The sequence below is a fragment of the Haliotis asinina genome, chromosome 13 (assembly GCF_037392515.1).
Source record: "Haliotis asinina isolate JCU_RB_2024 chromosome 13, JCU_Hal_asi_v2, whole genome shotgun sequence".
NCBI classification, from domain to species: domain Eukaryota; kingdom Metazoa; phylum Mollusca; class Gastropoda; order Lepetellida; family Haliotidae; genus Haliotis; species Haliotis asinina.
Window position 1 is genome coordinate 43,463,793 of NC_090292.1, and position 234,899 is coordinate 43,698,691.

Consider the following 234,899-nt stretch of genomic DNA (forward strand, 5'->3'; position numbering starts at 1 on the left):
TGCTTGTGGAATTATTTTGGTAATAACTCGCGGATTGGGCAACTAAGTCTTTTGAACGGGCAGCAGGGTTTATTGGAAATGTGGCAAGAGAGACAGTGTTACTGAGAACTATTCATGAGTTTTCTTTAGAGAAAAGGTATAGTCGTGTCGGTGCGTGCTAAGTGTACACTGTTATATCGCAACCGAATAGCGTACATGTGTAATAAAATAATAACGGTTCATAAAGTCTACCTCCTTACGATTTCCTTGCTCAGATTGTGTAAATAAACCCTTTTAAGCTTTAGTATATATTTTATGCTTTCATAATAAATCATAGGTTTGTTGGAAATAAAATATGGATATAAAATGTAAAAAAAATATTTTGTGAGCAGTAAATGTTGGGAGATAAACAAATGAAAATATATCAAGTGTTTTATGTTGGTAATGATAATTCAAGAACAAATCAGATCATTTTCTTAAAGGAGGTTTAGAATCTGGTAGTTATGAAACAAAATCTCTATATACAGTTAAGCAAACCGATTTCAATGTAACAACGATCACGTCTCTTGAGAGAATGATGAGATAGGAGGCTTTGGATATGCTTGTTTTGTTCAATATGTGTCCTGATACTTGAAAGAACGAGTGTTTATTCTGCTGCTTAGCAACTTGGCCGTTGAGGCTACTCACGTCAAAATGCTGTTTCCAGCTGTCGGATACAGATCAGGTAGTCTAGTGGTCGACAGTATGAGCGTTCATATGCAAGTTGGGATACTTTGACTTACAATAACTGATTGAGCGAGCCTGGTCACCTATAGCCTTGAACCACAATATTTCCCCTCCCATCGAGTTCCTTCTGTAATGTAGACAAAAGTTTCAATTTTCCTCGAGTTCTGAATCACTGAGTTCAGTGAGTCTCACTTTCGATTTCAGTGGGTTATTTGTTCTTTTTGAAATTATATAATAATTGTTATTTTTAGTTTGAAAATAAAAACAAACTTCCGATGTGCTCAAAAGCACAACTGTATATTTGTAGATGCAACTTGACAACTGCAGTTTACATCGACACTGCCTCAACACCCTTCCATAAAAAAACTCCAGTCGCCAAGAGCTATAAGGCACGTGATGCTCGTGATGGACGTGCCGTGAAAACGCCACGGCACGCACACGATATCCACTCGCGGGTCGCTTATTGAACACTTGCTGCATGCTTACAGATGGTTGCACGTCACAGAAGGAACAAATAAACACACGTGAAACACGCGCTGCACGACTACTTACTCCAGCTTCGCGTACGGGCCAACTAGACACGCATGAAACATGTGCTGCACGCGTACACAAGCTCTTGAACGCCACGAAAGGGACAAATAGACACGCGTGAAACAACTCAGTTCATCACAAACAACTGATCTTCACTTCGATCGAAATTAAACACTTACGTTTGAAAGACGTGCTGCACGCTTACCAACGCCAGGCAAACACAAGCACATGTTGCTCGCGTGTTAAGTGTTTAGAGCATCAAAACTTGGTTGTCAAAACAACTATTCATTGGCACTCTTCCAACAGAGTGAGTGAGTACAGTTTTACGCCATATGAAACAATGTTCCAGCGGGTGGCACCAGGAATGGGCTTCATAAATTGTAACCTTATGAGGAATTCCGGAATCGAACCCAGGTCTAAAGCGTGTACCCACTAGACTAGTAGCTCAACAGAACAGTGAAATGTAGTGCTTGTAAATAAGGGCAGCGCATTGTGAAGAAATATCCCCCCTTTTTCACACATATCGTATTCCAGAACGGTATTTTGGCAATTCGTTTTAAAATTGCTTGGTTAATATAACAACACATTATGAATTTCCCTTGTTAGTTATAGAAAAGCAATGAAACTTGCACTCACCATCAAGTACCACCTTCTCAATGTCCTTGTCATTTGTATAATTGCAAATTTAGCACATGTATATTCATGACTTTTATTCTTAAATTTTTCATAAATCAAACACACAGTCAGAAATGGCATAAATGTCTCCTAATAATGTTGCCTATGGACAACTAACTGAAGATGATTTTCAATACGCAAAGCTCGGAATTTTGAGTTCAACATTCACCACGGTGTCAGTTTCAAATAATATGGCAAACATCTGACTTGGAAATGAGCAGGAAAATGAAGAAATAACATCAAAGAGTAGGTCTGGTGGTCGCTTCAAGGCAGAAATGCACCATCTGATGTGGTCAGTCGAACGCAGATCGATAAAGGTATTGTTAACTCATGGAAAGACAACCGAGGGGAGGGGAAATTATCGGATCCTGAGCAAAGAGAAAGGGGGGAGAGAGGAGGTGAAGACGATAAGAATGTGACCGACTGTGTCCATTGTGCTTCACGGTCCAAAGTAATTATTAACACCTACAAAACCCCAGTTATCATTTTCTATAACCCCATGGGTCGCTTTAGGGATGAATAGTAATCATCAGTAGGTATCTCGGAGCCAACGGCGTCCCTCGAGAATAGTCGTTACATTTCCTTCCGTGTGTGTACTTTCTGTTCTCATGAAACGTGCTTATATTGTTTATCCATGAATTTCTACTAAATAGTGATCCGAATCTATCAACAGCGAACAAGCTTATTGAAAGTGGAAATTTTAGAACGTCAAACAATGTTATGTAGCCCTTGTTCCACTAGTAAACAAGCTCAATGACAATACAATTTCCAAAGAGTGAAGCACGGCTTTTATAGCCCTCGTTGATTCCGGATATATCGATGATTATATCTATCAGCTTGAAAAAATAGTGGATAGATAGTTCGCTCGTCACGCTGAAGATCCGGGTTCAATTCCCCACATGGGTACAATGTGTGAAGCCTGTTTCTGGTCTCCCCCGCCGTGATATTGCTGGAATATTGCGCAGCCGGCGCAAAACCATACTCACTCAAATTTACTTTAGTAATTTAAAATCAGTGTGTTTCTTACTTGCACAACACGAATTATATCGTTTTAATTGTATCATTTCAGCTTTAATTTGAAGCCCTTTATCTACATACACGGTCAAATAAACCTCACAACGGGAACAGATCAATTGGGAATGATAGTAACACAAAAAAACTTGCATGATGCAGCCGAGTATTGAACAACTCATCCTATTAAGAGGTTTCTCATGATATTAGAAAATGCTACTTTGTACGTAATTGCGAAATTGTATAAAAGCTTGTTGAGCCAATTATGATGTTTGTATACTTTTCTCTAATGTTTATAGATTATGTTATTTGCATTGTTAAGTTTGTGTCTGGAAATTAATACGTCCATAATACTTGCTCTGCGTATTTACGTGTGTGTATACTGGGTTAATCATTGTCGTTAAAGTGCATGGTAAACGTTTTAAAATGATAACACCTTAGTGCGCTGCTGAGGAATCAATAATGTCTACTTTAAGTGCAGGTGCCGTTACACACGTCAGTACTCTCTGTTAATGCGTTCTACATGTCCATACATCTTCAACCTCGATATAGGTCGATGGGGTAGCCTGGTGGTCAAAGCGTTCGCTCGTCAGGCCTTAAGACCGGGTTCCATTGTGTACATTGTGTGAAGTGAATTTCTGGTGTCCCCCGCCGTGGTATTGCTGGGTTATTGCTATAAACGGTGTGGAACTAAATTCACCCACGCACTTACTTAGTTTCAAATGTTTTTTGTGTAATATACTACAAACTAAAAGTATGGGAACACCGTAAAATGTTACGGTCATTATATATACACTGATACGTGGTGAGGTCTTATATACTCTAACATTTATGTAATTTCTGTAATTTTATGTAATTAATTAATGTAAATTAAATGGGTCCTTTCAACTGATTCAATATTCGTTGAGTTTAGTGAAATGAAGCATTGTCAGAAACAGCGAAAAACAAGGGTGTTGAAACACACCAGCACCATGTTTGATCCAAACTCACAAACAGAACAGCTTAGTGCACACACCGACATCTACATCATGTTTCTTTATTTGATATGTTGTTGAAACATATAAACACATGAAACATCAATAAGCACACACTTGAAACACGTTTACATTTCAAAGGCGGCATATGAGGCTGAAAGTTTGCAGTTTACGATTTCCCGGGAGGTATCGGGTCGCAGTCAGACACGGCTTTGGTGTGTTGATCGTACATGTTAAACGTTTTCGGATTTCAAGGATTGCAACTATACCATTCCAAGGTAGACACGCGTTCAAACATGTATAACGCGTCCACAAATAGACTTTAGTGCATGAAATTGTACATTAGTTTAGAAGAAGGTAGTGTCTGTACAACCAAGTAAATTCTTTAGATAACGGTGACGTTGAGCGCGATGGTGACGACGTAGCACGACCCCTACGTCGGGTTTCCTGGCTCTTCCAATCTCTTTCAGACCCGTGAAGGTCCCGGTGTAGAATAGGCCTTCAGCAACCCATGCTTGCCATAAAAGGCGACTCAGCTTGTCGTAAGAGGCGACTAACGGGATCGGGTGGTCAGGCTGGCTGACTTGGTTGACGCATGTCATCGGTTCCCAATTGCGCAGATCGATGCTCATGTTGTTGATCACTGGATGGTCTGGTCCAGACTCGATTATTTAGAGACCGCCGCCATATAGCTGTAATATTGCTGAGTGCGGCGTAAAACTAAACTCACTCACTGAGTCACTCCAATCTCTTTCAACCTGTTCCGTACAGTTTGGCCGGATGTCCTCTTAAGTCCAGGCACTCTGGCTGCTGTACTTTCACCTGCGGCGGTTCATATAATCCTGAAACGAATATTCAGACAACTGTAGTCGAATCAATCACAAGAAATTCATGTGAGTGATCAACTCCTACAGTAACTGTTTGTTTGTTGAACTCTTGCGCTCCGCGATCTCTAAACAAACGAGGCTGCACCAGACAATAGTGACTGACATCACGAGTATGACCGGGATATGATGACATAAATTAACCTAATTAGCATGCCCGACCACCCCATTCCATTCGTGTTGACCTCGGGCCAGCGCAGTGAACGCGTTTGTGACAAGCAGGCGGGGCAAGTAATCTGGACGAATACACTTGGTTGCTACGTGTAGATTGGCGATTAAGCACGTGCAATACATGATGACCGGTACTGTTTAACTCATGTAGTGTACAGGGGTTGAGTTCAGCAAGATACCACGATTGGCACGAGGAAATTGTGTTGTGTAAAGACAGTTCATCCAAGATGATTCTGATGAAGTGAGTGAGTAAATTTTATGCCTCATTTTACACTGTTCCAGCAGTACTGGGGCGGTTTTCACACATTGTGCCAACGTGGGGAATCGTACCTGAGTAACGGACGAAGGTTTAAATTACTAGGATTCCTTACTGCCCCTGGAAGCCATGGAACAGCGATCACTTCCTCTGGAGATCAGGACGGTGGGGTAGCCCAGTGGATAGCAAGTTCACTCGTTACACCGAAGACCCTGGTTCGATTCTCCACATAGGTACAATATGAGAGGCCTTCTTATTTTTGTATAAAATTGCTGAAAGCGGTGTGAAACCATACTCCCTCCGTCTGAAAGTCGAAAAATCTAATGTGCGCGACAATTTCAAACGTGTACGTTCATTTATATAGTGTTGCCCCGGTGGATCCATCGTCCTTGTGTCTCTCTTGGGACTTGAGTGACCACATTAAACAAAGCCCTTATTATACAGAGTTATGTCCGTTTCCTTATCAGAATTTGTCCGATCATTTACCTTGGTTAAGATACACTTGTGGGTTCTACTAAGTTGTAATAAGTAATAAGTTGTTAGCAGACCGTGAGCAGATCCAAACCATTCGCCCCTTCTCTTCACTGACGACGCTCCGCCCATCCCGCCTTGGACGACATTGGCTGACCTTCACCTCATGACCTTGAATTCCCTTTCTTCAGGTCACTGTCATTCGCTTCATTTCGAGAAACGTGCGGGCTTCTAACGCTTTTCGACGGCATGGCAGTGGCTCATTCGGTCACTTTTGCTGTGTGTAAAATATTGTGTGTTTTATGGGAGACCATGAAGGTGATGTCTTTGATTATTTGCCTGAATTAATCGTCCCTCATCAGCAAACGTAATGGGGTAGTCGACTCTTTGAAACTTTACGTCGAGGACTGGTTCGAGTTCCAATATGAGTGCAATGTGTGAAGTACGTCATCTTTTGACAGCGACTTTAATTCAGGAAGAAGTCCGAAAAACAAAATCCTACAGAAACACTGTTGTATCGACCATGAAGGGACACACTCAGATACTGCGAGTTACCAGAGGTTCGACATGACTAAGAAACGATGACTTAACCAAGAATACGCAAATGCTTCGAGACACCCGTGTCTTCTCCATATCAAAGTTCCACACAAGGGTATTTCAGTGAAATCTGTCCAGAACGTGAGTGAGTGAGTGAGTTTAGTTTTAAGTCGCACTCAGCAATATTCCAGCTATATGGCGACGGTATGTAAATAATCGAGTGTGGACCAGACAATCCCGTGATCAACAACATGAGCACCGATCTGCGCAATTGGGAACCGATGACATGTGTCAACCAAGTCAGCGAGTCTCACCACCCGATCCCGTTAGTCGACCTCTTACGGCACGCATAGTCGCCTTTTATGACAAGCATGGGTTGCTGAAGGCCTATTCTACCCCAGGACCTTCACGTGTCCTGTCCAGAACAAAATCGATCAGTAAAGCAAGTCTAATCTACAAATTCCCACAAACGTTATGTTCCAATCAATCCCAATCCCGAAGAAAATACCAGTTTAATGGTTAATGGTAATAAATCATTATTTGTGAACTCACGGAGAAACGTCATGGTGTACAATTAGCAATGCTCTGTTGTGACAGTATCAGAAATCAGTAAAAGTTCAGTGATAATATCATAGTAGAGACTCCTTTGTTGGCGCATCAAGGACCCATCCGATCGCAACGACTGTCGTTTAAGAGCAACGGGAGGGGTGGCCTAGTGTGTAAAGCATTCTCTCGTTATGCTGAAAATCTGGGTTCGATTCCCAAATTATACAATGTGCGAAGCCTATTTCTGATGTCACCCGCCGTTAAATTTGCAGAATATTGCTTAATGCAGCATTACTCACCCGCTCACTCACGCACTCGTAAGGACAGGTACGATCTCTTTACGAAGCGAGGTCGAGATCTTGTCTTGAGGAAGATACATACATCTTTAGCCTAGCCCGTAACACTCCGTCAGAAGTGCAGAAAGCTGGAGTACAAAGTTCATCTGACAAAGCGGCAACTGAGTCCGCGTCCTATTAACGAGACACGACATGAAGCATCGAAAACTCTTCTGATAATTTAAATATCAGCACAACATACAACATATCAAAGAATAAGGCTCTTGTCCTTCAGATGAACGTTTCATACACAGACATTGATGTTTGACGGGCGGAAATAACCGTATGTCTGATCAAATCGGATCAAATAATTTGAGGCAGATGACAGAATTCTTCAATTCAGATTTTGTGAGGCATTGTCGTTTGAATCAGTTCCTAATTGATAACATATGTAAATGTATTGGCTACACGACACAAGCTGCTGAGGTCATGGGTTCTGTTTCAACGATTTGTTTGTTCTTGAGTACTGTATTCAGCATTAGTCCAAATGTGTGAAGACTGTCTCCAGACTCCAGACCAGACGCTCAAGTGATTTTGGGACTGGGAAGCGATGTCATGTATTAATGGAATAATTTCACTTGACAAATCGGGCCTAGATTTTCGAACCTCTCTCAGCGCATGATAGTCGTGAGTGCCATACGTCAACATTCACTTACGACTATCATAGCGCTAAGAGAGCTTCGAAAATCTATGTCCGGGGTGTCTTAGCAGGCAGACATTTGCTCGTGATTTGCGTTTGTTTGTTGTCTAAAGCTACAGTCATCAATATACCAACCATATGCCGGTGGCAAATCATTGCGTCTAGAAAAGGCAATCCTGTGGTCAACAGCATGAGCATCGATCTGCGCAACTTACGACAAGCAGGGAGACTAATTCTAATCCGGGTCTTCGCGGGTCGATGGGCTGATGAAGACCAACAAATATTATCGAGATGGGACCAAACGTCTTACGACGTACAACCTTTCCATCGATCTATGTGTTTTAGATGCGACGTCCATCCACCATTTCACCGATCCTGAGCACCTGATCAAGTTTGTCGCCTTTTGCGAAATGCACGAGCTGCTGAAGACGGTCCTTGCCCATGTTCATCACAGGAACTGAACTGAATGGAAAATATGATACAATGCATTTGGTTGGCCTAACGTAACAATGCAGTGGAAACATGGGAGTGAGTGAGCGAGTGAGTTTTGTTTTACGCCGCACTCAGCAATATTCCAGCTATATGGATGCGGTCTGTAAATAATCGAGTCTGGACCAGACACTCCAGTGATCAAAAGCATGAGCATCGATCTGCACAACTGGAAACCGATGACATATGTCAACCAAATCAGCGAGCCTGACCACCCGATCCCGCTAGTCGCCTCTTACGACAAGCATAGTCGCCCCTTATGGCAAGCCCGGGTTGCTATTCCACTCCGGTCCTTTACGGGTCAATGGGCAAATGGAGCAGTACTGACTGAACTGTAATGAATGGCATGTAACCAAACATAAATTATTATTTCGTTGATTCGGTTAATGTCGTTCTCGATGGAACCATCTCCGAATATAACTATTTAAGGTGTAAGGAACTTTACCCTTATCTCAATTCCTTCACGTCATAAAATATGAATTATTATTAACAGAGAAATTAATACTGTCGAAGGTGTTTGAGAGCTGAGCGGTTTTAGGAAACTGGCCAGATAGCGTAAAGGCGTTAAATGTAGAAAAGAGCAAAGAAAGAAACTGCAAAGAGTACGAAATAATGCATCATTTGGAGAATCGAGATCCAACTGTGGGCACTAAGTTATGTAATGCAAATCTTGACTCAATCACGATTCCCAACTTGGAGACAATCTGTGAAGCTCAATACAGGTGTTACCTCGCTAAGAATGACGTAAAATAATACTCATTCATAAACTCACTCCAGAACTCACAAACTCACTCACGAACTCAGGAGTGACGACGAGGAGCAGCGGTGTATTTTCGGCGTAAGAACTTCAAACACTATTATGACTTCTCATGCGACATTTCCGGAGCCTCATTTAGCATTTGCGGTCCACTAAATATCGCCCAAAGGTTTATGAAAAGGCATTGACCTGTATATATCGATCTACACGCATTAGCGTTCGCAATAGCGCCCACTCCTAAAACACCTACGGACCTAAAGCACCTGCGGACTGTATGCATAACAAATACAGATTCAGACGAAGTCATTTCTCATCCCTCAGCTGGTTGATTGCCTCCAATCAAACACTCAAACTCGTTGTTATATTATTTGAATGTATTACATGAATCACTGATTTGAGATATCGAGGTTATAAGGGTTTATTCACGTGGCAATAAAATGTATGGCGTTCACTCGACCTATTTAGCGGGTGTTCGGGAAATGAAATTACTTGGTTATCTCCCTTAGGCGATTTCAGAATCAGCACAGCGTCCAGATTCAAACGGAACGTCACTGTTTCAGAATGTAGCGTTATTTCAGGGTGAGATTTCAGTGTATGGAGTTTCAGAAAGACGGACAATGTGTTATTTAATGATTAAATCGACGACTTTTGGCGGTTACATGGCTTATCCTGCCTTGAGATAATCCTATTTATAGTCAATGGTTATACAAAGAGCTATCGGCGACTTGTGCGGGGATTTGAACAGTATTTGGAAAACCGTCATTTATCAGTGAAACGAGCAGGGAAGACTCTCGGGGTTCACAAATTTACATTTTGTGGACAATGTATGAACTTTGACAAGTCAAAACAATGACTACAGAACAAACTCGTTTCCTGTTAACGGGGTTCAGTCATATTCCGCAGCTGAATGCGATAACCAGTCCAGAATTTTGCACTTATTCATTTAACTGGATACACAATTATCAATCAGTATGACTTGTATATTGCAACACGACGCTCCAACTAATCCTTGTACAGCGAACTCTGACAAGCGAAAGCTTGGAAATCGTGGAAATCTCAAGACGAGGCTCTGCCGCTAGAAAACGGAAGTACGGAATGGATATTATATGAGAAAAAGCGCACAACGCACTAAACAGGTGTAACCAGTGAGCCAGACGCACTGTGAATCATTTTACAACCTCACCAAACAGGGGCAATCTGTGGTTTCTTAGTTACGTTATGTTACCTAAACCTCGACATAACACACAGAAATACGGTGTTATTAAAGTTTAAAATTAAACTTCATTTGTAAATACCATTTTCTTATGAAACACGGACTAGTAATTCAATGTAACCAGTGTTGTTTTGGTGCCTTTTTTCACTTTCAGACTAGAAAATTCGGATGAAAAGTAGCTCATTGTCTGAATATGTTAATGGGACTCATGTCTCTGGTCCATTTCAGGTGATTGGAACTGGGATCGAGTGCATGGTATATGACTCTGTCTTTGATGTTTTTACGAACCTCAACTACAGTTATTTGGTGATAATTGATCTTGAGTAATTCAAGACAGATCGAGATGGTGAGGTAGCCTAGTGGTTAAAGCTTTCGCTGGTCTCACCTAAGACTTGAGTTCGATTCCCTGCACGGGTTAAAAGTAGCGAGAAAGCACACTCCACATCCAAAACAGATGGGATGACAAGGCGAGCTTACTTAACTGGCACATGTCATCGTTTCTCATTTGTTTTGTTCAGTGCTCATGGTTAATCTTCAACCCGGAATGTTGCTGAGTGATGAGTTTAACAAGCGATCAAACGTTTTGCCGAAAAATGCGTCAGTATAACTTGCACATTGTAAACCACATGTATGTGTAGTATATCTATAAGGTATTGTATCAAAAATATATGAACAATTCTTCGACGAGCCCGTGTCCAATCATCTGTGTGATCTCCTTTGAACCTAATCTAATAACAGAAGGATTATTTTCGTCTGCCAGACATCAATATCTGGACGAGAGTCGAACTTCTGCATAACAGAATCTATATTCTTTGATATATTGTATGCTGTCCTGGTATTTAATTGTCAGGGGAATCGTGGATACTTCATCGATATCTGGTTAATAGCACATTAAAAAAGTACCGCTTTTATCTCAGAGGCGTTTGGTGCACGGAAATAAGATTCGGCTGTTCTAGAAAAATGCCGGGGCGGATATGTATGGCAATGTACCGCGCCTTTGGTAACTCTTTGGCTCTTTCCAAGAATCTGGAGCAGTTCAGAGACGATCTTAACTGTCACATTATGACATATACTAGAACAACAACCGAAGCGATTTTGCCGAACTGAGGTACGAATCCCAGAAGAATAATTGATTTGATAGTATCACTGTGTTTTTATTGATTTCGAATAGTGTAACAGCGGGGTTTTGTCGGTAGGACAGCAACTGGCATTAATCTGTGAGTTCAGAACTAATGATTAATTACAGTTAACCTTTACGGTGTTTTTATCATTAATTGGAAACTTTGTTTCTGAAAGTAGGTGTTTTTTTGTATTTTTTTAAAATTGTTGCGATAAACAACAAACAGACGTATCCCAACGCCTTGAATAGTAGCTGTTTGTTTCCTTGTTACAATTTCGAACACTTATGTTACGATGATGTTTTGGAATATCTTTCATCGCCAAAACCAAGTTTGCACTTTAAACTTTGATAGACAGTAGGTAGTGTGTTTGCCAACTGATGATATTGGCCAGGCTCTGTACATGCACATTACCATGTGACCATGCCTCGAACCGGCCAATAGTCATTTCATACTATCTACCACATGCAGCCGACCCGAGAAGGTCCGGGGTAGAATAGGCCTCCAGCAGCCTATGCTTGCCATAAAGGGGGACCATGCATGTCGTAAGAAGCGACTAACGGGATCTGGAGGTCAGGCTCGCTAACTCGGTTGACACGTGTGCGCAAATCGATGCTCACGCTACAAATCACTAGATTGTCTGGCCCACACTCCATTATTTACGGGCCTGCCACCATATAGAGTGAATATTGCTCACTGCGGCGTAAAACTAAACCCACTCACTCACCCTTATGCAACCACAAATACCTCATCACAACAGGTCAAACAATGGTGAACGGCTTCTGTAAATTGGGTCGCTTCAAGTGTGCTGGAAAGTGTGATTACAAATTGATTCAATTAATTTTGTCACAACACCCCAGGGATCGCTATTATCCTTTAATAAATACAACACTACGGAGCGTACTTTAATGAATAGAGAACATTTTCTGAAAAAGTGCATAATTGTAGTTTGAAAATTCAACGAGAGATTGGAGTCATTTTCACGGATAATTGGTAACTGCAGGCGACGGTGCGCTGTCACAGTGGTGTTTGTATTGAAGAAGTCGCGTCAGAGGTTCCATTCAGATGAGAACATTGGTGCCCGGTCGCAGAGTGTTGATCGTACAGCTCGGTGTCAAGGGGTGACTTTCTCCATCTCAGGATTCAGTCAGGAACAATTGCTGTCAATCAAGCGAAAGCTTTAATCGTGCTTTCAGTTAAAATATTTCGTAAAATTGTGTTTCTGTCTCCTTTTATTTTTCGTTAAGCGGTTCTCACAACATAATTTGTAATAAAGATGTAAAATGGAATTTACCATCCAAACCTGTGATCCACAGGAGATTCTTCCTGTGTGAGAACAAACGATCTCCAAGGAGATATCATTTTGACAGTAGACTTTGTACAGTGTCATGACAATACTATGACCGGAGATGGCATTTCAATCTGATGAATTTTGTGAGTCATCTGACCCCCCAAAAAATCGATGACACAATATTGTGTTTTCAGCTGAAAACCTATTTTCCTGTTCCCATCCCTGTATGACGTCATGCACTTGATGTGTCACCTTGTGTTGAAGGATACTGCTTTTTGTTACCCTGTCGCCGGGTCACTACTGGTCTGCAGCAACTCGTGTTGGTCACACGTAGCGACTAACGGGATGGTGTAGCCTAAGCTCACTGACATATCATCGTATCAAAATTGCATAGATCGATGCTTGTGATGCTGATCACTGGATTGTCTGGTCCTGACTCGATTATTTACAGACCACCGCCATATAGCTGGAATAGTGTTGCTTGCTGTGTAAATCAAAACCTAAACCCAAAACCAAACCATGGCTGACAATAGCTTGAAATATTCTGTGTTACATGTATTTAATACACGCAGGATCTAACCAAAACAGTTTACAAGCAGGTGGATTTGGTGAGAAAAAGTGGATTTATGTGTTCGGGTTGTCAGGGATTGAAGTTGTCTTTCCATGTCAAAATGTGAAATCATATTTGTTGATTCTAGGCTCAGTAGTGCATACATGCACAAAGACTGCCTGTTGGGGACTTTCTTTTAAATTAGAGTAAAAGTATGAAAATTTCGAAAGTTCTTTGTTTAGTTTGTTATTTAAGGTCGCACTTAACAACGCATGTTTATGGTATTCAGGTTGAGCAGACCTTGATCACGTCAGAAGAAAATGCAGTAAATTGAAGAAAAAATCCGAATTCAATGATCACAGATTGGGTATTAAGTTCCCACATGTTTCTCAAGCAATTTATGGCGAACATGTTCAGTAAGACCTCATGGTTCAGCAGAAAGGGAAATGAAATCTGCAATTTGCAGAACAATGGGCCATTATTTGCAGAACAATAATTTCCAGCGCTCGTGCCCCTGCTGAGCTTTGTCAGCTATACGCCAAATGTGTTGACAGTTTCGATAGATTCAAGTGAAAACACGCCATTAAATCTCAATAATTCACAGTCACGGATCTGTAATTCCTGATACTTTCATACAATTGCATTTCTGAATACAATGGGATGATGTTTGGTTCAAACAATATTGTACTCGACGTTGTCAGCAACGCATTCACTGATTTTCCGCTCAGTAAGAACTTCATGAGTTACGGGCGCCTTATCATAGACAATCTTAAATACTGAAATTGAATGGTACGTCACGCTTGGGCGATAGAAACCATTTGAATTACTTAAGCGTAACCAAATCAAATTGATGCTGAAAGACCCATTTCCAGTAGTCCAATTTAGTTAGTGTTTAGAGCCAAAACCTTGGTTAAATTACAAATTTTATTGAATTTGTCGGTGAAAGCATGGATTGTTGAGGATCTGGCAAAGAAAACAAAAACTGTAGTTTGAATTGGTTTCAGCCAAACTTGTTTTTAATGCTATCGAAACGTAATTAGACACCTAAAAAATCCATACTATAAACAGGTGTACAATACACTCGGATCAAATATACTGAAAAGCAAAATAATCGCAACTGGTTTTGCCAGTTTTTAAATAGAAGACCAAAATGAGATTTCACTTTTTCAAGAACTTGCGTTTATTTTGCTGATCAGTACACATCACCGATTAACCAATTCTTGGTAGTTTCATGTCATCCTCAATCAAACTGAATGTAGCGTCCTTTTGACGGACTCTTTATTAGTGACTGCTGCCGTCAGGCCATTAGATTTTGGATTCACAAACTGTGCCCCCAGCTTTCGAACACTGATTTGGACGTGGAACCCAAAGCGCCCCATCATCGCTACCAGCTTAGGGCAAAGACAGAATCAGAGGTTAAGCTGTAGTCTTGGCCAAGAGGAGAGGACGCTCAAATAATTGTCTCAAACAAATTCACCGATAAACGCCGTAAATTATTCTGATGGATGGACTCGAACCATACAGTTGTCAAGGCAGTCTAACACCTAGTCTACCCCGTTACTTCGAGATCGCAAAATCAACGTTTTTAAAGAAAGTTTGACATATTCAATTTAAATATAATCTTCAATCGTGTTACATCAACAAAGTTATTCAAAAACATCTCAGTTGTTCATCTGTGAGTCAATTCAATCATATGTGTAATGGCATTCTTCCAAAGATTTCGGGCAGCGAGTCTGAATCCTATTATGAAGCACCAATTCCATCATTTAGCTACCGTAGATCGCCCGACCATTCCGTTTCTATTTGATTACATATTTGTGACGACCTGTCTGTTCACGTATTATTAGCCGCAACGGGAACGGCAGGCGTTACGACGTCTTGTCCGGCCAGACGGGGATTCGGGACACTCTAGAGGTAATTAGGCCGTGGAAGTAAATGACGCCGATGAGGTAAATGACGTCGATGTCAGTGTAGACGGCAGTAAGTATAGAAGCGAGTTCGGAACATGTTTTGATAGTTCAGTAAGTCAAATTCTGGAATGGAGATGTTTCCGAGCATGGAATTATATTTTTGATATGCCACAAGCCATGCTTATTAATGATGGTTTTGTCTGCAAATGTTCGGATGTGATCAGTGATATGTCACACAGCGTAAACGCATTCCTTGTCAACGGGCCGATGTCTAATTAAGAGATTAGTGCCCGCGCTTCACGACGAAGTTCCTGGGTCGATTCCAAACCTGTGTGAAGCCTATTTCTGGTGTCACCCGTCGAGATATTGCTGGGATATTGATGAAAGCGGCGTAAAAATATAGTTTACTCAATCACGTTCTCATTCACTCACCGAATGAACATTTTCAGTTGCACACGCTTTGATATGACAATCCCATAATGTAGATGAGGTGTCGGGGTCGAGCCCACCTGTGACCGAATTTAAAAAGTCGTGGAGTCAGCTTTGTGTGCAGACTCTTTCAGTGTTGTCACAACCCGTAGTGTGCAGTACACAACCCTGTACACCTAAAAGAACCCACGAATCCGTTGGTATATGACCAGATGGTGGTCATGTGCATACGTGCAAGCACCTAGTTGCGGGTACAGCAACGTGCAGTAGGCTTGGACAAAGTACTTTGACCTTGTGTCCCAGTCCACCCAGTTGTGAATGGTACCTCAAAAGGATGAGACAGGTACAAATAACTCAGTGCGCCTACAGGCAGCATTGTTGTATACTCCCCAGGGAGTTGAGACTAATAGTATGATGGGCCGTTGATATTGACATCCAATGATCGATAAATATTTCCTATTATACTAGACATGGTCCGAAGTGGTTACAGGTGGTTACAGGTGGTTACAGGTGGTGAGGTAAACCTGCGTTTAAAGAGTTCACGTCAAACATCCGGGTTCGTTTTCCAATACATACAATGCATGAAGCTAATTTCAGGTGTTTCCCCCTGTCGTGAAAATTCTGGAATATTGCTAAAAGCGGTGAGAAACCTCACGCACGCACGCACGCGTGCGCTCACTCACTCACTCACTCACTCACTCACTCACTCATATGACCCATATCATCACAAAGAATACTTTACATCGCCACTGTAATTCATACATGGGTATTTTGACATGGACAGGGAAATTCAGCCCGTTATCCTCAGTCTGCGAGTGTTCTATGTGATCGTATCGCTTTTGTAGTCAATATTCCGACGGTCAGCATTCAGCCTTGACGCAAAGCCTGCTGCCGGAGATGTTGCTATATATATCCAGTGCGGCTTCTACGTCGAGTGTCGTAGCTGTCGAACACGTCCTCCTTTGTCCTCCACTTCTGGTTTTCTGTCTGTCTACCTGCCTGTCTGTCTGTCTCTCTCTCTCTCTCTCTCTCTCTCTGCTGTAGTGCGCCCTCTTGTTGTTCATCCTCTCTCGCTCGTTCTTCCCATGCTTTCTTCTGTCACTCAGTCTCTCTCGTCGCAGCTGCCTGCTTTTTACTACGTCCCTCTCTCTATCTCTACCTCCCTTTTTCTCTCCGTCCCTCACTGCAAACCACTCTCTACATCACTCCCTGTCTTCGTCTCGCTATCCTCCCATCTCTCTCTCTCTGTGCACTCTCTCTCCCTTCCACTTCTCTCTCTCCCTTCCCCTTCTCTCTCTTTGCCTTCCCCTTCTCTCTATATTCCCCTTCTCTCTCTCCCTTCCCTCTCTCTACCTTCCCCTTCTCTCTCTACCTTCCCCTTCTCTCTCTCTCTCCCTTCTCTCTCTTATTCCCAGCTCCCTTTCTCTGTACCACCCCCCTTACCTCCTCTCTCATAAGTCTTTAAAAAATATCTCAAGGACCTGAACACAATTTAATCGATTTAATCTACAAACTTAAACTCGTAATGTCAGAAATCAAACACGATTTAATTAATTTCATCATATCGTATTTTTTCAAATGTCTGTGAATAAACATAACTTCGGCCCCCACTTGCCTTTCAAACGCAACACTATGTCTTTCCACCTCCAATTCATCGTGTTTGAAAGCTGCAGTAACGAGACGCCAGGTCACTGTTTACTTCCGTATGTATCATTACATGATTTCCCAATAGTAAAACTAGACCCTAAAACCTCACAATGGCTTCTGATAATTAATTGGTCTTCGTTTGTCATCGTTTATTTACAAACGCAACGGACCATGTTTGTCCAACATGATTACAAGTGTTGGGAAAGTTTTAAAATATGAGCTCAACTTAAAATCGGTGTTATGCAGATAGTGTTTTGTTTCTGAATATTTGCCAAGAGAGCTGAGTGCCTTGCACATGTCCACCGTGTTTAGAACCTGATTCAGGGCTGCTGTCTTCACCATTTAGGCCCTGAACGAGAATTAAAATTATTCTTATGATAAATGAGTCCCGTGTTTATTCTGGGTGGGATTTGTGTGATCCTTTTCGCTTTGAATCACTGAATTGATTCAATCCCTTAATTAGAGAAACGGTAATTCACAAGCATAGAGATGAGAGAACGGCGTGTGTGGCGCTCGTCCTGGCTTGTACATAATTGGGGGTTTCAGACAGTGTCGTGATTACTTAACAATGATATCCATCAACCAGACCTCCTCAGCCGGGTAGAGACAGCATCTAAGTTAAACGTGTAAAGTTTACCAATTTGTAGAACTGCATAAAATGCCGCTACGCTATTTAAGCGAGCGTATTTGAGATGTAATGCTGCTGTTTGAACAGACGTTGTTTAACTCCACTCTCAGCAATATTCTGGCTTTGTGGTGGCGGTATGTAGACAAATGAGTCTGGACCAGACAATTCAAAGATCAACAGCATGAACACCAATGTAATAATTTTGGATATGGTGACATGTCAAACAATTGCAAGTGAGCGATCTTTACCACACGATCCCGTTAGTCGCCTCATACGACAAGCGTTACTGAAGATCTCTTCTAAACGAGAGCACACTCAAGAGAAGACACGAGAGGTTAACATCAAATATTACGTGAACGAAGATCGGACCTCTGCTCCCCAGGCACACCCCCATTCAACCTGACCAAACAGTAGTCTCTTCACATTTTAGGTTTTATCTTTTCTAAATTTTAATAACATCTAAATCTGAAACATCAGTCTCTCGCCTCTGTTTAGCACGTTGAAGTTTTTATGGCAAAGTTTTGAAGACCCAGCTTCTGTGTCAGAGTGCTGGTCTACCAGTCTTGCAAATTTGCATCCTCAAGGCGTGTAGAAACCAACGATCGAGGGTTCGAATCCTGGTTCGGTATTATTCCAGGTTTGACAGCATCACTCACGCGTTTGGTCGTCACGCTGAGGATCTGGCTTTCATACCCCTCATGGGTACGGTGGTGTAATCTTTAGGTTAATGCCTTCATGCGTCACGCTGAAAACTCCGGTACGATTCCACACATGGGTACAATGTGTGGCGCTCGTTTCTGGTGTGCCCTACCGACATATTGCTGAATGTTGTTGAAAGTGCCGGAAAACTATACTCACTGACTAGGCACCCGGTTTCCATTCCCCAAATAATAATAATAATAATAAACATAATAATACCCCGAATATTCCACTAACACGGACAGAGGGGTAGTTGAGTGGTTAACGCGATGGATAGTCACCTGGAGACTCCGTTTAGAATCTATTCACGGGTGAAGTGTGAGCCCATTTGTAGAGTCCCCATCCGTGATTCTGCTGGAATATTAACGAATAATACTCACCACCTGTTCATGTACGGGGGCTATGGGGTAGCCTAGTGGTTAAAGTGTTCGCTCGTCTCGCCAAAGACCCGAGTTCAATTCCCCACATGTACACCATCGTAAGTCCATTTCTGGTGTCCAGGGTGATATCACTGGAATATTGCTAACAGCGAATACAATCCTGAGCGTTTCAGGTAACTGCAACGTTCGCAGATACATGTGGTAGAAAATTACGTCTAAAAAGGTATTACATTTTGTGTGTGTGTGTGTTTTTTTATTACTTTATCATCTGAAATATTGCATTCGCAGTTGAATCGGCGTATCAACCAGACTGTGCGAAATGTTGGTTTTGTCTTGTGCCAGATCGTCACTGTTGCGTTTTTTCGAATATTCAGGAAATATGAGCAATGATACGAGTTCGGGCAACTGTGATTCCGAATATTTGTATTTCCTATTACACTGTCCGCTCCTAGTTCTATGCAGATATTTCATGATGCTTATATTTCTGGTTTCACATACCTTGAATATGTCCTGTCGTTCAAAAACACAGAATATCAAACTATTTGTATTTTCGAGACGTAAGTATGTATAGATCAAATGATATCTTAAAGTGTGGATCTTTTCCGAGGGTAGTGATTGTAAACGTAATCGATTTATTTTTCTGCTCGCTAAAGAAGCTCCGGAAACCATGTGGAATGCTACCTGTGAATATCTTCAATAACACATTCTTGTCGTGATGATGATGATAATGATGATGATGATGATGATAACGACGACGATGATGGCGATGATGATGGTGATGATGATGATGATAACGACGACGATGATGGACATGACGGGCAATATTCTAAGTAACATCCTTGCATCAGCCATTTCAATTGTCTACTTCGCGAAAGATGAATTAGTGATGACCTTTCAGAACACAGCAACACTACCAAGATCGTCAACATGTTTACGTGTGTTTAATGTTGCGGGTTCTGTAATAAAACCAGATAGCAGAAGCAACAAAACTCAGGAGTCTTTGTTGATGATGGAGTTCGGTGGCAGATTAAGAAACGAACATGAAGAACATCCAGAGCGATGCTTTTATTACCAATAAGATTGTTGACATATTTTCTTAAATTCATATTCAATGACGCGAATTGTCACCTTTAAAATCTGATTGTAGTTTGAGAACTAACCGTTTTCATAGATATATTACAATATAAATATTGATCGTTACGAAGATTAATAACACACTAACTTGAGTTATCGGTTTTACTGCGTAAATATTATGTTATCGTTATGATATTTCAGGTTATTAAAAGTTTAAAACTTATAAAGTTGAAATATATTCCGCTAAGCATTATATTTTAATGAGGCTTGTTTTTGTTTTCATATTTTCATTGTGTTTTGTTTTTCATTTGATGTATGTACCTGAGATCTTTTGCTTGATAGAGTTAAAATCATACGTGAGGTAATATTTAGCTGAACAGCAAAAGAAACGCAAGTTTCGAAAAAAGTATCATGACTATTTGTTCAATTTATGAACTTGGCAAAAAGCAAGCGTTGCTATTCTTTTGCTATTCTCTATATGTTATACGGATACAAGTGTCATAAGTCGAAAATCAAGCGTTGCGTTTCTTTTGCTATTATATATATTTATACGGATACAAATGTCATAATTCTTTGACGGGGTGGGGGACAAAACTGATACCCTTTGAACCAGTTTAGCATTAATACGGTGATCCCCGTATCTGTTCTGGTGCAACGTACAGGGATGAGAAGGACAAGAAACACTTCGCAAAAGTTTGAAGTGCAATTGGTACTTCATTGCCGGCGTCAAAGATATTAATCAGTTCTAAAAAACAATCTAATGATATATATCGCGACGAAGAAGATGCCAGGATTAATAGTTGAGAAAAGTTTGAAATCGTGTTAAAAGAATGACACTAAGACATAATATCGGAAAGTGAAGTTTGAGAGAGGACTCGAAATAAGGTATGCGGTATGCGTCATGGTAAAACACGCTACCAGATGCTGCATGTCGTTGCCGTTCCTGGAGTGGACATCACGGGCACGCACGCCCGCCCGCACGCAGAGATAAGACTGTCGTCAACGACTTCCTCAAATATAGTGATAGGAAGTCTGGGTGCAATGTTGGTAGGAGCTTTGGTTGGACTGAGTGAATTACGATTTATGCCGCTTTTAACAATATTCCAGCAATATGACCACGGGGGGCACCAGAAATGGGCTTCACACATTGTACCCATGTGAGGAATTGAAACCGGTTCTTCGGCGTGACGAGCAAACGCCTGACTCACTAGGCTACCCCACCGCCTAAATGTATGTTGGATGGAAGTTCTCGGGGATGTTAGTACATAATTCAGGTAGTTGGGGTCAGATATAGATCCGTGAAGATCTGTGTTACAATTGATCTTCAAATGCGTGTCGTAAGAAGCGTCTAACGGTAATATGTGCTCGGACTCTCTGACTTGTTGACACACGTCATCATATCGTATCCAAATACCGTAGTATGTGCTCATCATATTGATCACTGGATTGTCTGGTTGTTAGACTGTAGTGTTTACAGACGGCTGCCAAAAAGCAGGAATATTTCTGAGTGCGACAAAAGCTTTAGAAATATAATTTATTATTTTTGTGATGGTATAAAAGCAAGGTACTCACAAGCCATTTCCACTGCATGTACATGTTTTACAAGGAATTTGTTCGAATTATGGGATGACACCACCAACTCCATGGCTCTGGATTGGTGTCCATTTAAGGTATTAACACTGATATCGTATCAAGGAATGTGCTTAGTGGAACACCATGACAAAATTAATTTCATGAAATCCAATAAAATGTTACGGAACTCATGAAATCCCAGGGGGTCTCAGCAATTTCACGACCTTTTCAAGGATTACGTGAAATCCTTGGTTTCTCACATTCCCTGTAACACAAACATGCATTACGGAACTTAAAGCAAGGAAAGTCAACTTCATTTCCTAATAACCTGAACCCACAAATCTACTTTACCTCACCAAAGGAAAGGAACTTTTGGGGTTACATTTTGTGAATGTTAAGTAAGATTAGGTTGTTTTAGGCAGTTGGTTTACGCCGCAATCAGCAATTTTTTGCAGAGGTCTTAACATAATTGAGCTAGGACAAGACAATCCAGTGATCAACATCACAAGCATCGATCTGCTTAATTTGGATGCGATAACGTGTCAAACAAGTCAACAAACAAGACTAAACGAACGATCCTGTTTGAGGCTTCTTACTACTAGAACGTGCTGCTGAAGACCAATTGTAACCCGGATTTTAGTGTGAGGCAGGGTAACAAAAAGCATCATCATTTAACACACTGTCTCACATCTAGGAATCAAATGTGTAAACCTAGGCAATATGTTCGTTTATGCTTCAGTGAATACAACATATGACCCGCAAAAATAAACACTCTATAAACAACTACTTTCTCCTTAACGCCAGAGCTACAGGTAACTATCAAAACATCAAACAAGAAAACGAACATCTATTGTCTTGCGAATTCCAGCATGTTCATACGTCAGCAAAGAGTCTCACGTGCGTATGGATCTAAAACAACTGATATCCCAAAACAGCAGATAATCAGGTTCAAGCGTGAAGTTGGGTGTTTTGATTCCAAACACCATACCTTTATTCCAAAAGGTTCATCTCTCTCACGAAATTGTACAAGAGTCTAAAATTACACAACTATCCACGAAGAATCTTAACATATGTCAGAAACAAAACTATACGATATCTATCTCGATTTAACCTCTCAGCACACGGAAAGGGAACACGCCTTTGATAAAGACTCGCAGAAAGGTAGCAAGATATTATTAGACTGTGTTCGTTTCCTAATCACCAGAACGCACAAATCCACTTTTCCTCAACAAATGCCACCAGCGTGAACAGATTCTGCACATGTGTTACCATGATGAAAGAAATAATGGAAAATATTTGAAAGTATAGTCATCCTTACCTCAGGTTATGTTGTTGTTGCACTCAGCAATATTCCAGCTATATGGAGGCAGTCTGGACCGGATAATTCAGTGATAAACATCGCGAGCATCGATCATGTCAGCCTCTGTGATAGCGGCTGGATTGAGGGCAGCCTGTAGCATTCATGAAGAACTGAACGGAACTGGCCTTAAGCAAGGCTTGCATTTTTCTTTTCTTTTTTTTTATTTGACGAATGTGTTATTGAAATAACGGACACGAGAGATCCATGTTGGGACTGGTCACCTGCTGCCCGTGGCGTAAGTAGGCATGTCATCACATCCCAATTGCGTAGACTTATGCTCATGCTGTTGATCACTGGACTGACCGGTCGAGACTCGTTTCTTTAAATACTGTCTTTATATAGCTGTGACATTGCTGATTGTCGCAAGTATATCATATTCAGTCAAACAATCAAACGTGCAAACACAAACAGGCAGACCAACAAACAAAATAAACACACAGACCAAAAAACAGACCATCAAACAAAACAACCTCCCTACACAGAGGTCAGGTACAAACCGGTGAAACCTTACAATGCACCCTCTACAATTATGTCCCCGGTCTCTCCACAATACCGTGATCCATCCCCAGTCCAAAGTTAGTTTTCAAGCAGTGACCGTTAAATGACCAAACGGAAAAGAGCTGCGTCAGAATTTCGCATCTGTCTCTTTGCATAATAGGCGCAAACCACTCGATATTGGCGTTAAATTGGCGACAGAAGCTCATTTTCTTTCGGTCTGGTGGTAGGAGATTGTTTATCAATCACCGGGGATTAAGGCCTTGTTGAGATAATACCTTTCCCCGCCATTCCTTACACATCCATCATCCTGTGTCAGAGATGAGCAGCACTTGATCTGGTTAAAGAAGAAACGTTAATTTAGTTCCAGCACACCAACATTCTGCGGCTAACGACTTTTATCCAGCTCATCTATGCGCGGAGAAATATGTTCAGCACCGCCACGTGAATATTCTTTATACTCCGAGACTCTTATTTCCCGACTGAAAATCAGGAACCTCAATTCCTAAATTCGACTCAACCTGACCTAAATATGGCAACATTCGTCACTTTTATACCTATACCCGATGGTTCTTCTGAATTAAACTAAAAGATTAAAAAATAAGGAAGAAAATGACAATTTAATTATGTAAACTGTTGAGAAATTCTCCTCACCGGGGCCATTTTCTGACATACGTTTTGATTCTAAAGAAAAGCAGATGAAAAAGACATCCCGGAAGTTCAAAATTTAAACGATCACGTCAAAGTTTTATTTTCATGTTGTCAGGGTTGTAAATGAATGAAACATGACAATGACGCAACTTGTCACAAACTTTAACTCATTTCAAGTTTTGCAATAAATCGGTGTCGTATATTACAATAATCAAAGGTAATAACGAGATATGAGATTACTTGCAAACATGACATCTCTTGTTTTCAGACTAATACTTGTGATAACGTTTGTAATCAGTATGACGTTACTAGAACGTTAGAACCGACAATTTCCTTAACACGTAGGAGTCCCGTTTTCTGGAAGGATTGACATTGTGGGGTTTTTTATCCGATATTTCCGAGTTGGCCTTTGGACATATTCCTACGGCTTTTCGGCATTAACCGGAAAAGGTTCCTGTTCAATTTTTCATGCCACCGATAATTATTGCCATAGATTCCAACTGTGAGCCCGAGGCCATGAGACTCTGAACCGAATGAAAACATCTTGCTGACATGACGTCAAACGTTGGGTGTACTGTCTAAACCTACATATGCATAAAATACCATTGATATCCGTGACTTTTTTATACTGGCATCACTACACCTTTGATCATACTGTTAGCTTCAATATCCCTTTGTTAGTAATGCAGGCTTCAATATCCCTTTGTTAATAATGCAGGCTTCAATATCCCTTTGATAATAATGAAGGATTTACTGTCGCTTTGTTTATGCTGCAGGCTTCACTATCCGTTTGTTTATATGGCGGGTTTCACTATAACTTTGCTTGTATTGTAGACCTCACTATCCACTTGTTTATGTTGTAGGCTCCACTATCCCTTTGTTTATGCTGCAGGCTTCACTATACCTTTGTTTATACTGCAGGCTTCAATAACCCTTTGGTTAGTAATGCAGGCTTTACTGTCGACTTGTTCATGCTGCAGGCTTTATTATCCCATTGTTAATAATGCAGGATTCAATATCGCCCTGTTTATGCTGCAGACTTCACTATGCCTATGTATATACTGCAGGCTTCACTGCCCCTTTGTTTATACTGCAGGCTTCACTATCCCTTTGTTTATACTGCAGGCTTTACTATGCTTATGTTTATACTGCAGGCTTCACTATACCTTTGTTTATACTGCAGGCTTCATTAACCCTTTGGTTAGTAATGCAGACTTCACTGTCAACTTCTTTATGTTGCAGAAGCGCCTATGTTTATACTGCAGGCTTCACTGTCCCTTTGGTTATACTGCAGGCTTCACTATGCCTTTGTTTGTACTGCAGGCTTCACTGTCCCTTTGTTTTTACTGCAGGCTTCAATAACCCTTTGGTTAGTAATGCAGACGTCACTGTCGACTTGTTTATGTTGCATGCTGCATTATCCCTTTGTTTATACTGCAGGCTTCAATAACCCTTTGGTTAGTAATGCAGACGTCACTGTCGACTTGTTTATGTTGCAGGCTTCATTATCCCTTTGTTTATACTGCAGGCTTCAATAACCCTTTGGTTAGTAAGGCAGACGTCACTGTCGACTTGTTTATGCTGCAGGCTGCATTATCCCATTGTTTATACTGCAGGCTTCAATAACCCTTTGGTTAGTAATGCAGACGTCACTGTCGACCTGTTTATGTTGCATGCTGCATTATCCCTTTGTTTATACTGCAGGCTTCAATAACCCTTTGGTTAGTAATGCAGACGTCACTGTCGACTTGTTTATGCTGCAGGCTGCATTATCCCTTTGTTTATACTGCAGGCTTCAATAACCCTTTGGTTAGTAATGCAGACGTCACTGTCGACTTGTTTATACTGCAGGCTTCACCATCCCTTCGTTTATGCTGCAGGCTTCACTATCCGAGTACAGTGTACAGTGGGTTTCACTATAAGTGCAGGGTTTCTCTATCTCTTATATCTGTTGATTTGCATATACACGTGTATATGTTGATATTGCAAGCACATATCACATGCTAGCGTGGCAGAGATCCAATATATAACAGGCGTGACTAGGTTTTATTTTTTTTCATTTTATCATTATTATTTTTTACGAACTGATATCCCTCCATTTTCACATTGTCATCCATCAGAACCGACTACCTTTAGTGTCTATTGACGGACGGGTTATATATATATATATATATATATATATATATATATATATATATAGAGAGAGAGAGAGAGAGAGAGAGAGAGAGAGAGACCAGCAAAAGAAACGAGACTCTGTCTTTTTTGTAGTGTTTTTAAATAGAATACATAAAAACGATTTATGTGTTTTCATTATTTCGAAAGTTGCAATTATTTTGCTGTTCAGAATATAACATCTCCGAATAATGTTCCATTATTATTTTATCACAATTTAATAGTTTCACTTCAGCTGTATGAAATAGGATTGCCACTCTTGGTAATGCAATAAATCCTGTTATATATGCATATTCAGTGCATCTGATCTACGAGACGTTTTGCGATGTTTAGCGATGACACCGTATGCATCCGAAATTTGAAACTGGCTTTTCATTCGAAATAAAAACATCTTCAGTTTACTTCGTCCACATTACGTTTCGAAATATTGACAGCACTGAACTTTTCAATCTTATCTGATCTATTGAATGTCTGTTTTTCCCTTAATTTCAATCAATGTAAATCGTTTTTACAGACGAGTTATAGACTCTATCGTCTTGGGGCAAATGATACCGGTTCTGGAATTTCTTGCTGACATATTTTTGCTCTGATGTTCTATCATTTTGCACTGATGTTCTGTCATAAATATGTCAGAGACTTATGCCTTTTGAAGGACTCAAAGATTGTTAGATATTGCTCCAGATGTTCGATATTTGAAGATATGTTTATCAGTGCAGTGGACTCAGAATCGCTGCGGGTTGTGTGTCTTGTTTTAAACGTGGTTCGTGGAATTGGATTTGAGACCATAAGTTTCACCTGGTTATGTGTTGTTCAAAGCCACAATTTGCAATATTCCATCTATATGACGTCAGTTTGTTTGTTTGTTTGTTTCTTGCTTAACGCCACAATCTTCCATATTTCAACAGTGTGACGTCAGTTTGTTTGTTTGCTGAGTGTATAACGCCACACTTAGCATATTGAATTTGTTATTGTGTTTCTTTTATAACGCAAGAATAAATAAAACATTCTGGCTATATGACGTCAGATGTCTGTGTGTTTTTTAACCCTACACCCAGCAATGTTACAGCTGTCAGACAACTTGTGGCGGCAAATCACACTCACTCACACCATATCCGTCGAAGTATGCATTGACGTTTCTTACACGAAGACGTTCTGATCAAAATGGAAATCAAATAGTTGACGTAAACGTATTCGTATGAGTGAATGAGTTCTGTTTTACGCCACACTCAGCAATATTCTAGCCATATGTATGCAGTATTTAAATAATTGTGTCTTGACAAGACAATCCAGTGGTCAACGGCATGAACGCCGCTGTAACCATTTTGGATACGGTGACATGTTAACCGTACCGGACAACCCAATTCCATTAGTCGCCTCTCATGGCAAGCATGGGTTACCGAAGATCAATTCTTACCCAGATCTTCACGGGTCAGTATTCATATGAAATAGCGTAGAATACATTGAAAGGTTTTAGGGGCATTTTCATACTGTCAATAGCTACGACTTTTAACTGCAAGATCGAATTAGAATGCTTTTCTTGTTTTACTTACCAATCCCGACCAGTGGGTGAATAAATCATTGTGATTTCACCTTGAACAGGTTTTCATTCATTCCTGATTGGCCTGTTTGTGGTGAATAATAATGAGTGTATTTATATAGCGCCAAATAATCCAGGCAGTAAGTGTCTGCTCTAAGTGCTTGCTCTGGCATATTATAGCCCAAGCTGCCTGTGAAGCGATGGAAGATTACAGTCACAATACTCATCCCACCGGGTACCCATTTTCTGCTGGGTCACCAGTGGACAAACTTGCTTGCCTAAGCTGAGACCACATGTATCACATATGATTCGTTGTGTGCAAGACCGGAAGTCCTAGAAACTCTCAAGAGTCATGATGTCACATTTGACCACCCATCCAAAGACTCATCACTCCCAACGTTGCTTAACTTCAACTTAAGTGTGACCTGTGCACTACGCAAAGGGCCACGCGCCACCATTGGCAATTGATCCGATTGGTGAGTGGGTAAGTTCTACCCGCACTCAGCAATATTCCAGTTATGTGGCGGTGGTCTGTAAATAACTTGTGTCTGGACCAGACAATCCAGTGAGTATCGATCTGCGCAATTGGTTATCGATAACATGTGTCAACCATGTCAATGAGCCTGACCACCCGATCTCGTTAGTCGCCTGTTACGCCAAGCATAGTCGCCTATTGTGGCAAGCATGAGTTGCTGAGTACATTCAAAGGCTTTAGGAAGATCTTCATTCTATCGTGGAAAAAAGTCAACAGCTACGACTGCAAGATCGAGTGAGAATTCTTGTCTTGTTTTATTTACTAATCCTGACTGGAGGGTGAATAAATTAGTCTTATTCCACCTGTTTTACCCGTGAAGCATACGGGTCACCATTTAGGTGAAACCTCCGGGAAAGAATATGGAGTTCCTAAACATGTAAAATAATCAAAGCGAAAGAGGATTCGAACACGATCTCCTCAGGCCGCACTCTTGTGCACTGCGATCTCTACGCCATTGATATCAGCGTTTCCTCAATAGATATTTGGTTGTTCTTTGAAAGAGGTTCATGGTTAGACTTTTAAAACCTTGAACATCTTCAAGCGTTTTTCGAACAAAAGTTATTATCACTAAAACAGCTTCATCAAAGTGTATAGTTCTGCTGATCGTTAAGATATTTCTAGCGCTTCTTCTACGCGCCCCCACGAGAGAAGTTTATAAGTTGGTGTTTCGTTGATAATTCATCAGAATAGCCGAAACAACAAACCAATTAGCCTTTAGGTCGGCTGTAAAAGGCTTGTTGCTGTTTTATCAAAGGTATTAATGCCTTAAATCTATCTCTGTCCGCTTTAGAAATATCAGGCTCCTAATGGCGTAACTTCAGTTCAATCGAGCGAGGCTTTGAAGTCACGTGATCTCCAGGCATCAGTGAGCATGCGCATGTTTTTGCTCCAGCGCTTTAAAACTTAGCTTCCTTAGTGATTTGTGTTTGCTAATTACCTCCTTCTTTTGTTCGCCATGGACGATGAATCATAGTTGTTGCATTTTTGGTTAGTCCCCGTGAGTGCATTCTGCAAAATGAAATATTTTGACAGTGAATTTTGATACTTTCCTTGTATTTTCTACATGTGTGATGAATGATAGCCACTCTCCTCCCGTTTCGTAGAAAGGTGAAATCCCCAAGGGATTATCGCCTCCATTATGGACAATTTATCAATGTTGAATTTATCCTTGCGTTCTTGCATTCTTGCGGTAGAATGTCAAGATGGCGACTTCTCGTCATTGAGTAGTATGGGAGTAGTGCGTTCGTTTTCTCTTCAAATCTGTAGGGCCGATGGGATAACCTCATGGTTATCGTCACGCTCGTCACGCTGGTGGCTTGGGTTCGATTCCCCGCATGGGTTAAATGTGTGAAGCCCATTTCCGGTTTCCCCGGCCGGGAAATATTGCTGAAATCGTTGTAAAGCTAAATTCACCCAACGTTTCTTGATAAAGTCTTCCTTGCAATAACCCCTGAAATTCGAGTTAGAATAGATCAGTAATTCATGCTTGTCGTAAGACTGAGAGGATCGGGTGGTCAAGACTGTGTAAACCGACGCTCATTATGTTGATCACTGGCCCGGGCTTGATTATTCAAACACACCAGCCATATATTTGTAGTATTGCCGAGAGCGACGTTAGACTTAACTCACTTCCTTGCAACATTTAAAAATGCATTATTCGTAACAAGCGGATACTTTTGATCATTGTAATGCATTCTCATGGAGTCGGCAGTCGGCTACTTTAGGCGACTTTACATGCCTAACAAAAATTGTCTTACTTCGATTACAACATTATTGGTGAGAATATTCATGAAGCCAGCAGCATCTCTGAACAAACACCAATACCCGTTCTTGCCCCAGGGCATGTCGGAGAATCTTCTTCAGACGAATATTACACTTTAGATGAAAAATTGGAAAATTGACTCATTAGTAATATTCTACACACGTCATGCCAAATTACTTCCTTCCAAAAGTTACAAAATAACTTGTAATTGGTGATGTACGAGATGAGCATGGATGCAATTAGCAATCGTTGAGGCTCTTGCAGTCCTGGATCTCGTCTGGAACCCAGGAAAAATAGGAGTTAGAAATAAATAGGTTTTTTTTATTGAAACTACAAAAATGGTAATTCTAATTGCTTAGAATCAGGTGCCCTTTCCAAAGAGCGTTGTCAGATCAATAGAATGAATTGGATTTGTGTGTATAATGTTAAGTACTGAATAGCGACTGATTGAGTTTAGTTTAACGCCGCACACTCAGCAATATTCAGCTATGTGTACATAATCGACCAGACATTTCCTTGATAAACTGTATGAAATTGGATCTGTGCCATTCGAATACGAATGAATGAGTGATTTAGTTTTACTCAGCAATATTCTACTAGCAGCCTGAGAATAATCGAGTCCAGTGATCAACAGCGAAAACAGAAATGACTTTCTAGTAATAAAAAATGTTTATTTTTTGGGACAATACTCCTATGGCAACAAATGTGCAGTTTATTTTGTATGTCAGTATATATTGTTACGGTCAATGATTTGCCGTGACAAAAGGTATAGGAAATCACAATGAACCAGCAAAATATAACATAGACAAGTAAAAAATATTCAATATTATGTATTGACCAACGAGCAAGATACAATGATTCACAAAAGAAGTTTCTAATACAGTGTAACTGACAAAAATCTAAAGCAATGGGTCACAAGTATAATATTAACTCACCAAAGTCTTGGTTTTCAGTGAGAAACAGTTATATTAAATCTTGAGCGAGCGATCTTGAATGTAGGTCAGAATTGACGAAGAGGCATGCAGATGTTGATAGGCCGAATGACAAAACATTGTGTCGTCCACACAACAACCAGCGTTTGTATACACAGCCACTGATTCTTGAGGATTCCAGCGAAGCATGGAACCTTCGCAATCCGCCACTTCTTTACCAACAGTCAAAACAAAGCAAAGGGGGTTAACTCTAAAGCGCTATCTTAAAGGCGCGCCGCTAAAATACTATTACCGTGATACGAAAGGCGACCCAAAATATCCATCATTCAAAACCCTAAACATTGTGTTTATAACTATCTGTAATAACTATAATAACAATAACTATCACTTAATGAGTAATACAAATTACAGAAAGAATATTATGTAGAACATTCAACAACTAAAGTGCCATGTTAGTTACATATTTTCGTTCATTCGAGTACATAGTTATAAGAGACACAAAGAGAGATACTTCCCATATTTGATGGAGTACATACAGTTATCGAATATCATAAACTGCGTAACAGCATATCAACAGGTACAGTGCCCAGTCGTTATTTTTCGTTGCATCCATTTCACTAATTAAGTTTCACTGATGACAAAGTAATGACTTGGTAGTACTTAGATGTCTACATGGGTCGACCATCGATTAAATGTATAAAATTTATGAAATGAAATTAACTTGATGATAAAGATGACCATCAAGGTGCTCTGAAGATAAGTAACACGTGACCCATATTGTTCAAACCGTAATTCCCTTTATGCACTAGAAAGCTTAGTTCAAGGCGAAACAAAAACGTAATTGAGTTTGTAATGAATCGTGCTGTGTTTTATCATCGCAAAACACTTTGTAGGATGGTTGTTTTATATGGAGATAGATCGGCTATATAGTTATATAGTTCAGTAAGATCAGTAATATAGTTCAATACAGCAATCTATCGTCCAGCAGATCACTGGAGGATAATGTGGACCTTGTTACGGAAATCGCATTGGGAGCGGTCACTGGGTGCCACGAGTGTGGACACAACGAAGCTCTGTCCAAGCCGCACCCCTTCCTCCAAACAATGGGAGTCATTAGCCCTTGAAATGTTGAGTGCTGATGTCGATCTGTGCGGTCTGGGGATTTGGTAATGAGTTATGAACATCGTTTAATTACATTTGGGATTTGGGATTTCACGTTCTTTGTGAAGAGCTTAATGTAGTACTTTTTGTCGTCCCATTTGGGATTCGAACCACACTCACAAAGTGACACATTAACTCATCATCATTCATGTCATAAACCGTGTAAGCTGAATGGGTTTGGTGTGGGTGTCTGAGTGGGGATTAGGCGCCTCCTGTCATGGGTGGGACTCCTTTGTAAGAAATTGTAATAACAAATGTGACATTTTGATATTTCATATTCATACTTCATATCTTTCAATCATAACCCCCACAAGTACGCCCCCATGGAAATACAATTCCTCCTCAAGAGGGGCGTTGGGGTAGCCTAGTGGTTATAGCTTTCGCTCGTCACTCCGAAGACAAAGGTTCGACTCCCCATATGATCGCAGTGTGTGAAGCATATTTCAGGTGTCTCCCGTTGTGATGTTACTGGAATATTGGTAAAAGCGGCGTAAAATCATATTCACTCACTCACTCCTCCCCTTCTAGAGGAAAAATCTTCATAATATACTTACTCAAAATGGTATCGCGAAATATTCTGTTTAGACAGAAGAACGTGCGTATCAGAAATCAAATAAGATAGAAGCCGTGAAGATCGGGTTTAGAATTAATCGTAGTTCGTCCTCAGTAACGCATTTTCGCAAGAGGCCACTAACGGCTGGCCAGGCACGCTGACCTGGTTGACACATGACATCGTTTCCTGACTGCGTAGATCGATGTTCATGCTGTTGATCACTGGGTTGCCTGATCCAGACTCTGTTATATACTGACCGTCGCAATGTAGTTGGGGTATTGTTGATTGCGGCTTTAAAAAACAGACAAACTCAAAACAACGAACACGTGAAGGCATATGGAAGTGATTCACAATAACAACATACTGTTAGGTGCATATGTATTTGTGTGTCGTCTTGATTGCCAGCAGTTCCATCTATACCAAATTTTAGCGTTATAACATAAATAAAAATGTCGTCATTAATTAAGTATCGCGCCTTTCTTATTAGTCATCGACTTCTAACATGCCGATCAAACAGACCCTGGGAGCCAGTTGGCATGTTGAAAGTCATATGTAGTTAGTCGGTGTGCTTGTGTTTGTGAATAAATTGCATGGGTCGCGTTTAAAGCTGATTAACTCGTTACAGGCTTTGCTCGCAAGTCAAACAAATTCAATTAAGCTGTCCCCATTTGCAATGACAGTGCATGGTGTATGTACCGCTATGTCGCAGTGCAAGACCAAAAGCAGACATGTGTAACTGAAAAGCCAGTGTTCGCAATGTCTGTTTGGCGCGTGCGGGGTAATCGATGATCACTGAAGGGTGGGTAAAGTTACACATTGTAGGGAAATGGACCCAGATTATAATTGCCAGATACAGATTCTGTGATACCGAGTGAATTAGTATCCTGTCCATATCGCCCGCTAGCTGTTTAATTAAAACTTAATACACAGAGCGACCCATAAACGTTCGTAACACTGTGCTATTCGTACTCAAATGCGAATGTATAGAGTTACGACATCTCGTAACGTTAAGAACCCTTTGTTCCTCCGGACCCGGGGCCCTTATTCTCGAAACGTTCGTAGCCCAAAGAATTCTTAACTTTGACCGTAGCCAATGTATTAAGAATGGGTTTTACACGTTCGTAGTGCTACGAACGGTTTGAGAATAGCTAGCCTGGGCAGTAAGCAGTTCTCATCGTACTTCAAAGTCATCGCAGCGTGGAGGAGATCCTAGCTCCATCTTTAGATTAGACTTACGACACGTTAATGACGTTTACAGTTGAGGTACATGTAACAGGTGCCAGTTGTTTTAGCTCTACTATAATCGTAACATCTGTAGTTACGAATTACTTCGCTCGTATAGCAATTACTTTGACCGTTGTACGGTCGTTTGATGTAACCGTGTCAACGTGATGGAACGAGTTAAGGACCAGTTCCTTCATCTCCTCACTGTGGTATTCCAAGTTAGCGTTCCCGATGAGATGGCACAATAGCGGACCTTGTGTGCAATAAACAAACGTCCACATGGCTTGGGCTACTACTGCTACTACTACTGCTACTACTGCCGCCGCTGCTACTAGTACTGTCACTACTACTGCTACTACTACTACTACCACTACTACTGCTTTTGCTACTTCTACTACAACTACTAATGCTACTACTACTACTACTGTTCTTGCTGCTAATTTTGCTTTTGCTACTACTACGGTTACTACTGCTGATACTATTACTACTGCTTTTTTACTACAACAACAACAACTATTACTACTACCACTAGTACTGCTTTTGCTACTTCTACTACAACTACTAATGCTACTACTACTACTACTGTTCTTGCTGCTAATTTTGCTTTTGCTACTACTACGGTTACTACTGCTGATACTATTACTACTGCTTTTGTACTACTACTACTACTACTACCACTATTACTGTTACTGCTATTACTACTAGACCCGTGAATGTCCGGGGTAGAATAGGCCTTCAGCAACCAATGTTTGTCGTAAGATGCGACTAACGGGATCGGGTGGTCAGGCTCGCTGACTTGGTTAACACACGTCATCGGTTCCCAATTGCGCAGATCGATGTTCATTTTGTTGGTCACTAGATTGTCTGGTCTAGACTCGATTATTTACAGACTGCCGCCATATAGCTGGAATATTGCAGCGTAAAACTAAACTCGATCACTCACTATTCCTACTACTGCGACTACAGCTGTCCCATGAAGATCTGGGTTAGAATTGATCTTCGGTAATCCATGCTTGTCATAAGAGGCGACGGACGGGATCGGATGCTCATGCTTGCTGACTTTGTTGACACACGTCATGGGTTCACAATTATGTGAATCGAAGCTCATGATATCAATCACTGGATTGTCTGGACCTACCGAACTAGACTGTTTACAGACCGCAGCCGTGTAGCTAAAACACCGCCGAGCGCTGCATTAAACAACAAAGAAGTACTTCTACGACGATGTCGACGACGACCACAAAGATAAGCCACCATTACCCTTGTACCTTCACTGCACTGACAAGCAGCACTAAGTACAACAAGACAACAATGCATGTGATGTGATCCAGTTTCAGTTTCCACGACGACACCGCGCCGAGGCACTTTCATATTCCCCACCCCTAACCACAACATACTCAACTATGTCGTTCGCCTGTCCATTTACCAACATATGTTCCTCCATATTTATCAGCGTGACAACTGAATCCCACGACTGGCAGGTGCATTGAGTAAAGCTGTCGGGAAAAGCAGTCACGAAGCACAGTGAATCGTGATGCCCAAATGCCCCAACTGCATTTCTTGCATTCTCAATACAATTCCACAATGGCTTTAGGGCGTAAGTAGGTACTTTATGCTTTTTCCGCACCCATGCCGACAACTACTTAAATAATGAACAAATCAATTAATCGTACTTCACATGAAATTGCTTTGTGTCGCGTCTAGCACGCAGCACATCTGAATGTGTTGTCAACGGAGTGTTTAAAAGTAAATATAATTCACAACAGAAATCGGATTGTTCTGCCCCACAAACTCTTCCACTCTCCTGAGATTCCTCCCCCTCCTAGCTGCTCTTCGCAATGTCATCCCCTTGGGTGATGAGGGTGATGACAATTGAGGTGATGTGCTGATTCAGTCTGTGAACTTTATTCTATGAATGTGTGTGCTGCATTTGTGCCGAGAACTGATCAGTATGTTTTTAGTAACGCAATTTGTAATGAGTCTTTGACCGAGTAGGGCAGTGTGGTAGCCTAGTAGTTGAAACGTACGTTCGTCACGTGGAACTATCGGGTTTGATTCCCCGCTTGGGTATAATGTGTCAAGTCAATTTCAGTGTCCCCCGCCGTGATATTGCTGGAATATTGCTAAAAGAGGTGTATGAAAAACCTCACTTGCTGCGCACTCTATCACGCATTCTGCCATACGAGAACATGCAGTTCAGCAGCGTAGGTATCTCAAACTAAATGTCCTACGCTGATACCGATCCCATTTACAATTTATGGCTAACATATGTTTAAAGTAAACTCGCTAGCCTGAACTTAAACCTACCTAATATAAACACAAAACATTTATTTAATTTTCTAATGTTCATCTTCCTCCCGTGAAGATCCGGGTTCGAATTGATCTTGAGTAACCCATGCTTGTCGCAAGAGGCGACTAAAGGGTAGCTGGTTGGTCGACACACGGTTTGTCGACACATGGTAATGCGATTTACTGTCCCGACTGGATTTTTACTAGCCGCAGACTAGCGGACCAGTGGCTATTTTGCACAAAGGAAAAAATTGACTTGTTAGCAACAAAATGGATGTGTGTCACACTGAACACGAAAATATCACGCTCCGACCAGGGATGAGTTAAATTTTAAGCCGCATTGACCAATACTCATGGGTTATTGACATGGAACTTCAACCCTCATCCAGTATGTGGATTCGAATTAGGAACCTGGAAACTGAATACAATCGCGAGCCCGTTGAGCTACCCACGCCATAGTATACATATATGTGACACAATCTATAGAATGATACAATAAGACGTAAGAAAGGAATACGGACCAGAAAATTAGTCTATTAAAAACATAACACATACATATATACCTCACAAGCAGAGTATGTTTTGCCAAACAAAACACCTCGATTTTTTATCTACCACACAAGCACAGTATATTTTGCCGAACAAAGCACCTCGATTTTTTATCTACCTCACAAGCAGTGTCAGCTGTTCCAAATACAACACGTCGATTTTTTATTTGCAGTAACAGAAAGATATGTTGTATATTCTGTTCAGACATATGTAATTCATATCCGCTTTCAGTAACATGACTGTTGTCACAAGAGGAACATCAAATGCAGACTGGTGTAAACTGAAATTGCATATTTTTTTTCTTGATGTATTTTGTGTTGGACATCGATAATGTTATCTTCGAGTGTTAGATTAACATATTCCAGTTCGATCATGTTTTTCTTTTCATCTTGATAACGCCACCATGTCGTGATATGCTGTAACACAATATGTAAAATATATACAATAAGTATGTCACAGATGAAAGTCAACCGCTTCATACGAAAGCCTTTCATGAACAATATCACTTCAAGATAATGATCTTGAAGTTCTAAATTATAACTTTAAATTTCAACTTAGTAAAGGACTGACATATTTATTGTTTTCAAAATAATCATAATTAAAGATACTTTATTAATAAAGCAAGTTTGAAGCATTTGTTTTCAAATAATATTAGATGAATTTGACACTGCAATTAGATTCTCAAAATCCATCATTTTGAAAATTGAAATTACTTCAGATTTCTTTTAGGTATAAAATTGTTTGCATGAAACCGGAAGTTGTTCGTCTGCATCAAAGTTGATGGAGAGACATAACTTTCAGCCAGTGTTTGATTCTTAAACATAGAAAAAGGTATGGGTGCTTTGTCACTGAAGATGTGATGTGTACTGTCGACTTAACTTTATATCTGTGTTTGAGAATTAAGCTATGATAGTTTATATAGTATTTTTGTTGTTTTTCTCTAAATGTTTTAGCCGCAGAATGTTTTGCAGAATATTGAAAATAAGGGTGCAGAATTTGCTTAAATTTGCCGCGGAATTCTGAAAACATTGCCGCAGAATCCAGGAGGGGCTGGATGATGATGAGGAGGAGGAGGAGAAGAAGGAGGAGAAGAAGGATTATAATGATGATGATGATGATGAAGAGGGGGAGTGGGAGGAGGAGAAGGATGATGATGAGGAGAGGAGAAGAAGAAGGGTGATGATGATGAGGAGGAGAAGAAGAAGAGGAAGGAGGAGGAGGAGGAGGATGAAGAGGGGAGGAGGAGGAGAAGGATGATGAGGAGAGGAGGAGGAGAGGAAGGATGATGATGAGGAGGAGGAGAAGGATGATGATGATGATGAAGAGGGGAGGAGGAGGAGAAGGATGATGATGAGGAGGAGGAGGAGAGGAAGGATGATGATGATGAGGAGGAGAAGGATGATGATGATGATGATGATGATGATGATGATGATGATTCACCAACTGTTTCATGACCTACCTTAATCTTTCATCTGTTACATGTATGTTCTGTTTTATACCTTGATTTTGTGCCGCTAGCGTTCATTTGTTGCTCTCCCCATTGAATAAACCAGGCACTGTCGTCTCTTAAACACGATATCCCTTTCCCCTTTCATACCATTTCTGTTTGTTGAGAAAGTAAACACTTGTTTCACGGTAAACCAGTATTTACTTTAGCTGAGATAATCTTGAATGCAGTATACAAACGAAGATCCGGTGCGCGCGTGCACTGTCGTCCCCAGGGCCATTGATAGCACAATTGGTAAAGCTTTGGCACGTAACTTGTTGAATGGCTGAGTTAGTTAGTTTAGTTTTAAGCCGCTTTTAGCGATGTTCCAGCCATATCACAGAAGGGGAAACCAAAAATGGACTTTGCACATTCTATCTATATTGTGGAATCGAACACTGGTCTTCAGCTTGGTGGGGGAACCTTTCAGCCACACGTCTAACCCCCCACCCCCCCACCCCCAGCCCCTCGGGACAGTAGCATCTACTTCCTGTAATGAATGGATGAATGGTTACTGAAAACTGTTTTTAAAAAAGAATTATCATTATAACATAGCTATAAGACTTTCTTCTTTCCCTGCGATAATCTGCACACATACATCACAATACTATTTATTATTTGAAAGAATTATCTACACCCATATTATAACATCTGCCAAAAGAGTGAATGGGTTTAGATTTACGCTACATTAAGCAATATCACAACTATATGACGGCGGTCTGGACCAGATGATCCAGTGATCGCCAGCATGAGCATCGATCTGCGCAACTGGAACTCAGTGACAAGTTTCAACCAAGGCATCGAGCCTGACCATTCGATCCCGTTAGTCCCTTCTTTTGATTAGCATGGGATAGTGAAGATCAGTTCTAACCTTAGACTACGTGGACCGTGCCACAAGAAAAAAAATGTTAAGTACAAACATCTTGTAATCGTATCTCGACTGACAACCTAAGTAAGTATAACCAATCTATGTTCTCAGTACATGAAGTCTATTTCTCCCTACCAGGACGTCGCACCTTTGTAGTATAGGATCTATAGTATATAAGCATAACTTATGAAAGAAGGTTTCAGATCACTTCATGGGGTTAGCAAGGGTGAGAACCGCTTGTGAAGAACTTCAACATCTACTTTTGTGCCACCTGTTGTAGCGACACTGGCTCGGTAGCCAACAAAAGACGACCTCGCTTTGATCAGTAGAAAGATCGAGAACAAAAAGATGACTCGAACTGACATTTTGAAGGCAAGACAATTATACTGAAATGATGATGAATATTTCGAATGGCATTGCTGTTTAATAGAGGTCAAAGCGATAAAGGTAGCGGTGGCCTCAGTATTAAACACGTAGGTATTGTCTGGGATTCTTAGGGAGAATGTCTTGTATCCAATGACAGTGGTACTGGCAACCGTGACACCATTGGAACCGTCTGTGAAATTGAATCTATGAGTGGTATATTTAGAAGGCAACTGGTTGTATTCCTGTTGGAACACCAAACAGTTTGTTTCTCTGTCAAATGAGGGTAGGAATGACTTGTCTGCCAGGGTGGCGTAGATAGACGTGGGTAAGGTGCCACAGATACGTGTGACTGAATAATGATTCCAAGTGATGGAACCACGTTTGACAGATGAAGAAACATGTTTTCATAGAGAGGGCTGAAAACAAATTGTAGACTTCACTGGGTTAAGTTGAACGTCATTTGTTTCGTGTTTTACTTTTGGTGAGGGTAAGGTCCACACCTGGCTTCACCATCTGCCAAAATGGGGGGAGACAGAAGTGGGTAGGCACTGTGATATCGACATTAGCTGTAGGTATGTGTGGTTAGATTCTGATATCAAATAGGAGAGCCAGGTCTCCAAGATTAGAAACAGGTTTTCATAGACAGTGCTGAAGACACAGTTGTATGCTGGATTGGACTGATTAGAAGGCAGTTAAGTGATATTCTGTAGTGACAGTTTAAAGCGGCGTCATTCAAGAGGAAGTTTATCAGCCTTCACATACATACTGTCAACTAGCGGTCAGAAAAAATGCATTTAGCGGAAGAGAGCTCTAATTTCAGATCTTAAATGGACTGGTACGAAATCAGCATCGAAGTTTAAACGAACGTTTTGAAAATTGCATGGAGTAAGATGGAACCAGATTACAAAAAAAGAAAAAACAACGAAAAACAAAAGCAAAAAACATAAAATAAACAGACAACGTTAACTGTGGAGTTCATAGCTCGTGTTTAGCGCTGATTACTAACAGTGATAACACCGGCGTTAAAACAAGTTCCAACACCTCACCTCAAGGTGCTCAAACGGCTGGCGAGCAGGGTCTCCGCTGAGTTGCACATAAAGTGCGTGACGGCGCTTTCCACCACCGGTTTGTCGCCCCTTTTCTGTGATTGATCATACTGCGTCAGATTTCAGTACATGTTTGGTACAGAGGTTTCTGGCCCATGTGTCTAATTTATGTTTTGTGCAGGTATCCCTATTTCGAGATCATTCATCATTCTCATTTGAACCCAACCGGACTGTAAGTTCAGTGTCATGTATCAAGCCCTTGGTGTTTCACATATATAAAATGTTGATTGTTCTTGGTCCTGATTGGATTGTATTGATGTTTTGTAGATAAGTATAATTTTCTTAGATAGCTTCGCCTATGGGAGTCGTGTCAGTCCTATCAGAGTGGTACACAAAGTGTTCGATATTGACTACCGTGGCCATTCCTGAGACTAAACCTTAACTTTCCGGACATCGACGACAAAGGTCACTGGTCGTAAAACTATCAGACAGATTTATATCCTTAATGTTTTACAGAATTAACAGTAAAGAAGTGTTAACTACCTCTGAGAGAATAAAGACCGCACTGTATCAACCCAGACGCATAAATTCACGCCCAAATGACTGCCGAACTACCCGTAAACGCAACGAAATTTCAGTGAAGCAATTCTACGCAGCGTTTCCGGACAAATCGTCTCATAATAACCGACTGCTATCATAGCCAAGATGTGGCACTATAAACACCAAACGTTCATTTCTGACAACGCCAAGGGTGAAAGGTACTGCTCCTAAATGCAACTTGTCGTCTGGCTTTAATCACGTGACGATTCGACCTTGACATTGCTCTTTGCCACTTGAGGTGCTGTAGTTCATTAGCCCTCTTGCCGGATGTCTGCACGTCAGTGGTTCTACGTCTGTCTGATGACTGCGAACGCCGGCGTAATTACTCGCTACGACTTCGCCAAAATAGTCAAATTAGTAACGATTGAAGTAAGGATCGCATAGTTCAGAACCATTGTCTGTTCAAGGATTTATGTCAGTGCAGCTGCACAAGGGGTCGATACAATAGGACGTTTTGTTTGTTTGTTGTTTAACGCAGAAATATTCCAACTGCATGACGTCGGTCTGTAAATAATCGAATCTGGATCAGAAATCCAGTGATCAACATCATGAGCTTCGACCTCCGCGATTGGTATACGATGACAGGGGTGGGCACAACATTTGTTTTCTCACCCTCAGTCGACGGTCTTATTCCATTAAGACGTATCCATGCTAAGAAAATTGTTACTATATATTTTTACCATAATACTTCGTAACCCAGTCATAAATTCGTAATTTGGGACAGTCACAGTCCCTGAACCATATTCCATTTATCCACGCCATACGGCCCTAAATGAAGTAAGTCCAGATTCAGGCGCCCGATAGGTTTCAAAGCGTTACATTAGATAATATTGGGAGTTTGCTCAACCTTTTAAGCTAAAATAATGTGTCAGTCCGCGCTTTTGTTTATAATGGTACCCACTCTCCTGAGATTTCCAAAGTTCCATTTAACTGCGATTCCTATATAATCCAAACGTGAGGGCTTGTTAGATGTCACAATTATATATTTGAGAGCCTAACCGCTTGTGCAATCAAACATGTTCAGTTATAACCAACATCTCACACGCGTCAGAGAAGCCAGATTGGTGATGTTTGTTTAATGGCAAACAAAGTACGTGATAAAAGTCAATCTTCCGTGTGATACACACGGCAACTCTCATGATATTTCCATAATATGTATTCCGCGAAGTTATCTTCCATAATTTTACGGAATCCTTGCGGGGCCATTTTTTTGTGTAGACATTTTAAAAATAATCAAGAATGAAAAATGTCAAGATAATAATAATGTTTATTACCTACAAGGACAAACATATCGGCTTTCATATTTTTCATACGATGCCTTAGGGTAAAATAGCATTTCTCATGTGATGTGACGACATGGACGCTGCTATGGTGTCACGTGTCCTCTGCGGCGTTGCGTTCTATACGGTGGGTAGCCAGCCTTTATTTGAAAGATTTGAGTTTATTTTCGTTAATTTGACGACTTCGATACTAAATAGAATATTATATTCGTGCCATACTATGCCATGTTTAGGACACCTGTTGTCTTAATATCCGTATGTACCTCACCCTCCCTCGGGAAATACCAACATTTAGGCACTCGCGTTGTAAACATAGTGTGACATGGGCACTGATAAAATATCCTTTATATAATAATAATATCATATTTGTACGCAGCATATTCAAATTTAAGCATTCTAAAAGCACACTAAGTAGAATGCAATAAAGACAAAGAGCTACAGTTAAAAGATTGTTCGTGAAAATGTGAATTGAATTGAATCTAAAGGCAGGAAAGACCATCAATCTCTGAGGCTCTGCGGGAGAATGCCCAAGGCTATAGATCCCACAGGGACAAAGGAACCGCTTCCCTACATAACTGTCTTTACTTTCGGAAGGGCAAGCAAGTTCTTATCCTGTGGGTGGAGATCTGAATGCGCGTACACTGTTAGACAAGTGGACAGATAAGAAGGTGCATTTGCAGTGAGATTGCGGGAAAACGAGGCATATTATCAGTTGTTCACTGGTCGCAAGGGGACCATGGGCTCATGTACCATCGAGGTTTGTTTATGTTCTCCGAGCCCGCAGGGACCAGTGAACAACGTATTTATCTTACCGAACACTTGAATTATAATTTTGAACTCTTTGAAGCACTTCTGTTGAAAGCGAGGCGAATCGCCATTTTGCAGACGACACAAGGTAAACAGATTTAGAGCTATCTCCCTTCCATCGATTTTCAAACGCAAAACATCGGTAAACTCCGTGCTTGATGCGTGATTCAATGTTACTCGAGGTAAAAAAGTACTGCCATGAAGCACCAGAAGAGTTCGTAATTCCCAGCGGTGTACACTGAAAATAATACATCGCCTGTAAGCGGGGTACATTGAAAATAATAGAATAGCGCTTAGCCAGTCAGAAAACGACATTCCTGTGGCACTCTCCGCAGCTTGGCACTCTTTAATAATGACTGAATGTAGTTTTACGTCGCTTTTTGCAATATTCCAACAGTTTCGCGGCGGGGAAAAAAGATATTATATCAAATATTGTATCAAGTAAGATACAATGCAGAATCTTCAAAAAACCAACTTGATATCTCAAATTAACAATCGATGACATTTATTGTCATCAAAGTTTACAACACTGACCAGACATTTCTCGATGTCCACCTACACCAAATATATTTTTACAGTGTACGTGCTTATCAGTTCATTAGAGTATGATGTAACTTGCATATGTTAAGACCTAAGCTTAGCTTCTTCAAATGTCAAGTTATTGTCTTGAATTTTTTTCAAAAAAAAAAATACATACGGCCCTGAGAGGCTTCCGTAAGTGAACACCAGAGACCTGAAACGGAGTGATGAACGGAAAAAGTTCCTAATCAGCGTTACAGACAGGACAAATTGTAACACCGGAGAACAGAAGCACGCATTGTGCCCGAGGATTGCTTGACATCGACAGATTGTTTTATTCATGAGCCTCGCCATCAGAGCACTCTTGGTCATTACGGTTAGATCCGTTTCCAGTTGCTTTTGATTGAGAGCATTAGTGAGTGTAGTGCAGGCCTGCTAAAGGCGATTTGTTTCGCCGCGACGCTTGTTGCAGATACTGAGAAGTGATCGGTTGACCTCTAGGAAAATAAAAGTTGTATAAACATTTATCATGCTAAACATTGCCACGAGTTGCGGATCACCATCTGGCTGATGTTGTATCAGGTATAAAAATACAAACTAGAAATCATGTGGTGATAGAGCACCAACTGTAGCGCGGCCCATAGTCTCCTGAAAAATCTATGTGACACAATTACCAGAAGCCGTTTGCAATGGCTGACTAGAACAGCTATTAGTCCAACCGGCTGTAGATTTTGATATCGGAATTCCTTATTCTAAGAAATATTTCCAGTCGTGGTCTAGACGCCATAACAATCCTTTATGAGAAAGGAAGAAACCATATACTACCCACGAGTGTCCTTGGGTGGTTAGTTAAGTGCACAAAAAGAAATTAATTTGAGCTGATAATGAATATATTCCAGATATATGGTCCTTGCATTCAAGAATACAACTTATGACTTGTCAAGACCCGGGTTCGATTCCTCACATGGGTACAATGAGTGAAGCCCATTTATTGAGTGACCAGCCTAGATATTTCTGGAATATTGATAGAAGCGGCGTGAAACATCACTCACCTAAACGTCTTCCAATCACAACCCTCAAATGCTTAAAGAATTAATTGAACTACATCCCAAAGACAGGATGGCATACTGTACCACGTGGCCAGAAAGTGTGACAGATCCCGTTTTACATTCCGTACCGAAAAACGTTCACAAAAGCAAAGTGACGTTCTAAATTGGACCATTATATACGCTAGTGATTGGGAGTTAAGCCGCGCTTTGAAATGAAAGCATGATGGTGACATTTATGAGTGCCTCGGGGGTAACAGCTGAAAATAATTTCGTTTTTAATTTCCAAACGATTTGTCAAAGTAAGCACTTTAAAAAAAAGAGATGGACTCATGTCAGACTATTGGGAGGTTAGAGCTGCGTTTTTGCGACCCTTTCTATCAATCTAAGGCAGAATGGCTTTTTCTGATTTCCAGTGAGTACGCCGCTAGTAACAGAATCTCAACACAATCACGGCGGGAGACGAGATACTTTATCATCCAAAACTGTGTTCTCCACGAGATATCGCTCATGTATCATTAGATGATATCTCCTAGGAAAATAGTGACAGGAGATCTGTAAATGACCTGACATTGCTATGACGTCATGAAGTTGATGACGTCACAATGCTATGACATTGCTTCACTGCAAATCTATTGAAATCACTGTGTTCAGTCAGTGATACAAAATTTTCATTGAAAACGAATGAAGAGTGATTTTGGATGATAAATAGAATCTTACCCTCGTGTCTTCTGACATCAGTTATACCAACAATCATTGATAAAGGTCAACATATCCTCTCGAGGCCTCGGATATTTGTTACTTTATCAACCCGTGTAGACATATTTGATATCAGTGGACACATGGGTGAGATTCTATATCCATCAAATACTGTATCTAATAAGATATAATGGTTATACTTCACGTTACCAACTTGACATTACAATTTAACAATCGATGACATTTTCAACCATTAGAAATTGATGGGGGCGGTTTAACAGCCCAGTGGTTAAAGTCGCTAGTAACGCCGAAGACCCGGCTTCGAATCCCTACACGGGTACAATGATACTCTCATTTCTGGTGTTTTATGCCGTTTTATTACTGGACATATTGCTTTACTGGACATAAAGCGGTGTAAAACTAACCTCACTCAGTAGAGATTGAGGACGTTGCGCAAACGCAGCCATAATAGAACAGATTAGCAGCTTTAGCAGCACATTTTGTTCACCCAAACCTCTTGTGCTAACTGATAGTAATTCATCTCTTAAAATGAATTGTCGTTGGTCTGTTCGTGTGACGCTACGCATGTCTGATCTTTAAACCCAGCCTCTTTAACTTCCAGTGAAGTCCAGGGAGTGTTACTGGAACAATGCAATATGTATCAATGATATATGAGCTTATCGTTCGTTTTCTGTCAGAATGATTTATCCGAATCTTTGTAAAATAATTGTTCTCGTAAATCAGACGTACTATAATGTACTCAGCGTGGGTAAAGCTTCATTTTTTTACAGAAAAAATTGAATTTATTTCATTTTGTATACATGGCATCTGGTAAGTGTAAAAATTGATACAATGATAAGTTCGTTTCGTCCTAAGATGAAGGTCAATCTGTATAAAGCGCCGCAAATGTAATGTGTAAGCTGCCAGACATTGCTAACGGGGAGCTACGGACCATTCTGTCAGCTGGTATATTTCGTGGTATTTGTCAAGTACTTTCAAATCCGAAGCATTTTTAGCCTATAGTTATTGTATGAATCTACTGTTGTGTGGAACACATTGAAGCCATTGTTTTAATTCAGTATAATCGTACGGCGTTACGTACAATGGAAGCTGTGAAAATTGGCATCTGTCCAATCCGGCAAGTTGTCATCACCGGCACGTAATGTCAGTCCCATCCATGACTTGTACATTTATCATCAGCTCTACAATCCGACACATTGTCGACTAGTTTGCAGCAAGTGGTAGAGAGTTAACAACAGTACGCGTTTTACGCTGCACTCAACAAAATTCAATTCATGGCGACGGTCTGTCAGTAATCAAGTCTGAACCAGGCAATCCAATGATCGACTTTATGAGCATGAACTACGCAATTTTGGTATGAATGCACCTAACTGTATTAGGAAACAGCATGCTCATTTATTTTCTAAAAAGCTACTGCTGCCTAAGCTGAATCGGATGGGTTCTCTAATTTTCGGTTTTGACAGATACACTGATAGCTAAAGCCAGATGTGTATATGTGTACAGACAGATATGTAAATACGTCTACATACGTAAAGACAGATACACATATAGGTAAAGACAGATACGTAGCTACGTAAAGACAGTTACGTACATATACATTACGTACATATATACATACTCAGATTCCTAAAGACAGATACGTAACTATGTAAAGATAGATACGCAGGTACGTCAAGACAGTTACGTGCACACGCAAGACAGTTACACGGGTACGTACAGACGGAAATGCTGATACATGCGTGAAGACAGATACGTACATACATAAAGACAGTTGCATACAGTCAGAAACGTATATGCATATATACAAACACTCAGGTACGTGGAGTTAGATACGTGCATACGTATGCACAGATACGCATATACGTAAAGACAAACACGTAGGTACCTCAATACTGATGTGCAGATACATATAGGGAGATAAGTACATGCGTGAAAACAGATACGCAGGTACGGGAAGACAGATACGTAAATGTGTAAACACAGATATGCAGAAACGTACAGGTACGTATACATGGAAATGCAAATACACGTACGTGCAAACACAGATACGTAGATACTTTAAGACAGATACGTCAACATGCGACGGCAGATAAAGAATGGCCCGTAGACATGTACACACACATACGCAGACACGTACATACATGTACTAAATAGAAACACGTAAAGACATACACCAGTAATGAGGATATAATATATACGCATGTACGTAAATACAGATTCGCGACAGACACACCGATAATTACAGACATATGGGCCAACTCGTAAAGACAATCATTCTGACAGAGCTGGCATCATGACGATGTATATAATGCAATTAAAGTGGCATTAGTCCCAATGGTCGACACATAATCGTCTGATGACGTCATAACGATTGTCTGGGGAAATTCGTCATCGTAACTGTCGCTAGGACTTACGCAAATACTCTACGCAGTCATCTCAATGTGTTTATTAAGAGGCTAGGCTGACACCCGAGCTTCATCGAGAACAAATATGACAACTTCTGTCGTTCAACCGACAACTTCTTGCCTCATACGTCTCTCAAGCATAACATAGTATACGACAAAGGTCGAAAATTCACAACTGAATATACACATGTCCTGGGAATCTACTCAAAATCGATGATCAGGCACAAAACATGCTTATCGCGTTAGGGTATTGCCGAGAGAGACCCTTGCGATGTGGAAACGTGTCGGTAAAGATGAAGCTAAGGCGTCGCTGAGGTGGTAATCTGAAAACCTAGATTTATATATGCCCGAGCACTGATGTCGGATTCAATGTAGCTCAGATTAGGTTTGGATTGATAATTCGATAAATTTCATCTCTAGGGATGTACTTTTAGAGAATATGTACTTGGAGGGGGCACGACTCAGTTAAGTGTGCAGACTTAAAGCATGAAGGATTTGGGGTTCGAATCACAGAATTTCTTTGATATGTAATATGTCAGTAATATTATCATGCTTATGGCTTCAATAGCCACATACACGCTTTAGATTTGTTTATCGCCACGTTTCCGATCTGACAGTGTAATAGAATTTGTTATCCATGTTGTTTTTTATATGCGCAAGGGACGCAACCTCGCACAGCTAAGTGCGGCGCCTCAGACAAACTGACCTTTGCTTGCTCTGAGTCAAGACGCCGTCTTTGCAATTAGTAATGGATTCCAGTGCTTGCCAGTGTTGATACTTTAAATGTACGTGTCACAAATAGAGAAGATGTTAATTGTATATACTCAATGAAAACCGTTGCTTATAACAAATTGTTCTCACACAGCTATGAATGAGGGAGTGAGCTAATATATCGCATCACATAAGTAATTTGTACATTAAAAATGGTTATGTTCAGAACATGAAAGAAAACATGTCGATGGAGAGCAAAAATACCCGACTGTGTGGCCACTTTTGTAAGTCAGTGTGAAACGTACTAGAGCGTACGCATATTGGGAGTCAAACTCGGACTGTCCTCTTGTTCTAACTGCAACGGTACCCCTCCATCCGAAAAGTTATATACCCCTATCCACTTACAAATGACCAGCTTTCAGATGAACGATCGGAAACTGTAATCACTCGAAGGCATTACACAGACCTCGCAATACCATCATATAATAACTACGTACGAACCGTCTCCATATCCAAGACCAGACTTTAATTCCAGCCTTCACACCGGCAACAGCGACGAGTCTGCATCAGTGTACGTCAGCGATATGGTTTCCCCCTTTCACTGGACACAACGACGCCGACGGCCACACAACGTTGTGATTGGTTGACATGTGGAACATTAACCTCCCGCCTTGGGGCGAGACTACGTTCTGGTCTAATTGCTTCCATTATTAGTTGGAGAGTGCGTTATTGAATGCAACAAACGATCGAAAATTGCCACTCGTGGATGTATGTCATACTGAAGTGAGGAATTATTTTGAAATGTACATTTAATGTAACTGATGACGGTGTAAGATTACGGTTTAGATTCCAGTCTGTAGGCGATGAGACAGTTCCGAGACCTTTCGGTGCTCGAAAACTGTTTCGTTTTTGAGGAAGGGGTCGTTTTGTACTCAGACCTGGGCTGAAGTCAATGAAGAAAACTTTAAATTCACGCACTGTAATGTAGCTGATATATTGAGGAGTTTGACGTTAAACAACTAATATAATCAGATCCGTCTGGACATAGAACTCTGTACGTGAGCGCCAATGGAATCACGAAAACTGTAATAGGTGGAATATGCGCTTTATTGAAGAACATTGTTACTATAATTCAGCGGTAAATACCTCGCCTAGTACAATATGAGCAACATGGTGTGCGATGTTTCGATTGGGATGCTTTTACCGTTTAGTCACACATGAAATAAAGCAGTTGTTGTCCAAACGAGTGAATGCATAGATACTGTAGGAGAGCTTTAATGTCTTTGTAAGCCGTGAACTGTGTCACAGTGAGTGAGTGAGTGTGTGAGTGAGTGAGTGAGATTAGGTATACGCCGCTTTTAGCATTATTCCGGCAACATCACGGCTGGGGACAACAGAAATGGGCTTCACACATTGTACCCATTTGTGGAACCGAACCCAGGTGTTCGGCGTGACTAACAAGCGCCTTAACCACTGGGCTACCCCACCAGTCCCTGTGTTTAACGTAGGTCAACACTATTTCAGATCTGGGTGAAATGTTTTGGAAGGTACACTACCGTGTCATACTAAATAATTTGACGGTGCATTCATTGATCAAAGCTTCACGACAATCGTATTCTCAGACTTATTGTTTATTCAGAATTGTATGCCCCAAAATAAGATTGCTACAGGAAATCTTACAAAAATGACCCATGATAGTTCTATCAGTACACAAGAATACAAAATATTGACGGAAGTGTTGTATTATTTTATGAAATTTGTTATCTTTGTTGAGCTAAAATCATCTTTCATAATAAAGATATTTCATAACAAAACATAAAAGATTTACAAGAACTGTGTAATCTGCAACAATACTTTTGCGGCAGAAGGAACCGTTATCAAGTAGCTACGGTGTTAAGATTAAAATTGTTTCTTTAAATGATGTCTTCGTGAACCTTTATACTGTCAAAATTTAAAATTTATTTCGATAATTAGAAATAAATCTAAATTTAGCTGCTGTGTTTTCAATTGCTTGACAACTATTTATTGTTCATTACCGCAGCTTTAGACGGTACTTCAATTAAGATTGGGACCATAGACATTAAATCAAATTTAATGTCAACTGTATCGATTGAGTCACATCTAACTCGTTATATGGTTCTACGCTGGAAATTGATGTTGAAAATATCACTAAAATTTAAGGCTAAGGTGTTAGTGTCATTTGGACTAATCGCATTCAACGTCATAAAAGTTGCGTTTGAGGGTCTGTTAAAATCCATCCGTCTTTTTGACGGAGAGTAATTTAATAGGGCCTTGAAATCTCGTACGATTCGCAAAAGGAATAAATCCTCATCGCTTGTCAAGAATATAGAACAAGCTTTAAAACCAACTGACAGCCAAGTTAAGATGAATGATGTCTTTTTTCTCCATTCTATGGTCCGAACATATACTGACGTGAAGGAAATAACGAAACAGTTAAATGGTGGTCATGTGACGTTCATGTGGATCGGAAAAGCGCCAAAGCATGTTCGTCGGTGAAACGAACAACATCGACTTTCTTTCAACTCCCACCGCATGCATTTTCATGCACAATATGTAACTAATGTTGCCTGTGCAATACTCCTGTGTGAAACCCTTGTCTGTTCCACTTATGTTTTAAAACTGACGTACAGAAGAAACTTCACGGTGTTTTCGGACTATATGACAACGTCCTCAATCTTTTTGGCGTAAAAATCACAATGCGTTGAAAATGCGTTTTGAAATATTTTTGTTGTCTGTTTTTCTTTTTTAATTATGAAAAACCACCCCAATTTGGAGGTGTATACTTTCTTTTGTACTTCAGTATACTTAACCATGACATGAATTGTTGGCTTGTATTGAGCGCAAAACGTGTGGGATGATACACTCTTTGTACTTGGACATAGTTTTGGCGACACATTGAAACACCCATATACAATTACGGTGGTGAAGCCAGGTGGTTGAAATATTCGTTCGTGAAGCTGAAGGCGTTTCAAACTTAGATCCAACTTGTGAAGCAAATTTCTGGTTTCCTTTTGGGAAAATGCTGGGATACTGTGAAGACACAGACCCACATGACCCACTCACTCATGTGCTCGTTTTACATAATGTGAAAGTGAGGATATGAACATTGTTTTCTGACGTCAACTAAAGTCTAGTAACAACACTGAAGTCTGTAGATGTGCTACTGCTGCGGACGTTGTTGGCCACACTTGAAACGTTCCTTGCAGCCACATGACACACCCGTTGCCCTTTGCGACGAACATGCACGGGTAGATTCGTTAGAATTCATTGTGACGAGTAAAAGGCGACTAACGGGACCGGGTAGTCAGGCTCGCTGACTTGGTTGGCACATATCATCAGTTCCCTTTTGCGCAGATCGATGCTTATGCTGTTGATCACTGGATTGTCTGGTCCAGACTATTTACAGACCGCTGCGATATAGCTGGAATGTTGCTGAGTTAATCTAAACTCACTCATGCACTCGTTCTGACGATGATTAGTCCAAAGGTAAAAGCTATAACTCTTCGCGTCAAATGACCGGGTTTGTTTCAACACAACGGGACAATCTTTTACGCTCATGTCAGAGGATCCTCGCTGTGAAACTTATGGAATACAGCGAACCAAAACGTAAAATAATTCTAACATATTACTTCCGAGTTCGGCACTGTAAGAACGTTTTTTCAGAAAAGAGATGATTTGCCGCAAGTGCGCACGTACGCACAATAATTGTTTACTGTACGTGCCCAGTTATATAGTTCTATTGAAAAAAAAACACGTTCGTGTATACCTTGAGGCAGTGACTTTTTAGGGAACATTTTTATTAATTCAGTTCTTTTCATATCAGTTGTTTCCTTCGTGGAACAATTCCAGAAAGCCCCAACGGGATCAATATTGGTAGATTGACCTTAATTTTTAGTCAAAACACCACGAGTTTTACATCCTCTGCGCAAAAAGAAAAGCCATTACGTTTCTGGAGGCAAAACATGGCTATCACGTGACGTCGCTTTTATGGAAGTTTAGGACCGGTGCAAATAGATACTTTGTTTCGATTGGAGGTAATTATGACTGGAGGCGTATAAGCCCCATACTTGCTGTCCCTTACACAAGACACAAGACACCCTGAGACTTTGAGGATAAGGACGTCGCGATCACAGCAAGACAACCACTATCACAACGATATTAAAGGGCAAGAGGGTTTGATAAGTTAATTCTGCGGGACTGCGTGGGATTTCTACAAATGGAAAGAAAGGCTTGAGGCTAAGGCTTGTGTAGCTGTGTTCTCAAGGTGTAATTCCGCAGTCTGGACAAAGCAACAAGCATGTTAATGTCTTACGATAACTGTTGATTCGAGTTAAGTCAGGCTAGTGGTTGGGATAACATCGAGATAACGTCTACGACATTCGGGTCATGGGAAATGGAACGAAGGGTGATAGGTAGGTTTGTTTGGCAGCTTGACTGCTGAGAGTTTCTAGGACGTCTTTCTTGCCTTTCAACGACTCCCACGTGACCTATGCAGTCGAAGCCTTTGTCAGGCGATGCCCCTGGTCATCAATCAGATATTGGGTACCCGGTGGAATAATATGTTTTGAAAATTTACCTTCGAGCACTTGAAAGGCAGCTTAAGTTATTCTGGGGAATACTGTCCATTGTGTAACTAGCTTTCAAAGCATTCCTGCGAGAACTCACAGGTATATATACTCGTTCGATGTTCGGAGTTCGATGCATGATGTCGATCACTGGATTGTCTAGTCACAGACCGCTGCCATATAACTGGAACACTGCTGAGTGCGCCGTTTGACAACAAACAAACAAACAGTGCAGTGCATTTTACGTTCAGTGGAACCGTGACTGTTCATTTGGCGTTTCAGTTCATAAATTATTGTTCAAAATGCGTTTTACGCAAATTTCACAATCTTGTATTTTATGTATGAATTCAGCAACATTGTACAGACGAACAATTATCCGGAATAACGTATTTTACATACTTGCGTCCACCGCAAACAACATAAATATGCCTTTCACTCAGTAGCCAGTTATAACATGTTTCATAAAACCAGGAATTCAATTATAACATCACTATGTTGATGGCGTGTGATCGGAATGTAACTATCCAACGGACATCCCATAAACTGGCAGATAATTGACGTCACAGTCGTAACTGCGCAACGTTCAAACCACATGCTGATTTATCTCTGTTCACGTGACTGGATACTGACGCTGGATATTGACGTGACGTGACGTGAATTACGTCAGTGAACTAGTATCTTATCAGACTGAAATATTCAGACAGGCGGTAGGTTAGGGGTTCATGGATTGAGTATATTAGAAAGGAACGTTTGTTACATTTTGACGTTGACGCCTGTGAAGATTCGGTTTAGAATTGACCTTCAGTAACCCCCATTTGTCGTAAGAGACGGGATCGCGTGGTCAGGCTTGCTGAGTTGCTTGATGCATGTCATCGTGTCTCAGATGTGCAGATCGATGCTGATGCTGTTCATCACTGGCTTATCTGGTCCAGACTCGATTATGTCGTTGGGATATATAATAATTAAGCAACGTTAAAGGGATACAAAAACAAACCAAACAATTACAACGCCAGGATCAGCTGATATCTCAGTCAAATCGCCCGAAGACTGAAGCTTGTTAACTGTACTTTTAACAGCAAAATGGAGAACATAACAGTTTATAAATTGTGCCAAAAGTGTTTTAGAATTAACTGTATCGACCGACTGTACATTGTGGCATATCCATGGAAAATAGACGCATACGGGAAAATCTTTTCATTTCCATTTCTTCCTCGATTTGAAATATTGTCGCTCGTGCAAGAGCTTCCAAATAAAATTTCCGAAGATATTGAAACGTGTATCATAAGTGATCATCGTCATCGTCATCGTCATCGTCGTCATCGTCGTCATCGTCGTCGTCGTCATCATCATCATCATCATCATCATCATCATCATCATCATCATCACCATCGTCGTCGTCGTCGTTATCGTCATCAGCATCGTCGTCGTTACAGTCATCGTCATCATCATCATTATCATCATCTAATCGTCGTCGTCATCGTCGTCGTCGTTATCGTCACAGCATCGTCGTCGTTACAGTCATCGTCATAATCATCATTATCATCATTATCATCATCATCATCATTATCATCGTCGTCATCAACCACATCATTTTCATTATCATCTCCATTCGTATCGAAATAACCATTGGTCTGTTACACACACAGGCCCTACGGTTATCGTCGGAGATGTCGCGCGTGATGTGTGGCGAGATAGTCGACTAATGCATGGACTCCAGGTTTCCATTACGGCAACCAGAGTCTCCTTTAACATTTGCGTCCTGCATCTGAGATAGACTGCAATGCTCCTTCCAGATTCCATTAGATCGCGTCTCGCGTAGTTAGTAAGGTCCATTCGGGAATGTGAGAATGATGTCCCTCTCTGAGAAGCTGAGACCTGTGTCGTTTCCGAAGCTCTAGCTCAGTGACGTTAGCTCGGTGACGTTAGTTCGGTGAGGTTAGCTCGGGTTAGCTCGGTGACGTTAGAATGACGTTTAACTTATAACAATGACTGATTCCGATCGTAAAACCAATATTATAGTAGTTCCAATTGCCATAACCGAACAATTTGAATTATGAAGAAGCGGAACATTGAGAAAGTTGTACAGAGGATGAGTCTTGTACTTGACTTGAGACCTGGATCATTTACAATTATAGGGTTTGTGTGAAGCTCTAACATGACAAGCATGTGAGTGAGTTTAGTTTTACACCGCTCTCAGCAGCATTCCAGCCATATTGCGCTGGTCTGTAAATAATCGTGTCTGGTCCAGACAATCCAGTGATCGACAGCAGAATCATCGATCTGCCAGTTGGGAACTGATGGCATGTGTCAACAAGCATGACCACCTGACCCCCTTAGTCGCCCCTTAGGACAAGCAGATTCACCTTTTTTGGGAAGCATGGGTTGTTGAAGGCTTATTCTACCCCGTATCTTCACGGGTCTGATGTGCGTGTGTCGAAGTCTGAACTGCCAGTTGTAATCTTCCATTTCTTATATCTTGTCTTATAATGAACTTCGGATAACTCGAAGTATGTACGTAGCTTCAACACAAAGGTGTTTGAATATCTTGGCCAGGTAAAGAAACGTACTTGAACGGTAATCTTAATAAGAACAAACCTTGTCAGGTGTGTCGATCTACAGAAAATACCTGCTCGTTTGATGCCAGAAAAAGAGGCAATTTACGGTTGATCAGTTTACTTCAAAGAAATATCAGTGAACAAGAATATTAATCTCCTGCGTGAAGGACGTAATGTGAAGGACGTAATGTGAAGGATGTATTTACATACATATTGTTGCAAAAGATTACAGAATCCTTGGATCTGCAATCAGCTATCTCCGCCGGCGGGCACGTTGCAAAGGACGTCAATATTTTGTGATGTCGGGAAACAACCAGCTCCATCATACAGTGAGATTATTGATGACGTACTAATAGCATCATTGTTCATATTGCTGTCTACGGAAATCTTTCAAAAGCTGCGTCTGTTTGCCTGCGCATCATAGCTCGAGAACCAGTAAATGCGAGGCACCGATGACATCGCTGAGAGCCTCTTGACCGAACTTCCTAAATAGCGTACAAATTAGGCGTCCTTGTGAGTGACCATTACAGGCTTTGGTTGGTCTTAAACGCCAATGGTCACTCCCCAGGACTTCACTAATGACCACCTCACGGCCACTTTTGGTGAAGACTGTTATTTGACATTTAATTGCTATGGTTGAGGTTTAATTCCAAAGGACTTTCATTTGACCTGTTTTATAGAATGTAAAAGAAATGAAACAAGTGACGGGTTGGATATGTTTTGCAACTGAAGAGCACCTGCAATGGATGTGTCTGAGCAATGCGAATGAAAGAAACACACCATATTCTGAAAGACGATTTAAGGAAGTTCTATACCAACTGGCATTAATGGTGCGCTTTTAGCACAAAATTCTGACGGAAGTGCCAATCTAAATGTTCATGGGCATGCATTATGGGTGCAAATAGTAACTCACGCATGCTTCTTCGACTCAGCAGAACGATTTCAAATCGGAAATGAGACGTTGGAGAGAAACAGGTATTAAATGACCTCACCTTCGGAAATGGTCTTAGTTTTTTGTGTGGAATCCTCAAACTTCATTTTTTGTTCTTTACGAGTGGACTTAAATCGTGGATTCGACAACGTGGGATCTAAAAGGATGCCATTCTGATAGTTGTACTTTTTAGTGTTTTGTGTGTTTCCACACCATTTCACTGTGTAGAACGCATTTTGTTTTATTTGTGGACCTACGAAAATTCTCCTAGAGAAACAGGAAATTAAACATAGCAATCGTTTCAAATCACTGAACAGTTTGAAATTTCAGAAAACGGAATTATTACAGTCACTGTCCACGATGTGTAGGGCACCTGTATAGAACGTCCCTGTTGGAGACCTGTGTGGAACACCTGTTTAGGACACCTGTGTAGGAAATCCCAGTTGGACATAACTGTGGAACACTTGTTTAGGACACCCTTGTAAGACATCCTTGTTCGACACCAGTGTCGAACACCTTTTCAGGACACCCGTGAAGGACACCTTATTGGACACCTTGTATAAGAAACGACATAACGAGACCCAAACTGAACCTCTCGCTACCTCCCTCTTATCCTAGTAATTTGTGTATGCCGATACCGCTTCTTTCACTGGCAGTAACTTGACCACAATGTTTTAACACAACAACTGACCAGGTGATAGATGCAGGAATCCTTGTAGTTACACATGTGTTATTGAAAGACGATGCCAGAAACATTCAATGTGAGAAACGCACATCAAGAGAACCGAATATTTCATAGAACACATGTTGAAATATCCTTAACGAATTGTTATTGTTATCGACATCGACTTGAAACAGTAGTGTTAAAACAATTACTGACAAATTTGGCAGGTTAGCTTTAATCTTTGCTATTATGTCCACTCACGATCACTTGACCAGAGCACATTGTGCTATGTCGAAACGGGTTTTGCTCATTATATTAATGCAACAAACGACCTTGAAAACAAACATGGCAGCTCGGCTGAAATAAATTGCAACAGATCACAACGTACATACTCTCTGTGTATCCTAGTTACGTGTACTCGTGCCTAAATTGATAACGTTGGTAACCTATGTCGCTCCTGGTGATATGATCATGAAGACAATAGATATCGATCTCTTGATGGAAGCCAATGATCGAGTAATCGGAAGGTATAATTCTAAACCCGACACGTTTACTTTTTGCGAAAATTGCTAACAGCTGCTCCAGTCTCTGTGATCTGGTTGGTGACGGAATGAACTCACAATGGCTCGTTAAGCACCGGTAGCAAATAGATTCTTAATGACTCAATCGTTGACCTCTTTTGTGACTACCTCCTGTAGGTGATCTCATTCCACACAGAATGACCTGAGACTCATCACGTTCTTTACACCCAAATAACGGAACATTTACTGACATAAGCACCGGGGAACATATTGCATTATGTAACCATGGACAGCATCTCTTCGGGATGGTTGGAATGGCCTTGAAGCATATGTTTAGTCCGTGCGAGGCGTTGATTGCTGGAGAAGAGTTTGTGATTGTTCGTAAACAAGAAGTGAATATACCGTTGATCCTTCAAACCAGGGTGTGCCAACATTTGATATTACCAGTTGATGGGAATTTCAAAATCATCCTTACACAGGTATATGTGAGTGGGCAACTACAGCACTTCAGATGATGTATCACACGGAGGAGATGGTGATGTTGAAGTAGAGCTGCAGTGAAGAACTCAATACGGCAACGCTCTAACACCTATTCATTTATTCTTGAATGAATGTTTGTTGAACTGCGGAAATGAATTGGTGTCGTTAGAAACAGGACGTTGTTTAATTTCAACGCACATATACGGAACGCCATCGTGTAAGCAAATGTCCTCTTTTATGTGGTATGCCAAGTGATAAAAAAACCATCTTCCGGTTGTTTTCTTTTACTCGGAAGAAAACCTTAATTGGTGCCGGTTTAAACAGAACAGTGTTAAACTACAACCTGCATATACGGAACTTCACCGTACAACAGACTGTAATTACAAGCATATGTACAACACATGATATGCCATCTTAACAAACAGCTGTCGAATGTTTCTTTCTCTCGGACTATTTGTCTGTAGATCTTATACCACGCGTAAGTCAAGAAAACATCTTTTTTCTACATCACTCATCAGTGAGGAACATCATTCTCAGAGGGTCCTCTTCCACGTGCAACATTTTGGTTTGTGGGGGGTTGTGGAAACGTGTAAATACGTTGAAACGTGGAAATACACCAGCTTGGAAATACATCAGCTTGGAAACCTAATGCGGTCTCTAAACCCGGACATCTCGCCAACGTCTGAATGGTCATGGCAGCGTTGTGACGGTCATCAATACCTCTGATAGTAACCTTTCATCACATTCAAATCCCCTCTTACGTGCTTGAGGAGAAGGGGTCATACTATCTGGATCCTATCACTCAACGTATCAAAAACGTGTTATGTGATACATCGCCTGGTTAAACATTTCCTCCGTGTTCTGGGCGTGGAATGCCTAGTGTCACGTTCAAGGTATCGAGAAGGCTTGGATGTAACCACCGTGGAGCTCACAGGATCCAAAGTGTGGCATTTTGTCACATATTTGAAAGGATACCTTCAAAGTGTGGCGTACACAGTTTCCACGGAGTCTCAGGAAATGGAATGAAAATGCAGATTTCGAGGAACCTTTGATATTTCCTCCGCTTTGGTAATGGTATTTATGAATTATTTCCATTTTGTAATTGAATTTAGTGCATTAATATTTAAAATCTCCATTGCTGAAAGTTATATGAATATTTGCTATATAATTAAGACAAAAAACGAAGAAATTGTAGCAATATATTAACGTTTATATTTTAATTATTATCAAATAAGTCCTTGTAGCATTTACGTGAATTTCAAAATGAAATAGTTTTTTTTCAATGAATTAGTATTGAGCTCATTGTAATATAACGCTGCATTTGAGGAAGTGTTTTCAAATAGAATGACAAGAAAATATCTGTGATTCAAAATGGCTTTGGATATGTTGATTAAAAAAGCACAAACGTAATGCGAAAATGCAAAACCTATAATTATTAAAAGTTTGTTCCTATTTACGTATTGATTAAGTTACAAATTGAAACCCTCATCTGACGTGTAAGAATCAACGCGCCCACAAAGGACAGCCATTTAAACATTTTTGAAGAACATATCACAGTATTTCATATGTTTAAAACGTGACATTTCCAGCAAGATATGTCTTTACCCTATGTTCTCCCTTTGAACATTTTTGTTAATCAAAATTCTCTCAACGCCTCCCTACCCTCGTGAAAACTGCTCAAATCAGATAAGATCAATACCACCCAATATTCGCACGTCCCCTACATATTCTTTCTTTTCAATAAAAATGAATTGATATGATAAACAGAAGACTAGTTATCTTTTCCCTCATCGTCGAAGATTAGCTGTCAAAATTTGAAACTTATTTCCGCTATAAGTGATTTATATTCCCATTACGTCAATATTTTATCTAAAAGCATTAAATAGTTCTTTTCGAAAGTTCATGTTGCTTCCTTCAATATTTAAAGTGTAAGATGAATATATACTGTCGTCTGAATCGGCATGTTCTTTGTTCCGCAGTGAATGTCGGTTTGAAGTGATTATAGAATAAGAACTATCTTGGAATGGTTTTGCTTTCGGTAATACCATGCCGCAGTCTATTGCATAGAGTTACGTCCCTTGTGCTCGAAGGATGCGCGTATTCGTTGGTTCACCGGTTCACCAGGTCTAGGGTCTGATAGCAGTAAAAACGTATGCGTACATTTGAGCTCTGCCGTTTCGGTAAAAGTCAGGCATCTGCAGTATTTGGGGTATTCCCCTCATGTTTAGCTGACCCGCTGGAATTACTGGAAAACGTTTTCTAAACTCATTTTACTTACCTCTCGCTAATGCTGAACTTGCTAACTCACCTCTCACCCAAGATTCTATCACTCATAGAAGTCTCACTCACTCACCGATCAATTTTCATTTTGGTTATCGTGAGTGAGTGAGTTTAGTTTTACGCCGCACTCAGCTATATGGCGGCGGTCTCTAAATAATCGAGTCTGGACAATCCAGTGATCAACAACACAAGCATCGATCTGCGCAATTGGGAACCGATGACATGTGTCAACCAAGCCAGCGAGCCTGACCACCCGATCCCGTTAGTCGATCTTACGACAAGCATAGTTGCCTTTTATGGCCTATTCTCCCCCGGGACCTTCACGGGTCTTTGATTATCGTATTACAGTTGGATGCCGTTCACTGATGAATTTCAGAGAGTGAGTAAGTTGGTTCTCACCAATATTCCCAGATGCATGGGCGACCTGTAAATAATCGAGTCTGGACCGAACAGTCCAATGATCAACAGCATGAGCATCGATCTGCTTAACTGGGTACCGATGACTTGAGTCAACCAAGTCAGTGAGCTTGACCGCCCGATCCCGCTAGTCGCCACTTACAACAAGCATGGGTCACTGAAGGCCTATTCTAACCCGGATCTTGAAATTAAGTATAACACGGGGAAATTCGGTTTCATTAATGCTGAGTGTATCACACACGAAGTAGTGCTACTAATGGGCAGTTCCAGTTGGTTGTTGGTCAGTATCACGGTTTGGCCACAAATATGAACCACTGGCCAAAGAATACAATGTCCACTCTCATGGCAGACGTTTTGGACAGACTTCCCATTTAGGGTTTCAGACTCCATCTGACGCCACGTGGCCCAGAGCAAAGAGCATTTGCCCAGAATGTGTAATGTAGGCGTTTCGACCCCGTGCCACGTCATACCAGGAACTGGTATAAGTTTCTTGTTTTTGACGTGCCTGGTGTTTGGCATTGAGGTTTTAAAGCAAGATCCGGTATGGTGGAACTAGTACAACATGTTTGAGTGGGGTGTCTGTATAAATATCAGTTTATATCAACGGGTTAGTAGTACAGTTTAAAAAATGCTTGTTGTGACCGGAGTGACATGCCGGAATACAGAATAGACAAGTACCGGATTAGACAATTTTGGCGATCATGAAATCGTTGAAAATGGCGGGACCAAATGTCTTATGCCGGTTATGCCCGTATGTCGGAGTGGACAGCTGCCAGTGTTGGTGGGTTTCACTATATATTACTTATATATTTCACCCTGGCCGAAACGGCATCCGCCACAAGCATCCTCGTCGCCACGACGCATCATAATCCTGGAGGCAACGTTCCTACATCTGTATTCTTGTGCACAGAGGCCAGGTCATAGGTCAATGGAAGGAAACGACGTTGGACACAGAGAGTCCAGGACACAGGATGTATTGTGGTCTCCAGAGAATTTCACAGGAATTCTGTCCTACCCCACAACGAAGCATACTTGACGTATGTGGCCTCATGTTGGACGAGTGAGTTTGTTCTAAATGTTGGACAAGTGAGTTTGTTCTAAAGGGATCGGGTAGTCAGGCTTGCTGTCTTGGTTTGCACATGTCATCGGTTCCCTTTTGCGCAGATCGATGCTTATTCTATTGGTCACTGGATTGTCTGGTCCAGACTGGATTATTTACAGACCGCCGCCATATAGCTGGAATATTGCTGAGTGCGGCGTAAAACGTAACTCAGTCACTCTGTTCATCAAGCAGATTTCCCTGTGGGATAAGTGGGACTTCTAACCCTCAAGCTCCTCAGACAGCGTGGGTTATACGGGGTAATAAGATCCATAGATATCGGTGACCTTTTCATAATATGGTCACACAATCCATGTATCTTTTAATATCTGCTTCTGGATAAGGACATTTAATTTGAAACTTAAAATTAAGGACGTATGTGGAGATAATTAGTCTTTTAGCAGATACAAGAACTGTTATCTATTACGTCGTTATCTGGATGTAGCAAATCATTCAAGAAAATAAAACCCCAAAATTGAATGTCAAAGAATATCAAAATGTTGTTTTTTTTATTCATTGAGATATTTTCGTTTTCATCATTTATTTAATATCTTGTGAACTGAATGTACAAATGATGAGCAATAACGATAAAAATATACAGTCATAAAAAAAACATAGTCAATTCAGTTCTTATCAGTGCCAGTTTCACTTCCTTTAAAGGTCAAACTTTTACAATGAGGCCTTCCAGATTCTATATTATTTACATGATATTGCTGTTGAATGTACCTGAAAGACTAACGGAGGATAAGAAACAGACATGTGCAATGGAAAATGTTGCAATTATCCTCAACTTAATATAACATTAACTTTTATGACATTATGTACTATTCTAACTTTCTCCCCATAACCGTATAAAGTCAGTGGAGAGGAAATATTAAACTATTGTTTTAAAAATGGTTTGCACAATGTCTAACGTTGATATTTAAAGAGGATGTGTCTATTATTCATCAAGTCTCCTCTCCTCTCGGAAGCATCAGCTCACAATCATGTGAAGGAAATTCACAAATGCATCTGAGCAAGTGAGTGAGTTTAGTCTTACGCCGCTTTTAACAATATTACAGCAATATCACGGCGGGGGAAGCCAGGGATGGGCTTCACACATTGTACCCATGAAGGGAAACGAACCCGTCTCTTCGACGGGACGAGCGAACGCTTTAACCAGTCGGCTACCAGGCCCCATCTGAAAAAAAACCCGCTTCGAACAAACACAATGTTATGAAACTTTCAAATGCAGAACCTTTATCGAATTTCACTGCATAATTAAAATAGGTTGCATTGTGAAAGAGAATGGCAATATCAAACTAATCTGAGAAAACTAGAAGAACCTTATTACGAACTAGCACAATGTGTTGAAATGTCCAAATGCAAAAACCTTTAGCGAAGATCACTGGGTGATTAAAATGCGGGGTATTATGCAATGATCACTCACTGGAAGAATGGCCCGTCTGAGAAAGCTACAGGAATGTCACCACTCACGAACTAACACAATGTGTTGGAATATCCACATGTTTTCCCGTCGTCGTGGCGTTAACACTACAGGATCCTGAGAAGACGCAGTGAAGACTTTTCTGCCTTATTAACCCTGCTTCAGAAACCAGAGGCAAGGGCGTCGTAAAGTTAATGACATATTTTTTTCTTATCATGATTTATAACATGAAGATGAAACTGTTAACGTTGCCTGACGTCAACGTTGCCTGACGTTGCCAGTTTGCATTCTACTCGTACATGTAGAATGTGTGTTAGATGAAAGTCCCAGGTGTTTGAATCGTTCTGACCCGTGGCATTATTTGATATTACGGTCTCGATCTTGATGAGGTCGTTGAACTGCTGTCGAGGATTCTAATCAGCGTTTTGGAGGACTTTGGAAAATATGTGTGTCTGTATGAAGAGACATGTCTCTGATGCTTGGATCTTCTAGGTGTTGAGGGAGTTGTCATGGAATTTCCGGATACATTTGTGTACTGTATTCTGCTTTCAAGTGTGTGATGTATACAGCATAAAGAAAATGCTCATAGATGCCAAGACGATTGGATGAGAGCACTGTACATCTGTACACCAGTACAGTGTGGTAGTAGTGAGGCGTTAATGATAGCAGATGGAAATGTGAAGTCATCGGCATTCAACACACAGGTGACGGGACGATAAAACCTGTAACAGGGATATGAAGATCGTTTCTTCAACCGGAGAGATACCTTCAGCACTTAAACACTTTCAAGTGAGGATCGCATATGTTTTCAGCACTTCTAACGGAGAAACTCGGGTGTGTTCAACACATGGGAGAAGGTATAATTTATATTGTCAACACCTGTAACAGAAGGCATTCGTTACTGTTGTCAACACCTGTCACAGGAAAACGTGGATGTTTCCGACCGGTGTAAAAGAGGTTCGTTGGTATTTTCAACACAAGGAAATTTGGAGCACCTGTAACAAAATGACAGAGAGCCAAATGCCATTTCAACGTATGTAAGAGAGAACGTAACAGATATCTGTAACATGTGTAACAACAGATCGTCGAGAAGAATTGATGATTTTACTTTTAACTCAAAGATCCAACAAAAGGTATGTGTTTATGCATCCACGTGAGATGAGTTGACCCTTGTGACTATTTATGACCACGATGGGTCGCAATCGAATCCGGGAGGACATGCACATTGCTTCATAAAACCATCGCCACGGGCTGTACATATTGAAGTGCTCTGTCAAAGTGGTACTTGAAAACGGACAACGACCTGACCTCTCCTGAAAAAGCATCTATTTCGGACATAAATGTCACATGACTAAAATTGTGGTCTGAATACATGACACTCCGCCGGTCTTTCTTAAAGTTTCATAAATAGTCTATTCATAAATAGACTTTAAACGGCGCAGAGGGGACGTGAAAGATCTGTCTGCGATGTGCGTGATCAAGATTAGTATTAGGTAAGCTCTTAATGACGTCTTACCACGTGATAAATAAATAAACGAAGATCACGAAATGTCGATACTAGTACTTTTGTAACGGATTATAGAAAATGGAATTAGACTGTCCTCGATATCGACCTGCGGCAATTGATCATAGGTACGTTACTCTGAGATGATCCGAGTGCCGAGATGTCTTGTCAATGAAGGCCCTATATGCTCTTATTGGAGATCTTTTAAGCTGAAGTAAGTGACAGTGGAGTAGACGTTTTCTGCCATTGGATTAAGCCATAGAGGAAAATTATTTATTTCGCTGAGGCTAAATTAAACGGGACTCATGGTTGTTTTCATTGTAATGTCTTTTTCTATTCTAAAATAAAAAACCCAAACCCTCTTTAAATTAATGTAGACGTTATGCTATTTTGAAGTTTTGATATTATTCAAATAGATATGCAATGAAATATTGATGCAGATTTGTATCCACATTCTAGGAGTCCTTACTTTTGGCTACATAATGTCAGAAAGTTTACATACATGTACTGTTTTATTAGTATAGAACACAAATGACGCGTTGTTATTTAAATTTTAGGTTTATTATCTGTTATTTAGAATAAATTAATCGGAAGATATCGTTAATGTTTTTTCCCCAAAGTTTGAAGAGCACACACGATGTTTTTGTTTCAAATGATAGATAAAAATAAATGTTTCATTAACGAACATTTACTTTGCTATGTTCTTAAGAACTGGGAAAAGCAGTAAAAAAGCATAAAAATACTCTTTTTGAATAAATAGAGCCGAATACAAGAAAACTCTTTTTTGAGAGTATGGTTCAGGTTCCGTGAGTGTGATGTTATGCTAAGAATCCCTGTTCCTTGTTGCTGTCTGTATTCAAGGATGTCTGCAGCGTCTCGTCCTTCATCATGTATACAGCATCACGTGATGGATGTGTATACTTATCATCTGATGATGTGTATACAAGTAACAGTTGTGTTAAACAAGGCGATGCTCTTTCTGGGCTCTTCTTTTTAAACAAAAGTACCTGTGGAATTTCGTGTTTGTACGTGAGACCACGAATGTCAAGAAAAAGAACGATATATTTTTTTATCATTTATAAACGAGCTGGACAGGAGCCATAATTATGCTTTGAAGTGGTTACCAAGAAATCAAAAAGATGGATAACATAAACATGGATAATACCAGGATAATCTATAGTTATGTTTCTGAAGTGAATAGCGTGGAATTAATTCGAAAGGAAACATAAAACAGATAATATATTGGTAAAATATAATTGTATTTCTGAAGTTGATGCCAAGACATTAAAAATGAAGATGAGCATAAAAACGGATGCTATTAGGATAAACGACAATTATGTTTCTCAAGGGGATACCATGGAATTAAGGAGAAGGAAACATAGAAAATTAAATATTAAGATAAACGACAATTATGTTTCTGAAGAGGATACCAAGAGTTAAGAAGAAGAAATATGATAAGGAACTTGCTTAGGACGGACTTTAATTAAGTGAAGGATCTGGTTACCAAAACAGCTAAAAAGCGAAAAGGAGAAGAAGAGGAACTCCAGAGGACATAAATGAATAATCAAGATGAGCTATAATTAAGTTTTATAATTGTTTACACTAAAATCAAGAAGAAGATATAAACATGTCTGAAATGAGATAGTCACAATCACCCGAGCTGTGTTGATGCGGTGAATCACGGAGGTACAAAATGGAAGAGAAAAAGATGAGATAATTCTGAAAAAGAATCAGAATGACTTCAGTTATTTGGATGCGAGGGATTAAGAAGAAGCATCAGAAGAGCGCAACGATCAAAAGGAACGTGTCCTTCACTGTCCATTTAGCAAATCCCAGGTCTGTTCTGACCAACAGTAATAACACAAGATCACATTACGAGAGTAGCAGAATAACTCCAAAATCCTGGAAACGTTGATGCCAAAAATAGCTCTGTTCAAACCAAAACAATGGACCAGTGACTATAACAAGGAACACCATCGCTCAACACAGACATGTTGTTGCTAATTAAAGAGCTGCGACATGCTAGACAACCCGTCTCTCCTTTCCGTCTCTAATTACCCGTGCGCGTTGATGGCAACGACGGCTCTGTAAGACGTTACAGTCAAGGGCGTTCAAGAGTGATGCATGTCCTGGAGGAAAGTACCAGGAACAGTTGTTTGTTGGCTGTTCTGTGTCGGTGGATGTGATGTGTTTGGTCGCACTGTGGTCATTATCCCGGCGATGGACGAGGCGCGTGTTCTTCAGGTCATTAGGCCAATGGGAAGATTTTTTCAGTATTAATAAGCCATTGTAGGTATCAGTCTTAAGTCTCTGATCCATTATTTATCGTACGTTTGACCTTGGCCTAATGAAGCAAGCTGGGTTCATGCATGTTCAGAGACAACTTTTCGATTAATTAGAACAACAGTAGAGCAGTCTAGTGGCTAAACCGTTCGATTTTATGCCGAAAACCTGGGTTTGTTTCCCCTATAATGTTTGAAGACCATCTCTGATATCCCACGCCTTGATATTGCTGATATATTGTTAAAGGCGGAGTAACGAAATACTCACTCACTCACTCACTCACTCATTAAGGTTAAAAGGAAATGGTCGCTATAAACATTTCTTGGTTTCTGTGAAAGGCTAGGGCTGAATTAATAATTATACTTTTTGTATATGAAATAATATCATGGTTACTCTCTGCATATAATCAGTTTTATTACATTTTTTCTTTAGGTGGAAGTCAGTAAAACCAATAATGAATTATAACCATCAGGTCTACTCTCCTTTAGGTCCTTAGATAATTGAAAATTGGGTAAACATACAGTTAGTGAACTCGATTACTTTACGTCACTCTTCTTTTTTATTGAGATAACGTTATTGTTGAAGTAAAGGTAAAATACGAAGAGCAAAGTTGACAGAAGGCAATTACCCTGCTTGTGTTGATATTATATGGAGATAATTCAAAGGTTAACGAGCACAGATAGATCAACGTGTTACTTACTTAGACCAATGAAGACACCTGAATGCCCAAGCTTCACAAACACTTTGACATTTTATGGGTCTCAAAATTACCCGCTACATTTAAATAGTAGCTGTAAAATATACTGAAAGAAAGTTAAGCATCACCTGATTCATATTACTGGGGCTAGAGTCATTCATTAACTTCCCTTGATAAGAATATAAAAAAGATATGACCATCCTCTGATGTGGAAATCGCAAGGCAGCACCATAAACCGTCAGTTCAAAATATGGCTTATATCAACGCAACTGCAAGGGATTCACATTGTGAAGGGGGGAAATCTTATAGATCTATTTTCTCACTTGAGCGGCCATCTTCATTGTTAATTACCTGAGGGAAGCTCACCTGTATCATATATTGTAACTACTTACGTGATGTCAATAGCAAATTGCTTGACTCTGAATTTGGTTCTGTGACATTGTTTTGAAGTAATAATATAATGAAGACAGATGTTTTTAACATTTTGCACTTAAGATGCTATGAATGAGGACTTGATCTCGTCACTATGTGGCTGAAACAATGCCAAGTATGGCTTATATCAACACAAGGTCAATGGAGGAATACAGAATTACCATCATGGATATACGGTACGTCACCTCTTAGAGACTTCTAACTGACTTACCGAGGATTCCAGGGCAATCAGCGAATGGACTGCTAATAATAGCCTCCAAATAAATACCATACATCATTGTAAATTGAACTTGGAGGGCTCTGACTCAATGCCAATATTCTTATCCAATACTTGACGTGTGTGGAGCTTAATCCTCTTCCGAAGGATCGTCCTATTGGGAACTCTGGAGATCTTACCGACACAAAGATGATGGCCTCTAATTGTCGTCGTTGTTCTGTCGTTGTTCTGACGGAGTTCACGTGTCTTCTGCTTAAGGATGACCTGGATTTTTTCTGATGGTGTTATGACAGTTTGCTATGTTGTATTTAGGAGATAATTACACTAGTTAGCGGAACTCCGATTGCTAAGGAAGAACGTCGCCATATGAGGCATAACCTGTTTGTTTTGTCGTTTCCAGTTGGTACTCTTATCCTAAAGTAGGTACATTTCAGTATTTGTTTATACGGTTTAATCTTCAAACATTTATTTTCTTTTAAAAAATCTCAAACTAATTAATGTAGGTACAATGTAGTTATCTTTGCGTATTTGGTTGTAAGGTTTAGTCTTCAAACATTTCATTGATGTTTAGGTTTTTAACAAATTTCTCAAATTAATTAATATGGAAAATGGATCAAATAACTAGTTACAAATAAATAACTTAAAATATCCCAAAGCTAATATTAAAAGCCAGTATATGAAAAAGGCGTTTCGTTATATCGAAATAAATACATGTATTTACTTAATGATTCGAAATAAGTACATGTATGTGCTTAATGGTCCTGATCATATAACATATTTTTTCCCAAGCACTCTTATATTTTGAGATTCTATTACAGCTACATCATTTCTAGGGTGATTTTTATCAATAAATATCCAACCATCGACGTCCATGTAACGAAAAATCCAATATGGCCCCCTACTCTATTTCAGGAGTATATGCCGTAAGATGCACAGAGGAAGAGAAAATTGTATTTTGAAACCATCGAGAGATGAGGAGTGTTTACCCCAGCTTATTGTTCCCCCTTGCTGCAGTAACTGAGTTTGTGAACAGGAAGATTGACGTTACATATGAAATTCATCTGTTGCGGGCTGACCAGCGTAGACCTGTCGATGGCCACTGTCCATTATATGACCCCGCAGTTGCTGTTATTTCACTTGGGATATTTTGTGCGTCGGATAGTGGAGCAATTTTGGAGTCTACGTCTTGCAGATGATTGCAGATGATTTGGGAGAAAAAATATCTGATTAATTCTTATATTTTTGAGAAGATGCTAATCTCTGCGGGAGGGTTGTGAAGTTGTGATGTGAGAAGGTTGTGTTTTTGCTATATATTCTTTTGTGATTCACCAGATAATATTTGCTACATCATGACGTCAGTTATGGAATTCGTTGTGATATTATTGATGTGCCTTAACGTCAGTGCTTTAGGATTAGATCAACTCCAGACTGTTCAAATCGGCGTTATTTTACCGTTCGGAAAACGTCGGATGTTCTCGGTCGGCCATGTTGCTCCCGTACTTGACTTCGTCACAACGTACGTACGGCGTCGATCCTTATTACGGCAAGTACGGTATCAGCTCCACTTCAGGGATTCAAGATGCAACTCTAAGGATGCACCAATCCAAGCCTTCGATCTGCAACGGGACGGTCACTCTGACGTTATATTCGGACCCGTGTGTGACTACAGCCTCGCTCCCGTCGCACGATACGCGCCATACTGGAACGTTCCCATAGTAACGCCAGGGGGCTTTGCGCATGATTTCGGCGCAAATAAACGGCGGGTGGACTCTGAATACCCTACCTTGACCAGAGTTGGAATGACTTTTAACTCTCTGTCAGTGTATTTGATAAAAACATTATTCCGTTTTAATTGGCGAAAGGTCAAGGTGATTTACGACGTTGACGCATATAACGACATCACACCGGGGTACTGCTTTCTGGCAGCCTCTGCACTCATATACTACAGTAAAAAGGTCGGACTCGATTACGACTTCCACATCTTTATACCTAAGAATCAGGATATAGGTCACGTGTTGAGGACAGAGGTCACTTCCGACTATTCTAGTGAGTATTTGCTTTGCTTCATACATGTGTGTATTTATTGCAACACGGTTTTATTGTACAGACATGTATTGTTGACATCAATCGGTGATTTAGTTGTGTATCCTGAGAACTCTACTTTCACTTTCAACCGAATAATGTGAGACTTACAAGGGTAGGGGTCGAAATCAAGCTTTTGTATTGAGAAAAACAAGAAAAAAAAACGCAATTATGTGGGAAAATCACTTTTTAATGGTTTGCCTGAATCTATTACATACTGTGATTAAGACAGACTTGAGATATTTTCGGACGAACATGATGTGTTACGTGAGTGAAATGGCGATATATAATTTCTCATTAAAATGACATTTAACCGCTCAATCGATCAAGAAATGTATTATGTACAGAAAATAACGTGCAACTTTTGTTTGTCAGCGGTATGTATAGGTGATCTTCAGTGACCCATGCTTGTCTTAAGAGCCGAGTAGCGGGATTGGGTGGGGGACGCTGACTTGGTAGGCATACGTCATCGTATTCTAGTTGAGTAAATCGATGCTCATGCTGTCGATCACTGAATTGTCTGCTGCATACTCGGTTATTTGCCGCCGTGTCCGGTATATTGTTCAGAGTGTCGTAAAATTAAGCTCGCACACTCACTCACTCATTCACTAACTTAACGAAATAAAGTGAGACGAAATCAACTCGCAGTTTTACGTAAAACATCTTCAAACTTCTACGAGTTCTGATAAAGGCTTGTTAAGCGCTTCCGAAATACCACCCCGAAGAGCCCTACCACATGTGCAAACTAATTGGTCATTAGGAAAGAAATTTACCAGCTTTGAGGTCAGTTATTTTGTAATTTTCTGGTCAATTACCCTAACGGCCGCTGTATCAATCTGGACAGCCGTGAATAGCCAGGCGAACATGTACTGGTCAGAGCTGACCGCTTGTGTATATGTTCAGCTGTGGTGTGTGGTATATGTTATGGATACTTTTTTTCTCGTCATAGAATACATAGATATTGTTGTAGTGGAGAGAATATTGACCTCACACATATCTGTGTGTGTGTGTGTGTTTGTGAGTTTTCACTTTTGTTGGTTGTGCGTGTTTCTGTGCCTGTGTGTGTGTGAGAGAGAGAGAGACAGACAGAGAGAGAGTGAGAGAGAGAGAGAGAGAGATTGAGAGACTGCGTGCGTGCTTATGTGGGCATTTATATGTGGAAAGGTTTATAGTTAAGATAGAACAAGAAGAGAGAGAGAGAGAGAACAATAAGGGAACGTCCGCTATGAAAGTTCATTAATATATCTTATTCTTTCAAAATATTTCCACAATTATTATGTCTTTGTGCATAATAAATTCATTTTGTATTTAAAAATGGATACTCTTCACATACTGCTGTCGCAATACAAAAGTGTGACGTTAAACAAGTTATGCAATGACCCAACTCTTCGATACAAACTGCATGGTCGCCCGTTGACGAAACAGGTCGATCATCGCGGCCTTCATCACTTCAGGAATACCCGGTGTTAACACTTATTTACAGATACACGTCTATTATCTCTTTCAAACCCGCTGGAATCTACTTCGGCCGAAAATAGAATCTTGTTTTTCTTTTGCACCCACCAGCAATGCTCCAATATATGAACGGCCGTTGCATTACAAATGACAACCAGAGATCTTCTAGTGATAATATGAACACTTTTTGAATATCAGTGAAAATCACCGTGTATTTACCCAACGTAATATATTGGTTTTGTGCATCAACACATTAAAGAACTGATAATTTAGTCTTATGATGATAATTTAGTCTTATGATGATAATTTAGCCTTATGATGATAATTTAGTCTTATGATGATAATTTAGCCTTAAAGAATACACCTGAAACATTAGACCAGGCTCTATGGCCATAGTGACAGATCTAAGAAAAAGGAAGAAAAAAAACCAAAAAACAAAAAAAAACAAAACAGTAACCACTTGGTTGCCGTGTTTTTGTCAGTGACAAATAGCAGTCAACGTTTTGGCAATTTGTATCCATTAGACACGCCAAAACGCTGAAAAAGCCTTCACTCAGGTTCTTTTTTAGGCAGATTTACTAAACATGTCACAGTTGTGTTCAAGTACATCATCAGAAGCGTGACGGATAACACTCGTGCATTCCGGAGTGAGGAATGACGTTCGTTGTTGTCGAAACTGCGATGTGTCTTGTGAATGACGTTAAGGGAAATGACATTAACATTGGATCGCGACTGCTGGCAATCCCTGTTGGATTTTTTTGTCTCTTTTTATTCTTGATGCTTGCTGATTTACATCCGTTCTTTGTTGGTGAGGCATCGACGCCTTCAATGCTCTTTGTCACACGGCAAATTATAAACATTATGTTAGTTGTTGCTTTATCTATTCTTCTCCTCCTTCTCCACCACCTCCTCCTCATCGTCATTATCACCATCATCGTCATAAACATCATCATCAACCAGTGATGACCCCGGTTTAGAACTGGTCTTCAGCAAACTATGCTTTCCATAGGATACGACTGTAGGGATTGTTTGGTTAAGCTCGCTGAATTGGTTGATTCGTTTTTTTGTTGACTCGTTTATTATTATGGCTCAAAATAATCCACCATCGATGGTATATGACAAGTGTAATAAAGAACTACATACAAAACGGACATCAAGATGACTAAATGATACGTCACTTAAAGTGTTTACAAACAATCTTAATGCACTTTGATACATTTTAGGGGTAGATATTTTACTTAAAATGGTTGACGGAATTTTGACAAAACTGATCCGGAACAATGTGGTTGTTTTATCACTGACTTAAGTATGTCTGCAAAGTAATTGCATTTAAGTAGAGAGTATCATCATATATCATCATATATCATCATATATCATCATATATCATCATATATCATCATATACCATCATATATCATCATATATCATCATATATCATCATATCTCATCATATATCATCATATCTCATCATATATCATCATATATCATCATATACCATCATATATCATCATATATCATCATATATCATCATATACCATCATATATCATCATATATCATCATATATCATCATATATCATCATATCTCATCATATATCATCATATCTCATCATATATCATCATATATCATCATATCTCATCATATATCATCATATATCATCATATATCATCATATATCATCATATCATATATCATCATATATCATCATATATCATCATATATCATCATATCTCATCATATATCATCATATATCATCATATACCATCATATATCATCATATATCATCATATCTCATCATATATCATCATATCTCATCATATATCATCATATATCATCATATCTCATCATATATCATCATATATCATCATATATCATCATATATCATCATATCATATATCATCATATATCATCATATATCATCATATATCATCATATCTCATCATATATCATCATATATCATCATATATCATCATATATCATCATATCTCATCATATATCATCATATCTCATCATATATCATCATATATCATCATATCTCATCATATATCATCATATATCATCATATATCATCATATATCATCATATATCATCATATCATATATCATCATATATCATCATATATCATCATATACCATCATATATCATCATATATCATCATATATCATCATATATCATCATATCTCATCATATATCATCATATCTCATCATATATCATCATATCTCATCATATATCATCATATATCATCATATATCATCATATATCATCATATATCATCATATCATATATCATCATATATCATCATATCTCATCATATATCATCATATCTCATCATATATCATCATATCTCATCATATATCATCATATATCATCATATACCATCATATATCATCATATATCATCATATATCATCATATACCATCATATATCATCATATATCATCATATATCATCATATATCATCATATCTCATCATATATCATCATATCTCATCATATATCATCATATATCATCATATACCATCATATATCATCATATATCATCATATATCATCATATATCATCATATCTCATCATATATCATCATATCTCATCATATATCATCATATATCATCATATACCATCATATATCATCATATATCATCATATACCATCATATATCATCATATATCATCATATATCATCATATATCATCATATATCATCATATATCATCATATCTCATCATATATCATCATATATCATCATATATCATCATATATCATCATATCATATATCATCATATATCATCATATATCATCATATCATATATCATCATATCTCATCATATATCATCATATCATATATCATCATATCATATATCATCATATCATATATCATCATATCATATATCATCATATATCATCATATATCATCATATATCATCATATCATATATCATCATATATCATCATATATCATCATATATCATCATATCATATATCATCATATATCATCATATATCATCATATATCATCATATATCATCATATCTCATCATATATCATCATATCTCATCATATCTCATCATATATCATCATATATCATCATATCTCATCATATATCATCATATATCATCATATATCATCATATATCATCATATCCCAGTTGCGTAGGTCGATGCTACTGCAGCTAATCACTGGATTGTCTGGTCTGGACTATATACATCTCGCTGGATTATAGCTGGAATATTGCTGAGTGCGGCGTACAAGAAATATCCGTTTATAATTATTATTTTTTGCCTGGTCTATACTAACATATCTATACTCTGTCGAGATATTGCTAGAATATTCTGAATGGGGCGTTAAGAAACAAACAACACACAGCATATGTTCAAAGAAAACTCTTCACTCTAAAAACGCTAATGCACTCACAGATGATATGTTTGACCAGTGCAATACGATATGTGATAATGCTGATGTTTGTTCAAAGTACACTGTACATGTACACTGTACATGCAAACTGCACATCGCTACACATATCTACCATACCCAAGCCCAACTCTGACCCCTACATAACCCCAGCCGAGTCTCGTTCCGTTAGAATTGGTTAAGCTAACGCCAAACATCCATTATTATGACATGAGGGCTATGTTCAGTGTCTGGTTTCATTAACGCGCAGATCGGAAGTCGGGGGTGTTTTCAAAGTATTTAGTTATTTACTTTTGATAGATATACTTTCAGAAAAAACACCCACAGCCATCATCGCAGCATGAACTACTCCTGTTAAGAGTGTTTGTTATTGACATGACTGGGTTATGTTTTGTTAACACGCCAGTGTTTGTTTTTTGGCACTGGAACCTTGCAGTACGTACAAAAACCAAGGCCGATGCTGCTGTAAACAATAAAAGAATAACAGAAGCTTCTGGGTCTGTATCTGATGAAATGTGCTTTTAACACCTCCATTGTTATCATTAAAGTGATAATAGGTGGAATATGATTATGATAATAGGATGTTCAGGGCGCGTATATACGGTTCAAGGCGCCCAGTCGTTATTATAAATCACCGTTTAATACTTGACCTTGTAAAATATGGAAAATATAGAGGGTGTCGTTTCGATACAGATTCATTTTCAGTTTTGTGTCACAGGCTACAAGAATCTGTATCGAAACGTCACACACACGAAACAAAGAACCTGTTATCCATGAGTGAGTGAGTGAATGAGTGAGTGAGTGAGTTTATTTTTACCCCGCTTTTTGCAGTATTCCAGGACGCCAGAAATAGGCTTCACACTTTGTACCCATGTTCATACTATTGCTCAATGGATTGTCTTGTCCATACACGATTACTGAAAGACCGCCGCCATATAGCTGAAATATTGCTGGGTGCGGCGTAAAACTGAACTCGCTCAGTCTAATCCAATTTTACAAATTGCCATTAAACATATATAATCCTGTCGTCAAAACATATAAACCATGTTGGATTTTGACAAGGGGAACATATACCTCGTCAGTCCAAACAATGCGTTAATATGGCGCCTTTTCCGACACTGCCGTTTCACGTGTTTACTGATGTGAAGTATATGTACATGTACTTTTGTCGTAATCTCATATCACACCGCGGATAGAAATCTGGGTTTCTTAGATATCTTAAAAAAAGAAAAAAACTTATTCCGCTAATTAATATTTATTCGAACATTTTATTCGGAATGTAATGACATTGCGGGCACGTATATCATTCGACGTCCTTCAGGCAATTCTACCCCGTCTTCTGATGTGTGTTTGCCTTCCACAAACTGTCTTTGTTTCTAAACCTTCGGAGACTGCAATGTCGTGTCCATTTAACTGATAGGATCGACTCTCATGTCTAACAATCTCCTTATTAAACAGGGGTAATCGTAAGGTCAGACGATCCAATCTTGTGATTGGTGTGATCACCGTGACGTCTGTGCAAACAGACCCCGGATGTAAGGTCATCCACGTGACCACGTGCTGCTGTTGATATACTTGTTGACCAGACTGGGTGTAGAAATAGAAGGGGCATTACGTCATTGACCATGTAGAGTTCCCCTTGCTGACCCTCAGATACTGTTGTGGATGGTCCACTTCAGTTTCATCCTCTCATTCGCCAATGATGGCTGCTAAAACATGTTAGTTGGACACCTGGGGGTCTAAGATGGTGGCCGTTGCAAAAGATCAATTATGCACCTGAATGAAAGAAGCACATGCTTCAGTAACGAGTTTTGCAGAGTCGTGAAACACTTTGAATCGTTTGAAAAACAATCCAAAATATCCTTTAAAACACATAAACTGCCTGGCTACTCAAAGTACACTTCACGTTTGAAGGTTAAAAATGAGTGAGTTGGTTAGCAGTGCTGTCCATATATCTTAGATGTCTGCTAAACGTGGGAGGGATTCCGAAGTAACGTAAGCCAAGACGCTTTCTACTTTCATGAAACTCTATGGAATGGGTTGTGGTAGAGACAGATCTAGACTAACACCTTTTCTCTGAAAAGAACATACTGTACATAATACAGTGTATAAAAAGTAATCACATAATATTATGAAAAGGAGATTTTCTTCATTTTCATTTGAAACTGTGGTAATCTAGACTTGCAACATATTCTAGTCTATTATGGGCTTTCATGGATACATTTGTTTCAGGGTCTTTATGACCGACTCTGACAGACCCATCAACTTATTATAATATAATAAATCTGGCATTTTGGCTCTGTCGGGACGAACCCCGTCATAGGTTACTGGCGCGTGTAGATGTTGTGTTGTAGCAGTTCACAGTTATGTGCGACACCAAAACACCTAAGTCTACTATGTAAATAAGCTGTAAATAAGGGAAAATGACAAAAAGTTATTTTGATTTCGATGTATTTGATACATGCTTGCATTTTTGTTTTGTTGTTGTTGTTGCTTTTTGTTGTTGTTTTTTTGTTTTTGTTTTTGGCAAGTAACGTTTTGATGCCGTTGAAAACTTTGGTCAAGCTCATTTTTCAAGTGAATGCATTCATTTGTTCAGTTCTGTAGGTCGGGACAGACTTGTGCAATATGAATCTGTGGAGACACGCGATATGTCATGTCTCATGTCACTGTTTCCTGAACTGCTTCCTCCGATCCTTCATATGATGGACGTGCGAAGACAGGGCTCTCTTTCTGTCTAAAGATCAATTGATTCTAGGTCTGTTTATACTTGTTCTACATTCGTTCTTCCAACACTAATCGAATTGGTTAGAGCCACAGTCATGCATCGTGTTTTAGTTTTTTTCTGACTTTTGATAACGTTAGATCTCTGTCCAGTGATAGGGTGCGGAACTGTTTGAGACACAGCGATCGATCGCACGTTCTCAAAGGAATCTCTCGAAGATAAAAAACCTGCAAGCCTGCAAAATCACACTATACACATCAGCAGCCGTTGTGACCAACCTACCCACTATTTAGCCGATCCAAATTACTAATTAAAAATAACTTATGTTACATGAAGACAACGACGATAATTAAGCCATGATAACTGTTTGATTCATAATAAAGTATATTTCTATATATTCTTTCTTTAATTATTTCGTGCGTATTTGCTTTTTTTCGATTATTTATATGTTTAGGTTGCGACTTTGAGCCACACATGACTGGGGGATTTGAGTTGTACAACTGATCTATTCTTAAACCCAGTTTTACTTAAAACTGATAAGAAAGAAAGTATTCCCCTCGTGTTTGGTGACTAAGTATGGGATGTGTTAATTCCGGTATCATAGTTTGCTTTTGGCCCTTACTTCTTCAGCGTCTCGGCGATTGTGTTTTTACCGTTATCATATTTCTTTTGCTCTTTTGCAGTTGTCCAGAATGCAATTACTCTCAGACAGACAGCCAGACAGACAGTATTCAGTATTTTAGCCCAAATCACCCATAGTATAGTTACATGTTGGTTGTTTTCAAAATTTGCATACTTATCACGTTTTAACTCTAAAAATAAACACATTTTTCAGAAAACGTGCAACGGAGATAATAACATCTTCATTCTTAAAATTTAAAAGATTTATCATAGAATGTTGATCCTTATACCCTGTACATGAGTTTGCAAAATATTTATTCCGCAGGTCTCGGTAGGGCTTGCACACAAATAACACATGCTATTCATCCTCGACCTTACTGCTATTACATTTTACAAATAAAATCTCACCTGGATTTAAAATTTCACATTTACATTCAGACTGATCACTGAAATAATGCAAAGAGATTCTGAATTTACAGAGAGCTCTTCTCAAGGATTTGTCATGTAGTGCAATTAAATATTACTCTCGCTCGTTAGTAACATAAAAGAGTCAAGGGGTTGGAAGTTTTTAATGCACAATGCTTTACTTAATCGCTACTTTGTAGGATATGTTGTTATCCAGTTATCGATGCTCATAATGTTGATCACTGGATTGGTTGGTCCAGTCTCGAATATTCTCCATATACCTCTGATACTGCCGAGTGCAGGGTTACACAACAAATCAAATACAATAAATACACATTTTAACGTTGAAAACACGTTACATTCCTGGGTTTTAAAACGTGGCTGTACTGGCAGTGCGTTTCAATGTTATATGTGATGAAACTGCGTTGGTCTATGCTCATAACATCACTCACTGGATTGACTGATCAAAACTCTATTGATTACCGATCGCCTCCATATAAGAGAAAAACTGAGAGCGGCGTTAAACAAGAAAACAAAACCCAATGAAAGAAAAATATTATTTTGATTGGCACTGCATCGCAGACACGAACTCAATTACCCTAATAGGATTCGTGTTATATTTTATACAGGACATGGAATGGGTGTCTAAGAACAAAATAGCACTTTGTTAAATTGGATTTCGTTAAGGAAGTATGTCATACCGGGTATGACTTGTGAACGAAACACGATGTCTTATGGCAGTCTTTTTACAGAGGGTCATTGGGGTAGCCACGTGGTTAAAGCGTTCGCTCGCCACGCTTAAGACCCGGGTTCTATTCCCTACATGGGTACAATGTGTGAAGCCCATTTCTGGTGTCCCAAGTGGGATACTACTGGGATATTGTTAATAGTTGTGTAAAACCACTCACTCTATCCTTTATTCTTCCACAACATGCCTTTCTAATCAACGGACATCAACCAGTATCCGAATTCTCTTTCAACATCTACATTTTATGTGAAAAAAAATCGCTAGAAATTTACTGCAAGAGTTAAGAATTCACTCCGGTTTTTTATCCTACCGTTGAATAAATACAATAGATACTTCAATAATCACGAGTTTTGATTGATTATTGACAACTATAACGGAATAATCTGAGATATCCTGGCTCTCTTCTGTCCCGAACGACTTCAGTGTATGACGATAATCTCGTAGATTCACGTAACATCACGCTTGCAAAGCACGTGGTCGACCGAGGTCGCTGCGGTTTGTAAACTTCAGATGAATGTTTGACACTTGCCTTGGGGCATCTCGTACTGTGCGTCCGGAATTTCATTTTGAAATTTCGTCGATATAAATTTTATATTCTGAAGCTCATTTGAAGACAGCCTTTGTGAGCAAATGATATGTTGATGGGTTTGACTTTGACAGGCAGCGCTCAAAAGTCCCGTGCCTCCGTGTCGTTTTCTTCCAAACATGCACTTTACCTGGTTAAGCGTGTCTGCACGAGGCGGTTGAGTGTTGGGATTACAGTTGATTATGTGCTGGGAATGTGTACATAAATGAAGCAGCGTTGTTTAACGCCGCTCAAAATAAAGTTATTTTTTTCAAGGCTGATAATAATCCATCGATCAATGGAGAGAGAGAGAGAGAGCAGTTGCTACAAAGACTGAAGTACGTTCACAAACATAAATTTCTAACTGTCCAAAAATATCAGTCATATACAGTCGCCCTTCTCTATTTTGTCCATATGATCCCAAGCATGGTCAATAGCAGTGAAGGATTGTCAAGGTGAAGCACGATTGCCAATTAATACAAGAGATTTCCTAACGTCTCAGGCATTATAAAGTCAATCATTAACTTTCACACTTCACTTGATGAAGGATGAAGCAAGTCATCTATCCCCCGCCGCGCTTTTGGAGCGAAGCGGGGGATATAATATTAATATCTTAAGAACTATTGACTAGATTCTGTTCATATTTAGTATCTAGGTTTATCTCAGTAAAAGAAATGCCTGTCAGGTTTGGTGACCTTGACCTTCATCTCAAGGTCACATAGGGACTTTAGCGTTTTACCTTGTTTATCTAGGGAAGGTGCCTGGGCATCTTAACCTATTACCTTCACTTTCATTTCTTTTAAAAGGTAGATTTGATCATATGCGGCGGGGGATTATGTCACCTTAGTGACAATACTGGTTGTAATACATCTTCCGTTTCACTGTAGCTTACCTTAAGAACACCCTTATTCCTGCAGAGGGGTGGTGGGTAGCCTATTGGTCAAAACGTTCGCTTGTCACATTTAAGGCCCCTGGTTCGATTCCCTACATGGGCACAATATGTGAACCCAACTCACTCACTCACTCACTCACTCAAACCCCACCTTAACTCTCCCCACTTCAAACCACCTTACCCATATTTCTAGAACAGTCACCCCCACCGCGGAACTTATCCCCACCCCTAGCCCATTATCCATCTTACAAACCCCGAGCCCATTCACTCCCACCATCCAAATCCTTACCCCTACCCCTAACCTATGCTCAATGCCTCTTTTCCCTAGCCCGCTCACATACCCCCACCCCCACAAACCAACAGATACATGTGTGTGAACCCTGCAGCCCATCACTGCATGACGATGACACTTCCCTAACAACATGTTAATATTATTTCTATATTTCTAACTTATCCTCGCCCTTCGTCATCTTACGCCACCCCTAGTCCATTTATACCCATCACCCCCTTCCCTCCACCCCACACCCCACCCTCCCACCGCCACCCTTTATTTATATGAACCCATCAACCCATCACTGCCTGGCGATGACAGTTCCCTGACAGCATGTTATGATGTTTCTCCGCTCCATCCCTAACCTCATTACAGGGAGGCTATAACACCGATCACTCAATCATCTCATCATTATCGATCTGTTAGTGCCGAGCAGTTCATGGTACTGACGCCATGCCCTCTCAAACAGAACCATCATCCCCCATCAACATCCAAGGATGTCACAAAATCGGTAAAGACGAGTTAAAGAGGCTTTACAGGGAGGGTTGTATTCCGTGAAGGATGTCGCTGTTGTTCCGGGCTAAAGTATCAATACTGAAAACAATGGCTGATAACAAACATCGGAAAAATAGGTCGCATATGGTAATGTTATGAAATCTGCTTGTTATTGAAGAATGGAGACAAGTATTTGGCCTAGTCGTTGAAAAGTTAAAATGACGGCGATGTTGTGAAATGATGTTTGTGAAAGTTTAAACATTCAAAATGGCGTCCTGAGTAGGTGTGGGGGAAGGGGGGATGGCCCGGTGGTGGGGGCTGTGGGAGTTTTGGGTGTATGTAGGAGCAGGTGTATTGAATGGTTGATTGTCTTACAGGATCTGAGGAATATGATGTATTTTAGTTAGTTGTATTGTTTTGGGTTTATTTTACCTTTTCTTTGTTTCATTATTAGTTTAGTGTTTGTTTGTTTGTTTTTTTGGTATGTTTATTTGATGTCTTTTTAAGGAGGTGTGTGTTTATGTGTATACAGCCCAGGCCAACATAATAAGTTGAAGTTTAGATACGTGCAAATGTTCGACAGCCCTACAACGAGGCACATGTGATACATGTGGTCTCACCGTATGCCATTGAGTTTGCTGAAAAGTGCCCCTGTTCGCCCTGCCAAAAATGGGTACCCGGTGGGAAGTGTATAAACCATATGGCGCCTTGACAAGAAGCTTAGAGCATCCGGGTAACTAATGTACACTACAGAGTTATGTCCAGGAGGCGTGGTATGGCGAACACGTTATGTATCCAATAATCAATGTTTTAAGAATCAGAGTGTCTCCCTTCGATCGCCACCCTCCACTTGCCTCCTCTTCACCCCACCTCACCCACATCCTCACAACCACCCACACCTCATGTCACCCCATCCGCTACCCCACGTCACCCTAACCCGTCTACATACAGACTTATCTTACCTCACACATGAATGTCGCTTTCCGACTGGCTAAGCGCTTTCCTACTATTTTCGATGTACCCCGCTTACAGGCGATGTATTATTTTCAATGTACACTGCTGGGAATTCCGAACTCTTCTGGTGCTTCATGGTAGTACGTCTTCGTCTCAAATAACATTGAATCACGCATCAAGCACGGAAATTACCGATGTTTTGCTATTGAAAATCGATAGAAGGGAGATAACTCTAAATCCGTTGACCTTGTCTCGTCTGCAAAACGGCTATTCGCCTCGCATTCAACAGAAGTGCTTCAAGCAGTTCAAAATTAAAATTCAGGTGTTCGGTAAGATAAATACGTTGTTCATTGGTCCCTCGGGGTCCATGGACTCATGTACCCTCGAGGTTTGTTTATGTTCATAAACACACCTCGAGGGTACATGAGCCCATGGCCCCCTAGCGACCAGTGAACAACTTATAATGGCATATCATTACATTAAAAAAAATCCTTTTCAATTATGCAGTGGAATTTAAGTAACCTGTAAGTCCCCTTCTAATCTGACTGCGTTACCATCTTCACGAAATATCTTTGATGTCTGCCTTACTCGCGCGTACATGTATTAAAGGATAAACATTTATAATTCCCTAAAAGCAAACTCGCAGTAATTCTAATATGCTTAATACCTTGGGTGGATCTGCATCACGTTTTCACGATATTAGCCATCAATGAACGACAATTTGATTGACATATTCGTCACTAAGTCATCCTCGTTCTCCTAATTACCTGTCTCTGGTATTCATCACCAGACTCTGGGTCTCGTCAGTGGAATTTGTAGCTCTTCTTACCAAGTCTTCATGGCATCTTCACACCGACAGCTGGCAGTTTCATACATGACATGTCTGTCATTCACATATGTAACATCTTAAAATGTGCTGGGTTTGAAACCGTTAGTGTTTTTTTTCAAGTTTTGAATATTCGAGCTTTTAAGCAATTGCTGTTTTGTTGAATTTGGGTTGGTTTTTGTTTGATATGGGACTGTTATGAGTTAATTTGCACAAGCCTTTAATTCAGGGATTGAGTTCCACAGTTTACATTAAGTCCAATGTGAACATGGCGACAAGACAGCAGATCAACTATGTGTGTTTGTGTTTATATGCGTGGGTGTGTGCGTGCGACTGTGTTTTTGTGTTGTGTCTGACCATAAGAAGGTGAAAATTTGAAAATATTCTTCAAATTTTGCACTTTTGTTAACTACTGTTTGGAATGAAAATTGGATAAAACACACAAAAAAAACCAACATTGTTCTCATAATTTCATGAACTTTGTCATCTCTATGGTGCTTCCGTAAATTCAGTCATTTAATTAACTCATTCTGATGGGTGAAACTTTTTTTGTAACTTCTCCAAAACGCGGTACGGTCATTCTATACAGGATTTATGTTCTCACTGAGCACTGACCATTTAGTTGTGGTCCTGACAGTTTACACTGTAGACGTTTATTACTGGTTATTAGTTGTTAGGAAATTCGTTTGATGAGGAGAGAAATAAGCCATCTGTGATTATTTGAGGCGCGTGTTTGTCATCAATGCCGTGTAACGGGAGATAGTGTGTGCTACTTTCCTAACGGCTATTAACAAAATACTAATGGTCCTACGTCGGGCATTGACAAATCGGCTGACATGTTAAAGTACTGGAGACAATATATTCCTAACCACTACCATCAATAGCGCTATTAAGCGAGTTTCGGTCATTCGCGTTTGTATCTACAACAGTTACTCTAATGACGGCGTTTTAATGTTGGAAAGTGGATAAACTCACAAAAACGAGTGTATCTGTTATACAGATGTTAACCCTGTTTCAGTAATATACATTTTAGGACAGATTTTATTGATTGATCGTTTTACACACGGATTGACAACAAGTGCAAATATTAACATTGACCATTAGCTTGTTTCCGATAATTACAGCAACAATAATCAGAGCCATTTTCTATTTTACGGGACAAGATGTTTGGCTATATTGTATATCGCCAAGCGCTATGCCCTGTCACTCGACCACGAAGAAAATAAACTGACCTGCTTTGCTCCTCGTCTTTTAAACCAAGCATAGTATCTGACTGGTCAAGAAGACCAGTTCGCCCCCGAATATCACAAGTTCCCACAATGTATAGGTCGTCAGTCACCTTTGTGTAAAGGATAGCATCGCTCACTCATGCATCCAATTCGGAATGAGTGAGTTGTGTTTTACGCCGCTGTTTTAGCAGAATTATTGCAATATCACGGCGGGGGACACCAGAAATGGGTTTCATACAATGTCCCAGTCGTGGGGAATCGAACCGGGTTCGACTGTGTGACAAGCAAACGCTTTAACCACTAGGTTACACCACAATCCCTCGAGGTTTGGGGTGAGGGTCATAATAAAAAACTGACAAAATAATTGTTATCAATTAAATAATCAGTTATTAATTTACTATAAGTGCATTGTGAAAGGTTCACCAATATTTTTAGTAATAGTTATGAGTATTGATACACGAGTCATTGGTGAGTATAGATTATTTCCTGTCAGGATCGAGAATGTCAGCAAAATAGATTTTCATCCACATCTGAAAATGAATAACTGAAATGTTATTATCCCACTACAGAGAAATCAGTCTAAATCAGCCATAGCTTATTGTAATCTTGACATTTCTGCTCTCTATTTGTTATGACAACATAAACGAGCACAACGATGTGTCTATTCCGTACAAAGGCGCCATGACGTACGTCAGAATCAGCTGGAATAAAGATTAGGTTTATAGAAGACTGGCTGTATCACTCACATTGATTGTTTGTTTACCTTGTCAAATTGAGGTCAGTTCCGTTGCATTCAAAGTAATATGCAGTACTTGCGCTGTTTTGCCCTTCATCCACTTGGAAAGATTGGATCCACTTGGATCCTTCAACTAAGATCCTGTCAGCAAAAGCTACCCTTTGTTAAAGACGGGTCCATTGTTAAAATGTCCAAAAAGTCACCGTCTGCGGACAAGTCTTATCCCCAAGTCATCTAATCGCTTAGAGACATCTTTTACATCCACTCGCTGTCCAAGTTTTATGCGAGTCTGTTGTCGTAATGTCTGCAAACCAGCTGCCATTTTTGTTTCGATGATGATTTACGACAGTTGTGGAGACACATGTCTGTCGCATGATCGGCGTTGAGATCCTCCTCGTGTCGAAGTCAAAACTACTCCACGGTGTTGTAACAATCAGCCATTCTGATTGTAAAGAACCTTGCCAGACATTGAATCACTTGACATTCGTTCTTCACAACGCTTAGCTCCAACGACGTCCATGACTTCTGACCATGCTCGGAGTTGGAGGCAGAACGTTGCAGTGTGAATAATGACATTTTATTTTCCCTTTTGTTGAGGATAATAATAGTAATAGTTATGTTGAATAAGTTTCATCTCTGTTATGTTTGTAATTATTGTTTCAATCATTCGGCAATGATCGTAAAAGTCCGTGAGTGTCCGTATCTTTCAGCAGTGCACCATGATACCCCATCCTTTTTCAACTATCCATTAATTACATTCATAAAACTGGTTCTCACGGTCAACTGCGACCACGACTGTTTCACTTGTATGAATTTCCGAGACTGATAATCTTTGAATGAAGCTTCCTTCAGATCTTTCTGAAAGCAGGAAAGCATTGTCTCTAAGATCTAGAGCAAGCCCTCAAGGTTGGCTGGGTTCCTTTCTATTGTAGCTTGTTAATTACAGAAATTCCTTCAGCGACCGGCTGAGGGTGTACTTGACCCTGTAGACACTAAGGGCGATAATTCTTTTCAAGCTGACTGTACCTCAAAAGTACCTGAAGACAAAAGCTTCGACCATGAATCCATAATCCTGTTAGATATAAAACTGGTTTTCTTTCAGTCTAGACACCATTTGGTAAGTGGCCCTATATTATATGCCTTTTTACCGCTTCCGGTTACAAAGTAATGATGGAGTGTGATAAATCAGATAACGGGAATATTTCAAGACGACCACAAAAGATTCAGAGGTTGGTAAGTCTGACATTGCTCACTTGTACTTTAAGCCATCACGTATGTTAAACGTGGCGTCAACATGCCTTGAAATTAACGTGATTATCTCCCCTGCGCTATAAAGCCTGACTGCATTAAACCAGAGTTTTGTTCGGTAACTCTCAATTTCCTCTCCCTCGTGCTCTGCTCCAGATGCCGGAGGAGGAATCTCGCATCAAGGCTGTAATGACACTTCAAATATCGAGATCGGGTTTATTTCTTGTCGCGGATCGATATTCTGATTGGTGATCACGTATGTATTGATGCGCGGTTTGGAGTAATAGGCTTAACCTATCCTTTCAACTGTGAACAGCAGGACCGAGGATTCGAGTCAAAATCGATTATCTCCCTTTCTGTGTATTTTTTCGCATTTTCTTTAACGGTTCCAAAGGTTTTAAGCTTAAGTAGCGACCAATGTTTGTGTCAAGAGACAAAATCTGAATCTTTGTTTTAACGAACCTCTCGGGCGCTTGTTTCAACGCTACTTGAAATCCGACAAATTTGGAATTTTAGAAATAATGAGTTAAAAAATATATTTAAGTGTAACCACACGTCCATTAACCTTAGGTCACGTGGGTGTCACGTGAGGTGTACGATAGGAGCACCTGCAGGTTCTATGCGCTGAAGCTGTCCTGAACAGTTTAGGTCTCGATGCTTGTGATTGCTTGAGTGTTCAACTTCTTCCTTCACAATACCAGCATGTCTTGTCTAGTCCAGCAGAGAAACTATTGTGGAATTCTATGTACTGTCTGGCCATTATCAGTCAGAACTTCCGTGTTAACGACTTTATACTAACACTGTTTTTTGTATGTTTTTTTCATTTACCATTTTTTGTCGTCTCATTGTCATATTTTGCTGAAAATTGTCATCTCCTTTATAAAGTATCAGCATACTGTGAATTAGTCTAGTCTCGCACCGCTTTTAGCAATGATCCAGAAATATCACAGAAGGCTTAGGGGACGCCAGACATGGTTCAGATGTGAGATTCTTTCGGGGTTGCTGTCAAAGTGATAATTTTACACGATGATGTCTGAATAACTCAAATATTGGCACATTCTCTCAAGTGAATGAAATTGATTCGATCGATCAGATGCCGGCGATTAAATCTACCGATTGTTTGTCGATTGTCATTTTTACACCGATCCCGTTCATTAATTAAAAGATATTTGTGGCAGATATTTGTTACATTTGGTTACACTGGCTTGCATGGTCCAAAGCGAACCGATTGAATGTTGGCATGTAGATATAGCTACCACGTAAATGGAAACCGGAGCCTAAGGTTTATGAAGCAAGCTTTAAAACAGAAGGTTGTCAGTAGGAAAGGGGTTTCTACGCTCGTTCATCTGGTTACTCCTATCACACCAGCGTTGCTGCAATTGGACTATTTGCAGTATAAAACACGACTCTTTCGAAAACAGGATCCTCGCGCTCTTAAAATTGGCAGCATTGCCCGTGCTGTCCTGTCTACGTGACACAACCAGTTGGGCGAACGCATGTTTACAATTAAATATTAAGATACCACTGAATTGAAGAGGAACCCTGTTTTAAACAAACTGATTACATTTCCCATTTCACCCCACACGTATCTAGTATACAATACTTGATAACCCCCTAACTTGTCTCCCTTTGTCGCCCTGCTGTACCTTTAAGCGCAGGTCAGCTGACTGAAGTTAATGTCTCCACTGCGCCGTAAAACATGCGCCGTAATCGTTGCAGTGAATGAATCAGGGAAATCTAATCAATGAATTTATTAAATCAGACTCCAGTTGAGGAGGTAACATTGGTACAAATTTGTCGTGAGTCTGTCCGGTGTATAGGACTTCAAAGATAAACCACAAATTACAAAATGAACCGCCATGGAATCAAGACCGAGCCCAGTCGTTCGTCCGTAAACGGAAGTGGGCAGCTTGAAGAGAAACATAACGCTTTGGGGTCAAGGTTAAAGGGTCATGTGAAATTTTTCGTCTCCGACCTGCCTTAAAACCAAAGTTTTCGTATATACGGGTGGGTCAGTATGGTTTAAATCTGCTGTTCGGAATGTTCCGCATGGCATATAATTTGGTCACAGGGAAGCACTATTGTACAAGGACCTCTAATTAAATTGGGGCATATATAGAAAGTAAGAGTTTAAAGTTGTAAAGTCTGCTGGGATGGAACTGGGACACAGATATATGCACACACAACAAAACGCGCGCGGGCAAACACTCATTGGAATACACACTATCCAAGCGACATACACACAACACACGCACAACACAAACACACACACACACACACACACACACACAGACACAGACACACACACCCTGTGTGATAATCCGCCGCTGAAACCGTCAAGGCGTATTTATATTCTACTCACGAAACCGTGCGAATAAATTACACGACGTCAAAAACGAAAGTCTCAAAATTGCCGCATAACTGGTATCATAAATGACAAGTTGTAGGTAAAATTCCACATTGTAAGGTGTCCTGTACACTGAATGTTATGCAATAGACTGATAAATGTTGATAATTTCAGACTGGAAGCTGTTGAGAGTCGTTCCAAATGTAACTTATAGGTTCAACTTCTGCATCCAATAGCTACTTCCATAAACGAGCACCAACTAATTCCATTTTGGACAATTTTCAAAAGTGCCAAAAGTCTCTGATTTCCGTACAAAACATCAAATGTTAACTTCACCTGACTTTCGAATTCGTTTTTCATCTCAACTCGTCGAATCCTGAGGCGTCTTTCACAAACAATCAAGAAATAATTGAGATCCTCCAATTTCTCCACAAAATAAGCTTGTCTTTTCGACTTTAATTTAGGACACACTTTCCCTGAAATTCTCGAATTGAAAGCCCTTAAAGATTCATTTGTACAAATCTGATGAGACGTAATTCAAGGCACATGTTTTCTTAACAATCCTGGTTGAACAATCGATTCAAATACCTGACTTGTTCGCCTGCCTGCCATGGTCCCCGTAATTAAATTTATTCTATTTCATCGTATTGTGAAGTGCTTGCTCTCCCGCCTTTCATAACAAACGTTACACACTTACAAAAAAAAGAGTCAAAACGAATGAAATGACTTAAGTGTATTGAACATTACCCCCTGGCATCACGTCGGTAAAACCTACGCCCCGTGAAAATAAGTTCTGACTTAATATAACAGTTTAAATTTAATTTGCCTTTAAACGATTGCAATAACAGTAAAACGACCGGCGTTTTATTGTAAGGAAGAGCTCCCTCGGGCAAATTGGATTTGCTAACATCAGCAGAAAGATTTCTCTCGTCCACGTGCAACACGAGAATAACGGTATTTTTTATGTCGGGAGAAATGTATTTCTTTTGACGCAATCCAGATTGAGGAAAGCTGTCACTTCAAAGTAGCGCTAATCCTCCTTAATCTGGTTTTAATCCTCGGGGAAAAGGTAATTTTCGGTAATTGGTACAGTCACGTGGTGTTCCAATTCCTCTTCATCAACAGACCTCTTTAATTTCATAGCTTTGTCACTTAGCTTCGTGTAGCTTAAGATCGCTGCCGTTTCACAACAACCCATCACTGCTGGTCGAAAGGAAGTAATCTTATTCTGAAAAAAATGTAGGTTAAGATATAGGTTGAACCATGACATTTCGATTTTAGGAGATTATCTGACAACTTCACCGATCAAATATTGGAATTTATTACACAAAGAAATATAATACTCGTTTTTACCCTATCGCCAACAGGAGCAATCAACAACGATTGGCAGGAAAGTGTGTTTAACTGCAAAAGCAAGCGACGCGCTATCTCGTCTCTGCGTGCTGCACGGGGTGTACGTGATTCCCGTGACACTGGGCACGTGTAGATCGTGTTTTTCCCTACTATGGTTATAATCCATATCTCGGGCACATATTCAGTTCAGCGTGGACCAACTCCAGTATATTTATTTGTTAAAAGCTATCGTAGCGCCACCACTCGTAAGTCTGTGTTAGGTCCAGGGCCTAGATTTTCGAAGCTCTCTTAGCGCAAAGATAGTCGTAAGTGCCATACATTAACATTAACTTACAACTATCATAGCGCCAAGAGAGCTTCGAAAATCTAGGCCCTGGGTTTTGAAGGACTCTTATCGCTACTACAGACTAATTGCCATAAATTAACATTAAGTTACGACTATCTTAGTGTTACGAGAGTTTCGAAAGCCTAGGTATATTTTCGGAGGTACGACAGTGGAAGCGCTACGATAGCATTGTGCCATGAGAATTGTTAGGCTTTTCATACCTGACTTCCTGGATTAGATAGAACCAAAGGGCGATAAATGTTTCACGTGAAATCGTACCACCGTGAAGGTACATTTCAAGTCAAAAAGAGAAGTACCGTTATTTTCACGCTGATGCTGTACTGTCATTCTCATCGAAAACTGAGCCATATTGAAATGGTGTTAACAGTTGCGATACGGGGAACACGCGATGCGCTATGAACGCATTCTGTACCCATTTTGTTTAATTCATTTCGTGAAGTAAGTTGCTGAGGTTGTTTGAGTTGTTTCTTGAACTTTGTTTCGTCAGAAAAAAAGCACTGGGTCCGTTTCGCCTGGTGGGCAGAGCGTTAATATATGGTGCCATCCCCAACCATGATATTGCTAACTGAGGCAAAAACCCTCACTCACTCAGCCCCATAAATATCATTCACTCACTCACTCATTCACCACTCAGCAGTTTTAAGCCACTCACTAAAAGCTCACTCCAAAAGTCACTCACTCACTCAGTTCTCACTCACTTCTCACTCACTCGAAATTTCACTCTAAAACTCACTCAAAACGTATTCAGCCACGTAAATAAAACACACAAAAAAACCCAACCCATTCACTCACTCACCCAACTCTCCCACTCACTCTCAATCTCTCTCACTTCTCACTCTCTATGATTTTAAGGTTTCATTGTTTGCAGTATTGACGTATGTCTGTTTGTTTCTCAATTTGTTTTTTAACGTCACACAGAGCAAGTTTCCACCTACGTGACTTTGATCTGTAAAGTGCCATATTAGAGTCAAAAAAGAGCATTTGGAACAATAAATATCGATTTGCGTAGAAGGGATGAGTTAACACGCAACAGCTGAGTCAGTGGGCATGACCACCTGGCCATGTCAGTCGCGTGTTACAAACAAAGCTTTATGTAGATCGATTCAAAAAGTGCACTTCTGCAGTACAAACCATTGTTCCAATTCTCGTCGGTCTTCTGGTGTGATGAATTTACAAATTATTGTCCATAACAAGGAGGAATTTACACTACCCCGAAACAGAATAAATCGCGTTCATGATTGCAATGTAATCGGGTGTTCATCAGGGTGCCGGGTTAGAATGAGCTCGCTCGTTCACTTTGTTGATGCATGACATCCCATCTCGTAGAAAACAGTTAGAGTAGGTCTTCGACAGTCAAGGCCGCGTATAAGAGGCGACTAACTGGAGCGTGGTCAGACTCGCTGGTGTGGATGAGACACGACAGCGTATAGTTTTGATCGATGCTCATGATGTTGATCACCGGGTTGTTGCTCAAACAAACAAACAAACAAACAAACAAACAAACAAACAATCCTTCTGTTACTCACTGGATTGTCTGGTTCAGATTATTTACTGACAACCACCACATAGCTGGAATATTCCTGAGTGCGGCGTTAAACAACAAATGAACAGATCTCATCACTAATGTTCTGAATAAGCTCGCACTGATGTTCTAAATGCTCTGGCACTAATATTCTGAATGCTCTGACACTAATGTTCTAAATGCTCATGCATTAAAGTTGTGAATGCACAATGTCCAGGAAGCCATCAATTCAAAGCCATCACGACAAATTCAATCCGTCGCCAGTTGGTCCTCTGATATGGCTAAACTACCACTGTTGCACTTTGACAATCCCACCGCATGTTCTTGAAAATTAAAACCTGATTCTCTTCCATTTTATTAGTAATACACAGATGTGTTTTCTTCATTTACGACAGCTGAGAGTTTTTATATATTGCTCTGAGGGTAACTCAACCATCAACGAGTTGCCGTTTATCTCCGAGCTGCAGCTGAAGTAGAAACTCTCTTGCCACGTAGTGCCCATTTAGCACCTACTCGTTGTTGAGCCAGAAAGCGCAAGGTTTAGCAAGAACTGACACAACCCTGCTCTTGACACAGACATGAAAGTTTTGGAGAAATTAGCCATACAAATTAGAAATTGACTCAATACCGTCTTCACTCCTCCATAACAAAGGTCGTATTGAACTTAAGCATTTCTTGTAACGAGGTAGTTCGATTTTTATTCATGGCAGACGTCTTCTTTTACAAATATGCCACGAAAACACACACCCGTGGAAGATTTTTAAATCTGATATATTTGAACAGTCTGATAGGGTAGGCTGTACACACTCGCCTCTTGACGATCAAAGTCAGGCCTTTAAACATCACATGCATTGGTAGCAAACTTTGAAGAGGACAGTTTTGACATTTGAAATTTATTCCATCATATTTGAGTTAGGTTTATGGACACGTAAAGCTAAAGGGGTTTTGTCATTAAAGTCAGCAGTGCATATTCCTGGACGAAATGACTTGATCTCAAAGGCAAAGTAAAGTCTTCAGATGTTCTGGGATGGAGTAACGTTAGCTGTTAGAGGTGGTGGAGGGGATCGCATACTCTCGTGGGCATTCTTGGCTCATCTGAAAAAGGTCCTAATGGTTGTGACTTGGGCGATTGTAATCAACAACAGATACATCAAGCATAGTCAATGAGCAGGAAACCACGTGATCACGCAGATGGGAGTGCAAACTAGTGTAATGTGATGTATTCTTAGTTACAGTTCGCCCTGACCTGATGAGACATTTTACCGTTACAATTTGAATATCAGACGTGTCTTAGGAGCGTTTTATGTGTAAAACGAAAGAATAAAATTCAAACAGAATTTCAAAAACCCAGATCACTTTGGAACTTTAAGCTTCAAGCTAGGTTTATGCCTTGATTGTAAATAATGTCAGCAAACTGTATGCGCTTTAACAGAAAGGCTGCGGGCGCTGAGATGTGCTCGTGAGATTTCGTTTGATATGTGACAAATGTTTAGGCAAGTCCGACATCAATGGGTTATTAATGCCAGCAGGCAAATTCTGTACATTTCTGCGGAATTGAATGGGCTATCCGTTATAGCTGCTATCCGTGTATGGCTTGGGTAATCGCTAAGGAATCGGTTGGCCATGGGTCCGATTCCCCAAGTGAAAATATGCGAATCTCATTAATGTTGTCCCCGATGTTGGAATAATACCAAAAGCTGCGCAAAACTATTGTGAATCCTCACGCCATCCCGAGGCAGTGCAGTGCGTGGCTGTCCTTCTAAAGCCCTTTCCAATTTCCGGGTTTACGCGAAGTGGAAATTGTGAAAAGTTTCCCTGTATCCATGAAACGCTACACCTTTAACTCCATCCCCCACTCGTGGTTAATCACACGACTGCATCCCAGGAATCAAGGTAGGCGGAGGCTGGCATACCCCACACACCAGCAAATAACAATCTAATGTCTCCAGGCCACCTAACGAGTGAGCTCAACACAGGAACGATCTACGATAGCCGTGTGAGAAGTTGTAATGCCTAGAAATCCACTCTGTGTGCGGCAGGCGCCGTCTGTCGCCCGCCTGAGATGTCGGGGATAAAGTCGGGATGATTCTTGAATACTCCTGATCGGAAACCTCTTAAAAATGACTCTCAGTTCTGTAACTTTGTGTTACGTTGTGATCGGCGTAAAAGGCTGGGCGTTAGCTTGATCACATGTTAATTCCTTTCAAGAGACCACGAGACTGAGTCGTCACCGGTGTCGCCTTTAGGAATCCGCGCACCTGCTGGAAATTAAATTTTGAGCCGGGAAAGTAATTGTAGCTGATTTAATTTATTTCGTTTTGTCTGAAGCCGGGATTTGTCTGATGGTATTAGATTTGGCTATGCCATCGCGGTTTATTTTTACACAGTTACTCTTCATCACGTTCACCATCATCATCGTCAACATCATCACCATCATCATCATCATCATGCTTGTGGTAAGAGTTGACTAACGGGATCGGGTGGTCAGACTCGCAGACCTGGGTGTCATGTCATCGGTTCCAAATTGCTCAGATCAATGCCATCTCGGTTTATTTTCATAGTTTTTCTTCATCACGTTCATCATCATCATCATCATCATCATCATCACACCCGTTAAGGTCCGGGGTAGAACAGGACGTCACCAACCGATGCTTACCATGAAAGGCGACTATGCTTGTCGCAACAGGCGACTAACGGGATCGGGTGGTCAGGTTCGCTGACATGATTGAAACGTCATCGATCCCCAATTGCGTAGATCGATGCTCATGTTGTTGGTCACTGGATTGTCTGAAACAGACTCGATTATTCATAGACCGCCGCCATATTGCTGGGTGCGTCGTAAAATTAACTCACTCATCGTCATTATCATCATCATCGTTGCAGTCGTCGTGTTCGTCGTCAACAGTGGCTGTAAGTTTCTCATTCATGTAAAGATGTAGTCAACCAGCCAGTCATATCAAGAAATGTCTTAAAAGTTAAATTCGTTAACATTTTCAGTGTTTAGCGTTTCAAACACGAAAAATAAAAACAGTAAGAGAGAATAATCCACTCTAATAACCGACTGAACTTGGGAATCTCAGTGACGTCATCCTAATGCACCTTACGCTCATCTCTCAGATATCCTATCGGCAATCAGTGTGTATGGTCACCTGCGCCTTAAGACCGTTACTCCTTCCGTGTAAGCTCTCTTGAAGCCCTGTACGTGTAATTGTATGCTCCCCTGAATTAAAGTTAATTATACACGCAGTCACCACCACTTCACCTGATAATACATCCTGGCCAACCAATCTGTGTCACTGCTTAAAGCAAACATTGTCACAAGAGCTGTAGGTATACACAGCTGTGTTCAATAGATACGTTGTATCATTACGATATTGCTCTGCTTAGAATCAGATAACACGTGATTTCCACTCTATATTCTGAGCTTAGTGTAGTTTGGATTTATTCATCCACTGATTCGGTTCGTATTCTTGAAAAGCTTAATCACCGCACGTGCTTCTTCGAAGATCCCCGGAGACCATATACCGGTATATGGTCCCTGATTCTATGTACGTTTCCCTGTATATGTCAATAGTATTGCCATGGTGGTGGAACTTCGAGTAACTGGAAGAAGCGGTAGTAGAATGCACTCATAATGTTCGGCAAAGACCGGTGTACATTGGCGAGTCAAATGAATTACTTAATCTAACTAGTAGAGTGTTCTCTTAACCTAAATGTATGTAAAGACCATGTAAGGCGTTTATAATTGAATTAATGCACGAGTGAAAACAATATATTGGCTCCTTTGTATTGTATTTTGTTAAGATAAATTAATAATTGTGATCATATGTAAATTATGAATAATTTTGACGGGAGATTTGAGTCTGGTGTTGATTTCTTTGTTTCGGGCTAAACAGAACCATCATATATTGTTGTTTTTTTCTGTAAGCTGGCAGACAGTCTGCTCATGAAATGACGTTCTAAATACCAAACGCTAAACGCTTTCTGAGTATATCAACACGATCCAATATTTCGAATTACCCGAGATGTTATATTTACACATTTTCCCCTAGCCGGAGACCGAATTCGCTCTCGAAGACACGGAGCACATATATTTTATCAAACAACCTCTCCTGTCCCGTTTTCGTAGTGTTTCCTGTTCAGGAAGATTAAAAAGAGCTTGCTCACCACGCCACCTCCGATCACAGTCATCGCTATGACTACCACAATTTTGCATCATAATGGGGGAACTATAATTTCTTGAAAATGACTACTAGCCATTACTACTACTACTACTACTACTACTACTACTACTACTACTACTACTACTACTACTACGACGACGACGACGACGACGACGACGACGACGACTAATGCTACTACTACTAGTACTATTACAACATCCTATTACGGGCTGCAGGGTAGCCTACTGGTGCAAGTGTTGGCTTGTCACGCCGAAGACACGGGTTTGATTCCCCACATGGGTGTAATGTGTGAAGCCAGTTCCTGGTATCCACCGCCGTGCTGGAATGTTGTTACAAGCGGCGTAAAACCACTCTCATTCTCGCACTAGCGAGTTCTATCACCTATAGTGAATGAGTGAGTTGAGTTTTACACCGCACTCTGCAATATCCCAGCTATTTGACGGCGTCTGTAAGTAACTGAGTTTGGACCGAACAATCCAGGGTTCAAGAGCGTGAGCATCGATCTGCGGAATTTGCAACAGATGACACGTCAGCGAGCCTGACCACCCGATTTTCCCACAAGCATAGCCGCCTTTTGTAGCGATGATGATGATGATGATGATGATGGTGGTGGTGATGAAGACAACGACGGTGGCTGTCTAAAAAACATAACTAGAATGATTGTCATGTGGCATTGATGAATATATACGGATACCATAAGAAAAACGACTGTAATGTGATTTACATGATAAAAGCTTTCCATATACGTATTTGGTGGTATTGGGGTTAAAACGTTAGACCGTCACACCGAATACCCGGGATCGATTCCCCATATGGTACAATGTGTGAAGCCCATTTCTGGTGTCCTCCTGCGGTGATACTTGCTGGAATAATGCTGAAAGTGGCGTAGAACTAAACTCACTCACGCACTCACTGTTAATTTAAGCGTTGATAAAAAGTCAACGTTCACGTCATAAAGTGATGGAAGCTCTCCTAAAATATCTGTACATGGGCGTTCCCCAGCATGAAACTGAATGTACACAAACATGAGTTGGTGGTCAAAGACGAGTGACCTTCGCGTGACTGACAAGCACCATGATAACATTATATGTTCATTCATACAGTCGGTTTAGCGCTCTCTGCTGTATTTAAGAGTGCAGCTGAATTTTGTCTGAGTTTTTTTTTTCTGATTCGGAAATATAGGTTACTTCTCTGAATCAGTATTTGTCGAAATATTATGAAACATTACGATCGGATGCATGTCTTATACAATGCTTTGAATGTTTTGTTGTTTTATGCCGCAATGATCTAGGCATGCACTGGCGGTCTGGATGTAATCTTGTATGATCTCGGTGTGACAGGCTTCATGGACTCCGGTGATGATGATGACGATGTCGATGTGATCGTCGTCGTCATCATCATCATCATCATCATCATCATCAATACAAACATCATCATCAATACAAACATCATCATCATCATCACCATCATCAACAACTTCAGCAGCAGCAGCAACAACGACAACAACTATTTTAATGTTTAAACATATTGTAGAAATCATAAATTTACTTTCGTTTTTACATCCATTCAAATCGTTCCACCAGGAAAGTCATGCACATGGCTCTCAAACTTAAGGGAGTGAGTTTAGTTTTACGCCGCACTCAGCAATGTTTCAACAATATGACGGCGGTTTGTAAATAATCGAGTCTGGACCAGACAATCCAGTGACCAACAACATGAGCATCGATCTGCGTAATTGGGACCCGATGACATGTGTCAACCAAGTCAGCGAGCCTGACCACCCGATCCCGTTAGTCGCCTCTTACGACAAACATAGTCGCCTTTTATGGCAAGCATTCTCAAAATTAAGATACGATAACATTCATCAACCCCATCACGACCCTGGGTCCTCGATTCTTTCAGTCGCATCCGCTACCAAGATGAGGTCGCTGAAGCCGGTTTGCCACTGTTGAAAAACCTGAAATGAAGACGTATTAAATTCTCCCTATCTACAAGATCACATCCGTTTGTATTTCGATATATTGCTCTAAAATGAAAACATTACGAGAGAAATATCATAAAGGCCTCGGGAACTAAAGCCAATAAAAGACTATGCGTGCCTATTTCAGAAAAAATGGAATTACTATTCAGATTTCATTTAATCAGCGTAGTCTGCGATACTGTTGCAAACATATTAATAACTGTTAGCTTTTAATATGCGATGCCATACAAGCAAGCACGACAATTTTATACTGAAATCGACACTCGGAAACACTCTGGTTTACTGTTATACAAATTGTAAGCCCAGAGTTTATACTGATTGATTCTCGTATCACAAATGTGACATTCACATATACAAGGGTTGTATTTTGTACTGGTGTGGTCGTATGTTAAATGATAACTTTGATGTTCCCATTGAAGCTATGTCCCTGTGTGTGTTTTTGTGTGTGTGTGTGTGTGAGAGAGAGAGAGAGAGAGAGAGAGAGAGAGAGAGATAGCGAGAGAGAGAGATAGCGAGAGAGAGATAGGGAGAGGGAAGAGACAGGAGAAGACAGGGAGAGGAGACAGAGGGAGGGAGAAAGAAGAGCGAGAGTGGGAGAGAGAGAGTGGGAGCTAGAGAGGGAGAGAGAGACAGAGAGAGGGGAAAGAGAAGGGGAGAGAAATAGAGATGGGAGGGAGAGAGAGGGAGAGATAGAAAAGAGAGGAGGAGAGGGAAAGGGAGAGGCAGAGAGAGGGAGAGGGCAAGCGAGAGAAGGAGGTTTTGCTATGTCACTGCTTGTAAATATGCAGAGAGAGCGGGAGGGAGGAAGATAAAGAAGAGAGAGGGGGGATGAGAAAGAGAGAGAGAGAGGAGGAGAGAAGGAAGAGAGAGAGGGAGAGAGAAAGCGAGAGACATAAAATTCCTTTATTCAGCACATCATATCAAAATATATATACGTTAGATGCCATAGATAGTGAAAACAATAATTATGGAAATGTGAACACATTTCAATGCTATCATAATGAAATAGAAAATACGTGCACCTCTTTTTCAGATTATGATAAATTTGTATCTCATGTCTACTACCCCGTGAAGGTGTTTACGTATCATTTATTCTTTTGTTTATTAGCAGCGTTCGTATCTAATATATAACACGAGCCAAAGATACCACATTTGAACGCTCTATATTCAGCCTTGACCTTCATTGTTTCACCAATGTGAGAGGTGAGACGCAATGGGCCGGTTATAGGGCGGACTTTACACCTTAATTTCCTGAAACACAACTGTCTATTGCCTACTAGTCTCGGGAATTGCTTCTATCTGTTTAAGGGCATCAATTTGAACGTTATCGCACTTCAAAGTGTGATAGCCGCTTGTAATCAAGCGGGAGATTCATGATACACATACGGTACATTGGCGGGTCAGTTGTTACAGCCCGCGTCGGACGAGTGGTGGGGAAGGCGATTGGGTTGTTTCTGTGTGTTTGCAGGCTATATGGCTGGGGTGAGTAAACAATCGTGGACGAAAATAAGCGTGCCTGGATCTGACAAGCCAGTGATCAACGGCATGAACTTCGATCTACGCAAATGGGATTTAATTACGTTTGTCAACCAAGTCAGCGAGCCTCACCACCCTATACCGTTAGTCGCCTCTTACGGCAAGCATAGTCGCCTGTAGTGGCAAGCATGGGTACTGAAGATGCATTCTTAAAAGGATCCTCAATCATATGTCAAGACGCATTGCCATAAATCACGACACCGCTGGAAATTTGTAAATAAAACAGTTTTCTATGGTTCCTTACTAGATACCCGAAACTTCATTTATAACAAACACGTTCTTTCGAATTCACGGACCCAACGATATTGCTTGTGGTACCTAACACTGATGACCTATGTGATATTACGGTTAAAACGAATAACAAATGTGGTTCATTAGAGTTCGTTACAACCGAAGTTCGTTACAGTCGAAGTTTCGTTACAATCGAAGTTCGTTACAACCGAAGTTCGTTACAACCGAAGTTCGTTACAATCGAGGTTTAACACATAAAAGGGTCCAGATCCTTACTTATTTTGGTCTCATGAAAAGCTGAGGCGTGTTCAGAACTGCGAGAGCGCGCGCCGTCCTCGCAGGTGCCTCGCCAAGCGAACATACGTAATGCCATTTGAAATATATATATATATATATATATATATATATATATATATATATATATATATATATATATATATATATATATATATATATATATATATATATATATATATATGTATATATATATATATAAACAATAAAAGAAAAGCAAGATATGTGGATGTCATCCTCTTTATTGTGAATAACACGGCGTTTCTGAGTGTGTGCTTGGTCGTTCACCATGTGATATAATGTCATTCTTCACCCCTCACCCGTTTCCGTAATCGGGGGCGGTTGGTGGCCCAGTGGTTAAAGCCTTCGCTCGTCACACCGAATTCCCGTCGTTCGATTCCCCATATTGGTACAATGTGTGAAGCCCATTTATTGGTGTCGTGATATTGCTGGATCATTGCTACAAGTGGCGTAAAGGTAAACTCACTCTTTCGGTAACCTCCGTAACAAGAAGACAAGAAGTTTTTCGGCTTGTCACGAGTCGGTTACGAATGGTTCAAAAGGGCCGATGCAGTTCTGAACATGCGGTTCTGAACACGCCTTCGGTGATAAATATGTCATAACTCAATATGTGACAGTGTGAGATTGTGCTCATTCGATCCGCATGACTTTGAACAATCGATGCATGTGTTCAATAACTGATTAGCAGTATCGTCAAACTTGTTGTATCACACTACCTTCAGTATTACATTCAGCTGCATGACGTCAGTCTTGACATTCCAGTGATTGATTTCCGAATGAGTCATTCAGTCTGTGGGTGAGTTTACTTCTACACCGTTTTTTAACAATATTCCAGCAATATCACGTCAGGGGACACCTGAAATGGGCTTCACACATTGTACCCGCGTGGGGAATCAAACCTGGATGTTCGGCGTCACGACCGAACACTTTCACTACTAGGCGACCCCACTGCCTCGATTGACATCTTCATTTTTAGATCTTCGCAATCAGGTTATCAGCCTTATTGAGTATTTCACTATCGAAAATATTCATTGAACAACAACAGAGGTCCTTCGTTCAAAATAACCTACATTTAAAAAAAAATATCGGTCGAAAGAATGGATTCATTTGTTTGGCTAAAGAAAAATGTATTTCTACTTCATTGTTTTGTTTGTTGTTTTGTCTGTTGGGACTGGAAATGTGACAATTGAGGTCAGAGTTGCTGGCATTGGATTGTGTTCTGTATCTTCAGAAACAGTCTCTTGTATTTGAGATTGGACTTGCTTTATAACGAGGTTCAACTAATGTCGGTATACATTAGATGAACTATATGCAATATATATTGATTGATCATCATTTGTTCCAACCACAGCATGGGATTATGTGGGAAATTCGTCAATGCCATTATTGTTCACTCCTTTATTGATGTGATGTCCATTTGTAATGGAATCGATCAGCAAATGCCATTAGACTGATTAAGGGGACGCATGCAAGTACCTCGTCAAAGGGCTAGGGATAATTTAATAATTCCTTTTAGTGGGTAGCATTTATTTGCACTTATGTATTTTTGTTATGGTATTAAAAAGAGTAAACATGTCTTGATCTAACTACTTTAAAAGTAACACGCATATTTCACTGCGGAAGTCTGCGGAAGACTATGCCCCTGACGAAGTGAGTTTTGAGTGAGTGAGTGAATTTAGTTTTACGCCACAGTCAGCAATAGTCCAGCTATATGGCGGTGGTCTGTAAATAATAAGTCTTGACCAGACATCCCAGTGATCAACAGCATGAGCATGGATCCCCGCAAATGACGTGTCAACCAAGTCACCCGATCCCGTTAGTCGCCTCTTACGACCAGCTGAAAATGAGTTTTGAAGTACATAGCGTCCGTAATGGCTTCCTTGTGAAACGATGCTGTGTGTGCAGTGAGTGTAATAGTGCGTACAATTTCTGAATGGCTATACAACTGCTTCTGTAGCTCATCTCTTTATCTCAACACCTCCGTTATTTAGTAACTCCACATCTCAAAGGCTCTGTGTCTAAAAACCTCCACACCAGCAGCTCACCTCACCTCATATCACCGCAATTCATACCACATCACCACACCTCACCGTACACCAGAGCATCTCGCCTCACCTTTTACCACAGCACCGCCTACCACCTCACTTCACCTCACTTCACTTCACCTCACCTCACACAGCGCCAGGCCTTATGTATAACAATTCGCTGCACATAGTTACTTCCCTTTGCTCCACCACGCACCTTTGCTCGTTGTAGGTTAGCTCTTGTTTCTTACCATCGCTCGTCAACACAATACCATTCACTACGTGCTTCCCCCAAAGTAAAAATGACAGGCCATGGTACAGATATAATATTCGCAAAAGTAACATCAAACCTGCTCAGTTCGACGCTGTTTTTTTGGTGTTTCTATCAGTCAAGCGGTACGGTCTGTATTCCCCTGTCCAGTCATGGCGCCATGCAATCGATGTTGATAACGTGTATTACATCCCCTCATTGTCACTCTGGCTTTCATTATCACCACAAATTGGTTCCCCGCCTTCTGCCTTCGCTCCCCATTAACGTGCTATTGGGGACATGATGCGTCACGTGACTCGGGTGATCAATGGGATTTGAGGTCTCTTGAACATTATACAGAGTTAAAGAGTAGTGCACTCGCATGTGCTTATGCGCGCGCGCGCGCGCGTTTGTGTGTGTGTGTGTGTGTGTGTGTGTGTTTTCCACTAGTGCAAACTGAGACTAGTTTAATAGCGGAGCTATCCTATGCTTTAAGATCCGGAATAGATAACCTTCAGCAACCATGCTAGTCTTAATAGGCGACTAACGGGATGGGGTGGTCGGGCTTGCTGACTTGGTGGACATATGTCATCCTATGTCAACTGCATCGAAGCTTATGGTGTTGATCACTGGACAGTCGAGTCCAGGCTCGACTTTGACAACACAGGAAACATGCTTTAAAAAGTGTTGGCTTATCTTTTGCTCAAACCGTTTCAAACACAAAATAACAAGTCAGTTCAGCTAAAAGTATGCTCGTTTCAGCTTAATGAAAGTATAAATTGGCCAATTTACAATCACAGCGTATTTTGCGATCCGCGCTCTTCCCCAATCACCCGCGATCGTTTCAAAACAAAACAATTAATCATTGCAAATCATATTTCGTTTTATGGTCGTCCTTTCATCTTTTATCACGTGACGTGAACTTAATGTGATATATAACAAGCGGTAATTGAAGTGCAGTTTATTAGGATCTAGTCAGAGAAACTATTACCCACAAGAATAACAATTAGGTTACATGTAACACCGTTTGGTTTGATCTCGAATTTGGAGAGCATGTAGAATTCGAATTTATGCCTTTTTAAAAAACAATAATAGTTATTTCATTCGGTGCATTCCTTTTAAGCCGATCGATGAATCTTGCAGAGGGTCTAGAAATTCTGAATCCGTTCACGGTGTTGATAGTGATGTATCGACAGGGATATGTTCATTAAATTATGTCGATGTTTGATCACTTTGATCATACACAAGAGAATGCACATATATGCTTGTGAAGTGTGTGTTTCTAACTTTGGCTTTTGTGTTTGGCTTTAAAATGTTTTCTTGTTGAGCGGAGAGCATGTACGGGAATACCGTGTATTTGTGAAAATTACAACGCGAGGGTGGAAATCGGACGGAAAATCGAACGAACCCCGTCATGATGAAGATGGTACTTGATGTTTCCCAGCCTGGCCACCGGCTATCTGGGCATAGCACAAAGATTGAACCATTCGGTATACGTATGTTGTGTTCCAGTGGGTTGCAGGCTGTTTGGTAGCCCTGTAGTGGAAGTGTTTGATTTCCTTGATGAGTTCAATGTTTGATGCCCATTTCTGCATGATGTCCCTCGCTGTGACATAGCTGGATCATTGCTAAAAGCAGCGTAGATCTAAACTCACTGACTACTGACTGCGTCATGGTATATAAGTTTGGACGTTCTGTGAAACTATTTTTTTTTGTCCGAACAGGAACAAGAAAACGCATGTTCTCATACATGTACAGTCGAACCCCGTTTACCCGGACCCCACATATCCGGACAACACGCTTTCCGGTCGAATTTTAGGTGAAACGAAGCTTACCTTCAGTAATTGTACTTGCTTAGCCGGACCCCGCGCTTCCGGACCCGAACGACAAATTTTGTGAAACTGTTTTTTGTCCGAACAGGAACAAGCAAACGCATGTTCTCATAGATATATATGTACAGGCATGCACACGCGCGCGCACGCACTCACGCGTATCTGTTTTTCAACATAAGAGCTATAACGTCGAAGACGATGTCAAACCCAATTTTTGCTCGGCTGTCTTCAGACACCTCAGATCAGAATAACCGAGTTAGTTTGTCTTTTTTCAAGGAAATGAGATTCCGTTGAATGTTAAGGGCGAAATGAAACGTGTCATATCGGGTAATGAAGTATCTCATCACGGTTCTGGCTTTTTTCATTTCAAGTAAATGTTCTGTTGTGTTAAAGATGGGAAATGCGCCAAAGGCGACGCCTACGAGCGTTTTCGTATCGTCGTTTGAAAAGACACAAAATGCTCTTGACACTGATGTTCAGATGAAACTGAAACAAGTGTTTTACGTCAAGTTTTTAATTCGCGAGAAGGTTTAAACTTGTAAGGCGACGCATATGCAACACTACACTATTAATATAGATCGGGTGCTCTTGGTTACATACAGCCAAAACGGGCGGCTTTGTCGAAGTTGTAAGGTAGTAAATACACTTTAGTTCGGTAACACGAAATTCGACTCAACCGATGATTGATGAAGAAAGAAAGACTTCGGCGATACTAAGTATTGAGGGCGGTGGGGTAGGCAAGTTGTTAAAGTGGTTGCTCGTCACGCCGAGATCCAAGTTCGATTCGTCACACGGGTACAGTGTGTGGAGTCGATATCTGGTTTCCCCCGGCATAAAACTATGCTCACTCACCTAATCAAATATTTACTTCGAGACAGAGTAAATCCCATGCATCAAAGCTCGACATAACGGCGTTTGACTTTACCTGTTACAATCATCATTACTACGACTCTTTTTCGGAATCCAGGGTGTGAATGCATATTAATGCATGTTGCATGTGATTCGTTTGAGATTCTTCATACAGGGTTATCTTTTTTAGTACACTCAGAATTCATGGTCTGTGTGGATGGAATTTTGAATATATTATAATGCTATGGAGCTTGTAGCGACCGCTATATCTGGACATGTGTCTGAGACATTTTATGCAATTCAGACACGAAACTTTGAGACAAGGACTGTTACAACGTCTGCTTTAATGACCCTTTGATTAATTACAGGACGACGTTATCTGACTTCTCATGGTTAAATGTTACTTTAAGGCTTTATGGCCCCACAACAAGGGGCCCGTGGGACAGTGTGATGGAGTAGCGCAGTATGTGTGAGTGCGTGCGCGTGCGCGTGCGCGTGTGCGTGCAGAGTATGCGAGTGCATGATATGTGTTTGTGTGTGTAAGTGTTATTTGTTGTTGCTGGCTTATGTTTATTAGTTCGGTGTTGTTTAGTGTGTTAAGGGCAGGTGTGTGCTTGCGTGCGTGTGAATGTGAGGTGTGTGTATATGTGCATGCGAGTGGATGTTTTGTGTGTACATGTGCGTGCATGTGGATGTATTGTGTGTGCGTGTGTGCGCGTGTGGATGAATTGTATACATGCACACACACACACGTGTGTGCATGTATTATGTGTGTATGTGTCCGCATCTGTGAATATGTAACGTGTATATGTGTGCGCTTGTGTTGATGTATGGTGTGTGTATGTGTGTGCGCGTCGATTTATTTTGTGTCTGCGTGTGTTCGCGCACGTGTGGATGTGAGGTGTGTGTATGTAAACGCACGTGTCGATGTATTGTGTGTATGTGTGCGCGCTTGTGGTTGGAAGGTGTATGCCTGTGTGTGCGCTTGTGGATATAAGGTATTCGTGCGTGCGCGCGTGTGCGCGCGTCCGCCGCTCGTATATGGTGGAGACTGGCACTATGACCTGTTTCCTTATTCACCAGGCCATTTTGATTGACAATTACTAATCCCCATCAAAGAATAGAGTGAAAGTAAGCAGATTACGATACCTGAGACAGTTCAATTTGCAGCAATACCGCAGCGAAAATACCCTCAACAACCTACTTGATTGAGCATTCGAATTCCCCTTGAAAACAATACTTTTATGCCTCAGAGTACAAGCTGGTTTCGCCTATCCCTTGAATCCTAATTACCCTGATCTTTTCACCCATCGCATAAGCCAGAGTGGGTGCTCTCAATAGAGTTTTGCTACAGTGCTCCACAAGATTACATTTCAACTGGCCAATCTTAAGTACAATACACAGGCAATTATTTGTCATTATTTCTAACAACCCAATTACTTGAAATGAGGGATCTACTCTCCACGCCTTTTCCTAATTACAGATTCTTCTGAAGGTTGGTCATGTCAAGACTCTGACGCCGAATGCTATATTTCTTTCATCTCGCTGCGTGTGTGTTATTTACTTAATAGAACTGTGACCTTACTCTTGTCCTGTTAATCTACAGCATCGTAAAGATCCGAGTAAATCCTGAAGAGAAGGCTCGCATTTTTAAATAAGATATCGTTGTTAAGTCAGGGTTTTGACCGATTTAAGACTGGTCTGTCACTCATCGATTTTTGGATCCTTTAAACGGACAGTTGAGCACTCTTTTGGAATCATTTTGTGTTTGATTATATATTGTAAGACCATACTCTTAAGCAGTAATGACCGTGGTCAAAATGTGTATTGCAAAAACAAGCATGGCAGCATATTGGCTTTAGAAATTTTAGAAAAGAAAGGTTGTTCAGCTTGACCTGGTCAGTCAAGTGAATACGAATACACCCTGTGTCACAACTGGTTGGGTCTGTTGTTGTAAAGGGGTGCACCTTTATCAGTTGATTGTCCACGTGTCCGGATAACCGCGACAAGGTTGCCGTTTAATATCTCAGGTGTCGAGAAATCGTCAGTAGTGTCCTAACTTTCTTTAGAAATAGAAGTGTGTGTGAGTGTGAGTTGAGTTTTTCGCCGCACTCAGCAATATTCCGGCCATATGGCGGCGGTTTGTAAATAATCGAGTCTGGACCAGAGAATCCAGTGACCATCAACATGAGCATCGATATGCGTAATTGGGATCCGATGACGTGTCAACCAAATAAGCGAGCATGACTACCGGATCCGGTATAGTCGCTTACGACAAGCATAGTCGCCTTTTATGGCAAGCATGGGTTGCTGAAGGCCTATGCTACCCAGGGACCTTCACGGGTCTTTACAAATAGAAGCTACAGACGGTTTAATGTTTCCAATGTGTTCATGCATATTTCGCGCGAACGCAACAGTAATATCATTCTCTGCACTCCTACTAATGAAGTTAGCTCGACCTGCCGCGTGTGCTATTTGACCTCCGGAGTCATGCATATGTAGAGTGGCTCAGGTCAAGCTAGTCAAGCTGAAGATCCCTTCTCTTGTCGGTTCGTAGTGCTGATATGTGCTCCTATTTTGTTTTCTAATCTAGCTCAATATTGGTATTTGATATTCTTATCGAAATAATATCGACGGCATTAACTTCCATACATGTTTGCAATGATGTATCGTTTGAAAGAATTGACACCGTGTTGTTCCGGGGAGGGAAAAAGAACGGTTGCGCCCTCTCGTATGCTGCGTCAAATAATATTAGGTTGAATTCACAATAAATAGTGGGAATATCTGGGCATCCCAGATATACGCGAGAAGAACAGTGATCTAGCTCTGATATACCGAGATCCGAGATCCATCGCCCTAGAGTTTGCAAACGGCACATCGAGTTCGTATCATTTTCCCCAATTTTAAATACCCGTGCACATGGTAACTCGAATGTGTCACAATGGCTCAATACAAACGCAATACATATTGCCTATCCTGTTCTGTTCCACAGACCCAGATGATAGCTAAATCTGCTAATGTACCAGCGCTTATTTGACTCAAACAAATTTGTTGATTTGTACACAACCACAACCAAATTAACTCTATTTTTTAATTTTTTTTTGTTTTTTTGGCTTTTTAGGGGGTTTGTTTTTCCCTGTAAACGATACCCTGGAGATATCGAGCATGAGGCTGACTTAAGAAAGTACTTTCTTTTTTACCTTTTTTTAATTCACTTTCACTTGGAAGTACTTTATTCTTAGTATTTAATTACTTTTACAGTTCCTTCAGGCGTTAAGCAGAGATTATTTTGAGTAACCTGATCTCACTGGAGTTCTATTCAAAGGGGGTGGCGGTGGGAGGGAGTTGGGGTTAGGGAGATAGGCTGGGTAGGGTGGCCTAATGGTTAAAGCGTCCGCTCCTTACGCTGAAGATCCGGGTTCAATTCCCCACATGGAAACCATGTATGAAATCCATTTCTGGTGTCACCGCCGTGATATTGCTGAAATATTGTTAAGGTGGCATAAAACCATATTCACTCACCCCCTCAATCAGAATGGCGTACCCGTAAAGATCCGGGTTAGAATACTGGTCTTCAGTAACCCAATTTTGACGAAGGGGCGACTAACGCGATCGGGTGGTCAGGCTCGCTTACTTGGTTGACACCAGTTCCCAACTGCGCAGATCGATGCTTGTATTGTTGATCACTGGATTATCTGGTCCAGACGCGATTAGTTACAAACCGCCACCATATAGCTGGAATATTACTGCGTTCGGCTTAAGTCTCTCTCACACTCGAAACGGCGTAAAATCAAACTCACTCATTTACTCAGTGCAGACCTGTGTTTATTCATATTTGTTTTGTTTTCTAATTTTATTTTGATTTAATCATAGCTTCAAGAAATAGGCGTAGACTCATTTGATAAACATTCCAATCTGAGAGCGGCGTTAAACAAACAAACAAACAAACATTTCTGTTTATTCAGGGTGTAGACTGATGATGGTACGTTGTCGATTGCAAGAGTCATCCCAGTGTCCATCACTAGCGTTTAACGATCTGCTGACCACTATGAAATATTTATGTATCGTCATTTACATCACGCCTGTCTTGACAGCAGAGTAACGAAGCCATTACTTTTACCTCCCTCTGAAATCCAAGTACAGTCCATATCAGTTTGTCACCCAGCACTGTCGCCACCCATCGACTTCATTGGTCTCAGGCTACAGCACGCTATCGATACAGTAAAGAAGCACATCTTCTCGGGCTTTACTAAATACCGGACGTATTTTTATCACGAACTGTGATTGGCATCCCGACAGGTTTACAACATCCCGGATTTCAATGACACTCGAGTGAAACTTCCTTACCGGGGAGGGGCACTTTTTAAAAGATAAAAGCTCGTGTCTTAATGGTCTTTGCCCTACAACCCCGGCATGTATCGAAATATTTCAAATGATTGACAGCCGGAGAAGCTGTGCATATTCTGTCACTTAAATATCTCTATCAGTGGACAGTTTCTGAGACATTGAGGTGATGTGTGTCTTGGCGAGTGGACGGTGAAGATACAGCCTTGATTATCATTCACGAGTAACGATCAATGGTTGTCTTAAGGAGGGACGGAACATGCGTTCTGTGTTCTATATCAGGATGTTCTACAAAGCACTTGTCACTTTTCGTTAATTCAGGCACAACGTGATTCAGTGATCTAACAACGGCTTGTCATTCCGATTGCGATTCACATCGCAGGAATATATATTTTTGAAATATTTGACGTAGATGGAGCAAAAATATGCAACTAAAGAGATCCCGCAGAGGACACGTTTGTGAAAGAGATTATAGAAGAGTGGGACATCTTCGAGGTAAGACATAAAAGACGACTTACAAGATACAACGGACAGACATAATTGTGCGGAAACATATTCTTTGACATCAAAAGAATTATAAGAACGGCGGTATTGAGTCCTTTCATGCACTGAGACCATTCATGGAATTATCTCTCCTGATAATGACCATATAAGGATTAAGTTCCACAGTCAATACTACCCTCAAGGATCTATCTAGAATATATAGAGATATCTTCTTGCCAGGAGAATGCATTGATTCATTTCAACTTAAGGATACCGTGGGTATTAAATTCATTTTGGTCTTAATAATTTTTAACTCGTGAAAATCGGTGGTTATTACGAAGTTAAACGGATGTGTTTTTTTCTTTTTCATTTTTTTTGGACGATTTAAATGTGCATTTGGTGCATTCTGTCAACGCAATTGTGGAATTGAGAAAATATATTCCAGCAGCCCTCGCATTGTGTCTTCTGTCCGCCAGAATCTCATTTAGAAGGATTTACCAGCGAATGGATCTGCATATCTGCATGACTGATCATTAACAAATTCCCTTCTCATTTGTAAATAAGATTTGCAATACTGAAAGTATCACTGGAAATTCGATTTCTCCCGAAATCCAATATGAACTAGCCTCGACGCTAACTAAAACTTGCTGTGATCAAATTCGAAGAACCATGGACAGGTCTGAACAGAAATTCCATTAGCAATATCAGACCGACATTTGCCTGAAGAAAATTGAAAACAGAAATATTGAACGCGAGTACTGAGACACGATGCAAAGAAACATGGATATAGTAAGTGGGATGTAAATATATGACAGATGCATGTTATCAGGGGATTTGGAATCAATGGACATCCATTGACGGGTACACGTGTCACCGACCTATACATACTGCATTACCCTAAAGGCGAAGAAATTCGCCCACAGCGTGATCTGTGTTTGTGTAACGATTCAAAGAGCTGGGTATTTAGAAAGTCATTGTATACATTCGCCGTCTTTGCATTCAGGCTGGTTCCATGGATTGAATCTGGCAACATTGTTTTCTCGTAACATGGCTGTGGTGTTTCAAAACGACTTTAAAATGCCTCGTTGACGCAGTCCTAGCGATTATCATTGACGTTGATCTTAAATAGCATGTTATAATTGGTGAGCTGATGATTCATTTCAAAGAGACGAATTCATTCCTCGCAGAACGTTATTTGGTGTTTTCACTGGGTGTGTTTGAACATGTTATTTGAATACTGACAGCAAGATTGGTTCTCTTTGCGATGTGTTTGGTTTGATTAAAAGATGGTGTCACTCTTCCAAACCCACGGTGTCAAAGTTCAAAGAGTGTGCTATCAATTGACCGTTCCTGGATACCATGAGAGGATAGAGACGTGGTTGCTATCGGCACCAACTTGGTTTACGATCGTCCTCATCCATCATCGCTCGTTTAGTTTGGAAATGATGCACACTGTTTAAACGGGATCATTGACGTTTAATCGGTAACTGTGCATCAGTTGGCCATCACCATGAACTGTTACATCACAAAGACTTTTTATACCATTGGCATCTTTTTTTCGTTAGCTACAATAGTTCCATCCCTCGACATCAAAATTGGAGTTATCCTTCCCTTCCGTGGACGGTACCCGTGGGTCCTGAACAAAACGCGACCAGCGTTGGAATATGCCATAGAGGCCGTCCTCAACGACACGACGTTGTTGCAAGGCTACAACATCACCACGGCCTATCGCGACTCTCAGTGTTCGGAGACGGAAGGGCCCCTTGCGGCCATTGATATGTACACAGAGAAACTAGCCCACGTGTTTATTGGGCCTGCGTGTGACTACAGCGTTGCGCCAATTGCACGATTCAGTTTTAAATGGGGAATACCCTTAATTTCCGCCGGTGCTCTTGTTTCAGCGTTTCACGATAAGGCTGAGTACAAACTGCTCACTCGGATACAGGGATCATACGCTAAGGCCGGGGAATCTTTTATGGCTTTGTGTGTTGCAAATAGTTGGAACAAAATTGGGTTGTTATACCATGACCGAAAAAATGACCCGAACAGAGTGAAATCCGACTGTTTCTTTACTTTGGAGGCTATTTATCTGGCATTGGTCAAAACTCTCGGGGTACAGCCGTGGCATAAATCGTTTGACCAGACCCAAAGTGATGGCGATTTCGAAGACCTTCTCATCGAGGCGGCTGAGCATACGAGAAGTAAGACCGCATGTCATGTTATCATGTTGTCCAGTGTCGCTTGTGTAGACCGATGCTCATAATGTTGACCACATGATTTCTGTAGACATTAGACATGTTACAGACCTCTACCACTTCGATGGCATTTTGCTGGGAGGGTCACTAAACAACAAACTATTGATAAAACTGACAATAAGTGCTTGCAACTCAAAATTTACCAAATGTGTATCATAGAAGATTTTGTAATTCTGCATGTGACCGGGAAGAATTTACTCAAAAATAGGCTTCAGAACGGTTAGTTCCCACGAAGCAGAATTTTAAAAAAACAGTGGAGTGAGCTTGGGGGACATTACCTGTAAGTCGAACAAAGGCCATCCTATGTTTTTACAGGCACTAGGTGGATATGAAAAGTTGAAATAGACAAGAAATGATCTTTGACATTTCATGACATAATTTACTACTATTTGCTTTTACCACCATCTATCACAAGATAAACACATATAATGATGAAATATCAACATATCAAAAATTGCACAAAATATTACCAATTACAAATATATTATTCTATAATATGTATAATTCAAAATATTAGTAAGTAATTATTTTATCATTATCATTGTTGAGACATAATTCATATTACCCATTTTGCATTATTTTAAGCGTGTTTCATTCCATGAGATACCCTGTCTACGTAATACAACATATCAAAAATGCCAACCGTAAATCTATGTTCAAGGGTGGACTGTTTTCTCTGGAGGTGGGGATATTTGTCTCTGGGGGCAGTCACTGGCCGTCACTGTATTGCAGACCCGTGAAGGTCCCGGGGTAGAATAGGCCTTCAGCAACCCATAAAAGGCGACTCAGCTTGTCGTAAGAGGCGACGAACGGGATCGGGTGGTCAGGCTCGCTGACTTGGTTGACACATGTCATCGGTTCCCAATTACGCAGATCGATGCTCATGTTGTTGATCACTGGATTGTCTGGTCCAGACTCGATTATTTACAGACCGCCGCCATATAGCTGGAATATTGCTGAGTGCGGCGTAAGACTAATACTCACTCACTCACTCACTCACTCACTCACTGTATTGCAGCATTTTCAGATCATTGAGCTTTTGCTCTTCCAACCAGAATTTTAGCGTTTTGAAACGTTGGGATGGTCCTTTCCAAAAGGTTTCCGCCAGTGTCATACATGTAGTGGTTCCGTTCTCGAAGATTATTGTTGAGTTAAGTTAATTATTTTTCTGTGAAAATTTAAAGCGTTGATAAAATCGTGAATGTTCTGTTTTCACTGTCATATATCTCTTTGTGTCCGTTCCTAATGGTTATCCTTGTGATAACCCTTAGTATAACATACATATTTGCTGGTATCTGAATATAGTTATCTCAAGTGAAAAGAAATAGTGGAGGGCGTTTTCACTCTGATATCCACAAAAGCAACATGGACTGTATACTTATCGGCGCTTAGGTTTAGGAACTTGTAATCGAACTCCAATAAGTCTGATCGAGTCATTGTGGAAATGAAACTAGTTTTTGTAACTTGGTTGCATTTATACAATATGTAAGAAATGCAAAACTGTACACACTGACACATTAATCAGTGTCGTAATAATCTCAGTGAGCTAAGCTCAAATATAAATCATATTCCACAACGTAGTACAGAATTTCATTTAATCCTTGATGACAACACCGACACAGCATCAAAGAGATTATACTGTAACAACAAAATTCTATTTCCTGCGAATACCCCAGAACGAATATGGTTCTTGAAAATTGTTCAAACATATTCGTATTTGCAACATGGCAGCATGTTATTGTTAAATCTGCTCCAACGTTTCCATCGATCCTTTCAGTAAATAGCAATTAGCGACCGTTTTGTTTCCAGGGCATGAGAATTTAATAGATACCTGATGAACATCTGGGTTTTTTTTCAGATGGAAACTCGAGTCTACATTTGTTTTAACTACAAAACTAAAATGAACACATTCATATTTTTTGTTATAATTTTAAACTGATTAGGATGAAACATGATGTTATTTTCTCTTTTCAATTTCTGTTTTCAGATGGTTGTATAACTGTGGTTTATTTTATAATATAATGGCAAGAAAATGTCATTTAGATTCCAACCAAAACGAAGTCTACAATAACGACAAGTTTTCACTGAACATATGCAATTATTACGGGGAGGTTCTATATTCTGCCACCACCAAACATAGTGTACACTTTCTTTTGTTCGGAAGTGTACTGAAAGATCTGAAACAGATCTTCGGTAGTCTGGACAAGAATCGATCTTCATCGAACCATGCATACCGTAAGCGACAAGAATCGATCTTTATCGAACCATGCATACCGTAAGCGACAAGAATCGATCTTCATCGAACCATGCATACCGTAAGCGACAAGAATCGATCTTTATCGAACCATGCATACAGTAAGCGACAAGAATCGATCTTCATCGAACTTCGTTGATGCTTGTCATCCCATACGGATGACGTAGATTGATGCTCATGAAGTCGATCATCGGATTGCGTAATGCTGCTCGTTTATTAACAGACATCTTTCTCAGATCAACAGATCAGATTTATTTTGTCAGCATAGTTGACTTCTGGCGTCTAGAAACGATTTAAATAATGTTTGTAAAGAATATGATATTAATTACAATACATTATTGTCTGTAAAATGTAAGACCATGTAGCTGAAATAAATATCTTATGGCGTTAAAATACAAACACGTTTATTACTCGCCCGTGGAAGATACTGCAGTGTAATATTAATTTGTACGGCAATATTACAAATAGTGTAATACCGCTAGATGCAGGACGTCATAACGTTTCACAGTTATGACGCCAGAATGCTTATGTCGGTGTAGCAGTGGAAAGCGTCATCACACTGTAGGCAATTTCTCCGAGGTTTCTATCAATTTATGATGGAGAGTAATAAACAGAATACTAAACTCGCATCCGTGAAATACCATTTTTTATTAAACTCGCGACAGATTTAGTATCAAACTAGCTTTCGCTCGTGTCATGCCAAATCATTAACTCGTTTGATATAAATGGTGTTACATGGAATGTCGTTTAGTGACCTCTATATATCGTATGTACTTCCCATCGAAAGGTAAGACTTAAAACACCTACTGTGTGTTATGTATATACACAACTATCAGTATCTCGGGTGAACCGACTGCAAACGTTATACAGATATTGTGTATGTAAGCGTTTTTGTGTGAGGTTTTGTTAAGAATTGGCCAACTTTGACTGTGTTTCATCATTTATTGAACTCATAAAATAAACGTTTCAACATTACACATTTGTTTTACAATACATCATTTCACGTGGAAACAGAACCCTTAAACAGTATGGGATATTTTGCAGGATCTAGTTTAGAAGAGTTGATTAATGTAGCTACATCTAACATGCCGATGGATTGTATATATCAATCACCCTGAACGATTTGAAACTAGTTATTGTAATCTGCCTTTAAAAGAGCAGGGGAACTACATTTTATTTATTTACGATTACAAATATTTAGGAAATTTCAATCAATGTTTATATGATAATATTGAATGTTTTGAGAGTTCATCACCTTTTGTACTTCCTTACAACCATAGTGTCCATAGCTATTTGGAATGTAGTCGCTTTTGAAATATGATTGGTGTATGGCATATAATTTGCATGTGTGCCAATTGCATTTTAAAACAAACCCCTAGAAACAAACACGAACAAATGTGTGATTCAAGATGATAGTCAAAATGAATTTTCTATGTGATTTCTCGACCTACTTGAAAACCGTCAAAATCAAGAATGGGACCCCACGCACGTGTATGGGGCTATACTATGTTGGGGATGTGCATATCATGCGTTGTGGTTAGGGGTGGTATCAGAGGGAAATAGTTGTGCGTTCAAAAGATGTCTGTACTTGAACCGTTTGTCAAAGTGTACACTTCCTATCCAAACTGAAATTCATGTTCCGTTACTTATTTTGAAGAGTATAACATACGGCGCCATTGTCATAATCACATCACATCCTAGAATCGTGAGATTTTAAAATCAGAAGATTTCAGATTTTTAATATCCACGATGTACGAGACAGAATGTGTCATGAGACGTAAACTTTGAACAGTCTCCGCATATCATTGTTCATCACTCTTCGACATAGCTGTCAGTGTGATATAAAGTGTCACGTCCCTTGGGAGTTAGAATTACAGGACCAACCAGCATCCTTGCTCCAAGGTCGGGCACCATCCAAAGGTCAGGCATCATTTGAAATGTGTCTTTATGTGTCTGGCTGTGTCTGGAAGTCGGATTTTTGTCTCGATTCCAGCCATTATGAACAAGACGTTGATTAAACCCGATCTTTGATGTAATGTCGCTAAGATCGCTGGTAGTGAGCGACTGTCAGTAGATTAATTACACCGGAAACTAAATTACTTAAAAAGGGGGGAGGTGAGTTGGGGGATTGGTAATTTGAGAGCAAGCGCTTGAACGCCACTTTCGACAGTATTTCAGTCAATGAGAGCAGAGAGCACACAGCGATGCTGGTGAAACATGATTAGGAGCAGATGACGTTTGACAAAGAAAGATGGTTAACTGGTCAGTAATTGTCCACTCCACAGATGAGTGAAGTGAATTTAGTTTAACGTCGCATTCAGCAATATTCCAAACAATCAACAGAAAGAACATCGATCTACACATTCGGGATACAAACCGCAGATAAAGTTGGACCCACGTGGTTTAATCTTTTGGGTAAGATCTCTCCAAAATGAAAATTCGGTGGTTTTGTTGTCTAAACTTCGTTTAAATTGCCGAAATATGGCTCATAAAGTGCTGAATTTGGCGTAACACAAGAAGCAAACAAAAACAAAACAAACAAAAACAAACAAACAAAAATATTAAAAAATAAACAAGAAGTTGAAAGTACGATACGGAAGATTGTGGTTAAATGGTCCGCTCCTTATGCGATAGATCCCTACATGAATATTTGTGACGCCCAATTCCTTGATAAAACATGAATTTTGCTTAAAGAAGAGTTGAAATACACTGAACTGAATTTCACTCACCCACTCACTCACTCACTCAGTCACTGTATCATCGCTTACACACGTATATATGTTGCGATCGTCTAGAAATAAACAAATTTGTTAAAAACTCGATATCTAAGAATCTATTACTTATAATACAGTTTTAATTTCAATTCAAACAAAAAACATACCAACCATTCATATATGTAATCGTGTATGTGATCGCAGAAATGATTTTAGAAAGTGTTCCTCTTGCAGCATAAATACCTGAAATGGCAAAGGTAGATTTTCTCCGTCAATTACACGTAGACGCTAGAAGCGTCTGGGAGAAACTCAACGTGTGATCAGGAATTGTATTTCAAATTACTACTTTATTATTTCAAGGTATATTTGTAGAAACCTCGTGGATGAGTGGGTTAGATCGCTGACTTTGTGATCGAAGTATCGGTTTTCATACAGACACAGACAGACCCAATACATCGTGAAGGCCGCGGTGCCTGAGTGGGTTAGACGGCTGACTTGGTGAACAAACAGTTAGGTGTTTCGTTCTTAGAGCGTAGGTTACAGTCCCGCGTGGAATTAAGCTAAACAAGTACTGTACTACCGTACTAGAATCTGTACTTTACAGTGAAAGTGTCATCCCATATTTAATGTCTGACAGTAGTAGTGCTCTAAGGCCCCTCAACGACAATGATTGGTTGGTTGTTGTTTCCGTCGCACCCAGCTATATTCCTGCTTCATGACGCCGATCTGTAAATACGTCTGGACCAGTCTAATGATTAACAGCATGAGCACCGATCAACGCAATTTTGGTACAGTGACAGTCGTCACATGAGGAAGTTAATGTGATTGGGTCCGTGCTGGTTGGAATAACATGCCGCATTTTCCATTTGTCAATAGGCGGAAAGTCGACAGTAATGCACACACGAACCGTGGGTTGTATCTAAACATCTTTGACGTCCTTCACTTAGGGCTTTCCTCCCACTGGAACCCAATAAACCGATATTTAACTGCCATAATTATTGTTGAGGCGGCGTTGATCCTAAACGGCGCATTAATAGAATCGTATCGTGTATTTTTAGGCACGTATTTGTTCCTATGACCTGTTCCCATTATGCTGTCCTATGTCTGCCCGCTTTCTATTTTTACCAGTTTCTTTTTCACACTTTGTTACTTACCTACAATTTATTATTTAAATTGTTCTCCAGTGGAGTAAAATGGAAAACTTGACAATTTGGACATTTAACCGTTCATCATCCAAATAAATCCATTATTGATGTACTACTTTTTGTGATGGATATGGCCGATATCATTATCATGTGACCTAAGGTTACATTACATTACATTACATTTTACTATATTATATTAAAATGCAGCGAACGTGATGGACTGATTTGGTTGACACATTGTCCCATTTGCGTAGATCGATGTTCATGATGTCAATCACTGGATTGTCTGGTTCAATCGCGATTATTTGCAGTTCGACATAATATATAGCTGGAATATCATTGAGTGGTAGACAAACAATTTCTCTTTAATGTCATAGGTGTTTTGTCCTCCGATCAGCGCCTGACGTTTATGAGAGGCATAAAAGATGGATATCGACACGAACACACAAAACTTGCAATTTAATCGCACAAAGTAGTCACAGTGATTTATAAATCAGAAAGGATTAAACCGGAAGATTAAACGCGAGGATTATTGAGTCTTGTTCTGGATTCCGACGTGACATCTTCAGATCCAAAAGAGGAAGTCATTCCAAAAATGGGTCTTCACAGCTCCGAGGTCAATATTTCCGATTCATCTTGACACAAACACCTCATGAACTTCAGAATTAATGACTGATGTTTATGCCGTTAATGCGGACCTTAACGGTTTTGTAATTGTGATGTATTTTCATATCACGTATTGTAATGAGTCTGAGAATATTGGCGTCGATGGCTCTCGAGGCCGTCTTTGAAGGTGAAAAACCTCAAAGACAAGAATTTCATGTCCAATCGACAGATATGTGACAATAGGAAAAGAAAAGAAATTTGTCTGTTATTTCAATAATGAAATGCAATTTCGAGGCATTTTCGAAAACAAAATAGAAACGACATTTGAATCGGCGATTTTTTTCAGCAAATATGACAAAACACGTCAATTCCGACAAAGGAAAGTAATTTTCCAGTCATTTCAATGATAAAATATAAGGTCCTGATATTTTCGGAAGCAAAGGAGAAGTGACTCTTGAATTGGCATAACAAATATGAATTACAGAAATCCTGCTATCAAAGATAAAAAACAATGCGTCGGTAATTTAATAATATGGAACAAAATAAGCCAGGTATGCATTAAGTCTGCCACCCACACATAGATCGAATGGGCTCTGACAGTGCATGTAATCGGGATACAATCGGGTGCATGGATCGGACTGGCCCGGGCAGAAAACTTGTTTAACATAACAAGCATCTTATCAGAACAGCATACTGAATTGAGACGAGACATTTCCACAACGTGATTATGGCTTATCTCCAGTTGTAGCTTGACTACAGTTATGCCAAAAGCCGGTCTAAGCACTAATTTCGCTTCTAATCTATTTAGCTTTCATAATATGAATATTATCAAGCCGTTAAACGGACGTCAGCACCACAGACCACCGTGTCACCGCGAGGATTAAATTTCGTTTTTAAAAAAAATCCATACTTTTTTAGATGACCTCCGACTTGAAACGCTTCCCAGTACAATATAGTACTACATATCTAGATACACTGTCCAGTGAAACGTTTCAAGTCGGGGATCATCTCAATATATCTAGATATATTGTACCACGAAGCGTTTCAAGTCGGGGAACATCTCAATATATCAGGATATATTGTACCATGAAGCGTTTCAAGTCGGGGATCATCTCAATATATCTAGATATATTGTGCCATGAAGCGTTTCAAGTCGGGGATCATCTCAGTATATCTAGATATATTGTACTATGAAGGGTTTCAAGTCGGGGGTCATCTCAAAATTTATATAGACTTTTAAAAAAAAATATTTAATCCTCACAATGACAATGGGCCTGTGGTTAACAGGTCTTCAGAATTACAACGCAGTATCCCCCGAGGATGTTATGTTTGGTGTGACATGAAAGTGTTACCAAGCAACCAAATGCTTCATTTCCGAAAGTGACGGGTTCAGATCAGTTTAGAATTGATCTTCAGCAACCCATACTTGTCACAAAAGTAACGGGATCGGGTGGTCAGGCTTTGAGACTTGGTCAATGTATGGCATTGTCTTTCAGTTACTTAGATCGATGTTCATGATATCAGTCCCTGGGTTGTGTAGGACAAACAATGCGGAAACAATGCGTGTTAAACAAACAAACAAACAAATCAGTGTGAATATGAATATAGCAACCAATGTGCCTCCAGGCTTAATGATACGGAACAAATTCATGATACAATCAGGACGAAATTGTAAGATCTGCTTAAATGCCACAAGTAAATGAATGCCAAACGAACGCTGATAAAACTTTTCCAACACCTCCAGGTACAAAACAAAACCCCATGATCCTAACTTTGGGTATTATTGTGCTTCAGATACACCCCTTATTCTGTTAAAGGGGTTTTCAATACGGCGTCTTACAGGGCACCTCGCACACAATATAAATGGGGTTTCTTTCCAGTATCCTTTTCAGCGATTATTTTCTAAAAACCCCACTCATTGCGATATAACAACTGAACGATCCCTATTCTAAATGTAGTTGTATTACAAAATGCATGTAAACATATAGAATAGTAAGTTAGGAAACTACACATTTTAGTAATATGGGATTCTTTGGAATTGTTTTTGTTTTGAAACTATGAAGATAGACAACTAATACACGTCATCAGGTCTACTAAATCTGGGAAAACGGAGCTTATTGAGCAATACCACTGAAGATAGTTCTCGTTTTGATACATATAAGACTGGCCTCGTACATATGGCTATCCTATTAGGGAAAAGTGACCCGTCCATTAGTGGTCAGACCGTCTCTGGCGCCTTGTGGTCATATCGTGATCCCCTGGCTCTCAACACGGACACAGTAATGATAAATAATGGTCGGGAAATACCCCCAGGAATAAAAGGCCGGTTGGGGGATTTTAGATATGTGAAAAACAAATTGAGTTAGTTTATCACTGACGCTTTTCGGTATCCAAGGAATTCTTCAAGATGGTTAGGTGCGTTGACTGACGTTGACTGACGGTTAAGTGGTCACGTTGGCATACGACGTTGTTGGATGGAGCGACGTTGGTGTAGACAAACGAGGACCGTGATGTATTTAAAGTCTGATGCTTGGTAAATGCTGAGACGCTCTTTTGGGGTCGGGATCGCGCTGGGCCAGTGTGCTGATGGCCTTGGGTCCCCACGGGATGAGGGGTCAGATTTTGTGGATTGATTGTTTGCGTGTCGTCGTGGCACGATGTCGTAAGTAAATCAATCACTGGATTGTCTGGTCAAGATTCTATTAGCTAGATAGATCCTAGTCGTTAGGATGGTGGGGGGTTGAACGACAAACAAACAACAAACATGCCAACAAAGGTGACACTGTGAATATACCGGGTAGACAATTGGATATACATTATGTATCATCCCCGATGTGATGCTGCTGTAATATTGCTGAAGGCGGCGTAAAACAAAACTCACTGAGTCATCCATAATATATCCAACATTATTGTCAAATTTGGTGATGACAGATCATGATTTTGTATCTGATATAACTAACAATCTATCCATAGCAATATCCTCCAGGCATGATTTTTTCGGATATAAAGACCTGAATTGAGCAGTGACATGATCTGCTGCTGTGATTTTAAATCTATGCTTGACACCTCTGAAAGGAATCACTTGTGATTTTCATGAACGGACAGGTATCGATATTTGACGTACCTTAGTTTTCAATATTGATGTTTCAAACGTACATTTGAAACCTCCAAATTGAAATCAGACGTTCACCAATTATCGACACCTATGTGTAGATTTGAACCCCCTAATTTAGAATCATCTGTACCGAATATTGAATATCGTTTTGTATTTCAATAAAGAATAATGTCTTTGAAAAAATCATGGTGTGAAATATATGAAGGGACACCGATAGTTCTTCAAGAAGAGGGAGCGGTGGGGTAGCATGGTGGACAAAGCGTTCGCTCGTCACATCGAAGACCGGGGTTCGATTCCCCTTATGGGTGAAGTGCAAAGCCCATTTCTGGCCACGAAGCAAACTTACGTCTGAGTTTTCACTTAAGTTCTAGTTTATACTCAAATGTGTGAAAGCGCAGGAAATTACATATCCCAGAATGAACAGAAATCCGTATGAAACTCCAGCTTAGTAAACAAAATGAGTTTGGTGGATAGATCACTAAAGGTGGTTGGGCCTTTATATTTTAAATCTTGCAGTTAAGTTAAAAATTCAGCTGTTTGAAATTGTCAAACTCAGTTTGAGATTCAAGTAAAAAATTAAAGTTTGTTTCGAGAAACTGGGGCTATACCCCTCCGTGACTTGTTACTGCTCACTCACTCGTCCAGTAGCCTCACGAAGCTGTGTTTAATAATTTTACTTCCACCAAGCGCAAACATTTAACTACCCTATAAACATAATAAAGGTCAACGGCAGCCCATAGCATCTAGATAAATATTGTTCTTCATTCAATCCTGACAACCCTTAGCGCCTGCCGAGTGTCTGGCATACCATCCTCTTTTGACGGATGCGCTCTTTCAGACGTAACCAAATTACTTGGCCAAGGATTAGAAGATTTGTTCGGAACGCTCGATAAGGGCACTTAGTCTAAAATGTTGAGCCCTTGTCGAGAGTCATGTGCGACGTGCCCTTAGTTTGTTTCTTGAGACTGTGTGAAAATTCATGGTAACCTTGTTAGCGATTAAGTGGAAAGATGAGTCGAACGTTGCCAAAACAACATCAACTTACTATCTCCCAGGAGGAAAGCGTTTGGGAGTAACGGCAATACCTGGATATGGGTGGAGCGGGAGTGGGGGTGGTGGGATTGGGTGGTGGGGAGTGGTGGGATGGAGGGGGTTGTGGGGTTTAGAAGGGGTGGGAATGGTAGCTGTGCGGTACCTAAGTTTGGGGAATGTTTGACCTGCTGGTGTTTGAAATGTGAAGGACACATTTATTTTGTGTCGTCACTGGACACCTGTGAAAATTTGCATTCCTTGGGATAATTTGATATAGTTGATATAGAGGGCAGATGCGTGTTTGTATGCTTGATAATCCATGGATGTCGTAACAGGGTTTACGTTGAAGCCAAGTGGTTACAGCTCGTCCCGCCGACGACACGGGTTCGATTCCCATAACGGGTTTAATGTGCAAATCCTATTTCTGGTGTCCCCCACTGGGTTATTACCGGAGTATTGTTAAAAGCGGCGCAAAAACCAATCACTTGTCAAAAAAGATGATTACCGTGATCAATTGTGTAGATCAATTTTCCTTATGTTAATCACAGGATTGTGTGATCTAGATTATGAACAGATATGAGCCTGCAAAACTGCGGTGTTAAAAAACAAACAAATATGTGCTTACCCACCTCCCCAAACTGGTGAACACTCTCATTTTCCCGATGTGTTATACTCATGAGCGAAGCTAACGCTATAACGTGCTATAGGTAACTGCTTCGTGTCGCATGTAACTCACGTGTTGTTTTCTGTTTTCAGTTATCGTGCTCTGTGCATCACCTGATTCAGTCAGAAACATCATGATAAAGGCCCATGAGCTTAACTTCGACAACGGCGAATACGTCTTCTTCAACATCGATCTCTTCTCGAGGTCAGTATCTTTAGTCACCACTCGTCCCTTTCCGTCTCCACTCCCATCTTTCCATCAACACCATCCAACAAAAACAACCGCTACTATTATTACAGCTACTAAGTGTACTACGACAACTGTCATCAATACTACTATTGCTGCTGCTACTACTACTACTACTACTACTACTACTACTACTACTACTACTGCTACAACTACTGCTACTACAGCTACTACAACAACTACTACTACTACTACTGCCACCACACCAACACATTCGTTTAATTGCTATCACTAACACTACTGTTACAAGCACATCTACAACTACGACCACCATCACTGCTACCGTTAACAAACTCTAGCACTACTACTCACCATCACTGCTACCGTTAACAAACTCTAGCACTACTACTCACCATCACTGCTACCGCTAACAAACTCTAGCACTACTACTCACCATCACTGCTACCGTTAACAAACTCTAGCACTACTACTCACCATCACTGCTACCGCTAACAAACTCTAGCACTACTACTCACCATCACTGCTACCGCTAACAAACTCTAGCACTACTACTCACCATCACTGCTACCGATTACAAACTCTAGCACTACTACGCACCATCACTGCTACCGCTAACAAACTCTAGCACTACTACTCACCATCACTGCTACCGCTAACAAACTCTAACACTACTACTCACCGTCACTGCTACCGCTAACAAACTCTAGCACTACTACTACTCCCGGAAATGCATAACACGCTTCAACGAGTTTTGATAAAAAGGCTTCCAAATTTTGAAGACACATACAGATGCACGCGGGACCGTGCATTCGTCATTTTTACCAAAAGCCAAAACATCCACTTCATCACTTTTTGGCAGATATTCTGTAATGGTCTGGTTAGGAATCACAAGATGTTCACTCCACAGCATTGATATATTTCCCCAATCCGGATCCGTGTAATGGCTACACTAACCAAACTGCCGTGGCTGACAAGAAATCATCTTACGGTGGCATTAAACCAACAGACCCAATTATTCACCAGCCTCGATCATCACTTAAACATCACTTTATCATCACACTTCCTCTCTTAGCTACGTCACGTTCTGTGCCAGTGTAAGTGCATCTTAACGCTAACGTTTTACTCTCTCTCTCTCTCTCTCTCTCTCTCCAGCAGTGCTGCGTGTTTACTATGTTGAAAGTGCTTTTCGCCGGACAAAGCTTGAGTCTGATGTTATGTAGAAACAATTACCCGTCTTGCATTTGCATTGTGTAATTTGATCGCATATCAAAGCAATCCGTAAGCATCGAAAAATTAAACCTCATTCCAAAACGTATTATTTTGCATAAATAGTTTTCCAGAAATATCTTTCACTTATGTATACGTTTACACAAAAATTAAGTGATGTCTCTTATCAAGTTCATAAACCCTTTTAAGTCAGAGGAAAGAAAACTGTCCTTGACGATACGACTGGCTACGGGAGCTATCAGTGACAGAAGCCATATACATGTATTCGTTAATCTCAAGTCGATACGTTCTAGAGATCCCCTTTAATCTCATCTAACCGCCTTCGTGGTGTAGTGGTTAGTGTGTCCGCCGGGAGAGCTGAAGTTCGCGGTCGGCGGAGTCATAGCCATATCAAAAGACGTTTAAACATGGTACTTGTTGGTCCCTGTCTGGCGCTCGGCCTCAGTAGGTGCAACATGGGCTGATCGGGGCCGAGTATAGTGTGTCTGAGTGGGTTATTCGCGCTTAGAATGAGGTGTGGTATCTCTGTGAGCTACCACTATAAATCCTTTTTTAAGCATGGACTAGCACAAGCAGCCACCCATACACACGCATACATGTCGTCATATGAGCGAAATAGTCTTTCGACAACAGGGCCTAAATTTTCGAAGCTCTCTTATCTCTAGGATAGTCGTAAGTACCATAAATTAATATCAACTTAAGACTGCCTTAGCGCTAATACTACTTCGAAAATCTTGACCCAGAAGTACAGGCTTGACATTCGGATACCAGAATTCAAAACCATCTGCCGAAATACCGTAGATCTGAGATCCAGATTATACCAACGATACCCTCACCGAAAGTATCACCACTGGGTAGCCATAGGCTGGTTGTTTCATTCAAGTTGTATACTTCCTAGGAAGCTGAGAATACTATTTCATTGTACTGATTACGATCCGAGTGATTTAGTTTAGTTCTCCGCTGCACTCGACTGGATAAATATGGTTAATACGACCTGAAAGAACGTGACTGTATATGTCCATGACTACATTACTTAATATAATAAGTAATAATATAATAATAATATATTAAAAATACTACACGATGCCCCCTATAATGTCATATTTATGAAATAAGTAAACGTTTTGATACCAGTACCATTCTTGAGTTATCTCGTAATAATCTTACTTATTAAGGTGCGTTTATTTTATTTATTAAAATGTATTCATTTCTCACACAACATAAGCAAACTTCATAAGCTATTACACGCATCTAAGTAAAAAAAGTTGAATATCGCGACTTTGAGATGTGTTGTTAATGACAGTCAACATTTTGTTGTGATCACGATAAAGTGGTCTGGTGACCCACTGTAAAATAATTCCGGAAGCACGCGATGCTATTACGCTATATTAACATTGTACATTCACTAAACAGTAATATCTTCAACGGCTGAGTAATTAAACATTTCTTTAAAATGAAGCCGCTTGGGCGTTACTCCTTCAACCCCAGTACTGAGCGAATTGTGCGTGATCGTATGCTTGTATTGATCGATGTATCAATCAGATCTTTACTTGGATTTGTAAAGATCCCCAGCTAGTAATTGAGAATTTTTCATAAATCTGTTAGCTAAACCTCACCGTCCGTTCCTGGCTTATTTATTCCATGCTGGTTAATGCATTGTTCGCGCTAGCGATCTCTTTGCGATAACAAATAATCCCGAGGTTGTTTCTCCTTAAAGAGGAAGAATTGTTCTGTAGATTTAAATAACTGGGGCATACCAGAAGCCTATGATTGTTCGTAGCAATCCACGATCGACGTTACTCCGGGATTTCCTCCCACATAACACCAACACAACGTGATGAAACTGAAGTACTGCTCACAGCGACGTTAACCTGAGATCATGTACCCACAAGAGATGAGATGTGATGCCCACCTCCAAACTCAGGACAGGGGACAGTGGTTAAAGCGTTCGACCGTCAGAAGACTCGCGATCGGGTTCAATGCACCACATGGCGCGACGTGTGAAGCCCATTTTTGGCGTTGCAGCGGAGTAGAAGCGCACTCACTCACTTTAAACCCAATCCAGACATTGTACCCAACCGAGGCCAATAACGTGATTCTTTTTGTTAATACCGATTGTATCTTCATTGTATACTAATTGCTGCTTTAACCAGAGAGATAATCTTTGGTGTTTGCGAGTTTCTCTACTTGAACCAATTCGTACTGCGATAGATGATATTTTGTAATATGAATGGAGTGCAGTGGAAGGGAGCGGAGCGGAATGATTAGTGTGGGCGGAGAGGAGTGGAGTGGTACGGAGTAAGTGGTGTGAGCGAAGTGGAGAGGAGTGGAGCCGTTTTACTTTGCTCCACAAACTGTGCACCCGTGAAGGTCCGGGGTAGAAGAGGTCTTCAGCAAACCATGCTTGCCAAAAAATTCGTCGATGCTTGTCGTAAGAGGCGACTAAGGGGATCGAGTGGTCACGCTCGCTGACATGATTGACATATGCCATCGGTTCCGAATAGCGCACATCGATGCTCATGCTGTTGATCACTACATTGTCTGGTCCAGATCGATTATTCACAGACCGCCGCCATGTAGCTGTAATTTTGCTGAATGCGGCCTAAACTCACTCACTCACCCAGACGCTGGGCTTCGTGGCTTAATTGTTTGATGTATGTCGTCGTTTGAAATTCGATGTTCATTCTGTCAGCCACTGGGTTATATACTCACCGTAATTATGCTTGACCATTGTTGAGACAGGGTTCAAGCAAGAAACATATAAGAAGACAAATACAGTCCACAAAAACATTCCAATCTTCTATTTTGAACATTGCGCTCATTCTTAAATTCAAGAAAGTTTCATAGTTCCTGAAGGGATCTTTATTATGTGGAAAAATGACAGTAGTTACAAACTAGATTACATCTGACAACGTTACTCTTGTGTATTCCACAGACTGAAGATCCGGGTTGGAATTGATCTTCAGTAACCTTTGCGTGTCGTAAGAGAGTACGAACGCAATCGGGTCGTCAGGCTCGCTATCGTGGCCATCTTATCCTAACTGCACATTTGGATACTCGTGCTGATTACTACTGGACTTTCTGATCCAGACTTCATTATTCACAGACCGCCGCCATACAGCTTGATTTTAGCTGAGAGTTTTGTTGAACTAAAGTCATTCACTTCTGTATTCAACTGAGATTGTGCCTTCTGCAAGTGAACGTATTATCTGTCGAATTAATAGAGTTAGTAGTAGCAGCAGCAGCAGCAGCAGCAGCAGCAGTAGTAGTAGTAGTAGTAGTAGTAGTAGTAGTAGTAGCAGCAGCAGCAGCAGCAGTAGTAGTAGTTTATTTCACTAAATCAGGCCACTGGTCCGTTTTACAATGTATAATTAACTAAAATGTTGAAGATGATACGTCACCAGTACAATATGTAAAAGCAAGTTATATTTGGTACAATATACATGCGAAAATATAATGGGCAGTTTATGTGATGGCGAGTTGCTTGCTCCTCATTTTAAAAACAAAAATAAAAAACTTAACAAGAATAAAATTATAGAAGTTTTTGATCAATAAAAGTTTACATTTACACTCTGATGGAGCGCTGGAGAAATAAATTGACAGGAAATCTCTTCTTAGATTATTGTTATAGAATGAGCACACTAGACATACATGATATTCTGTTTCTACACTTTGAATGATACTTTTACGTATGCCTAATTTTCTACCCTGTGATATCATAAGATAACTACTGGATGTAACGTAATCGTTATGCATCAATATTCACCGCATTTTATTAGTTTTCATGTTCATTTGATGACTTAATTGTTTTATGAAAATACGGTGAAGATAGTTTGTCAAGCGACTCAAAGAGAAACTAATTATCAATATCAGTACACAGTGTTCTGAAAACTCATAGAAATGATTGAATGGGGGAAAAGGATTGCAGATTCCAAATTTCACCAAATTCATACGAACATGACAGATTTTTTATTTTTAGTGCCCAGCAGTCCAGGGTCCACTTGCACAAAACGATCTTAGTGCTACAGTGTTCTCCAACATAAGCTTAAGACAGTCGTAGCGCTAAGATTGCTTTGTGCATGTGGGCCCAGTCCCTTTACGCTCAGTTTTACTGATATACATTAGTATAGTGTAAGATACTGTTTTTATTCCGAGATAATAAACATACCCAGTACTTAATTATTTTCAAATATTGGTTGGAAAATGGCACTCATTTGACTGAAGCAAAAGTTTTACTTTCCAAGCCTGCTGAGACAGTATCTTTTGAGAATTATGTCATGAACCAAAGCTAGATAGATGTATTCCAAGGTATATATCACTGGAAACAGTATGAGGAAGACTGCCATTAAGATATTTTTTCGTATGTTTTAAGCCTACCCGTCTTGAGAAAAACAAAAATTTTACTCGTATGAATTTACCGTTAGTTGCCACTTGACTGTAATCCGCCAGTTTATCTAATCCTTTTTAGTAGACCGATAACAATACTATCAAGTAAAGTTCATGATATCGTCAGCAGATAAGAGTATGAACAGATCCGCCAAGTCTAACTTAACACAATATTGATTATATACTCGAATAAAATCAGCTAAATCATTTACAAAAAATGACAAAGGAGACAAATGGAATCACTGGCGTACACCGAAGAGGCAGTCGATATTAATAACAGAACCACTTTGGTTTGGAATCTCACAGCAACCTCAACGCGCAAATGTGCATATCGTTTCCACGTAAGCTGTGTCTTACTCGCTCGTAGTAACAAACCCTTTGGTAGTTTCCGCAGATGAGCATCCTTCTTGGAAATCGTCGAGTACTCCATCCCTTACACCTGTCATGCCTTCTGTCTCTTCAGCAAAAACCAGAGTTCCCGTCCTTGGTATCGCGAAGACGACACGGAGGAGAGGAACGCCAAGGCAAAGAAGGCGTTTGAAGCCGTCATGACGGTGACGCTCCGGAAACCAGACAGTCCTGAGTATCACAACTTTTCCGAGGAGGTGAAAAGAAGAGCTAGCCTGATGTACAAGAATTTCACTTATGGGGAGGAAGAGGTAATTTTATTTTATATTGTGTTTTTTGAAAAATAGCAATTGTTTGGGTGTGAGTGAGAGGACGGTTACAGTTGGTAGCATTGTTTAAAAATGTCCATTATCGATCCAAGACACACACACACACACACACACACACACACACACACACACACACACACACACACACACACACACACACACACACACACATATATATATATATATGAAAGAACAAGTTTCCTTTTCCTTTATTTGGTTACAGAATTTCACTTTGAATTGAATAGACAGGCAACTGTACTGTTTTGTTTTGTTGACAACTGTTGTCGTACACACACCAGCTATGCAGTGTGGGCGATAATGCTCGTGGTATCATATTTTCTGAATTTGATGATTTCTCTACATTTGGCCCAGGAGTACTCATGCTGTTAATCACTGGATTGCCTATCGAAGGATAACAGTCTCAGATTGTATAAAATCGTCGGATTCGTGTACAATAAGATTGCACACAATTTGTATTTATTTAACAGTAAGACACAGTGACAGTAACCATCTGCAGTAGCAAGTATTTGCTGCATACAGTAACAGCAGCAACTAGTGTGTCGTGTATAGGAATAACGTTAGGCAAGTGAGTTTGTACGGGAATCGCCTCTATTTCATCAAGCAGTGAATGGGTACCCGGTGGGGTATGTCACATGACAATTTACTTTCTATCGCCTCTCATGCAGCGTGGGTTATCTGGGCCAATACTGCAGAGGCATGCAGAGGAACAGGTGTTTCATTGATAGCCAATATTGTTGTTGTCCAAACACTCACATAAAGTAATGACGTGCATTTAATAGCAACAGATATGCAAGAAACTATGAGCTCGTGCTGCCGTTTTCAACAACGACTCGAAGCGCCGATTCAACCAATATCTCGAAAACAAATTAGATGCGATATATTTTAGTTAGGCACGATTCAGTCATATATCATATGCAATCTCGCATCTCAGTCATCGGCTCGCGTAATTAATATATTCTGTCCGAACATGATTTATGAGATCTTTCAGAATCTCCGAACTGAAGAGGAAACTGACATTACGGAGTGTAACAGAAGGTGTTTGAATCTAAATATCACCCACCTTGCTGACGAGTTCACGTGTATAAGATTAATCAAAACAAAACCCAGATATGGATTATTAGACATTCGATGAGACATTGCCAAGTAATCCTGCTTGTGGACTGGACACAGTTAAATGGCAAAAGCAACATCACGAAACATGTCTGATAACTTTGTGTCATACATCCTTATGGCTATAAGATCTGTTTCCCTGGAAGCATATGGTCACCTGCGGAAAGCGTAGTTCAAGAATCAGATGAAGTTAAGCATCTTTGGTCGCGGTGAGGTTTTGATGCGTGGTCGTGTCTGGGAGCTTCATTCGAATTTCTGGAACTTCTGTCCTGCAACAAAACGAAACATATATGACATGTGTGACCTCACCTTACACAAGTCACTTTGATTAAAATTGCATCCGTTACTCAGCAGTACATGCTTGCTATAAAAGGCGACCATGCTTGTCGTAAGAGGCGACTAACGGGATCGGGTGGTCAGGCTCGCTGACTTGGTTGACATATGTCATCGGTTCCCTATTGCGCAGATCGATGCTCATGTTGTTGATCACTAGATTGTCTGGTCCAGACTCGATTATTTATATCTAAACTCACTCACTCACTCACATAACAGCTCACAGGCATCTTGGTTTGTAAAGTAACCCGATGCTTTAACGGGAATAATAAACCATTGTTTATAAGTACACACATTATTTTACTACACACAATATTTTAATCACTGGATCTTGAAAGAAACGTTCTCAATGAAGCAACTTGGAAATTCTAGGTGAGCAGGAACTAAAATTTCAACACACTGACTGTGAAATCATGTATGCTTTCGGGGAAATGGGACTGAAATAAAACATTAATGTAATCTTTCAAAGGTGACTTGAAAATGGGGATACATTCTGCCGGCAACTCGTTACAGCGCTCACCAGAAGTTCAACAGGATATGGACTGAAAGCTCTTTTCATGTTCCGTTGGATCTTCTGATTTGGTGGCGCCACAGGTTATTCTGTTAATGTAGGATTATAAGCATCCTGTTGGGCCCGTAATCTTCAAATATGTCTATCCTTGACAAAAAATTATTAATGACTGTTCTTGTTTGATTCTCCATACATAGAATAAATTTATTGTACTTGTAAATGTACTTGACACGCGTTTTGTTTAGGCTGGAATGTCATGTCGACCTCTTCACGATAAACTTAAGAACAAAGCGATCTTAGAATGACAAAATATAGATTTCCCAGAAATTATTGAGAAAGCTGTTTTGGTGATGTCTAATACATGGATAGAAAGTATAGAAGTTTCACATAAGTGAATATGTTGAGATACTTAAATCATTTGCTCCGAACCGGTGACCACGTGTTGGGGCTGTGGTCATTTTTATTTGTTTATGTGTTTATTTTGTTTGCTTGTTGTGCTGTTATGCACAAAACGTTGTTTTGTTTCCACAGGTCTTTAGATATGTGAAGCCAATTCATGTGTCCATTACGCCGTAATATTGATAATCAAACACTGTCGAAATGGAGTAGAACTAAGCTCACTCAACGGCAAATGTACAAACACTTCAGTGGTGTAGACTTCATCTCTTTATACATTTTTGTTGATCACTGGATTGTCTGGTCAATCAATCGATTATCTAGAGGCTGCATTTAGCTGGAATTATGCTGAGAGCGACATTAAACTGCAAACACGCAGACACAGCCTTCACCAGTGTGAGGAAGATAAATCACAAATGAATGTCATCATATCTAATATTCACCATAAGATCCGTGGCCATATCTGTAAGTATTCTGTCCAGTTGTCCTGAGCCGCTTCTCAGGCAATTAAACACATTCTGTGAAATCGTGAGCCAATGTATCAAATCCTTTTTTCCCAATCAGTCAGTGAAATGAGCAAGAGTCATTACGAATTGTAACGAATGGCTGTGTCTGCGAACAGCCACACGATCATGTCAACGAGGTTAAAACAAGACTTAGACACACAAAAAGTGTTGTACTATACAAGTCCAAAGTAATCTTATTAGAAAAAAAATAGGAAAATTCCATCAGATTAATTACAAAATGTTCGAAGGTTTTCGAGGTCTGCTAAAAAATAAAAGCCTAATGTCATCCTTCAAATGTGGATTGAAGGTGAGATTAGATTCTGCTGGCAACCACTTTCAGCGCTTGCAAGAGACTCAACGGGATCTGGACAAACACCTCTTTCAATGTCCAATTAGATCCACTGATTCAGAGGTGCCACGGGTTATTCTGTTAATGTAGGATTATGGGCTGCTTGTCGGGCCTGAAATCTTCAAATATGTCTACCTTTGGCAAAAAAAAAGAGTATGGAGGAATGTTTTAGGTCTGCTTGCAAGACATAGGCTTCTTAATGCAAATGGATGCACGTAGTTTTCCGTGTGGCCTCGTTTGACTTCTTGACTGGAAACGCCTTTGCAAAGTGGTGGCTTATTTGGTTCTTTCTATAATGATTTATGACAATAGCATTGCAATACATGTACAAGTCTGGTCCAGGCCAAAATGCTCTGTTGCAGCTTTGTGCTAATTACAAATAAAGAGAGTTACTCGTCTTTTTTAGATCGTCACTCGTTAAATCTCAGCGCCGAGTGTAAAAAAAAAAGTTCTTCTTTCCTCTGAGTTCGCCATCTTGGCAAGCAAGATAACAGTGACATCATGTGTCAGTTCGTTTAATGACATTTAGAGTTAGTGAGAGAGTTAGGTTTTTGCGACGCTTTTAGTTATGTTCAAACAATTTTCTCAGGACAAGAGAAAAGAGCCTCACACATTGTAGCCATGTGGGGATCCCACCCCGGTCTTTGGTCTGAAGACCGAACGCTTTAACCACTAGGCTACCGACAGCGCCAGGTTACATTAAGAAACCGGAATGATAATATATATAATAATAATAGTAATATAATAATATATTTATAAGTAATATATATTTTTTTCATTGAATGCACAACGCCATTCTTGTAACAGACGTTTCGGCGAAGATGCTTACTTGCTTTTTTAAAAAGTCTCTCTTATTTAAAACTGTACGGAACGCTAAAGTTGTTAGGCGACATTGAAGCGTTACTGGAATCATGTCGAACACAAACCGACAAAACAAAAACCCTGTTGGCGTCACTAACGGGGTGGTGGGGTGGCACAGTTAAACCGTTCGCTCATCACACACAAGGCAGGTTAGCCCATTTCTGGTGTCAACCGCCGTGATATTGATGGAATGTTGCTAAAGAGGTGTTAAACTATGCTCACTCTCTTCTGAAACCTTGACAAAGATAGACATATAAAAGAAACAATAGTACATAGTGTTCTGTTTGTTAAAAAATGAATTCGCTTAAAAGGCCCCTCACTCAAATTACTAGCCTGAAGTGTAGGCTTTTGAATATAACTTGGCTGGGAGCCCCCGATGGGGCACAATATGCTCATTTCGCAAACACCTGTTGGATTGAAACGGACGCAGGAACTAATAACATAGTGCAGATTGTACAGTGGTAAGAACAACCCCTATTGTCTCAGATTTCTAATGGATGTTGAAATGATTTTGTACCTTTAACATATGTGTAATCTGAACTCAAAAGTTCGTTTTTGAAAGGATAACCGCGCATGACACAAACATATCGTCAACAGCATACACGGTCAGACACCACGGCGCTCCAAAATATATTTACAGCGTTCTCCTGAGGTGACCGGTATCGGTGGTTTTATCAGAATAATCGGATTAAAATTCCTATTCTATATTTATAGTTATTTTGCCCATCTCATCCTCAGTCTATGCATGGCATACATGTTGTGGAAAGGTTGCAGACCTGCTGGCGATTGGAAGATATGCATGACAAAATGCCATGTACTGAAAATTTAGGGGTGGTGAGGTAGCACAGTACCTGAAGCGTTCGCTCGTCACGCCGAACACCCGAGTTCGAGTCGACCCATAGGTACCGTTGGAGACGCCCATTTCTGGTGCCCCCTGCTGTGATGTTCCTGGGGTTTTGCTACAAAACGTCGTAAAACTATACGCGCTCATCCTCTACTGACAATTTGACAAATATGGAAATAAAAAAAAGAAATAACAGTACTTCAAAGTGGTCCGTTGGCTGGAAATACGGTTCGCTTAAAAGGTCCCTTATACATTGGTCTTGCCTTAGTGTTAACAAATTTGTCTTAAAACCCATGGCTCAAATATAGTGTTGATAATTTGTAAACGATACATTGACCCTGGCGCACCACCGGACGTCGGAACTAAATGGGTTACATGAATATATGCTGGTTTAAGGAGGTTGTTGGATGTGCCAGATAGTCTACGTACAACTGTGGAGTTGCTCATGATATCGACCACATGTTTATTTTGTGTCATATCTATTTACGTTGATCCTACCTACCATTTGAGAGTAACAAGTGTATTGTGTTTTCTACGTTATTTTGATGCTATAATTAAAAAAATAAGGTTCATAGTTTTAGTTCGGAGCTCTGCGAGGAATTATTTATGCACTGAATCGCAGAAGAAACCTTCCCTTTATTTCAAACACGTGAAAATAACATAATAATTGTCGGAGACATTTTACAATGGACATGTTTGATCATCAATATTTAAAGGCGATTTGAGTTAATTACAAACAAAATGACCACAGATAGCGTGATATCGAGATTCGAAAGTGAATAACGTGTATGACATCTGTGAACGTTGAAAACAGCAAAGAATTCTATCTACGTGGAGTGCATGAAACGGTTGCAGATGTCGGCATTGGGCGCACATCATTGAGTCTCTTTTGAATCTCCCACAACTGTTCTATCGGGTTTAAGTCTGGACTGAGGACAGGCAATTGAAGAGCTTGAATACTGTGTTGACGAAGAAAGTCTCTAGTTGCTCTGGCATTGTGGGTTGTTCTGCTGTAAGACGTAGTTTCCATGACGACCAAAATGTGGCACGATGATGGGTTTTAGCAGATGTAGTGAGCAGATATTACACCATTTCCCCTACTAGGGCCAATATCCTGTAACACCATAGGGCCTAGTTTGTGAATGAGTGGAATAGCACCCAACACCATTATGCACTCACCTCCCCACGTGTCTCTTTCCAAGACAGAATCATTTTCAAAACGCTCCCCGCGTCGTCGCCATACTTCCACTCTGCCATCAGTCGTCGAGACGAAATACTGGCTTTCCCCGGAGGAGACTATAGTTCGCCACTGTCGGTGACGCCAGGTCCGATGTTGTGTAACCCAGTGGAGATGAGCAGGACGATGTCCGGTAAGGTCTGCGACATCTGACGTTTCCCTGTCTCAAACACCTCTGCATTGTGTTGGCGCTGATTCGTCCCTGGTGAAGTTTGTGCATGTTCCTTAGTCCTAGAGAAACGATTCTGCAGGTCATGACGGACAGTCTGCCGATTTTGCCTAAACTTTGTCACAGGTGGTCTTCCAGTACAAGGACGGTCAACTGTACTTCCTGTGGCTTGGACTCGTTGGTGCAGGCGGTATATTGTTGGAACATAAACAGAATAATGATTTGCAACGTGTCTTGCAGTCTGTCCAGCAGCCTGGTCTTCTTGAAGCTTGGCCCCTCTGTTTCCTTGGTAATCGTAGCAAGTCGCTACGGTCGAACAGTGAATGGATCGGTGCATGTTCAGTGGCTTTTCTTATAGGGATGACACGTCATGTTGCACGTGCATTGCCATTTTCATGAAATACGCACAAAAAACTCCTCTCTCGTTACTTTAGTAACAGCATTTAGACGCCATGCTTGTTTTTTGTTTGTTTCTGTGTGTGTGTGTGTGTGGGGGGGGGGGGGGGTTGTTTTTTTCTGATGAACAGGTATGCAGGTGCTGCTGATGCTATAATTCTGTATTTGATATGGACAGCTTTGTTTCGAAAAGCCTGCTGATGCTATTATTCTATGTTTCAGGTGAACAGTTTTGTGGGAGCGTTTCATGATGCGGTGATATTGTATGCCCTCGCCCTAAACGAGACACTGGAAGCGAATGGCTCTATATCTGACGGGGTGGCCATCACTCGACGGATGTGGAACAGGACATTTGAAGGTCAGTGTCCACTTGGAACACAGCTGAGTTTACAAATGTACATCGTCCACGGTTAGACACGCCTATATTCATTTGCGTTCTCTCCTGCTTTAACAAAAGTACATCACGAACAGGCACTACCGCATTCAATTGTATTCTCCCTAAATACTAGGCGTTAACGTGAGGTTTGAAATGAACTGTTGTCTGTTGGTCTGCAACTAATGGTGTGAATCCTACAGAGTTCTGAAAAGCCGGAGCACCGATGCGCATATGTATGTCTTCATCATAATGTAGAATTTGCTTACATTGAGATACATGACACGTCTCACATAGTGATATGACCACCACTGACAATACAACATCTACACCCAGCCTCGAGACAGATACATTTCAAAAGAAGCATCATCATCGACTACAGCCACAAGTACCATCACCGTCGCCATTGTCATTACCGCGACCGACACCACAGCGGCCATCGGTGTTACCGGTACTAAAATAGCGTCGATGTCTCTAGAAGAGAAAAACAGTCGCTTCATCATCCCGTCCCCCTACCACACCCACCCACCTCCAACACCCCCACACCCACCGCCCACCTTACACCCACACCCCACACCTTATTCCCTTTTCCACGTTATCGAAAACACCAACAACCCACTCACTTTCTACTTTAATGGTTATAAATGCCATCATGTTCCATCTTAACATTATATATGATACACTACACCGTTTTAGCCTAGCAGATGTTGTCCCAGAACAGCAGGAAATGCAATCTGAAAGCTATCATCTTAGCGTAACATAAGGAAGCTGTACTTTGAGCCTAACGGTACACACAGTAGATCGCCTTAGCACAAAGGTAAATATATTCTGCGCGCACACACACACACACACACAGAGAGAGAGAGAGAGAGAGAGAGATTTCTGAAATGTTGCTAAAACTGAACTTTAGTTTGACAGTCAGTATACTCTCCGTGTTGTGGTGTCAGCACAACAGTATATACAATATGTAAGATATATCCGGATATAAAAAGAGACTCACATAACGGTAGATGTCTACGTTTTAGTGGAGAAGAAGCAAAAGTGAAAAACGAGCAGGTAATCAACAAGTGTTCCGGTAAACCTGACGATCAAGATATAAGCCAGGTGTAACTCGACTCCCGATTACGTGGAAGTTGATTCCAGATCTCGGAGCTCTTGACATTTTACCTTGATGCTTGTTGCATCTAGATGTTAAGAGGAGAAGATCAGTAACTTATTTTATGTCTTGTTTGATGTTTGATGTGTTTTTTCCCATGGGGTAGGATAAGATGACGGAAGGATTCGATTTAAAACATACCACTGATCAAGTGAACCGCCATGGTTTCATGACACTTACTTGACTTCAGAGGAGAGATCTTTCTGGATTCTGATGAAAACAGAATGTTTGATGTAGGATGGTTTTAGATATATGAGTAACATGTTTCTCTGAATGCACTTTTCGTTTTCTTTTTCTAACTTTTATCAGACAATTTGCAAATTTTGTACTCATGCATACATATTTATCACAAACAAAAAAGTAAACTTGTATCTGTCATGGTGGACGAGTGGATAAAGTGTTCTCTCATCTCGTCGAAGACCCGGGTTCGATTCTCCACACTGGTCCACCATGACAGCATCCTGGTGTTCTTCGGGTCTTTTGTGCAGGAATTTTCCTAAAAGCGTACCACAAAAAGCTCTAATATAAAAACTGAAAAAAGCTATCGCGACGACAGCAAGGACCCCGGTTTCATCTCAGTGGGTTCATGCATAGTGCGATTTCCTGTGTCATAAACCAAAGTAATGTCGACCTCTAATGCGAAAAGAATGGCAATCTAGCCGTACCACGTGACCGGCACTGATCACTCACTTCCAAAAAGCTTCCTTTTAGATCGCAACAAATCCGCTCTCCGTGATTGCCATCAGCTGATAGGGAAAACTGTGTTCTTGGAGGGCTTACAGAAGCGCCTGCAGTGGTTTCTGTGACCCGCGCGTATTGAACATTTGTGAGTCGGGGTCGGGGGTCAGTGAGACCGGGGGTGTCCTCTTTTGTTCTGTCTGTTTTATTTCCTATTGGCTTATCCCTCTCATGAGTGGAATAAGTTGTTGTAATGGCGGTTGTGGAATGTTTGTTGTCCTTGGCATTTTTGCTTTGACCTTGAACTGCGGTTCTCAAATGTGGTCGTGGCTTTGGTGCAGATGCACTCCAGGGTCGAAACATTTGTAGTCTTAACAACTCGTAACTTTGTTAAAAGCCAAGAATGTGTCACGAATGTGTGGACAATATCGAGTCTGGGCCTTACTTCTCGAAGCTTTCTTAACACTAAAACAGTCGTAAGTTGATGTTAATGTATGACACTTAAGACTCTTGTCGCTGAGAGAGCTTCGAAAATCTAGGCCGAGGTACCAGGGTCAATCTTTTCACGCACTCACTCATTCAAACGCCTACTCAATCACCCGCTCTCTGCATGTTCGGTCCTCTTTATTACATTCCAAAGTTTGCTTGCAGTATATTAGTGCTCGCAAGTTTCTCCAATACGGTAAACGTCAAACTCCTGATTACCTTGAGGGATTTTCATCCAAAAGGACATGATGCGTTTCTGAACTGAAGTGCTCTCTCTCACCCACACACTCACTCAAACACTCAGTCACACACCCACTCGCTCGTTCACTCACTCAACCACCCACCCATTCCTTCACTCCACCCTAGAATTCATTTTGCGGAATGAGGTTGTTGAAATATTGTTTGCTAAAAGTAGCGTAAATCCATACTCACTCACTCACTCACTCACTCAGTTCAAAATCAGGGTTGGCAGGGTAGCCATGATAATAAAGCACTTGTTCATCAGGCCGAAGACCCTGGTTCGACCGTGGGTACAATTTGTGCGGCCCATTTCTGGTGATAATGCAGGAGTATTACTAAACCCTCACTCACTTATTTCAAATGCTCTCTCACTCACTCAATGTCCACTCAGTCACTTACTCACTCGCTCACTTTTTTGTGTTTTTTAGAAACGAGTTATGACGGTACACATATAAAACATTATAACGTCTCTAACGTTTCAGGTATCACCGGCACTGTCAGCATCGACGACAACGGTGACAGGAACGCCGACTACTCCCTGTTAGACTTGAACCCCAAAACCGACCGCTTTGAGGTAAGCATCAGTAGACACAGACGTCAGGAGTTGAGGTCGAGACGGATGATTGAGATGAGTGTATTTGCACTTTAACCATGAAAATCACAATTGCAGATCACAGTCACGTTGCATCTCTTTGGTTCCCGCAACGTTATAACGTCATTTGTCTCAACGACGGCATAATACAGTGACGTCACTAATATACCAGCCTTTGAATCTAAACCATTTTCATTCTTGGAAGTCTCTACCTAAAGAGGTTTCTGCCCACACCTTATTGGAAGGGATGTGACAGAATGAGCGCGTATTTTGTTATGCAGTTATTTCCCTTTATCATGGTTTTAATCATGCTTTCTGACATTTTACCCACAGTATTTATCCTGGGATAAACCTGTGCAAGAGTTATCGTAAACCTGTATTTTGTTACGCAGTTATTTCCCTTTATCTTGCTTTTTAATCATACTTGGTGATATTTTGACCCACAGAAGAATGTATCGTGGGATAAACCCTAGTAAGAGTTATCTCCCCTTGTCAAATTTAATTCGTTTTAAATAGAGATTATGTTGATACATATTATTATATGTTCTAACTATCAATCTAATGTGAATTTATTATATACACATTTATTTTCGAAACAAATCTTCTCATTATAAACATCTATTTTTTCACATTGATAAATCATTTTTTCTCATTCCTGATTTTTAGAAGTTAATTACTGTGTCAAATACTACACACTGCCATGAAAAAATATTTTCCTGCTTTATTTTATGACAATACTTAAATATCTTTATGGCAAAAAACAAGCGTATTGAATAGTAGTTTTAAGAGAACTTTCATTGATACACTTACAGACGGTGCCAAAAGCGGACGCCACTTGTCAAACAAATGCCGTGGTGACTTGCTATTATTATTGCAAAAAAATAAATTCTGGACCCAGATATCTACAAAACTGTATCTAATTCAGGAATTCCTTGACATTCTGATATTTGGTATGCAACCTTCTTAGTACACGTCGAAACAGAAAAAAATGGAATGGCTTGATCGATAAATCTCGCTCGTCTAGATATCTGTTATATCAACACTCGTAATGCATGCTGTGTTTCAAACATTACTTGAGTGCAATTGTGGACAAAATCTCTGAATTTAGACACCCATTATCTGTTGATCAACAGGCTCCTGACGGTGCGACTTTTGTCGTTTCGTTAACAAACCCGTGTTGCAGCTTAACATAGGGATGTTTATAAAAAGGGAAGTAACCCTGTATACTGCTGTATATGGTCTCGGCATTTTCCGTACTGAAATCCTACAAATTGAGTATTCTGTATCCGTTGCTCTTTGAATAAAGGCATATACCTCACGGGTGATCAGACCGAGACTATTCAGCACTTGTATTCCTCTTTGTACGTTTTCCCAAACTACCACTCTGTTTGAAGTCAAGTACGAAACTATATAATTGTTTATATCTCCCGATTTAAATATACCCCACAAACGAGCACGTTCTTTGAAGTCAAATCCTGTCAAAAACGTTGTGTCTAAATTGAAGAAGTAATTCATATGGGCCAGCGGACATAACAAATATGAACAAAAAAAACCTCATGGACCTCAATAATGGCATGGCCGAAAAATAAGTCATATATAAAAAACACGAAGTGACCAGGCTTGTACTTCCAGACAACCGACGTTCGACACAATCAAAGTTCGAAACAACAGTGTTTGACTATGCAAGACTAGTGTTATGTTTGTGTTCGATATAGCCCTAGTTTACAACACCTGTGTATGCTTGTACTTCCAGACAACCGACGTTCGACACAATCAAAGTTCGAAACAACAATGTTTGACTATGCAAGACTAGTGTTATGTTAGTGTTCGATATAGCCCTAGTTTACAACACCTGTGTATGCTTGTACTTCCAGACAACCGACGTTCGACACAATCAAAGTTCGAAACAACAATGTTTGACTATGCAAGACTAGTGTTATGTTAGTGTTCGATATAGCCCTAGTTTACAACACCTGTGTATGCTTGTACTTCCAGACAACCGACGTTCGACACAATCAAAGTTCGAAACAACAATGTTTGACTATGCAAGACTAGTGTTATGTTAGTGTTCGATATAGCCCTAGTTTACAACACCTGTGTATGCTTGTACTTCCAGACAACCGACGTTCGACACAATCAAAGTTCGAAACAACAATGTTTGACTATGCAAGACTAGTGTTATGTTTGTGTTCGATATAGCCCTAGTTTACAACACCTGTGTATGCTTGTACTTCCAGACAACCGACGTTCGACACAATCAAAGTTCGAAACAACAATGTTTGACTATGCAAGACTAGTGTTATGTTAGTGTTCGATATAGCCCTAGTTTACAACACCTGTGTATGTTTGTACTTCCAGACAACCGACGTTCGACACAATCAAAGTTCGAAACAACAATGTTTGACTATGCAAGACTAGTGTTATGTTTGTGTTCGATATAGCCCTAGTTTACAACACCTGTGTATGCTTGTACTTCCAGACAACCGACGTTCGACACAATCAAAGTTCGAAACAACAATGTTTGTACATTTCAGGTTGTGGCTAACTACTATGGAAGCAAAAAGCGGTACGAACCAGTTCCGGGTCGGTCCATTCACTGGGCAGGAGGCAGACTCACTCCCCCACCTGACACCCCTGAATGTGGCTTCGACGGGTCGAAATGTCCCCCTGAAGGTACAATGTTTCCAATTCAAGGTGTTTTTTTAATATAAGTAAACCACTGCCTGCTTCAAACAATGTACGAAGAACGGTTGAAAAGCAAGTTACATATCGTTACCGTGGCTGAAGTTCATTGAGGGGATGAAGCGTTATACAAAGCGCAGCATACTGTGTCTGAGAGTGGCATCCGCGCTACATGTTGTTACCGTGACTGACGTTCATTGAGGGGATAAAGCATATTATCTTGCCTCGCACATATGTCGTTTTCTGATTGGATGAGCACTCTTCTGTTATTTGCAATGTACACCGCTTACAAGCGAGGTACATTGCATGTACCCCGATGCCAATAGCAACAGCTAACTCATTCGCTCACTCATTTTGTTTATCTCGAATAACATTACATGACGCAAGATGCAAGGAAATTACCGATGATTTGCGAATGGAAATCGATTGAAGGGAGAAATCTGGTTTTCTTGTGTCGTCCGCAAAATCCGCAAAATCTAGCGATGGCTACGAAAACTTCTGACTCTCTTTCCAATGCATAACTTTCGACAAAACGTTCAAATGTAGTCCCTGTGAATATTAAGAAGCGGAATTACATCGCGGCGACTTTTCTAAAACAATACTTTCGGGAAAAACCAGCAAGATGCAAGATTTCAATCGCTTGATCCACACAGATTGGCTGAAGTGTTCGATCAGATACCTATGCTTCAAACAGTTCAAAATTAACAATGAGATGTTTTGTAAGACAAATACGTTGTTCCCTGGTCCCTCGGGAACCATGGGCTGAAGTACCTCAACCTATGCTGCCCTCGTGACCAGTGAACACTTTAAGATATACAGCAAAGAATACTGAGTTTGTCTGGTATCCATGCCACGTGTTGTTACCGTGACGTTCATTGAGGGGATAAAACATTATATGCAGACAGTATACTGTGTCTGAACGTGGTATCCATGCTACGTATTGGTACCGTGGCAGACGTTCATTGAGGGGATAAAACATTATATGCAGACAGTATACTGTGTCTGAACGTGGTATCCATGCTACGTATTGGTACCGTGGCAGACGTTCATTGAGGGGATAAAACATTATATACAGACAGTATACTGTGTCTGAACGTGGTATCCATGCTACGTATTCGTACTGCGGCTGACGTTCTTTGAGGGGATAAAGCGTTATACATAGCACAGCATACTGTGTCTGAACGTGGTAACCATGCTACGTATTGGTACCGTGGCTGACTTTCATTGAGGGTTAAAGTATTAAAATTAATATATAATGCTGTGTCAGTATACTCTGTCTGAACATGGTATCCATGCTACACGTTCTTACCGTATCTGTTCTTCCTTGAAGGGATAAAGCATTATATATACATGTAATACAACGTACTGTGTCTGGGAGTGGTATCCACGCTACATTTTGTTACCGTGGCTGATGACCAATGAGGGGATAAAGCACTATATAAAATACAGAACACTGTGTCTGAACGTGTTATCCACGCTAAACTGTGGTGTCGCAGCCAGGTAGGATTATATAACCGACGTTAGTCTTGTCGAGTGCAAGGTACGGTGAAATTGACAAATAGTAATTGGAGCGTTCGTGTTCGGCGAAGACCCGTGTTCGATTCCCCACGTGGGTTCGATGGGTGAAGCCCATTTCTTGTCACTTGATGTTGTTTGGATTTCGAAAGTGGCATAAACTCGCTTGGGGAATAAAATCAGTTGTATATAAACGTCCATACGATTTCTTGTGAGCTTAAGAAATGAATTCAGCTTCACCTGAGATCTTCTATTGTTCGATAAGGGTGGCTGGGTAGCCGGGTGGTACGAACGTTCACTCGTCACACAAAAAACCGGGTTTAATTCTACACATGGGTACAATGTGTATGAATATTACTTTCCATGTATCATGTCGAGATACGTGTTAGTGTATTTCCAAAGGCGTAGAGCCCCACCTCCTTTATTCCATGAAGAATACATATTCCCTGATGTTTGTTCTCTATAGAACCCTTCCCTGAGTATGGTATTGTCATCATTGTGCTTGGCTCCATTCTCCTCATCGTCCTGGTCGCAGTGTTCTTCATCTACAGGTAAGATGGGTCAGACAATCCTCACTGAGGTATCAGTCATTTCCAGCGTTAACGCGCTATTGTGTAGTCTAGTGGTTGAAGTGTTCTCTCTTCACGCCAAAGGTTCTAGGTTCGTTTGGGCACAATGTGTGAAGCCCATTTCAGATGTTCCCGTCCGTGATGTTGCTGGAATATTGCAAACGGCGACGTAAAACTAGACTCACTCAGTCCAGGATTAAGACGTTGTGGTATTAATATATACGGTAATGTTTGCTTCGGGATTTAACGCCACACTGAGCAATATTCCAGCTGCATGGTGGCAGTCTGTAAATAAGCGAGTCTGTTTCACACAATCCAGTGATCAGTAACTGGGAATCGATGACATGTCAACCAAGTCAGCGAGTCTGGCCACCCAATCACCTTAGACGCCTCTGTAGACAAGCAGTCGCATTTTGTGGCAATCATGGGTTGCTGACGACCTATTCTACCCTGGATCTTCACGGGCCTATGCCCACAAAGGATATCCGAGGTAATGGTGTAAAGAAAAGACTTACCAAACAAACTTAATAAAATAACATACAAAATAAAACTAAAATCTGACGTGATGACAGACAATCCAGTGATCAATAACATGAGCATCGATCTGCGTAATTGGGAACCGATGACATGTGTCAACCAAGTCAGCGAGCCTGACCACGCAATCCCCTTAGGTACCGAAGACCGCTTCTAACCCGGATCTTCACGGGTATCATTTTAAACAAAATATATGTTTGCAGAAAACATCCAAAAAAGAAACGACTTCTAATCAAATATTTTCCACTTGGGCAAACAGTCTCCTTCTCTTTGTTAACTTCTGCTCACAACGATAATGGTCCACACAATATTCCCCGTAAAATTGATCTTGACCTTGACCTTAATTCCAAGTCCACAAATAGAACAATCACATGGGTCAGTTCATCCTATACACATCGATGACTAGACTTAGACATATTTTGTCCACTTAGACCAGATAAGATTAGATAAGACTGCCAGGCGGGTATTTCGGCGTAGCTTTCATCGCAGCTATTTCCGGTTCTGTTGCAGGCACATCCGGTTGGAAGCGGAACTTGCTGAAATGAACTGGAGAGTGAGGTGGGAGGATATCTTGTTTGGCTCTCCCGAGAAGAACAGGAAACTTGAACGCCAAGGAAGTCGTCTCAGCATAAACAGAGTACGTGGATATGTTGATAAAACCAAATTGTGTTTTATTTGACCGATACTGTGTAGTTGCCTTTCTCAAATATGTACCGAAACCATTGCGTCTAACTTTGTTCCTCCGAACTTAAATGAATCGAATTTACAGTAAATTTGTCACGTAAATCCGACATAGGAGTCCTTTTGCTTTTGTGTCGATCCTCAGATAACTCGAAGTATTTTCGAAGTCTGTTCAGCTTCGGCACAAATATTGGTTGACGGTATATAAAAAAAATAACATACAAATCATTATATAGTGAGAGTGATTTTAGTTTCACGCCGCACTCAGCAATATTCCAGCTATACGCCTGGAATATCTGTAAATAATCGAGTCTGGACCAGACAATCTAGTGATCAACCACATGAGCATCGATCTCCGCAATTAGGAACTGATAACATGTGTCAACCAAGTCAGCTGACCTGATCACCCGGTCCCGTTAGTCACCTTTTGCGACAAGCATGGATTAGTGAAGATCACTACTTTAACCCGAACCTTCACGGGACTCCAGTTGTAGACGAAAGCAATCCGTATTGAGCTGAGGCGATATATATAGTTTTCAGATTATTCCAGATTTGAGATGAACTCGATTCCAAAACTAAGTCTACTGAGATGTAAGAGGCAAAGAAGTAATTTTGCAGTTAGAACACTTGTAAATAGAATTATGAACGTGTTTTCATATGTATATATATGGTTAAAGTGTTAGCTCAAATGTTAAAGTGATTCATCAAATGAATACAATGTGTGAAGCCTATTTATTGTGTTCCCTGCCTTGATATTGCTGTAATTTTCCAAATGCGGCGTAAAACTCAACTCATTTTCAGGAGAAAAGTAGTTTCACAATATAGAATCTCTGCGTCTTCGTCCAGTTGTCGCATGAAATCATTTTGTGAATCAGTCCAAGGTCAAACTCGCGTCTCCCTCTCAGAATCAAACAACGAATTATACTGATAGTGCTTTTTCTAACAGACCTTTCCTTGGTAGCTCAGGAAATATATGTTTACTCGTACAAAACTTATCAAACTCCGTGTTCGTCTATGATTCACGGTTCAACACTGTTGGAACTGCCCGACACTTAAGCCATTGTTATATCGTTCTACTTCTAACAGCTTCCCCTCAAAATGGCTTCTTCAAGGAATCCTTTGGATCCAGCCAAAACTAAAGCCCTTAAGTAACTCTGTCTTCATTTGGTATGTGATCATAGACTCGACTTCTATTACTGTAGCGATAATGCGGACCTATTTACGACTCGGAGAAGCTGTGCAGCGAAAAGCTTTCAAGTGTTTCAACATCAAAGCCTCCGTTTCGTATATTTGTAATGGCAAGCGCTCCAACACTGTCCTTTGATAGCAATTGTCTGGTCCGAATATTGGTTTAAGCAGAGAACTCGGCAAAGAAATCAGAGTCAGTTTCTGAAGTCGAAGAAAAATTAATCTGACAACAACTGACTTGTAAGATGGTGTTGTTTTCTCCCTTAGAAGTGCTAGGATCCTCGCTGTGTTGCTGTAGTTCTATAGGAATGTAGGCATCACGAGTCTTAGCTTCGGAACCTCTTTACCAGATGGCCAAGAATCGTTGAAATTCTTAAAGGTGAAGATTCTAATTATCCAATGACACCGGGGACGGGATATGTTAGCGAACTCTTTTCATCTCTTAAGATGACACTAACGGTGATGTTTAACGCCGTATGGTCATTAACTAGGATTAGTGAGTGAGTACCGTTGTGCGCATGTTTTAAAAATATTCAGTCAATATCACTGCGAGGGACACGGAAATGGGCTTCACACATTCCACACATTGCACCCATGAGGAGATCGAACCAAGGCCCTCGACAGGAAGAAGCTTTATTACGTGCAACCCCCCCCCCCCCCCCCCCTCCAAACAAAAACAAAACAAAAAACAAAAACAACAACAAAAACGATACATACATACTCAAATAGAACACATCAAAAGTGAAACCAAGCTAGCGTATGAACCAGCGATAAGATATCAAATAGTCATTCAGATTTCAAATAGAATATAAAAACGTGCCCTCGAACTAAATACTTATTAAACAGTGGGGTTTTTTTTTCATTTTTCAGAAATATTCCTACGCTAGTTCATGCTCTGTTGATACGATCGCCGTCCACTTGAGTGATGTAGGCTGTCGCCAGCTCTTCACCAAAACAGGATATTACAAGGTAAGACACACGGGTTTCACTTTATACAGTTCATTATTGTCTCAGGGAGCGAGGACTAGTGTCCCAGACAAGTTCAACCGACGGCAAATCAATTTTTCACGAAACTGCAGGTATACGGCATGACAGCCGGAATTCTGACAACCTCTGCATAAAAAGATATTTTAAAGCTGTGACGGCCTAGAAAGCGAGTCTTGAAGGTATGGTACGGTTCTTAGTCGAATGTCAGATCAGAATTGTTGGTTTATCAATAGATGTCTGATTTAGATAGAATGCACTACTCTGAGGATGGCCTGATCAGAGGTCCTGGTCTTTGGAGTGAACATTTCATTTACACATATACTGAACAGCGAAAGAATCGCAAGTTTCGAAAAAATGAAATCTCATAAATGTAAGCGTTTATGTTGATGTCTTCTATACAAATATTTGACAAAAAAGCCAGATTTGTCTTTATTTTGCTGTTCAGTACGGCTTTTCGTATTGGTGTTCGGTATATGTTTAAATGAAATGTTCAGTCCAAAGATCAGGACGTGCACAGATATGACCGCATTGATGTGCTGTTGATGAATAATCCCATCTTCTTGCTTCTTTCCATAGTAATTCATGGACACACACTCAGTCGTCATATTGCATGGTGATAATCAAGGCATTGTGTGGGTCATATCCGAATCGTTTACAAACATCATACACCTCTAATACTGTTCAAAATGATGCTCTTGATATAGTCATATTTGTACAAGCAACATTATCTTATAATGAATGTGGAAAGGGTTTTGTCGCTTCTATATCTGGTCGATGAATCGACATGAAAACTAGCAAGTATTGAAACAAATGACATCTCCTATGAATGAGCTGTAGCATTTTAATATCTATGAATGAGCTGTAGCATTTCAATATCTATGAATGAGCTGTAGCATTTTAATATATATGAATGAGCTGTAGCATTTTAATATCTATGAATGAGCTGTAGCATTTCAATATCAATAACGACTTCCACTTCCGAAGTGAAGCCTCCCTCTTGTAATAGGAGGTGAAACAACATCTCGAGGCAACGCATTGGCTTGACATTTATTTATTTATTTAATGTTGGCATGTTTCTTTGTCTTCGTTTGTCATTTGCAATATTCCCACTGTACAGCAGTCTGTAAAAACAGGTAATGCAGATAATGGGTCAGATAATGCAGTGGTTGATATCGTGAGCATCTATGTATCCAACCGGGGCACGATGACATGTGTCCATCGAGTCAATGAGTCTGATCACACTTGTCATCTACGGATGGAATCAGGACATCACTGCAAGCTTCAAGAAGTCAATGAGTCTGATCACCCGATACCGACCTTGTCGTCTGTCCACGGAATTAGGATATGACTCCATGCTTCAACCAAGTCAACGAGTTTTACTACCCACTTCTGCTTTTGGCAACATTTCCCAAATACGTTGATTAGCTGAGTCACCAATAAACACCACATAATCAGCTGTGTCGTCTCTTCTGACCACCACTGCTTGTTGGCGACCTGTTCCGAAAATGAAGTCCCAAGAGGTTCTGGATGAATGTGGTAAGGCAACAGGCGCCCGTTCCTGCAGACATCACTGACAGTAGACATGGCTCGTCTAAAGTAGTTCGACAATGCATCGATGCAGTATCCGATAGCACAAAAGTCACAGAGTGGAAAATCAGGTAGTTGTTAAGAAGACACGTTTCCTGATATCTGGTGGATTAATCTTCCTCAGACACACATCAAGCAGCCATGCCATTAAGGGATGGTTGAAGATGATTATGCCTTGAGATTATTCTCGACGTTTTGCGTACGGATGTAAAGGTCTGGCATCGTTTGGTGTATCAGTCTGTCTCTGGTTCCACACTTGTTCTCCCAAGTTCTGAGAACTTTGTGTAGGTCAAACCCGATAAGCAAGTCAGAGTCACAATTGATGACTTGGATCGTCTAGGGGTCAGCGATCCGTGACGATACGGGCTAGCATTTGTGGTAAAAGACAACGCTTGTCTTAAGGTGGAACTGAATTGATCCGGTGGTCAGACTCGCTGACTCTGCTCAAACCCTTCGTCGTATCATAATTGCCTTGATCGATGCTCATGATGTTGACCACTAGATTGCCTGTTAAAGATTAGTGTCTTTAGAAACCGCCGTGAATATTGCTGAGTGTGGCGCTGACTTTTCTGATACCCTTCATCGTATCACAATTGATTTGATCGATGCTCATGATGTTGACCACTAGATTGCCTGTTAAAGATTAGTTTTTTAGAAACCGCCGTGAATATTGCTGAGTGTGACGTAAACGTTACACCAGTCAAGCAAAGAAACTAATTGTCAGCAGGTTTCGGTTATACAGCTTGATATTCGAACATATACACAAACGCACACACGCACACACGCACAAACGCACAAACGGTGCTTTCGTAAATGGGCTAGTTCCCACAGGCGTCCTGCTTCAGTCAATATATTGTCACTTCATGTCCCACACATTGTCAGCCGTCTATTCAGCTGACACGGGATGACACAAGAGAACGACAGATTCACGTCTTTTCCGACATTGGGATTATACTGAGCTAATCCAGGGTTTATTAATTCCCTCAGGAAATTACCCCCTGCTAATCGACGGCGCGTGCAGTGATATGACAATATGCAGACTAATCGCAGACGAACTGCTAGGTAGTTTTTATGTGTGTTGGTTGTGGTAACAGTGTTGGAGGGCATATCTAATTGGGTCTTCAACAGATGTAGCGTGATTTGTTAAAACAAAACGTGTTAAATGCACCGCAAACGCCTGTCCTATAAACAAGGAAAGCATTTATTTTGGTCTATCCATTTGCCCGAGGAACACCAAAATGAAAAATTCGATGAACACATGGACGGAACACAATGTCTGCTGATGTTTTATGATTGTCCGGTGTTTTCGAGTGTGGGCGTGAAATCTTTCCGTTTCTTTTTTATTCATTTTTGAGAAATGGACCAAATTCAGTCTCCATAAGAAACCACTGACTGAAAACCAATGAGTGTGTAAGTTGATATTTTTATGGCGCATCAGCATTGCTTGAGAGTTTTACACATGTACACAAAAATGTAATTTAAAAAGTCTCTCTCAAAAGCAGATTATCGTCTACACATTTTAATGTCGCAATACTATGTAATTACACTGTATATAAGTTACCATGGCAACATTATTTACAGCGTAAGAGACCCATGAAGGTCCGGTTAGAATGTTGGCCGTCAATAACATGTCGTATGAGGCGACTAACGGGATCGGGTGGTCAGGCTCGCTGACTTGGTTGACGCATGTCCTCGGTTCCCTGTTGCGCAGATCGATTCTCATGCAGTTGATCACTGGATTGTCTGGTCGATGACTCTTTACAGATCGTCGCCATATAGCTGAAATATTGCTGAGTGCGGTATAAAAGTAAATCCACACACTCACTATGAAACAAGGACCAAGGTGCTGCAAGTCCATTTTTATTCCAACGTTTACAGGAGTTTCTTAAAATACATATAACCAATGATTACACGATGCCATTTAGAAAGTGGTCAAATGCAACATATCTAATATTAGTAAAGTACAAATTCTAGTACTTTTTTGTGGAGTCCCATCCGGGATTCGAACCCGCACCCTCAGAGTCAGGCACCTAATCGCCAGCACACAAAGTCAGCCGCCTAGCAGTCTAGACTGCGTACTTTGAATAGTTTGTCATTGAGATGCAGATATCGGTATCTCAAGTGATGTTGTAGCTGCAGCGTTTACTTTTGTGATACCTGCTATGCCCCCGTGACCTGGGAACCAGTAAAGGATGATGTCACATTGGCTAGTAGAGAGATCGCTGTAAATATCTAAAATGTCGATGATGATAGGGAAACCTTTCAAAGTACCGGAAGGCAGGACAGTCTTGTCGTTGAACTAGTGTCAGTGTTAAACAGTTACACCATTTTGGCCAACAGAATCCCCTTCATAGCTTCCTAATCACCGGAATGGCATGTTTTCGTAAGTGTACGAGACAAAGGCACCTGATTGCAGATATGTTCATGGGTGATGTCCGGTTACTGTGAATATAGTTTCAAATTGGCACTTCGTGTATAAGATGCCAAAACGTTATTTTGCCAACGAAAACATCAACATATAGAAACAATTTGTTTTTAACATAAAAGAGACATGATCCTAACCTAATCCAAAAACTTTCTCAACCAAGCCGGAAATTAATGGGCTTATCTCCCTTGGCTAACCCAGACTCCCCCGGTACTGCTCCTTCCGGCAACAGGGGGCGCTTTTGTAATACGCATCATTATCTCCCATTGACGACCAATCAGCAGGCTGTATCCCATCCCCCTGTTAACGAGGCTATTATGACTGGGATAAGGGGCTTTGAGCAGACAAGACGTGGCACTAATTTCAACAGATAGGTCGAGAATTTGAATAGATATGACAGTAAAGCTTCAGAAGGGGATTACGGAAAATTGCAAATTTCTTGCCACTCAAGGTGGAAGTTTTCAGCCGATACAGTAGAACATGTCAATGTATTTGGTCTGATGAGAATAACGACCAAGAACCGCTGGGTAACTGCCGTTGTGCTTCCATTAGATACATATTACTGGGAAATATGGCAATCTGGATGGTGGCAAGATAGCAATTATTGACATGCACCATGCGGATCAGATGTAATTTGTGAGACACCGTGGGTTTCAAAGCAGGGGGACCCATGGTCTAATTTAAATAACACCGGATGTTTCCTTACATATGATTGTCCGCATGCGTTGAATGGCTTTTTCCTGGAGTTCACTGTTAAATTAGTATCGTTATTTGGCGGTGAATATTTGTTTAAAAATTCTTTCAACTTTGGGTGTGCCTTTAGTGTACGGAGAGACCTGCTTATACTTGCCTATCGTATATTTAAACATGTGTTTTAGAAAAAGGAGCTGAAACGTTGTTTACAATTGCTCTCAGTCAGTCAGACATTTCTTTTTTTTGTCAAATTGTGTGAATGGCCGATCAGGTATCAGCACATACTGAGCAATTTCCTGAGTGAATTACACATTTCCCGAACACCTGGTGTCATCATTGATTTTGACCGGTCTACTCATATCATCGTCACAGCTATTTCCCCACTTAACGTCAACATTTCAAAACTTACAGGAAATGACGCTCTGAATTTGCTCTGATTTTGTATAGTGTGAAAAATGGCGACATTTACTATCAATCTTATTTTGAAAGGCAATTTTAGGCTCTTTAGCTTGGTCTGAGATAATAGTGGATGGTATCACGAAACAGGGAATTTTCCGCAAAATTCAAAACTGTGAAGTATATATATGTGGTATATTTAGAATGTTATTGGACTTCAAAACGAGGGGTGAAGAGGAAGGACATATATGTCCCTGTGCTATCCGGGGGTTAACGTCAAATGGGGTCAGAAGGCGGAGACTGCGAGTACGTCTGCCCTGACATTAAACACCCAGATGGGATTTACGAATGGGCAGTCCGTGGATTATTCAGCCGAATGCTTTAATTCGGAAACGTACAGAATCGTTTGTTTTCTAGTACATACTTTTCGGCCATGTCAACAGTCATATGACCATTTATCTTACCTCACACATGAATGTCGCTTTCTGATTGGCTAAGCGCTATTCTGTTATTTTCAGTGTACCCCGCTTACAGGCGATGTATTATTTTCAATGTACACCGCTGGGAATTCCGAACTCTTCTGGTGCTTCATGGTAGTATTTTTTTCATCTCGAATGACATTGAATCACGCATCAATGACGGACATTACCGATGTTTTGCGATTGAAAATCGATATAAGGGAGATAATTCTAAATCAGATTACCTTGTGTCGTCTGCAAATGGCAATTCGCCTCGCATGCAACAGAAGTGCTTCAAACAGTTCAAAATTAAAATTCAGATGTTCGGTAGGATAAAGACGTTGTTCACTGGTCGCGAGGGGGCCATGGGCACAAGTACCCTCTAGGTTTGTTTATGTTCCCCGAGCCCGCAGGTCACCATGTTGTGATTAAATGAAGGTTACCTGTTTCCAAAGTATCTTTTATGCTGAAGATTATTCAGATAACAAGGAAAAAGTCTTCCAATACCAGGACAAATAAAAACAACATCATCTCTAAATATCCGTCATTGCTACGAGAGTGTAATTTCTGTGTTATTGATGTATTACTTCCGGGAGACTTCTAGAGCATTCCACCTTAGTGGCGATGCATGGCCGTGTGTTCTCGAACTTTCAGTAAATGACTAAATTCATATGTAAGGGCTAGTTACCGTCTTGACGGAAACGGAAACATACGGAAATATACACAGACAACTGGAGTATATATCTTCCTGCCTCCGCCAACGCTTGATTTTCATAATCGCTGCCTGACCGCTTGCAGTGTTACATTCAGCATAACCGTTTCTCACTCTCAAACCAAGACTTTTGTGGGTTGATATTATATTTGTGACCCATTACTTTAGACTTGACTCAGTGGCATTGTACATGAACCCGCTTTGTATCTTGCTGTTGTTTGCTGAATACATATTATTGAAAATTTCACATTTCTCGATGTTATCTTTTGCTGGTTCTGAGGGGATTTCTTATACCTTTTGTCACGACAAATTTTTAACCGCAACATAGTATTCACCGTTTTGGGGGAAACACCCGTAATGGAAATATGGCATCGCTTTGTACATGATTTAGTACCATAAACGTGCGCATCTCATTAACGAATTTATGTCTGCTAAACCTGAAAACTGAATGCAAACAGAATCCACAAGTCTGTTAATGTGATGTAAATTACTGTTCTTCAGATTTCGATTCCTGTGACAGTTTTCTCTGTCTTCGAGACTGGCGCCTCAAACTGCGACAAGAATGAAACACTTTGAGCGCTGTTGAGTGTCATATTAAGACTAGTTTAGGGGAACATACCATCTCGAAAATTTGAAGTATCAGACACATTTCTTTCAGTTAAGTATTCTCAAGCAAAGGTTTTACAGGATATTTCGTGAAAGGTCACAACTGGAAACCAATTCACAAAATCTTTAAAAGTACCGGTCCCTTTAGCTCAACTGAGTTAGAAACTGAAATTATCAAGATGATGTACGGTCGCGTAGTGTTTCCAGTAGATTTCTGGGAGCAAGTGCTGTTGTTTTCTCTTGTGAATAATGTCATCTTTGGCAAATGAAAAGATGTGCCGTGTTATTTTTTATTCTGGAAATTGAGGTCCTTGGACACGCAGAATTATATTTCGTTTTTCTTCAGATTTATATTTTGCTACCTTTTCTTCAAGATTTTGACATTACAAATTCGGTGTGGGAAGACACACGGAAAACGGAAGTCCGATCTTTCACGCAGTGTTTGCCTCCAAGTAGCGAACCAAATCAAAAATAAATAATACCGCAAAAATCCCCCAAGGCTCTATCTCAACCAACGGACGGCGTTGTTGAGTGTTGGAATCGTCTCAGAGCTTGTAAATTATCAACCACCAGTGGCAGGTATCGCACAGAGTTTCCGTCAGTCGGAAATTCTATGCATGCCCTATATACATGTCTATACAAAGGACTTTGCTAGCTACCCCTGACACATCTCTCGATTGAATGAACACCGTTCTTAAACCTTTGTAGCATATCTGGAACCTTATTGTTTTTAGTGTGCAACAAAGGGATATTCCTGCACGGAATTAGCCCGGCTGGAAGTTTCTTTATACTAATAATACCGTAGAGTGCCATCCAGGGAATGAGGCGGGTGACAGAGTGTATGAGGAGAAGAGTGCTGGTTGTCCTGCAGTCAATTAAATGTTACATTCCGCATTTAACCTGAATCGTGTAATACATGCAAAACGATATTTTGAATGTTCACATTATCCAATATATTCAATATTAAACATTCCAGGGCCATACGTGCACAGACATCGTTTACAATAATGAAAATCAGTGTGTGTGCGTGCGTGCGTGCGCGCGCGCCCATGTGTGTGTATGTGCGTGCTTTAAATGGGCAGATATCATATAGCATAGATTCAAGGCAGTTTGTCCTTAATGATGAGTCAAAGGATCATACGGGTGAAAAAAAACATATTTTGTGCATCGAGATTACCACGAGATGTTTATGTACATGTTTAAAACGTATCGTGGCAAAAATACAAGGAGTGTTAAATTAGTTCTCTGTGTATATATGTACATCTAAGACCGATGAAACAGCGACTGGGTAAGCTGGCCTTGAATGTTATGGAGTACTCCAGTATTTGAGCTTCAAGTATAGTACTTACAAACTTATATGCTACGTTTTACCTGAAAGGACGACCAGAATTTCTAATTTAACAAAAACTGAGTTATTACAATGATGAAATAGACCAATGTTTCCATGGGATCCAAAACGCCTGACACCTGCTTGGAACGTCTCCTGTTTACGGTGCCGTTAAAATGTAGATGGTCTCCAAGCAGACAAAGGTAATTCTGTTGAGCAATTAACCATGGACCGGTAGTCAGTTCATGGTTACCCGCCAGCTGAGACTATACAACAGCCACAGCGATGGTAGCTTCTTACGTCTCGTCCACAAGAATTCGGAATATGTGTCCCTAGCTGGCACAATTATAGCTTCATGTTTTTGACTTTCCGAGTTCTTGATGTCAGGTCACTGATGGTTGATACTACACTGTCCATGACATACCATTCCAACATCTCATCTCAGTTTATCCCTGCGCTGTAGAAATGTATCTAATAAAAACATTTGTCCTTGCACACTCCTATAGAAACCAGGTCAGCTCAGTCTTCTTCTGTTTAATTTCTTCGAAAAATGTTTCGAAAGTAAAGAGACTTTACCCGATCTCAAACGCGAATATATCTAAAGACTATTGGAAAGTAAGTTATGCGTTTATTCATTCCTATTTGTTCATATATTCATTCACATATTCATTCATTAGTAATCATTGATTATTATCTTACCTCACACATAAATGTGGCTGTCTGATTGAACTCTGAACATTATCTGAAGCGGCCCATCTGAAGATTTAATTAACACTTCCTATACGACGTGAACCTTTGACAGGTTTGACGTGATATCCGTCCAAGCGTTTACAACCCTTGCTTACGATTAATTTTTTTTTTTTTTTTGCTAAATGTAACCTCTGAGTTCATCGGACGAGATATTTCACCAGATTCGACATTCAAATCGATAAAAGACATTTTCTCACGTCACACGTAAATGTCATTTTCTGATTGGCTGAGCGCTCTTCTATAATTTTCAGTATAAACCATATACAAGCGAGATGCATTGCAATGCACCCCGCTGCCAATAGCAACTCATTCGGTAATTCGTGGTAGCTATTTTTCTTATCTCGAATAACATTAAATGACGCATGATGCACGGAAATTACCGATGTTTTGCGAATGGAAATCGATGGAAGGAATATAAATGTAATCCTGTTGTGCTTGTGTCGTCCGCAAAACCTAGCGATGTCTATGAAAAAAGAAATGAAATAAATACATTTTGACAAAACGAACAAATGTTGTCCCTGTGAATATTAAGATGGGGAATTACACCGTGGCGACTTTACCTCGATGTTTGGTTATGTTTCCCTCACCCTCCGGGCGCAGGAAATATCAACAAACTTCGAGAGTACATCAACCCATGCCCTGTCCCCCAAGTCTCCCCCCCCACACACACACACACAACCCCCCAACCCCTCTCCCCCCGAGTCCAGTGACCAGCTTAGAATATCCATTCATTCGTTTGTTCGTAAGCTCTGAGCATTCTGTTTTCATCTGGATGGACTTTTACAAATATGCCTTGGAATTCGCATGAAACAAGAATAGTAAACGCCATGGAAACGCAGCTGACAGTCTCTTGTTGTTTTGTTGTCATGGTTGCCATGAATAACCGTTTCTCATTAGACAGTATTCAACAGATTTTCACCACGTCCAGAACGTGAAGCAACATGAATAAATTGACATCACGTCTTTCCCGATAGACTCGAATATCATTGAAAAGAGCGCATTGTTGGAGGTGAATGTGTTTTAGTTATCATTTTTACGTCAATTGAGCTCCATCACTACAAAGTTATTCAGATGCTCAAAACGTATTCGTTGGTGTGAGCTACAGTATGTCCAATATACGTTGTACGATGTAAATCTATACTCTTAAAAAAAAGTAGGGGAACTGTACTTCCAATCTACGGTTGTCGAAATTGGGAGATATATGGGATTGAATCAATGTTGATACCATAATAATGGATGTTTTGAGAATGCATCACCACATGGATTTCATTCAAAGCAAACTGTTCATTCAGTTATCCCCCTTGTCAGGTGACTGGAGTATAGCATGAAAACTTCAGGTTTACAGTTTTCAGTTAGTAGTGTGTGATTTGACCCTCAAAACCCTGACCATGCACAGATGCTAGAAAATTATCGGAAAAAATGGTCGACAGTGATTTATCGATCTGCCTGAAAAACGGCAAGATTCATAATGGCACCCCATGCACATGAAGGAGGCACCCACGTAGAACACGTGCTTTCAATGCATTGTGTTTTGCTCGTGGTGATAACGTGAAATGATGCTGCATACACAAGATGAATGTCATTTTAACGTTCCTCAATCGGTTTTATTTTTTCTTTCAAGTTCCCTTATTTTTTTCTTAAGAGTATATTTACATAAGATCGGGTGAGCTGCAGTGTGTCTTACATAAGATGCGTAAGCAAATCTATTTACGTTTGGCAAGATCAGGCGCAGACAAAACACAACGCGGGGAATTTTTTTCGCAGAGTTCTGAATTAAATTTAATCAGAAACTTTATTTGAAAGGCTGATATAGTTGTAACTGAAAGCACTGCCTTTCATAGTGTGTAGCACGAACCAGCCAAAGATCAAACAACAAATGGCGTTGATATTTATATCGTCTCGAATGAAGAGGCAGACATGAAAAGAGTGTTTATAGATGTCAAATAAATTACTGTTGTAAATTAGTAGAGATACACGTGATCTTGTACATAGAACCCAGGTCGCAAATCGGTTGGATTTCATCAACTTTGGTCACGGACAGTCCTTGGATGGGTGGCCGTGTTGGCAGCGTGACTCCTATGATATTTAGGTCGATCTGCCCTTCAACGAAGCACACTTGTTTGTTTAGAACAAAATATGGGTACCCGGTGGCATATGTCACACGGCAGTTAAGCGCTTCACCGGCAGCGTTAGTTATCTGGGATAACACTGGCATCAGTAATGTCCATTGTGTGTCCATAGAGTATGTCCATGTAGCATGAAATTTGAACAGCACTATGCATGTAACTTCATGATTTAGTATTCTTATTGGCTACGTATTTGGATTTTCAGGGAGCGATCATCGCCGTGAAGATGGTCGAACGGACTAGTATTGGTATCAGCAAGCCACTGCTCCTGGAAATTAAGAGGGTGAGTGATCTTGTGAGTGATGTTGTGGGTGATGTTGTAGTGATGTTGTGAGTGATTTTGGCGTGTGATGTTGGAGTGATATTGTGAGAGAGGCTGTCAGTGACGTTGTAGTGATGCTGTAAGTGATGTTGGAGTGTGATGTTGTAGTGGTGTCGTGAGCGATGCTGTCAGTGACTTTGTAGTGATGTTGTGAGTGATACTGTCATTGATGTTGCAGTGATGTTGTGAGCGTTTAAAGATGTTGTAAGTGCTGTTGAGAGTGATGCTGCGAGTGATGTTGTGAGTGGTGTTATAGTGATGTTGTGAGTGCTGTTGTGATGTTGTGTGGGCTGTTGTAGTGATGTTGTGAGTGATGTAGTGTTGTAGTGATGTGAGTGGTGTCGTAATGATGTTGTGAGTGATGTTGGAGCGACATTACATTGTTGTTGTGATGATGTTGTGTTTGTGATAAAACTCTATGTGTATATGATGTGGTTAACTGGAGAAGCAAAGAAAGTAATATACTATCTCTCCAGAGTCTGAGTAACACAGTAATCTCAGAGGCTTTGAAACTTCTTTACAGCTAAAATGGATAGAATTATCATTGAAACGCCCGCGCGTTATCAGAAATGAGCGGGCCACTTTAACTTCATAATGCCCGCAAAATGCTTGACGACCGTCCATTATCAAGCCCGTTGTTAGGTGACGTCATACGTAGCTCAGTTGTTGAAGTTCAATCACCTACGGCTCGTTTGAACTTGGGTTTATTATTGACGATATGTCTGGCTCACAATCGCCACATGTACATGTCTCTACCAAGCGTAACAATTGTACCATATATTACCACATAGAGCAATGAAAATATCGACTTGAAGTCCAACGTTGTTGAGCACTGAAGAAATGGCGGCTGGTAGTATGGGCAAAGGTCAAGGTCGAATGCCGTCACTCTCAATAATGACGTCATCTGTGTTGTTCTACTACGTGTCTATATTTGTAAAAAAGTGTGTTAGTGACCTCCGTCGTTTGTTGTTAGCAGTAAATGCTTCAAAACCTATGTCGTAGTTTTTATTCTTATTTTATTAAAAAAATATATTCATTTTAGCTATAATAACGGTAACGCTGTTTTTCAGGGCATTATCATTTGCAGAAGCCCTCGGTCTCTTCAACTGCCCTCCTTCGTTGGGCAGTAAATGAATGACCTCGGGTTTCTGCAAATGATAGTGCCCTGAAAAATAGAGCTACCCTTATAATATAACGAGACCCAATAATATCACTCAAACTCAAGAAATATTGACTCACGTGGGGGCGGTGGGGTAGCGTAGTGGTTAAGGCGTTCGCTCGTCACGCGGAAGACGCGGGTTCGATTCCCCACATGGGTACAATGTGTGAAGCCCATTTTCTGGTGTCCCCCGCCGTGATATTGCTGGAATATTGCTAAAAGCGGCGTAAAACTTAACTCACCCACTCACTCAATTCACTCAGTTGCTTCAATACATGTTCTAACATGTCGTTCCTATTACGTTATTAAGTGCCTAATAAACACACAAAATCTACATTTACCTTAGAGTATAAATAACTTATATTTATGTATAACTATTAAACTTTAGGGTGTCCCCATTTTGGGTTTGTAGTATGGTACCCGGCTTTGTTTTATGTTGGTAATAACACATTGTATGTCTTGTCTTGCTCAGGTACTCGTTACTACAGAAACATTCTTTGAAACCTTGCCAGCTGAACATTTAAATCTCAGAATTTCATTCAACTTATAAAAATTGTTTAACAAACGATCATAATTTCAAATCACTTTAATTGTTTATATTACAAGTGGGTATGCATATTAAGTGAAAAAAACGAGAACACGTAGCTAACGCTCATCAAGTGCTGCACGTGCTTTTGTTTCACTCTTCAAACTGCTGCGCTTACCCCCTTGTAATACAAACCAATAATATCGATTTGAATTTATGATCGTTAGTTAAACAACTTTTATCCTAAATTGAATACAATTCTGAGACTTAAATTTTCAACAGGCAAGGTGAAATTATGAGGATTCGCAATATTAATTTCATTATATTTGGTTTACTTTTTTGTTTAAAGTGAAATTCATCGGTACGTTTACACGGCAAACAGACTATATTTCTTCAAACAATAGCGTTATAGACTTCTGTTTTATATTTATGTGTGTTCACCTATTACTTGATGCCATCCACATAAATTACCCTCCACACAAACACGTATGCGGGATAGTAACACATTCCTGACAACTAATTATAAGAATATGACAAACGTCTGTCGTATCTTCAGGAGCAAGAACATACAATATCAAAATTGTTTAACAATAAAATACCCTTCCGACAAACAGACTAATATATAAAGTTGCAGGCCATGTATTCAGATTATGTACTAGTCAGATTAATACAAGTGAGATGTATTCTAGAACCTTCTAGCAGGGATAAGTTATGTATTGCACAGAACATTCTGGAAACCGTTAATTCTTTATCAGGCTAGTGAGCAAGCGCACGCTGTTACCTAGACTTTAAGCCAACACGTCGTTTGCTATTGTTTTAACAATAAGCAGTTGTCTGGAACGTATCACTCTCTAAAGAAACCATCGAGATGAAGGTTACTATGACCACCGAATCAATGATTTCCTCGAATGGTGATTTATACCATACATTCGCTATAGCATTTATGAAGCTGTTCTCTGACAATTGTGAAAAGCCAGTGATACTGCAGACTATTTCAGTGAGCGATGAGTCATTTGGAGTCGGTGGACCCTTGTGTTTCATACGTAGACTGACTTAATTCAGGCGTCAAGGAGTAACTGTTTTGACTGAGTATTTCCGCTTCCAAAGCCAGAAAAACGGACACCGTATATTAGCAAGGCGGAGATATATATGACCAACTATATAATTATAATTATATATATATATATACACACACACACACACACACACACACGCACACACACATACATATACACACACACACACACACACGCACACACACACACACACACACACATATATATATATATATATATATATATATATATATATATATATATATATATATATATAATACCACTCTGCGTCCTTATATACTATATATATATGTTTGTGTATGTGTTTGTATATGGGAATGGATCCCTGAGTTATATCTTAGCAGTTTTTGCGAAATACGTAAATATGTTCGATGACTGTTGTCTAAATGTATCCAACGTTGATTACCTGAAGTGACTTGTTCAACGCCATGTTTGAGGGTAGACGCCATAGTGATGACGTCATACTTCACCCTCATAATCACAAATTGACCTTGCGGCAAGGACGCTTGTAGAACAACTCACCGTCGTGTTTTCAGAGAGATATTGATTGCATCAGTACCCATTTTAGTCACATCTTCTAAACTTGACAATATACAATATTGTATGCAAAATAATTGTAATGATTTCAAAATTCACTTGGTGAACTGAGACCAGTGAACATCGGGATTAGAACTGGTCTTTAGCAACCTATGCTTGTCGTAAGAGGCGACTAACGGGTTCGCATGGTCAGGCTCGCTGATTTGGCTGACACGTGTCATCGCACGAAATTGCGTAGATCACTGCTCCTGCAGTTGACAGAATTGACAGATCGCCGCCTTATATTTGGAATATTCTTGAATGCGGTATTAACAAACAAACCAACGCTGTCACTCGCAGCTAATGTCGGTTGGATGTTTCTATTTTGTAACACCGAAAATGAAATCCAAAAAGCCAGAATGTAATTTTCTTTCGTAATATATAAAAGTATAAACTCGGTAGACTATAAACATGGTGCAGATTATCCAATGGCTGTCCTAGAATAGTGATGGCATAATCTACAAAGTTAATAGGACAAGAGAATATTGCACCAAGCGCATTACTTAAAAATTAATAGTGTGCATACATATATTACAGCACACTGTTTATCTAATTGACACATCAAAGGATTACTTTCTGATGTCCCAATCGTAAATACCCGACTCAAACAAAAGACCAATAATGTGTCATGTCATGCGCCCAAAGAGCAGGTCAATTACATCACATGACGGTGTTATTGCTGTTTTCTTGAGTTATTGACTTTATACTCATATTTATACGAATTCCTGGTTCCCTTTCAGATCAAGGACTTACAGAATGATCACATCGTCAGATTCGTTGGTATCTGCATCGACGTCCCCAACCAGTGCATATTGTCCGAGTACTGTCCAAAAGGGAGTTTGCAGGTGAGTTACTTTAATTTTACGCCGCACTCAGCAACATTCTAACTGTATTGCGGCTGTATGTCAATCACAAGCCTGTGATCAATAGCATGAACATCAATCTGCGCAATTGGGAATCGATGACATGTGTCAACCAAGTCAGCGAGCTTGACCAGCTGATCCCGTTAGTCGCTTCCTACTACAAGCATGAGTTACGGAGGATCGATATTCTAGACCGGACCTGCACGGGTGAGTTTGTAGGTATGGCATGCGATGAGGACAGAGATGAAGTGAGACCCGTGCGTCTGTAAAATCAGGAAATATGTTTTTCAAAGTAAAACTGTTGATGTAGTATTGAGCATTTTGTATTTATCCAGGGAGAACAAGCTTTGTTCATGCATTTAACTGTAATCGTGATAGAGTTTACCCTTAACAGTATTATTACGTGTAACGGAGATTCCTTGTATTAATCTGTTGAAATATATGCTGAACTGAAAAAGGGAAACACGAAAAAATCAGAGTTGCGTTTCTGATGCTGTTTAGTATTGCTGAGCAGTGATACATCTTCAATGTGGAAAATCTGCTTGATAGCAGTTACGAATGATCTGACCGTTAACAACAGTGTCCAGATTGGCAAGGTGATATTGTTAGCGCGAGTCGTATTAAAACATGAATGCAGCCCTTTAAGACTGTAATATTGGAAACAAAATGAACCAGACTTAACATTTACAGTGTACATATGGACCGCTTTCTTTAGAATGCAAGAGGAGATTATCATGCATCTCTGCACTGATTATTTCCAGGATATGATTAAATGTTAGAGTAACATCTTAACTCCTTTAATGTATACAACATTTGGAATAGGATATTCATCTTGCACAGATGTTTATTTACTGTCTGGATTCCTGTAGTCAAGAGCATTAGGATAGCAATATGTCATCAGCGAAGAGAACGTCTGTCTCTACATGGAGTGGCATGGGAGTGCACTATGCAGAGCCCGAAATAGTTTCTAAATTTTGCTAGTCGGGCGAAAAAAGCCTAAAAGTTACTAGCCTATACAATGATTCACCAGTCCGGAATGTAGTGACAAAGCCAAAATATGATATTGTTCTCATAACAGATGTAATATGATGAACATTATCAAGCCTTAATTATGCATGATTTAAAAGTGTATTGTAAATTAATTAGTCGGGGAGACTGATCTATTTACAAAATGACCCCATGAAAATTCACTAAACATTCGGGCCATTGACTGTTGAGATTTACTGGCCAGACAGGATTTTTACTAGCCACGGGCTTGCGGGCTGGTGGCTATTTTGCACACTGGTTCTGTAGAGGAGAAGAGGCAGGGGATAGAGCACAAACCGCGGGAAACTTTGTTGCTGTCGTTTGCCCGTAAAAGTAGTTGCGTAGGGGTTCCTGTGCTTGTTGCTAACCGACCTGTTGTCGGCGATGTTGTGATGTTGTTGTCTTGTGTCTGCCAGGACGTCCTCGAGAATGACGAGATCAAGCTGGACTGGATGTTCCGTTATTCCATTATGCAGGATATCGTTAGGGTAAGTGAGTGTAGTCACACATAAATTAGAAGTAGGAAAGAAAAGTTATCTCAGACATAAATGTCCTGCTCTGATTGAATGAGCACTTTTCTATTCTTTTCAATATGTCATAACATTGAACTCTCTTCATTCCGTCACATATGTAACGACACAAAGACACATATAGGTAGTCACGGGCACGTGGACTGACATAAATTCGCGTGTGTGTCGTCACACAAAGTCACAAGTGCTGGCACAGAAACAGTCAGACTGTCTCATGCATGTAATCACAGATGGTCCCACATGCAGTCACACAGACACAGTCATACGAGCAGTCACATAAAGTCATATACAGGCACATACGCACAGAGTCACATTTCCTGACATATAGTCACACGTAGTCATGTACAGTAACGCAAAGTCATAATCTAGTCAAAAGATGCCTCATGCTCTCGCCGACATATGTACTCACGCATATACACGTGGTTCGATGTATCTACTATGAAGAATCAGTGAGAAACGCACACACACAGAAAAAAGAACAATCCAAAAACAAACAAACAAACAAACAACAGAAAACAACAAAAACCCACAGACAGACACAGACAGACACAGACACAGGCACAGACACAGACACAGACAAAGACAGACACACAAACACAAACACAAACACACACAATAACACACACACACAAAAAGCACACACACAAACACTCACACAGAGTCATATGACACTGACTCTCTCACTAATTCTCTTTTCAAGGGTCTGGCTTACCTCCATAGCAGCGAGGTCAAGAGTCACGGCAACCTAAAGAGCACCAACTGCGTAGTGGACAGCAGATTCGTGGTCAAGGTCACCGACTTCGGGCTTCACTACTTCCGTCATGTAGAGGTGACCGAGGAGGACAATAAGTACCAGTTTTATAACAGTGAGTAAACCAAGAGACTGTCTTCTCCTTTCGGCCTTCACTACTTCCGTCATGTAGAGGTGACCGAGGAGGACAATAAGTACCAGTTTTATAACAGTGAGTAAACCAAGAGACTGTCTTCTCCTTTCGGCCTTCACTACTTCCGTCATGTAGAGATGACCGAGGAGGCGAATGAATGCTAGGTTTATAACAGTAAATAAACCGAGAGACTGTCTTCCTCTTTCAGAGTTTAACATGCAGTGACACATGTTACTGCCTAAAAGTTCACCCAATCCAATAAATATTGCTTTGTTAAAATCTTTTTTTTTCTTTTGACTGCAGATGTTGGTTAGTTGGTTTGCTGTTTGAGTGAGTGAGTTTAGGTTTACGCCGCACTCGGCAATATTCCAGCTATATGGAGGCGATCTGAAAATAATCGAGTCTGGACCAGACATTCCAGTGAGAAACATCTTGAGTATCGATCTACTCAGTTGGAATGCAATCATATGTGTCAACGAAGTCTCGAGCCTTACCACCTGATGCTTTTAGTCTTCCGACAAGCAGTGGTTACATAAGGCCAATTCTAAGTTTTCAGATGTTCAAAATTCATAGAGTTAGGTTGCTTTTTCTTTTAATGCAATTTAAAAACACACTTGTTTTTTTTCATGGTATTGTTTTTTTCATTTATATTTTTCTTTGATTGCCTTAGATGTTTGGAAAGGGTTTTATGGTTACAGATACGGGTCAGTGTGGTAATAGAAACTTTAACATCTACCAACTAGTCCACATCGTTGTCGATAGAGCGTCTGCCCATTTCACCACAAATCATCTCACCTCATTTCTCAAATTCTTTTCCAGGTAAGCTGTGGACGGCGCCCGAGCTGCTGCGCATGATGTGTCGACCACCGGAAGGAAGTCAGAAGGCGGACATTTACAGCTTCGCCGTCATTTGTCAGGAGATCGTTTACAGAAGGGGGGTCTTTCATCTGCGGGGCTTAGACCTCTCACCACAAGGTAGTGTGCATGACACGTGACATCATCATGCATGACACTTGGCATCATTCTGTATGACATATAACATGATACGTGATGTCATCGTGCATGACACATGACATAATCATACATGACACCATTATGCATGACACGTGATATCATTCATGACACTTGCTACCACCATTCATGACATCTTCATGCACGACACTTCGCATCATTCTGCATGCAATGTAACGTCATCATGCATGGCCCGTGACATCATCACAACCTCACCCACTAAACCCAACAGAATTAATGTGAGATCCATCACACTTAAGTCCAGACTCAGAACTATTTTCAGGATAATGGAACGGTCAAGTGGTTGAAGCTTTCGCTCGTCACGCCAAAGATACTGGGTTCGATTCCCTCAATGTGTGAATTCCCTTTCTTGTGTCTGAAACCGTTCATATTTCTTAGATATTGTTGAAAGTGATGTAAATCTAACTCACTCATCTAATAACTTTGAGAGGCATTTAGCAGTTTAGCGAAAACTATATATACTTGACAAAAATTGTTAGGGATGTGTGTAAATTCTGACATGATAAATATTGATGTATTTATTCCTTGACATACTGATAAAATATCAGTCAAAAACTACCAGTATCCCTAACTTTTCTTGTTCAGTATACATTCGCTCAATAATTTACTCAGAACCCTTTTGTAGTTGGGGTATCTCATATCCTAGAATAAATGGATAGCTTAGAAGTGTATTTAAAGCGTTAGCTTTTTGTGCTGAAAGTCTGGGTTCGATTTCCGACCTTTAACCAATGTTGAAACCCGCCTATATTGACTGTCTATGGTATTTTTTTTAAAAATGGCATCAAAACAGACACGTGCTACGGAGAACACGGAGAATGGTCGTACTGCATTTTTTGCAAAATCATATTTGAGGTTATTTAGCCTCTATACATTAGACAATCATTTGCGTTGTTGTACTTGTCTGGGACCGTTACATCCGGGATGTAATTGATTTTCAATAACCCATGTTATCGTACGAGGCCACTCACAGGATCGGGTCGTCAGGCTCTCTGACTGCCACCACACATGTTATCGTATCCCATTTCTGTAGATCGATGCTCATGCTGTTGATCCCTGAACTGTCCGGTCCAGATGCGATTATGTACGGGCCGCCTCCATATAGCTGGAATATTGCTCAATGTGGCGTAAGGCTAAAGTCAGTCACTCTCTGTATTTGTTCTTTTTTTCCAATCCAGAGATTCATGATAAGGTTAAGAAGGGTAGTCGCCCCTTGTTCCGACCGACCCTGGAAGACTACGACTGTCCCAGTGACGAGCTTGCTGACGTCATCAGACGTTGTTGGTCAGATGACCCTGCAGAGAGGCCTGACGTCACAGCGCTGAAGTCGATCATCAGGAAGCTGAACAGGTAGGCAGCAGTTGCGATCGGGTCCATTCGGGTCAAGTCGGATCGACTTGGATTTTCTGTTACCGAGGATAGCAATCGTTCCCATACCATCACTACCCAACACCACCAACACACACGCACACACGCACACACGCACACATGCACACACACTCACACAAAGCACGGATGCAAATGCTATCATCTTGAACGAGACGTTGACTCACTTTCTTTCGGTTCCACTATGCAACAAGTCAGGGCAAAAAGTTAGTCAAAAAAAAATAATTTGCTGTTGCTGAGTATTGTGACGTCATATCAATGACGTCATTTCCTTGTCTGCTATGATGTCACTTGACGCTGTTATTTCACCCATTTCGAAACGAAAAGACACGTCTCTGTAATGCTAAAGAAACATAATGCCCTCACATGAGGCTTGGTCGATTGGTTGGGTAGCCTAATGGTTGAGCGTTCGGATGTCACGCAAAAGGCACAGGTTCGATTCCCCACATGGGTACATGTGTTAAGCCCATTTCTGATAGCCTCCGCAGTGATATTGTTAAAATATTACTACAAGCGGCGTAAAACTAAATTCTCTCACTCTGGTGCCCATCCCAGTGAAATTGCTGGATACTAGCTAAAACAGCACAAAACCCAACTCACTCATCCCAGAAATAACAAGATCTGTGTTTTGTAGGGATGGCGACAAGGGCAACATCCTTGACAACCTGCTGTCCCGGATGGAGCAGTACGCCAACAACCTGGAGGCCCTGGTGGAGGAGAGAACAGCCGACTACCTGGAACAGAAGAAAAAGGCAGAGGACCTTCTGTACATGATGCTGCCGAAGTAGGTGGAGCAGGACACCGGGTGGTCGTAGTGCCAGTCCCTCAAATAGTGATGACGTCATTACTTTTAGTACCAGCTTAACCAAGTGGTCTGGCGCGCCTTAACATTGAAATATGTAAACTCACATATACTAGTCAAAACGGTGCACCTATTAATGAAGATCTTGCAAACCGTTAAGGGTTAAAGAGGATGGTGGGGTTCGGGGCAGTCGGGGTTCAGGTTTAAAAAGGATATTACAATACCCGCCTCATCGCGGAAATGTTACAAGAATAAAACAAACAAACAACGAGAAACAGAAAGTACAAAAACAAAATCCCAAAACACCCAAAGCCAAATCAAAAACAAAACAAAGAAAACCCCTACGAAAACAAAAGAGCAACAACATCAGAAAGATGACTGAAACAAATAATGTATGAACACAAAACTATTAAAAGCAGAAAACAGTTGTGTTGGAGGAATGCTTGGCTCGCTCCTGTCGAGAATTAAAAGACAGTTGACACTTTACCTAAACGTTTTTCATACACTCAGAGAGCTATCATATCGGGAAGAAGTATCCGGTTTAAATTACGTTGTAATCTGACGAAACCCAACTATTTATGGATGACGTTTAAACTCAGGTGTAGGTATTACTATTGTTTCGTCGTTGCAATAATTCATAAATTCTGTTAAAGATCACTCGACTCGTGTTTTAATCGATGTTTTTATGTCTGTACTGTAATATGACGTTACATGACGTTGCATCAAGAAATCCAAAGCACCGGTGTAATACTCCCGTTCTGCTGCTGAAACCGATCTAACAGAGTTGGATTGTTCAATGTAGCTAATGGAGTACAGTCTCGGGGTTTTGATATGTTCCAATGTGGCACGGAGTTCCTCAACGACGTCAGAACACGGGTGAACAGCTGACGTTACGACGTTGAATTACAGGCCTATCCTTTCAGGGCTCTCTTAAACGTTATGATTGTCGTAAGTGCCATTAAAATTAATATACGACTACTTTAGGGCAAAGAGAGACTGGAAAATCTAGGCCGTGTTTCAAACGTGCGAACCCATCCATATACTACGTTGTATACTGGTCAGTATTGGATAAGGACGTGATCCCATCCTTAGTAGTAGCATACTGGTTAGTGTTGGATACACTACATTGTATACTGGTTAGTGTTGGACACACTACATTGTATACTGGTTAGTGTTGGTTACACTACATTGTATACTGGTTAGTGTTGGATACACTACATTGTATACTGGTTAGTGTTGGACACACTACATTGTATACTGGTTAGTGTTGGATACACTACATTGTATACTGGTTAGTGTTGGTTACACTACATTGTATACTGGTTAGTGTTGGTTACACTACATTGTATACTGGTTAGTGTTGGATACACTACATTGTATACTGGTTAGTGTTGGATACACTACGTTGTATACTGGTTAGTGTTGGATACAGTAGGTAGTGCTGATCCCATCCGTATACTACCTACTATGCTACTTACTATACTGGTCAGTGTTTGGTAAGGATGTGTACTGCCCTCGTTAAGGTTTTGACTATTCAACGTGACATTTCGTATAAATTAATCACTGAAGCAAACAAATTCATATTTTCTACAGTGGTAACAGTGTGCTTGTTTATCGCTCTCTTGTACGTGACTTTTTTCTTCTCAGTTTCCTAAACTTCATTGTTCTGCACGATGCGCTGCGTAAATAATCGAGTTTTGACGAGAGAATCCAGTGATCAACAGCATTAGCACTTGGGATGCAATGACCTGTGTCATTCAACTCAACCCGATCAGTCGATTCTTATAACAAGCATGGGTGTCTGAAAACCAATTCTAACCAGGCATCAACATCCTACACATTTGGTAATGTAAATGTCGGGTTAGAATTGGTCATTATAGACTGGACATACGCTCTGGAAATAGATAAATATTCACAAGTAAGTTCTATGTATGCAGAAGCACTCATGTTAGATTCTAAGACAATAAACTAGTAGTCCCAGATCATTTAGACTCGAATGGTTTGAGGCTGGATAAAAAAATAAAAATAATTAAAAAACACTAATTAAAAAACCCACAAAAAAAACAAACTTACATGTCTCAGTTTTGCAACCAGCCTTCCCATCAACTGAAACCATGTTGTACAAATCCATCTCCTGTTTATAATGTACCCCGCTACAAAACAACATACAGGGGTTTAGTATAACGACATTTTTTATTAATTTGTTCTACATAGTAAATGAGAGAATACACTTGTTCCTGAACGCCAGGCCTCATAGTTTGGACCATTCTGAAAATAATATTGATTTTGACGCTTACCAGTAGTTGGGGGAATATGGGCATTTCACGGACGCTTCAAACACTGATTGTTTCATCTCGGTGCAGGTCAGTGGCGGGTCAGCTGATTAGGGGCGAGGTGGTCAAGGCGGAAAACTACGATGAAGTTACCATCTATTTCAGCGACATCTGCGGCTTTACGGCGTTGTCGTCGGAGAGCACGCCGATGCAGGTAACAACTACTACTACCACTGCAACTATTCATTGTTGTAACCGCCTGGGCTGCTTACTGAGAGTTGCCTGAAACAAATATGGTTTTTCCTCAACATGTCGTTAATCATTAGTTAGTTGCCCTGTTTGTTGTTCAGCGCCACACTCATCAATATTACAGCTTTGAGGCTGCGAGTAAATGATCGAGTTTGGACCTGAGAATCCAGTGATCAACATCAGCATTGATGTACGATTTTGGAATACGATGATATGTGTAAACCAATTCAGATACCGTGGCAACCTGATCCCGTTAGTCGGGTAGTTCAGACTCACGACGAGGACACTGTTTCGATTCCTGGTTGGTTATAATCACTGAAGCCTTTTAAGGTTAATGTTAAAAGCTGGGTAAAACGTTTCTCAATATCTTACAGTTTTGTAGATGTTATCGATCTGTGATTCGTTTCAGGTGATTGATTTGCTGAATGATCTCTATACAACGTTTGACTCGATCATCGAACACTTCGATGTCTATAAGGTATGTATCGCTTCATTCTGACGTCTCGGCGGGATAATTATAGAGACGTTGTACCACTGTCACGTGTTTCATGCTTATAGAGGGGCGGTGGGGTAGCCTAGTGGTTAGAGTGTTCGCTGGTCGCGCCGAAGACCCGGCTCTGATTCCCTACGTGGGTGCAATGTGTGAAGCCCATTTCTGGTGTTCCTGGAATATTTCGAAAAGCGGCGTAAAACCATACTCTTAGACATTTCAACATCATATCGATCTCCTGTACTGGTGAATTGTTAAATGAGTGAGTGAGCTTAGTTTTACGCCGCACTCAACAATATTCCAACTATATGCAGTCGGTAAATAATCACGACTGGACAGGACATTACAGTGATCAAGAGCATGAACAACTGGTTACCGATGGCATGTGTCAAACCAAGTGAGCGAGGCTGATAACCCGATCCCCTTTTTCGTCTCTTACGACCAGCATGCATGGGCAGTTGACGATGAGTATTCTTACCCGAACCTTCACGAGGGATGAATTTTTAAAATGATTGTTGAATCAACTGTCATGTGCCTTGCATCGCCAACGAGTTCGCTGATTTGTCGTCAGACTGTGAAGATCCATACTCCTAAGATCCCTGTAAAATAAAAGCGTTCCTTAACGCGTAATGTACGTTAACTGTGCCAAATATATATCAGAAATCAAATGAGTTTGACCCTTACTCAGCAATATTATTAAGTAATAATGACTGTTTGTCATACGCTATAGTCCACACACTGGTGCATGCTCAAAGCTCAGAGGGAAGAGGGAGTCAGTAGTAGCAGAGGGGAAAAGAAAAATCTTCAACTTGATTTGAAAGTTGTCCGAGAATCTTTGATGTGAACTGGCAGAGAATTCCATTGTCTCGGGGCTGCGTGGAAGAACGATCGTTTACCAAATGAGAAAAGTCGAAAGTTTGGTACCAGTAACTTGGAGCTGGTTCTAAGATCGAAAGCAGTCTGAAGTAAAATCGAGCCTGAACCAGACCAACCAGTGATTGACAAAATGGAAATAGATCTGTTCAGTTACGACAAGCATAAGTTGCTGAAGCCCCGTAAAATTCTAACTCATATTGTGACCTGTACCATATCCCTGTATGACCTGACATAATCCTGTAAGCTCTCCAGGCGTATATTAAGGACGATATTCTGGTTTTCTCGTTTAAATTGTTTTATTTTACTCTTGGGCAGGTTGAGACAATAGGCGATGCCTACATGGTGGTGTCGGGATTACCGGTACGGAACGGGAGGCTGCACGCACGGGAAATAGCCCGGATGTCGCTATCTTTACTTAACGCTGTGCTGTCTTTCAAAATCCGTCATCGGCCGCAACAACAGCTGAAACTGCGGATTGGAATCCATTCAGGTAAATAAAATACGATTGACTTTGACTGGGAATTTGCTGGCCTCATTGTTTTCAAACTGAATATGTTTCCTTAGAGGGTTAGGATGTTACATTGAATATTCATTTGTCTCCTGGGGTGGAAAGGTAACCTGATGGTTAAAGCGTTCGCTCGTCACGCCGAAGACCCGAAGTCGATTCCCCACAACGTGTCACGCCTATTTCTGGTGTACCCCACCGTCATATTGGAAACATATTGCTAAATTGCTAAACTATACCCACTCGTCACATACATGTTTCTCATGGTATGTCCATGAATGTGATGTCTATTTTCATATACAAAGAGTGAGTGAGTGAGTGAGTGAGTGAGTGAGTGAGTGAGTGAGTGAGTGAGTGAGTGAGTGAGTGAGTATAATTTCTTTTTACATCATCTACGACTGATTCATTTATCATTTCACTGTGTCTGTGACGTTTTATTGAATGACACATCATGAGCATCGATCTCCACAATTGGGAACCGATGGCACGTGTCAACCAAGTCAGCGAGCCTGACCACCCGATCCCGTTAGTCGCCTCTTACGACAAGTAGAGTCACCTCTTACAATGGTCTGTACTTTCCTCCTACAGGGTCGGTGTGTGCGGGGGTTGTGGGGCACAAGATGCCGAGGTATTGTTTGTTTGGCGACACCGTCAACACGGCGTCTAGGATGGAGTCGAACGGCTTGCGTATGTATCGGGCAGTTTTGTTGTCAATCTGTACTCAGCCTAAAGTCAACTTGCAAATTATCTGGCAGTCTTGTTGTCCGTCTGTACAAAGCGTAACGTCAACCTGCAAATTAACTGTAGTCAGCTTGTAAGCAACTGTGGTGATCTTGTAATTAACTGCAGGCAGCTTGTAATCAACTATAGGCAACTTGTAGTCAACTGTAGTCAACTTACTCACCATCTACTGAATAAGTTTGAACTAGTATTCACAGTAAACAACGTTTGTGGGCTCGTAGTCAGTACCATTTGACTGAGTAGGGTGTCCACGAGACGTGTTAACGTGGTGTCACAGTTTCTGTACAAAGTAAACCCCTTAAATCGATCTCTCCCCTGCTAAATATACTGGACAAAAATAGTTAGGGATATACGCAAAGTTTGGAATTTTAAATAATGATCTATTTATTCACTGACACACTGATAAAATATCAATAATAAAAATACCAATATACCTAACATATTTTGTCCATTATTAAATTACATTCCCATCAACCACCAACCAATTTCCCATTTTAATGTGCATGTTGCCTTACTTATAGCTCTGCGTATCCACGTGAGTCCTCAGACAAAAGAAGTGCTTGATCGGTTCCAGACGTTTGACCTTGAACTTCGTGGTGCTGTTGAAATGAAGGTTGGTACATTGGATGACAATGTCCGCTTTCTAATACATGTCATTGGCATGCTAGGAAAACAGGTGAAAGGCATTTGCAAGTTCTTGAAATTGCTATGAGATGTAAGAGTCGTCGACGCAGCTGTACGCATCTTGAAGGAACATGTAAATGTTATCCACGTAAATGTCAACATCCACGTAAATGTACGTATTTTCTACGTAAATGTTAGTATCTTGTACATAAATGATAGTATCTTTTACGTAAAAGTTAGTTTCTTCTACGTAACTGTAAACACCTTCTACGTAAATGTTAGTATCTTCTACGTAAATGTTAGTATCGTTTACGTAAACGTAAGTTTCTTCTACGTAAATGTAAGTATCGTCTACGTAAATGTTAGTATCTTCTACGTAAATGTTAGTTTCTTCTACGTAAATGTTAGTATCTTCTACGTAAATGTTGGTATCTTCTACGTATATGTTGGTATCTTCTACGTAAATGTTAGTATCTTCTACGTAAATGTTAGTATCTTCTACGTAAATGTTGGTATCTTCTACGTAAATGTTAGTATCTTCTACGTAAATGTTGGTATCTTCTACGTATATGTTGGTATCTTCTACGTAAATGCCAGTATCTTCTGCGTATATGTTGGTATCTTCTACGTAAATGCCAGTATCTTCTGCGTATATGTAAGTATCTTCTACACAGATTTAATTAGCGCCTACGTAGATGTAAGTACCATGTACACAGGTGTAAATACCGCCTACGTATACTCAAATATCTTGTACGCATATGAACATTCGCTCTACATGGATGTAAGTATCGTGTACGCAGACGTAAATACCGCCTAGGCAGACGTAAGTAAATCGTACACAGGTGTACGTATCGCCTTCGAAGACGTAAGTACCGTGTATGCAGGTGGAAATACCGCCTGTGTAGGTGTAAATGTTTGTGCACAGATGTAAATACCGACCTCATAGATGTATTTTTCTTGAACGCAGATGTAACTACCACCTACGTTGACGTATGTAACGTAAACGTCGTTGTTTTCTCCTAGGGCAAGGGGAGCGTGACGACGTACTGGCTGCTTGGAGAGCGGGAAGTGACGACAACCTGAGTACCTTATGACACAGCTGTGACGTCATCCTATTTATATATTCTGTCACGTGGTGAATCGACATTAAGGCGCAAGCGTCTGGAGTGGATGATTCCATCTGTGATTTGCTGACGACTATGGGGTGCTGATGTGGCAATGGATATTTCCATGCTATGAAAAATGTATATTTGTATTTTATTTATGCCATCGTTGTAACGTTTTTACCCTTTTATATGTACTGCATGTAGTTCGATCAAGTGATTTAAGTAGCCAAGCTTCACTTGATATGTTCAGTCTTTCGGGAAAGTCCGTCTTTGTTGGAGGCAGTTCGGGTACAGTCGTATCCTTCCGCCACGTTCCGGGTTCAACATTCGTAACCACTCGGCTCATTCCGTAAAACGCCGGACTAATGGCAACAAATCATGGTTTTGGAATGAACTGAAGTGTTAGAGTGAATTGTTATGAAGCTTGCATCTGAAAAATGGACACAAGCGTGAATTTCAGGATTACCAAAGTCTATCACTTAGACGTTAGTTCATGCAAATTGTACACGTGTATGCTAATGGTTTCATATAAATATCGCACTCGATTTTCATTCTCAGCATCATGGGAGTTCACAACTCAAGGTCTCTGTGTGGCTAAATGAAGTTACTTGTGACATTACCTCTTCGCCTACCGGGTACCCATCAATCGCACGTGTGATCAGTCCTGGTCCTAAGTTCATTTTGTTGCTGTAAAAATGGTTACACGTTAACTTTGACCTACATTCAAGGAGATTGTATTTCGATTGTAAATTACGATTGTTTGCAAATGTGTAAAAAGAAATTTTGTCGTAAAACAAAGTTGTCTGAAACAAAGTTTTGACTTTGTCGGGCCAGTCAGTGTCTGAATACTTTCTGTTTTGTTAAGTTTGATGTTACTAGAGGGGTGGGTTGTCTGCCCTGGGCTGTGTACTATAACGCGAGTTACTTCCCCTGAACTTTGTACTGTTGTTAATGGAGGGGATAAGCTGTGTCCCCCGAAAGACGCATTGTTGTACCTGAAAGGGCGGAGTTCTACCCTGAACTGTGTAATGTCATTAGAGGCGTTATATCCTCTGAATGGTGAACCGTTGTAACTGGATGGGGCGAGTTATCTCCCCTCAGTGGTGTAATATGGAAATCCCCTGCAACTGTTACCTGTCCCTATGTTGAGCCAAAGGCATTTCAAAGAAACCCCTGTGTTTAAAAAAAAACAACAACAAAAATGGCACTTAACTGAGGCACTCAAAAAGCCAAACCACTACAGTGGAAGCTGTCCCAACCGACATCGGTCCAACCCGGCAAGTTGTCAACACCGGTATACAATCGCAGCCCCATCCATGGCTTGTACACTTACTGTCAGCTCTACAATCAAGCACCTTGTTTAAATCGGATTATTCCATCAGTTTCAATGAGTGCCGGTTTAGACAACTTCCACTGTATATTGCGTCATCTTTCTTAATTACACGTTGAAAGAAAATCACACGCATAAGATCACATCAGACGCTAACTGCATAATAGAACACCCCTGTTTACAATGTGTTGATGTGTAAAGATACGTCACGTGATACCTGTTATTGCTAATCATGCATATTTCTGTAATCATGAATACGGGGAATTATTATACCTATCTATGCTTTGAACTTTCAGTGTTGTGACGAATTCATGCAACGATATTTGTTTTTTCTGTGACTGTTTGTTTGCAGTTATTCCAATATCCTGCCTTAACAAGATGTTCGATACTTCCATGTACATCGTTCCTTCTGAGATGTAAACATATCGCAAACTTTCACCTTAGGTTTTCTTTTAAAATATCTGCTGTTTTGCGCGGACATATTTTTGTTTACATATTTACTATTGTTCACGCATCCTTTTTACTCCTGGCGATGGAGTGGTATGGTGGTTTAGGTGTCGCCCGTCATGCTAAACACAATGGTTCGATTCCCCACATGGTAAAAAGTGAAAACAACTTTTAAAACTCGGGGAAATATTTGGCATGAAAGCAACAGATGCACTGTGTTGATGTATGCACGTGATGCATGATTCATTGTCCCAGATTTCCCTGAGGATGTCGTCATTTACACATCTGTTATTTCACCGGTTTATCTGATGATGTTGATGTACATTTTCAGGAAATGGTACATGTCCTTAGCTTTATTTGATGATTCTGATATGCATTTTAAAACATGATACATTACCCAAGCTTTTTTGAGGCCGTTGACATACATTTTGAAATATGATACATTATTCAAGCTTTACTTTAGGCCGCTGACATACATTTTGAAATATGATAAATTATTCAAGCTTTATTTGAGGCCGTTGACATACATGTTATACACGGTACATTATCCAAGGTTTATTTGATGATGTTGATACACATCCTAAACGTGACACATTACCCAAACTTTATTTGAGGATGTTACCATATGGTTTAAACATGACACACTATCGAAACTTTATTTGAGGACGACAACATAGATTTTAAACATGACACATTATTCAAACCTTATTTGAAGATGTTAACACACATTGTGAACATAACACATTATCAAAACTTTATTTTAGGATGTTGTCATACATTCTAGTTCGAACCATAACCTAAGCTTTATTTGAGGATGTTGATGTACATTTTAAACATGACACATTGTCCAATTCTTATTTGAGTACGTTAACACACATGACACATTATTCAAACCTTATTTGAGGATGTTAACACACATTGTAAACATAACACATTATCAAAATTTTATTTGAGGATGTTGTCATACATTCTAATTCGAAACATAACCTAAGCTTTATTTGAAGATGTTGATGTACATTTTAAACATGACACATTGTCCAGTTCTTATTTGAGAACGTTAACACGTATGATACATTATTCAAACCTTATTTGAGTATGTTAACACACATTGTAAACATAACACATTATCAAAACTTTATTTGAGGATGTTGTCATACATTCTCATTCGAACCATAACCTAAGCTTTATTTGAGGATGTTGGTATACATTTTAAACATGACACATTGTCCAGTTCTTATTTGAGGACGTTAACACATATGACACATTATTCAAACCTTATTTGAGGATATTAACACACATTGCAAACGTAACACATTATCAAACTCTATTTGAGGATGTTGTCATACATTCTAATTCGAAACATAACCTAAGCTTTATTTGAGGATGTGATATACATTTTAAATATGATACATTGTCCAAACCTTATTTGAGTACGTTAACACACATGACACATTATTCAAACCTTATTTGAGGATGTTAACACACGTTTTAAATTTGATGCATCACCTATGCTTTACTGGAGTATGTTATCATACATTGTAAACATGACGCATTATCCAAGCTTTATTTGAGGATGTTAACGTGCATTTCAAAGCATAAAACTTTGTCTGTCGATGCTGATATACTTTTTAAGCCTCATACGTTATCTAAACTTTATTGGAGGATGTTGATGTACATTTTAGAGCCTGATATATTACCTCAAATATATTTGGTGTGTCAATATACATTGTGAAGCACTGCAAGACACAGTTGATCTCTTCGATTGTAAATGTTATTTATTCACGTATGTACAGATATATTTGTTGTCAACACTTAATGTACATAGCTATTTATACATGACACGAATTCTTCACATTACAGCGTCGCTTATATCACCGGCTTTTGATGTGTATTTCATTTATTATTTGATCACAAGATTTGTCAACAGTTCATAATTTATTCCTAAATGGTGTTTGAACTGCTGAGTACGTTAAATCCATTTTCTTCAAATTTTATTGTTTATTAATCTTATATATTATTTCGTTGCGTAGAAATGATATATAGATCACGTGCGTGTTATATATCCACAGCTGCACGGGTTATTTAAATGAAATGTTTGCTGGTAATGTAAAGGATCGTGCAAGTGAAAGTATACCATGAAAACTGAATCTGATAAGTTACATCCGTTATCGGAAAGTTATTATGTTGAACATAGTTAAAAAAAACACAAGCGTGATGCATCTATCAAATCCGTCAAATTTCATTAATTTGTAACCACCATCAAACAATAGTGTGTATTTTCTTCGTTGCAAATAGACAAGGGCCTAGAAGACAACCTGGCGTTATACCTGATCTGAAGTAGTCATCTGAACCTAGATGTACAGGTGGGTACAAACGTTGTACCTGGTTCTGAAATAGTCGTCTAAAAATGATGCAGATGTTATTCCCCTTCACACCCAAGACAATAGGCACTGTGCTGCCAAATGAATACAAGTTAGTCTGGGTTCGAACACGCGACGTGACATATCGGCGGTTCATGACATCGTTCACCTGGTGGTCCGGTTTGAGTTGTTAGAAGACATGTTTATGTTATCACCTCTTGGTATTTTTGAAAATTATTCGTGTCCGTTCACTTCAAACATATCATAGACGTCAGATATATTAGACATCATCCAAATGCTCTTAATTTCTGTGATATCATCGTCAGACCTACCAAACTCTCCCCATTCAGAGTTCATCGTTTTGATTTAAACCCGCCACATTCTTTATGGAATCGGGATGGAATTTAGCCTGGCGGTCTGTGTTCAATTCTCCACATGGGTACCATGTGTGAAGCCCATTTCTGTGACATTGCTGGAATATTGCTAAGAGCGGCATAAAAGTAAACTCACTCGATTGAGCCAGAAGAGTAAAACCGCAACCACGATTCGCCAGCATTTAGATTGTTGCAGTGTCTTTGAAAATGTGGCATGTTTCAGTCTTCCCGATGTACACTTAATGGTGATAGTCTCGTGTGTAATTTGTGTGGCTATGTCTATTTCAAGAATGTAAATATTTTAGTTCATTTTCTATCTGGTAGGCCTGATCACACACATGCAGTCAAACATGGTTGTGTCGAATTTACGTTTGTCTCGAAGTAAAACCTTTGTCTCTACATGTTATTTACTTAGTGATCATTTGGTGCTTGTGATGCTCTGCAGAATGCACGAACTATTTATGTAGGTTCTTAACACTTCGACACAATGATGTTCAACTGTACTCCGGGGATTGTCGAGCTATCTACGGCAAACCTTTCTACTGAACAGATTTTCAGTGTGAACTTACGTGTTTTTAAGCAAGTACGCCAATACGTCAAAACGTATGCAATGTACCTCTTTCTGGCTTTAGAAACAATAGCGGATGTCTGTCAATAGTCTTTCGTAATGTGGCAACAGCGAGTTAACAACAGGTTAACCGTGAACAGTATGTCTATATATGTAAGATGCGAGGTGAAGTGTTTTCTTGATAAAGCCAAACTGAATCCAGACTCGCGTGTTACTCATTTTTCTTCATTTCTGTTGACACTGATGTGGGATGTGAGGGAAACGGTGTGTCTGTGTGTTGTTTGTTGTGTGTGTAGTGGGTGTGAGTGCGAGGTGGTTATGTGTGAAGTTTGTGTGTGAGTGTTAGATGTTACTGTGTGTAGTTTGTGTCTGTGAGGTGGTAGTGTGTGTAGTTTGTGCGTGATTGTAAAGTGGTAATATGTGTAGTTTGTGTGTGACTGCGAGACGGTTGTGTGTGTACTTTGTGTGTGAGTTCTAGCTGGAAATGTGTTTAGTTTGTGTGTGTGATTGCAAGGTGGTAATATATTTGCTTTGTGTGTGCGAGATGGTAATATATGTAGTGTAGATTAGTGCATATATTGTGTTTGACTGGTTTGGTAGGTTGTTGTTTAAACGCTGTACATGGCAACATTCCAGACATATAGCGGTGGTCTGTAAATAAACGAGCCTGGACCAGACAAGCCAGTGATCAACACCATGAGCATCGATCTACGCAACTGGGATACGATGACATGCGTCACTGAAGATAACATCGCGGTCATGTCAACCGGGGTCTTGTCAGTTTGGACTCTTATCAACCACTTCAGTTTAGCTGACTGCTCGGCAGCATTCTACTGAAAATGTGTTGGGTTTTACTCAAAACAATACACAATGAATGACGAGTTTTTGCTGGCAGTACTCTATTTATATTGTGGCGGTGTTCTGTAACACATGCTTGTTCTAAAGGGCGATTAACGGGACTGAGTGGTCAGGTTCGCTAACTTGGTAGACACATGTTAACGTATCCCTTGTAAAGATCTGTGGTCATGCTGCTGAGGACTGGATTGTCTGGTCAAGACTTGACTATTTACTGACCACCGTCATATACCTGCGGCGTAAAACAAAAATAAAACAAAATATTCTGTGATTATGATAGTGACAGAATGAAGAATCTGTGGGGTTTTTATGTTGCATTTTCTTTTTACTTTTTGTTTGTTTTTTTTCCAAATAGAGACACCGTTTGTCAACAAACAAACAAAACAATAAGACAGCAATCGATGCATCATAAAGAAATACAAATCCTTACATATTTGAATTATACACGGCAATACAGTGGCTAAAAATATGGGACAGACGTCACTATTACAAATGTCGTTGCGATGACGGATTTCTAGTGACCGCACAGTTTAATCCAGTGTTTGCAATACTTAATTGGCCATTTGACTATTAGGGCCTGCTGTAGCCTGCTAAAATCTACCACAAACTCTACTGACCCATTTTGAAAGTCAATATATATGAACGATTCCAGAAAAAAAGAAAGAAAGAAATTACTGAAAGCCACAGTGACCTGCAAATATATCTGAAGCAACAAGCCCTGCGCCTCCGGGCCGGGATTATTGCGAACGCTTGTTGAAATGAACCAAAGACACAGTGCGGAAAAGGCTTTGCAATACATACCAAACGATGGTCATTCGTAAGGGCATAAGAAAGACAGACCTCATCCCGACCTTACATTGGAAATGCAGACTGGAGCGTTTTGAACATGGGGGTTTTAGTATCCGAGAACTGAATGTCGGATCAAGTCTTTGTACATTATGGTCAAGTACATCGCTGACCTTACCTGGAAGGTTGAAGTGTAAAGAGGGTGGTCATCGGGTCACTATGTCATATTGTGTTTTAGTGTATGTAACAGTATAAGCTGTCTATCTTCTTTATGGAAATGTGTCTCAGATTTCACAATGACGTGATGGAGCCGATGTCAAACAACACTCCTATATTAAATAATAGTTATGTAGTCTTGTAGTCTTAGATTCCATAAGAACATATGCTCAAAGCACAACATGAGAATGACTAAAACACATCCTAAAGACAGGATATTTGAGGGAAATGTGATCACTATTGACTGTGTACAGATTGGGATTCAGGCATAGTAGATAGTGAAGAGGTGAGTTTTCAGCTGTGATTTAAAATTGTCGGAGGATTCGATTCCTCCCAGTTCCAAAGTAAGAGCATTCCAGAGCATTGCTGGAGCAGTTCTGAATGTCCTTTCAGTCTGTAAGGTGGAACATTCAGAAGATGTTGACTCCTAGTGAACACATGGGTAGACATAAAGCAGTTCACTAGAGCAGTTGCTATAATTAGAAGGCCATAAAATATCTTTAGAAGAAAGGTTGTTGCTACCGGATCAGTGGAGCAACTAGTCTTCTCCGACTGTTTGATTATTGCAGCTACCTGCGATTATTGCAGACTTTTGTTGACTATACAACTACCTCCTGTGAGTTACATCTGTGATGCTCTCCAACTCTCTGGATAGTTTCCCGAGTTACATTAGACAACGGCAGCGAGACGTCGTGTTTCGATGATTGGAATTCGTACGCAATCTGCGTTCTCAGATAATTAGGCAGTATGAGTTATTATTCTGATTACAATGTGGTATGGGTATACCTCGCCAGAGCATAATAGGCGTATTGTAGAGAGATACATTCGCTAATTATAACGCTCGCAACAAGGGGCAGCTGCACAGGAACCCTGTGCTCAGGCGTTCAGGAACAGTGTTATGCAATTGGTGTATTCATGAAATACCTTGAACCGTTAATAGATAATTAGTTCTGTGTCCACCCACGGGCGGACTGAGGTAAAAAATAAATGAGTTCATTCTTAATTAAATGCAAGCATAGATAATTAATTTGGTCAAGTGTTACTGAATGTATAATACATTATTCATTTCGGTCACCTTCAGTTTGGATCATGTTAAAAAAGATCCATTGAAATCAGTACACATATATCACGGATGATTCTAGAGAGTTTTGAAATATTCCCGTTTATGAACAACCATCATTATCGCTTAATGTTCTGGAATTATTATGACCTATATCACATTAGTTTGCGAAGCAAGTTCAAATCTGCAATCGCCTGCTGTTTAATGCGATTCTTAAAAGGTTTGGACGTTTGGACGTTCTGCCTTTGAGGTATTGATTTAAAATATGCATCTGTCATTGTAGCAATATGCGCGAGAAATTAACCTATATGGTTTAGAAAATGTTAAAAATCTGCGTTGAGAAGACACTGCCAATCGTAATCTAATGTTTGATTCAACATGATTCTTTTTCAAATTACTTTTCAACATTCAGGTGAGGAGAATGTTGACAAGCAGCAAATTAACAACAGCGTGTAGTTTTAATTGGCATGCCGAGCAAAGCTGCACATGGCCACCAGGAGAGTGGAATTACATATTCTATACATGTATTGTAAAGATGCTAATTGGATGCTAATTGGACAGCTGATTGCCAGATTCTATCTGCAAAGCAAATTAAACATGACAAAGCCGACATCCACTCCATCGTCCAATCGGTAATACACTGGTTCAAAATATAGGACAGAAGTAGGTTGTCCCTGACTCAGTCAACCTCCAACCCAGCTTGTCATCTAAAAAGTACAAATGGACATGAAGTGTTTGAAATGAACTGTAAAGCATTTTCTCCTGCATGCAACAGAGCACCTTCTCGACCCTCGTCAGTTTGTGCCCATTGCGCTGACCGAGGACGCTACTATCACGAATTTAAAGCTTAGATGCAACCAAGAAAATGTACTTACAACAAAATCATCATTTATTCATGACATGTAATATAAATTGCTGGTTATGGCAAAATAAACAACATGATAAGCGTACGATCGCAAATTCAAAGTGCAGTAGTTTGTACTTCCCCCAAATTAGTGAGAAGGGTGGATGCCGTTATTTGAAAATATCCCTGGTATTCCTTGTCTGATTGTAATAAAATATCCGAACAGTGTATAACGCGTGGATGGTATAGTATAGTGACAGATCCAATTTGATCCTTTTTCTGTGTTTGTTTACTTCGATATTGAGGGTTGGCTCAACTTTCATAGCAAAAGGCAGGTGTAATTTGTGGTCGCTAAGAACACGCGTTTGGTTTATTTGAATCTGTAAACTAATAACAACGACTTTGCCATTGGCAGAAAAAACAGAAAACTTTCTTAGGTACAAATTCTGATTATACCCATTTACCCATGTACACAGCAAATGCTTATACGTATTTCTTATGTAGCAACGAAGTTCTGTTGGTACTATCAAAACAGTTTCGGCCCATAAGCGTTTTCAGGCTGCAGATTGCGTTTGGTGGTATAAACCTAGACGTTATATATCATCAGCGTTCACATGATGGTCAGTTAATGAATTTATAACATAGTAACACCACTCAGATTTATCGACATTTTGCATTTCTCCAGTCTCCGGTAAATTAGTGAATCTTTTGAACTCGATTTCTTTTTTCATCGCGTTTTTTTTAATGGACATATGTGATGATTTGTTTCGATAAGTGCTTACCGAAAGTTATCAGATTCGGCACAGTTGTTTTTTACATTGCATGTTGCCTTTAAGGTCTCATGTGGCAAATGTACTCCCTTCAAAACGGGAATAACAGTCATCAAAGTCAGGTGGTGTTGAAGTCAGTACCTAGTACGACCACCTCCACTGACCGACACTTCTGGGTACAGTTCGAATTTGTCTACGTATTCCTGATCTTGACGAAATCGATCCCACAATCGACTTACTGTGCTGGGATTAAAGTTAAAGATTCTTGCCACCTTACTCTTTGTTTCGCCAGCTTGCAATCGTCCAGTTGCCTCATTTCGATCGGCAGCGTGGAGACTTTCCATTTTCGTGTACAGTATTTGCTAAGATCGTAGGTGAAATTGTGAGATTCATTTGGGTCGTTTATAGTCACATGCTCTCATGTTTTGCACTTGAGAAACAACCATTGTGCCTGATATTCGTGCTGCATGATACCCACGCACATCATGACAATCCTGATTGATAAAATCGTCCAAGATCATTTGTGATTGCATTTGGTAAAGCGTAATCTTCCAAAACCCTCCATAAACAATGTGCAACCCTAAAAATAGTTTGACCTTACTTATGTGTACAAAATTGTAAGTACCATTTTTTGAATTTCATTTTGCGTTTTTTTTTTAAGAGTGTATTATATAAGTTGTTCACTGGTCACGAGGAGGCCATTGGCTCATGTGCATGAGCCCGGAGGGCGAGGGGAACATAAAAAACGTCGAGGGTTCATGAGTCCATGTCCGCCGAGGAACCAGTGAACAACGTATTTATCTTACCGAACACCTAAATTTTAATTTTCAACTGTTTGAAGCACTTCTGTTGAATGCGAGGCGAATCGCAATTTTGCAGACGACACAAGGTCAACAGATTTAGAGTGATTTCCCTTCCATCGATTTTCAGTCGCACAACATAGGTATTTTCCGTGCTTGATGCGTGATTCAATGTTATTCGAGGTAAAAAAGTACTACCCTAAAGCACCAGAAGACTTCGGAATTCCCAGCAGTGTACATTGAAAATAATAGAATAGCGCTTAGCCAGTCAGAAAGCGACATTCATGTGTGAGGTAAGGTGATATGTTATGTTATATGTGGATGTGCAAGAAGGTTTACCAGCTGAGTTACAAGAACAAACAACGATCAAAGTAGTAACCGATAACACACTCGTGGATTAATTACATCAATCACTTTTATCTTCCACAGCCAATTTGTAAGTGTTGGATGTAGATTTACTAATCTATACAGATTAGACCCTGTCTTAAAGTGCGTGTGTAAAAACATCATCCTTCCTCAAAGAATTAACCGCCAATACGTTGACTGATTGATTATTGGATAACTAAGTTACTTAGAATGGCGGACATCACACAATTAGTTGCCAGACATGCTATCTTGGGTGACCAGTGAGATTATTCACCAATATGAAAAACCTAAAAGATGTATCACTTTTCGCATGTTGGACAGTTGAAAGTCACGTGACATAGAACAGGATTATTTACAAGTGACAAATGAATGACACATCGTCCTCTTATGTGGATATATCACAGGCAAAATGTAGCTCAAATGGGGTTCCGCAGCACAGAGAATATGTCCAGTTTTCTTACATGCGAGCGAAGGGAGCAACGGTTGGCAACGTATTTCCCTCGCTTCGGATAGAAAAATATTTTTCATGTCAATATAAAATATCGCCACCATAAAAGGTACACTCCCATTTCCTCACTGGGTTCTGCTGTCAGATTTCCTACCCTATGTTTAATAATTACTCACGTGAAATATGTTTTGTTCAATATTTTAAAAGCCACTCGTGGTATTCAGATCGTGTGACATGACAGGAATAAGCAGAAATTACAAAGAAATACCACATTGCCTAATTTTATCATGAACCTGTTGGAGTTTATGTGTCCTACCTGTCGTCGCTATTGTTATGATTTTTGTAACATTTATTGTACATAAAAAACACTTCTGACGTAATGAAGCAGGGGAGGTAACTGTAAGTATTCCATATGGAGTAATGCCCTCCTGTTCCTTCACTCCGTTGAACCGGAAGCTGGAAGCGGAAATGGAGGCGAAGAACGGTCTGATATACCACGAGTTGCGTTTGAAATGTTGAATAAACACTACTATCAGCTTGGGGTTAATTGTTCAACGTGGGGTTGGAAGTATGAGAGCAGAGCCAAGCGGAGAAATGGGTGTATAACTTTGATGGTAGCGATATTTGTTTTGACATGAAAAGATTTTCTTCGAACCGAAGAGAGGAAAGTACGCTGCCAACCTTTGCTCGTTTTGGTCGTATGTGAGAAGACTTGTAATTTTCTCTATGCTGCGCAACCCATTTGCGCTACAGTTTGCCTGTCGATGGGTACATTCCTGAACAAGGTAATAGCCTGACACTATTGCTGTATCTTTAGTCTGTTTTGAATATAATACTTGCATTTTGTTTTAATTTATTTGTTGTAGCAAGCAGCACAGTCTGTATTACAGACAACATACACTAGGTCGCGCATAGGGCTAGTGTGAAATATGATTCACGCTGGCAAATTATACAGTGTTATATTGCAGTCATGATATAAATTAACCATAAATATGAGCAGACCGTGTACTTTTTTAATTACTTTAAAAAAACACAATATTATATATAAGGACGTACATTGACTTCGTTTTTCCCCCACTCCTAACCATTTATTACCACTGGCAGATGATTAAACTTCAAAGTTTATTATCATTTGTTTCCATAATAATGAAGTAAAAATGACTTCAGTCTATACTGAAACTATCAGTTGCGCATACTGGAGGCGCAGCAGAGGTCACGAACCAGTCACGAATTCTGGAATATCATCCAGGTTCTCTCCCGAGAAAAGCAATAAGAAAAATAACAACCAGTCCACGGAAATTGCTCTGCACTAGTGACCCTTTAAGAAAAAAGAGTTCAAAACAGTGTTGCTCTTCCGGCAGTGGGCATGTGTGAATGTGGCTCACCCAGGAGCGCTTATCCGTGCTTTCGTAAATAACAGACATTAAACGGGCTGCTTCATACTCATAACCAGTCAATGTGTTACGTCTAACAACTTTTCCCAAATTTCATACCTTTTTTATGCAAACTCTATGACTGGATTTTTTTTAAAAATGTATTTTTACCGCAGTTGCAGTAATGGCATTTTGATTTGAAGTTGAAATGCGAAAATAGAGTTTATGCAAAATTCTCTTCCAAACGTCTCTGTTGACGCAATATATAAAACATACAAACCAAAGTAGCTTACATGAACATGTAATATCATAAATACAAATTAAATTGTCCCAAGAGCAAAAGCTGAAATTGCCTTTTTCCATACAATGACCCGTTAGTATGTTTCATTTTATTTCACAGGAATGTGTATAGAAATTAAGATAATACAATATAAAAAGCAGTGGCTGCAAGATTAAAGAACAAAATAAACATAAAAAGATTAATGTTGACTGAAAATTTCAACAACAATAAAGAATTGGCCCATCATATTTCAAATAAACAAACAAATACTATTTTTTTTTAAATGTGACTTTCCAGGGTGTAAACCAGTCAGATCAAGCACCCATTGGCTGGTTCATTTGCCGATACGCCCAGCCGGCTTTCGTTAATGGCTTACTAGTATAGGCCTGATAAAGTTCAAATTGCATGTGGTCAAGGACTGAAGGTGTGTATTGCATATTGTCATTAGCAGACAGGCAGGCAGACACAAAGGTGTCAAAATAACAGACACCGGTTTTCGTCTGTGAGAGAGGCTGCTTATTACAATAAACACGTCTTTTTATGTAAGGAATAGATTATGTAACTGTTTGTGTAATCAACCATGATTTGACTACTCTTGTCCGCGGCCGTTTAATCCGAGTGTCCAGCACAGCTGTTGAAAACACTTTTCACCACAGCTGGGTTTTCTTTATCACGTCATTTTTCAAATACGTTGAATTTGCATTTTTGATAATTTATTACTGCTAGTTTACACCAGTAGGTATGAAAATCTGCAAAGATTTGTGATGCATGTAAGCTTATTTATGTTTATAAACATTTAGAACTTTTCGATTCCTATATACGAATTCAGTTTGCTGACTTTCTTGAGTTTTTAATACCCAATCAGCAACGACATTCACTTTCACTGATGCACCGCAAGCTTCTGTTAGGGTCCAGGTGTCTCCGTCCGCATCCTCTGAATACATTCTAAAGCTAAACCCTGGGACCTTTGAAACAATACTAATAAGTAGAATACATTTCAAGCTGGGGGGTACGGGCCGGAAACTCAACCCGGCTGTCAAATAAACCCCGATCTGACACAAAGGAGTCATGGTTTAAGGCCTGGTTATATATTGTATTTTCTATTGTTTTAGATTTATATGCTCGTTTCATATCTGAATCTGTTCTAATCGGGCTGGTTTTGCATTCTTTTGTCATTAGTTTACATATATCAAGCTTTTGTCATGTTATAACTTGTTTTGTCAGATTATACCTGAAATACTACCTGTACGACCAAACCGTTATTCTCGTCTCCTGATTCTTCAGAACCGTCGTAGCCTTCAAGTGAACTACACTGGCGTTGACGCTAATACCAGGGCCTAGAAGCCTTCAAGTGAACTACACTGGCGTCGACGCGGATACCAGGGCCTAGAAGCCTTCAAATAAACTACACTGGCGTTGACGCGGATACCAGGGCCTAGATTTTTTAAGCTCTTTTAGCGCTAGGATAGGTGTAATTTAAAGTTAATATGTGGATCTTACGACTATCTTAGCGCTAAGAGTGCTTCGAAAATCTAGGCACCCACATTCATGAAAGAAGACGAAAAAATAGTTTATAGTGTCAGGCTATACAATATAGAATGCCATATGAAACATCACCCGAACAACTTAGGCCTATTTGCCACTGTCTTTAAATGTGCTTATACAAGCACCGTATGGTGCTAAAATGTACAATACAAATGAGCAAATGAACACTTTTAGGTCACATTTTGAGTGAGTCTAAATCTAAATATCGAAACATACTTCTAGTTAAAGCGGCGACGGAGTTACTGCTGTTTCATTAGAAATACGAGCTGATCCTTGGGGAAAATGTTTGATCTAAAGAAGGAGGCGCGATTCCAGAGCGGACGTCTTACGGTTGGGTACAAACTGCATGTTGTCAAAAGATGCATCTCGTCTTCAATGCCGTTAGTACTGCAAAATTTATGAAACGACAAGTCTTAATTTCTAAGGGGGTGTTCCACTTTTAAAGTTTGCTAAATAGCTACGGGACAATACATTTTTATCTCTAACGAAAAACCTAATAGGGCATTAAATCATGGGACTCACACATAAACTGTGATGTCAGATCGATGATCACATGTCATGATCATCTATAGTGAGCCCCGTGCCGATCCTATTGCTTTCACACCCGTCATTAATAACTATTTTCACCAGAAATCAACTCCTACACCTTTTGAAGGATAATCAATCTTCAGCAGAAGCTGCGCTATTGATATACTCTCAGCTGAAGATGACTGGCAGTCACTTTGCAGCTAGATCAGATGATGCCGTGTTGTCAATGAAGCTACCAGAGCGGACGTCTCCACGAACAGGGGGAGATGAATCTTGTGTCATATGTACTGTTATACTGAACACAGTTACTCAGGAACTGCTTGCAACATTTTAAAACAGATCTTCCCCTCCACAGAACAAGTAAAGCTGGACAGCATATGAATTAGAAGTGCGAAGGAAATTTAATTGTTGCAAAGAAGGTGTGAAATTACGCAACATGAGATTGTTGCTGTTTCTTTGGGTTTTTGCGCACGTGTGGCCTGGAATTGATTCTGCTGTGTTTCGAGCCAGAATTTGCTCCATCGTCGTGAACAACACATTCCTACCCTACGACATCAGACGGGCTGGCCCGGCTGTAGACATGGCGTTGGAGGACGTTCGACAAATTTACGACGGACTCATCGAATTTTCCTTCGTCTTTCGTGATGGGGGAAACGTGTGTGGCCCTGCCGTTGTCGGCGTAGAAGCAGCTGACGTCTACCACAACGACGCACCCACTGTGTTCATTGGGCCGGGTAGGTACATGACCTAAACTTGGATGATTGTTGTTTTACGTCTCAGTGAGCAATATTTCAGCTACGTAACGCTGTCAGTAGCTGCACACTTGCTGATGTGGCATTTGACTACTTTCACTTACAGCGCACATCGGCTATTTCACGTCGTCCTGTAGACAAATGAAAGTAGTCAATCCTGTGAACAAAATATTTAGTCGGTCTGCAAATATTCGAGTCTGGATCAAAGAGTGGTCCAGTGGTCAACAGCATGACCATTGGTTTAACAGCTCAAAACTAAACCCAGTAAACTATGAGCAGCCTGTCATGTTCCACATTCATACAAACGCTGCAGAATACGACATTGGTCACTAAAGGTCGGTGAGGGTAGCCTAGTAGTTAAAGCGTTCGCTCGTTCCGCTGAAGACCAGTTTCTCATTCGTACATAGGTACAAGGTGTGAAGTCCATTTTCTGTCGGGCCCAGCCGTGATATTGCTGAAATATTGCTGAAAGTGGCGTAAAACTAGACTCACCCGTCTTCCATTATGTGTGTTTCCCATTAATTTAAATAGAATCAATGTTTACTGACTCATGTTATGTTCAGGAGTGAGTGAGTTAAAGTTTAGATTGCGTCAGCAATATTACAGTCATGTAGCGATGAAAAGAAGGAAATTGCGTTAAAATAATCTTTCTACAAAGGACGATGAAATAGGTAGGTACGTCGCTGTTTTGGAATAAAATCAACATGATAAGTAAGATAGTACATCGTGAACATTCCTCCCTCATCTGCCCAAAACGCTGTTCCAAAGGTGGAATAATGAGTGAGCTGAGTTTTACGACGCTCTTAGCAATATCCTGAGCAGTATGACAGAATGGAATAATAGACATAGTATTCATGGTTGGAATCGAACTCGAACCCGATTTAACCAATTCGCTACCCAGCTCCTGTTCAAAGAAGACTAAAGTATAACCATTGATCATTTATCAATCTGTAAATCCAGGAAGGAACTTTGACAAATGTCGATGATCGTGAAAGAGGTGGTCATGGCTGCGAGAATTCTATGGCGTTATTTTAATCATTTTAATCTAGTGCTAATTAATACAGATTCTTTTGATCGTTTTTCTGAAGGTTTGACAAGGGCATCTTTGTTGATTGGTTTGTTGTTTGACGCCGCATTCGGCACATTTCACTGTGTGATGGCGGTCTGTGAATAATCCAATCTTGTGCAGACAATCCAGTGATCAACATCATGAACATCGATCTACGCAACTGGGATACGATGACATGTGTCAACCAAGTCAGATAGTCTGACAACCCGATCTCGTTAGTTGCCTCTGACGACAAGCATGGTTTGCTGAAGACCAAGTATTCAAGGTTGACAATTGAGTGAGTGAGTGAGTGAGTGAGTGAGTAGGTTAGAGTGAGTGAGTGCCACATCGAAAACCATAGTCGGGGCCATGGAGACTCGGGCCATTTGTACCGACATACACCATCCCTTCAACCATTGGCGAGTGTATTCAAATTACCCATAAAAATCTGGTAAGTCTGAATTTACCTATAGTAGTTTTTTACTTGCACACCCTCTCAGGAGGAAAATATGTGCACAGTACTTTTCTGCTAATTGCCCGGGTTTGTCTATTTCATTCCTGCAGGAGAGATTATTCAGTGATGATTTACATCGACTCATGATCCATTGAACAAATCCAGGTAGATATTGACAAATTATGCTTTTCAGCGTAATTACAAAAACAACAATCCCCTGGTGAGGATCTTTTGGACTAAATACACCCTGTTTTCAATCCCTCGAGACATGACCGCATCAATACATACACAGTGACTTTTGGAAAGTTATAAAACGTGTGTAAATGTGTCATAAATGAAAGATACGTCGCATCGGTCAATGTTGTTTTAGGTATTATTTGCTAACCTGTTCGGAAAACAAACATACCGTAAGTTAGGTTGATCGATTGATACAGTGCCTTCGGGTGTGTTTCAATAGGTTCTGTTGTCAGTGCTACCGCTGTGTATATAAGTTCAGTGCCAATATACGAATAATGGTTTATCAGTCACCCATTTCCTATGTGTGTAAAAAACACACTATATACTGTATTGTGTTTGAAAAAAACCCAACAAATTCCACGTGTTATATGGTAGTTACAGGAAAAATAAAACTAAAATCGAGGTTTGATGTTCTTGGCAACATACTTGCAATCTGTGTAGAAAACATACAAAGAAAACCCGTGTATATCAAAAAGGGAAGGTCAGTAGAACTATGGCACGAAACTGATTGCCAGACATTTCTGAAATAAGGACTGTTGAATTGTATTTATTGCACAAATCACCGCCGGGCTCATCACGCCGAAAACCCGAAAATAGTACTGGTACAATTTGTTAAGCTCATTCTCGTGTCCCCGGCCAAGATATGATTTTAGTAAAAGAGATCAAGGAGGAGAGACAGTCGCCTTTAATTCCCTAGTTTCTAGAGAAGCAGCATCCGGGACCAAATGTTCTAAAATATCAGCTATTATTGACTCAATTTTTATCTATCTATCTATCTATCTATCTATCTATCTATCTATCTATCTATCTATCCATACACACACACACACACACACACACACACACACCACACACACACACACACACCAGCACTCGTTGGGACTGAACAAATAATCCGGTTTAGACGATGTGGCGGATTGTAGAGCTGATGATACGTGTACAAGCCACAGACGGGACTGATATTGTACGCCAGTGTTGACAACATGCCGGAATGGACAGTTGCCGGTTTCGACAGCTTCCACTGTACATACATACTCAGGCAAGAGAAAAAGACTCTGTGAAGCTGACGTCACTTCCCAAATGGCGTTTTGACTAAAAGTCATTTACTCACTCACTGTTTCACAGGATGCAGTCTGGCTGTAGAGCCTCTGAGCTACATGGCAGCCAAGTGGAACATCCCTGTCATCACTCCCGCAGGATCCGCAGGAATCCTGGCAGACAAAACCCTCTTCAAGACCCTCACCAGGCTTTCATTCGGCATGCAGGAATACGCAGAAATGTATCTATACGTGCTCAACATGTACGGCTGGAAGCACGTGGCTCTCGTCTATGACAAGGACGACGTCTTCTCCGGCATCATTGGCGCAACCTTCTACAACATCTTCATATCGACTGACCTTGCGCTTGCTCATCATCCCGTTAGGTCAAGGTCGTTTGGTGATGGCGAGTATCGGGAAGTTTTACGGAAAGCGAACCAGGAAGCTAGAGGTAAGTGTGTACATGTGGGGCATGTTTCCATCACAGTTTATTACAGGAGAATACGTTAAGAACGAACACGCATATCACGAACTAACCTGTATGACGAATTGTTTGTTTTGTGGTGGTGTTACATAAACTCTCCTCTCAAAAATGTTTAAGACACATTGCGCGTGCCTTACGTCGGGAACATGCTTTCTGTGTGAACTTTGCATGCATCGTTTTCATTTTTTCTTGATAAACAATTACAAACACACTTTGGGAAGCATCTGTGAACAATTCACAACAATCACGGTAATGTTTATGAGATTCAAACATATCGTTGTGAAAATATATAGAAAAAAAACCTGCTGAACACGCGTATGCGTTTCTTTTTTGAAGAGTGTATATCAGAATATATCCTGGTAACGACACGATGCGTGATGCCTTTAGCGCGTTATTTGTTTTCTGCATGTATAAATATGTACACGTTGGTCTAATTGATGTTTGCATCTATGCTGTTTACGTCCTGGAATGGCTTCACAATTTATGTTTCCTTAATTGCCAAAACCTCTTGTACGCTTTACTTTAACATTGATTTTTCACTGTCTTAGACTAAAAATATCCTAGAAACAATTATATGATGACTAGTCGTGACATCCGATGGTCAGGATCCGCCGTTTAAAGACAACGCTGTGCATAAATAGTAAAAGGAGAGATATCTATGATTACATATTTCTCAACCGCTTTCGATCGACGATAGGCCAAGGCTCTGACATGCGCAAACCTTGCCCTGCTTTCGATTCTGTATTTGCCGCTAATGACACAGTTTGGCCAGATATCGACCTTGTCAGTAGCGGTTACCTCTGCGAGAGTGAGTGAGTGAGTCATTGTTTCCACCGTGTAGCGAAGACACCAAATTGACACATATACACAAATCCATTATTTTCAAACTCACTGGCAAAGAAATGCTTAATATTATGCACACATTTTACCATCGCTATGTTATCTCTGTGCAATTTAGAACAGTGGCTATAACAAATTTATTTGTAATTTAGAATATACTATCTACAACGACCGGTGAAGATTCGAAGTAGAATAGGTCTTCAGCAACCCAGACTTGCCACAAAAGTCAGCTATGCTTTTCGCCTAACGGGATCGTGTGGTCAGACTCAGTGACATATTTGACACATGTCATCGGTTCCCAGTTGCGCACATCGTTGCTCATATCGTTGATCACAGGCTGGTCTGGTCCAGACTCGATTAGGAAAATTTTACGCTGCTTTCAGCAACATTAGAGCAATATCACGGCGAGGGACACACGAAATGAGATTCACATGACGTTCTCATGTCGTGAACCAAACCCAAGTCCTCGAGCCAGCAAAAGCTTTAAAGACCAAGCCACCCCACCGTCCCACAGGTTGAAGGTATTCACCAAAATCTCGCCTTGAGGTGTTTTATGCACGGCTCTTATCTCACCTTTTGTGCTAACAGTGTTCATAGTCTTGGCAGCCCCCGACACCACTCGCAAGTTGCTCCTTCATGCGCATGCGCTGGGATACACAACTGGACAGCATGTCTTCCTGTCAACTATTCCTGTCGACAAGAAGTTGGATATTTGGCAGAGGAGTGATGAACATGACGAGGTAGAGTGGCTCAAAGAAGTGGGCAAATATATTAGATATATTATATTTATAAGAATTTTATAACAAATTTTTAACACTCCACTTTGTCTTCAGAAGATACTTACAGAAAAAAACGTATCCTTTACACAAAAATAACGATGCATACTTTCAAGTAGGGTTAATATTTTCTCCAGAATATCACAAAATATAGTTTTTGTTAAAACATATACAACAATTAACAGTTCATACCTTCAAGTGGGGATCGATAACATTTCTTGTAGTCCAGAATCAAAGTTTGTTCAGAAAATCCCATGCTTTTTATAGTTTATGTGGCTCCAATTAATGCCATAAAATCGAGAACCAAACACGCCCTGAGGGCATTGATTCATTCGGGGATACTTTATCTAATCTGAAATCGAATCAGTCTGAAATCGATCACCCACAGTAACAAACTATAGACGTTGTCACTTATAAGCACGTGCCTATCGTGTTAACCAGCAGATTTCTGGAATGAAACTGGAGTATTGTTGATCTTGTTATTGCTAATCTGCCCCGACAAGCTTCATTCTTGAAAAAATAAGTTTGATGATTTTTGTAAGAAACGATTAATGGGATCGTGTGGTCAGGCTCACTGACTTGGTTGACACATGGAATGGTATAACACGACAACTGCAGGGTGCAGTGTTGAACATTTTTTCTTTAAATAATTCCCCCAATAGTTGTCTGCTTTCAAATTATGCTGGATAATAATATAGCAACTTATACAACGTTAAACCACGCCAAACCGAAATGCTCTATATGACATTATTACATAATAACGGATATTTTTCCGGGTAACTGCGTGTGAGGCGCTGAGAAAGGTTAAGTCACATGACCTATCCTACCGGGTACCCATCTTTTGTTGGATGAAAACAACATGTGTTATGTTCACATATGATGTCCACAGGTCGTTAAAGAGGCTTGTCAGTCCGTTATGTTCATCGCCCTGAGTGAGAGCTTCGACCTAGAATACGTCACATTCAAGAGGAACATTGTGAACAGAGCTTTGAGAGACTACAACCTGGACTTCGGGACAACCGAGGTAAGTACAGCGAGTAAGAATGGGCTTATGTCGAATGTAGCGGCTGATTGAATAAATGTTTCAGCCGATCAATATTTCAATATTTCTCAGCCAAACTTGGCACGTAGATATGTCTAGCGACGAACAATTGCGTTTTGGTAGTTTTGGATTTCTGAATACAGCATATTTTCCGTTTCCATGGCAACTAGTGTCACATCGACCGAACTTCGTGCTGGTGTTCTTTTTCGGAGAAGAACTTGAAAATCGTTCAATGTTTTCTCGCCAAACTTGGCACACACACACACACATATATATATATATATATAAAACACGTTTCACTTTGTCTGAAATTAGTGGTAGTGTTCCTGTCTGGAACAAAACTTTTTAAACTTTAATTCCTCTTCTTCTACTTTATGACGATCCAAGTACCTAATGACATAAATCAATACCCTATTTACCGTATAAACATTACTAAGGTACCTCAAAAGTAAATAAAACATAGTCATAACTGGTTGACATATTCATATAGAGTATTTCACCATTCCGGTGATATTGATGTCTTCCTGTTACTCCCCCCCCCCTCCTCTAATGGACGGCCGAATAGGCACATTGTTAAAACTGTGATAAGAACTTCATACATACAGACAGCTTTATTGATCACGGGACAAGAATGCACACAAATTGGATTTGGATGTCATTAAAACAGAAAGCTCGTTTCTTGAACGTGTCGTCAATGATCATTATTAGTAATGACCTGACAGAAGCTATTGTGTAAGCAGTAATATAATGAATATTTCAGCAATAATGAAAACACGGACTCGCATCAAAATGTGGGACACGTTAATGTGCATTGTTACTGGTATAATAAACAACCTTTGAATAGACAGTTCATCTGCTCCGTCTCACTCATCGTTGACCTCAGAAACTTAGTGAGATCCTTTCGGATTTCCTCCCACAATTCCATGAAACGAACTTAATCAGATAACACGCAATGTCTCTCACGCTTTGGGTGGTTCGGTAGCGTAGAAGTTGATATAACGTGAAAATGACGTTAATCTGAACCCACATAATGCTGTTCATGTTTCGGGTGGTTGGGTAGCCTAGAAGTTGAAATAGCGTGGAACTGACTTTGATCTGAACCCACACAATGTCGTTCATGTTTCGGGTGGTTGGGTGGCCTAGAAGTTGATATAGCGTGGGAATGACGTTAATATGAACCCACACAATGTCGTTCATGTTTCGGGTGGTTTGGTAGCCTAGAAGCTGATATAGTGTGGAAATGACGTTAATCTGAAACCACACAATGTCGTTCATGTTTCGGGTGGTTGGGTAGCCTAGAAGTTGAAATAGCGTGGAAATGATGTTACCTCGAACCCACACAATGTCGTTCATGCTAGGAGCGGTTGGGGGGCCTACAAGTTGATGAAACGAGGAAATGACGTTAACCCTATCCCAGGCAATGTCTTTCATGCTAGGTGCGGTTGGGTAGCCTTGAAGTTGATATAACGTGGAAATGATGTGAACCCGAACCCACGCAGTGTCCTCAGGCTAGGCGCGGTTGAGTAGCCTGGAAGTTGATATCACGTGGAACTGATTTTAACCCGAACTCCCACAATGTCTTTCATGCTTGGGATGCTTGTGTAGCCCAGAAATCGAAGACCTGAATTCGATTCCCCACATGGGTACAATGTGTGAAGCCCATTTCTGGTGTCCCCCGTCTTGATATTGCTGGAGTATAGCTAAAAAGCGGAGTAAAACTACACTGAGTTCATGCACTCAATCTCTCATACCATACATATATCTTTGTTATTTACAAATCCCTTGTGTGTTTCAGCCAACTATATTGCTGACTGGATTCTATGACGCAATCGTGATATATGCTGCTGTCATCAACGAGACCCTGGCCCAGGGAGGTGACCCCACCGACGGAATAGGCGTCACGCGTCGAATGTGGAACCGAACCTTTAACGGTACGTCCTCTGAAAAAAAGGTCTTTGTTACTGAAGAGATCAGTTCGCTATCGTCTTTACAGAGCAATCCCACACAAAACGACAGCGCTTTAAACCCTGACCTGAACCCTGAACCTGCCCTGAACCCTGACCATGACTCTAACCCTGACCTTGACCCCATGACCCTGAACCTGACCTTGACCCAAAAGTAATTTCTCAATACTCTTGTCCAATTCATTAATCCGATTTGTACAAGTGTACTATCCCTTGTTTCTTTACGTAACCAATATATCATGTTGGACACTACTTCATGCCAATTTGACCAGTGGAGGTCCGGGGTAGAATAGGCCTTCAGCAACCCATGCTTGCCATAGAAGGCGACTATGCTTATCATAAGAGGCGACTAACGGGATCAGTTGGTCAGGCCCGCTGACTTGGTTGACACATGTCATCAGTTCCCAATTGCGCAGATCAGTGCTCATGCTGTTGATCACTGGATTGTCTGGTCCAGACTCGATTATTTACAGACATCTGTCGTAGCTGAAATATTACGGTGAATGAGTGCTAAACTCACTCGTTTACCCAATTACCCATTAATGAACTGTAATAATCATGTAATGAACATGCTGTTTTTCGGAAGGGACTTCTCATCATTCCATCAATATCCATCTTCGATCCATCCTCATCTTCCTTCCATCCATCATCTGGATGTCATCCGTGTTACTGGTTGCCTAGCTATTCTCTGGGATACCTGTTCACGCCTAACAATTCTTAACGAGTTACGACTGTCGTAACTTTCATGAACGGGGACCTGGATTTGAATTGATCTTCAGTTACCACCGTTTGTCATAAAAGCCGACTAACAGGATCCAATTTGCCTATATTGATGCTCATGCTGTTGATCGCTGGATCTAGTCGATTATTTACAGACCGCCGCCATATAGCTGGAAACGTGCTGAATATAGCGCAGTCAAAGCACAGCACATTCTTACCCTTAACATGTCATTCAAACCTTGTTTATATGTGAACAACCTGTGAGGAGTTGGAAGGTTAATAGTTGTTGAGACTATTGAGGGATAATAACTATTGCAATAGCGATAGTCTGTTGCAATATACTATTCCGGATTGTTGTGACGGCGATCAGGCTTGTATTACTAAACTATCGAAAGTCACACATTTTTCGTTTCTACGCTCGATTAATTGCTATCGGAGACTCAACAATTACAATCCATCGATAGTTACAGATCTAATAAATAGTCCCATAACCCATCCCACCGGGTACCCATTTTCTGCTTGGTAAATGTGGGAACTTTTGAACAACCTCACTTACTAGTGTTCCCCCTTGGGTTCAGAAAGGGCAGAGTAAATTCATGGAAAAGGGTACTTCATGTCCTCAAAGGGCATGTTGGTGAGGATTATTGAAAAAAAAAATGTATAAGAAGTCAAATGGTCTTATAATTTCAATTCTAAAGTTTGTTTTTACTCTTCTCAGTTTGTATTTTAAGACTATAATTTGAAAGAAGCATTTCAAATCTTCAACATACCCAGTCGTCATAGTAAACGACTGCGACTGAAGCGAAAAAGGGCAGGGCGCAAAATAAAAAGGGCTGGGCGCTGCGCCCTCCTAAATGTGCCTACATTGATCACTACTTACTAAGGTGAGATCACATGCATCACATGCATTCAAAACATTCTGACGTCAAACAATGAGGTCAACGCCCTGAGCGTCGTTTATGTGATTTCAATCTTGTCCAAGCAGTCCAGAAACACAAACAATACAAAGACGTGTGTGATCACACAAATTGAATATATTTTAGGTCAGTCCAGGAAAGTAATTATCCCTCCAAATGAAAATACTGGTTTTATATCAACACTAGTGTTGGATGCTAGCTTAGTAAAGGTCGATTATGAGTTTTCACCACCTTTGTCTGTTTACGTTCCAGGAATAGGCGGTCGAGTTTCCATCAACGACAACGGCGACAAATACACCGACTTCAACTTGTTCGATATGCAGGATACAGCTAATGGGATGTTTGAGGTGATTTGATTACTGTTTCATCAACGGGTCGTATTGGACGTTCACGGTATAATCACACGGACGTGTCTGTCCCGTGTATATGTCAGATTACCTGTAGGAAAGGGATTAGTATTATATAACATCTAACTAATCTCACTCGACTATCTCTCGATACAGATATCCCTGACGGTAAGTATAGGTTAATCACCCTCACGAGGTAGTCATTTAAATGTTCGACACAATATATACATCGAGTTGCCGCGACCCAGCAAAACTGTTCGCTATATCCACCAGTTAATAAATCACGCGATTCTGATAACTGTGATAGACTACCGTTTAAACGAACTTCGTGGATCACGAAGTCCGAAAGTTGCCGCTCAAAAAACCTGTTATATCCGTTAGTCGATATAACTCGTGTCTTCTCATCATAAGCTTGCGGAAGAAATAGGTGATGATAACAATGATCCCTTAGTTTTGGATGAGAGAGAGAGAGAGAGAGAGAGGTTTAGTTTTACCGTTTTGAGCAGTAGCACAGCAATATCATGGTCGAGTAAACCACTAATGGATTCACACATTGTATCCACGACTGGTATCGAACCGGTGCGTTTGGCGTGACGGTCGAATGCTTGAACCACTAAACACCTCAACCCTCCCACCCTTTCCTCACAAGCCCTATTTGTTTCACAAATTGAGTGTGATGTCAGCGATGTATGATCAGACTGAACATTTCTAAGTTCCTACATCTCACAGGTTGTGGGCGAGTACGATGGTCAAACCAAGACATTTAACTTTAGGCCTGGTATGTCCGTTAAATGGGTCGGTTCCGGCCCGCCACCGGATGTACCAGAGTGTGGCTTCAGGGAAGACAGATGCTCAGTAACAGGTCAGTATATTCAATATTGCGCAGAAGCCATTCCTGTAAGAGACCTGATAAAAAATTTCAGCAACCCGTGTTTGTCGTAAGCGGCGATCCGATGGTTTTGCTCGCTGACTTTGTTGACACAAATCGGGTCACCATTTTGTGGTAATAGGCACTAAAATTATCTGCACCATGTGTTCTCGAAATCAGGTGCAAGATTTGATTGTTATCATTTAAGCTGTGATAATGTACAGCATGTTAGAGTGTCCCTGGTTTAAGTGAGCACTATTATTCATGCAAAATGTTAATGTCTAATTATTTTGTGTTTTGCACCTTTTTTGTAGATAACAGCTTCACCCTGTCAGTGGGTCTGGGAGTAGGGTTCGCTTGCATTGCTGTTATCGCAATCGGCATTCTCTTTCTTATATACAGGTACCTTTCTTATATACAGGTACCTTTCTTATATACAGGTACCTTTCTTATATACAGGTACCTTTCTTATATACAGGTACCGTTCTTATATACTTCTTAATACCTCATTCAACTTGAAATGTTTCAGATATAATTATATGTGTTATGAATTGTGTTGAATAATGATAAAATAATTGTGTTACAGGAAACTTCAGTCACAACACGACCTTTGGTGGTGGAAAATCGAATTGAATGATCTTCAAATGAATGATCGAAAACTTGGCAGCTCGATTTTCAGTTTCGTATCACAGGTATGTGTGCGGCCGAAACTGAGTGAGTGAGTGAGTGATTGAGTGATTGAGTGAGTGAGTGAGTGGGTGTGGTTGTCTTAGTACCATCCTCCACAACATTCAGAACAGAACAGAACTTTATTGCACTTCGACCGATAACGTAGGAGGTACAAATTGATATCAATATACTGAAGGGGGAAAAGGGATCATATCAAAGGACAAGTTGTCTTTACTTTTTCCAGGTTTCCTCACAAACCTTGTATCGCACAGTTTGTGAAGACACCTGGATTAACGTAAATGAACACGTGCTCTTTAATGTGATCCCTTATTTTTTCCCTTCGGTATATTATGGCGGAATAATAATTAGCCGGAAGATTTTACAATTTGCATAATATACTTACAGAGCTAACTGAGATTTTACAGATAGCTTTTCACATGCGCGATTTAGATTTTAACATATTTGGTCTCATAGTAAGGGAAACTGTTAAATACAGTGATCTTTCTCATCTGAAATATGTTCATGATGAAATTCATCACTAGCACCATTCATACGACATAATTTACGCTATTCCTTGCTTTTCCAAATGCGCCGAGTTCGATTCCCATATGAGCATAATGCGTTAAACCCGTTTCCCCCGCGTGATACTGCTGGGATGTTACGAAAAACGGCCCCAAAATAAACCCAGCCAGGCTGTTCCTATTGTGCTGTTGAAGATCGTAAGTGCAATTTGTTTTGAAACACATGCCATGTTCCTCTGTATACTGGACAAGAGAGTTATATTTGTTGATGTTTACGTAGGCGAGCTTCACGGGGAGGACAATCACATCCATGCATGACGAGATCAGTAAGGACGTCGCTGTTTACAAGGTAGAGTCGATATGTAATTACCCAGGTAACACACAACGTTGTGCAAACCTGGATCTAGATTTGGAACGTCATGACACAACATTGTGGGAAGGTTGTAGATTTGGAACGTCATGACACAAAACTGTGGGAAGGTTGTAGATTTGGAACGTCATGGCACAACATTGTGGGAAGGTTGTAGATTTGGAACGTCATTGCACAACATTGTGGGAAGGTTGTAGATTTGGAACGTCATGACACAACATTGTTGGAAGGTTGTAGATTTGGAACGTCATGACACAACATTGTGGGAAGGTTGTAGATTTGGAACGTCATGACACAACATTGTGGGAAGGTTGTAGATTTGGAACGCCATGACACAACATTGTTGGAAGGTTGTAGATTTGGAACGTCATGACACAAAACTGTGGGAAGGTTGTAGATTTGGAACGTCATTGCACAACATTGTGGGAAGGTTGTAGATTTGGAACGTCATGACACAACATTGTGGGAAGGTTGTAGATTTGGAACGTCATGGCACAACATTGTGGGAAGGTTGTAGATTTGGAACGTCATGACACAACATTGTTGGAAGGTTGTAGATTTGGAACGTCATGACACAACATTGTGGGAAGGTTGTAGATTTGGAACGCCATGACACAACATTGTGGGAAGGTTGTAGATTTGGAACGTCATGACACAAAACTGTGGGAAGGTTGTAGATTTGGAACGTCATTGCACAACATTGTGGGAAGGTTGTAGATTTGGAACGTCATGACACAACATTGTGGGAAGGTTGTAGATTTGGAACGTCATGGCACAACATTGTGGGAAGGTTGTAGATTTGGAACGTCATGACACAAAACTGTGGGAAGGTTGTAGATTTGGAACGTCATGGAACAACATTGTGGGAAGGTTGTAGATTTGGAACGTCATGACACAACATTGTTGGAAGGTTGTAGATTTGGAACGTCATGACACAACATTGTGGGAAGGTTGTAGATTTGGAACGTCATGACACAACATTGTTGGAAGGTTGTAGATTTGGAACGCCAAGACACAACATTGTGGGAAGGTTGTAGATTTGGAACGTCATGATACAATAATGTGGGAAGGTTGTAGATTTGGAACGTCATGATACAATGACGTGGGAAGGTTGTAGATTTGGAGCGTCATGGCCCCACCTTGTGGGAAGGTTGTAGATTTGCAACATTATGACGCAAATTTTCACAGCGTTAGTGTTATCGTCATTTTATAACGTTACGTCATATGCAAATTGACGCTGAGGAAATGTACGCTTTGGTCCCCTCACAATGACTGTTCTTATAACTTAGTATCACGACAGTGTCCTTTAAAACCTTGCAGTTTGATATTCTTTCTTTTACTATTCGGCTACGGTTTCAGGGACTCACGACCTATACATGCACTTATCAAACAGACATTGGTGCGAATTTCTGTTTTGTTTCTAATCTAGCGTTCAGTAGTGGGAAAACTACCAGACTGTCAACGTTAAATAGGACGTTAGACAACGTAAGAGACGTTAGTAACGTAGCCTTGTGGTGACTTAGCAATGACGCATCACAAGGCCAACCATATCGTTGTGACGACGTTCGTGGTAGCCCAAAGAATAAAACTTTAACAGCAAAAGTCTAAGTTTGTGACATCTTTGTGGCAACTTGAAGTTGTTAGCGGGTGATGAAAGAGAAGTGGAGCAACAACATTTCTTTCGGAAAGAGTCCATTTCACAACCAGGATTGTATTTTCTGTTCAATATAGGTTAAACATTGATACTACACCTGTTATCTGATTTGCAGGGAATTCTTGTACGCTTGAAACGACTACACATCAAGGACATCCTGCAGATTAACAAGAAAATGCTTCAAGAGTTCAAGATGGTAAGTGACAGTAGTCATGTGACTTTGTAAATAACACCAAAAATTCCGGACGACCAATCCCTCGACAGCACAGCTGATTTTAAGCACTGGCCGGCGTCTTGACATTCCTCTAGGGAGGGAGTCAGGTGTTGAGGTGCAGGTCACGCCGTTTTTAACAACATTCCACCAATATTACGACAGGGGACACCAGAAATGTGCTTCACAAGTTGTATCCATGTTTTAAATAGAAACCTGGCCTTCGGCGTGACGAATGAACGCTGTAACCAATGGACTACCCCTCCGCCCCTTGACATCTAAATATTGCCCTACAAGATGATTCAGTGTCATATTTTCAAGATACACGTATTGGTTAAAAAAACAACAAAAAACCCCAAAAAAAACAAAAACAAGAGCAACTGGAGGATGACGTTAATGTCATAATTATGTTTTTTGTACATTTCCGGTCGAACATTTTCCAGCATCAGTACCTGATGGTCAGTCGGTAGAGGGGTGGTAGGTGGCGCTGTATAGTTCAGGGTCTAGAATTTTGAAGCTCTCTTATTGCTAATATAGTCTTAATTGTCACGCATTAACATAAACGTACCACAATATTGCGCTAATTAAGATAGATGCGAAAATCTAGGCCCAGTAATGAGGGCATGAAGGTCGGATGACGGAAGCCGATAGCGAGAGGTGGTTGGTAGGTGAGAATGGAGGTTGATGGTGGACTGTGATGGAAGCCGATCGAAGGTTGAGGTTAAATTTGGAAAATAGGAAAATGTAACGGTAATAAATAAATAAAATGAGTACAATGATACATATACATAATACAACAAACAAATTACCTTCTATATGTTCTGCTTCATGTTGTCAGATTCGGGACATCAACCATGCCAACTTGGCCCGACTGTGTGGGGCGTGTTTGGACGCCCACAGCAAGGTATTAGTTGGAGAGTACTGCCCGAAAGGAACGCTGCAGGTCAGAATCTTGTAATATATGACTAAATGAACTCATGAAACAGAGTGTGGTCTTTTCTGAGCTCAAGGTCATGTTTAACATGAGAATTTGCAGCAACATAGAACTGTGATTGCGTCCAACAACATTTTGCTGAACATTTAACTATAGTAAACTTCGTTTATAACGAACACCATTATAACGAACTGTCCGTTATGACGAACTGATGGTAATCAAGTTTCATATCCCAACAGGATCTGCTGGGCAACCCTCAGATTAAACTGGACGCTCAGTTTAAGTTCTCCCTTGCAATCGACATTGTACAGGTGAGTGAACGAGGAAATTAAATTTTAGATTTACACCTGTTCGGTTATCTATTTTGCTGGGTTAATGCTACTGAAATCTTTGTGTGTTATGTGTGTGGTGTTTTGTCACCGCCAGTGGCATTTCCGTTCATATTAGAGAGGTCCTGGGTAGCCTCCCCTCACCACCTCAGGATTCGCAGATAGAATTTTCCGAATAAAGAATTCTTAATTGATATATTTTATCATTATACAACTTCTAGAAGCTTGTGAAAAGGTTAAAATTTTGATAGATTATTAGATCTCTGAAAAAAAGAATGTTTTGATATTTTGACATACGTTGTAAAGTTTACGTCAGATTTAAAGAAAACACACTTGGAATTGTCCGTAAGAAATTTAATCGGGTGTGTGTGACATCTTCGTCGACTTTTGAGTGGTTATTTAGAAGATTTTGTCACATAGTTTGCACAGTAGATAAATAGTTTTATTCAAGTTGGGAATTATCAAGGACGAAAATTAATGACAAGATATGACAACATGATCGGAACCCACGTTTACAGGATCTTGCAGAATTGCCTTTCCATGTATACTCCTTACACACAGTTTTCGTGTTCTGCAGGGAATGTGCTTCCTCCACGATAGTCACCTGCGTCATCATGGTCGTCTGAAGAGCAGCTGTTGTCTGATCGATAATCGTTTCACTGTAAAACTGGCTGATTTTGGTCTGCAGACGTTGTACAAGAACATCGCCGTTGACAAAACATCCCAGGAATATCTAAACGGTGCGTCCTGTGAGTGAACGAATGCACGCTTTGATTGAAAACGTGTCAGATCCGCCGGGTCTTAGAAAGGTATAACAACAGAACATGCCAAGACAAGGTGTTTGGAATTTAAAATAACCAAACTTCAATCCGTCAATCCTCGACGTCTTGGGGGTGCCATTGTTCACATAAGTATTCTCCTGGTCCAATTTCAATTACGAATCAGGTAGTGACGTCACCTCTGCAATTTCTCACCCGAATAATGCGTGCAATATTACTCTCGCTATTGTAACCAGTGTTTGTTTTAAAATATACCGTAATAGAAGATAAAGCAGCGAATAGTCAACTAACCTTTCTTTGTTTAAGATATATGAGGTTACTTGGGTGAGTGAGTGACGGAGGGAGGGGGTGAGTTACTGAACTGATAGATCGAGAACGGCATTTTCTTTAAGGGAGGTAGGAGGGTACGCGAGTGAGTGAGTTGTTTTTAACTGACTGGGAGGCGGACACTGAGATTTGTTAATGGAAGATATGCGGGTACATGATTGAGTGAGTGAATGGTCTGGGTCGGATATGCGTGAGTGAGTGAGTCGTTTCTTTTGGTCGGTGTGTGTGAGTGTGTAAGAGAATGAGTCACTGATCCAGGCAACGAATGCTACGAAAGATTCGGGCAAGTTTTGACACAAATTGTTATTCTCTACTGATGCATTTCACATAGGTACCTCAGTCATCACTGACTTCAGTCGATCGTCATAGCAACGGATATCTCACGAAAAAGAAACATGGTCGTGACGTGTTATGGATAATTTATCGATTTCACAGGCCAATGTACTGAAAAACGCTCACTGCCATTTGCACTTCTTTCATGAAATACATTACAATAATGTGTATGAATAGTGGAGGATTATATGTATCATGCCACTGAATGTCATGTGTTTTATGATTGTTACAGACTGTAATCAAGACGGACAGGTAATGTATCTACGTCGTGCAAATAGAGTAATGGTTTAATGAGAGTTGCTTGCAATTGACAGAATGTCTGTGGACAGCGCCGGAAGTACTGAGGGGCGACGTTGCTATGGGAACCAAAGCAGCTGATATGTACAGTTTCGGCATTGTCCTGCAGGAGATAATCACGCGGGAATCTCCTTTCTATAACGAGACTTTGGAAGTAACTGTGCCAGGTTGTGCATTTGTATAGTCTGTTTGCAGTGAAAATGGACCGACGAATTTCACTTGAAACCGGAAAGTAGGCCAACCAAAGAGAAGTTAAATGCAATTTAGAAATAAAATTGCGTATCCTCATAATTCTTCCTTGCTAGCTGCAAAATTTAAAGCCTCAAACGTTTATTTAACTTATGATTAAAGCTGTTTAACAAACGATCACAATTTCAAATCGTTATTATTGGTTTGTATTATTTTGGGATGAGCTCGGTGAAAAAGTGAAGCAAAGGCACGAGCTGAGCTTGATCAGCGTCAACTTACACCAACGCTACCTGTTGTGGACGCTTAATGTGTATGCACTCTTGTGATACAAACAACTAAAGCGGTTTGAAACTGTGATCGTTTGTTAAACAATCTTTTTCCTAGGTTGAAGAAACTTCTGAGATTTAAATATTCAATTGGCAAGGTAAAATTATGAGGGTTTGCAATCTTAATTTCACTTTATTCAATTTACTTTTTGTTTAACGTGAAATTCATCGGTTCGTTTTCTCTGCAAAGAGACCCACTGACGTGGTTGGAATATGTCATCGTATCACAGTTTCATTGATCGATGCTCATGCTGTCGATCACTGGACTGTCGTGTCCAGACTCGATTTGTTATAGTCCGCCGCCATGTAGCTGGGATATTGCTAAAGGGGAGCCTTAAACAACAAACAAACCACGTAGAGGCAACAAGCAATCGTAATCAAATCAACTGAAAAAAAATGATTGTTCTCTGCTTGACTCGATCCTAAGTCTCATCCCGACGTGCCCCTTCTTCATTTCAGATATACTTGCCAAGGTCATCAAGGGAGGTAACCCTCCTATGCGACCCAGCTGTGAAGTACCAAACAGCTTGACGGAACTGCATGAGCTGATGCAGGGCTGCTGGGCAGAGGATCCAGAAGGCAGACCGAGCTTCCACGCCATACGGAAAGATCTCAAGAAAATACTCACGTGAGCCAAACTCAATCCGTTGTGAGATAACAGCGTCGCCATTGCACCCACGGTTCTGATTCTGTGACTATGTTTCCAATTTGAACATGTTTGCACTGTGGCCTTTCACCTGTGACCGTTATTTCCCGGTGACAATTATTCAAAATGACTGTTCATCAAATGTGGCCATTCTGCCCATGTGAACTTTCTTCCCTTCTGACCATTATTCCGAAGTGACCGTTCGACCAGTGTAGCTATTGTTCTGAGTGCGTGACCATTCCGTGGCATGACGTTTCCCCATGTGTCCATTTTTCCCATGACCCTACGTGGCCGTTTTTGTCCCACGGTTGTAGAGAGAGTGTAGTACATCACACAAGAGAGTCGTTGAATTTGAGAATTTGTATAGATATTTGGAGCTCTGTTAGAGCTAAGGCAGTTGTAAGGTAATGTTCATAAATGGCACTTTGACTATCTTAGCGCTAAGAGAGCTTCGGAAATCTAGGCCCTGGATACAGAAGATAATTAATAACGCAACATAATGTTAATCATTCCAGTCACCATAGACTTCGTTTTCTCTTTCCCTTTCTCTCTCTCTCTCTCTCTGTCTGTGTGTCCGTCTGTCTCTTTCTCTCACTCTCCCGCGCCCCAGAATTCTGAATTAATAATTTTTAAGAATTATAAAGTAATTTGATTTTTTAAAATTTCACTCTGTTGACCATTATGCTGAACATGACTAGTAACGCAACATGACCTTAAATGTTCCTATCACCATGTACCTGGAGAGAAGGTTGGACATATTTCAAGAGTGACGACAGTTTACAAGAATCGGTAATAAGGTAGCCGCAATGCTAAGTCATCTATATTGTGTTTGCAGTCGTTTTGGTGAGTCCGGGAACTTGTTAGATACTCTCCTAAGACGTATGGAGCTGTACGCCAACAACCTGGAGAAACTGGTGGAGGAGAAAACGCAGGAATTACGGGAGGAGAAGAAAAGGTCGGAGGAGCTGCTGTATCAGATCCTTCCCAGGTAGACAAACACACTAATCCATCCACGTAGACGAAGCAAGGCAAAGATCTATGCAGTCCTCAGAAGTGTTTCGTAGTTTGCCTTTAAGAGACCAGGATCCTGGTCACTTTTAGTGCTGCGGTCCTAACATCTTGTTCTGTGTTTACTCAATTTCCCTTGAAGTATCCTGAAAAAAAATCATTCTTCATGTCTGTGCGTCAATCTTGTTATTTGTCGTTCTCCAGAGGTTTGGAGGATGAACGAAAAGAACAAAGTCCATTTTTAACTTTTCTGACTGACATGCTGCCGATGCAGCAAACGATTACAAACGCGCTGGTGCTGTTCTGGTAGTGTAGCATGTTATTGATCTGACAATGATTTGAAGGGAAAATCATTTTAACATTCTGCCCTGTTTGGACAGTGTCCGAAGCTAAAAAATGACCCGTTTCTTTAGGTATTCAAATTACGTCCATTCGAAGTATTTCTTACTTATGAAGTAAGTCAGCTTCTGCATCTGCTACAGATCTGTAGCTGAGAGGTTGAAGCGAGGCCTGAGAGTTGAGCCCGAGGCGTTTGAATGTGTCACCATCTACTTCAGCGACATCTGCGGCTTCACCAACATCTCCGCCAGGTCAAGCCCAATGCAGGTCAGGTCTTAAGTAACATCACCGTGACTCCATATTACTGTCCATACTACATCCACGCCTGACAGGATGACATCAGTGATGATTAACGACATCACCGTGACTCCATATTAGTGGCCATACTACATCCACGTCTGACAGGATGACATCAGTGATGATTAACGACATCACCGTGACTCCATATTACTGGCCATACTACATCCACGTCTGACAGGACGACATCAGTGATGATTAACGACATCACTGTGACTCCATATTCCTCTCCATACTACATCCACGTCTGACGCCGTTGATAACGAATACTGAAATTTCAATTCTGAATTTTGAAATCTTTAGAAAGTTTACGGTGTATCTTTATTTACACCGCTACTCTTGAAATGTTGAAAAAAATGTATAAAATATGGTTGCTGATAATCACAAAAAAGTAATCCATAACGATGTCTAGCAAATGATGCCCGTCCAGAATCGGGGTAACGTCATCATGAAGAGTTCAGAAGAGCAGAAAAATGTTCATGTCATTCCCGTTTCTCATGTGCTCCGAAATACGCGCGTACACGACCACACAGACACAAGAACAAAAGACACAAAATGAAGACACACAAATATAATAATCTAGTTGTGTGTGTCTATCTATCTGTTACATGTTTGACTTCAGGTGGTGGACCTCCTCAACGACCTCTACTCCTGCTTTGACGCTGTCATCGACGCCTACGACGTCTACAAGGTACTTTCATTAGGATCGTGTAAACAGTAACAACGTAGTATGTGTTCTGTATCAAATGTATCCATGGAGATATAGTAAATGAGATTAGTTTTACGCCGCATTCAGCAAAATTCAAGTTATATAGCGACGGTCTGCAAATAATCGAGTCTCGACCAACCAATCCTGTGACCAACACTATGAACATCGAGCTTGGGATATGATGACGTGTCAACCAAGTTAACATGCTTGACCGCTTGATCCCATCTGTCCCCTCTAACGACAAACATACTTTACTGAAGTTCGATTCTAACCGGATCTTCACGGGTCAATGGAGATCTAGAATGCACTAGTATAAGAAGTATACATTGAGAATAGCCAGGCTGGATTATCTCCTGAAAGTAGATTATGTCTATGGATCAGTGCAATCTGCCTCACAAGAGCGAATACGTAATGTGTATAAATTCAAGACTTCAGTGTTGAATGGAGTGAGTTTATTTTTATGCCGCTTGCCCGGATCCGGATCAAGCCAGGGCTTTAACCTGTGGTGACCGACCACACCTGAATTAATGAGTAACGTATCACCAGGATTTCCCAGATTGTAAAAGGTAGAAATCTGTGCTAGAACGACATTGAAACATTAGCTTCACGGGTCAAAATGGCAGAACAACACTTGTATCAAACTGTCCTAGGCGTTGTCAACATATGGATGTAATTGCCTCCCTTAGCTGTACAAGGATCCGACAACTCCATCGATGGCTGCATTCCCAAATTCTTCTCAGTATTTGCCACTGGTCTGAATCAAGGATATCATTTGTGACCAATATTGTTTATTTAAATCAGGTTTTATTGGTATTGAATAAAGTAAGCAAGAACTGATCGTCAAACGTAAAAACCTCGAGACTGATGACGTCACGTCTTCGTATCCTCTCCCAGGTGGAAACTATCGGTGACGCGTACATGGTGGTTTCTGGTTTACCACAGAGGAACGGAAACAAACACGCCCAACAGGTCGCCCTGATGTCACTTGCTCTGCTCAGGGCGATAGACACGTTCAGGATGCGCCACTTGCCGGATGAGAAACTCAATCTGAGGATTGGCTTGCATTCAGGTAGGACGAAGCTGTTGTAAAATACCTATTTTCTGATCATCTGTGTTTCAGAATCACTTGGATTTATCTCAAAGTGTACCCATTGGAAACGTAGTGTGGTGTTGGCTCTGATGTGATCTACGATCATGAGAATTTATGTATATTTTGTATATTTTTTTCATTTAACAACAAAGGCCAAGGAGAAATAAGTTTTGTCTGAAAAAATATTCTACGAAATGCTACTGCCAAGCAAGAATAATCTGAGCATCGACCTGAGAATTGAACCTATTAGCATGTGTACTACTGGCAAACAAGGATAAGCTGAGCATCGACCTGAGAACTGATCCATATTAGTATAAGTACCATCCACTGGCGCTTGCTATCGTGTGCTAATAAGCCCCAGGTTTTCCTCGATCAAGTGTAGTGCGATGGGCGAAGCGTGAGAATCGTATGAGCAAGGCAAGTCATATACTGCACGGGCAGTAAGTAGACTACATCTCTCCCTTTCACAAACCAAATGGGTTTGCTCATTGCCATGGACTTTTCGTAAATACGTTCTTGCGCCGGTCCATCTAATCCTTGTTTGTTCAGTAAAATAAATAATGAATAAAAACAAATGAAAATACATAGGGTGATAGGGCACGTTTTATGTTTATTTATGGGGATGTTTGCTGATATACTTCCCTCATGAATATCCGTTTAACATTTTCTGTTTTTACACACAGGGTCTGTATGCGCTGGTGTGGTTGGACAAAAGATGCCGAGGTACTGCTTGTTTGGAGACACAGTTAATACAGCATCAAGGATGGAGTCGCACGGACAGGGTGAGGACATCCTCCTTAGTCAAGGGTGTACAGTGACCATTAACGTTCAGGTCCTGTCATTGTCAAAAGACGGTCAAATATCATGGTTTGGTCGTAGCGCCACTGGTAGTTTAATGGCTTATGTCCCTTGTCTGTCCTTCTCACTGTCCACAAGGACTACACTTTTGAGACAGTGTCATCAACATTGACAATCATTTCTTTGTAATTATACAAATCTTATCGCGCCAAGTGAATGAGGCGATAAGAGTATCGTGACTGAAAACATGACAATATCTTTTTTATTGTTTCTGTATAGGAAGACGTTAGCGAAGTGTTTTAGGCAGAGAGCAAGACTACTTACCTGTGAAATGAACCATAACACATTGGGCAAAGCTTCCCCCAACCACCCACCACTCTAAAAAAATAATAATAAATAAATCATAATAATAAAAATATATAAATAAATAAAAATTTTAAAAAATCCGAAATTCAGGAATTTCAAATTATCTTATATAACGATTTACGTCTGAGGTTTGAAATGCTCGTGATTCCATGCTGTACACTTCAAATCATAATACACGGTGATGGTATGTGTTTCCATTCCTTGATATGAGGCAGTTTCATTGCAGCTTTGAAGATTCACATCAGCGACCCAACAAAACAGATTCTGGACATCTTCCACACATTTAACATTGAAAAGAGGGGCGACATAGAGGTGAAGGTCAGTGTACAAATTTTACCGTCAATACTGGAAAACATGGCAACATTTGTGTCCGCGGAAGGGACAACAAAGATATATTGTAAACATGTTGACTCAATAAATGTTAAAAATAAGCAAGTCAACACATTGATTACACAACAGTCTCGTTTCCTGTTGACCGGGTTCCATCCCATTGCGTAACTTAGTGCAATAACCAGTACAGAATTTTTAGACTAATCATTTAACTGGCTACATAAATATTAATCAGTATGACCTGATATATCTAAGCACTTGTATATTGCAACACTGCGCTCCTTCTAATACTAGCGAACACGTCGTACAGCGGGCTCTGACAAACGAAAACCTGGAAATCGTGGAAATCTCAAAAGGAGGTTCTGCCGCTGGAAATGTTTGGCGGTCTAGTACGGTACTGATATTATGTCAGTTTCATTGTGCGTTACAGGACTACGCTAAATAAGCGCACAAAACACGTAACAGGTGTAAACTGTGAGCCAGATGCATTGTGAGCCATTTTACGACCTCATCAAACAGGGGCAGTCTGTGACGTCTTAGTAAAGGTCATGCTGTCTACACCTCACCAGAAAATAGGAAATACGGTGTTAGTAAAGTTTAAAATTGAAATTCCTCTGTAAATACAATATTCTTATAAAAATTGGAATTCAGTGTAACCAGAGTTGTTTGTGATGTCTGTTTTCACTTTCACGCTCGACTGAAAAGTAGGTCATAGTCTGAATAGCTTCATGAGTGAGTTTGGTTTTACGCCGCTTTTAGAAATATTCCAGGGATATCACGGCGGGGCACACCAGAAAATGGGCCTAACACATTGTACCCATGTGTGAAATCGAACTCGGGTCTTAGGCTTGACGAGCGAAAGCTTTAACCACTATGCTACCCCATCGCCAGAATAGCTTCATGAGACTCATATTTCGGTATGCAGCTATCCGTTTAGTTTGTATTGATGTTCTATCAACTATTACAAATTGAGAGACAGACATGTCCAGTGAGAGAAATTGTCTATCCAATTAGGAACGTACGGTAGTATAGTGGTCAAAGCGTTCGCTCGTCCCATCGAAGACTCGAGTTCGATTCCCTACGTGGGTACAATGCGTTAAGCCCACTAATGGCGATAGCGCTGGTATATTCCCATCCACACACTCTATTCAAATAATATTACATACAATGCCTGTTGATATGGACCCCATCGGTCTAATCATGTTATTTTTATTTACAGGGGAAAGGTTTAATGTCTACATACTGGCTGCTGTCTTCCTGCCATTCGCCTCATGACACCGACGGAAGATCTTCTGCATCTGCTCAATAGTCCACCACCGCGCAAGAACTCAGACTGGAGCAAACAGTCCAGTAGCCCACAGCATAAGTATCTGTCTACTCAGCTGGGATACGATAATATGTGTCAACCACGTCAGCGAGCCTGACCGTTAGTTCCTCTTACGAGAAGCATGAATTATAAAAGACAAATTTTAAGGTACGAGCCCGGACATTCACAGGCTCGTTCAGACAGAGGGAGGAAGCAAGAGGTTACAGCTAAAATGCAAATCATGACCAAGTTCGCGGTTCTTTACAGAGAAGAAATGTTAAACGATTCTGATTGGGTATAACATTGAAAAGGTCAAGGGCAAAATGAGCTATGGGTCAAGGTTCAGGGTCATCTTCCAAAGCTGTATTCCACAGGGGGTATTCCTAGGAGATATTATTTTGACAGCAGATTTTGTGCAATGTCCAGACGTCATGAACTTGATGACGTTACAATGACATTACATGACGTTACAATGACATTACATAGCTGCACTGCATGTCTAATGACACTATCATGTTCCGAGATGTAAATTGTTCTTTGAAAGAGTGATTGTTCAATGATAAACAGAATGCCGCACTCGTGTCTTCTGATATCAACTACATGATATCTGATATCAAATGTGTAAACAAATACATCGACACATCGTCATGCTTTGGATATTTGTAGTTTTATCAACTCGTGGTGACATATTTGATATTAAAACACAGTCAGGTGAGATTATCTGTATCTTGTCATCACCTAAGATACAGGATGCTCCCGTCAGCCTATATACATACAACGAAGATTAATAGGAAACCGTCGATGGAGAGGACACGGCCATACAGTTTATAATAAATGAAAACACACGTATTTTAGCTTTTATTAGGATGCTTGTCAGTAAAAGCATCTAAGAGCCCCAAGCCCCTCACGCTGAAACAGAAAGGAAAATAAATAAAGGAAACATAAATGATCTGAAGAATCTGATCATTTAATGTCATTCTCACATGATTTGTCCTAGATTCTCTGACTATACCAGAACATATACACATGGACAAAGTATCGCAACATCTGCTACATTCCATGCTGTCAATATTTTACTATTAACCAAAGCGATGATTTTCACCGTATATCAAGACTATGTGAGTGAATGAGTTTGGTTTTACATCCCTTTTAGCAATATTCCAGCGATATCAGGGCGGGGGACACCAGAAAATGGGCCTGACACATTGTACCCATGTGGGGAATCGAACCCGTGTCTTTGGCGTGACGGGCGAACGCTTTAACCACTATGCTACCAACCGCCCCTCAAGAATATGTCTCGAAGATGACGGAGATACTCACGGGTCATTTGCGGGACTACACACATGGTTCCTCCACAGTTCGTACCGCAGCACAGAGTTCCTGTTTTGATACACACAGACAATGGGTATCATTGGTTACACAGCAGCGGGGACTTAGTTCATCAGTCCGGCCACTCTTATCATTAGAAGTGCAGAGGTACAGAATGAGTATTATGTTGTTGAAAGTATTTATTGCCATTGTAACCAGGGGGAAATGACTTTGAAATGACTTTTCTTCCAGAGCTCTTTGGCAGATATAGCATTATATCCACTTCGGCACTATACAGTGGAAGCTGTTTAAACCGGCACTCATTGAGACTGAAGAAATAATCCGGTTTAGACAATGGGCCGGATTGTAGAGCGGATGAAAAATGTACAAGGCAGGGATGGACTGAGATAATGTGCCGGTGATGACAACTTGCCGGATTGGACAGATGCCGGTTTTGACAGCTTCCGCTGTATATAGACAGGAAATCTGTTCTGGCAAGAACATTGTATTATATCCATGGTGGCAATATAACCACGGGCATTATAACCACGCTGTACTGTATTTAAACAAATCAACCAAGAGGACTGATATGGACAACTATATGCATAGGAACTCAAAGAAGTGAATAATACGGGCACGATGTGCGCAAGATTTTGGAAATCCAATGCATAGTGGGATCAATGCTCATTCTCTTCTGAGAACAACATTTGTTATTGGGGATTACACCTAAATGCACTTTTACCATTGTAATCAAGACAAAGTGGTTAAAACTATGTCAAAGAAACACGGCATTGGAAACAGCTTTTTTTGATTGACAGCAGTGTATGCAATCAGTATTGGATACATCTCGGCAAAATGCATGAGGTCGGCTGCGATCCACCTCACTGCGGAAAGATGGTTTCCTCCTGATTGCGGTAAGACGACGTCTTGTCGTCACTGCAGCGCTCAGAGATGGCCTGCGAACTGGGCGCTGTTCTGCAAGGCGATCTCACCGCTGAGGTGATTGTAGCTCTCATGCTTCAACACTGCCCTACGATAGTCGTAGCGCTGAGGTCGCTTTGCGGAACAGGGTCCTAGTCTACACTGTTCAAAACTGACATATGCACAACCGAGCAAAACCGCCGTCAAGACGTCAACTCACACTCGCATATACGAGAAGAGCAGATATACCTTCAGGTCAGCCTGGTCGGTCATCACGTGAACAAATATACTAGGCGGCAAAAGAAACTGTGATTGACACTTTTCTTCATCTTTTACATACATCGTCAGAGTTTGAATCCAAAGTTTATAGACATGAATGAACACTTATCCTGAACACACCCAAACACATTTTGCACGCTTTGTTTGTGTGTATAGTGTGTGAATGAAAATCTGTGAAAAAAGCATGCACGAGCTCTCAGTAAAATTGATGACTTTTGATCTCGATCCATTTTCACTGCTATTGTTGTCAATTGACTCCATAAACAGAAAAACAAGTCATCTTTGCCTTTTGATTGCGTAACGACATGCCGCGGTTGAGTGAAAATGACCGATGGAGAGCGATTGGTCTGACTGTAGTTGGGACATCTCAACGTGACGTTGCACAATGTTTTAACGTTCACAGAAACACAATCTGGAGTTTATGGCAACGTTACCAACAAAATGCCAAAGTTCGAGACCGCCCCAGATCTTGACGTCCTCTAGTGACCACGCCCAGAAACGACAGATGGATCGTCAACACCCATCTCCGTGCAAGGTTCCAATCTGCAACACTTACAGCTGTGACAGTTCCTGGAACAAATGGAGTCTCGGGCCGGACCATTAGGAGACGTCTAGCACGTCATTGGTTGCGCGCACGACGTCCGGCAAGAAGGCCGATTTTGACACCTCGGCACCAACGTTTACGTCTTCAGTGGTGCCAACAGCACCTGCGATGGAGAGCACGTGACTGGGGAACTGTCCTTTTCACAGATGCGTTTCGTTTCCTCCTGCATCGCTCTGATGGGAGACGCCGCGTGTACCAACGTCAAGGTGAACGCTACATCACGCCATGTGTTATGGAAGGAGACCGTTTGGGAGCCGGTGGCGTGATGGTATGGGGCAAGATAACCAGCACAGGGCGGACACCACTACACATTGTCGATGGAAACTTGAATGGAGCGAGGTATAGAGACGAAATCGTGAACGTTCACGTGCTTCCGTTTTTGCATCAACATGGTCCAGGCTTGCATTTTCAACAGGATAATGCCAGACCCCACATTGCAAGAGTTGTTCGTGATTTCCTTGTCCAGAACAATGTGAACGTGTTGCCGTGGCCAGCCAGATCCCCTGATCTTTCGCTCATAGAGCACGTGTGGGACGCAATGGAATGGCGATTACGACGTCAACAGCCAACGCCCACAACGTTACGGGAGCTCCGTTAAGCACTTCCCCGAATATGGAATGACATCCTTCAGGACTTCCTCAGACGTTTGGTGGGCTCTATGAGGCGCAGATGTCAAGCATGCATTGCAACACGTGGTGAACATACACCTTACTGCACTTGTGATTTCGGTTTATGACCCCTGTCATGTTCAGTACCCATTTTCATTCCTTAAAGGTTCACATTGTATCGGTCCAGGCATGTCGAAAGGATGTCAAGTCACCCAGCTGATCATATAATCCAACTAGTTAGACTCAATACATTTTGTCTATCTTTGATATGTGTTTGTCGTTGATCACAGTAACTATTGCCTCTTAGTATACGTCAGCAGTAGACTCACCTTCAGGGCAGTCCGGTCAGTCATCACGTGAAACAAATACGACAACAGTAGACTTACCCTCAGGGCAGCCTGGTCGGTCATCACGTCCGCACATGACAGGGCAGATCCCGGAATAAGGTGAACGAATGTGAGGACAGCCTGTGAAAAGGGGAATGAGAGCTGATAGGTATATTCTACCGATGAATTTCAGGTTATCGTGTACTAAAATATATTGCGAGCACATAACATTGACTTTAGAATAGGTATTCACAAGGAAAGGTGCTGACTTCACAGCCAACTGCAGGGCTAGGACTAATTCGAGGCGATTCTTTGAATCCTTTGCTTTTCTGCCTATTACTCAAAGAGGAAGGGCGTCGTTGCCATGCAGGACCCCTTTCAGGAGAGATCCCCCAAACCTCACCTTCCTTCCCACAGCACCTTGCAATTATTGCTAGGGGAGAATTCACAACTTTTCTGCAATTAGCTTCACACTTGCTGATAAGGTGTTAAACAATATTCACTCACACACAATATTATTATAACAAAAAAATTCTTCTTACCATCCGTTGCTGGCCATTGCGGAAAGTTAACACTCGCTGCAATGAATGAAGAGATAATGTTAGCTATTATAAATTTATTGAAGTCCAAATCTGAACTATTCATTCTGTGCACCTTAAATCATCAATAATCAATTTTGTACTGACACCATTTCACTTTTACACACCCTGTAGCAATATACAAGGAATATATCAGCAATATGGCAGCAATATGGCAGCAATATACAGCAATATACCAACAACACGTCAGCAATATGCCAGCAATGTGCCAGCAATATACCAGCAATATGCCAGCAATATGTCAGCAGTATGCCAGCAATATATCAGCAATATGCCAGCAATATACCAGTAATATACCAGCAATATACCAGCAATATGCCAGCACTATACATCAATATGCCAGTAAAATACCAGCAATATACCAGCAGTATGCCAGCAATATACCAGCAATATCACTGAGGACATTTGGAGAATCGAACCCGTGCTACATATATTGTCGGCGTTCTCTATGGACTGTGTCTATCTCTTGTCCTTCTGGGTGGAGGACAATAGGATTTCCGTGGTGATCCTTGTATATCTCTGTTGTACTTGTCTACTTATATACCTACTCATGGGGATGAAAATACAGTTTTGCTAGTCTCACTCGGGGTAGTTGGAATATGACATTAATTAGCTTTCTCTTCGGTGTAATCAGTAAATGATTTAGTTTTATGCCGTACTGGACAATATTCCGGGTATATGGCGGCGATCTGATAATAATCAAGAATGAACCAGACAATCCAGTGATCAACATCATGAGCATCGATCGGTTAGGAACCGATGACATGTGTAAACCACGTCAAGCGACCACGTGAGCTGTTGTCTCTTACAACAAGCAAGGTTACTGAAGATCAAATCAACCCTGAGGATGATGACTGTATCAGGATCCAACTGACACGACTTCACTTTGATTTATGTTTTGTTTCATGCCAATTAAAAAAAAAAATAATGTTACATTCGCGGTTCAGGTCAATCACATTTGTCGCAAATATCGACTTAGGGATTCGGTTGTCAATGTCGTTGACTTGGTTCTGATTACGTCTCAACTGCAGAACAGAACGGTGCTCATGATGTCAATCACAGGTTATCAGACGGGGTTAGATTATCCATACAACTGGAATAGAGCTGTGATTAATTCACGAAAGGTAATCAACAGACACACAAACACACATTCTCGTGGAAGAGAATGCATGCTATGTAATGGCAAAAACTATTCCATTTCTGGTCGTCAAAGTGAGTTATTATGTGCTTTTAGCTTTATATCAATATTGTAGCAATTTCATGGCAGGGAAAGAAGAAACACAAGAACACAAGAAATCGGCTTCAGTTATTGTACCCACATGGAGAATCGAACCCATGTGTTCGGTGTGATGAGCCAACGCTTTAACCACTGTGCTATCCCATTGCCCCCTAGTAGATACAGATAAGGCGTAGATCATGACGATGGCTCGGGTCCAATTCCCTCCAAATGTGGATGTGCGGATATATTACTGACGTGGACGCACACTACTACATAAAAAAATTAAATACGTTACCGGACAGAGCTACAGACCAGAGCACAGCACAGAGCAGTAGACCCTTCATGACTTTAATAACGTCTGTCTTCAACGTGAACAGAAGTAGATTGGCAGATGTCTTTGTGATAACACAAGCCGATTAGAAACGCCGCTCGTTGTTGCCTTTTTTCTTCTCAATAACTAGATCAAGGTAATTTAAGGCAACTATAATAAACTCGGCGTGAAAAATGGCGAAGCGACTTGGGTTAAATGAATAAAGACACTGAATTTGGCATTTGTTGTAACAAAGGGGGAGTCATGACCACCTGTGCTGAACCTGTGGGGATTTGTCATACACATGTTGTCATACTGACTGCAGTTACGAAGGTCCCTATCACAGGAATGTGGATCACGCTCCGAAGTCTGACCATTGGTCTCACTGAAGGCGAGAACCTGCGCCGGAAGGGCATGGCGTGTATCTATATGTTATGGCCTTCTGACGCATCAGTGTCAAGCGTTATACTTTTGATAGTGTTGAAATTGTGTTTCAGTACACCGTGTGACAGTACAGATTGTAATAAGTTCGTTTGGGTAAGACCCATTCTGTATTCGAACCCATTCCCTCACAGTCAGAAAACTAGTCGCCCGCACTAATGTCTGCGATCTAACCCACTCAGCCTCTGCATAATGGATGTCTAACAGTAAAGTAGTCGAGATGTCAGAACTTAGCACTACATTTCCAAGGTTACAACAAAAAGATTTGACTTTTACAGACATAAACAGATATGTAGATGCCCCACCCTGTTCCGTTTAATCTAGGTCCTTATCAATGCACGAAACTAGGCTAACTGTCGTAAACGTCAAATCATCATGATAATTGTTCAAGTATAACCTGGTTTTGTCCATCAATATTGTCTCCTTTTGTGTCCCTGCTGTGTTTAATTTTAGCTGAAGTCGCTACGCATATTATATACTCATGGAAACAACTAAGGGAACATATAAACGTTCATGTGGTCCTATATATTCTTCCAGGTTTCTTCACAAGGTATGTGTCACATTGTGATTTAAATGCTGGAAATAAATAAAGAAAAAGCATGTTTCTATGAGTATATCTTCTCAGTAACCATATAAACGTTATATATGGCAATGCCACAACAAACTGTTCCAAGTTTTACAAGTGATTTGTGAAAGGTTATATAGGTTAGAAAAATACGTAATGAACCAGGTCATCCAATCAATGTTGAGCTCCAGGCCATGGAGGTCAGTAAACGACATTCTTATTAAACGAGGTAATGATTTGGTATCAAACGAGCGAAAACGAGTTTAATAAAATTGTATTTCATGGAAAACGAGTTTAGTATTCTGTTTATTACTCGCCAAACATAAATTGACAGAAACTGGGGCGCAATTGCCTACAATGTGAGGACTCTCAGCTTTCCGCGAGTCAAGCACGGTCTAGAAAAATTGCGACAGTGACATTGGCATTGTGACGTCACAAGTTTGAACCATTTTGACGTCATACATCAAGCAGTATTACACTAGTGTAATAGTGTTACACCAGTGTAATAGTGTAGCATTTTCAACGGGCGGGTAGTAATTTGTCATATGTATAAAGTCGTTCGCCCTTCAAGGATATACAACCCTTACAAAGTGTTTGCTCACGTCTCAGAAGATATCGTATACCAAGGTATGGAATACCCATCTCTGGGCTCAGTAATGCCTTTGTATACAACTAAAACAAGTTAAAGAATGCATACAGAAGAAGAGAGGTATTGTTGTATTACGTCGGATAAGATATAGTCACATGAAACAAATCCGGTGTTCTTTAACGTTTACCCGCGAATTGCTGCAACATTTCAGGTGCGGCGATAAGCAATATTCATTCACTCACTCACTTGTTACGGTTCCCATTGCCAAACACCACACACAAACACATCAATTTGGAAAGTGTATTAACGATTTTTTTTTCACCCTGTTAGGACTAAGCACCACATTTCCAAGTTTCCAACTAAAATATTTGACATTTCATCATAATTATATAATATAAACATGTAGATGTCCTCCACCTATACTGTTCTATCTAAGTCCTTATCATGGTGTACAATTCGGCCAACTGACGTGGAAGTCAAATGATAACGTGTTCATCTGGACGTCTACAGTGGCCAGGCACAGTCGTTGCCTCCAGCATGAAGGTCTTACTCTTGTGTGCTGCTCTCTGCACTGTGGCATTTTCAGGTACCTCATTGTTTTGTCCTTCAGTATTGTCAATAACTGGTCTCGCGGCACACCTGGGTGATGATACCGACCCAGGCGTTCCAATTGTCTTCACATCAAAGTACTGTTCTTTGGTATTACTTATCTAGCTTATGACCAAAGTCTGAAACTGGCAAGGCAAGGTGAGCACTTATTCAAATTATATATGTCATTCAGACTGTAAGACAAGATTATGATAGGCCCCATTCCACTATGCGATCTGCGACAGGGGTATTTGGGGGAGCCAAGTCGTCAATGCGTTCGCTAGCCACGCCGAAAACCCGGTTCGATTCCATGTGGGAACAGAGTGTGAAGCTTATTCCTGGTGTCCACGCTGTGATGTTGCAATATTGCCAAAAGAGTCTTAAAACCGTACTCACTCACTCTCTTCGACAGTCATAGGTCCATGTTAGAAAGGTGGGGTTACTTTAGCCTTATGATAGCTTTGGTTAACGTGCACAAGGTGCTCTCACTGATCAAGGGTTATATATTTACTCTCATTATTAAGGTACGACTTTTACCTGCATACTGTACTTTTCATGTCTCTGGTTAAAGTACCAGCTCTATTTATAATGCCTTGTTGCATTGTCACCTGGTTGAACACAAACCACGTGGTACCCCAGTCCACCTGTCTGTCAATAGTGCATCAAAGCAGCAATCAGAGGTGTTAGTGTGTTCTAGACTTTTGGGGGCTTAGAACTGGCCTCAACTTCAACGCTTGCCATAATGCCAAACTGGAATTCTATTTCTAAACAGGTATATCCATTCTTTGTTTTCAGCCGTGATTCCAAGCCAGTCGAACGGTCAGTATCAATTAGATAAACATTGAGTCAGTAACATGACAGTAGTCGATAATATGCCGAGAATATAAAGTAAACCGCCAGGCTAATTATTTTTGAAACGTTCGTAGCCCTACGAACGTCCTAAGCCCATTCTTAACACACTTACTACCACAAAAGTTAAGAATTCTTAGCTCTACGAACGTTTCGAGAATAAGGGCCTCCCCTATTTGAAAACTAAGATGTGGTGCTCTGGAAATCTTAGGATCAAATAACTGGGAGAGGACAAACATCACCTAGTACCTGATTTAGAAACATCATAATCATTTGTATTTAAAATTAAAATGAAATATATTTAAATATATGCTACTGCTTTTTATAACGAAATAACTATTCCTAACCTGCTTATAACACATTATTAATCTTAGGTCTCACGTGTCTAAATTACAATAATGTGACCATATAACAGTCATTTCTGATTTTCATAGTTCAAAGGAAGGTAACTTGTTTGAGGAAAACGAATTGGCTGTTTTCCAAAAGATCATACATCCTTTGTAAAGTAAAACATAATTTCAGTGGCGGTTTTGTTTCTAAACTGAATAGTACAAAACCAAATGTGATTGATGTGATTTTTTTCTGAAAGATTTCATATCAGACAACCTATATTGGCAAATATACTGGGTGACGCTTAACTGTTTTCTCCGTATATAATATCTGTATGTTGTGTGGCTGTAAGTCAGTATAATTTAATGTGAAGCTGTGTTGCATTAGCGCGAGGGTGTTCCTATAACGACTCATTAGCGTACAGCGGGGTTCAAGGTGCATTATCAACGTTAAAGAGTTGTATATGGATACATTGTACTTTGATGCATAAAACAATCTGTAAATCCCCCTCCCCCTCCCACTCCCACTCCCTCTCCCACGGCCCCGAGAATCCATGTATACGTATGTATTACACTATCCATTCATTGCACGTACACTAGTGTATGCTGAGTCTCGTGTTGCAGGTATTTGTCCACTCTATGTACAGTTGTTTCGTTGACCCCTGCATGTTCGCCTCGTGTCTGTCAAATCCAACAGCATCCTGCAGGTAAGGCCGAAGTCTGTTACCTGTACGAGGAGGCAGGTTAAGGGCTTTGTGTAAGAGTGCAGTGTGTGTGTACAAGGAGGCAGACTGGTGGATTGTTTCATATGGGTGAGAGGTGAGTGGCACGCCTTTCCAACCCTGTCTGCTTTCAGGTATTCTATAAACTATCAATATTTGTATTGATCATCAGTCTCCATCACACTGACATTTAATGCTTCCATCTTTAATGTTTGAATCTCTTCCTTTTTTAAGGTCGAACTACTGCGGTGGCTGTAATGCTGACTTCTACGACGGAGGTTTAAAGGTTGCTTGCGGCACTTCAATCTGAAGATAGCGCTCATTTGACAAAATGAAAAATAAAATGGTCTCTCAAGCATCCAGTTGTTTTGTCGCCCTTGTCCGCAGTGTGCGCATACCCAAGAAAAATACTGACGGGAGAGGGGCGGTGGGGTAGCCTAGTGGTTAAAGCGTTCGCCTGAGACCTGAGTTCGATTCCCCACATGGGTACAATGTGTGAAGCCCACTTTCTGGTGTCCCCCGACGTGATGTTGCTGGAATATTGCTAAAAGCGGTGTAAAACTAAACTCACTCACTCACTGACGGGAGAAGACGTAATAAGAGAAGAAGATTCTTTAGCAGGTTTTGAATTGAAAGTTCAAAGTAAAGTAACTGAAGCCCCACTTTTCTTTTCTCCTGGTCCCTGGAAATTGAACATTTTTCACACAATACTTAAGTACAATAGAAGCCTGGTGAATTACGGTTTATTCAGAATTAATTTAAGATCACATGTTTCTTGTACTTGTGGTTGTTCTTGTGAAAACTCATGGCATTACCTTTTAGATACCTTTAGATACAACGCAGCGCAAAGAATTGTTTGTAAATGTACAGACTGTCGTTATACATCGCATACCCATTAGTTTAGATTTATTGTTGTTTTGTCATGCTACTCTGCCACTTCATGAAAACGAATGATTATTTGAACGTGCACCTAGACACATTAAACTAGCTGAAAGGTTTTTGTAGTTTATTCTTGTGTATGTTATTGCCACAAATCCCTTTTGTCAATGTTTTTACATTGTAAATATCACATATGCAACGTCTTGGAGAGAAACTGAACAACTTGTGCCCAATCCATTTCATTTACTAATAAAATATGTTTAAAACAATAAGACGAGGAGATGCTTGTTTGAAATGGGCCTCAGTATCCCATGCTTTTCAAAAGCGACAACTAATGGCAGCTCAGGTTCCCTAACGTAGTTGACACATGCCACTATATCCCCATTTGTGTAGAATGATGCTCATGGTGTTGGTCACTGGATTGTCTGGTCTAGACTCGATTATTTACCCCGGCGTCATATAAGCTTACTTTCTATCCTCAAATGATAAATGGAATGCTTGATGCTTATGTACATGTGGGAAGAGAACATTTAATTAGTTCAGAAACACGTTCATACATACAACGGGTGACCGCACAAGTATGTAAAATATGTATATATTATATACGAACCCGTGGCCTACATACTGAATAAAACACTTGACAGCTGAGGAAATGGCTGTTTATAAGACACTCTGTCCTTAATCAAAGTCCATAAATCTCTTCGCTTCTAACACAAGACTACTTCAGCCAAGCCATGCAGTGTCAATAGCATACATGGTGGACCAGTCATGTTCTTGAAACGTTAGGTCGTAACACGGAAGACCTGAATATGGCTGCTAACACGGATTTCATGTGCAAAGACACTTGTACGGTATATTCCGCGATGATTTCTTGGCACCGTGTTCACGAATCTACATGAATTACCTCTCTGCACTGAATCAACATGTACCTGATGAAGGAGTCGTAATGACCTCTGAAATGTCGTGTAAACAATAGCATGAAGTTATTATCCATTAAAGTGGCCATGTAATTATGTTTGTCCAACTTTTAAGCCCCCTCCAAAACTTAAATCGATATCTGGTGTCTGGCGATACGGCTGGAATAATGTTAAAGCAGGTGTAAATATACTCCACTCCGCTCCACTCCACTCCACTCCACTCCACTCCACTCCGTTTCGCCACGCCACGCCACGCCACGCCACGCCACACCACGCCACGCCACGCCACGCCACGCCACGCCACGCCACGCCACGCCACGCCTGTACACTCACTGAAGATTATGGTATTCTCTTACCCCCTACACAGCTGTGAAGGTTGGGAGTATGAAAGTATTACATAACCATTACATACTCCATCCAGATGACTGGTTGATTTAAGATGATAAGCTACTTACATAAACTAGAGATTAACAATACCCAATGAAGCTGTCTAAAATTACAATGCGAAATTAAACTATCAATGACACCTGTCTTGTATAAAATATGTTTCAAAGATTTTAGATAAATTCGTATTAGCTAGTAATAAGCAACGCCCAAATGTACCATGGTGTCAAACTACAAACACATGTCTGAACATACACAGTGGAAGCTGTCAAAACCGGCACTCATCATCACTGAAGAAATAATCCGGTTTAGACAACGTACCGGATTGTAGAGCCGATGATTGATGTGGGACTGAGGTTTTATGCTGGTGTTGACAACTTGCCGGATTGGACAAACGCCGGTTTTCACAGCTTCCACGGTATGTGTTCTGAATTTCGCTGTAACATCCATTATCTTATGTAAACTAACGACAACGTGCTTTTATAGCTCCGGGAAGAAAAGTCAGTATTTGGTCAGGAATGTTACACGAATCAACTAACCTTCATTATAAACTGGTCGTACATACCATGAGTATTTATTGCAGAACAGACAGGAAGTATATCGCATATACATGTAGCGCAAGTGTTTAGGACAGAACAGGACAGGTGTATGCCGTCAAGTACTAGTATATGCTACAGAACAAGTCCTGATTATACCGTAAGTATAGCAAGTAATTATTACAGAAAAGAATCATACCGTTTATACGTCAAGTATTTATGGCTGAACGGAACAGGATTATACCGTAAATACATGAAGAAACTATTACACAAACCTTACTAGTTAATTAATAGTAGCAGTTAATCCACTTACAGGGGAGTGAGTACACCTAAAAGGACAGCCAGGGTAGAGACGGGGGGTACTAACTAGTGGCTAATAACAACAGGAAGCTGGGGTTGAGGGGACGCGGATGGCTCGAGGAATGATGTCGAGAGGGTTTTATTGTCATAATCTCTGACATAGGTTAGATGGATCTACTCCCTTTTAAGTGCGGTTAATCCGACTACAATTAACGGTTATAATCCCCCGCATTAGTCACTTCATGTCTGGCTGAGTATTGCCACTATTGAGCGTTGTGACCCATGAATAGTGTGTGATTCACAGAACTCGGTTTTCCTTCACTTGAAAAGCAATTTTTGCCACTGGCCACAATTTGCAGCTTTTTTCTGCAGGCGATTATCAGCGTTCACAAATACTAGATCTGTCCCAATCCAACATCATTCACAAGTATAACATTATCAGGCACATTTTTGTAACATGACATACATAGAATGAACTGGTAAAGTGTAGGACTCACTTGAGGTTCAGTCCCCTACTGATCCCTTTATCCTAATCTCATACTAATCCCCTTAGTTGTATTAGTAAAGTTCATCAGCTGCTTGAAAGAGGTACGATTAAGGTGCGGGCAAACTAACAATACCCCTTAACTGGTTCGTTCTATTAAAGGTATTTTTTAGTGTAAAGCTTAAAGAATTATTACAATCGGCTTCAAATTCAAATTCGGCTAGAGGGATCACATCACGATAACAACCCCCAATTAAAACAGTTGAGTTGACTGTCAGATCTCCACGTAAGCTTGCATTACCCCCGATCTCACTTACTGACATTGATCCTGTATATTGTTTGATAGTTAAGCAGTAAATCCACCCTAGTCATAAATATAACGTGTTTCAAGCCTTGCTTAGTAGTCTTATCATTGACTGCTACAGCGTGTTATTGGGAGTGATTCTGTAGGCCAGCGATGAACTTCATAAAGGTGAGTCTAATACAAATTTGCAAGAGTTGTTACCCGTGAAGATTGGGGTTACAATTCTCCTGTTCACCATACTATCCAACAAGAATATTGAAGCCGTCGGTTTCAGTGTTGTTCCCTAGATTTCGGTGTGGATTACGTTGAAACGGATTACATTGTGTTCACAAATTAGAATATGCTATTACAATGTGTGCAGAAACAGGTTTCAACAACCATGTTTTAAAAGGAGACTAAAAGGACCGGGTGGTCAGGCTCTCTGGTTGACACGTGTAGTATAGCAATAAGTCATGATGTACATCACTGGACAGTCTGGCCCAGACTCGGCTGTATTAATCGCGGAAAATATGAAATAACAAATGTTGCTTTTTGCAACCGCATTGCGGGAAGTGTTGCTTAAGACGCTAAATAGTTGTGTCCCATTTCCCTGCTTCAAGCATATGGATTCTACTGTCCGATTCGCAAGTCAGTGTTGGTTTAACCTCAATTCGTAGACCTTTATTGATTTAAGCCCATATCGTCTCGACACACAGTGATATAACAGGGCACTGTCAAGGCAGGGTACTCTATTTACCTGACTCCTCGTCGTCATGACAACAAAGGAACAAACATTATTATCGTCATTGCTACAGTTATTAATTTTGTTATTATTAATATGATTATAATCACTTTTACAGTTACCGTATCATTATAAATCTATGCATTTTTACTCACGATATGGTTGAAAATTTGCCGAGGTGACTTAAAACATTAACTCTCTCACTACTGTTATCGTTTTCAGATAAAAATTTCTATTCCACATATGTTGTGCCCTTTTCATCATGCGCGCTGTTTAAATAAGCACATAAACGTAAAGAAAACATTGCATTTATATGTCTTCTTTTCTGAATTCACCATAACTTGTCCTGTGCTTCAAAGCCTAATGATAGATCATGAACATGGTTGATGTGAAATTTTTCCTTATTACGGGTGGGTTGTAAATTATTATTACACTCGTAAATATTTTGACACTGATGAATACACACATATATAAATGTTTGTTTGTCCACATCCTCAGTGCATTCATTCCCTATATGTTGTGTACCTCAATAGGGCGGGGTGGTAGCCTATTGGTGACAGCGTCCGCTCGTCTTGTTGAAGGCCCGGGTTCTGTTCCCTACATGGTTGCATATGTGAAGCCCATTTCTGGTTTCACCTATCGTGAAAACGTCTAAAAGAGACGTAAAACCATACTCACTTACATATATACCTCACCACTGTATCAATTTTATCGTTGTTTTACCGACAAGTTTAGCCTATGTTATTTAACCGACCAATTCACTCTGTATCTGTTTCTACAACATTCCGTACAAAATATAGTATACATTTTGAAAACAGTTAAGTAAAAAATTTACCAACATTGTTAGCCCGTGTAGTCGGGTGATGTGATATGCCCATATATATAGTGCTATGTGGTGGTGTCTATGTGGTGCAGCGTACATGTATATTATGGGGATACATCCGTACATCCATCCATCCATCCATCCATCCTTATACATACATACATACATACATACATACATACATACATACATACATACATACATACATACATACATGCATACATGCATACATACATACATACATACATACATACATACATACATACATACATACATACATCCATACATCCATACATACATACATACATACATACATACATACATCCATCCATACATCCATCCATACATCCATACATACATACATACATACATACATACATACATACATACATACATACATACATACATACTACATACATACATACATACATACATACATACATACATACATACATACATACATACATACATACATCCATCCATACATACATACATACATCCATACATACATACATACATACATACATATATACATACATACATACATACATACATACATACTACATACACACATACATACATACATACATACATACATACATACATACATACATACATACATACATACATACATACATACATACATACTACATACATACATACGTACGTACATACTACATACATACATACATACATACATACATACATACATACATACATACATACATACATACATACATACACACACACATACACACACACACATACATACATACATACATACATACATACATACATACATACATACATACATACATACATACTACATACATACATACATACATACATACATACATACTACATACATACATACATACATACATACATACATACATACATACATACATACATACATACATACATACATACATACATACATACTACATACATACATGCATGCATGCATACATACATACATACATACATACATACATACATACATAAAGACAATGCCCAAAACAGGCGAGTGAGTGAGTGAGTGAGTGAGTGAGGGAGCGAGCGAGCTATGAGCACTATTCCAGCAATGTCAAGGGAAACCAGAAATGAGCCCCACACATTGTACCCATACGGGTAATCGAAAGGAAATTCAGATAACATGCTCCATATATCTGTGTAAATTAAAAAAAAAATCACTCAACATATCTGTTTATGTGTACAAAGCAATGTGCACACAGCAATGTTTGCCAGACAAAAGATGAATTATATATCACTCGTTTTTGTGGCTATTGATGGATACATTGAT

At 40.4% G+C, this 234,899-nt stretch overlaps 2 protein-coding genes across 2 annotated transcripts; both read left to right on the plus strand.

Annotated features, from left to right (window-relative positions):
* The first annotated feature begins 70,128 nt into the window (after window positions 1-70,128).
* LOC137259942 (atrial natriuretic peptide receptor 1-like) lies at window positions 70,129-183,009 on the plus strand. The gene is made up of 22 exons (XM_067797597.1): window positions 70,129-70,705; window positions 124,786-124,897; window positions 130,977-131,172; window positions 138,146-138,281; window positions 141,339-141,430; window positions 143,983-144,121; window positions 146,112-146,196; window positions 147,259-147,385; window positions 149,488-149,586; window positions 160,890-160,967; window positions 165,084-165,188; window positions 166,649-166,720; window positions 167,463-167,628; window positions 168,466-168,621; window positions 169,854-170,025; window positions 170,696-170,845; window positions 173,227-173,350; window positions 173,795-173,863; window positions 175,067-175,241; window positions 175,845-175,943; window positions 176,519-176,610; window positions 177,645-183,009. Exons 1-22 carry the CDS (start codon window positions 70,129-70,131, stop codon window positions 177,702-177,704), a joined length of 3,081 nt encoding a protein of 1,026 aa, XP_067653698.1. The 3' UTR covers window positions 177,705-183,009.
* A 10,248-nt stretch (window positions 183,010-193,257) lies between these two features.
* On the plus strand, window positions 193,258-218,001 carry LOC137259564 (atrial natriuretic peptide receptor 1-like). The gene is made up of 22 exons (XM_067797191.1): window positions 193,258-193,411; window positions 196,294-196,656; window positions 198,118-198,287; window positions 199,195-199,329; window positions 201,143-201,278; window positions 203,201-203,295; window positions 204,025-204,150; window positions 207,493-207,573; window positions 208,427-208,531; window positions 208,762-208,833; window positions 209,429-209,600; window positions 210,314-210,355; window positions 210,605-210,754; window positions 211,562-211,730; window positions 212,063-212,069; window positions 212,597-212,736; window positions 213,239-213,362; window positions 214,015-214,083; window positions 214,996-215,170; window positions 215,875-215,973; window positions 216,582-216,673; window positions 217,905-218,001. The coding sequence occupies exons 1-22, from the start codon at window positions 193,258-193,260 to the stop codon at window positions 217,992-217,994; spliced, it is 2,766 nt and encodes a 921-aa protein (XP_067653292.1). The 3' UTR covers window positions 217,995-218,001.
* The last annotated feature ends 16,898 nt before the right edge of the window (window positions 218,002-234,899 follow it).

Excerpts from the sequence above, each read along its gene's own strand:
- LOC137259942 (XM_067797597.1), top strand. The coding sequence starts at position 70,129 with ATGTTCTCGGTCGGCCATGTTGCTCCCGTACTTGACTTCGTCACAACG. Across the intron at positions 70,706-124,785 it reads GGTCACTTCCGACTATTCTA|TTATCGTGCTCTGTGCATCA; the intron begins GTGAGTATTTGC and ends TTCTGTTTTCAG. Across the intron at positions 170,026-170,695 it reads ATCATCAGGAAGCTGAACAG|GGATGGCGACAAGGGCAACA; the intron begins GTAGGCAGCAGT and ends TGTGTTTTGTAG.
- LOC137259564 (XM_067797191.1), top strand. The coding sequence starts at position 193,258 with ATGGCGTTGGAGGACGTTCGACAAATTTACGACGGACTCATCGAATTT. Across the intron at positions 208,532-208,761 it reads GCCCGAAAGGAACGCTGCAG|GATCTGCTGGGCAACCCTCA; the intron begins GTCAGAATCTTG and ends ATATCCCAACAG. Across the intron at positions 215,171-215,874 it reads GAGGATTGGCTTGCATTCAG|GGTCTGTATGCGCTGGTGTG; the intron begins GTAGGACGAAGC and ends TTTTACACACAG.